The 282,851-nt window shown below is 50.9% G+C and overlaps 8 protein-coding genes and 1 pseudogene across 17 annotated transcripts; 6 read left to right on the top strand and 3 right to left on the bottom strand.

Annotated features, from left to right (window-relative positions):
• The first annotated feature begins 8,426 nt into the window (after positions 1–8,426).
• Positions 8,427–13,951, top strand: LOC308596849 (large ribosomal subunit protein eL37 pseudogene; annotated as a pseudogene). The gene is made up of 3 exons: positions 8,427–8,446; positions 9,285–9,612; positions 13,873–13,951. The product of its transcript is annotated as a large ribosomal subunit protein eL37 pseudogene (transcript).
• Positions 13,952–28,696: 14,745 nt separating this feature from the next.
• On the top strand, positions 28,697–39,439 carry LEP (leptin). Its single transcript, XM_081210562.1, has 3 exons — positions 28,697–28,713; positions 34,398–34,554; positions 36,270–39,439. Exons 2-3 carry the CDS (start codon positions 34,411–34,413, stop codon positions 36,627–36,629), a joined length of 504 nt encoding a protein of 167 aa, XP_081066688.1. The 5' UTR covers positions 28,697–28,713; positions 34,398–34,410; the 3' UTR covers positions 36,630–39,439.
• A 32,900-nt stretch (positions 39,440–72,339) lies between these two features.
• On the bottom strand, positions 72,340–101,015 carry RBM28 (RNA binding motif protein 28). Its single transcript, XM_081210590.1, has 19 exons — positions 100,823–101,015; positions 96,361–96,513; positions 93,935–94,029; positions 92,798–92,873; positions 92,373–92,465; positions 91,459–91,533; positions 89,853–89,973; positions 88,597–88,769; positions 88,127–88,205; positions 85,030–85,139; positions 82,412–82,485; positions 82,124–82,259; positions 81,777–81,841; positions 79,039–79,197; positions 77,982–78,131; positions 77,266–77,340; positions 74,670–75,013; positions 73,854–73,950; positions 72,340–72,627 (listed from the first exon to the last, which is right to left on the bottom strand). Exons 1-19 carry the CDS (start codon positions 100,971–100,973, stop codon positions 72,478–72,480), a joined length of 2,376 nt encoding a protein of 791 aa, XP_081066716.1. The 5' UTR covers positions 100,974–101,015; the 3' UTR covers positions 72,340–72,477.
• A 21,123-nt stretch (positions 101,016–122,138) lies between these two features.
• On the top strand, positions 122,139–153,255 carry PRRT4 (proline rich transmembrane protein 4; the record flags this gene model as incomplete). The annotated part of the gene is given in 5 exon segments (XM_081209901.1): positions 122,139–122,195; positions 122,197–122,369; positions 137,714–138,450; positions 141,571–141,669; positions 150,864–153,255. Coding segments are annotated over 5 exon segments (2,898 nt in total). The 3' UTR covers positions 152,696–153,255.
• Positions 143,658–145,267, bottom strand: LOC308595685 (adenylate kinase 8-like). The gene has a single exon (XM_081210302.1). The coding sequence runs from the start codon at positions 145,211–145,213 to the stop codon at positions 143,774–143,776; it is 1,440 nt and encodes a 479-aa protein (XP_081066428.1). The 5' UTR covers positions 145,214–145,267; the 3' UTR covers positions 143,658–143,773.
• A 9,184-nt stretch (positions 153,256–162,439) lies between the features above and the next one.
• LOC308595778 (transmembrane protein 53-A-like) lies at positions 162,440–174,217 on the top strand. Of its 6 annotated transcripts, none has more exons than XM_081210482.1 (5): positions 162,440–162,746; positions 162,787–162,890; positions 168,384–168,544; positions 171,530–172,126; positions 173,060–174,217. In XM_081210482.1, exons 4-5 carry the CDS (start codon positions 171,589–171,591, stop codon positions 173,434–173,436), a joined length of 915 nt encoding a protein of 304 aa, XP_081066608.1. In that variant the 5' UTR covers positions 162,440–162,746; positions 162,787–162,890; positions 168,384–168,544; positions 171,530–171,588; the 3' UTR covers positions 173,437–174,217. The 6 variants fall into 6 exon arrangements, with proteins under 6 accessions (XP_081066608.1, XP_081066609.1, XP_081066610.1 ...); XM_081210483.1 differs by having other exon boundaries at positions 162,441–162,746; positions 168,384–168,517; XM_081210484.1 differs by lacking the exons at positions 162,440–162,746; positions 162,787–162,890 and adding an exon at positions 165,469–166,502.
• On the bottom strand, positions 174,216–239,107 carry IMPDH1 (inosine monophosphate dehydrogenase 1). Of its 4 annotated transcripts, none has more exons than XM_081210218.1 (15): positions 239,083–239,107; positions 217,705–217,803; positions 201,734–201,782; positions 199,392–199,493; positions 198,771–198,845; positions 196,348–196,554; positions 194,714–194,801; positions 193,535–193,734; positions 191,671–191,759; positions 190,480–190,586; positions 188,454–188,597; positions 187,270–187,414; positions 183,931–184,074; positions 181,161–181,244; positions 174,216–175,196 (listed from the first exon to the last, which is right to left on the bottom strand). In XM_081210218.1, the coding sequence occupies exons 2-15, from the start codon at positions 217,800–217,802 to the stop codon at positions 175,175–175,177; spliced, it is 1,554 nt and encodes a 517-aa protein (XP_081066344.1). In that variant the 5' UTR covers position 217,803; positions 239,083–239,107; the 3' UTR covers positions 174,216–175,174. The 4 variants fall into 4 exon arrangements, with proteins under 4 accessions (XP_081066344.1, XP_081066345.1, XP_081066343.1 ...); XM_081210219.1 differs by having other exon boundaries at positions 190,480–190,575; positions 191,669–191,759; positions 239,083–239,106; XM_081210217.1 differs by lacking the exon at positions 239,083–239,107 and adding an exon at positions 218,107–218,209 and having other exon boundaries at positions 190,480–190,575; positions 191,669–191,759.
• Positions 239,108–252,092: 12,985 nt separating this feature from the next.
• LOC308595702 (uncharacterized protein) lies at positions 252,093–272,332 on the top strand. Its single transcript, XM_081210333.1, has 3 exons — positions 252,093–252,810; positions 268,489–268,651; positions 270,838–272,332. The coding sequence occupies exon 3, from the start codon at positions 270,939–270,941 to the stop codon at positions 272,247–272,249; it is 1,311 nt and encodes a 436-aa protein (XP_081066459.1). The 5' UTR covers positions 252,093–252,810; positions 268,489–268,651; positions 270,838–270,938; the 3' UTR covers positions 272,250–272,332.
• Positions 253,833–261,402, top strand: LOC308595740 (uncharacterized protein). The gene is made up of 3 exons (XM_081210414.1): positions 253,833–254,119; positions 258,071–258,215; positions 259,125–261,402. Exon 3 carries the CDS (start codon positions 259,275–259,277, stop codon positions 260,391–260,393), a length of 1,119 nt encoding a protein of 372 aa, XP_081066540.1. The 5' UTR covers positions 253,833–254,119; positions 258,071–258,215; positions 259,125–259,274; the 3' UTR covers positions 260,394–261,402.
• Positions 272,333–282,851: the final 10,519 nt, after the last annotated feature.

Here is a 282,851-nt window from a genome sequence, read left to right as displayed (position 1 = left end):
CAAACTCAAACTCATAAGCATATGTATATCACAATAATTTGTTACAATATTAAAGATAAGAGTTTATGAGGAGAGATAAGTTCATGTTAGTCCATATTCAGATTTGACGTGAAGATCTTAGTTTCATTCACTGAGCAGAAGTCAATTATGGATCAGAGACCAGGACAGGGCCCCATTTCGATGTATTCACCTTCATCAGCTGGAAGTATCAAACATTACATGAAAATACATTAAAATTCTAAATTATCATAAATTATGAAACAAAATTATACAGCATTTGGTTCCTTACCTAATTTTTAAGGGGTCGTGTAAGTTTGAAGAATTCATATAAATATATCCTGTTATTTTCTGCATTTCTCAGAGATAACAACTGAAAATATTGAATATTAATAATAATTACATGTGTTGAATCGAATTAAAAACTCTAAAGCAGCATATAACCATATGATTCCTCACCTAAGTGTGGGTAGATCAACGTGTGTCTTGAGCTTTTCTGTGCGTTTTTAATTTGGAAGAAAGCCTATCACCTTTTATATGCATTTAAAGGGGTAGATGAAACTCTGCCTCCAGCAATTCTTCTGAGCCCCAGTTGCTGGAAAGCCCCAGAGGGGAGAGCGGATCTTGTGGTCAGATCTTGCTTTCCGGTTTCTCACTGGGGAATCTGGCCTGGGAGAAGAGGTTGCCAGACTAGATGGCCCCTGGCCTGATCCCTCAGACCAGGGGTAGGCAACCTAAGGCCCGGGGTCCGGATCCGGCCCAATCACCTTCTCAATCCGGCCTGCGGACGGTCCGGGAATCAGCGTGTTTTTACATGAATTGAATGTGCCTCCAGGAGGACATCCGCCATGACCTGAAGCAGCTCGGACAGGGAATCCTTGGTGCAGAGTTACGCTAAGACCAGACCATGTCATTACCGAGGAGGCAGGTTTAGTCGTTGTTTGAAGACTATCCCTGCCTCCGGGTCTGGCCTTGACCAGGTGGATACTGGAATCAACAGGGGAAACCCACATAACCTGAAGGTGTTGCTGTGTAATGCCAGGTCAATTATGAATAAAACCACTGCCATCCACGACCTGATTGTGGATGGAGGATTTGACCTGGCATGTGTGACAGAGACCTGGTTGGAGGAAGCAGATGGGCCTGTCCTTGCTGCCGCTTGCCCACCAGGTTTCTTACGCACAGCAACCCAGGTCATGTGGGCAGGGAGGGGGGGTTGCAGTGATTTTTAGGAAGTCATTAGTTTGCACCAGGCGTCCTATTGGAAAGACCCAGTTCTCTGAGTGCATGTTCTGGAAGTTGGGCAATAGGGGCAGTACAGGATTCCTTTTGGTGTACCGACCTCCCCGCTGCACCAAGGATTCCCTGTCCGAGCTGCTTCAGGTCGTGGCGGATGTCCTCCTGGAGACACCTAGTTTGGTTGTCCTAGGGGATTTTAACATCCATGCCAACACGACCTTACAAGGGGCTGCTCGGGACTTCGTGGAAAGCATGGCCTCCATGGTGCTGTCCCTGAATAAGTTGGGCCCAACTCATAGTCATGGACATGCCTTAGACCTGGTATTCACCTCTAGTGACGTGGGTGATCTGACACTAAGTAAAAGTGAAACCAAAGAAGTGCCATGGTCAGATCACTTCCTGGTGCAACTGGACTTCTCTGCGACCCATCCCCTCTACAGGGAGGTGGGACCAATTCGGATGGTCTGCCCCCGCCACTTAATGGATCCAAATGGTTTCCAGAGAGTGGTAGGGGATGCTTTATCCCATGTTGATGGCCTTTCAGCTGATTCCCTGGTGGCCCGCTGGAATGCGGAGTTAACCAGGGCTATCGACTGTCTGGCTCCGAAGCGCCCTCTCCGATTGCATGGAGCCCGGACAGTCCCTTGGTTTTCCCGGAGCTGAGGGCGATGAAACAATCGCTGAGACGGCTAGAGCGTCGGTGGCAGAAAACTCACTCCGAATCTGACTGGACACAGGTTAGAGCTCAACGTCGAGCCTACCAAGTGGCGATAGCGACGGCGAAGAAGACTTTCTTCACCGCCTCTATTGCATCTGCAGAAAATAGTAGCAGGAGACTCTTTCAGGTGGCCCGCAATTTAACGGAACCACCTTTACCACTGGGGCCTTGTAAAGACCCCAAGATCTCCTGCAACGATTTTGCAAAGTTTTTTGCAGATAAAATCACTCATATTCGGAAGGAGCTAGACACCACCGTGGGAGCAGGGCTGGGGCGGGAGAGTGCTGGAGCTCTGTCTGGTCAAGTTTCATGGAATCAGTTTCAATCCGTTACCCCCGAGGATGTTGAGAGGCTGCTTGGACGCGTGAAACCAACCACCTGTCTCCTTGATCCTTGCCCATCTTGGCTAATAAAAGCTAGCCGGGAAGGACTGGGCGATGGGCTTCGTGGGGTGGTGAATGCTTCCCTCCGTGAGGGAGCCTTCCCAGACCCGCTGAAAGAGGCGGTTATTAAACCGCTTCTTAAAAAACCATCTTTAGATGCGGCCACGATGGCCAACTATCGCCCAGTCTCAAATCTTCCATTCCTGGGCAAGGTGATTGAGCGAGTGGTTGCTGAACAATTCCAGGCACGCCTGGAGGATGCGGACCATTTGGATCCCTTCCAATCGGGATTCAGGCCTCATCATGGGACTGAAACTGCCTTGGTCGCACTGGTTGATGATCTCCGGCGAGCTAGGGACAAAGGTGAGAGTTGTTTCCTAGTTCTGCTGGATCTCTCAGCGGCCTTTCACACCATCGACCATAACATCCTTCTGGACCGTCTAGAGGGGTTAGGAGCTGGGGGCACTGTTATACAGTGGTTTCGCTCCTTCCTCCTGGGCCGTGTTCAGAAAGTGGTGGTGGGGGATGAGTGTTCAGACCCTTGGGCCCTCACTTGTGGGGTGCCTCAGGGTTCCGTCCTCTCCCCCATGCTTTTTAACATCTATATGAAGCCGCTGGGAGAGATAATCAGGGGGTTTGGACTGGGTGTCCATCAATATGCAGATGATACCCAGCTCTACCTCTCTTTCAAATTAGAACCAGTGAAGGCGGTGAAGGTCCTGTGTGAGTGCCTGGAGGTGGTTGGAGGATGGATGGCAGCTAATGGATTGAAGTTGAATCCTGACAAGACAGAAGTACTGTTCTTGGGGGACAGGGGGCGGGCTGGTGTGGAGGACTCCCTGGTCCTGAATGGGGTAACTGTGCCCCTGAAGGACCAGGTGCGTAGCCTGGGAGTCATTTTGGACTCACAGCTGTCCATGGAGGCGCAGGTTAATTCTGTATCCAGGGCAGCTGTCTACCAACTCCACCTGGTACGCAGGCTGAGACCCTACCTGCCCGTGGACTGTCTTGCCAGAGTGGTGCATGCTCTAGTTATCTCCCGCTTGGACTACTGCAATGCGCTCTACTTGGGGCTACCTTTGAAGGTGACTCGGAAACTACAGCTAATCCAGAATGCGGCAGCTAGACTGGTGACTGGGGGCAGCCGCCGAGACCACATAACACCGGTCTTGAAAGACCTACATTGGCTCCCAGTACGTTTCCGAGCACAATTCAAAGTGTTGGTGCTGACCTTTAAAGCCCTAAACGGCCTCGGCCCAGTATACCTGAAGGAGCGTCTCCACCCCCATCGTTCTGCCCGGACACTGAGGTCCAGCGCTGAGGGCCTTCTGGCGGTTCCCTCATTGCGAGAAGCAAAGCTACAGGGAACCAGGCAGAGGGCCTTTTCGGTAGTGGCGCCCGCCCTGTGGAACGCCCTCCCATCAGATGTCAAAGTGATAAATAACTACCTGACATTCAGAAGACATCTTAAGGCAGCCCTGTTCAGGGAAGTTTTTAATGTATGATATTTTAGTGTTTTTTTGGTTTCTATGGAAGCCGCCCAGAGTGGCTGGGGAAACCCAGCCAGATGGGCGGGGTACAAATAATAAATAATTATTATTATTATTATTATTATTATTATTATTATTATTATTATTATCATCATCATTATTAAAAATGCATCTCTGGGTTATTTGTGGGGCATAGGAATTCGTTCATTTATTTTTTTTCAAAATATACTCCGGTCCCCCACAAGGTCTGAGGGATGGTGATGCTGAAAAAGTTTGCTGGCCCCTGCCAAAGACTCCTGTTCTTCCGTGCTGGTTCCCGCATTTCTGAGGCATTGCAGGGCATATCCTTCCTCTGGGGGGATGCTTGGACAAGAGGGGGACCCTGCGCTGGACTGGGCTGGGGGGAGGAAGGGAGGGGAGGGAGGTTGAGGGCAGCCAACTTCATGCTGGACACTGGAGGGGGGGGTGTTACGGGCAGCAGCTTGACCAGCCAATTCCTGGCTGCCTGTTCTGCTTGGCTGCAGCCATCCTTCCCGGTAAGGATTAGCAGGAGAAGAGGTGCTAATCAGGAGAAGTGGCACCTGCTGACTGGGCTGACAGTCAGATGACCTGTGTTATGGGAAGCGGCCTGGCAGAGGGATGCCAGGGCAGGCCGCCAGGCAGAGAGCAAGACCTAAACTCCCAGAACTAGTCCCAGGCACAGGGACAGTGCCGGATTTATGTGTAAGCTAAACAAGCGATAGCTTAGGGCCTCACCCTCTTGGGGCCCCAAAAAAACATTAAAGGGGGGGGGGAATGGATGCACATTTCCAAAGAAAAAGATAAAAAACAAATAAAACCTACATTGTGTTGTGTAGGTTCCTCTGATGTAAGTCATGCGCCCCCCCTGCTAGTCTAAAATATCACTGGTTTGCTCCTTTCTATATATAGGGTGCCTACATTCTGCATGGACTGGTTGCAAATGGCTTGAGATATCTATTAGGTCCATAAATTACCATATAGCATATATTCAACACTAAAAACAGCGACCATTTGTTGTTGACAAAGGACAGCTGGACATATCCAAGGGCACAATTACCTTCAGGAGCTGAGGGCCTCATCCAACCTAAATCTGGCCCTACATGGGAGAAGGTTCTCACTAAACAAGCTGGCAAGGCAGCCAGCTTCCCAACTCCACAGCATTCTTCTTGCTGGTTAAAGCAGGCAGCGTGCTGAAATCAGAAAGGAGGCTGCTTCCTGGGAGGAACGGCCCCTGGCTGTCCCTGGCCCTGACTGGGAGGGCAATTTCTCTCCCTCTCTGCTAACCCAGGAACTTGCAAACATCCAAGGAAGCTGAAGGCTGGAGGGTTCAGGGCCGACAAAAGAAAATCCTTCTTTGTGCAGTACAAACGATGGAACCGGCTGCCCCAGGAGGCAGTGATGTTCAAGCCAGTTGTGGGGCCTCATGCCTCCTCAGGAGTGTGGGAATGTTCAGCGTGGCAGAAGAGGATATATTGTTTATTAATATCCTTCCTAACTTGCGCTAGCAAGTTCCTTTACGTAGCACAGTTTACATTCCCCTTTTTACATGCACAGCAGATAGTTGGTTGCAGGCTCGTGTGAGCCTCTCACTATTATACAATTCAGTCTGTCTCAGATTGAATTGTACGTTCCTGGTAAGTTCCCTTGAATCCATCTTAAAAGAATAAAGACGCCACAATCTCATTCAAAGTCAATAAAATAAGTTTACTCACATCAGTTCACAGTTGGATCCCTGAAGGCAGACTTAGCTACAAATATGTACACGTGGATCTACCCCATACAGGGGAATAATCCCAGTGACTGCAGACTAGCAGTCACTGCAGTCCACATGAGGAAAGGAAGATGGAAAAGAGGAATGAGAGGCAGCATGTCTTGTCCTTTTGTTACCTGGACAGGTAAAGTCATGTCCACCTCTAGTCACATGCAAAAGGAAGGATGCTCCATCCAGGAGGAAACAGGAAGTGATAGAGATGATAGATAGATAGATAGATAGATAGATAGATATAGATAGATAGATAGATAGATAAATAGATAGATAGATGATAGATAGATAGATAGAGAGAGAGAGAGAGAGAGAGAGAGAGAGAGAGAGATAGATAGATAGATAGATAGATAGATAGATAGATAGATAGATGATAGATAGATGATAGATCGATGATAGATGATAGATAGATAGATAGATAGATAGATAGATAGATAGATAGATGATAGATAGATAGATAGATAGATGATAGATAGATAGATAGATAGATAGATAGATGATAGATAGATAGATGATAGATAGATAGATAGATAGATGATAGATAGATAGATAGATAGATAGATAGATATAGATAGATAGATAGATAGATAGATAGATAGATAGATAGATAGATGATAGAGATAGATAGATGATAGATGATAGATAGATAGGTACAGTGGTGCCCCGCAAGACGAATGCCTCGCAAGACGGAAAACTCGCTAGACGAAAGAGTTTTCCGTTTTGGAGGTGCTTCGCAAAACGAATCTCCTATGGGCTTGCTTCGCAAGACGACAATGTCTTGCGAGTTCCTGCGGGGTTCCCCCCCTTTTTCTAAGCTGCTAAGCCGCTAAGCCGCTAAGCCGCTAATAGCGCTAATAGCGCTAATCCGCTAATCCGTCAATGGGCTTGCTTCGCAAGACGAAAAAACCGCTAGACGAAGAGACTCTCAGAACGGATTCTTTTCGTCTTGCGAGGCACCACTGTAGATAGATGATAGATAGCTAGAGATAGATGATAGATAGATAGACAGATAGACAGATAGACAGATGATAGATAGACAGATAGATAGATGATAGATAGCTAGAGAGAGAGAGAGAGAGAGAGAGAGAGAGAGAGAGAGAGAGAGAGAGAGAGAGTGTCTTGTTCGTCTATCTGGACATTGACTTGCTGCTCTCCTGGGTGGCCTGAGGTCTCCTGAGGACAGGGAGCGAGGGAGGTGAGGAGGGTCTGCGCTGATGAGGCAGGCCCAGAAGATTGGTGGGCTTGGCCAGGGGCACAGAGCTGGAGGGGAGTTCATAGGCAGCCTCCCCCCCCAATACTCTCCCCCACACAGAGCCACAACCCAGCACATCCTGAACTGCAGGGCACGAGGCTCCTGAGTACATGCTGGTACACTCAAGGGATTATGGCCGTCCTGTATCAAACCATCCCCTTTTGATAGTCCTTCCTTCATGGAGCAAAATAAAAGTGGACCGGTGTAGATCCGATGTACGGTTGATTTTCTATGAATTTGTAACAGAAACATCGCGTATGTCGTGTGTGAGTGAGTGTGGAGTTTGTACAAACTAAATGATTGGGGTTTTTTTCCCCCTGCAACAGCACCCACAATCTGGGGTCCAAGCCAACGCCCCTGAGTGATTGGCATCAAGTGCCTCCAATGCTTTGCTATCTGCCCACCCCCCACCACCACCTTTGGGACTGGCGGGTTCCACCCACAGGCACCCCTGGGATTGAGAGGAGCCCTTTTCTGTGACTGGGCTGGCTGCCCTCAAATGCTCCCGGGCGAATGCTTCTCACGGTGCCTGGAGAGACCTTGACCTTGAGAGACAGAGCGCCGCCGCAGGCCAGGAGCCTCATCTGAGCTGCAGCAGGTGACGGGTCCTGCAATGCAATCGGTGGAGGTCTGGACAGCTGAGGACACAGCATTCCTGCCTGGTGACCGGTGCTCATGCCAAAGGCATGAAATGGCCAGGCTTGTTCCTGCTCATGGCAGCTGCTGGCTCACAGGTATCGGAGAGGCAGCCACCTGCTCCCAATTCACAGAACTGTCTGCAGGTGGAGGCAGGGCCACTGGGAGGAGGGCTGACTGTCACCAGGGCTAAGGTGAGTTATCTAGTTATCTCCAGCTTGGACTACTGCAATGCACTCTGCATGGGGCTACCTTTGAAGGTGACCTGGAAAGTACAACTAATCCAGAATGTGGCAGCTAGACTGGGGACTGGGAGCGGCCGCCAAGACCATATAACACCGGTCCTGAAATACCTACATGGCTCCCAGTATGTTATCTGAGTACAATTCAAAGTGTTGGTGCTGACCTTTAAAACCCTAAACGGCCTCGGCCCAGTAGACCTGAAGGAGCATCTCCACCCCCATCATTCTGTCTGGGCACTGTGGTCCAGCGCCGAATGTCTTCTGGCGGTTCCCTCACTGCAGGCAACCAGGCAGAGGGCCTTCTCAGTGGTGGCACCCACCCTGTGGAATGCCCTCCCATCAGAGGTCAAGGAAATAAACAACTATCTGACTTTTAGAAGACACCTGAAGGCAGCTGTGTTTAGGGAAGTTTTTAATGTCTGATGTTTTATTGTGCTTTTAATATTCTGTTGGGAGCCACCCAGAGTAGCTGGGGAGGCCTGCCAGATGGGTGGGGTATAAGAAAAATATTATTATTATTATTATTATTATTATTATTATTATTATTATTATTATTATTATTATTATTAAAAGCAGGCCCAGAAGACAGGTGGGTGGGGAGAGCTCTAAGTCATTTCCCTAAGGACCGTTGTTCTGGGCACTTGGCCCTTACCACTCGACCAACTGGATCTGCCACAAATGCCACCATGATACCTGCTCCACACTTGTAAGAACTGGCAGCACCTAAACTATGGAACTCCCCGCCTATTGATATCAGGCAGGCACTTTCACTGTACTCTTTCCAGCGCACGCTGAAAACATTTCTGTTTAGACAGTGGAGTGGATTCCCTCGGAAGGTGGCGGACTCTCCTTCCTTGGAGGCTTTTAAGCAGAGGTCGGATGGCCATCTGTCATGAATGCTGTGGCTGAGACTCCTGAATTGTGGGGGGTTGGACTGGATGACCCTCGGGGTCCCCTCCAACTCTGCCGTTCTAGGATTCTGTGATAATTGTGTATGCATGTTTGCCCCAAGCCCAGCTACATTACTCCGCTATTGCACAAGCTACCCCAAATGAGGGCATTACAGCACAGATCCTGCAACACACCTTCTATCCCCAGGTCCTGTTTTCCATTGTGGAGACATGGGTGACATAGGAAGGGTACGGGAGGCCAAAAGTTGTTGGCATCTGTCTGTCCTAAGAGACGAGGGAGTGAGCCTTCAGGGATGAAGTCAAACCAGTGGAGAATCACAGCGCCTGCTGTGGCTGCAGAGACTGGAAACATGGAACTGCAGCCTCCCGCCTTGTTTTTGCTGCATTAGCAGTGCTGAAGTGGCCTCCCTGAGGCGCAAGCCTGGGCAGAGTGTCTGGAGGTCCTGGGCTACCCTGACAGCGAGACCACCCCTCTCTTGGCCTGACTGTTGGGGTCCCAAGGAAAGCAGAGCAATCTGTTTGGCACCAGCTTGGCTGCGGGAGACATAAAAGGCACCATCCAACTGTCTTCTCCTGAGCCTTTTCTTCTCCCAAAGATATCCCGCAAGCCCTCTTTCGTCCTGGCGGCTGAAGGAAGACAACGAAAGGAACATCCTCCTTTGGAAAGCGTCGCAGTAAGACGCACACTTTGTGCCGTCAATGTGGGCTCAAGGCCATTCATCTCCAGAAGTCCACCTGTGGAAAATATGGGTATCCTGCTAAGCGAAAGGGAAAATATAACTGGACTGCTAAGGCCAAGAGGTGCAATACTACCGGAACTGGCCGTATGAGGCATCTGAAAAAAGGTCTACCGCAGATTCGGAAATGGATTCCGTGAAGGAACAGCACCAAAGCCCAAGAGAGCTGCTGTTGCAGCATCCAGCTCATCTTCAGGACTCAAATATCTTTTTAAAATACAGTGGTACCTCGTGTTACATACTCTTCAGGTTACAGACTCCACTAACTCAGAAATAGTGCTTCAGGTTAAGAACTTTGCTTCAGGATAAGAACAGAAATTAGGCTCCGGCGGCGCGGCGGCAGCAGAAGGCCCCATTAGCTAAAGTGATGCTTCAGGTTAAGAACAGACCTCACCTGGAGTACTGTGTCCAGTTCTGGGCACCACAATTCAAGAAGGACACTGACAAACTGGAACGTGTCCAGAGGAGGGCAACCAAAATGGTCAAAGGCCTGGAAACGATGCCTTATGAGGAAGGGCTAAGGGAGCTGGGCATGTTTAGCCTGGAGAAGAGGAGGTTAAGGGGTGATATGATAGCCATGTTCAAATATATAAAAGGATGTCACATAGAGGAGGGAGAAAGGTTGTTTTCTGCTGCTCCAGAGAAGCGGACACGGAGCAATGGATCCAAACTACAAGAAAGAAGATTCCACCTAAACATTAGGAAGAACTTCCTGACAGTAAGAGCTGTTCGACAATGGAATTTGCTGCCAAGGAGTGTGGTGGAGTCTCCTCCTTTGGAGGTCTTTAAGCAGAGGCTTGACAACCATATGTCAGGAGTGCTCTGATGGTGTTTCCTGCTTGGCAGGGGGTTGGACTCGATGGCCCTTGTGGTCTCTTCCAACTCTATCATTCTATGATTCTATGATTCTATGAACAGTTTCAGGTTAAGAGCAGACTTCCAGAACGAATTAAGTACTTAACCCAAGGTACCACTGTAAATGGCCTGAAATTTTAAAAAAATCAAAAAGAAAGAAAGAAAAAAGATATCCCGCAAGGCAGTGTGTGATGGCCCGGGAATCTGATTCAGAGGGTGAACCGGAGGAATCCCAGCCTCCACAGGAGTCCCCGCCTCCAGGGCCGGCTGAACTGGGGCAGGGCCTTGATTCTGAGGCGCCTACACCTGTGCCGGATCCTCAGGAGCAGGCACCAGGTGAATCCACTCTGGCTCCAGAGGTGGTTGAGGACTCAGTGCCTACAGGTGAGTCTCCCCCTGGGCCCAGTAACCCTTCAGCCTCTCCTGAACTGCAGAGGCTCAGGGCAGAGAGGCGAAGGGAACTGGTTTCTCCCAGGAGGAGTGCTCGCCTTAAGGCCAGGAGAGGCGGGTCTCCTGGGGGCCGGGGCCGCCCCTGGCCTCAGAGAAGATAAAGGCCAGTCAGCCCGGTCCCAGGTTGCGGGAGCAATGTCATTGTTGAGTACCTGTTCCTGCCCAGACCCAGACCTGACCCTCCAGTGTTCCTGTCCCCGCCCGGCTTCCTGCTTCGGATCTCGCCCCGCTCCTTGTGAACTGTTTCCAGGCTAGTGACCCAGGACCGGACTTTGACTACGCCAACGGTAACCTTCCCCCCGGGACTAGCACACAATGGATAGGGAAGATGGGAAGAGGTGGTGGTTTTCCCCATTGAATTTTCCTTGCACCTGCTTTCTATTTGACCTCAAGTTGTGAGGTCACCAAGGGTGCAGCTGGAGTCTGAAGGCCAGCGAGTCCCCTGATGTTCCTTTCCCTTCTCTCTGCCCTGATTTGGGGCTTACATCAGAGGGGCAGCTATGCCAGCCCCTCTGGTGGGGCTTGACTTAAACCAATTTGCCCTTCCACCACAAACAGTTGTCAAGGCGGTTGACCATAAATAGCCGCTCGGTTCTCTCGGCAGCCTAACATGGTCAAGCGGCCTTAAGACCCCGCCAGACGTGGCCGCCGCCTGGATGCCTGGAGTTCCTCGTCCCATTGAAGCTTCGCTCGTAGCCACTGAATGACTTCAGCAGCCACAGAGAAGCCCGGCTGCGTCTCTGATCTGGCACGTGCAACTGGCACGCAGAATGTCCCATGACTGTCTTTTGCACCTCGGATGACGTCCTTCCCTCTCACGCTGCACATCATGTTTCTTGCACCTGATCCTGCTCTCTTTGTGCTGCTCAAGAGGAGGCACAGGCCTGGATGCAGAGGCGAGGAATTCTTCCACCGCTCACACTTCCCTTTTCTGGAAATACAATCTGCCCTGGAGTCTGGCCAAGACTTCATTCCAAGAACGGCTCCACGAGGCTCAGCTGCAAACCTGCGTGCGTTCCTACCAGAGGGTGCTTGGGGAATTCAAGATTTCATTCAAGAGTTCCTTTCATTTGGTAGCATTCCACCTACCTCAGGCAAAGGGCAAATGCCACCGGAAAACTCCCATGTATAAATCCATTTCTTTTCTGTTCCTTGACAGTAGACTGCTGCAGAAACTTAACTTGCCTGTCCTGATTTCACACACACACACACACACACACACGTATGGCAGCTGCCCAACCTTCAAGGAGCGAGAGACCCAGATGTTTTTGTGCGTAAATGTTTCACAAGTCTTTATGTTGTGTGGGCTGCATAGGCTCTCTTGGTGGAAAGCTTGCGAGGGATTTCACGGGGGACAGACAGGCCAAAACACTTCAGGGATCAAGGAATTATGAGAATGTGGGCGCTTTTTTATTTAAATACTTATATGCTGCCTTTTACAAGGGCATCACAAGGCAGAGTAGAACAAATGAGATACTATTACACTCCATTCCAGTCTCCAAGTAGTGAGAGACTCTGGGGGTTCCAGGCTCTTACGAAGGTCAGCGGAGACCGTGGTGTCTTTAGTCTATCTGGTTTTATTGACACATATATACAACCTGAGAAGAAGATGGAGGGGCCCACGGCATTAACACCCCAAAAGCTCTTCCTTCTCCATTATTCACAGCTTTGGATTCAGCACAGATCAAGCACGTCTCTCTTTCTCCAGCTTCCAATTTGCTTCCAACTCCGTTCTCTCACACACTGCTGTGTCTCTTGCGTAGCTAGATGAGGGCGTGGAGGAAAGGCCCATCCGTTAATCTGGAGGGCTCCCTCACTCAGCTGTAGCTCTTGCAACGGAACCCATTCTTTTGGTTCAGGTAGGTAGCCGTGTTGGTCTGACGCAGTCGAAATAAATAAATAAAAATTAAAAATTGTCCAGCAGCACCTTAGAGACCAACTAAGTTTGTTCTGGATATAAGCTTTCGTGTGCATGTGCATGCCCAGAACAAACGTAGTTGGTCTTTAAGGTGCTGCTGGACAATTTTTTAATCTTTTTCTTTATTTCCATTCTTTTGGGATGCTGATGAGGACACTTAAGAGGCCAGCGGAGGTCATTGTCTTGCAAAGAAACTTGCATGACCAGTTCAGCGACTTGCTTGGTTAGATCCTAACCCTCACTGGACACCAGATCCTCCCCAAATTGGAAGGCCGTCAGGGCATCATCCAGACTCACCCCAAGCCTGCCATAACAAAATAAATGATAACGACACAATAAACATTGCCCGGCTGTGAGTCTTGAAGGCTGTTCCCTGCAAGGCCCTTTCCACCAGGCCTGGGGGGTGGGGCCCACACCCACCAGCTCCACTAAAGAGGTTCCTGGGGAGACCGGAGGGACATTGCTATGCCTGACAACAAATCCTAATTATTGGATTCTTTTGCCCCATCTTTTTGTGCCTGCCAAACAGCCATGTCATGATTATGATAATATTTTATTCTCTTGTTAATCATGCTGTTTTAAATGTGCATTTTATATTTGACTTCACTTAGCAAGGTTTTCTTTTGAAATGTTTAAGATATTTTTTTTTGTTAACTTGGTTTGTGTTTAACATGTGTTTTGTAGTTGACCTCCTTTGTAGTGCATTACTTTGAAATCTTTAATATTTTAGTTTCCTGTTAATTATGTTGCTTTGACTGTATACTCATATTTGACTTTCTTCAGAAATGTTTGATTCTGCGTTGTTTTATTGATGTTTAATATGCTGTAAGCCTCTTTGAGGTTTTTTCTTAAAAATACAAAGTGGTATAGAAATGAAAATACTAATATTAACAAATAAACAAATGCATAAAGGGTTAGAGTTAAGAATAAAGTAAGGGGAATGTTCAGCCCGCATGAACTGGCCACAGTCTCTGATTCACAGGTATTTGTCCTTCTCGTCGAGCCTCACGGGCCGTCTCTGATGTCGCAGAGCCCAGGAAGTTGCAGCGCAAGACTGCCATAAAGCGAGATAACGCTCACTCACTGGTTGCTGTCCACAGGCACTTCCCTGAAGCTTAACCTGGCGAGCTCTCTGCCCTTTCATCTTTGCTCAGCTCACCTGGACAGCAAAGCTCCTGGACAGGGTCTGTGTCACATCCACAGAGCATTTCATGAGCCTCACATGCCGTGTTGCCTGGCAACACTGTTTTTCTGTTTGCAGGCATAGCTATGGAGACGAGGTCCATCAACAGCTATTAGCCATGGCAGGTCCTTCCATGTTCAGAGGAGTCAACCTTTGAGCACAGCCTTCTAGGAAGAGCGTCAGAAGAGGACAACTGCCTTCGCAAGACAAACTCAGGCCAAAGATCTATCTAGCCTAGCATCCCATCAATGACGGCTTGCTGGGATCTTCACAGCCTGGGAGCAACTGTCTGGCTGCTAACCCAGAATGCTGGAGTAGATGGGCTTCTGGCTTATGTTCTGAGGCTGTTGAACTTGGAGATCCCAGTGGCACCTGCCCAGCTGAAGAGCACAAAGCTTGAAGCACCTGCAACAGTCTTGCCATCAAATGGTTGTTAAGATACGGTCCTGGAAGTCGCCCTTATGTTCATCCGAGGCACAGACATCCCAAGGTCTGTGGAACAGATGCTATTTCTGACTCCTGGGAACTCCTAGAGAGATTCCTCTCCATGCACCAAGACACCCTCAAAAGCTGTCCCTAACAGGGGACAGGGGGCGGGCAGGTGGAGAGGACTCCCTGGTCCTGAATGGAGCAACTGTGTCCCTGAAGGACCAGGTGCGCAGCCTGGGGGTCATTTTGGACTCACAACTGTCCATGGAGGCGCAGGTCAATTCTGTGTCCAGGGCAGCTGTTTATCAGCTCCATCTGGTACGCAGGATGAGACCCTCCCTGCCCGTGGACTGTCTCTCAAGAGTGGTGCATGCTCTGGTTATCTCCCGCTTGGACTACTGCCATGTGCTCTACGTGGGGCTACCTTGGAAGGTGATCCAGAAACTACAACTAATCCAGAATGCGGCACCTAGACTGGTGACTGGGAGCGGCCGCCGAGACCACATAACACCGGTCCTGAAAGACCTACATTGGCTCCCAGGACATTTCTGAGCACAATTCAAAGTGTTGGTGCTGACCTTGAAGGCCCTAAACAGCCTTGGCCCTGTATACCTGAAGGAGCATCTCCACCCCCATTGTTCAGCCCGGAAACTGAGGTCCAGCTCCGAGGGCCTTCTGGCGGTTCTCTCCCTGCAAGAAGCCAAGTTACAGGGAACCAGGTAGAGGGCCTTCTCAGTAGTGACACCCGCCCTGTGGAACGCCTTCCCACCAGATGTCAAGGAAATAAACATCTATCTGACTTTTAGAAGGTATCTGAAGGCAGCGGTGTTTAGGGAAGTTTTTAATGTTTGATGTTTTATTGTGTTTTTAATGTTCTGTTGGAAGCCATCCAGAGTGGCTGGGGAGGCCTGGCCAGCTGGGCAGGGTATAAGTAATAATTTGTTGTTGTTGTTGCTGCTGCTGCTGCCTTCATTTTACTTGTAGATAGCAGGTAGTGACCTTTCTGGTAACATCTCATAGGGCAGATTCCTCCAGCGGAAGTGGAGTAGAACCACAAAAGGGATCTGCTCAGAATTTGTCCAGGTCCATCGCAACCAACACCCTTATTCAGCCTTCCAAAAATATCACCCAGTTTTGGGGGAGGTTGCAATAAACTTGGTACATATCATAATATATGGTGGGAATGTAAGTTGGCACAATATTTTTTATTTTAATCAGGACAGAAATTATAAATGTTACTGAATAAACTATTGTTTGTTGTCAAAAATTAATGTTACCAAATATTTTGATGATACCAGTGTAAGATATATGGACAAAATAATTGCTACTCAATGGAAAACAGCCCAAAATCTGGTTCTGGATACTTGGTACCACTAACCAGTGGCGTAGCGTGGGGGGTGCAGGGGGTGCTGGCCGCACCGGGCGCAACATCTGGGGGGGCGCGCTCGCACTCGCAGCTCTCTGCCCCTACCTGGCTCACTCACTCTCTCTCACTGCAGTGCTGGCTGTGCGAATCCGATCCGAGCTGCTGGGTCGCCGCCCACTGTGGAGGGGGTGGGTGCCAGGCGTGCGGTGCGGAGAGAGAGCGAGGGACTATCTGGGAGAGGGACAGTGCAGCGGCCGCCCAGCGCAGCGCTGAGCGCGGGAGAGAACCACACCAGACCAGACCAGGCAGCAGCAAGAAGAAGCTGGCAGCGGGGGCAGGTTAGGGGTTAGGGGGCGCAAATTACTTGCCTTGCCCCGGGTTAGGGGGTGCAAATTACTTGCCTTGCCCCGGGTTAGGGGGTGCAAATTACTTGCCTTGCCCCGGGTGCTGACAACCCATGCTACGCCGCTGCCACTAACTCTCAAATAGAGCTGTAATGGAGAAAATTATGTATAATGTGAGATTTTTACAAGGGCTAGAACTCCCATACACTTTTAATATTATCTGGCATTCCTTTATTACATATACAATGGAACCATCATTTTCAAGTCAACCCTCCCACAAGCCTGGCAAATCTGGAACAATACTTGATAATCAGATAACATTGACATTCTTTAGTTGGTTATTTTAACCTGTATGCACCTGTACTCATTCTACATGCCTGTTTCATTATTTGGATTTTCATCTTTTGATTTTCATCTGCTGTTATAACTGCTCTGTTTTCATATATGTTATAAAATGAAACCGAAAAGCTTCGCCCAAAAGAAAACAGGAACCACACCTGAATGTGCAAAGGGCAGAGGATGGTGAGCTAGCGTTATGAGGAAGCACACATGTTCCCCAGGTGAGCATCTTGCATGCGAGCATCCCTCACCTGTGGCAGGGGATGATGGGACGTTTGTGCAAGTCTCGGGTTTTCTCCTTTCACATGGTGGACGTGTGTCGGCTTTCTTGCCTGGCCTCCAAAACAACAAGGGAGTCTTTGAAGAGTCTGGCCCGAGTCGAAATGCAAGCCAGCAGCTCTAAAAGCTCTTTCGCATCCGCCCACGAGACCGAGACCGGCCACTTAGTGTTTTATGGCCTCGGGAATGTGGAGGACATTCTGGCTTTTGCCGGGAAATGAGAAGGCTGCTTGAAGCAATGCAGCAGAAAAGGGACAAGGTGAAGTCCGAGGACTTCAAGCTCAGGCCTATCTCTGCAAAGCTTCTCCTGGCAGAGCCACAAGGACTGGTTTGGGACAACACTGGCTTCCTTTCCCACAAAAAACTTTCTGTGCAAAGTTATATGTGTTCTATTTCTTGGTATCTCACCCCATCTTGGCCTAGGACCCTCGTACCTACGGGACTGCCTCTCCTGGTATGCCCCGCGGAGGACCTTAAGGTCCACAAATGACAACATTTTGGAGGTCCCAAGTCGCAAGGTGGTTAGACTGGTCTCAGCTAGGGCCAGAGTCTTTTCAGTACTGGCCCCGACTTGGTGGAACGCTCTGTCCCAAGACATCAGGGCCCTGCGGGACTTGGCATCTTTCTGCAGGGCCTGCAAGATGGAGCTGTTCTGTTTGGCCTTTGGGTTGGACTCAGTCTGACCCTTCTGTTTCCCTCCCCTTATGGTTTTGATTTATGGGCTACTATTAAAATATTACTATTTTAAATTGTATTTTAACCCGTATTTTAATAAACTGGGTTTGTTTGTTTGTTTCTCTCTCCCCCACCCCATTATGTTTTATTGTAATTTTATTGGTGTTAGCCGCCCTGAGCCCAGTTCTGGCCAGGGAGGGCGGGGTATAAATAAAAGAGTATTATTATTATTATTTCAGATCGGCCTGACTTCCCACATAACAACTCTGAACGAAGGTGAGAAATGGATCTGCAAGGATTCCAAATAGGAAAAACCTTGGACACAGTATTCCAAGTGTGGTCTGACTAAGGCAGAACAGAGTGGTACTCTTACTTCCCTTGATCCGGACACTGGACTTTTGCTGATGCAGCCTAGAATAGCATTAGCCTTTTTTGCTGCTGCATCACACGGTTGGCTCATGTTCAGCTTGTGACCTGCTAAGACCCCAGGATCTTTTTCACATGTACTACTGGCAAGCCAGCTGCCCCCCATCCAGTTCTTTAGGACAAAGTGCAGAACCTTAACTTTGTCCCTATTGAAACACATTTTCTTAGCTTGGGCCCAGTTCTCCCATACGTTAAGGTCAATTAGAATCCTGATTCTGTCTTCTGCTGCTTTAGCTCCCCCTCCTGGTTTGGTGCCACCTGCAAATTTGATGAGCCTCCCCTCAAATCCTCCATCCGAAAGAGGGCCCTGAACCGCTTGCCTGGCACTCCTTACTTTGCAAAGGATGCCAGCTGACTGCTGCGGTCCTTTGCAGAGGCAGGATGATGTGGCTGGATGTGGCCCTCCTGAGAAGCCACACGGCGCTGCAGCTGCTCCAACCCCTGGCAGCCCTTCCAAAAACGCTCCGTGTTGAGCATCCAAGTATCATGTGTCATGCAACCCTTTTGGCTCTGCAGTGAGGCCTAGCAGCCCAGCAGGGGCAGCCACAAGAATTCCACGCAGGAGGTGGGAGGTTAGCCCAGCACCTCAGCCAAGCCCCGCGGGGAGTGACTGAACGCCAAGCGCAATTGCGGAACAGCAACATCCCATAAAGTGCATGAATCGGCAGCCGCTTTCCCCACCAATAACAGCAAAAAAAAAGGGGGGGTGAGCCACAATGTGGAAATGCGGATGCTGATTTCTGGACTTCTGCCTGTGAGTGACTCTTTCCAAACTCATCTCCTACAGGGAATCTGCCTGCTTTGCAGGAATGAGAGTCGAGAACACAACGTCCGAAATACAGCCTCATGATCCCGCTTGATTTCAACAGCAGGGCAGGATTATGCCGGGCTTTCCTGTTACTCGGTGAGTAGCAGGCATGTCATCCCTTCCACTCTCCTGCAAAATGCTCAGCTGGGACACAGGACTACGGCCTGATGGGCAGCCAAGTAGAATGAAGGCAAGTTGAGTCATTCTCCTTTCCCAAATGGGTACAGATCAGACGTCAGGAAGGGCAACACTCAGAAACTGTCAGGAAATCCGTTTTGCCTCCCTGGACTCTCTGCTGATGACCCGTGAGTTGCTGTTCTCCCCCAGAATAATTTCAAAGGGAGACTCCGTTACAGGTTTTTAAGCAGAGGTTGGAATGTCATCTGTCAGGGATGCTTTAGCTGTGATTCACTCAGGGATCCCTTCCAACTCTACTGTTCTGTGATCCCAACAGGATAAATCTGAATTAGAACCAGTAACAACATTAGACTCTTTTCACTTCAGCTCAGATTGAGGCAATGGTTTTATGTCACGCTACGAGTGCTAACGAGATGTGGGTGGCACTGTGGTCTAAACCACAGAGCCTAGGACTTGCCAATCAGAAGGTTGGCGGTTTGAATCCCCGCGACGGGGTGAGCTCCCGTTGCTCGGTCCCAGCTCCTGCCAACCTAGCAGTTCGATAGCACATCAAAGTGCAAGTAGATAAATAGGTACTGCTCTGGCGGGAAGGTAAACAGTGTTTCTGTGCACTGCTCTGGTTCACCAGAAGCGGCTTAGTCATGCTGGCCCAGGAGCTGTCTGCAGACAAACGTCGGCTCCCTCTGCCAATAAAGCGAGATGAGCGCCACAACCCCAGACACAAGAGCCCTCTCCCATCCCACAATTTCCAGCAACTGGTATTCAGGAGCATTGCTGCCTCTGTGGTCTTAACCCCTTTACATGCTAGCTTGCAAGAATATACACAATTAGATTTGGCTGCAAAGGTGAACAGAACTGTACACTGGATTCCAAGTGTAGCCACACCATAGATTTGCATAATGGCATCAAATCAGCGGTTTTCTTTTCCTTTCCTAACTATCCCTAGCATAGGATTTTGCCGTATACTGATTTAAACCCATTTCTGTTTTTCCTTCCCACCCAGCTGTCAACATGGAAAACATTGTGCAAATGTTTTATTCAGCTCTGAATTGTGCATCACATGATAGAAGTGTGTTCCCCTGAAATGGAATGGAAGTATGAGTCACCAAAGGCAAGGCGCTACAGAAGCAAGGAGCCAACACAGAAGAGACCCTGCTCTATGTGCCTCAGCCTAAGGGGTTGTCCTGAGCAATGCCCCACCTGTGGTCCGGGAGTCCCAATTGGGGGGCATGGCATTCCACCATGTAGCACCCAATTGCTCCCATGGAGTCGTCTCATTGTAGCAAACTCATTGTTTATGTGTGTGGGTGGGATTGTTCCACTTGTTCACATGTGACTGGGCATAATGGACTGGGCATACTTCTTCATGATGCAGAGCAGAGTTAAACTGTGGAACTACCCCCCACAGGAAGCAATGATGGCTACCAACTTGGATGACTTTAAAAGAGGATGGGCCATGGATGGCTTATAGCCACAATGGCTCTGCCCTGCCTCCACATCCACAGCTGTGTGGGATGTGATACATAAGTTGCAGTCAAGTACAACATTCCTTGTTTTCCTAGAGTGGACATGCGAGGGAATGTTTGGTCCAGCCAGTCAGAATTTCCTGTTTCCTCCTGGCTGGGACATACTTCCTTTGCATGTGACTAGAGGTGGGTGTGACCTTACCTGTCCAGGTAACAAAAGGACAAGGCACGCAGCACACTCTCTCTCTTTTTGACTTCCTCCGTCGTTGGAGCAGCTTTTTAGTGAGAAATGCTCTGTTGGCTTCCAGCCAACAGAGGACACTGGGTCTATCTCTATATGGGATAGCTCCACATGTATATACTTTGTAACTAAGTCTGCCTTCAGGGATCCAACTGTGGACTGAATGTGAGTAAACTTATTTTATATACTTTACACTAGATTGTGTCGTGTTAATTTTTTTAAGAGGGATATAAGGAAACCTACCAGGAACCTAATAGTGAGAGGCTTACACAAGCCTGCAACCAGCTATCCGCTGTGTGTTTAAAAGGGAGTGTGAAAACTCTGCTAAGTGAAGAAACTGGCTAGCGCAAGTTAGAAAGGATATTAATAAATAACATATCCTCTCCTGCCTCCCTGAACATTCCCACACCAGAGGGTGTGATGCTGCTGAATCCAAGCCGCTGGAAACCACAGGCGGGGAGAGGACTCTTGTGCGAGACTCCTGCTTGCTGGTTTCCCTGCTTCCTTGGAGGTTTCTAAGCAGAGCTTGTGTGACCATCTGTTATTTGTTGTTGAGTCGTTTAGTCGAGTCCGCCTCTTCGTGACCCCCTGGACCAGAGCACGCCAGGCCCTCCTGTCTTCCACTGCCTCCCGTAGTTTGGTCAAACTCATGCTGGTGGCTTCGAGAACACTGTCCCACCATCTCACCCTCTGTCGTCCCCTTCTCCTTGTGCCCTCCATCTTTCCCAACATCAGGGTCTTTTCCAGGGAGTCTTCTCTTCTCCTGAGGTGGCCAAAGTATTGGAGCCTCAGCTTCAGGATCTGTCCTTCCAGTGAGCACTCAGGGCTGATTTCCTTCAGAATGGAGAGGTTTGATCTTCTTGCAGTCCATAGGACTCTCAAGAGTCTCCTCCAGCACCAGAATTCAAAAGCATCAATTCTTCGGCGATCAGCATTCTTTATGGTCCAGCTCTCACTTCCAGACATCACTACTGGGAAAACCATGGCTTTTACTATAAGAACCTTTGTTGGCAAGGTGATGTCTCTGCTTTTAAAGATGCTGTCTAGGTCTGTTATAGATGCTTTAATTCCATGGTTCTCCTGATCCAGCGAGGCTATTCTCATAGTCTTATTCGGCTAGGTAGGGTGGAGGCAGCAGCAGCCTGGCCCTCTGGACTCAAGGAGGCAATTGTCTCCTCAGCTGAGTAGGATGCGCTGGGTCTCTACCTCTCTCGAGACGTCGAGCATAACTGGGGGTAGGGGGGCTCCCACTTTTTCTGCCGCTGCCCCATTCTCTCCTCCCCATTGACAGCCCTGCTGCGCAGACGGGCACCGGCGCCTGAGCTCGGGGTCTCGCAGAATCCTCTCCCGGAAACATCCTAGGAAGACCCCACCTAACTCCGCCCGGACTCCTCGGATCGCTCCCTGGAGCGCAGAGAGCCACGTCAGAAAGCGACCGCGTTAGTGCACGCGCGTCTCCAGAAACTGCAAAACCTCCCTAGTCGCACTTAAAAGGCCCCCGGTGCGCAAAATGGGGCTGGCTTCCGAGGCAAGGTGCTATGGATCGCGCTGCGCCTGCTGCCGCCCACTGCCTCACCGCGCAGGAAGATTCTCTGGGCTGATTCCTCCGCAGCCGCTTTGGTCCAAGGTGGGACGGGGGGCGGGGCTTTTGTTTTCTTGGAGGGCAAAACAGAGACCTTGCCAACAAAGGTCCGTATAGTTAAAGCTGTGGTTTTCCCAGTAGTAATGTATGGAAGGAGTCTTGGTTGACCACAAACTTGACATGAGCCAACAGTGTGACGTGGCAGCTAAAAAAGCCAATGCAATTCTGGGCCTCATCAATAGGAGTATAGCATCTAGATCAAGGGAAGTAATAGTGCCACTGTATTCTGCTCTGGTCAGACCTCACCTGGAGTACTGTGTCCAGTTCTGGGCGCCACAGTTCAAGAAGGACACTGACAAACTGGAACGTGTCCAGAGGAGGGCAACCAAAATGGTCAAAGGCCTGGAAACGATGCCTTATGAGGAACGGCTAAGGGAGCTGGGCTTAGCCTGGAGAAGAGGAGATTAAGGGGTGATATGATAGCCATGTTCAAATATATAAAAGGATGTCACATAGAGGAGGGAGAAAGGTTGTTTTCTGCTGCTCCAGAGAAGCGGACACGGAGCAATGGATCCAAACTACAAGAAAGAAGATTCCACCTAAACCTTAGGAAGAACTTCCTGACAGTAAGAGCTGTTCGACAGTGGAATTTGCTGCCAAGGAGTGTGGTGGAGTCTCCTACTTTGGAGGTCTTTAAGCAGAGGCTTGACAACCATATGTCAGGAGTGCTCTGATGGTGTTTCCTGCTTGGCAGAGGGTTGGACTCGATGGCCCTTGTGGTCTCTTCCAACTCTATGATTCTATGATTCTATGATTCTATGATTCTAAGTGAGAGCTGGACCATCAAGAAGGCTGATCGCCGAAGAATTGATGCTTTTGAATTCTGGCGCTGGAGGAGACTCTTGAGAGTCCCATGGACTGCAAGAAGATCAAACCTCTCCATTCTTAAGGAAATCAGCCCTGAGTGCTCACTGGAAGGACAGATCCTGAAGCTGAGGCTCCAAGACTTTGGCCACCTCAGGAGAAGAGAAGACTCCCTGGAAAAGACCCTGATGTTGGGAAAGATGGAGGGCACAAGGAGAAGGGGACGACAGAGGAGGAGATGGTGGGACAGTGTTCTCGAAGCTACAAAAATGAGGGAGGCAGTGGAAGACAGGAGTGCCTGGCGTGCTCTGGTCCAGGGGGTCACGAAGAGACGGACACGACTAAACGACTCAACAACAACGAGAGGGGACACATGGCGACACGATGTCGAGCGGGGGGGGGGGGCAGCTGCCGCCAAGGGACTTCGAATTTCTGAAGGGCTGCCACGTGGAGGGTGGAGCCGCCTTCTTTTCCTGCTGCTTCAGAGGGAAGAACCCGATCCAGTGGATTCAAACGACAAGGAAGGAGATTCCGACTAACCCAGGTTCCTGCGTTGCAGGGGGGGTGGACTAGAGGACCTCTGGGGTTCCTTCCAGCTCTACGATTCTATGACGGGGCGTTTGTCTGCATGGATAAGTAGGAGAATCCAGAAATGCGGGTAGGAATGAAACCCCGAATTGTGTCATCCTGGTCATTTGTGGAGAGAGCTATTGCTACGCATTTTCACCGGACAAATAAACTCGCTTGCAGCGTCAGGCGCATCCCAAAATCACGCAGCCAGTAGTTCCCTTGTAAGCTCAAGGTGTTGGGTGTATTATGGGTGCGCGCGCCCCGCTCACCCTCAACCAACAGCAACCCTTGTGTGGCCTCAGATGGGCTCTCTGCGGTATTATTTCTTCCTCTCTGTTTTATTTTAGGTATTTATATACCGCTTTTCGGGCAGACCTCACCAAAGCGGCTGACCTAGGATGCGAGAGGCAGCGTAGAGACCAGGGTTCAAATCCTCCACTCGACCACGAAGCTCACGGGCTGTGACCGCCTCTCGTCCCGACCTATCTCACAGGGTTGTTGAGGTGATTAATGGAGGAGGGGAAGAGCCATCCTGAGAATGTGGGGTGTAAACGAGATAAATAAACGAAATCAATAAAAGGTGTTTGTTTAGAAACAGCTGCGAGTGCGGGTTCTGCCCTCCCCTCGGGGCAGAGTAAGGAGACAACTTCGCGATGGCCATCCCTGCCTCCTGTGTCAGAGAGTTCGTGGGTTAACTCTGCGCTGCGGGAAGAGGGACTTGCTTTGATCCGTCCTGCTTCCTCCAACCTTCGGCTTTCCGGGATGTCCACGATTTCTCCTGTTCTGAGAGAGGCAGTGAAACTTCTCTCTTTCTCCTTTCTCCGCGCCATTGCATAATTTTATAGGCTTCCTGCCCTCGCCTTTTCTCCGAACTAAAAAAGTCTTAAACGGCGCGACGTCTCTCTTCTCAGCGGATTCGCTCCGGCCCTTTTATCACTTGGGCGGCCCTTTCCTGACCCTTTCCTGGCACTTTAAAAGGCCTTACATCAGGGGGTCTTACAACCTAAGGCCCGGGGGCCGGATGCGGCCCAATCGCCTTCTCAATCTGGCCCGCGGACGGTCCGGGAACCTGAGTGTTTTTACATGAGTAGAATGTGTCCTTTTATTTAAAATGCATCTCTGGGTTATTTGTGGGGCATAGGAATTCGTTCATTTCCCCCCCCCCCAAAAAAAATATATAGTCCGGCCCCCCACATGGTCTGAAGGAGGGTGGACCGGCCGTTTAAGGTTGCTGATCCCTGCCTTACAGCCGTCAAATGGCATCGGCCTTGGCCGTCCAAGGAGAGCCACTCTCGACCCACAAAGGCAGAGCCGGAGAAGGGATCCTGGCAGACGCCTTTCTAAACCGATCCCGCGCCAGCTTTAAATCCCGCAGGATCTTCCCTCTTCCCTTTGCGGAGCTGGGAAGCGCGGGATCTCCCCGGGAGAGATCTCACCGCTGCGCCCGCTAGAAACTCCGAACCAAGAGTTCGAACCAAGAGTTGGCGAAGCCTGATCTCATTCTCAGGCGCGCGCGCCATTCCAGTTCGTGGCCGCTTCGGGGTCGAGGACTTTAACCTCCCCGACCCCCAGGGATGGGGGAGGCTCCGCAGCCCCCGGCAGAGCACCTGCCCTGCACGGCAGGGGGTTGGACTAGATGTCCCTTGGGGTCCCTCTTCCAAATCCACAATTCTGCGCTTCTATGATTCCATGCAAAAGGGCCCCGTTTCCAAGGGCCGCCAGGGAGCTGCTCGGCGGGGCAAAGGTGCGCTCGCTCCGTAGGGATGAGGAGCCTTCGCGCGTCATGCAATCACAGTATCATAGAACTGTAGAGCTGGAAGGGGACCCCCGGGGTCATCTATCCAACCCCCGGAGGTCGTAGCTCAGGGATCCCTAACAGATTAGGAGTCCTGGAGTCCGCCACCTTCCGATGTCTCCCCAAGAGGCAGACTTTCCTGGCTCACGCATTTCCCGGAGAGGCTTGGCGTTCTCTAAGCTCCGTCTCAAATGTGACATTTCAAAGGGACGCAAAATCCCGATTCTGCCGATCGGAACCTGAGCACAGCTTCGTGACCGCTCAAGTGCGGTTGTGGTTGTTGTTGTTGTTAATTTTCTTTGCTTACGAATAGTACTTGCATTGTCCGTTTTTCCAGGTTGTATAGAGCGCGGTTCTGAGGGGCCCAGATTCCAGCCCCACCTCGGAGAAAGTCCCCCTGGGCTCCTCCTTCCCGCGATCCAGCCTCAGTTATCCATCTGCAGAATGGGAATATAAAGATAACACGGCCGTGGGCGCGGGAGGGGGGATCCAGGGGCAAGGTGGGGGGCATAAGAACCTAAGAAGAGCACGCCGGATCAGGCCACTTGGACCATCTAGTCCAGGATCCGAGTGCAAGACCCCCCGCCCCCCGCGGCTTCCAGCAAGGGACATTCAGAAGCGCTGCTGCCTCCATCGCTTCTAAGAGTCAACTTCCTCCAGAATTGGTCTTTTAAAAATAACAATAATAAATAATAATGAATTTTTATTTGTATCCCGCCCTCCCCGGCCGAGGCCGGGCTCAGAGCGGCTAACATAAAAAGTCATCCAACTTCGGTGCCATCATTGGCTCCTGTGGAGGGGAGTTCCGTAGTTCATCTCTGCGCTGCGTGAAGAAGGACTTTCTTCTGTCTGCCCTGATTTCCCCCACATTCAGCTTCGTTTGGATGCCCACGAGTTCTGGGGTTATGAAACAGGAAGAAAAAACATTTCTCTCTCCAGGCCAGGTATAATTTTATATACTTCTGACCTGTCGCCTTTTACTCGCTTTTTCTCCGGACTAAAAAATCTCAAACGCTGCCATATTTCTTCTTAGATGACCCCCTTCGATCACCTTTTCTGAACATTTTCCAGCTGTGCAATATCCTTTGTTGTTGTTGTTTAGTCGTTTAGTCGTGTCCGACTCTTCGTGACCCCCTGGGCCAGAGCACGCCAGGCACTCCTGTCTTCCACTGCCTCCCGCAGTTTGGTCAAACTCATGCTGGTAGCTTCGAGAACACTGTCCCACCATCCCGTCCTCTTCTCCTTGTGCCCTCCATCTTTCCCAACATCAGGGGCTTTTCCAGGGAGTCTTCTCTTCTCATGAGGTGGCCCAAGTCTTGGAGCCTCAGCTTCACGATCTGTCCTTCCAGTGAGCGCAATATCCTTTAGACCACTGGAAACCTCTCCAAAAACACGCGCTTATATTTCCTAGCCTCGCAATAAAATCCAGCATTGGGCAGGGGTTGAAGGGGGAAGACCCTCGCTCCCATTTCGACGTGGGGCGGGGCGGGGCGGGGGGATTCCTCCAGGCGGAGTCTCTGCAAAGGACGACCGTGGAAACTCGAGGCTTCCTGCCTGGCATATATTTGAAAATGCACCAGCGAAATTAAGCGTAGCTTCGTTGCAAGCAAAAAGTCACTTTTGTTCCTGGCGTTAAATCCTCCCTTGTTTTAACTTTGTGGGAGGGTCTTCGTTCACATTTCGTTACGCCAAAATTATCGCCCCCGATTGGGGGTTTATAAAGATTTTTTTCAAGGGCGCAAGGGAACGCTTACAAAAAGGGACCGAGTCCGAATCAGCAAATCCGAAAAGATTGCTGTAAAAGTTTATAAAATAATACTGTTGACACGGAATGGCCGAGGAGGGGATTCCCCGGACCCCGTTTCTCCACCCACCCACCCACCCAAAATCTGCGGGTTTCTACCAGAGTAGGATGACCCCGCGGCGCGCGCAACGAATTCGGGGTTGCCAGTCGAGCTGGAGTCTTAAAAACTTTCTGTCTTTTGGGGCGGAGCTTGGAGTTTCGAATTTGTTTTTGATATATAATTTTTATATATGCATGTATATAGAAAGCCAAAACGAATTCTCAAAGCGTTGGCTAAATCGGTTTTATGCTGTATTTTGCATTTGTAGATCGCTCAGAGAACGCCGGTGGTCGGGCAGCGGATAAATATCGTTAATAATAATGGACAACGTTAATTATTAATAATAAATCATTCGTCGTCATTAATAATTTTAATTGTGAAACAATATAAAGCATCGAGTTACGGTTTTCCTCTAGACGAGATACATGAGTTGAGTTTGTCAGCCTCTATGGCACCAGAACAACAACTCAAGCACCGAGTGAAATCCAGCGACGACAGCACAGGAGGAGACCAGCGGCGGTGGATCGGGTCGAATCCCGGGTCCCCACGCAGCTCCGCCGCAGGGCGCGCCGGTTCCGGACCTTCTCCTCCCGCGCACCTCCTCAGCATCTGGCCTCAAGAAGAGGGAGAAGGAAGAGCCCCCCCTCAGTTATGGCCGCTCTTCTAAAGCCGCCCAGGTTGGTGGGCATCCCATCTTCCTGCGGGAGGGAGTTCCGTGGGTTAACTCTGCGCTGCTGAATCTCCCGACCTTCCGTTTCGCAAGAGAGCAATTTTTACGCGAGCAAAACTTTTCTCTCTACTTTCTCCTTTTATACCCTCCTATCACGTCGCCTCTTCCTCGCTTTTTCTCTGTACTAAAAAGTCGTTCCCCCCCCCCCAGCTGCCCCCTTATCTCTCAGCGGAGTCGCTCTACCGGCTTGAGGATCTCCGACTGCCTTTTCTGAACCGTTTTGCGCCCGCAGCGGCGCCGCACCGCAGACTTGCCCATTAGACGCCGGCGATTTCATTTTCGATCCCTTTCCTTGTGATAAATATTGTTGCTGGTATTTTTCCCTTAAAAAATCATTTATAGAGATCACCAGAACAGCCCCGAAGTCGAGCGAAGCGTGGAACTGGAGCGGTTTTGGAGCGAGCGCCGGATTTCACTCTGGACTGAATTCAAAGCCGGGTGCGGGGGATCCCCAAGAAATCTGGACAGAAGGTCTCTCCCCCACCCCCACGACCAGCGCGCACTGCCCCGACCCCTGAAGTTCACCAAACACAAATTCAGTTACCGTTAATTAAGCTAAAATATTTTTAATTTCCTCCAGGGGTTAGTGGGGACATGCAAAAACACATTTTCCCTATTTCCTCTTTCTGATTTTTTTTCTTTCCTGGGTATTTTCTTAGAAAAAGGCGAGGAAATAAACGCGTTTGGTTGCGGGAGGCGTCAGTTCCTACCTGGACGTCCCCTTTTGACCCCTTTTCTCTAATACATTTGGGCGGCTCCTTTTCCCAAAAAGCCTTGCCCCACTCCCCTCCCTCCGGGGTAGCGCTCGGGGCTCCCGGGGTAGCGGCGGCGGCAGCAGGGGGTTTTGCGGCGCCGCGGGGTCCCCGCCTCCCGCGCCCGCCCGCCCGCGCCGCCTCCCCCGCCCCGGGCCGGGCAGGGAGGGGCCGGGCCGCGGCCGGGCGAGTTGTGCAACCCGGCGCGCCTTATAAAAGTGTCGCGGCGGCGATGGAGCCTCAGAAGGCCGGCGGAGGCAGCGCGAGAGAGGTGAGCCGAGGCGGGGGGAAGGTGCCTGAATATTGAGGGGGAGGGCAGGGGGGTGGGGAGCTTGTTCCAGAGGTGAACCTCCCTTATCGATCCGCTTTGGACTGTCAGGACTCCTGGAGCCAAGCTGTCGGCTAGCGCGGCGCTGGGCGCCCCAGAGAGCCTCTGAGCGCATGCAGAGATCCTTTACCACCGGGCGCTTAGTCGCAGGGTAGGCGTTGAGGCTTCCAGAGGAGAGGAAAGCCGCCTAGCCGGTGGGGTACCCGTACCTCTTCCTTCTCTTCCCACAGATCCCCATCCCTCTGGGAGAAAAGGCTGAGGAGCTCAGCCGGCCTTTTCCTCCACGTGCGTCTAGCTCCGGCTTTTTCCTGTCTGCTGCTTCCCTCAGTTCCCAAGGGCGAGGTGGATTGTTTCCGCCTGGCCCGGCACCTCTTCCGAAGGCCGGCCCTGCAAATTGGGCGGCTGGGGTGGGGGGGAGACCCGGGGCCGCTGGGGAGCGTGAGATCTCCCCGGATCTCCTACCGTCTCCATCTCCCATTCACTGCCTCGCCAGGGGGACTGACCGGTTGAGGAGCGGAGGAGGGCAGGACGGCGTGTGTTGGGGTGGGGAGACGAAGGGCTTTCCGGGGCCGAGGGGGCGTCCGCACTGCCGCCCCGGACTGACCCCGGCTTCGCCTCGCCTCGCTTCACCCCGGGAGGCCGGGCTGGGCCCGTTCTGGGAAGGATGTGCGGGGAGAGGAGTAACTCCCTCCTGCTCCGCTCGCTTTTGCGAAATGGGAAAAGCAGGTCAGCTGCCTCGGAGGGAGGGAGGCGGCGGGGCCGGAGGAAAGACCCCGAGAGAGCATGTGCAGAGCGCCTGTGCTTAGCCGGCCTCGCGGCGATGCCGGACAAGTGTGAGCCTCGGGATCTCCTGGTTCTGAAGTAAAGAGGGGGGAGGAGGAGCCCCAGGGGTTTTCCACAGGCTTAGGTGCCCCCCCATCCTCCATCCGAGGCTGCGGAGGATCTATGTAACCCCCCCCCCAGCTCTGATTCTGGGAAATTGGAGCAGGATGAAGCCAAGCAAGAGGCCAGATTTCTCCCTGGGGCTCCGAGAACTGCTCTTCTAGACACGCTGGGCCCGGGTGGGGAAGAGTGAGCAACGTGGGGTGTGGAGCCTCTGGACTGGGGCATGAGAATTGGGGGGGGTCGGGCTCTGCTCTCCTAGAAAATGGTCCCCCAGTCATTTGGGGAAGGTCAGTGGCTCAGGGCACTGCTGTGTATGTAGAAAATAAGAAGAGTCATGGAATGGCAGAGCACCCCAAAGGCCATCTAGACCAACCCCCTCCAATGCGGAAGCACAACCAAAGAATCCCCAAAGAGCCTGGCGGGATCGGGCTGGGTCCCATCTAGTCCACCCCAAAGGTCGCTGGCACAATCTCCATGGGCAAGGCTGGGGGCGTTTCCCCACCTGAAATCCTGGAGGCTTCACTAGAACTAGACTGCCCCCAGTGCTCTGCCTCTAGCACAGGACAGCCGCTTCCTCCGTTCCTCATCTGATCTGCTGGCTCCGGGGTCCCACCTCCAGGCTCCGGCAAATGAAACAGGCCAGGGGGCAGCCTGGTCAGCCCCAAATGCCAGGCTGGGCAGTGGGCACCGTCAGGTGGCAGTGAAGGGGCAGAACCCAAGTTGTGACCCAACTTTGCAGGCCATGGGTTTGGGCAGCCTTCTGCCCAGGTAAGAGGGATCCTTGGAGATCCTTGGACTCTGGGTTTCTCTGCAGTACTCCATGCACAGGCCTAGCATTGCTTCGCTCATGGAATTCTAGAATCGTAGAGTTGGAAGGGACACCAAAGGTCATGTAGTCCAACCCCGCACAATGCAGAAATCTCAGCCACTGCCTCCAAGGAAGGAGAGTCCATCACCTCTTGTGGAAGACTGTTCCACTGCCTAACAGCTCTATTCTTGAGCTCCTCTTGGCAGGCACTTGGAGTAGCTTTTTGAGAGCTTAGGAAATTCCCTTTGGGCTCAGTGCTGACTGCACCAACTGGCAGGGGTGGCTCTGGGGGGTTTCAGACAGGGAGTCTTGCCTAGCCCTAGCTGGTGCTAAATACATGTAGGTAGCCGTGTTGGTCTGCCATAGTCAAATAAAATAAAATAAAATAAAATAAAATAAAATAATAAATTCCTTCCAGTAGCACCTTAGAGACCAACTAAGTTTGTTCTTGGTATGAGCTTTCGTGTGCATGCACACTTCTTCAGATACACTGAAACAGAAGTCACCAGACCCTTGTATATAGTGAGAGGGTGGGGAGGGGTATTACTCAGAAGGGTGGTGGGAATGAGTGATTGGCTGATGGGTGTGCTAAACCTGTTGACAACTGTTAACAACTGCAATTGGTCCTACAGGAAAAAGCGAGGGGTGAGATGGCCAAAAATAGCTTTATCATGTATAATGAGATAAGAATCCAATGTCTCTATTCAGACCAGGTCTCTCTATGGTTTTAAGTTTGGTAATCAGTTGCAATTCAGCAACTTCTCTTTCCAGTCTATTTCTGAAATTCTTTTGTAATAAGACAGCTGCTTTGAGATCTTGTATAGAATGTCCTGGGAGACTGAAATGTTCTCCTACCGCATTCTCTAGCTGGTGCCGAGAACGCCAAGGTTTCAGATTTGGGGATCCCTGTAGGGAACAGCTGCCTATTCCTACATTGCAGGGGGTTGGGCTGGATGACCCCCGGGGGTCCCTTCCAAGCCTACAATTCTAGGATTCTGCCAGGGGGCCCTGGGCTGTGCCGCTGAGCCACACCCCCTTTTGACTTTCAGCGAGAGAAACCGTGAGCATCAAAGCCACCCATTCATGTCAGCCTCTGATGCCGACAAGTTGTCCCTCAGTGTCCAGAGTTCAGAGAAGCCTCCACTTCGCTGGGCTGCTGGCCCCGGATTCCTCATTTCGGCGTCATGTTTACCACTCTGTTATCACTGCGGTCGGATTTATGTAACACCCATGTGCAGCTGGATGGCCACAGGCCTCGGCCCTGAGAAGGCAGGCAGGCAGGCAGACTCTGTTCCTGCTTGCCACTGACAGCCAGATGTTGCCAAAACTGTCAACGGCGCTGCTTGAGATTCTCAGGAAACACACATGCCCAACGGGCCCTGCGGATTTGCTGGGCTGCCTTAATTTCCTTCCCACCTGGTGCACGGAGTCCTCCTTCCTTGAGATGTTTTGAAGTGAATCTCCAGAAACACTGGGATGCGGCCGGGATCTTGCCGTGGTAAACACCGTCAGTGGGAACTTCAGCGGGGGAGGGAGAAGCGCCAGTGCCCTTGGTGTGGCAGCTGCTGGGCACCACGCCTCATGCCAGGCAGCTTGGAAGACGCTGCTTCCTGGAGGAGTCTTCCCTCACCCCCCCCTCGCAAGGCCAGAACTCCGGAGAGCCACTCAGGCAGCCAGTGGGGTGTCCTGGTTAGGGAGAGTGTCAGACTGGGGCCTGGGAGACCAGGGTTCGAATCCTCCCCACTTGGCTCTCTGACTTCGGGTCAGTCGCAATGCCTCTCAGCCTAAGCTTCCTCGCAGGGTGGTTGTGTGGGGAGAGAACTGTGTGAGCCAGCCTGGAGAGCTCAGTTGGTTAGAGCGTGGTGCTGAGAACGCCAAGGTTGCAGCTTTGATCTCCGTACAGGACAGCTGCATACTTCTGCACTGCAGGGGGTTGGACTGGATGACCCTCGGGGTCCCTTCCAATTCTGTGATTCTGTTATGTTATGCCACCTTCAGCTCCATGGAGGAAAAGGCGGGGTGTAACTCTGCAGGGCCATCCAGGATGCTGGATGTTGGGAGATTGAGGGCTGTGGACCCAGTGCGTATAAGCTAAACAAGCTCTAGCTTAGGACCCCACTCTCTTGGGGCCCCCCAAAAAAATTATAGGGGGGAAAACTGGATGTATATTTCAAAAATATAAGATAAACAACAATAAAATAAAACCTACATCCAGCAAGTGTTTTGTGTTGTGGAGGCTCCTTTGATGTAAGTCATGGGCCCCACCTGCTAGCCTGCTCCCTAAAATTTCATTTTTTTGCTCCTTTCTAGATATAGGGTGCCTACATTCTGCATGGACTGGTTGCAGGGCAACATGTGCAAATGGCTTTAGATACCGATTAGGTCCATAAATTACCATATAGCATATATTCAACACAAAAAACAGCGACAATTTGTTGTTGACAAAGCTTAGGTCCTCATCAAACCTAAATATGGCCCTGGGTAGACCCGATGAAGTCAGTGAATCAAAGTTAGCCATGTCCAATAGCATCAGTGGCCCTACTCTGAGTAGGGCCAGCATTGGGCACAACCTAGAGGAAAAGGGAATACCTTTTTCCACACAGCACAAAACTGTACTGTTGAATTTTCTCCCCCAAGAAATAGCAACTACAATGGATTGTGATGTGTTTTCTGTTGGCTTGGTGAACACCCAGAAAGGCAGCTACTTATGGAGGCTTTGTAGATTGAGGGTCTTTGGTTTTGAGAAATGGGCCGGTGTGCAAGGGCCAGAAATCTCTCCCTGCTGCAAAATTTTACAGCTTATGTTTTGGGGCCCAGGTGAGCCCCATCACTCCTCTAACCAGCTGGCCTGAATTTTCAGGTACAGATCATCTCCCTCTGTTGTTTTGCAAAGTCACTCATTTGCGTCGCTCTAATTTTAATTTGCTCCGTTCATTAAGTTTGTGCTTGCGTTACTTTTTGCACACTGTAAGGAGGGGGGGGTGTATAAGGAAATTGATTCTCAAGAGCCTCTAACAGCAGCTGCTTTGGCAGACTTCTCCTGCCCAAGTGGACTTTGCTTCCTGAGAGCCAGCTGAGAGCCCTTCCGAGTAGGTGAGAGGAGTTAGGGAAGCAAGACCCCCACTGGGGGGGGGGGAGTCACTCACTCCAGAGGTTTGACCAGCTCAGCACACTCAGCTCCTTTACCAACATTGTGATGAGTAGAGGAAGCCAAAGAAGTCTTTCCAGGGAAAAGGTTAACATGCAAGATAATTAAAAAAGGACATCTTTTAGGCCCATGGTGATGTTCTGTTCTGCCCATTTTGTTTTTCACTTGGTTTTCCTTCAGGGAGTGTCATGCACACACACACCCTGCCCCATCTTTTATCTCCCAAAAACAACCCTATGAGGTTGTTCACCTGTGCATTTGTTCCTAAAGCAAGGGCTAGTATCTTTCCAAGTTTAGGAAGACTGAAACATAGTGGAAAGGAAGAGTTGTAGAGTTGGAAGGGACCTCAAAGGCTCCTCCTTCAATGCGGGGATCACAGCATCTGGTCCAAAGTCAGACAGGGAAAGAGATCTGGCCAGGGGATCCCACAAGCAGGATCTGAGCACAGGAGGCCTTCTGGCGATTCAGAAGCATCGCTGCCTCTGACCGTGGAGGGCAAGCCATCAGAAGCCCTCTCCTCCTCCATGTCTCCTCCTCTTTTAAAGCCGTCTAATTTGGTCGCCTCTATTTCCTCCTGTGGGAGGGAGTTCCACAGTTCAACTCTGCGCTGCATGAAGAAGTCCTTTCTTTTCTCTGTCCTGAATCTTCTAACTTTCGGCTTCTGGTGTTACAAGACGGGGAGAAACCCTTCTCTCTCTCTATCCACATTCCCTGTGAGGACGGACACCCCTTCTTCAGGACACCCAGAGGAGCTCCCCTAACTGGTTTTCCTCTTTATCTGCACAGGCTGAAGGAGAAGATGCGCTGCCCCAACATCTCCTTGTGTGGCTTGCTATGGGTCTGGCTGCCCCTCTTCCACGGCCGGCCTGTGAAAATTGACAAGGTCGTAGCTGACACTAAAAGCCTCACCAAGACCATCATGACCAGGATCCAGGAGCACCAGGTAAGAGGTGGGGTAAGAAAAGGCTCCGTCCCCTCCTTCCCACCTACTCACAGAAGCATTGGATTGTAGAGCTGGAAGGGTCCCCCAGGGGTCATCTAGTCCAGCCCCACAAAAGAATCATGGCCATTCAGGGTCTGACTGTGTTTTCCTGGAGCTCATTGCAGTCTTCAGGACCTTCTGCTCTCCTCCAAGCTGATGACAGCAAGCCAGGCTTCTCCTGCGTTAGTACTTGCCACCCAGGCAGACAGCCCCGAATGCCCCCTCCTCAGTGCCTGTCTGCGGCAATGGGCTATCAGAGTGGGGAGCATGGATGAATTGTACTGGAGCGATTGTACCAGGGCACAGGCCTTCAAAAGGATTGGGTGCTGAGTTTCATTCAAAAAGAACTAGGCTTCCTAGAAGGAAGTTACACAACAAAATGTGCAGGCAGCCTTCTGGGTGGTTTCTGTGAAATGAGCCAGCCTAGCTGCTCCTGTCTTTGTGTTTTAGCCAATGAGTGAAGTCAGAACTGTGATTGATGAGTGAGTTGTTTGGAAACCAGCCAATAGGATTTCCTGGGGTCCTAAAGAAATAGTGTTTTCCCCTCCCCCTTTAGTTCCCTCCCTCCCACCTTGTTTTCTAGTCTTTTCATTCCCCTTTCCTTTCTCCCTAGCAACCAGGACACACCTTTCCTGTGGTAGGTTCACTGAGGTCGGGTACACCTTAGAAGCTATTTTCTGCAAATACTACTGCACAATAAGTGCAGGTGGGTGTTACATAATTCTCCCCCTGCAAGCGGCAAATGCCAAAAATTTGCAGAGAGGCCTCGAATGGCAGCTCTTTGGAACCCATCCCTTGTGCATGCTCACCTGGGAATATGCGAACACAAGTGGTTCTTAGGCATCTGAAACATGCAATAACTAGGCCAAATTAAGATCAATTGAAGCCTTGGAGCTGTACTAATTTTCAGGGTTGTAGAGGAGAATAATATGTAGGCACTTCAAGAGTTTATTTAGGTCATGGGCCAGGACTTCTCTGCGGTAAACATTTCAACCCTCCCTGCCAAGCCTGCCACAATAATAACAACAACAATTTCTTGCACCCCGCCCATCTGACTGGATTGCCCCAGCCACTCTGGGCAGCTTCCAAGAGAGGATGGGTGTCAGTCTGGCATTCTGTGGCACAAGTGTTCAAGGCATGCGCCTGTCTCATGTGCTCCAGAGTGGTGTGAGCAGCAACACACTGAGTGAAACTCTTGCTTTGGGAAAGCAGCCCTTCCTCCTTCCTTCCATTTTCCTTAAGGCTAAGCCTTGCTGCCAGGGATGCGGGTGGCACTGTGGTCTAAACCACAGAGCCTAGGACTTGCTGATCAGAAGGTTGGTGGTTCGAATCCCCATGACAGGGTGAGCTCCCGTTGCTCGGTCCCTGCTCCTGCCAACCTAGCAGTTCGAAAGCATGTCAAAGTGCAAGTAGATAAATAGGTACCACTCCGGTGGGAAGGTAAACTGCGTTTCCGTGCGCTGCTCTGGTTCGCCAGAAGTGGCTTAGTCATGCTGGTCACATATCCCGGAAGCTGTACACCGGCTCCCTCAGCCAATAAAGCGAGATGAGCGCCGCAACCCCAGAGTCGGCCACGACTGGACCTAATGGTCAGGGGTCCCTTTCCCTTTACGCCTTGCTGTCATCTGCAGCAGAGCTTGGCATAACCGCCTGCGATTTCCCTCTTCCCATTGCAGTTTCCTCCAGTGAACCTGAAGATCAGTGGGTTTGATTTCATCCCTGGGCAGCTGCCAGCAGAAAGCCTGGAGGCCATTGACGAGACCCTGCAGATCTTCCACCAGGTCCTCTCCAGCCTGCCTTTGGAGGCCCCCGTGGTGCAAATCTCCAACGACGTGGAGAACCTCCGCAGCCTCCTTCAGATGCTGAGCTCCCACCTGGGCTGCCTGCTCCGCAGACCTTCTGCAGCCGACAACCTGGGCAACCTCACAGAGCTGATGACCGTCTCCCCGTACACGACAGCCGTGGTGACCTTGGACCGACTCCACAAGTGCCTAGAGAGCATCGCAAAGTACCTGGACCACGTTCAGAACTGCTAGGGTGTGCGGGCGCCTCTGTGTGCAAACGCACAGAGCCTCTTTGTTTTCCTGGCCGGGTTAAACCTCACCCACACCTATGCAAGAAGCAAAACGCCTCAGGTTACGATATCTGTGATGACAGCAAAACCAGCCTGGGAGCAAAACTGTCACACATTTACCTGCACCAGGAACTGATCTGCGAATGTTTTTGGACCATCACTTTGTTCCTGGGCATCCTCTCTCAGGGTAGACTTGACTCAGTTTGGGGGCAGCTCAGTTTGCGGGGAGGGGCGGGGGGGTCACTCGATTGTGTCTGGTTGTGGTTTGCATGAACGGGAGACTGCAGGGGAATCATAGAAGGGTAGGTAGGCAGGGACCCCTAGAGTCATCTAGTCCAAACCCAGGAGCTAAGCAGCTCCTGACAGGTGGCCAGTCAACATCCATTCCACTGTTAAATGGTTCTTAGCACCAGAAAGTCCTTCCTAATGTTTTGCTTAATCTCCTTCCTTGTCATTTGAATTCGATGTCCGGGTCTTCCTCTCCAGAGCAGCAGAAAACATGTTTGCTCCATGTGAGATGCGTGGTTCAAAAAGGGGGACTCCCAATCCTTTGGAGGGGCTTCCGTTTTTCCTTTTTTCATTTTGGAGGGCCGGTTTGGCTCTCTCATGCTCTCTGATGAGACTCAGATCAGGCAAAGTGAGAGGCGACCCCCCCTGGCCCCCCACCCCAAAGAAACCTGAATGCCAGGAGCAGAAGTTGTTCCTCAGTAGCCCTCTTCTTCGCTGCCTGAGCGGAGTCTCCAGCGACATAGAGCTCTTCAGCGGGGCAAGGCAGGTCATGTCGGGGCTGGTTCAGATTTCTATGGGGGGGGGGGTTGTTCCAGGGTGGAGGTACAATTGAGCATGGTCCCAGTCTTGCTTTTGGATAGGTTCAAGATTATATACTGCAAAAAAAGAAAAGAAAAAAGGAGCAACGTATTTGAAGAGCAGACCCCACTGTTAACTTTTCAGACCTCGGAATAACGAACGTAGCAATATCACCCACGTGGATCAAAATTAAGCAAAACTTGGGTTTGCGCCTTTGGCACACGGGGCAAGCCAGCGCTTCCTTCTCATTCTTCAGAATCACTCCTGGGCAAACGACACTTTGGTGCATGTAATGACAAAACCCATAATTTAAAATTTTTTTTTGTTATTGTTATTTTCAGCAAAATGCAGCCTGGGGTGGGGGAGGGGTGTGTGTGTTTGTGTGGTTTTGAGCTGAGCAGCAGGGCAGGCCAAGGGGCGTGGGAATACTGAGTGATTCCCAGTCCCCGTTTCACGCAGAACACGCCCCTACCGCTCACTCAGGGCCCGGATTCGAGTTTACAGAGGAAGACACGTTAATAAACAACAGGGCATTAGATGCAGGCCGTCAGAGGCAGAATTCCTCGTGGAATTATAGAACTGGAGAATCATTGGTCCCAACCGCCTGCAAAGCAGGGATCACGGCTGAATTATCCCTGGCAGGGGCCCAACCAACCTTTGCTTTTAAACCTCCACCACCTTCTTCCCATCAGAATGTTCTTCTTCATGCTCAGAAAAAGTTCTTCTCCTGCAAATCAAGATTCCAGGAAATGCCCATCTCTCCCTCTGTGGATGGAGATGGTGGTTTGTGGAAGACTTCACTTCCCATGTGCAAAGTGCCTGCCTTCAGTTCCCCCCAGTCAAGTTTTTGGAACAATGGGGAAGCCTTCAAAATGTGCTCAGCAGAGGTAAAGCGTTCCAGGGGTGGGGGTGGGGGGGTGGGAGTATCCAAACTACAAGCAGCCCCCCCCTTTTCCTACTGCCTTCAACCCTCTGAGAAAAATGATTGCAAAGGGCCTCTCAGCTGCAAGGCAGGGGTTGGACTAGATGACCCCTGGGTCCCTTCCAACTCTACAGTTCTGTGATACTAAGGCAAGTGGCACAAAGGAGGCAGAGAGGAGCTTGACACCTTCCCCACCAAGCGGGACATCCCTTCTGTGATTCTGCAGCAGGCGGTTTCCCAGCTGGGGGTTGGGCTGGATGACCTTTGGGGGATCCCTTCTGATTCTGTGATTCACTCTTAAAGCTGTAGTGAGTGGGAAATGGATAGTCCCCATTGCAAACCTGCCTGCCCCAGTATAGGCTTTCCGCTCTGCAAAGGTCTCTCCCTCCTCTGGGTGCTCATGGATTCAAGCACAGCTGGGGGCAGCTAGGGCTTCATCCTGACTCTGCAAGGAGGAAGGAGGCCTCTGTGCCTTTGCACACCAGGTGCCCTTGTCTGACTCCCTTCCCTTTGAGGCAGAGGGGGATCCCCTCCTCCCTCTCCCGCGTCTGCTCTCAGCACCTGGGGGTTTCGGTGCGAGGGTGGGCGGGAGGAATTCCGCGTCAAGGGAGCAGCTAAGGTGCTGTGCTCAGACTTCTTAGAAAGAGCCTTTTACAACTCTCCCATTTCCCCTTAGGTGGCATTTCAGTTGCAAGACCAAAACGTTTTTTCCGAGGGTGTGATGGGTCATTCAGGGTGTTGCATTCCTTCCCTGCTCTGTGAGCTGGAGGGCTCTCGTGTGTGTGTGTGTGTGTGTGTGTGTGTGTGTGTGTGTGTGTGTGTGTGTGTGTGTGTCTTGTGGGGAGGGAGGGCTGCTCTGAAAGACTCAAGTCAGGAAGAGAGCAGAAGATCTTCCCAAGCAGACCCGAAAAAGCCTCCGTATTGTTAAACTCGCCCTTCTTATTTATTTTCGTTTCCCATTACGACGTTTGTTGACAATTTTTGCTTTTCTTTCTGTATCTGGAATAATATTTATATTTTATAAACATGTGCTGCATTTTGAATAGTGACGGGTTTTTGCTTTGCTGGCCCCCAGGATCCTGGAGGGGGGGTTCCTTTTCTTTCTGGTGGGTTGTCCTGGGGGGAGCAGGGAAAAGGAGGAGGGGGAGAACATTGACACATCCAGGGTCAATATATGAGGTGGGGGTCCTATTCCCGCCCTGCACTCAGCTCTCACCTGTGGCTCCTAGAAGCTGTCAGCATGCGACAGCGGCCACAATCCCGGGAAACGGCTTCGACTGGCCGGCTAAACCAGGTGAGGGTAGCCAAAGGTAACTCACCTTTGGTGAGTTAGGGGCTTCCCCTGCATGTGGAGACAGGTGGAGATGGAGCAGAGGAGACCAGGATTTGGTCCAACGATCAAGAAGTCGGTTTCTACATGAGATGCAGAGGGAAGTGGGGGCCAGATGGGGGCTCATCAACCTGGGAAGGGAGCCCATTTAGGAGAAGGAAAACTCTGGTCCTAAATCTCTGCTGCCTTTCTTGTCAGAGTAAATCCCGAGTAAAACTCTGTATCCGCTGCCTTGTGGGACATCTTCAGCAGAAAGAAAAAGGCTAAGGAGTAAACTAGACACAAATCTGGAATAGAGCCCCTGAGGATGGTGCCTTGTTCTCCCCCTTCTGGCAACCTCTTCCCGGTACATTTCTGAGCATAATTCAAAGTGTTGGTGCTGACCTTGAAAGCCCTAAACGGCCTTGGTCCAGTAGACCTGAAGGAGCCACCCCCATCACTCAGCCCGGACACTGAGGTCCAGCGCCGAGGGCCTTCTGGCGGTTCCCTCATTGCGAGAAGCAAAGCTACAGGGAACCAGGCAGAGGGCCTTCTCGGTGGTGGCTCCTGCCCTGTGGAACGCCCTGCCACCAGATGTCAAAGAGATAAACAACTATCTGACTTTTAGAAGACATCTGAAGGCAGCCCTGTTTAGGGAAGATTTTAATGTTTGATGTATTTATCGTGTTTTTAATATTTGATGGGGAGCCGCCCAGAGTGGCTGGGGAAACCTAGTCAGATGGGCAGGGCGTAAATAAGAAATGATGATGATGATGATGGTGCCAAATGTCCCCCTCGGCTCTGCTTTCCTTTGGACCCCATCTGTGCCCCCCAGGGAAGTCAATTAGTGCTACAAAAACAGCAAAAACAGAGCGGTGGTTCTGGAAATTGCCGTGTAATCCACTGACATGGTAATGAGAGGTAGACAAACGAAGGAGAGAAAGGGACAAAGGCTTTACAAAGATTCCTTTCTCAGTTTAGCTGGTGAGTCATCCAAAATCTTCCTCCTTGTTAAGCTAGGGATCTCTGGGGTATTCCTCGACTTTTGCGGTGTCTTCCAAATATGGTTTCCAACACAACGTCTTAATGGTTTTAAAGCTGAACGTTAGAAGATTCAGGTCCGGTAAAGAAAGTCATAGAATCATAGAGTTGGAAGAGACCACAAGGGCCATCGAGTCCAACCCCCTGCCAAGCAGGAAACACCATCAGAGCACTCCTGACATATGGTTGTCAAGCCTCTGCTTAAAGACCTCCAAAGTAGGAGACTCCACCACACTCCTTGGCAGCAAATTCCACTGTCGAATAGCTCTTACTGTCAGGAAGTTCTTCCTAATGTTTAGGTGGAATCTTCTTTCTTGTAGTTTGGATCCATTGCTCCGTGTCCGCTTCTCTGGAGCAGCAGAAAACAACCTTTCTCCCTCCTCTATGTGACATCCTTTTATATATTTGAACATGGCTATCATATCACCCCTTAACCTCCTCTTCTCCAGGCTAAACATGCCCAGCTCCCTTAGCCGTTCCTCATAAGGCATCGTTTCCCGGCCTTTGACCATTTTGGTTGCCCTCCTCTGGACACGTTCCAGTTTGTCAGTGTCCTTCTTGAACTGTGGTGCCCAGAACTGGACACAGTACTCCAGGTGAGGTCTGACCAGAGCAGAATACAGTGGCACTATTACTTCCCTTGATCTAGATGCTATACTCCTATTGATGCAGCCCAGAAGTGCATTGGCTTTTTTAGCTGCCGCGTCACACTGTTGGCTCATGTCAAGTTTGTGGTCAACCAAGACTCCTAGATCCTTTTCACATGTACTGCTCTCAAGCCAGGTGAAGTCCTTCATGCAGCACATAGTTAAACTATGGAACTCCCTGCCTCAGGAGGCAGTGGTGCCCACCAGTCTTTAAAAGAGGATTAGGCCAATTCCAGGAGGGCTAGTGGAGGCAGCCAGCCATAGTGGCAATGCGCTGTCTCTATGGTCAGAGGCAGTCAGGCCTCTGAATGCCAGTTGCTGGAAACCATGGGGGGGCAGGGGAGAGTTGCTCTTGCGCTGGGATCCTGCTTGCTGGTTTCCCACTGGCATCTGACTGGCCACTGTGGGAACAGGATGCTGGACTAGGTAACCACTGGGCTGATATAGAAGGCTCGTCCTCCCTTCTTATGTCCTTATAGCCTCCTTCATGGCTGATATTATCAGCTCCATCTGTTTACCAGCTCCATCTGGTACGCAGGATGAGACCCTCCCTGTCCGCAAACTGTCTCGCCAGAGTGGTGCATGCTCTGGTTATCTCCCACTTGAACTACTGCAATGCGCTATACATGGGGCTACCCTGGAAGGTGACTCGGAAACTACAACTAATCCAGAATGCAGCAGCTAGACTGGGGACTGGGAGCAGCCGCTGGGATCACATAACACCGATCCTGAGAGATCTGCATTGGCTCCCAGTTTCCGAGCGCAATTCAAAGTGTTGGTGCTGACCCTTAAAGCCCTAAATGGCTTTGGCCCAGTACACCTGAAGGAGCGTCTCCACCCCCATTGTTCTGCCCGGACACTGAGGTCCAGCGCCGAGGGCCTTCTGGTGGTTCCCTCGCTGCGAGAAGCCAAGTTACAGGGAACCAGGCAGAGGGCCTTCTCGGTGGTGGCACCCGCCCTGTGGAACGCCCTCCCACCAGATATCAAAGAGAACAACAACTACCAGACTTTTAGAAGACATCTGAAGGCAGCCCTCTTTAGGGAAGCTTTTAATGTTTAATAGGTTATTGTATTTTAATATTCCATTGGAAGCCGCCCAGAGTGGCTGGAGAAACCCAGCCAGACAGGCGGGGTATTATTATTATTATTATTATTATTATTATTATTATTATTATTATTGCCATCGATTGTCCTATTCTCCATGAATTTGCCCAGTCCTCTTTTAAAACCGCCCAAAACCATTGGACTCCGTGGAGCTGTGGGGAAAAGAGACAGGGCCTTTTCAGTGGTGGTCCTCAACCTTTGGGACTTGCTAAGGAGAGCAACAGGCTCGTGCCTTGTTTTGCAACAACAGGCCTCCCCTGGTTCTTTTGTTACGAAACCAGCTGCCAGAGTCACGAATGTCTCAGGGGGCGGGTGTGCCTGTTTTTGTTATTCTGCGCAGAGCCTGAGAAGAGGCTGCAGGATCCGGCCCATGACCCATCATCCTGTTCTCAAAGTGTCCAACCAGATGCCTTCATGTTGTGGTGGTGACTCAGTGCCCCACTTCCTCAAGATCCTCCCAAATAGCTTTCTCAACCTGGTACGGCTCCCATCTGCCCCACCCTGGATGCCAGGAGATTCAGGGAAGGCTGCCCCAGAAATATGCCCTATCTAGGGCATTCGGGCAGAGCAACATGGGGGTGCCAGGAGGCGGGTTCCCCAGTCACCTCCGTGGGAGCTTTGTCTCCAGCTACTTATTTGTAAAAGCATTTATACAACGCCCTATAAGAAGCCAGCAGGGTTATTCTGCCTGGCCAAGTGGCAAGACTCGGGAGGGAGAAAAGAAAGAACTCAAAGAGCACTGGGTAAATTCAGACAGAAAAAGGCTATTGGCGGTTTCTTGCCGTGATGGCTCGGCTCTGCCTTCACTGTTGGGGCAGCGATGCTTCTGGGAGCCAGTGTCTGGGAGCCACAAGAGGGGTAGTTGCTCTTGCACTCGGATCCTGCCCGCTGGTTTCCCATAATGGGAGAAGAGGCCCATTAGTGAGGAGAAGACGCTGGACTCTTCTGGTGATGTTCTTATAAGACACAGGTAAAGGTAAAGGGACCCCTGACCATTAGGTCCAGTCGTGGCCAACTCTGGGGTTGCAGCGCTCATCTCGCTTTATTGGCCGAGGGAGCCGGCGTACAACTTCTGGGTCATGTGGCCAGCATGACTAAGCTGCTTCTGGCGAACCAGAGCAGCGCACAGAAACGCCCTTTACCTTCCCACCAGAGTGGTACCTATTGATCTACTTGCACTTTGACGTGCTTTTGAACTGCTAGGTTGGCAGGAGCAGGGACTGAGCAATGGGAGCTCACCCCATCACGGGGATTCGAACCGCCAACCTTCTGATCGGCAAGTCCTAGGCTCTGTGGTTTAGACCACAGCACCACCCATGCACCATTAACAATCAATGCAGGTGACTTGCTGATGAAACCACCCAGCCAGTGAAATTTAATAGCTGCTGTGATGTGCTGGAGGCATAAAGAAGCAGAGCCCTTACGACTCTTGGGCAGAGGGAGGGAACTTCTCCAGGTGGCCGTAGCTGAGGGGCAGCAGAAGCACCACTTCCTTGGCTGTTCCCCTCTCCTCGAGAGCAGGAACGTCCTGCACCCCCTAAACTAGCCAGGCGCCCTCAGGTGTGCTGGTGGATGCTCCTATCCTGAGTCATCTCTCAGTCCAGTCACTTTCAGAACATGGAAGGGACACGCACACCATCTTGTTGGTTGCCTCCGGCAGCAAAATATCTTGGGCTGGCTCTGGAAAGAAGCCGCTGAGGATGGCAGAAGGGAGCCTGGCTGCCTCAGCTGTGGCAGCAGCCACACTGCATGCGCAGGAGAAGAGCCAAGGGGCCACTTAGAGCTCCTTAGAAGATCTAAATGCAAAAGATAGACAGACAGACAGGTAACCATAGAATCATAGAACTGTAGAGTTAGAAGGGTCCCAGGGGTCATCTAGTCCAACCCCCTGCAATGCAGCGATTTTTTGCCCAACACGTGGCTTGAACCCAGGACCCTGAGATCAAGAGTCTCCTGCTGTACTGAGCCATTCACTTCCTCCTATGCTGTTAAAAAAATTAAATTCCTTCCAGTAGCACCTTAGAGACCAACTAAGTTTGTTATTGGTATGAGCTTGAAGATACCTGAAGAAGAAGTGTGCCTGCACAGGTATCTGAAGAAGTGTGCATGCACACGGAAGCTCATACCAATAACAAACTTAGTTGGTCTCTGAGGTGCTACGGGAAGGAATTTTCTTATTGTGTTTCGACTGCGGCACGCCGACACAGCTACCTACCTGTAACTAAAACAAATTAAAGTAAAACTAATACACTAAATTAAAATAAAAGCAGCTAGTCCGCTGAGGTACTGTACAAAGACGGAGATGGCAGGTTTTCCTTCCTAGCCTAGCGCAGGGTCTCCTGGAGGTATTTCCTGGGTCTCGTGGCACCTTCAAATGCAACGATCGGACTAAAAGCCTATGATAGATGGATAGATGGATAGATGGATAGATGGATAGATGGATAGATAATATTCCGGTGGAAATGCGGCTTGCTGAGGTTCTCCGTACCTGCCCCGGCCGCGTGCGCCCCCCGCCTGTCCCGCCCCCTCCTGCGAGGGATCCTGCCTTGGCACAGGATCACGCGCTCCCTTCAATTAAGCAGGCGACTCCTCCTTAGCACGGAAGCCCCCAGGGGGCTGCTGCGAGCGAGCGTCTCCTTGCTTGCCCCGGCTCCGGGGACCCAGGCCCGGCTTTGGCAGCCGGCCAGAAATGTGGGGCGGGGGGCGCCCCCGACCTCCCCTCCCGGGGGCCCGGCAGCCCGCGCAGCGTTGCTGCAGACTTTGCAAAGGAGGTGGGAACGGGGGGCTTCGCTGGAAAGGCGCCGCCGGCCCCCAAACAGGAGCGGGAGGGTGGAGTCTGTTGCAAAGAGGGCCCGGGGCTTGGCTGCCCTCCAAGGAAGAAGCCGCCCCCAGCCGCGTCCTCCCGTAACCTCCCCCCCCCCCACGGCATCCAGGAGGCCTCTCGCGTGTGTCACGGCAAGAGGCCACGTCGGGACGCTCCTGCACCTGGGACTGGGGCGGGGGGGGGGAAGAGGGGCTGCTGCTGTCACCGCCCTCTCCAACCCCAAATCAGCTCCCTCCCCGCAGAGCGCAGGATTCCTCGGGGGTCAAGAGGCAGGCTGCGGAAGAGCTTGCAGGATCAGGCCCATCTGGTCCGCATCCTGATCTGGAGCAGGACTCCCTCTTCCCCTCCTGTGGTCTCCCCAAGAAGATGATTCTGCGCTGGAAACTGCCCTGCGGTCTTCGGGTGATAAATAAATAAAGTAATAACTAAGAAGAGCCTTCTGGATCAGACCAAGAGCCCATCCAGTCCATCGTTCTCCTTCTGGGTTTCCTAAATGAGGCATCTTGTTGGCCACAGTGAGAACTCAGGATGCTGGACTAGAGGGGCCAGGGACCTTTGGGGGACAGTTGAGGGAGCTGGGCTTAGCCTGTAGAAGAGAAGATTGAGAGGTGCTCCTTCTGAGATAGTCTGTCCACCTTTGGTCCCTATCCTGCACTCAGTTCTCACCGGTCAACACGCAACAGCAGCCACAGCCCAGGAACGGCTTCAACTGGCTGGCAAAAGCAGGTGCAGATAGCTGATGGCTCTCAATTCCTTGGTGGGTTGGGGACTTCGGCTGCAGGTGAAGGCAGGCCCTGGTGCAGGGGTCTGCAACCTTTAAGACAAAAAGAGCCACTTGGACCCGTTTCCGAAGGAAAAAAAACTGGGAGCCACAAAACTCGCCATTATAAAAATAACCTTTTTGTCACTTTTTTATTACTTCTTTGTTTGACCCCTCAGAATTACTCCTCCTCATAGAAATAAACGTTAAATTAACAAGTTACCTTTTTGTGTGTGTGTGTGTTCTTCACTCCCCTTCAAAACAGTGACCAGCATACATGCCCCCTTTCAATGCAGTGACCAGCGTACATGCCCCTTACAATGTAGCGGGCGAACGAGCGGGTGGGAAGGTGACGTTGGGACGGTGCGTGACTAACACACGCACTGCCCCCATGCGACGCCACAGCCAGCACAGCGCCCACCACAGTGGGGAGTGTCGGGGCGCACAATGCGCCTCCTCCCCTCGCTAGTATCCGCCCCGGAGCCGCAGCAAAGGTGTAAAAGAGCCACATGCGGCTCCGGAGCCGCAGGTTGCAGACCCCTGCCCTGGTGGATGGAGAGGATGAGACCAAGAGGATGAGACCGTCAAGAAGGCAGTTTCTGCAGGTGCTGTAGAGGGAAGTGAAGGGCAGGTGGAGCTCATCAACCAGGGAAGGGAGCCCGTCCAGGAGAAGGACAACTCTGATCCTAAAACTCCACTGTCTTGTGGGATATCTTTGGGAGAAGATAAGGCTCAGGAGTAAACGCTAGACAAATCTGGAGTCCCTAAGGTGCTTGGTCACACCTCATATGGCTCCTTCCCACAAAGCCTCTCCTAGCCCTAGGGCCATTGAAAAATCCAGGAAACTCTTAAATCGTGTGGTGGCGCCCAAATTGCGTTACATGTATGGCCATGTGATTCTGCATGATGACATCCGGTTCAGCGAGTTGTCTTTGTTTCGTGATGACAGTGTTCACCTTTCAGATATTGGCAATGATATTTGGCTGGCCGACATTGTTACCGGAAAATCCGAGGGCTCTCTTGGACAAAGGAAGACACCGACCAGGGCAAGTCAGAGCAAAACAGCAGCCAGTAGGCTTGGTCTTTATTTTGGTAAGAAAACTGTCGCGACAGGGCTCCCACCGTCCACGAGGTGAAGCAAGATGGAAGCCCCGAACAATGGGAGACCCCAACTTTTATTAACCACCAATCCCCTTGACTACACCCCCAGAATTACATCATATATACATCATGATTTTATTAAAGGACAGGAGGAGTCAAGGAGGAGTTTCCCAGGTAATCCGAGTATCATGACACCTGGCGGAGACCACCTCTCCCCCTCCCCACATGAGTCATTTCCATAAACAAAGGAATGGGCGAAGTTTCCCTGCCCCCTGAGGGGAATCCGGTCGGGGTCCTTTGTCGGAGTCCGTATTGAATACACTACCGTATGCAGTTTATTGTGTTCCTGATAGGTTTTCGTCTGAGCCCTCCCCGATGGTTATCAAGGCAGCCCCGCCATCCGGAGAAGGGCCGTTGTGTACGTGACTGCACGGTTCAAGGCTTATGGCCGATCAATCCCAGCTCACCCCCCTTTGATAGTTCTTGTAATATGCAGTGAAATAAAAGTGATCCGGTGAAAATCCATTGTACGGCTGATTTTTGGTGAATTTATAAAGAATATAGTCACTGAAGTTCAAAGTACTTTCCTCTTTCGGAAACAACTTGCAACATTTTGATTAGATCAGTCATGGTCCATTGAACTCGGAAACAATGAATCGGGAGCTGTCAAAAGGTGAGGGAACAGACGCCCGCAGCCTGCAGTACCAGCGTGGCCGCCGCAAGGGGCGCTGTCCGATAATGCTGATTGGTCGAGGCAGCCGCTGTTTGGCCTAGAGTTCGGTCGTCCGGTCTACTCTCAATAAAGATAGGGCGGCGCGGAGCGCTAAACAGAGTGTTATCAATGCAGCGCTTCCTTATTTACGGAAGGCTTTTAAGAGATGGCCCTCTAAAGGGACATCTCTAGGGTCAGGGAGGGGAGATGTGTGTATATGTGAATGTGGTGCTTGTGCGATACAAGTGTTAAATGGAAGGGGGGGGTTTCCGGCGACAGTTCCCCCCTTCGGAGATAAGATTGCGAAGGTGGGTAAACCGCGCAATCCTTCTCTCCGCACAAATCAGTAAAAGTCAGATATGCCTTACCTAGTGTCCAGATTATGGAGGTTCTCCAGGGGCCCCATCTCAATGGGGTTCGGCTGGGTTCCCGGTGCCTGTGGTCTGTAGGTGATGGTCGATCGCGGGCGTGGGGTGGGAAGGCAAGAGCCGCAAGTTTGACAGCACATCGGGAAGCAGTGGATTGCGCAGCAGAAGACAGCAATGCAGATAGTCACAGTAATGAGGATTAGGAGTCCGTTCCCTAAGAGTTGTTTTATCCAGCCAGACCCAGGCAGCCAGCTCCACAACTGGGTATCTGAGAGTCCTTCATGTTGGATGTCTTTAAGTCCGTCTGCTAATTTATAGATGTTGTTAAGATGTCCGGTAATGTTAAGGGTTTGATCTGATACGTGTGTGCAGCACTCGGTTCCGACAAGGGCACAAACGCCTCCCGTCGAGGCGAGAACATAGTCCAAAGCAAGGCGGTTCTGTACCGCAGTTTGCCTGACTTCCGTCAACTCCGTCAGGATAGACTGAGTAGCTGCATTGGATTCCTCCATGAAATTTAACAGTATGTCCGTTAATTTAAGAATATCGACATGGTTGGAGCCAGCTCCATACGCGGGAAAAAGAGCCCGGCCATACGTTTCACTATTAGCCGCTACGTCGGAGAGTTGTGACAAGTCCTTTGCCCTCTTGTTGCGTCTCCTCCCGGGGGGTAGATCTAGGGTGACCCGGACTCCAGGCAAGATCAGGCCGAGATAACAAGTGCCGCGGGAGTGGGGGCTGGCCCATACATAGCCGCGGTGGCCACAAACCCAGAACAACCCTTGTAGGCATGAGTCTATGCGGCCGGTGAGGAAGGTGCGGAAGAAGCACTGGGAGACCGGGGAGGGGCTCCAGGAGTCGGGTAAGGCCATAACGCGTCTCCATGCAGACATCAAACTGGGGTGGATAGAGGGGTTGCCTAGGTGCCATAGGGTAATTCGGCCATTCAAAGCAATGTCAATGGTGTACTTACAGGTGCTCTCGCCGATGACTTTGTCGCTCCCACTGAACTTCCGGCAAAGGTCGCCTGTGGTGGGTCCTGTTAGGTAGATGTACTGGTGGGTCAAGTTCACGGCAGTCAGGTTCCAGGACTGCACGTCAGCGGAGAGGTGCTGTTGCAGGGTGAGAGGTACTCCTAGGAATGGTATGCCACTGTGAAGGTGTGCGGGAGCATTGGCACAGATCCAGCACTCCTTGGTTGTTGTCTGTTTTGCTATTTGAGAGATTAATTTTACATAGGTGTTGGAGTGCCAAGTGGACAAAAAGTCATTATTGTTGGGGTTTTCGGATACTGACAGTTCCCCCCTTTGTCGAGGTGCCGTTCCGGCGGGGTGGAGGGGATCTTGGCGGAGTAGGTAGGTGAGGTTTGTTGCGAGACCTCCACACCTTTGGGGTCCGGTAGTGTCCCATTCTGCTGGTGGTGTAACCGAGTGGTGCCAGCCTTCGAGGTACGCTTTCCCGTCCCAACCGGAGGCGAGTCCGATGTCCCAGACGCAGCAGTACCTTCGTAGGCAAACTCCCTGTAGGATAGTTTGGCGGGGAGCAGAATCCACTCGTTGGCAGTAGAATCCGTAAAGCAGATGGTTTGTGGGGTGATTCCTGTCAGTATACATTGACTCACCGCCACCATTGTCGAGAAGTGTCCAGTTCAGGGTTTGTAGAGGGGTGCCATCGGAAAAGAGTAGGTAGGAGCCATTGAGGCAGTGGGCGCGGTTCCAAGAATCGTCTTTGGTGAGGATGAGTTTGCCGAGTGGTGTGTAAGTGGGCGAGCGAATAAAAAGTTCCCAAGTTTGGTGAATAGTAAGGCTCGGGAGTATGGAATGGCGAAGGAGAACGCGGGTTTCGGGTAAGCAGAAATCAAAATCTCCTAGGCGGTCTGGGGTCCCTCTTTTCAACAATTCCAAAGTCAAGATATTTGTATTCCATTTGTAATCCAGGGCACGAGGTGTGAGTGGTTATAGAGTGTTGAGAAAGGGCAGAGGTAAGAGAAAGAACGAGCAGGATGGTTACGGTGGTTGTCATTGTGAATGGCGGGTGGTGTCCGGCGGTGGGGGTGTGAAGCGGAGTTGCCAAAATGGAGCTGGAGCTGGCAGATGCTGCGCTGTCAAACGGGGCTGTCAGATGGAGGTGTCAGGTGGAGCTGGCAGATGGAGCTGTCAGATGCTGCGCTGTCAAATGGAGCTGTCAGATGGAGCTGTCAGGTGGAGCTGTCAGGTGGAGCTGTCAGATGCTGTGCTGTCAAACGCGGGGCTGTGTGTTTTGCGGAGTTTGAGGCGGATTGGGGGTTGATCGTCCTGGTCGGCTGCTGTTAGTATTTCAGAGGTCCAATGGGCCGATGTGTGCAGTTGGTCAGGTCCGGTCTGTTGGGTCTGATTCGAGCCCCGATCTGGTCCGGTCTGTTGGGCTCGATTCGTGCCCCGATCTGGTCCGGTCTGTTGGGCTCGATTCGTGCCCCGATCTGGTCCGGTCTGTTGGTCGTCCTCTGTGTCGGTGTCGTTTTCTGCCGGGCGGTTTGGGATGCAGTAGGGTGAATCTCCAGCGGTAGGCTCAGGTGCTGAAGCTGGTTTGCAGCGTGTGTGATGCAACCAGGCCGTCTTTTCTGCTACCTTAACAGAAGTTGGAGTGGTTAAAAGTACTTGGTAAGGACCCTCCCAATTGGGCCGTAGGGGTACCTTATGGTAGGTCTTTGCTAATATCCAATCCCCTGGTCGGTACGGGTGGACATTTTCATCTAGGGGAATGTTTTGACCTGAGGCTGCATATTTATGTAGAAGAGTGAGTTGTTTCTGGAGCTGTATCACGTAGTTAGTTAGTTCTGACTCGCCTACCTCTAATTCTGATGTTGGAAACTGGGTGTTATATACTGGGGAGGGTCGTCCAAATAGCAATTCGTAGGGCGATATTTTGAGATTTCCCCGGGGGCATGCTCTTAAATTATGCAGGACTAATGGAAGGGCATTGACCCATTTGATGCCAGAGTCTTTGCAAAGTTTTCCCAGCTGTGATTTAAGCTGCTGGTTCATTCTTTCAACTTGTCCGGAGGAAGGAGGGTGGTATGGGGTATGCAACTTCCATTTGACTCCAAGGGCACTGGCAACTTGTTGGATTATGTCTGATGTGAAATGTGAGCCCCTGTCACTGTCTATGTGTCTAGGGACTCCGAAACGGGGTATGATTTCCTGTACCAGAATCCTTGCGACAATGTGTGCAGTTGCTCTGCGAGTGGGGAAGCATTCCACCCAACCCGTTAGCTGATCAATGATTACCAAAGCATGCTTGTAGCCTTGGCAAGGTGGTAGATCTATAAAATCTATTTGAAGGCTTTCGAATGGGACAAAGGCCCATGGTCTAGCCCCTGGTGGGCGTCTGGCGGTATGTTTCGGATTAAAACTCTGACAAGTGTGGCAATTTTTGACGGCGGCTTTAGCGGCAACAGCAAGACCTGGGGCGTACCAGCAGCGTTGTATTGCGTCAATAAGTTTTTCTCTTCCCCAGTGGGTACACTGGTGTAGAACTCTTAGATGTTTAGGTACCCATAGCCTGGGCATTATGAGTCTTTTATCTGGAAAATACCAGACGCCATTTTCTGAGTGGGCTCCCTGTTCCTGCCACCTTACAATCTCCTCTGGGGTTGCAGTTTTGTACATCTCAGTGAAATTTATATCTGATAGGACTTGTGGTCCTTGGAACTCATTATCTGCAGAGAGAGGCTGAAGTGCGGCTTCTTGTGCTGCACTGTCAGCGCGCCTGTTCCCTGTTGACACTGGGTCCCTGCCTTTTGTGTGTGCTTTGCAATGTACGACTGCAATAGCCTCGGGAAGATGGATAGAATTCATGAGGCGTTGTACCAGGGATGCGTGGGCGATCTGAGTACCTGCAGCGGTTAAGAAACCCCTCTGTAGCCAGATTTGTCCGGTAGCGTGCACTAATCCGAAACAATACTTCGAGTCTGTGTAGACGGTGATCCTTTGCCCTGCCCCTAGTTCACAAGCTCTGATTAAAGCGATAAGTTCAGCCGCCTGTGCGCTGTATTTGGCATGGACGGGTCGGGCTTCTAAGGTCTCGGTATCAGTGACTATGGCATATCCACTCTTTCGTTCACCTCCCACGACCTTGGAGCTCCCGTCCGTATACAAGATGAGGTCAGGTTCTGCTAGAGGGAGGTAATCAAGATCTTCTCGTGGTTTTTCTACATGGCGGACTACCTGGGAGCAATCATGGTGTGGGGTGCCATCATCAGGGAGAGGTAGGAGGGTTGCAGGGTTAAGTGAGTTGACTCTTTTTATGGTGACGTTAGATGGACTGAGGAGAATCGCCTCGTATCTATTTAAACGTTGTATTGTAAAGCGCTGGCAGCCTTGCAAGCTGAGGAGGGTAGCAACAGCATGGGGAACGTTGACTGTTAGATCGTGTCCCAGTACAGTTTCTTGTGCCTTCTCTAGGAGCAGGGCTGCGGCTGCCACGGCTCTAAGGCATCCTACGTTTCCTAGTACGGTCGTGTCTAGTTGAAGGCTGTAATAAGCAACAGGCCTGTTCCTCCCTTGGAAGGGTTGTGTAAGGACGCCTGAAGCTACTCCTTTATTCTCATGCACGAATAGGGAAAAGGGTAGTCTATAATCCGGGAGTCCGAGGGCAGGGGAGGACCGCAGTTCTTTCTTAATAGATTCAAAGGCTTCAAACGCCTCTGCGGACCATTGTAGTTGGTCTGGGGCATTGTCGTGAGTCATTGCTGTAAGGGGGCGGGTGAATTCCCCGTAGCGCGGAATCCATGCCCGGCAGAACCCACTCATTCCGATGAAACCCCGGAGTTGCCTTTTGGTTTTTGGTAGGGGTAATTTGGTTATGGCCTCAATCCGGTCCGTAGTCAGTGCTCGAGTACCCTCTCCTAGGATGTGGCCGAGATATTTTACCTCCTTTTTGCAGTATTGTATCTTTTTTGGGGATACTTTGTGTCCCTTCTGTGCCAGTATGTTTAAGAGAGTTATAGTGTCCTTTTTGCAGGATTCTAGATCCCGCCCACAGAGTAAAATGTCATCAACGTAAAGCCTGAGGGCTGAACCCCCCGGCAGAGTCACGTCTGATAGATCTTGGTGTAATATAGATGAAAAGATCGCTGGGGATTCCACATATCCTTGGGGCAACCGGGTCCACGTTAACTGCCCTGTCTGCCAGGTGAAAGCGAAAAGGAATTGGCTTTCTGGGTCTACAGGAATGCTGAAGAAAGCGGAGCATAGGTCTATAACAGAGTAAACCACAGTTCCCTCCGGAATGGTGCTTAGGAGGTGGTGTGGGTTAGCGACTACCGCGTGCTGGGGGATGACAAAGGAATTAATGAGTCTAAGATCCTGGACTAGGCGCCATTTGACGGGGTTTGTGTTAGGCTTTTTGACGGGGAGAAGGGGGGTGTTGCAGGGAGAGGCGCAGGGGACTAAGACTCCCATCTTCAAAAACTCGTCGATCATCGGAGTTAATCCGTTTATTGCGTCTGGAGGAAGGGGGTATTGCTTAGTACAAGGAAAGGGTAGGTCTTTTCTGTAATTGATCTTGACTGGTACTGCAGACTTTAAGAGACCAACGGAAGTTGACTCGGTTCCCCATAAGGAAGGGGAGACGGTATTTAACAATTCGGATGGAAGGTCAATTGTGGTGTTATGAGCTTCCTGTAAGACTCCTTGAAAACTAAAGATGGATTCATTTGGCATGTGTAGATAAATCCCTTCCTGGCCACATTGTATGGTGGCGTTTAATTTACAGAGCAGATCCCTCCCCAACAGATTGACGGGGCTAGATGTCAACAAGAAGGTATGTTTAACAGACAACGGTCCCACGGAAACCTTCGCTGGTCGGGAAAGAGGGCAGTTCCGAGGGATTCCATCCAGTCCCATTACGGTTCTGGTTTCTTCCCCGGGTGTCAAATGGCTGTTAGTGAGGGTGGAGTAGGTGGCTCCCGTATCCAAGAGACAATCGTAGGACTGCCCATCGATTTTCATTGTGCAGATTGGGTCGGAAGATGACAGTTGTAAGACGGGACAGAGGAAGGAGAAAGAGGCGGGATCTGCTTCTAATTGTCAATGTGGTTGATACTCGTCCATCACCATTTCATGTGCTGAATGGGTGGTGCGGTTGGCCGGCTTAAAGGGATTCTGAGGATCTTGTGTGAGGTTCCTGGTTCTCGGTTGTGGAGGGGGAGGGCCCGCACGATGCTGTGCATGGGTCATGGGTTGAGTGGGTCCATAGGGAAGGTTTGACTCTCTGGGATTGGGGTAGAGAGATTCTTGGTAGTCTGGCCTGTAAGTTTTAAAGTCTCTATAGTCAGGCTTTGCAATTTCCGGTAAGAGGGGGCAAAATCTTTTTATGTGCCCTACTTCCTCACAGTTATAACAAATACGCCGGTCCCGGGAGTCGGTTCCCCTCGGTTTGCCTTTGTCTTTAAAAGGGGGGGCCCCTCCAGCATAAGCTAATACTCGCGGGGAATCGGGCTTCTGATCTTTCTTTCTCCGCTCGTCTCTAGAATTAAAGACTGACTTGGCGATGGAAAGAATTTCGGTTATAGTCTTCCCGTCGTACCCCAGATGCGAGTTTAGGGCTTTCCGTATATCTGCCGTTGCCTGGTCTTTGAAGAAGCCCTTGACAATGACTTCATGCTGGGGACTTTCCGGGTCTATCCCACCCCAGGTTTTGATAGCAGAGACTAAACGGGAGTAATAGTCGGACGGGTGTTCTTCTGGTCCTTGAAGGACGGCTTGGACCTTTGTCCAATTTACAGTTCGCTGGCCAGCAGCTTTTATTCCATCTAGGATGGCCTTCTTGAAAATTTTTAAACCCCATATGCCATTGTCGGTGTTGTAGTCCCAGTCCGGGTCGTTAAGTATCGTCTGGGCGGTCAATGGGTTCATCGAGGCGGGGCGATTTGGTTGGTAGCCTTCCCGGGTTAGAGCCTCCCCCGCTTTTGCCAATATTTCCCTCTTCTCTGCCTCGTTAAAAAGGGCCCCAAGCAACATATGAACATCTGCCCAAGTAGGATTGTGAGTGGAGAAAATGGTGGCCACCTGGCGGTGACACTTGTCAGGGTCGTCTCTTAAGGAGGGCATCTTGTCGGACCAATTCATCAAGTCCGAAGTAAGGAAGGGCTGATGAGTAAAGACCATACGGGGTGGGTCTCCTGCCCTGGCTGGGGGTATAGGTAATGCTCGCAGAGGGAAAGCACCTTCTATTTCTCCATTTTGCAGATTATCCCTGTTTCTAGTTCTGCTAGAGACAGGTCCCTCTCTTCCCTCGTTTTGAAGTTGCCCGTTGAGCAAGGGTCCAAGATCCAAATCTACTTGGTCTTCTCTCAAGCTGGGAGCACTTGAGGAAAGGGTAGGTGGCGAGGCACTCGACATATTTTGTGAAGGAGCAGCAGCGAGTGGGTCCGCTACACTTGGTCTCAGTCCTGCACCTTGGGAAAGGGTAGCGGCTGTTGGATTTGTTGCGCCTTCCCCCGGTCCCGCACCCCTTCCGCCGGTTCCTGTCCTGTCTCCTGCCCCTGGTCCTGGCAATCGGGGAGCCCGTGGTTCGGGGTAGTAAAAAGGGACGAGGGTCCTATCCAATTGTTCCTCCTGGGCTCTAATCTCATCATATGGAGGGGGTCCAGTTGGTTTCAAAACTGCCATTTGACGGGCGATCTGAGCTTGTTGCCGTTGAAATAATTCGCGGGCTTCAACGAAGACATTCAGGTAATATAATTGTCGGGGTCTCTCGTCAGCCAAATGAGACTTAAGTGCTTGCATTCTTATGAGATTAAAGGAACCATGAGGTGGCCATTGAGAAGGTGGTTCCAGGTGGTGGGTAAAAGCGACCCACGAGATGTTACAGAGATCTCTACTCTATTCTACGGATATGGGGTTCGCTAGCGATGTACACTACAGGGAAAAAGAGGGACAGACAAGGGAACACACACACACACAGAGAGGAGAAACAGAGAGAAAAAAATAGTATTCTTTCAGTAATTTAGGGACCTCAGTTTGTATCTATTGAATTTCAGTCCTACCTACCATTGATCTGTAGCTAACCTATCATCTGTAACTCCAAAATATCAGCCTTGAACTCACGGGTCTCTCTCTCTACCCGATATACAGACACAACTCCTAAAGTTCCACTGCAGTACTGCTTACACAACTGGTCCTAGTGTGGGGTCCCAATTCGTGAGCCACCCCTTCTACCCTCCACGACAGCCTCCTGCCTAGTCTTTGAGACTAAAATCGGAACCCCTACTGGACGCTTGCGCAGTGCAATGCCAGATCAAGGTCCGAGAAAATGATAGTTTGGAAAGGAAACAAACGACCTTGCGTTCTCACGTACCCGGGTCATCCCTAACAAAGGTCACCAGGCAGGAGGGGCGGCTTCGTTTGCATAATAGACGAGAAAGGAGAGAGAGAGAGAGAGAGCGAGAGAGAGAGAGCTTGGATGGACGCCTCTGGACGACTCCGAGAGAGGGACGTCAGAGAAAAGGACAGTAAAGGGCCACGCTTTCCCGGACTCAATTCCAAGACGGAAAACGGGGGAGGAAAGGATAGAAGGAGAATTTTTTCCTTGAAGGGCGCCTCCGGACGACTCCGAGGGAGGGACGTCAGAGAAATAATTAAGAGCCACGTTTTCCCGGATTCAATTCCAAGACGGAAAACGGGGGAGAAAAGGGACAGGTAGATTAAGGCGTACCTGGGCGACTCCGAGGGGTAGCGCCGGAAAACAGTAAAGGGTACCACAATTTCCCCGGTCACACACCGCGTAAGAAATTGAGGGGAGAGAAAGAGAAAGGTTTTGGCGTACCTAGACGACTCCGAGAGGCAACGCCGGAAATCAGTAAAGGTGCCACAATTTCCCCGGTCATGCACCGCGTAAGAAATTGAGGGGAGAGAAAGAGAAAGGTTTTGGCGTACCCAGACGACTCCGAGAGGTAAGCGCCATACAGTAAAGTTCCGCGACCTCCCTGGCCACTTTCCGAAGGGGAGAATCGGGCTAGAAAAGGGTAAAGTTAGAGCGCACCCGGCCGACTCCGAGGGGCTACGCCAGAAATGAAAGAAGGAAAGTCTGGCTGTCGTGGGGTCGTTACTTTCCACCCCCCTCCCAACGTGTTTTACTTCAAACCATACTCACGTTCGAAGTTGTCCCCCGCAGATCCCGGGATCCTTTTTCTTTTAGCCGGCTTTTACCTCGCCTTTGCTCTCCCTGGTCGAGCTTCTGGTGACGGTTGATTACCGCCCGCAAAGAGGAGGCAGGGAGAGGAAAAAAGGATCCCCGGGCTAAAACTGCCCAGTGGCGCCCGATCCCCTCTATCTCCCCTCTCACCTTTGCAGGAGAACCAAGGGTCCCTTCGTGGTTGCCAAAAACTGTTACCGGAAAATCCGAGGGCTCTCTTGGACAAAGGAAGACACCGACCAGGGCAAGTCAGAGCAAAACAGCAGCCAGTAGGCTTGGTCTTTATTTTGGTAAGAAAACTGTCGCGACAGGGCTCCCACCGTCCACGAGGTGAAGCAAGATGGAAGCCCCGAACAATGGGAGACCCCAACTTTTATTAACCACTAATCCCCTTGACTACACCCCCAGAATTACATCATATATACATCATGATTTTATTAAAGGACAGGAGGAGTCAAGGAGGAGTTTCCCAGGTAATCCGAGTATCATGACACCTGGCGGAGACCACCTCTCCCCCTCCCCACATGAGTCATTTCCATAAACAAAGGAATGGGTGAAGTTTCCCTGCCCCCTGAGGGGAATCCGGTCGGGGTCCTTTGTCGGAGTCCGTATTGAATACACTACCGTATGCAGTTTATTGTGTTCCTGATAGGTTTTCGTCTGAGCCCTCCCCGATGGTTATCAAGGCAGCCCCGCCATCCGGAGAAGGGCCGTTGTGTACGTGACTGCACGGTTCAAGGCTTATGGCCGATCAATCCCAGCTCACCCCCCTTTGATAGTTCTTGTAATATGCAGTGAAATAAAAGTGATCCGGTGAAAATCCATTGTACGGCTGATTTTTGGTGAATTTATAAAGAATATAGTCACTGAAGTTCAAAGTACTTTCCTCTTTCGGAAACAACTTGCAACATTTTGATTAGATCAGTCATGGTCCATTGAACTCGGAAACAATGAATCGGGAGCTGTCAAAAGGTGAGGGAACAGACGCCCGCAGCCTGCAGTACCAGCGTGGCCGCCGCAAGGGGCGCTGTCCGATAATGCTGATTGGTCGAGGCGGCCGCTGTTTGGCCTAGAGTTCGGTCGTCCGGTCTACTCTCAATAAAGATAGGGCGGCGCGGAGCGCTAAACAGAGTGTTATCAATGCAGCGCTTCCTTATTTACGGAAGGCTTTTAAGAGATGGCCCTCTAAAGGGACATCTCTAGGGTCAGGGAGGGGAGATGCGTGTATGTGTGAATGTGGTGCTTGTGCGATACAAGTGTTAAATGGAAGGGGGGGGGTTTCCGGCGACAACATCATCAGAAGCCTTAGGGATTGGTTGCAGCTGTGAGGGTATTGGCGGGGAGCGGTTAGGCATTGGAATATGGTTGTGTGTTGGAGGGCAGGGTGTGGCCATCGCCTACCCCTCCACTTTATGGGTATTCCGGTAAAGGAATCCGGCGGTTGTGGATCCTGTCCGACGCCCTTGCTGGTGGCTAGGGCCATGGCATAACCCCGTGACATCAGGGGGAGCTTTCAGTTGTATTTGCATCAACAGGCTCCTCCCACTGGTGGTTAACCCTTGTTAGACTCCCTGAGGGGGTGGAGTCACGCTCTGTTGTTTTATCCAATGCCTAAGCCAATACAGTGGTACCTCAGGTTACATACGCTCCAGGTTACAGACTCCACTAACCCAGAAATAGTGCTTCAGGTTAAGAACTTTGCTTCAGGATGAGAACAGAAATCGCACAGCGGCAGCAGGAGGCCCCATTAGCTAAAGTGGTGCTTCAGGTTAAGAACAGTTTCAGGTTAAGAACAGACCTCCTGAACGAATTAAGTACTTAGCCTGAGGTACCACTGTACCTCTCACATGCTGTAATCAATAAAGTTGTGGCCTTTTTTAGCCCATTAACCTAATATACTGTGTCCATGTGTCTTTCTTATTCCCAAGCAGGTGGTGGGTCCTTGAATCACAACCAGCCAAGCTGGTGCCAAACGTCTTCCTCTGCTTCCATCAGTGAGGCCGGGAGAGGGGCCTTGTCTTCTGGGCAGCTGAGGACCTCCAGCCACACTGCCCAGGCTTTCGCCCTGGGGAGGCCATTTCAGTGCTATTAATGCAGTGGTTTGACTTCACCCCTGGAGGCAAATTCCATTGTCTCTCAGAGGCAGATGGATGCCAACAGTACGTCCCATGGAAGATGGAACAAGCTTGTTTTCTCCGGCTCTGGAGAGCAGCACCTGAAACGGTGGATTCATTTTCCAAGAAAGGAGATTCAGAGGAAGCGTTAGGAAGAGCTTTCTGAGCGTGAGAGCTCTGTGACTGTGGAACGGACTCCCTCAGAAGGTGGTCAAAGGTGTCATGGATTTTGAAACAAAATAAAAAAATTCCTTCCAGTAGCACCTTAGAGACCAACTAAGTTTGTTATTGGTATGAGCTTTTGTGTGCATGCACACCTCTTCAGATGCATGCTGAAGAATGGATTTTGAAGACACTCAAATTCAGGACAAAAGGGAGAAACGTGGTAAGAGGAAGGCTTGACAAACCCTCATCTTTATAGCCCTATACGGCTTAGGAGCCTTGTACCTACTTGACCGCCTCTCTGGTATGTCCCACGGAGGACCTTACGGTCTTCAAACAAAAACATCTTGGAGATCCCAGGCCACAGGGAGGTTGGGCTGGCCTCAACCAGAGCCAGGGCTTTTTTGGCCGTGGCCCCAATCTGGTGGAACGCTCTGTCCCAAGAGACTAGGGCCCTGCGGGACTTGACATCTTTCCGCAGGGCCTGCAAGATGGAGCTGTTCTGCCTGGCCTTTGGCCAAGGCACAGTCTGACCCCCTCCTTCTGTAATCCTCACAGAACTCCAGCCCAATGGTTGCCATTAATTTGATTTTGGATTGATTTTAGAATGAATTGATTTTAGAATGTATTTCTATTAATTGATTGTGATGTTATGTAAACTGTGTTACTTTTATTGTTGTTAGCCGCTCTGAGCCCGGCTTCGGCTGGGAAGGGTGGGATATAAATAAAATTTTATTATTTTTATTATTATTTATCTTGATCAACTCCCACTTGGAAACCAATGTCCCCACTGTAGAAGGATGTGGGGATCCAGAATTGGCCTCCACAATCACTTACGGACTCGCTGTTAAGACCGTGTTTATGGAAGACAATCTTCCTTGGCTCTGAGGGATCGCCAGAGAAGACGACGTTGAGATTCCTGATTTGCGGGAGATTGGACTAAAGGATCCCCTCCCAATTCTACCATTCATTGAAACTTTGCTGCAGTTGCAGCTTCCGTGAGGAGCACCACGTGCTGGGAAGCCCAGGCCTGCAGGGTGGAGATGGCATCAGCCAGGCGTTCAGTTGCAGCTGGCGTCTCCACGGCAACCCCAGGTCAATGGAGGATACTCAGAGTGTGAACACCGGCCAAGCCCTTGACTCCTCCGAGGAGAGAAAGAGAGAGTAGCTGGCAGGCAGCCAGACCAGGGCTGGGGTTAGAAGAGAGGGGAGACACACAGGAGGAGAGGCTGCCAGCGGCACACAGAGCGAGGAACAGGAGGAGGAGGAAGATGAAGAGGCAGGCCGGGGGCTGCTCCTTCTTGGCTGCCTCCCCAGAAGCATCACCTGACCTGGGAGGGGAGCCAAGAAATGGTGGCACTTGGGATGACGTGGCCAGGGAAAGCTCATAGTCACCGACCCCACATGACCTGCTGAGGAATGAGAGAAGCTGCCTCACCATCTCTCGCCCAGGCCAGGCTCTCTGCTTCCCTCCAGCCACCCCTGGTGTTCGGCTGCCTGCCCACAGCCCCACCCGGCAAGGGTGTCGTCACCATGCGCCGCTCGGCCTGCCTGAGCTTCATCCTCCATGGGAACCAACAGCTCCTAGGAAGGTCAGAAGAGCTGGCTGGATCAGGCCCAAGGCCCAGCCAGGCCAGAATCCTGTTCTTCTCAAACTGGCCGGCCAGATTCCTCAATGGGAAACCTGCAAGCAGGGCAGGATCCGGGCACTAGAGCAACTCTCCCCCTCCTGTAGTTCCCAGGAACTGGGATTCAGAAGCACGGCTGCCTCTGGCTGTGGAGGAAAAGCAGAGCCGTCCATGAATTTATCTCTCTGTTAAAAGCCATTTAGGTTGGTGGCCAGTGCTGGAGTAAATGGGACACTGGCCTCATCCAGCAACTTCTTAACAGTATCAGTGTGGCAGCCAGCTGGAGCCCCATGAGCTGCTTGCTGAGCCAAACGCAGGACTCCCCCCGCCCCCCCCCCGGCATACACTTTCTCTTGCTGCGTTTCCAGGCAGACTTGTGCTGTTGGCCAGCTGCCTGGAAGTTCGCCGATACATTTCCAGCATTCATCCCCTGCTGCAGCTGAATGATCTGAGAGCGCCTCGGGGCAGGGACCCTGGCCTCCGTCCCTGCTGCTGCCTGCCCAGCACGGGTGTAGCGTGGGTTGCCGTGCCCAGGGCAAGGCAAGTGTTGTGGTCTGTCCCTTCGCCGGCTAGCGTCTCATCAAGAGCATCTCTCCTTGCAAACTCGCTCCAACCTAGGAGCAGAGATAAGGCCGCTATGTCACCTCACCAGGGCGCCAGGACAAGAGTCCGGGGCCTGAGAGTTGAGTCCGGGGAAGAGCCCGCCCATCGGAGTGCCACGGCAGGCTCTTCTGCTGCGGGTGGCTCCGCGCCACGAGATCAGGGGCAACCGAGCCAGCAAGATGCTGAGGCGCCCGGCCAGCTCCACCCTCCTGCGCGCCTGGGACTGGGCAACCTGGTGGGTGCACGGCGCCAGGCGGATCTTTGCACCCCGGCGCCGCATATGCTTAAGACAGCCCTGCACCTCACCCTCCTGTCCTTGCAGTGAGGCACTATGGGCAATGCACATGGCTCTGGCACATGGCTCTTTCCCACCTTCCTCTTCCTTCCTCCCTTCCTCCTCGGGGGGGGGGCAGTGGTGCTCTCCCCTCATCGGCAGGCCCAGAGGCAGAGCATGCGGGGGCATCCCTTCGCCGGCTGCAAGGAGGCGGCGCTGCAACTTCCCACCCCAAAGGCCCAGCCTGGCTATGGCTGGCTTCCCTGCAGTTTTGGCCTCGGCTTAGTTTCACCCCCCGTATAAATTTGCACTTGGGGTCACAGCCCCATGTTACTGCTGCCCAGCCAGAGGTGCAGCTAAGTCTGGGCTTTGAGGCCAAGGCCCACGGCTTACAGGGTCCCTGGACACCCCCTCGGAGAGTGGGAGGCAGCGTGGGCAAAGGCAAGCGGGGCCAAGTCACCGCCTGGCCTGCTGACCTCCGTAGCGGATGCCTCTGGCCACCACCGCACATTCCCTTGCTTCTTATTTTAAACAAGAGGTTTCAAGGCCGGAGGGTGACGTTTGGCCACGCTCATGGTTGCAGAAGCCCCTCGCTTGGAGAAGAGCCTTATCTTCATTTTGCTTCCTTGAAACATTCCGAGGAGATGCCCTTCGAAGGAAGCTCGCAAGCAAAACAAATGATGATAAAAATAGAGCAAAATTTAAATCGGGGCAGGCCAGCTGTTCTAATAGGAGGAAGGTTGAAACCGCATGGAATTGGGGGGGGGGGGGAGAGAGAGAAGGGGCATGCGAATGCATTTGTGCCCCACAACGGAAGGAATGCCCATGGCTGCCTACAGCCTCCCCCCAGCAAGGCCACCAGGCCCTGGGTCTAGGACAACCTGCCTGCCCCCGTCACCCTCATCCTATTTCACCATGACGCAGAGCTTGGCTCTCGCCTGAGCCAAGGAGAAAACGGCTCCCTTCCAGCCTCGGGGTGAGGAAACAGATCCTGGGCTCCTGGCCCAGACTGCGTTGCCCGGGCCAGCCCAATGCGAGCGTTTGGGAGGGCCTCTGGGAGCTTCCCTGGCAGACAGGAGACGGAGATTTTAATGAGGCAAAGCGAGAGGCATGAAATGGCAAAGGTGCTTGACGTCAGCCGTGACGCGAGGAGGAGATCGACCAGCAAGTCAGGATTGGGGGACTGCGCTCCCGTTTAACCGCAGTAGGTTTGTGTGTCGGGATGAGAATTTGAGGAATTAATTTGAAGTTGGCGTGATCGGTCAGAGGGGTTTGGGTTTGGCATGGCAAAGAGCTGTCTGTCTTCAGGCAAGGAGCAAAGGCCTCCGGGAAGGAAGGGCAAGAGTGACTGGGCATCTAGTGCATGCAGAAAAGGAAATGAATAAACCCCATGAGATGAGCCTGCAAGACAAGGCCAATGGCCCACGGAGGTCAGCAACCTTTTCTCACCGTGGCTGAACAGTTTATTTATTCAACTTGTGTACCCTGCTTCATCTGCAAATCTCAGGGGGCTTCATGGCATAAAAATGCAAGTTAACACAAAATACATAATAAAAACAAGGACAGAACAAGCCAGTATCGCTCCTCCTCCTCCGCCACCTCCTCTGCACATTCGCCTCTGCAAAAAGCAGCAAGCAGGATTCGAACACAAGAGAAACCAGAGGCCTTTCTCCTGGGCATTGTCGGCCAATTGGTGTCAAAGAGGGATAGAACTTTCTTTATGTATGCTACGACAGCAGCAAGAATACTTATTGCAAAGTATTGGAAGACACAAGATCTACCCACCCTGGAAGAATGGCAGATGAAAGTGATGGGACTATATGACACTGGCTGAGATGACTGGCAGAATCCGTGATCAGGGGAAAGAGACGGCGGAAGAGGATTGGAAGAAATTTAAAATCTATCTTAAGAACTATTATAAAATTGATGAATGCTAAAATGTCGAGGTGTTGAGAAAGAAAAGGGGATTACAGCGACATAAGATTAAGTTGAAGAAAAGATTAAGAGGACATATATTTGATAAAATTATTTAGAAGCTGCTGAAATAATTTTGGAAATTGGGATGCAGAAAGGGGAGGTATGGGGGAGTCCGAGAAGTGAGGGATATGAAAAAAGGTTATGAAATTATACATGTTTGTATGTCTTTTTATTTGTTTGTATTGTTTAAAAAATGTTGTAAAACCAATAAAAAAATTATATATATATATATATATATATAAAAGGATTCGGACAAAAGAGCAAGTCTCCCCTCCAGCAACTGGGATTCAGAAGCTCAGCTGCCTCCAGCTGCAGAGACAGAGCAGAGGTGGGCGGGAGAAATCTATCGTCCTCCAACAGTCATTTTGTTGCCTGGAGAGGTCACTTCCTGGTTTGCATGGATAAGCCGCTTTTAACAGAGCCCAGCACCAGCCAGAAGAGCGCAGCTGTATGGAGGCAACACCTGATGTTGAAATTTTGTGTCCCAAACAATTTTGCGCCCCTGCGGGGCCCCCTCATGCTGTACCACTCTTCTGGTTCTCAGGTCTTCCTTGTGGGTTTCCCATTGTGGCATCTAGTCAGCCACTGTGAAAGCAGGATACTACTACCACTACCACCACTACTACTAAAGGTAAAGTTAAAGGGACCCCTGACAGTTAAGCCCAGTCACGGAAGACTCTGGGGTTGCGCTGCTCATCTCGCTTTACTGGCTGAGGGAGCTGGCATACAGCTTCCGGGTCTTGTGGCCAGCATGACTAAGCCGCTTCTGGCGAACCAGAGCAGCAAACAGAAACACCCTTTACCTTCCCGCTGGAGTGGTACCTATTTATCTACTTGCACTTTGGCGTGCTTTTGAACTGCTAGGTTGGCAGGAGCAGGGACCGAGCAACGGGAGCTCACCCCATATCAGGGATTCGAACTGCCAACCTTCTGATTGGCAAGCCCTAGGCTCTGTGGTTTAGACCACAGCGCCACCCGCAACCCACTACTACTACTACTACATTATTTATACCCTGCCCATCCGGCTGGGTTTCCCCAGCCACTCTGGGTGGCTCCTAACAGAATTAAAAGCACGATAAAACATTAAAAAATTCCCTAAACAAGGCTGCCTTCAGATGTCTTCTAAAAGTCAGATAGTGGTCTATTTCCTTGACATCTGGTGGGAAGGCGTTCCATAGGGTGGGCGCCACCACTGAAAAGGCCCTCTGCCTGCTTCCGCAGGGGGGGAACCACCAGAAGGCCCTCGGAGCTGGACATCAGTGTCCGGGCTGAACGATGGGGGTGGAGACGCTCCTTCAGGGATACTGGGCTGAGACTGGGTGGGCCATTGGCCTGATCCGGCCCACTCACCTTGGGTTCCAATGTACTTATTTGCATCTTCAGCGCCCCCCTTGCTGCCCCCTTGGCTGTTAGCAACCCACTATGTAATCCTACTGCCCCCCCGGGGGGGGGGGCTGTACCACCCACAATGGGAGCCAGGGCATAAGATCTCTCATGTAAGGCCTGCAAAGTGGAATAAAGGGATGCTTTATGTGTGTATCTGAAGAAGTGTGCATGCACACAAAAGCTCATACCAGTAACAAACTTAGTTAGTCTCTAAGGTGCTACTGGAAGGAATTTTTTAAATTTTGTTTCGACTACGGCAGAGCAACACGGCTACTCACCTGTAACTAAAGCAATGCTTGTTCCTCCTGCACTGGAGGGGGCTGGTCTAGATGGCCCCGGGGAGGTCCCTTCCAGCTCTATAATTCTGCAATAGATGCTCAAGAACCACAGTGCCTCCAAATGCCAGCACCCCTGACTTCTGATGCAAGAGCAAGAGCAGGATCAGAACCGGTGAGTCAGGGCTCCCCCCCCCCCGCATTTCTCTTGCATCAGCTTGCAGTTATAACGCCTCATGCCTCTGCTCTCAATTACCCAGCGAGGGAGAGCGGCTGGCCTTGCCCCTTCCCAGAAATTTGCCTGAGGTGCCGGTTCCCTTGGGGCGCTCTGGTGTGCAAGAGGCATCCGACACACTGGGCTGGCTAAGCCTGCGCCACTGGCAGCCGCAGGGGTGACAAGGACGGCCGTCACCTCCCCTGGACGCCCTGCTCTCCCACACCTGGCACTGCCAAGAGGGGATGGTGCCAGGGCCCGGGCCAGAGATCTCTCTCCCCGCCTTCTTGGCAGGTGAGAAGCCAGGAACGCATCAGGCCATCGGCCAAGGAGGCACAGCGGCTGGGGGAGAGACCCAGCCAGAAGGCAGCTTGGCTGGGAAAGGGCTTCTGGCAGCAGAGAACCAGAGGGAGCAGCAGCAGCAGCCGTCGCAAAGCCACTGCACTTTGTTGTTATTATTTCTTATTTATGAAAGTCTTTCTGTACCACTAAATCACAGAACACACTGAAGCGGCTGACTACATTTTAAAAGATTTTAAATGAAAGTGTTTTTTAAAGCCATTCAAAAGCAGAAAAGCAGGCATCCATAAACCAAGATGCGAGATGTGGGTCCTGGAGGAATGGGAAAAGCTCCCAGCACTTGGCATGGATGGAGCTGTGGGTTAAACCACAGAGCCTAGGACTTAGAATCATAGAATCATAGAATCATAGAATCATAGAGTTGGAAGAGACCACAAGGGCCATCGAGTCCAACCCCCTGCCAAGCAGGAAACACCATCAGAGCACTCCTGACATATGGTTGTCAAGCCTCTGCTTAAAGACCTCCAAAGCAGGAGACTCCACCACACTCCTTGGCAGCAAATTCCACTGTCGAACAGCTCTTACTGTCAGGAAGTTCTTCCTAATGTTTAGGTGGAATCTTCTTTCTTGTAGTTTGGATCCATTGCTCCGTGTCCGCTTCTCTGGAGCAGCAGAAAACAACCTTTCTCTCTCCTCTATGTGACATCCTTTTATATATTTGAACATGGCTATCATATCACCCCTTAACCTCCTCTTCTCCAGGCTAAACATGCCCAGCTCCCTTAGCCGTTCCTCATAAGGCATCGTTTCCAGGCCTTTGACCATTTTGGTTGCCCTCCTCTGGACACGTTCCAGTTTGTCAGTGTCCTTCTTGAATTGTGGTGCCCAGAACTGGACACAGTACTCCAGGTGTGGTCTGACCAGAGCAGAATACAGTGGCACTATTACTTCCCTTGATCTTGTCGATCAGAAGGTTGGCGGTTCGAATCCCTGCAACGGGGTGAGCTCCCGTTGCTTGGTCCCTGCTCCTGCCAACCTAGCAGTTCAAAAACACGTCAAAGTGCAAGTAGATAAATAGGTACCGCTCCAGCGGGAAGGTAAACAGCATTTCTGTGCGCTGCTCTGGTTCGCCCGAAGCGGCTTAGTCATGCTGGCCACATGACCTGGAAGCTGTACGCCGGCTCCCTCGGCCAATAAAGCGAGATGAGCGCCGCAACCCCAGAGTCGGCCACAACTGGACCTAATGGTCAGGGGACCCTTTACCTTTTACTTGGCACGGAAGGAGCCTGTTGTCAAACGAGCCTCGCCAACTCGGGGAACATTCCCTCTGAAAGCCGAAGGTGGGAAAGAGACTTTGCCTTTTGTGTTAAGCACAGGGCTACTAGGCAAGTGGTTCACACATACAGGGCAGGGGGGAGAGAGAATCTGAATCTGTTTCACTAAGGACCACTGGACAGATTCAAGCCTGCGGTTCATAACGGCCCAGAAGTCACAGCTTTACATGATTAAGGACTCGCACCCATAGAATTCATAAGAGTTGCAGAGTTGGAGGGGAACCCCAAAGGTCTTCTAGTCTAACCCCCTGCAGTGCAGGGATCTTTTGCCCAACATGGGGCTCTAACCCACAACCCTGAGATTAAGAGTCTCCTGCTCTACCTGCTGAGCCATCCCAGGAAAGATTAACATATTAATTCAAGTTTCAAGTTCAAAAGTTTATTGTTCTAGCCAAAGGCCACGACAAACCTGTATTAGGCGATAGTATTAACAAAATAATAGAGAACATCTATCCATAATATAAAAACCCATAACATTTAAAAGACTTTGCCAGATTCCTGAGCATTAAAATAGTTTCCTTTGTGCGTCTCCGATAGCTCCCATTCTAATATTCTTTTGCCATTTTAAAATCCAATTTGCCAACAACCAGGAGATAAGAGAAGGTACCAGAGAAACCCACAAACTCAAATCCATCTTGATTCCAGATTATACCTATGAATCACCACGACTTAGTGTGATTTAATCTAACTCCTTTTTTCCTGATCTTGTTTGCTTGTTTTGCAGCCAGTGCATAGAGGGCCACTGTGTTGTGAAGCTCTTATAGCCTCTCAAAAGAAACCAAACAGCTTCTGCCAGGTGTGCCTGCTTCCTTGTGTGCACAAAGTTTTCAGAAAGCAATCTCTTGGTTCTCTATGTAAGGGGCAGGCTAGCAGGTGATGAGTCATGCCTTCCACCCGAGAAGGTTGCGTTTAGCCTGGAGAAGAGGAGACTGAGAGGAGATAGGATAACCATCTTCACATATCTCAAGGGCTGTCTCATGAAAGAGGGAGCAAGCTCGCCTTCTCCTGCTCTGGAGGGCAGGACTCGAACCCATGGCTTCAAGGTACAAGAAAGGGGTTTCCAACTCAACACCAGGAAGAGCAGAGGATGGGCAGCAGTCTGTCACAGATGCTTGAGCTGAGATCCCTGCATTGCAGGGGGTTGGGCTAGATCACCCTAAGGGGTCCCTTTCGACTCTACCATTCTGTGATTCTATGGTTCTGTGTTCTTCCCTCTAGCAGCTTTTTGCTCAATGGCAGAGAGCAACATCTTCAGTTCTGCTAATCGTGGCGCTTGACTAGTCAGCCATAGCCTAGGTCAGGCATAGGCAAACTCGGCCCTCCAGATGCTTCGGGACTACAACTCCCATCATCCACTGGTCCTGTTAGCTAGGGATCATGGGAGTTGTAGTCCCAAAACATCTGGAGGGCCGAGTTTGCCTATGCCTGACCTAGACATAGGGACTGGCTGGGAAAGCTTGTTGTACCCCCACATATATGGGAACCCAAGAACTGGAAGAGACCCCCACCCTGAAAAAAACCCCCTATGCTGCTAGGCAGACACCCCACTGTTCTGCACAGATTTTCAAAATCTGACAGGCAGGCTGGAAGCAAGCAAAGCAAAGCATGGCTGCCCTCAAAAATCTACGTGGCTGTTTTTCAGGCAGAGGGTGATGTGAATTCAAACAGGCCCTGCCTCTCTTGTAAACCCCAAACCTGCCCCTCAGATCTCCTGGTCAGACTCTCCCAGCCCTGCCAGTACGACAGGCCAACTTAAAGAACCGTAGGTATCCTGCAAACAAGTCAGCACATGCATCCCCATTTGCACAGTGGGACTTTCCACCTCTCCGCGATGGGAGTCCCACGCCCTCCCCAAACCTGCTCCAGGGGGTTGGGGAAACCCCCGGAAGAGGGGGTTTTTTTGGCGGGGGGATGGAGAGGAGAGGGGGAGAATGTCCATCTGAGCAGAAATCCACACACGGACCGTAGCGCCAGATGCCATTAAAGCCAGCTTTCTTAACACCCAGAAATGCTTTCCCGATGTTTGCAATAGCTTGCACTTGTGTTTCATTCTTAACTGTATGGGTTTTTATTGCTTTGCTGCCCAGGGCTCCTTGGGGAGGGAGGGCAAGGCGGAATTTTAATAAATAAGGAAGGAGAATGAGTCAGGAGCCTCGGAAGCCACAGCTGCCTCTGGCAGGGAAGGAAGGCCATTCACATCTCCACTGAGAACTCGGCAGAAAAAAAGACCGTGGAATTGAAGAGCACAAGGATTGCCCGGTGGATCGGGGCCACGGCTCCTCTGGTCCGACATTCTGTTCTCACAGTGGCTGACCAGATGTCCCAAAGGGAGACCAGTGTCAGGATCCGATCACAAGAGCAACACTCTCCCCTCTGGGAAAAAGAGGTTACTTTCTCTCCTCCGTCCTGGCCAAGTGTGGTCAAGGATAGAGCAGCACTGCTACCTTGTGGAACTGCAAGGAAACGAACCAGAGGAATTTGGAGATCCCCCAACGCCTGGCTTTGGGAAAGGTTGGTATCAGGAGAGGGAGACTGTGGAAGTCATTAGAAGTTGCAGTTTCAGGTGAATTTGGAGAACCATTGGAAGCGTCCGTTGTGTTGGGCAGCTGAGCTATTTCAAGGGCTTTGATTTGCTCATTGCAAACAGCGGAAGGACTGTAAATTTTGATAAGAAACCTGATTTGCTATGGGGGGTTGAATAATTTTCGATTGCAACTGCATACAGGACAGCTGTCTGCCAGCTCCATCTGGTACGCAGGATGAGACCCTCCCTGCCCGCAGACTGTCTCTCCAGAGTGGTGCATGCTCTGGTTATCTCCTGCTCGGACTACTGCAATGCGCTCTACGTGGGGCTACCTTGGAAGGTGACCCGGAAACTGCAACTAATCCAGAATGCGGCAGCTAGACTGGGGAGTGGGTGCGGCTGCCGAGACGACATAACACCACCGGTCTGGAAAGAAGGTGGTACGTTTCCGAGCACAATTCAAAGTGTTGGTGCTGACCTTGAAAGCTCTAAACAGCCTTGGTCCAGTATACCTGAAGGAGCATCTCCACCTCCATCGTTCTACCCGGACACTGAGGTCCAGCGCCAAGGGCCTTCTGGCGGTTCCCTCCCTGCAAGAAGCGAGGCTGCAGGGAACCAGGCAGAGGGCCTTCTGAGTAGTGGCACCCCCCTGTGGAACGCCCTCCCATCAGATGTCAAGGAAATAAACCACTTATTTTTAAAAGACATCTGAAGGCAGCCCTGTTTAAGGAAGTTTTTAATATTAAATGCTGCATTGTTTTTAACACTTGATTGGGAGCCGCCCTTAGTGGCTGGGGAAACTCAGCCAGATGGGTAGAAATAAAGTATTATTATTATTAGCACCCTGAACTTGGCTGAGTAGCAAATGGGCAACCAGGGGCAAGGACAGGTGTTTTCAGCTGGCAAGGCCTCCCTCCTGGCAGCAATTGCGCTGCAGCATCCTGCACTCCCTGTGGCCTCGCGGTCAAACGCACGGGGAGCCCCACAGAGAGCGCATTGCAGGGCTGGGATTTAAGAAGCTGCATTTCTCAAACATGGCTCCCCTGAACCCCACATACAGAAAGCCTGAGATACCTAACAGCCGGTCCTGGCTGTGCTGGCCGGGAGCTGATGGGAGCTGGAGTCCACAAACATCTGGTTGGAGCAGATTTGGGGATGGGCAGTTGTGCTTGCGGCAATATTTCCGTGCGCGCAACCGCTGGAAGGATTTTGCTGCTCCACCACGCCCGGCCTTGGGTTGCTGGGACATCCCAGGAGAAATCTGAAGGAGCAAGGGTGGATTCGATCTCGTGCACACATGACCTCCAACCAGCGTGAGAAGGATCCTGCCAGGGCCATCTGGAAGATGCTGCTCATTTATATATTCATTACACCTTTTTTCCTTCCAAGGGGCTCCCAGGTGTTATCCCCACTGCAGCCCTGTAAGGTAGGTGAGGCTGAGAGGCAGGAGCGGCACTCATCCTGCAAAGGTCACACACCTGGGGAGCTTCACGGCCGAGTGGCAGCATTCGAACCCTGATCTCTACCAGGTCCCTGTAGTCAAACTACTCTGACCACTGCACCACACTGCCACTCAACTTCTCTCTGCCCACCCCCCAAATGTGGTTGGCAGTTTTACAATAAATGAAAGTGAAACAGTAAAAAAAAACCCAGCAGGACTTTGGGCTGGGAGGGGATCAGGGGAGGGGGAGAGAGAGAGCAAGCCAGAGGTGGCCTGCCGCCCCCATGCCCTCCCGCTAGCCAACCATGCCCAGAGGTGGAGGGCAGTGGGGGGGGGCGGCGACATCTGGGGGGGCAGAGAGCCTCCCCTCAGCCCTGTTCTGGGACTGAGCGAGGGAGGTGGTTCCCAGAGACTCCCTCTGTTCCTGGGGGGGGGGGGGAAGGTAGATTTTTAATAAAACTCTTTTATTAAAAAATGTTTGCGATGATAACAACACAGGCCTCTCTCGGTCAGAGATGGCAAAAATATATGGGGCAAATTTTCACCCTGTTCCGCTGGTGTGTGTGTCTCTCCCTGATCCTGGGTCCTGCAAGCGCTTCCCGAAAAATCTGCCAACTAGCCTTGGCCAGCAGAGGGGGGCACCTTGGGGACCAGACCCTCCCCTCAGGAGGCTCTTGGCTGCTTCCTTGCACAGTCCAGTAGTCCGAGAAGGCAGAGATGGGGGTGGAGGGGTGGACGCTGCCCTTGCTTGGGCTCAGCCCCAGCCAGCCGTCCCTCCCCCCCCCCAGTCTCCCCCAGGGCTTCCCTCAGCCCTCAAACCATTTGCTCCTCCTGGCTGACGCCGCAGCCTTGTTGCCGCCACCGCCGCCCAGGATCTTGCGTTTGTACTGCTCCACCAGCTGCTCAAAGCGGGTCTCCGCCTGGCTGCGCTTCCCCCGAGGTTGCTTCCTGGGCGCCTGCGAGGAGGAGGAGAGCTGCGTCAGGAAGGGGGCGCCCCACGGTTTGGACAGGGAGGTTGGGGGCAGAGGCACTCGGGCAAAGTCAGGGGGCAGGGGAGAAGGGAGGAGAGAGCCGGTGGAAAGCAGCAAAGGAGGTTTTATCTCCGGCACCCCCTTCCCCGGGGAGGAGAAATTTGTCCAGCATAACCTTCCTGCATCGCAGCGGGTTGGACTAGATGACCACGGGGTCCCTCTCCTCTGCAAAATTCAAGGGTTCTGCAAATGGGTCAGAAGACAGGCATATCCACCGGGTTTTCCGAGCTTCTCTGATTTTTGCAGTTTCAGCTCTGGGTTACGGGAATCCATGCGGAAGTTGCCTTGCCCCCTCCCCAAAAAATCCCATTGGCTGGCTTCATCTTTCAAGCCAGGGATGGGGAACATGGGGCCCTCAGTTGGTTTCAGGAAGGTCAAGGCTGATGGTCAAAACACCCTTCTGCGTGCTGTTTGCAAGGAATAATCGGCACCAACCACGCTCCAACCAGCTGAGCTAACTGGATTCCATCAGGCATTAAGGGGCTCCTAAAACCCATCACGTGGGACGCGGGTGGCGCTGTGGATGAAACCAGAACCTAGGGCTTGCCGATCAGAAGGTCGGCGATTCGAATCCCCACGACAGAGTGAGCTCCCGTTGCTCGGTCCCTGCTCCTGCCAACCTAGCAGTTCAAAAGCACTTCAAAAGTGCAAGTACTGCTCTGGCAGGAAGGGAAATGGCATTTCCCTGTGCTGCTCAGGTTCGCCAGAAGCGGCTTAGTCATGCTGGCCACATGACCTGGAAGCTGTACGCTGGCTCCCTCGGCCAGTAAAGCGAGATGAGTGCCGTAACCCCAGAGTCGGTCATGACTGGACCTAATGGTCAGGGGTCCCTTTACCTTTACCTTAAAACCCATCACACCCTTCTGTTTTATTGTCTTACAGGCCCGGCAGAAGGAGGTTAAATCCTGCAGAGCCCTGGTCTTCTGGGACAGAGCATTCCACCAGGTTGGAGCCATCACTGAGAAGGCCCTGGCCCTGGTGGAGGATAGTCTGACTTCCTTAGGGCCTGGGACCTCTAAACTAGGGTTATTCATGGACCTTAAGGTCCTCTGCGGGGCAGACCAGGAGAGGCAGTCCTGTAAATCTTGACCAACCCTTGGCTGTTGGCATGAAAGAGGCCGCCCCCCCCCATTTCCCCACAACCGACTGACCTGCTTGAGTCCCTGGCTGGTCTTCTCCTGCCTGCGCGTTGGGCCAGAGGGGGCCATCTTCTTTGCGGGGGGCTTCACTCTTCCCTTGTCCCGCTTCCTGCCAAGAGAGAGACGCAGCTCAGCAGACGGAGGGAGAGACCTGGCCATGGCTGCTCTCCCTGATCCGGGGGAGACCCAGGACCCCAGAGGGGGCTGCTGATTCACCCCCCCCCCCGGAACACCTTCCCAACTCCCCTCCAGCTCCCCCTCCCCCTTCAATGCACACCACACCCCCAGGGAGACAGGCTCTGGGTAGCCCCCTGACCAGACCCTGCCCTGTGGGGATCCTGGAGCGCAGGGGCCAAATGCGCCCCCCCCAGAGACCCTCTCCCTCCAGCGCCCTCGCCTGGCTGCAACACATCCCACAACTGGGATGGAGTTTCTTCCTTGCCCGGAAGGAAAGGGCTGTGTATTGTGTTGCTGCAAAAACCGCCGCTTTCCAAGTGGCCGGAATGCCCCCCCCCCCGTGCCAGAACTGCCCCCATTGCTCCGCCCACTTCACCTTGCCCTGCCCCCCACGGGGACATGCCCCCCCCCGAAAGGATGCACATGATGGAACATGGCCCTTTCTCTGTGCTCCCTTAGCGGGAAAACTCCTGGAAATGGGGGGGGGAGAGAAGGGCAAAGACGGAAGGGAAACTGAGGCAGGGGGCAGGCAGGCGGGTCCTGAGGCCTTGACACAGAGCAGCGGGATGTCTGTGAGTGGTGGCGGCAGCGCCCTGCTTCCCCCCCATAGGCTCATATACTCCCCGCCCCCCTTCTTGTTTTGGCTATTACCTGATCTTGGGCCCCCGTTTGGAGGGCAGAGGCAGGACTTTGCGTCGCTTCCTGCCGTCCGGCAGCTCCACCTGTTCCACTTCCGCCCGCGTCTGGAAACCTGCCCAGGGCACGGCCCCCTCCGCCGGCCGGGGGGCTTCCGGATGCTGCTGCTTGGCTGCCGGGGAGACCCTGGGCTTCTTCTCGGGGGGCTCTGGCGGGTCCTCGTGCCCCTGAGAAGCCCCCTCCGCTTCTTTGGCCTTGGGGGGTTTCTTCTTCCGCCTTCTGGCTGGCTTTTCGGAGGCGCTGGCGTTGGGCTGCTTGCTGGCCGCCTCCTCAGGGGGCTGCTTCTGCCTCAGCTTTTGCTGCACAGGAGAAAAGGGGGGGCAGGGAAGGTTTGTCCCACTGAAGGACCCCAAGGGAGCTCAGGGAGGGAGGGCACCCACTTCTCTTTCAAATACCAAATATCCCCCTCTCCCCCCAGAGCACCCATTATTTTTATGGATTGTAGTTTGGTAACAACGGGGTGAGCTCCCATTGCTTGGTCCCTGCTCCTGCCAACCTAGCAGTTCGAAAGCACGTCAAAGTGCAAGTAGATAAATAGGTACCACTCTGGTGGGAAGGTAAATGGCGTTTCCATGCGCTGCTCTGGTTTGCCAGAAGCGGCTTAGTCCTGCTGGCCACATGACCCGGAAGCTGGACACCGGCTCCCTCGGCCAGTAAAGCGAGATGAGCACCGCAACCCCAGAGTCGGCCACGACTGGACCTGATGGTCAGGGGTCCCCTTACCTTTAGTGTTTACTATTACAATGGACGCTTGGGTTGCAAACGTGATCTGTGCGGGATGCAGGTTCGCAACTCGCGTCTGTGCACGAGCGGGTTGCAATTCGGCGCTTCTGCGCATGTGTGACTGTCGAAACCTGGAAGTAACCCGTTCCAGTACTTCTGGGTTCCGGCGGTCCGTAACCAGAAAAAACATAACCTGAAGTGGCTGTAACGTGAGGTATGACTGTACAGTATATTATAATGGAATACTGAATATTGCTTTATCTGAGATATGTTGCTTATTTCAAAGTTATGATTCCAGTATGACGTTTTGTACGCTGGATCAGACGTTTGCGATCTTTGCTGCCTATTTTGTTGTTTCCCCAGCTTGTAGACTGCCTCGCGCAAAGTAATATAGAAAGGCGGTATACAAACCGAGAATGAAATGAAATGAAATGAAAACCGTGCATCAGGATCACAGAGCCGTTTGCAATATTCCAAGAATCGTAGAACTGCAGAGTCGTGCGGGACCCCCGAGGGTCATCCAGACCAACCCCCTGCAATGCAGGAATGACAGCCAAAGCATCCCAGACAGATGGTCATCTGACCTCTGCTTAAAAATAGGGTGGCCATACATCCGGATACGACCAGGATTCAGCCGTCAGGAACTGCGTCTGAGCAGGAATTTCTTTAATGTCTGGGAAAACCTGGACATTAAATCAACAACTTTTCAGTCCAGATTTTCACTTTCTATTTAAAACCTCCAAGGAAGGAGAGTCCACAACCTCCTTTGCGTGAAAAACGGCAATAAAAGCGGCCATGGGCTAATAATTAAACCAATTCCTGACCAGTCAAAAGGTGAAAGAAGAGAGGAGCAACAGGAATTATGATTCAGAAGGAAAACGGAGCGTTTGGTTTCCAGCCACTCAACTCCTCTAAAGACAAAGTGGGAAGGTAAGTTTGGAGGTGCAACGGCAGGACCCCACAAACAAAGGGGCAGCACGCAGGCTGAGGATGACTCCAGGGGCTAAGCAGAACTTTCCCACCTGCCTGGGGAAACCACTGCAGGGGGGCAGAACGCACAGAGCCCTCTGCCCTGCGGGTCAGGACCCTGGCCCCAAACAGCACCCTATGAGACTTCCCAGGAGGCTGCAAAGCTGGTAAAAGGAAAGGACCCCTGGACGGTTAAGTCCAGTCAAAGGCGACTATGGGGTTGCGGCGCTCATCTCGCTTTCAGGCCGAGGGAGCCGGAGTTTGTCCACAGACAGCTTTCCGGGCCATGTGGCCAGCAGGACTAAGCCACTTCTGGCGCAACAGAACACTGTGGTGGAAACCAGAGTGCATGGAAACACCATTTACCTTCCTGCCACAGTGGTAAATCTATTTATCTACTTGCGCTGGCATGCTTTCGAACTGCTAGGTTGGCAGGAGCTGGGACCGAGCAACGGGAGCTCACCCCGTCATTGCGGGGATTCGAACCGCCGACCTTCCAATCGGCAAGCCCAAGAGGCTCAGTGTTTTGGACCACAGCGCTACCCGTGTCGCAAAGCTGGACACCCCCAGAGCTGCAAAGGCCTCTTGCCAGGGCTGAGTCCTCACCGGTTCCTCTCCCTGGTGTAGGATTCCCCCTTCGCTTGCCCTCGGCAGCCACTCGCAGTAACGGCGCCTCCTTCTCAGAAGGCCGAGGTCGGAGGAGCATCTGACTGCGATTGCTTCATTGCTGGGGGGTGGACGAGATAAGCCTGGGGGTCCCCCCTCCAACTCTGTGGGGTTCTAGGGTACCTCCTGCTCCTCAGCCAGATGGGTGGAGTATTATTATTATTATTATTATTATTATTATTATTATTCCTACCAGGCTGCGCTGGGCTCGCTGCTCCTTCAGCTTCAACTTCCGGCGGTCCTCCAGGGAGAATTCCACGATGGGACGCTGCGGGGAGAAAGGGCAGAAATACTGTAAAATTAATGAATGTTAAAGGGATGTTGGATTGAAAATAAGCAGTATTGGTAAAAAGATTACTAAGAATATGTAAATACGGATTGACAATGGTTGGAAATACATAGTTATAAATAGGTTAAGACATTAAGTAAAGATAAATGATAGAGGGTAAGGATTTGCTGAATTAAATATCTGAACTGGAATACAAAAAAGGGGGGTGTGAGGAGGTCAGGAAACAAGTAATTGAAATATAAGACATGAAAATATTGATTCTTTTTTTCTATTTGTTTAACTTTCTTTTTACATTTTATGTATTTTGTCTTTGTATTTTTGTATCTCTTTTTCTTTTATTATTGTTATTCTGTTCTATTTTTTATTCTTAATTCTGTAACTTTTTATTGTTTGTAAAATTCTAATAAATATCTTTTATAAAAAAAGAACGAAAAGAAAGGGCAGCCTGAGAAGACCAGGTGAGTCGGGCCTGATGCTCTCACGGGGGCAGCCAGGTGCCCCAAAGGGGAACTAGGAACGCGTTCCAGAAACTGATATTCTGTAGCCCTCTCCCCTGTGAATCTGCCCCACCTCTTTCCGGTGCCCCGTCTGGAAGGAACGGGGAGGGGAGGAAACCTTACCTTCTGGTCCCCAAAGACCTGGGGGTTGTTGTTGAGGTGTCGCAGGGCAGCCAGGGCCTGCTCGTGTTCCTGGAACTCCACAAAGGCATAGCCCAGCGACTGGCCCTTCCCCTTCCCAGCGGGCGCCTTCAGGTCCCGCATCACACGGCACTGGAGAGAAAGAGAGAGAGAGAGACAATCGCAGAGCTGGAAGGGAACCAAGGGTCATCTAGTCCAACCCAGGTGGATAAAAATCAATGGGTTTAAAAAAATAAATCAGATTTTTTTATTTAAGTTGGATTTTCAAAATAAAATGCTTTTGGAGGAAAAAAACTTTCTAAAGATAGTTTTCCATTTAAGTGACATTATAGTCCGAAGGCTATTCATCAGGAAATAAGGATTTGTTTTAAGATTTTCATGTGGGCTAAAACTCAAGTCTGTTTTCTTTTTTTAAAAAAAAGTTTAACCACATCAGTTAACAAGCATGGGTACATACGCTATAATGTTATTGTTTTAGTTAAATAAATTGTTTAAATTATTATTAAGGAAATGATTATTTTTCTCCTTCCAATAAAGCACAGCAGAAAGTTGTCCAGATAAAAAAGGTTAACTTATTAAACTTCACAATAATTTCATAATTATCTGTCTATGTATTTCTTAATAGTACAACCAAACCAGTGGTTTTTGATATAACTGTAATAACTACCCTGAACATTTATTATTCCAAAAATGAAACCTTTGTCTGGTTGTAAATATTAAGATTATACCAGCAAGAATGAGTCTTTCCGTTAAAAAATCATTTAAATCAAGTCTTACTGACTAGTGAATTAAGTCGAGATTTAAATCAATTTGCTTTAAATCAAGTCCACCCTGAGTCCAAGACAGGAATCTCAGCTCAAGCGTCCGTGACGAGGATGAAGCCAGAAGCTCAACAGGTTGTTCTGAGTGACAGGAGCTGTTTTGGCCATTTCTTCCCCAGCTTTTCCTCCAGGGTGGCGTGGCTAGTTCCCTCCCACCCCTCCTCGCTTAATCCCTGCCACCCCACTGCGGGGTGGGCTGCGCTGAGAGGCAAGCTCACCTCCTTGAGCCGGAGGCCGGGGCTCCCCTTGGCCGCCTGCAGCATCAGCTTCCGGAGCCGGACGTCGTCAACGCCTTTGGGCAGGTTGTGGACGCAGAGCCTGGTCTGAGACACGAAGATGTTCTGGTCCTTCAGCTTGTGACGCTTCAGCTCCTCAAACTGGGGGAGGAAGACGGAGGGGTGAGGCGGAGCAGGCAGGCAGGATGGCCAGGAAGGGGGGGGGCAAGGGGAGAAAGCCAGCCCACCACTCTGCTTCGAAGACGCTCCTGCTTTTGCAGGTTATCTCCCACGTCCGTTGTGTTAGGCAGCTGAGCTATTTCAAGGGCTTTTGTTTGATTTGCTCATTGCAAACAGCTGAAGGTCTGTAAATTTTGATAAGAAACCTGGGGGGGTTGAATGAATTTTTATTGCAACTGCATACAGGGTGGCTGTCTACCAGCTCCATCTGGGACGCAGGCTGAGACCCTCCCTGCCCGCAGACTGTCTCACCAGAGTGGTGCATGCTCTAGTTATTAACCGCTTGGACTACTGCAATGTGCTCTATGTGGGGCTGCCTTTGAAAGTGACCTGGAAACTTCAACTAATCCAGAATGTGGCAGCTAGACTGGTGACTGGGAGCGGCTGCCGAGACCACATAACACCACCGGTCTTGAAAGACCTACATTGGCTCCCAGTACGTTTCCGAGCACAATTCAAAGTGTTGGTGCTGACCTTGAAAGCCCTAAATGGCCTCAGCCCAGTATACCTGAAGCAGCGTCTCCACCCCCATCGTTCTGCCCAGACACTGAGGTCCAGCACAGAGGGCCTTCTGGCAGTTCCCTCCTTGCAAGAAGTGAGGTTACAGGGAAGCAGGCACGGGGCCTTCTTGGTAATGGCACCCGCCCTGGAAATAGACAACTATCTGACTTTTAGAAGACATCTGAAGGCAGCCCTGTTTGGAGAAGTTTTTAATGTTTGATGTTTTAGTGTGTTTTTAATATTCTGTTGGGAGCCGCCCAGAGTGGCTAGGGAAACCCAGACAGATGGGATCGGTATAAATATTAAATTATTATTATTCTTTCACAGAATCACAGAACTGCCAGGTGGGAAGGGATCCCTGATGATCATCTATTCTGACCCCCTGCGATGAAGGAACTGCAGATCTCTCAAGCAGCACCTCCTCCCGCACCCCAACTCTGAGCTCGGCTGCAGGAGTTCATGCGCCCGTTACTTCACAACAGGATTCCTGCAATGCGCTCTATGTGGGGCTTCCTTCGCGCTTGAGCCAGAAGCTGCAGTGCGTGCAGGATGCTGCAGCCAATTGCTGACGGACACCTTGCCGATTTTCTACCGGGCCAAGTTACTGTTAGCGTGCAAAGCCCTCAAGGACCCGGGACCACGAGATCGCCTTGTCCCATAGACAATATCTGGACCACTTCAACTTATGGAACAGGCGCTGCCACTTAATAGCCATTCCATGTTGGCAAGAACTCCATCTTGGAGTGTGGCAGCATCTACACTTTGGAACTCCCTGCCAACTGATATCAGGCACCAAACACTTTCCAGAGCCTGCTCAAAACATTTGTGTTTATAGACGAGCCACATAGATGTTTAGAAAGTGGAGGGTGGGGTTGATTTGTTTTAGTCTGCTATCTAGTGGCTTTAACTTTCTGTATGTTGTAAACTTTTCTAGACTTCTATTGTTTTGTAAATTGCTTCGAGGCTTGTTGTTTTTTTACACTCAAACAGCATGTGATCCATAAAATTTGTATGCCGTTTGAGTGTCAAAAAAACCCCCCACTCAAAGCGGTTTTAAAAAGGATAAAACAATCAAATCAAGAACTGTTTAAAGCATGCAAAAGTTTAAAATAGGTTTTTTTTAATTTAACTCCCATCAACTTCCTAAGCATCTGGGCAGGTTTTCCTAAACAAGAATGGTTTTAGCAAGAGCTGAAAAGAAGACAGTGAAGTCGCCTTCTGCGTCTCAACAAGCAGGGAGTTCCAGAGTTGTAAACAAATGCAGAAGAGGTATCTTGTGGGAAATAAACAGGGAAAGAGAGAGAGAGAGAGAGAGAGAGAGAGAGAGAGAGAGAGGGATATTTGGCAATTTTTTTGGCTCTCCACAACTACATAACGTGATGTCCTCTTGCTACGTGGAGAGTCTGGGGCCTCAGAGGGTCCCTGTGTGTGAGGGGCTGGGAGTCGTAAGCAGCAGAGAGCTCCTGCCCATCAGAGACAGGCTAGATCAGGGGTCAGCAAACTTTTTCAGCAGGGGGCCGGTCCACTGTCCCTCAGAGCTTGTGGGGGGGGGGCGCATTTTTTGGGGGGTGGGAATGAACAAATTCCTACGCCCCATAAATAACCCAGAGATGCATTTTAAATAAAAGGATACATTCTACTCATGTAAAAACATGCTGATTCCCGGACCACCCGCGGGCTGGGTTGAGAAGGCAATTGGGCCGCATTCAGCCCCCGGGCCTTAGTTGGCCTACCCATGGGCTAGATTCAGCAGACCCCCCTTGACCTGGCCCAGCAGGGGTCTTCTGGCATCCTTAAGGAGGGAAAGCGTGGAGCCATGTCTAGCTTCTAGGCCAGCCTTTCTCAGCTTTGCGTCCCCAGATGTTGGCCTACAACTCCCATCAGCCCTTGCAAGCAGGACCAGAGGTTAGAGATGATGGGAGTTGTAGTCCCAAGCTTGAGAAAGGCTGCGTTAGGCACATACACACAGAGAGAGAGAGAAAGAGAAAGAGAAAACTTACCCGTGCCCTTTTGGCCAGGTCAGCTTCGCTCATCCCCTCGGCAGCTTTTGTGCCAGCACGGATCACTGCAGAGGAAAGAGGAGCATTGAAAAGCAGAACAGAATCACAGACTGGGAAGGGACCCTCACAGGTCATCTAGCCCAACCCCTTGCAATGCAGGAATCGCGGCCAAAGAACCCCCGACACAGGGCCACCCAACCTCTGCTTAAAGACCTCCAAGGAAGGAGAGCCTGCCGCCACCTCAAGCCCCTTCCACATGGGAATGAAGACGCCCCCGTCGCCCTGCACACAAGGCAAGGTGAGCCCAGGTGAATCCAGCCCCGCCCAGCCGCCTCCTTTGCACTCACGGCCTTCGCGCGCCAGGTACAAGTTCCGGGTGCCGGTGGGTTTCTTCGTCTTCTGGCTCCGCAGCTGCTGGGCTTCCTCCCGGCTGACGGCCAGGTCCACTCGCAAGCGGCGGCCGCCCAGGTGCAGCCCCCCGCCCTTCCGGGGAGAAGGAGAGACAGTGAGAGGCAGGGAGGCAAGGAAGGGGTGCCCACGGGCGCTGCCAGAGACAGGCCGAGCCAGTCCCGGTGGAGGCAGGGGGAACTACCACGCTCCTACCCCGCCGGGGGAAAAAAAACCCCAGCTCTCACCTCGCTCTCATCCTGAGCCACTTGAAGGCACTTCTGGGCAGCTTCCTGGGACAGGAACTGGGCAAAGGCACAGCCTGGTGGTGGGATTTTGGGGAGTGGGGAGGAGAGATTCATGTTTAGGAAGCTGTCTTACAGTGACCCATGGCATCCTAGAATTGTAGACTTGGAAGAGACCTCAAGGAATGCGGGAATCTCAGCTAAACAAATACAGTCATACCTCGGGTTAAAGCCGCTTTAGGCTGCGTTTTTTCAGGTTGCGTCCCGCGGCGACCCGGAAGTACCAGAAAGGGTTACTTCCAGGTTTCGCTGCTTGCGTATGCGTTCAAAATGACGTCACATGCATGCGCGGAAGTGGCAAATTGCGACCAGCGCACGCGCAGACTGCTTTCTTTTCAGGTTGCGAACGGGCCTCCAGAACGGATCCCGTTCACAGATGCAATAGTTACAACATACAGTGGACCCTCGGGTTGCGAATGTGATCCGTGCGGGATGCATGTTCGCAACCCACAGTGTTTGCAACCCGCAGTGGCGCGTCTGCGCAAGCGCGGGTTCTGATTTGGCGCTTCTGTGCACAGCGCGGTTTAGTGCTTCTGAGCATGCATGACCACCAAAAGTCAGAAGTAACCCGTTCTGGTACTTCCGGGTTTCGGCACGTCCGTAACCTGAAAAAACTCGACCTGAAGCGGCTGTAACCCGAGGTATGACTGTATACAGCGCGACAGGCTGCGTAGTCATGTTTGTGACAAATGCCTTTACTAGTTCCTTCCTATCATACGAATCAAGTCCAGAATGAACAACTTATACAATCCTTAAGCAAGGTGCATAACCTATTTAATTAAATCCAAGGCAGATATATTTCTTCCTTTCTTCGTACATTCTTGTTTGAGTTCATATATTACACAGTCCTTGAATGTGGTTAAGGAAAGGTACCCGGAATGTCACGGGCAACACAGCTGATGAGATTGGCTAGCATGGGTAGCAGACACGGGCAGGCAGGCTAGCTCAGGCAGCTGGGGAGGGTAGAGGGCAGAACAAGGTTTCTGGATATTTCCTTGTTTCACCCCAAAGGGCTTCCTCAGCTGTTAATAGTTCTATATACAGTCATACCTCATGTTACGCTTGCTTCATGTTATGCTTTTTCAGGTTGTGTCCCCTGGCGACCAGGAAGTACTGGAAAGGGTTATTTCCGGGTTTCGTCGCTTGTACATGCGCAGAAGCACTAAATCACACTTCGCGCATGCACAGAAGCACCAAATTGCGCTGTGCACCTGTGCAGATATGGCGCTGTACGTTGCGGGCTTTTCATGTTGCGAACAGGCCTCCGAAACGGATCCTGTTCGCAACCAGAGGTACCACTGTAATATAAATATAAACACTTGATAACACAAGGATTAATATTTGATATGTAGAAATTACAAATACAGTGATACCTCGGGTTACATATGCTTCAGGTTACATACCCTTCAGGTTACAGACTTCGCTAACCCAGAAATAGTACCTCAGGTTAAGAACTTTGCTTCAAGATGAGAACAGAAATTGTGCTCTGGTGGTGCGGCGGCAGCAGGAGGCCCCATTAGCTAAAGTGGTGATTCAGGTTAAGAACAGTTTCAGGTTAAGAACAGACCTCCGGAACGAATTAAGTTCTTAACCCGAAGTACCACTGTATAAATCTGTTACATCATGACTGAAAAACAGAGTTCATACATTATTAAGCATTATCAAGCACCAGAAGAGACAGAGGCTGTACATACCATCGAAGTGTGTAACAGATTACGTAAGCAATGATTTTTGGACGATTCTCAATAGTAACGGCCAAGAAAGAGAGAAATATTTCTGCGTTGGATTTAATTAAATAGGCATCTCAGCTAAAGCATCCCTGACAGATGGCCACCCATCCTCTGCTTAAGAACCTCCCAGGAAGGAGAGGCCATTATTTGGCACACGCTCAATTTCCACACCTTTTCTAATACCAGAAAATTCAGTGCTGTATAGTTCATGATACAGTGGTGCCTCGCAAGACAAAAAGAATCCGTTCTGTGATTCTCTTCGTCTAGCGGTTTTTTCGTCTTGCGAAGCAAGCCCATTGACGGATTAGCGGATTAGCGCTATTAGCGGCTTTTAGCGGCTTATCGGATCAGCTGATAAGCGGCTTAGCGGCTTAGAAAAAGGGGGGGAAAGGGGAATAAACCCCGCAGGAACTCGCAAGACATTTTCGTCTTGCGAAGCAAGCCCATAGGAGATTCGTTTTGCGAAGCACCTCCAAAATGGAAAACTCTTTCGTCTAGCGAGTTTTCTGTCTTGCGAGGCATTCGTCTTGCGGGGCACCACTGAGGTAGTGGCCTCTTATATAAAACACAGTTAGTGTGCGAACGTGGTCTTGTCAAAAATAAAGTTCAAAATAAGGAGAATGATGTAACCCCAACAATGTTTATGTAAACGGATATAATACAGACCCCCCTTGCAGGACAAAAAAAGAGAGATTTTTAAGTTGCTACTTTTGAGGCGGGACCTGAACTCAGGTCTCCGAGGACCTCCCTCCCTCCCCGCCTAATACAAAATTATTCTGTCTCAGCCTGCCCCCTCCCCTCCACCCCCCCCCTCGGTCTCACCCCAATTACCTTTGGAGTGTTCCGTGTCCGGGTGAAGCACGATCCGCACGTACTTCAGATCTCCAAACTGCTCCAGCAGCTCCCCCAGCTCCTCCTCCTCGCTGTCGAAGGATAAATTCCTAGGGGGGAAGCAGGGGTCACATGAAGATGCGCCCCACACCCAGGGACGACAAGGGGGGGGTTGGATCCTGGGGGGGGGACACGTCCGGGGGCCCCCAGCAAGGGCGGACTGGCCAAAAGTCTTTGCACGGGATAAAAAACAACAACATGCTTTTGCTTTCATGATAATGATAAATATAATAATAATAATAATAATAATAATAATAATAATAATAATAATTTATTATTTATACCCCGCCCATCTGGCTGAGTTTCCCCAGCCACTCTGGGCAGCTCCCAATCAGTGTTAAAAACAGTACAGCGTTACATATTAAAAACTTCCCCGAACAGGGCTGCCTTAAGATGTCTTCTGAATGTCAGGTAATTATTTATCTCTTTGACATCTGATGGGAGGGCGTTCCACAGGGCGGGCGCCACTACCGAGAAGGCCCTCTGTCTGGTTCCCTGTAGCCTCACTTCTCGCAATGAGGGAACCGCCAGAAGGCCCTCAGCGCTGGACCTCAGTGTCCGGGCTGAACGATGGGGGTGGAGACGCTCCTTCAGGTACACAGGACCGAGGCCGTTTAGGGCTTTAAAGGTCAGCACCAACACTTTGAATCGTGCTCGGAAATGTACTGGGAGCCAATGCAGATCTCTCAGAACCGGTGTTATGTGGTCCCGGCGGCCACTCCCAGTCACCAGTCTAGCTGCCGCATTCTGGATTAATTGCAGTTTCCGCGTCACCTTCAAAGGTAGCCCCACGTAGAGCGCATTGCAGTAGTCCAAGCGTGAGATAACTAGAGCATGCACCACTCTGGCGAGACAGTTTGTGGGCTGGTAGGGTCTTAGCCTGCGTACCAGGTGGAGCTGGTAGACAGCTGCCCTGGACACAGAGTTAACCTGCGCCTCCATGGACAGCTGTGAGTCCAAAATGACTCCCAGGCTGCGCACCTGGTCCTTCAGGGGGACAGTTACCCCATTCAAGACCAGGGAATCCCCCACACCAACCCGCTCCCTGTCCCCCAAAAACAGTACTTCTGTCTTGTCAGGATTCAACCTCAATCTGTTAGCCGCCATCCAAATATGAAATTATTATTGTTGTTGTTTATTGAATTTACTGTATTTTTCATTCTGTAAGACGCACCTAGTTTTTAGAGGGGGAATGCAAGAAAAAAAATATTCTTTAAAGGCAGCGCTGAGCAGAGACTGTATGCATCCCAGGCTCTGCTCAGCGTTCCCTTTCAGGAGCAGCGAGTAGCGGGTGTGAAGCGCTTGCAGACTTTTCCTCCTCAGGGAAAAGCCCCCAAGAGCCGTACACCCGCTCCACGCGGCTCTTTAAAGGGAGCGCGGCTCTTGCGGGCTTTTCCAGGAGGTGGAGTCCCTTCCCCCACCTCCCGCAAAAGCCAGCAAGAGCCGCGCGAAGCCTCCTCAGGGCAGCGGGATGAAGGCTCCCCGTGCCCTGAAGAGGCTTCGCATGGAGAAGCCAGAAGCTAGAACAGCAAGGGGGGGCACTGCGCAACGATCCCTCTCGTTGTTCTGGCTACTGGGATAGCCGCGCAGCCTGCATTCTCTCCATAAGACACACACACATCCCCCCTTACTTTTTAGGAGGGGAAAAATGAGTCTTATAGAGCGAAGAATACGGTATATGCCACCCTATACCCAGAGGTCTCAGGGCAGTTTGCAGAAAAGATCAACATAAAAACCACAATATATACAGTGGTGCCCCGCAAGACGAATAACTCGCTAGACGAAAGGGTTTTGCGGTTTTTGAGCTGCTTCGCAAGACCAATTTCCCTATGGGCTTGCTTCGCAAGACGAAAACGTCTTGCACGGTGGTTTCCTTTTTCTTAACACCGTTAATACAGTTGCGACTTGACTTCGAGGAGCAACTCATAGAACGCGGTGTGATAGCCTTTTTTGAGGTTTTTGGTGATTTTTGAAGCTTTTCCAAAACTTTTCCGACACCGTGCTTCGCAAGACGAAAAATTCGCTAGACGAAAAAACTCGCGGAACGAATTAATTTCGTCTTGCGAGGCACCACTGTATATAATCAAAATAAAAGTAACAACCCAATAACACCCTTTTTACCTGTTGAGAATATTAAGATCTTAAGGGCCAGTATCAACAACAGAAGCACTCACATGATCGCTGCTGAACGAACCTGACACTTGTTAAACTTGTGTTGATTTTTAGGAAAATATAAATATTTGCAGAATGTTAAGATCCTAAGGTTCCAGTAGTAGATAGGTAGCCGTGTTGGTCTGCCATAGTCAAAATAAAAAAATTCCTTCCAGTAGCACCTTAAAGACCAACTAAGTTAGTTCTTGGTATCTGAAAAAGTGTGCATGCACACGAAAGCTCATACCAAGAACTAACTTAGTTGGTCTTTAAGGTGCTACTGGAAGGAATTTTTTTATTAAGATCCTAAGGGTTAGCATCAATGATATTCCAACCCCCCCGCGATGCAGAATGTTAAACAATATACTGATGCATGGAATGACCCCATCCCATTTTTCCTTCCTTCCCATATGGCATTACATATGTCTATGGATAGATATTTTGCTGTGAGTCACTTGGGAGACATTCAGAAGAAGAAGAGGAGTTTGGATTTGATATCCCGCCTTTCACTCCCTTTTAGGAGTCTCAAAGCGGCTAACATTCTCCTTTCCCTCCCTCCCCCACAACAAACACTCTGTGAGGTGAGTGGGGCTGAGAGACTTCACAGAAGTGTGACTGGCCCAAGGTCACCCAGCAGCTGCAGGTGGAGGAGCGGGGAAGCGAACCCGGTTCACCAGATTACGAGACTACCGCTCTTAACCACTACAGCACACTGGCTTGCAGATGACAAGCAGCTAATCAGCTTAAAAAGTAGTAAGGAGAAACAGCCATAAATGTAGGCTGCAGCAGGGTTCTGTAAGCCCCGTAAGGATGGATAAGGAGCAGGGCAGCAGCAGCCTCCTGGCTTCTCTCCCAAGGCGATGCTGAGCCCACGGCCTTCGCCCACCTGATGAAGACGGTCCTTCCTTCGGTGACGTCTGATGGGAGCTTCTGGACCTTTTTCCGCTTCGAAGGGACGCCAGCTTCTGGAACGGGAGCAGACCGGGGAGAGGGAAATCATGAGCAAGGCCTTCTCCAAAGGCAAGAGCAGGCCACAGAATGGTTGGAAGGGACCCCCAGGGGTCATCCAGCCCAACCCTCTGCAATGCAGAAACCTTTGGTAAATGGTATTATTATGCCGCTCTCACTGGGCAAGGTGTCAGTGCCCAGTCTCCAAAGACCAAGGCGGAGGAGGGCCAAGTTCCCAGCAGAGGCCATGAAATTTCACACAGCAGCTGGCAGCTTTCATAAAGAGGAATGCTGGGTTGAAATTGATTTTTTTAACCAGGTCTCTCCTGGCGCTCCTTTGAGGCGCCAGCTTTTTAAGGGTTTGCCACCTGCCCTGGCATCCAACCCCTCAGAAACTGCAAAACCAACCTTCTTCATCTTCCTCGTCGTCGTCATCTTCTTCCTCCTCCTCCTCTTCATCAGAGCTCATGCCTTTGCCAGGCTCCCCCTCTTCCTCATCGGAGTCCTGCATCTCTTGCTCTTCCTCTTCCTCCTCCTCCTCCTCGCTACCTGCAGGCGGTGGAGCGAGCTGCTCAAAGTACCTGTCCGCGAAATCACGCAAGGAAAGAGCCGTCAGAAGCAGGCAGCTGAACTCTGCGCCCAAAGGGCTTACCGTATTTTTCGCACCATAGGGCGCACCGGACCATAGGGTGCACCCAGTTTTTAGGGGGGGAAATCAAGGAAAAAAATATTTTCCCCCCCCCAGCCCCAGAGAGCAGCGTACAGGCTACACACAACCTCTCCCTGCCAGAGGGGTTGCGCGCAGCTATGGAAGAAGGCAAGGCAGTGAGCGGGATGGATTCTGCTCGCTGTTTTGGCTTCCCCTTTAGCCCCGTGCAGCCTCTCCTTGCCGGGAGACGCTGCGCAGGGCTAAAGAAGCCATAGCCCCGTGCAGCCTCTCCCTGCCGGAGGGGTTGCGCGCGGCTATGGCACAAGCCTGCATTCGCTCTATAGGACACACACACATTTCCCCTCAATTTTTGGAGAGGAAAAACTGCGCCCAATAGAGTGAAAAATACGGTAATTCTGGGGTTCTGGAATCTTGGAGCTGGCTGGATTTGGGCAGAGGGAGGAAGCCAGAGGCAGCCCTGCCGCTGCCTGCTGGCCGAGAGAAAGCAGGGATTTGGTGTTGGGATGCGTCCAAGGAAATGGGGGCAATGGGCAGGTCCCAGCTGGCTCCAGCCCACCAGCCAGCAGCGGGGCGAACGCCGGTCCTTGGTTCTGCGACTCAGAGCCTCAGATGCCTTTCAGAAGCTGAGCATGCAAGCCAGCAGAGATAAGAACTCTTTGCAACGGAAGGGCAGAGAGAGGCATACGTAAAGCATATTTACAAGCATTTTATTCAGCATCAAGACAAAGGAAAAACATGTCTGCTCCCCTTTGTGTCCAAGCAAAAAGCATAAGCAAAAGCTATACAAAAGGGAAGTTCCCAGCAAGCTGTGCTGGAATGTAAACAGGCATGTGATATACAACAACTCCACATATCTGTTCCGCTTAGGGTGGAACGGAACATCAATATCACACAGAGGGCACAGAGGGTAGCTTAGTGTGCCCACCCCCGATCCCCACGTCAGCAGCAGAGTGAGCCCGTCCCAGGTCCTCCGGAGCAAGCCCCTTGCCCTCACCTGCCCTGCCCCGCTGGCTCCGCAGGCTCTGGACTTTTGTCTTCCAGATCGTCGGCATCGGCGCCAGCCTGAGTTGTGTCCGCTTGCTGGGCCTGGCTTCGCTTCTTCTTCTCCTGGACCCCTGGTTGGGGGAGAGAGGCAAAGAAGCAGGAGGGTGAGACGCCTCTGCCCAGTTTCTCTCAAGGAAGACGCCCATTTCTAGCTCCACCCATTAATCCTGGCAAATCTCGCCCTCGCTGAGTCCTGCTTGCGGGTTTCCCATAATAGGCACCCGGTTGGTCCCTGTGAGAACGGGAGGCTGGAGTAGATGGGCCCCCTTTGGCCTGATCCAGAGGGGGCATCTTGGGTTCTCGCGAAAAGCCATGCCGGGGAGGTCCCCATGGCCAGATGCCAAAGAAACCGGAGTCCAAAGGAAGGAGCCACACCTGCAAAGCCCCGACTGGGCAGGAATTTTAGAGTTGGAACAGAAGTAGGAGGCTTCCTAAGGGCAGAATGGCTGGCAGGAGAAAGACCCTGTCGGAACATGGCGCTTCCGATGCCCAGATATCTGCCCTGGTTGCCCAGTGGCTACCAGGCCAACGTCAAGGGCTTACTATTAGTCCGTAAGGCCCTTCGCAACGTGGCACCCGTGAGATCACCTGACCCAGAGACACACAGCTATTATTATTAATAATAATAATAATAATAATAATAGTAATAGTAATACTATTTTATTATTTATACCCCACCCATGTGGCTGGGTTTCCCCAGACACTCTGGGCGGCTTCCAACAAAATATTAAAATATAATAGTCTGTTAAACATTAAAAGCTTCCCTAAACAGGGCTGCCTCCAGACCGCTCCCATTCACAGAACTGGCCCTGTTCCAAGTGCCACGTGAAATCCGTTCCGTGTTTTGTAGGAACTCAAGCCTTGAGTGTGGCTCCGTCTTCACTTTGGAACTCCCTGCCTCTTGACACACTGGGCTCTTTTCAGAGCCTGCTGGAAACGTTCTTGTTTAGACAAGCCCGTCTGGATGCTTAAAAGTCTGGTGCAAATTTTATCCTGTTTTTAGTCTACTGTCATTTCAGCTCATCTAAAGTCGTAAATGATTGCCGTTATTTTTTCAATGATGATTTTATTCTTTTATCTGCTTTGATGGTTTTTTTTTTAAAAAAAGAATCAACAAGTGGATACACATTATGAATAATAATAATAATAATAATAATAATAATAATAATAATAATAATTTGTTATTTCTACCCCACCCATCTGGCTGGGTTTCCCCAGCCACTCTAGCCGGCTTCCAACAAAAGATTAAAAATGCCTTTAAAAATGCATTTATGAGATGAATAAGCAAGAGGGCACTCCCCTTCCATGCTTGCTGGGCAGGGAGCGGGGTTTGTTGCTTCTGAAGGTCAGCTCTGCTCTCAGAACCAGACAGTCTCACACAGGCAACTGCCTGGCTGCAAAGACTTGGGACAAATGTTCTCAATCTCCTCCTGCCACTCTCAGCCGGTCGGCCTGAGGTCAAGATCGGGCCCCTTCACCCACCACAGCACACACAGAGTGAGACCGCCTGCCTGAGATGGCCAGAGCAGGATGACTCCTGCCCCGGAGCCACTCACCTGCGGGAGATGCCGCTGCCTGCATCACTTGGTACTTCTCCCGGGCCACGGCCCAGTCCACCGCCACCGGGCGCTCTGCGGAGGGAAAGGGAAGCTGTGAGGCTGGCTTGGCGAGGGGGCAGCGCAGCTACAAATCCCAGGGAAGGAAATCCCATTCGTAAGAACTCCACTGTTTAGTGTGGCAGCCCCTACCCTCTGGAACGCCCGGCCTCCTGACACCAGACTTCGCTGTACAATTTTTGGCACCTGCTAAAACTGTTTAGACAGGCCTGTCCAGATGCTTAGAAAATGGAGGTAATTTTAATCCGTTTTAGTATTTCAACTTTCCTATGTTTTAAAGGAGGGTTGCAATCCCCATGCCAAAAAATTTCCGTGTTTCGTATTTTTGTAAACCACTTTGAGGGCTCCCCCCCCCCAATCAAGCGGTGTGAAGATTTTATGAAATAAAAAGTCATGGTGTCTGTGCATGTGCAGAGGAGAGCCGAAGTCGGTCAGCCCCACTGCCTGAACACCCCTGCATAGTCAACTCTCCTGCGGATGTTCCAGCGTTCCCAGCACAAGAGGACCAGCAAGAGAGTCAGTGGTGGGGGGTGGGGAGAGCGTCAGACTAGGACCCGGGAGACCAGGGTTCAAATCCCTTCCGCTCGGCCACGAAGCTCGCTGGGGGTGACTTTGGGCCAGTGGCTGAATCTCAGCCTGACCTACCTCACAGGGTGGTTGTGGGGTTTCAATGAGGCGGGAGAGAAGCACGTGTGCCGCCTCGAGCTCCTTGCAGAAAAAGGTGGGATATCAAGAGCAATAGAGGAACGAATATTATCTCGCCTGACTCTCCTCACAGGCAGCTCCCATCCGACATAAACACACAGAGAGGACCTCAAATCACCCGGCTCCTTTTAAGAAAGCGCCAGACTCACCCTTGATCTCCTTCATGTTCATCCCCTTCAGGGCCCTCCCTGCTTCCAGGACGTTCTTGAGCTGCACAAAGGCAAAGCCACGCATCTTTCCATCTGGAAGAGACAGGAAATCAACTTAATTCTGATTATTTTAAATAAATATTTGTAGCCTGTGCATGGGATTCCGCTTATAGGGCGACAAGAGGAGCAGCCAGAGCCATAACCAAGAAGCCAGGTGGGACTTCATTCTTCAGCTTAAGACAGCGGACAGCAGAAACACGAGCCAGCCAGCGCTCCAATCTCCGATTGCTAGTTCCAAAGGGGAACGCAGTGATCCATGAATGGCTCGGGATAATCCAGGACAGGTGTGCAGTTTAAATGGAGTTCTATGTTCCTCTCCCAGTAGCGCCCCACCGGCCCTTTCCCACCAGGTCACCTGGCCATACCTGGTTTCTTGGGGATGGTAGTTTCCAGCACTGTGCCAAACTGAGAGAAGGCAGCCTTCAGGTCATCTTCTGTGCACTAAGGAGAGCAGAACGAGACCAATGGCAGAAGTCATCACAGTGCATTGGGTATTTTTCAAAACCCCTAAGTCTTAGGAAGGATCTGGGCTGCTGCGCCAATGTTCTGTGAGCAGACTGTGCTCTCTGGTGGGAAATCCGAAAGGGAGGCTTGGGGCTCCTGTTGCGGCTCCATTAAATGGAGCGCTCAGCTGTGATTTACACCAAATTACACAAAACAAATGAAATACCGTGAAAATCCCTGAAACGAGAAGCAGTCGACTAGAAATATCATCTTATAGAAATAAACTAAATAATAAAAAACAAAAAGCTTAAGGAAAAAATTAGAAAAACCTAGAATTGAGCAAAGCCTTAACGGGATGATGGCTACAAACCTCATTTTACTGAGCTATTCAGTTTCCTCAGAAGGAAATAGAGAAATCATAAACCTTAAATGACCAAATTCAAAGAAAGTGGGTAAAACTCCCAAAAATTCTGAAGTATTATAATCCTATCTCGACCTAGGTGAAGCAAAGCGCAGTAATAAAGGAATGAGGACTCAAAGGTACAGTTTCTAAAACTGAGTTTACAAGAAAGGTTTGAAAACCTAAATGGCAAGTTTTGGACACAGCCCAACTTGAAGAAAGCCAAGCACAGTAATAAAGAATTGAGGACTCAGCTGTGAAAATTTTAGTATTGCCTTTACAAAATGGTTTAAAAAAACCTAAATGGCACAAATTCAAAGAAAGGAATACCAGATAAGCTGTTTTAGATTTTAAACAAACTCAAGAACAGGCCTGAAACGCTCCCATGGTCTAGATGTTACTGCTGATGTTAAAGACTGATTTACACCAAAAAGCTGCTAAGAAATGGGGAGTTGGACTAGATGGCCCTGGGGTGCCCTTTCCAACTCTACGATTCTGCGAAACAGCACTACGTCAGTGCTCACAGGAGTGCAGTGAAAGATTAACCCTGCCAGTCCACTTTTAACGGCCTCGTTCCAAGAAAAGAATGGGGGTGGCTCAGAAAGAGAGCCCCAGCCCCATCAAAGAAGCAGGCGACTCCCCTGCCTGCGGCTCATACCTTGAAGCTCAGGTTGCGAATGATCAGCCTGGCTTTTTTTGAGGCTCCTTTTGCCTTTGGGGGCTTCTTCCCTCGCCGGGGGGCCTCAGAGGCACCTGGAACCAAAGCAAATGGGACACGGCAAGGACAATGGCACACTAAGAACACAGCGGAGGAATCATCGCTAGGCACAAGTGCTGATGCGCTCAGGTCACACCCACAAGGATCCCATGGGCCCAAGCATCTGGTTGGTCAGTCTGAGAACAGGAGGCTGGGCTGGATGGGTCTGGGGTCTGCAAGGACCGGGGACTGTAATAGGACTGAGCTTGCTTCTATCTTAAGGCCACGTCTCTCTTACAGAGTCAGCACGAAAGGGTGAAGGAAGTGTGGAAAGTGTGAGGGTTTTTGACTAGCAATGCTGCTTCCCTGTGTTCTCCCCACAAAACTACTTATTATTATTATTAATTGGATTTGTACACCGCCCTATACCCGCAGGTTTCATGGCGGTTCACAAACAAAATCATAATATATAAAATCAAATTAAAAACAAGAACCCAATAAAAGAAACCCAGAAGAGCCACATTCTAAAAGGGTATTGGATGTCAATCAGATCAACCAAAGGCCTGGTTAAAAAGGAACATTTTCGCCTGGTGCATAAAGGTGTGTAATGAAGGCGCCAGGCGAACTTCCCTGGGGAGAGCATTCCACAGACAGGGAGCTACTGCAGAGAAGGCCCCGTTCTCGTGTTGCCACCTGCCAGACCTCTCGAGGAGGAGGCACACGAAGAAGGGCCTCAGAAGGTGATCTCAGGGTCTGGGTAGGTTCATATGGAAAGAGGCGGTCCTTGAGGTACTGTGGTCCTGAGCCGTTTATTTATTGTGGTTTCTTATTAACCAGGTGTGAGAACCTTGCCATACCTACAAAAGACATTAATTTCTGTATGTAAGCTGAACAGTCTATGGATCAGCTCAGAAGAGAGTCTGGCTGGTGGAGCTCTTCTCCAACACAACTGCCTTGTCTTGCTCAACAGGGTCTTGAGCAGGTGGGAATATTATTTTCTTCTGCAACTGGATGTGACCCCCTTTGGTCTGTTCCAGTAGCCAGACTCTTCTGATGTGCTTACGAGAACCTCCTGTCAAAAGCCCGGGAGACGCAGCTGAAGAACCCCGCCACCATGCCTGGAGCAGGAGAGGAGGAGTTTGGATTTGATATCCCGCCTTTCACTCCCTTTAAGGAGTCTCAAAGCGGCTCACATTCTCCTTTCCCTTCCTCCCCCACAACAAACACTCTGTGAGGTGAGTGGGGCTGAGAGACTTCAGAGAAGTGTGACTGGCCCAAGGTCACCCAGCAGCTGCATGTGGAGGAGCGGAGACGCGAACCCGGTTCCCCAGATTAGGAGTCTACCGCTCTTAACCACTACACCACACTGGCTCTCCAGTGAGAGTTACAGGTGGGTAGCCGTGTTGCTCTGCCGTAGTCGAAACAAAATAAAAAAATTCCTTCCAGTAGCACCTTTGAGACCAGCTAAGTTTGTTATTGGTATGAGCTTGTGTGCATGCACACTTTTTCAGATACGTGTGCATGTATCAGAAGAGGTATCTGAAGATGTGTGCATGCACATGAAAGCTCATACCAATAAACTTAGTTGGTCTCTAAGTTGCTACTGGAAGGAATTTTTTAATTTTGTTTGGAGCAGGAGAGAAACTCCAGCAGACAAGGCATCTTCTCCCTTTACAAGCAGCCGGGCAGGACAGGCAAAGCGTAAAGGCGCTGCTGGAGAGGCGAGTGAAGGCAAGGAACATTCGGCTCCTCTGCCAGCTCCGCCCACAGTCCTCCTCTTCATACATATAGCCCAGATTTGTATTTTAAGAACTTGCCTGGGAGCCACAGCTGTCTAGGAATCCCATGCAGGCCATGAAGTGGCAGTGAATGGACCCTTCCATCCCAGCTCACCTGGTCGCTCTGCTGGTTGGGGGGCGGGGGAGCCAATTCCTTCATAGCCAGCATAGGAAACAAGCAGGTTATTGGAGTGGAGGCAGGTGGCGGCATCCCTCCTACCTCAGTCCACCTGACAGGAATCCTTTCTCTTTTCCAATAGCCTGTTAAGTGGCCACTTCCCTGCTGGCTGCAGAGGCGGTTTGTTCCACTGCAGAGGTATAACTGGGAATGTCTTAGTCTCTAAGGTGCTACTGGGCAATTTTTCATTTTTTAAATTTATTGGTAATGTCTTGAAATTGTGTACTGTAAGGAAATCAAAGCCCATCTTCTGGACTGTGAGAACATGTCAGAAAGGGTGCTGGAAGCCTCGAAGGCAGCGCAGGTCATGTGGGACCAAACCCAAGCCTCTTCCGTCTTTCTAACTGTGTTCAGCAAAACTGGTGCTAAGTGTCGACAGCAGCGCACAGAAAATCCTGGCACCCCACAAAAAAAAGAGACCTTGAACTTGCCTCCTTTCTTCTTTCCTTTCTGCCGTGGCTTCGGATTAGCAAGGGCTACCGTGATCTTGCGTTTCCCAAAGGCAGTGATCTCCTGGATGGCTCTCTGAGCATCTTCCGGCAAGGAGAAAGTGACAAAGCCAAACCCACGACAGGTTTTCTTGCCTATCCAACAGATTTAAAGGCACATTAATATTATTATGACGGGCTAAGCTTATTAAACTCATTTTCTTGCTGCAAGGAACTCAAGGTGTCTTTCCAAATAATAATAATAATAATAAAAACATAGAGCAAAGGTCAGCAACTTGGCTAGGGAACAAATATCACGTATAAGATAGGGAAAGCCATGTCACTCCACCCACCCTGCAATTCAAGAAAAAGGCTTGGGGTGGCGGTTAGGTAGATAACCAGAACCATACAAAATACTTTAAGCATAGATTCATATGAAGAAAGAGGCTTCATTTGAAGATGCCATGGCAACCTTATGCCAACTGGCTCTACAGTGGTACCTCTACTTACGAACGTGATCCGTTTTGGAGTGCCGTTCGCACCCCGAAAAGTCCATAAACATAGTGCTGCTACTGCGCATTCATGAAGTGTGATATGGCACTTCTGCGTCTGCATATGCAGCAAACCCGGAAGTAAACACTTTGCCACGTTCGTAATCTGAAAAGCTGCAATGTGCAGCACAGCCAGGAAAGATGCCTTGTTGGGGAGGCTCATTCTGGTGCCAGGTGGGCTTCGTGATGTACAGGTGGTCCTGACTGGTGGTGGTGCCAGTGGTTAATAATAATAATAATAATAATAATAATAATAATAATAATCAGTGCTTTTTTCTGGGGGGGAGACGCAGGAGTCACAAATAGTGTTCTCGAAGCTACCAGCATGAGTTTGACCAAACTGCGGGAGGCAGTGGAAGACAGGAGGGCCTGGCGTGCTCTGGTCCAGGGGGTCACAAAGAGGCGGACACGACTAAAGGACTCCACAACAACAACTGCCAGGAAAGATGCCTTGTTGGGGGGGGGCTCATTCTGGTGCCAGGTGGGCTCCATGATCCAGTGATAGTCCTGACTGGTGGTCTGTTGCCAGTGGTTAACAATAATAATAATAATGTTTTTTTTTTCTGGAGGGACACCGGGGTGCACGTACCCCTCAACATTTTGTGAATTTAAGTTTGGCCTCATTGAGAGGCAGTATTTCAATAGGATTTCAAACGTGATCCACCTGGAGTAGGAACCGGCAAGCCACTCCAGTATCCCTGCCAAGAAAACTCCATGGACAAAGACAACAGGCATATAAAAGTTATGACACTGGAAGATGAGCCCCTCAGGTCGGAAGGTGTCCAACATGCTACTGGGGAAGAGCGGAGGACAAGTACAAGTAGATCCAGAGCTGATGAAGCGGCTGGGCCAAAGCCGAAAGGACGCTCAGTTGCGGATATGCATGGAAGCGAAAGGAAAGTCCAATGCTGTAAAGAAAAATATTGCATAGGAACCTGGAATGTAAGAACCATGAACCTGGGTAAGTTGGATGTGGTCAAAAATGAGATGGCGAGAATAAATATTGACATCCTGGGCATCAGTGAGCTAAAATGGACGGGAATGGGCGAATTCAGTTCGGATGACTATCATATCTACTACTGTGGGCAAGAAACCCGTAAAAGAAATGGAGTGGCCCTCATAGTCAACAAAAGAGTGGCGAAAGCTGTACTGGGATGCAGTCTCAAAAATGATAGAATGATCTCGATACGAATCCAAGGCAGACCTTTTAACATCACAGTAATCCAAGTGTATGCACCAACTACTGGTGCTGAAGAAACTGAAATTGACCAATTCTATGAAGACTTACAAGACCTTATAGAAGTGACACCAAAGAAGGATGTTCTGCTCATTATAGGTGATTGGAATGCTAAAGTAGGGAATCAAGAGATAAAAGGAACAACTGGCAAGTTTGGCCTTGGAGATCAAAACGAAGCAGGGCAAAGGCTAATAGAGTTCTGCCAAGAGAACAAGTTGGTCATCACAAACACGCTTTTCCAACAACACAAGAGACGACTCTACACATGGACATCCCCAGATGGGCAACATCGAAATCAGATTGATTATATTCTCTGCAGCCAAAGATGGAGAAGCTCTATACAGTCAGCAAAAACAAGACCTGGAGCTGACTGTGGCTCAGATCATCAGCTTCTTATAGCAAAATTCAAGCTTAAACTGAAGAAAGTAGGAAAAGCCACTGGACAGGTAAGATACAATCTAAACCAAATCCCTTATGAATACACAGTGGAAGTGAGGAACAGGTTTAAGGATTTAGATTTGCTGGACAGAGTGCCTGAAGAACTATGGGTGGAGGCTCGCAACATTATACAGGAGGCAGCAACTAAAACCATCCCAATGAAAAAGAAATGCAAGAAAGCAAAGTGGCTGTCCAACGAGGCCTTACAAATAGCGGGGGAGAGAAGGCAAGCAAAATGCGAGGGAGATAATGAAAGATACAAGAAATTGAATGCAGATTTCCAAAGAATAGCAAGGAGAGACAAGAAGGCCTTCTTAAACGAGCAATGCAAAGAAATAGAGGAAAGCAACAGAATGGGAAGAACCAGAGATCTGTTCAAGAAAATCGGAAATATGAAAGGAACATTTCGTACAAAGATTACCATAATAAAGGACAAAAGTGGTAAAGACCTAACTGAAGCAGAAGACATCAAGAAGAGGTGGCAAGAATACACAGAGGAATTATACCAGAAAGATATGGATGTCTCGTACACCCCAGGTAGTGTGGTTGCTGACCTTGAGCCAGACATCCTGGAGAGTGAAGTCAAATGGGCCTTAGAAAGCACTGCAAATAACAAGGCCAGTGGAAGTGATGGTATTCCAGCTGAACTGTTTAAAATTTTAAAAGATGATGCTGTTAAGGTGCTACACTCAATATGCCAGCAAGTTTGGAAAACTCAGCAGTGGCCAGAGGATTGGAGAAGATCAGTCTACATCCCAATCCCAAAGAAAGGCAGTGCCAAAGAATGCTCCAACTACCGCACAATTTCACTCATTTCACATGCTAGCAAGGTTATGCTTAAAATTCTACAAGGAAGGCTCAAGCAGTATGTGGACCGAGAACTCCCAGAAGTGCAAGCTGGATTTAGAAGAGGCAGAGGAACCAGAGACCAAATTGCAAACATGCGCTGGATTATGGAGAAAGCTAGAGAGTTCCAGAAAGACATCTACTTCTGCTTCATTGACTATGCAAAAGCCTTTGACTGTGTTGACCACAGCAAACTATGGCAAGTTCTTAAAGAAATGGGAGTGCCTGATCACCTCATCTGTCTCCTGAGAAATCTCTATGTGGGACAAGAAGCTACAGTTAGAACTGGATATGGAACAACTGATTGGTTCCAAATTGGGAAAGGAGTACGGCAAGGCTGTATATTGTCTCCCTGCTTATTTAACTTCTATGCAGAATTCATCATGCGAAAGGCTGGGCTGGATGAATCCCAAGCCGGAATTAAGATTGCCGGAAGAAATATCAACAACCTCAGATATGCAGATGACACAACCTTGATGGCAGAAAGTGAAGAGGAATTAAAGAACCTTTTAATGAGGGTGAAAGAGGAGAGCGCAAAATATGGTCTGAAGCTCAACATCAAAAAAACGAAGATCATGGCCACTGGGCCCATCACCTCCTTGCAAATAGAAGGGGAAGAAATGGAGGCAGTGAGAGATTTTACTTTCTTGGGCTCCATGATCAGTGCAGATGGTGACAGCAGTCACGAAATTAAAAGACGCCTGCTCCTTGGGAGAAAGGCGATGGCAAACCTAGACAACATCTTAAAAAGCAGAGACATCACCTTGCCAACAAAGGTCCGTATAGTAAAAGCCATGGTTTTCCCAGTAGTGATGTATGGAAGTGAGAGCTGGATCATAAAGAAGGCTGATCGCCGAAGAATGGATGCTTTTGAATTCTGGTGCTGGAGGAGACTCTTGAGAGTCCCATGGACTGCAAGAAGATCAAACCTCTCCATTCTGAAGGAAATCAGCCCTGAGTGCTCACTGGAAGGACAGATCCTGAAGCTGAGGCTCCAAGACTTTGGCCACCTCATGAGAAGAGAAGACACCCTGGAAATGACCCTAATGTTGGGGAAGATGGAGGGCACACGGAGAAGGGGACGACAGAGGATGAGATGGTTGGATGGTGTTCTTGAAGCTACCAGCATGAGTTTGATCAAACTGCGGGAGGCAGTGGAGGACAGAAGTGCCTGGCGTGCTCTGCTCCAGGGGGTCACGAAGAGTCGGACACGACTAAACGACTAAACAACAACAACAACATTTCAATAGGAGTAGGAAAATGAGAGTAACCCCAAACATCTTTTTTTGGGGGGAAAGCACTGCCTAGAACAAGGGGTCCCCCGGGGTCATCTAGCCCAGCCCCCAAGCCCCCCCTCAGAGGAAGTGCCCCTTCCCCCCCCGTCCCCGCTCACCGGGCTCCGTCACGGCCACCGCCCTCCGCACCGGCCCCGCCCGGCCGAACTCCCTCTCCAGCTCGGCGGCGCAGGCCGAGGGCGGCAGGCCCCGCACCAGCACCGTCCGACCCGCGCCCGCCGGCGCCGCCTTCTTCGCCTCCGCCGCCATGGCCCCGCCGACCGGCCTCCCCTCGCCCAGCACGTTAGGCCAGCCTGGGCGCCGCCATCTTGGGTCCGCCGCTCAAAGGGACCCGGCCGGAAACGCGGCCCGGCGCGCGAGAGTTCCTTCCGGAAGAAGGGCGGGCGCCCTCTGCCGGAGAGGAGGAGGAGGAGCAGTAGGTTGCCAAGCGCAGAAGGGGCTCTCTGCGCATGCGCGGAGCGACACGACACACGCGCGCGCCTCCGCTTCGTCCTGCAAGCGTGCACGCGCGTCTTATTAAAACTGTTGCAATAACTGTCTTTGGGCGGGGAAAAAGAATTTCCAGTGTTTGGTGGCAGGGAAGAGGGAGGAAGCTTGTTCTTTTCTGGGTGGTAGGACTCGAACTCAGGGCTTCAAGTTGCAAACAAGGAGATTCCGACTAAATATCGCAGGGGAAAACTTTCTGACAGTAAAAGCTGTTTGGCAGTGGAACAGGCTCCCATTAGAGGTGGCGGACTCTCCTTCCTTGGAAGTTTTTATTTTTTATTTTTTAAAATAATCTTTATTAAAGTTTCAAAAGGTTACAAAAAACAAAACAGAAAAACAAAAGAAAACAAAAAACAACAAAAAAATTCCACCTTTTAGATCTCATTTTCAATAACTTCTTTTCATGACTTCCCCACGCCTCCCCTTATTGTATTCCAACTCCAGTTGTTTGTTCAAACAAGTTTTTGTCCTTAATGTCCTAATCATAAATTGTTAATTTGCTTAACCATGATTTGTTAATATGATTCTGTAGTAAATTTATGCCTTATCCTTAGTTTAGTTTATTCAACAATTTTTAAAATACAGTGGTACCTCGCAAGACGAACGCCTCGCAAGACGGAAAACCCGCTAGACGAAAGGGTTTTCCGTTTTGGAGGCGCTTCGCAAGACGAATTTCCCTATGGGCTTGCATCGCAAGACAACAGCCCATAGGGAAATATCCGGGACAGCGGGGAAGCGCAGCGCGTCTTCCCCACTGTCCTCGGACCTCCTCCGAAGCCGGGCGGTGGGGCGGGAACACCTTCTGAAGGCTGGCGGGGGGCGAAAGTCTTTGTCCCCCCTGCCTGCCTTCCCAGGGGCTTTTAAATCGCCCTGGACAGCGGAGAAGTCCTCCGCTGTCCCGGGGTTTTTTAAAATGCTGGGGGTGGGAAGAAAAGCCCTTGTCCCCCCCCCCCCAGCCTTCAGAAGAGGTCGGGGACAGACTGTCCCTGGACCTGGTCTGAAGGCGGTCTCCATAGGAACGCATTAATTGATTTTCAATGCATTCCTATGGGAAACCGTGCATCGCAAGACGAAAAACTCGCAAGACGAAGAGACTTGCGGAACGAATTAATTTCGTCTTGCGAGGCACCACTGTATATACCTTAATCATATATGAAAGAAAAAACAAGAAATATAAAAACAAAACAAAAAAAGATACCTTTCCTAAGGTTGTCCTTAATTCCCATCCACGGATTCCCCATTCTTATAATAATAAAAAACATATAATTTTTACACTGCAAAATGAGAATCAGGCCGCCTTTGGACTTCTAAACCCCCACCCTTCTCTCCCCGGTTTCAGTCCCAAACCAAAGTCCAGTTAGTCCATCTTTTTAGCCTGGTGATCTTATGTCCGAGGCTTTCAAATCTCTCTCAGTCCCTTTCAGCCGGCTTCTTCGAAAGTCTCTCATGCTAAACATCCAGGGTCGAAAAGGTACCTTCTCAGTGTTGACCATGCTTCTTCCAGCCATGCCTACTTGTTTAAAGATGGAGCTCCAACTCTGCTTCTTGAATTTGTATATCCCAAATGGTCCAACTTTCTTTTTTTTCTTTTTTATAAAAATTTTTATTGGTTTTACAAATTTTTTAAAGACAAACAAACACTTAAAAAGACATACAAACACGTATAATTTCATAACATTTTTTCATAAACCTCTTTTCCGGGACTCCCCCATACCCCCCCTTTCTGCATCCCAATGTCCATAATTTTTTAGCAACTTCTAAATATTCCTTTCCAACCTCTGTCATCTTAATCTTTTCTATAATTTAGTCTTATATCACTGTATCCCTTTTTTCTGAAAACCTCAACATTCTAGCATTCATCAAGTTTATAATAGTCCTTAAGATAGCTCTTAAATTTTCTCCATTCTTCTTCCGCCGTCTCTTTCCCCTGATCACGGATTCTGCCAGTCATTTCAGCCAATGTCATGTAGTCCATCACTTTCATCTGCCATTCTTCCAGAGTGGGTAGATCTTGTGTCTTCCAATACTTTGCGATGAGTATTCTTGCTGCTGTTGTAGCATACATAAAGAAAGTTCTATCCCTCTTTAACACCAATTGGCCGACAATGCCCAAGAGGAAGGCCTCTGGTTTCAAATGGTCCAACTTTCACCTTGGTCGAATTAGAGTTCATCTTAGCAGGTCTCCGGCTCTCTTTTATCTTCTGTGGCATTTCAGCCACCCCTTCTTTCTGCTCCTCCTGTTCAGCAGGTGTCTTTTCCTCCTCTTCAATCTTTGATTTCATTTCTTGTCCAGCTGCCTGTGTTTTGAGCATCAAGTCCCTTTCCAACTCAGTAGGTATATTTTCTGTTAACTTCGGTTTTGTGGGGCTTGTAGACAAAACATGGCCTTGCTCGCTCATCTCTCGCAGCTTTCCCACGAGAAAGATAAGCTCTTGCAAGTCAGCTCGTATTTCCCGACCTAGTTCCATTCTTGTAATGTCCAAGAATCCCCTCTAGAGGGATTCTGGTTACTTTGTGTTCTTTTCCCTTCCGATCCAAAAGTCAAATTTATTTGTATCAATCTTTCTTTACTTTCAATATTTTGTAACAATATAACCGGTTAAAATTTAAGCTTTCAGTTTTTCCCAACTTTGACAGCTAGTTTGACAGCTGTCAAAAGTTTTTGGTAAATCCTCAGCCGGCTCTTTTCATGGGTTACTCCCGGGCTTGAGAAAGGTGGTACTTGTTCCAAACAAATAAACTCTTGTCTTGTCCTCCAGCACACTAGCTTAGTCCTTTAAATCCGTGGAATTTATATTTTTTATCCAATCACAACAGTTCTTCTCGCAACCTTAGATGACAGATCCTTGCTTTAAGCTGTTTACAATAGGGGGGGAGACGGACTTCCTTTTTTTTTTCACCTCCCCCGCTCGTACCAAATCCAAAACCGAATTATTTATAGTCCAATTTCCAAGTTACTCACGGGTTGTTGCTCTTGATTTTAAGTCCAAATTTTGGCAGGAAGAAGTCAGCGCTCTCTGACAAACGGCATGCGGCTACGCTCGGCAGGGGAAGCAGAAGACTCACAGCACCACGCCGCTCCCCGGCACCCGTTCCGTAGCCTTTAAAAAGGCTCCTTCACGAGTCGGGAGGGCGCTGACGGTGCCAGCCGAGTCACCATGTCCACGGGCTCCGTGTCCGTGGTTTTTGAGGGTCCCCATGTCGCCGGCACGGCAAGACCCAGCCCCCTGTCAAGCCGATTCCCTCCGGAGCTCGGAGGGAATCCGCCATTAGTCGATTGCACTAACCCGGAAGTCGGCCTTCCTTGGAAGTTTTTAAACAGAGGTTGGATGGCCATTGGCAAGCCAGATTTCAGCTGGATGAGGCCCTAAGGTACTGAACGTCATGGGGCCCTTGATATGTCCAGCTGTCCTTTGTCCACAACAAATGGTCACTGTTTTTTTAAGTTGAATAGATGCTATATGGTCATTGATGGACCTAATCGGTATCTAAAGCCATTTGCGCATCACAAAATATGTATTTTATCAAAGTAATTGTTGAAAAGTCCATGCAGAATGTAGGCAACCTATATAAGGAAAGGAGCAAACCAGTGATATTTGAGGGAGCAGGCTATCAGGCAGGGCCCAGGACTTACATCAGAGGAGCCCACACAACACAAAACACCGTTGCTGTGTGTAGGTTTTATTTTATTTGTTTTTTTATCTTATATTTTGGAAATGTACATCCAGTTTGTTTTTCCTTTAATTTTTTTATTGGGGTGGGGGGCACAACAACCCTGTGAGGTGAGTTAGGCTGAGACAGACCTGAAATGTGCCTTTATTTCCTCCCTTTTTTCTTCTTGCTTCCTTCAGCCTTTTAGGAATTATCGGTACGGAGATCCCAAATGACCAGAGGAAACTGTTCCTGTATGCGACAACAGCCGCCCAGATGCTATTAACCCAGAGATGGAAGGAAGAAACACTCCCAGCCAGAGAAGAATGGCAAATCCAGTGGATGGACTCTGCCGAAATGGCAAAATTAACTGGGAAGCTCAGAAGCAAGAAGACAAGAAATTTTAAAAAGAGAATGGGAAATGTTCACGATGCAAAATCATTGTAAACAGGTCAAAACATTAACAGGATTTTAAACACACTTGTAATTTAACAGAATGCACAGATAATTTAGGAAGATGAAGAAATGGAGAAGTATTGATACACAGTTGAAAATAGAATCAATAGGACCCAGGGAAGGGATGGGGGGGGGGAGTCAGGAGATTCAGTATAAATTCGATATTTGGATTTAGAATTGTTTTTGATTTTGGAAAATCAAATAAAAAATTACCGTATTTTTCGCTCTATAACACGCACCCGACCATAACACGCACGTAGTTTTTAGAGGAGGAAAATCCGTAGGCATGCCACCCGTAGGCATTTCCTCCATAACACGCACAGACTTTCTAGGAGGAAAAAAGTGAGTGTTATGGTGCAAAAAATACGGTATTTCACACACACAAAATGCAAACTCGCTGGAGACGGGCCGCTGAGGTTTCTTGTACTTGGCTAGGAATGGGATCCGACTGCGGACAGGCAGCTGCTCTGCATCTCCAGGGAGAGAGGGGGCTGCGTTCTCCCTCATCCCTATAATTAAAATTAATCGCTTGGCCCCTCGAGAACTGCTCTGGCTTCAGAGTCGGAGGGCGAAGAGGAGGCCCAGAGGGATTTCTGTTTCCAGGGAGCTCAGGGCAAGGCAGGCTCATCCCTGGGGACGCAGCAGGGGCCCAGCGCATTCTGACGGAGGTTTGCCTCTCTCCATAGCTGTCAACTTACAGATTTGAAAATAAGGGCCCAGCAGCCTCGAAAATAAGGGATCAGCAGCCAAAATAAGGGATTTTCAGAGCACAGGTAGGTTCAACTTCTGAGCCCCTCGGAGCCAAAGGCAGAAAGCCCAGCCAGCAGCCAAATGAAGCCTCAAGTGGTGGTTCCCACAGCGCAGCAACCCGGCAAAGGGGATGCAGCAAGGAAAACCACCGTCACCTCTGCGCTGGGAAGCGCTGAGCAAAGGCGAGTCCCCAGGCAACGCGGCCGATTTGACCGGCACAAGGCATGCAAGCTCCACCCCCCAGTCGTTCTCTGGCTCCTTATTGGGTGAGCAACGCAGCCAAGCAACCCAGTTGGAGGGAGGGAGAGGAGCTGCTTCCTTTGAAACCCGGGAAATTTAAGGGACATCATCAAGAAGGGACAGCAGCGGGACACGGCGCTGGGATAAGGGACTTTCGCGCCAAATAAGGGACGGTTGACAGCTATGCCTCTCTCTCTCAGGGACGTGAAATTCTGGGATGGAGGCTGGAGCCTCACTGGGCAGAGTTTCAGAAAAAGTTGCTGCATCTCTTTTCAATCAACCTGGCGTGGTTTTATTGCATCTGCCACATCTATCAGCAGAAACATGGTCCTTGGCCTCTGAGGACACGCTGAGATTTGTGGAACGATACCTTTGTATGACTTAAAAGTTGAATGTAGCTAAAGAGCCACTGGGTACCGGTACTTCTGGTGGGAGGGTTGTAAAAAATACATCAGTGTTTAGGAAAGCTTTTAATATCTGATGAATTATTGTTCAGTGGTACCTCGGGTTACATACGCTTCAGGTTACAGACTCCACTAACCCAGAAATAGTACCTCGGGGTAAGAACTTTGCTTCAGGATGAGAACAGAAATTGCACGGCAGCAGTGGGAGACCCCATTAGCTAAAGTGGTGCTTCAGGTTAAGAACCGTTTCAGGTTAAGAATGGACCTCCAAAATGAATTAAGTTCTTAAGCCGAGATACCACTGTATTTTAATGTTTTGTTGTGAATTATTGTATTTTAATGTTTTGTTGGAAGCCGCCCAGAGAGGCTGGGGAAACCCAGCCAGATGGGTGGGGTATAAATAATAAATTATTATTATTATTATTATTATTATTATTATTATTATTATTATTATTATTATTATTAACACTGTTTATGGCTGAGATATATTGCAAATAAAGAAAAACACCATTTGTTTTATATTGCTTTATGCAGACTGCTTGGTGTGTTTTTCATTGATTGATTATGTGAAATAAATACAGGCTAGACTTTGATGAGCTGAAGGGAGACATTTGGGGGTTAAGGGACAGCAAATGGCAAGGAATGAGCCTTCTATCGCAGCCTCTGGCGGGAGGGGAGCGTGGCCGCTGTGGCTGGGAGCTCCAGATAGCCTGTCTTCCCATGTCAAGCACACGGCAGCTGTCAATCCTTGAGGTTGCAAAGGAATTGATGAGCTGGGTGCAAAAGATCCCTCCTTTCCAAGGAACAGGTGGGAAAAGTCTCTCCCCCCCCCCCCCGGCCAAGACTGGTCCCTGCTGATCAAAAGGGCAAAGCAGGAATCCTCCTGGTCAGCCGGTTTAACCTCCTTGCCAGCCTCCTGGGACTGATCCTGCAGCTGCTCAGGGGTGCTTAGTCAGTGAAATGGAGAGCTGGGGGCCACCTCTGTGTTGGATGAAAGCAAGACAGCTGTGCACAGACCCCCCCCCAGCCATCCCCTTGCGTCCCTGAGGAATTTCCCCTTCTGTTATGTACTGAGTTGAATAGGATCCAAAAGGCAGCAGTCTGATTGGTCCTAGAACAATAGGGTCCAGAATGCAGCAGTCTGATTGGTCCACAGAAGCCACCCAATCCAGCTCCAGGTGGGAGTGAATCCGCAACCTGATTGGCCTACAGGTGAATCCCGGAATTAGCCAATCACATGGGGCCCATTGTGTAAATAATGTATATAAAGCAGACATCTCAGGGGAACTTCCATTCCTCCTCACCACTATGAGCTGAATAAAGAGCATGAAATCCACTCTCGACTCCGAGTATATTTCACCTTCTTTTTTTGGCAAATCTTTTTTTACTGGTTTTCATTTTTCCTTCTTTTTTTACCCATTAATTGTGCCAGTGTACTGCTTGGGTCTGGATGAAGCCCTGAGCCCTTCCCAATTCTTGGGGTCCTGTATGCTGTGAAGGTCTGGATCTAAAGGATGAGGTGGCTGAACTGGTTGGGCAAGTCTCTTCTTCAGACAAGGACCTCAGCTGGCCACAGAAATGTCCCCATCACCAGACCCAAAGAATGAGCCAGGTTGCAGGAGCGACAGCTAAGAGTCGGGGGGGGCAGGCTAATGCCCTTTCCTCCACCCTCTTTGCCCAGAGACACAGAGACCTCTCATCTCACCATTTGTTGTTGTTGTTTAGTCCTTTAGTCATGTCTGACTCTTCGTGACCCCCTGGACCACAGCACACCAGGCCCTCCTGTCTTCCCCTGCCTCCCGCAGTTTGGTCAAACTCATGCTGGTAGCTTCAAGAACACTGTCCAGCCATCTCATCCTCCGTCCTCCCCTTCTCCTTGTGCCCTCCATCTTTCCCAACATCAGGGTCTTTTCCAGGGAGTCTTCTCTTCTCATGAGGTGGCCAAAGTCTTGGAGCCTCAGCTTCAGGATCTGTCCTTCCAGTGAGCACTCAGGGCTGATTTCCTTCAGAATGGAGAGGTTTGATCTTCTTGCAGTCCATGGGACTCTCAAGAGTCTCCTCCAGCACCAGAATTCAAAAGCATCAATTCTTTGGCGATCAGCCTTCTTGATGGTCCAGCTCTCACTTCCATACATCACTACTGGGAAAACCAGAGCTTTGACTATATGGACCTTTGTTGGCAAGGTGATGTCTCTGCTTTTTAAGATGCTGTCTAGGTTTGTCATTGCTTTTCTCCCAAGAAGCAGGCATCTTTTAATTTCGTGGCTGCTGTCACCATCTGCAGCTATCATGGAGCCCAAGAAAGTAAAATCTCTCACTGCCTCCATTTCTTCCCCTTCTATTTGCCAGGAGGTGATGGGACCAGTGGCCATGATCTTCATCTTTTTGATGCTGAGCTTCAGACCATATTTTGCGCTCTCCTCTTTCACCCTCATTAAAAGGTTCTTTAATTCCTCCTCACTTTCTGCCATCAAGGTTGTGTCATTTGCATATCTGAACTTGTTGATATTTCTTCTGGCAATCTTAATTCCGGCTAAGCATTCATCCAGCCCAGCCTTTCGTATGATGAATTCTGCATATAAGTTAAATTTGTATACCTTCATCCATAGATCTTAGGGCAATGGTTCATAAGATAAAAACACAAAATACATAATAAAGACAAGACCAAAACCGAACAATAACCCCCCTCCCTGCTGTACTTTTTATGTGTTTTTTAAATTGTTTATGACTACTTTGTTATGTTTGTAATTATGTCAGTCTTTTCATGTTGTGGGCTGCCTGGAGCATGGTTTTAGCAGCAAACGAGTAAAATGATGAACCATCCAACCTCTGATTTAAAACGTCCCATGAAGGAGTCCACCACCTTCTGAGGGAGTCCCGTCTGCCCCCCCAAATTAAATCTAAAACTAACAAGAACAATAATTAATATCCAACTCTGTTTCTAAATGCCCAGACCTTCTGAGTCCCTCTTGTCATTAGCCTCTGCTTCCAGAAGAGGGCAGCAACACCTCATGGACCAGTTGCTAAGCAACACTCTCTCTCTCTCTCTCAGAATAAAAAAATTCCTTCCAGTAGCACCTTAAAGACCAACTAAGTTAGTTCTTGGTATGAGCTTTCGTGTGCATGCACACTTTTTTTTATTTTGACTATGGCAGACCAACACGGCTACCTATCTATCTCTCTCTCAGGTGAGTGCACAGGTGTGTCTGAACACAGAGCATCCAAGGGCCTTTCCACCCACTGAAGCGTCCAAAGTAAATCTGTGACCTGGTGAAACAATTATGTTTTTCTCATACAGCCTGAAGTTCTTTTAGGCTTTTGGGTTATGGGGGGGGGGGTTTCCAGGCCATAATATTAGGGGGACCCAGGTTTGGATCCTTCACTCGTTAAGCTCCCTGTGCCAGTTGCGACCTCTCAGCCCAGCCTACCTCGCAGAGGGCAAAACAGAGACAGGCAATTGCTTTAAGCTTCCTAGAGGAAATGGAATGTGATTAATAACAATAACAATAATAATTTATTATTTATACCCTGCCCATCTGGCTGGGTTTCCCCAGCCACCCTGGGTGGCTTTCAATAGAACATTAAAAACAGAATAAAACTTCAAACATTAAAAACTTCCCTAAATGTTTATTAGATGGATTTCCCTTAAATTGATTTCTGAACCTCAAAGTTTATTGTTATTCATGTTTTTATACTGTATTTTATGCTGCTTTTACAATTAAGTGTTTTAAATTTGTTGTTAGCCGCCCTGAGCCCAGTTTTTGAAGCAGGAAGGGCAGGGTATAAATAAAAATTTATTTATTTATCATTATTATTAAACAGAAGACTTCAGATGTCTTCTAAATGTCATATAGTTGTTTATTTCCTTGACACCTGGTGAGAGGGCATTCCACAGGGCGGGTGCCACCACTGAGAAGACCCTCTGCCTGGTTCCCGGTAGCTTTGCTTCTCGCAAGGAGGGAACCGCCAGAAGGCCCTCGGCGCTGGATCTCAGTGTCCAGGCTGGACGATGGGGGTGGAGACGCTCCTTCAGGTATACTGGGCCGAGGCTGTTTAGGGCTTTCAAGGTCAGCACCAACACTTTGAATTCTGCTCGGAAACAATTAATTCATGTTCGCACATTACCTGGAGTTGCGGCAGAGTAGAAATCTTGGGGAGGGGTGCATACAAAGGGGCTGGGGGTGGCCTGGAACTGGCAATGGGCCACCCATTGTGTTTCTGACAGAAGTAGGGGAGAGAGAAGAGGTGGAAGAGAAAGAGAGAAGTCTCCCTGTCCTCTTTTCCCCCTTCTTCATTCCCCCCCCCCCAAGTGTGGCTACTACCCACAATGTCTCTGCCCTGCGATGCTCCTGAATGGCAGTCGCTTGAAACCACACTAGGGAAGAGTTGCTTGGGTGCTCGGATCCTGACAATCCTCTGATGGAATAGGGACATCCTGCTCTACATCAGTATCCCTGCTGGTTAGTTGCATTTATTGATTTGGGGTTTGCTTTTTCCCTCGGGCTTCCCTAAATGCAATAACATCAACTTCACTGGACTGTGAAATAGAGTTGAGAGTGGATTTCATGCTCTTTATTCAGCTCATAGTGGTGAGGAGGAATGGAAGTTCCCCCAGAATGTCTGCTTTATATACATTATTTACACAATGGGCCCCACGTGATTGGCTAATTCCGGGATTCACCTGTAGGCCAATCAGGTTGCGGATTCACTTCCACCTGGAGCTGGATTGGGTGGCTCCTGTGGACCAATCAGACTGCTGCATTCTGAATCCTATTGTTCTCGGACCAATCAGACTGCTGCCTTTTGGATCCTATTCAACTCAGTACATAACAGGCTGGCCATGTTTTGTGGATGCCTGATGATCGTCTACCAAAGCAACTCCTCTATTCGGAACTTAAGAATGGAAAGCGTAATGCTGGTGGTCAACAAAAGAGGTTTAAAGACTATCTCAAGGCAAATCTTTAAAAAGGTAGTATAAGCACCGACAACTGGGAAACACAGGCCTGTGAGCGCTCCAGTTGGAGAACAGCCTTGACCAAAGGTGTCATGGGCTTTGAAGATGCTTGAACTCAGGACGCAAGGGAGAAACGCGCTAAGAGGAAGGCACGCTTGGCAGACTCTCACCGTGATCAACTCCTGCCCAGAAACCAATGTCCCCACTGTGGAAGGACGTGTGGATCCAGAATTGGCCTCCACAGTCACTTTCGGACTCACTGTTAAAACCGTGTTTGTGGAAGACAATCTTACTTGACTTTGAGTGATCGCCAAAGAAGAAGAAGTTCAAAAATACCTCTGCAGTTCTGTGTGTTTCCTCTAATAACTTTGGCACTTGGCCTGGAGAAAATGCTCAAGCCGTGATACTGATAGAGAAGAGAACGTCCCTATTTTCATCTGAGGAATGTTGGAGGGCATGTGTTTGTGGGTCCCCGCCACTGGGACGCCTGCCTGGCCACTGTGGGAACAGGAGACTGGACTGGATCCTGCAGGCTCTCTTTTAGGTTCCAGCTACGTCTCTGCTAGGAATGAAAGGAAGGCAGGGCGGGGGGGGGGGAGAGGAAAGGAGAGGAAGGGTGAGCAGGCCTTCACCCTCTGCTCTGGGGGGCCAAATTTAATTAAGTCAGCAGGCGTTGGCAACTCGTCCCAGAATCTGCCATCATCTCCTCTGCTGGCTCCTTCCCTCCATGCTGGGGCGGCTGAAGGAATCAGGGACTCATCAAGCCATCTCAATTAGCAGGCAGAAGTTTATTGCAGCCCAGAAAGTGATGGATGGTGACAGCAGCAGCCCTGCTGAGCTCTTGTGGGGTTTTTTGTGTGTTTTTTTTGCTGTGCCACAAGAGCCAGCCAGCCAGGCAGCTGCTAGAGCCATCATCGTGCCCTGATTCTGAGGTCTCTCACCTACTTTTTAAGTCTCTCAATTCAATTTTATCCATATGAACCCAAACAAGCAAAAAAACAACCTTAGAAGACAAACGCATGAAGACCCGACCCAGGCTGGCATGAGATGTTCTATTCACAAAAAGAGAGGATAAGATTCCAGTTGTTTCCTTATCTGGTCTTCAAACAACAGCAAATACCAGCAGTAGAAGAATGGGGAGAGAAGCTAATGGAATATGCAGAAATAACCAAATTAACAAGGAAAATAAAACAACAGGGCAAGGAAACATTTCAAAAAGAATGGGAAACATTTATGTCGTATATAGGAAAGATAAGACGAAATAGTGAAACCAGTAGAATTGGAAATCAACCTCATAATGGGGAAGATTAAGAAAAGTGATGGATAATGAAAATAATAAGAAGCAAAATGTATAAGGAGATTAAATGAATACAGACAACAAGAATTGTATAAACAGGAGGATTTATTTGTTTATGGATATACTATAGACAAATATGGAAAATGAATAACAATATACAAAATGGATGAAAATAATGTGATAAAATTATATGTGATATAAAAAAACCAGAAGGAGGAAGGAGGAAAGTCAGCGCTTAGGAGCAAGTATAAATGTAAAATGCAACACATTATGTGTATGTGGAGTATGTAACCGGAAAACTAATAAAGATTATTTTTGGGGGGGGAGAAGAAGCAGCATGGATGAGAAGCTGGTTATCTGGAGATTTGTGGTGCAGAGGAGAAGAAAGCCCCCCCCCCCGGAGCAAGTTGCCACCTGAGGCCAACCAGAAAACGGCATGCACAAAAAAATTCACATCAGTATTTCTGTTTGGGTGTGCTTTCTGGTGACAATCTCATCCTTTTATATTGCATCTTGCAAACAGTTTTTCCTGGCCTTGTTTACCATCTTTGCCTCCCACTTGCGATAAAGAGTTTTGCGCTGCCTGTGGACTGTTAACAAAAAAATAATAATAATGTTTTGTGTGTGGGAGTCTTGAGGGAAGGAGTAAACAGTTATTTGTCCTATTTCTTCTTCTTCTGGGTGTGCTGCATTCATCAGCCTTTCAAACAACTAACTGCCCCAGCCCCAAAATGACATCTCTGCTGCCGAAGATGCTTTTGTGATTCTGTCACTAGATACTATTCTTGAAAGTTGAAATATACTTGGAGTCCTGTAGTGATTTCATGCTCTTTATTGAAGCTTGTAAAACAGTGATAGAATTGCCCCCCAAACCTCAGGCTTTTATATACCGTATTTTTTGCTCTATAAGACTCACTTTTTCCCTCCTAAAAAGCAAGGGGAAATGTGTGTGCGTCTTATGGAGCGAATGCAGGCTGCGCAGCTATCCCAGAAGCCAGAACAGCAAGAGGGATTGCTGCTTTCACTGCGCAGCGATCCCTCTTGCTGTTCTGGCTTCTGAGATTCAGAATATTTTTTTCCTTGTTTTCCTCCTCCAAAAACTAGGTGTGTCTTGTGGTCTGGTGCGTCTTATAGAGCGAAAAATACGGTACATTATTTACACAGTGAGTCCCGTCTGATTGGCTGATTCTGCTTCCCTCCTGGAGCCTGATTGGTCTTTTCCTGCAGGCCAATCAGTTGTTGCATAATAGGATCCTACTTGCCTATTGTCCAAGCTTTGTACATAACAAAAGTGAATCAAAATAAACCCCCAAAATGGCACGTACACCCCCCTGCCTGTCAACACCTGAGGAGAGTGCGTCAACGATGCTAATGGGCAGGGCGGCCTGACTCTGTGGCCAGGGCTGCCTCCTACCAGTTTTATCTGGTTCTCCACCTTTTAAAAAAATAATAATAATAGTAATATTTTTATTAAATTTTCCATTTTAACAATCCAATCAAATCAAATATTCCAAATTATACATCTACATATCAAAAATTCCAAATATTCTGCCGAATTATAATTTTGTTGTTGTTGTTGTTGTGGCTTCCCATGCTTCTGATCATCTCATGTCTCTGCTGCTTTTGATAGTCATTTCTAATAGTTCCTTTAAATCTTCCTGTTGTTTTCCTTCTTCCGTTGTCTCTAAGTTGTTTCCACAGGCGGGTTGAAGTAAAATGCTACGTTTCTGTGTGGATTCATCTGGTTCTCCACCTTTGGCTGTTCCTGGACAGGAACAACCTGACCAAGGGGGTCCGGCCATGAGTTGGTTGGATCCCCTTGAAAGCTCCCTCCTGTGGCAGGGAGTAGTTCAACTGATCAGAGAAGATGCATCAGGAGGGCACTCTGGGGTGGCAGAGGGGACCTCCGCCTTGTCCATGGGCTCTTGTGGCAGCCCTCTGCCAGCTGCTCCCCCCTCTGCACAGCCAAAGGCGGTTCCTGCCCCGGCCTCATTTGCCAGCCCCACTAATTCCCCTTGGCAGCCCTGCCAGGCTGCACGCTCCCCGCTCTCTCCCCAGCCGCTCTCTTGGGCTGAGCTCACGGGGTGCTTCTCCGGCTCATCTGCAGCTTGGCTAAGCAGCCCTTTCATGCCCATTGTCCGGCTGCCTCCAGCCTGTCTGCGGAGCAGGAAGTGATTTCAGGGCCTGGGATTTGCAGGCTGCCCACCCCCCAGGCTGCCCGGGGGGTGCCTTTGTTTCCTGCACAGAATGCAGGCCAGCGGTTCGCTTGGCAGCCCTCACCCTCCCAGGAGGGAGCCACGAATGAATGCCCATCAATGGACTCTGCTTCAGTAGCCACAGGACACAGGGAGGCCTCCCCCCCCCAACTTGAGAATGTCAGAGGGTGCAAGGGGACGTGCGGAATTCCCTGCTGCAGGATCTGGCAGTAGCCGTAAAGGTGGTTGTGTTTAATTCATCCCCTCTCTTCTCTTTTTTCTCAATGTGTTATCATGCATTATTGGGGGGGGGGGTGTCCCAGGTGGTCTCCCTCCTGGCAAACGCCAGACTCTGCCCTCTTTAGTTTCGACATCCAGGGTTTCCAGACCCCAGAATGATCAAGGGGAAGGAGCGACGCTGCAATGAAGAAAGGTTGCAGAATTTGGGACGTTTTAGTTTCGAGAAAAGGCAAGCAAGAGGTGGCGTGATAGACATTTAAAAAGTTATTAATGGCAAGGGGGAAAGTGGGTGGAGGAAAGGTTTTCCTCCCTCTCTCACAGCACGAGAAGTCAGGAACATCCAGTGACGTAGAAGGTCTTAGTTTGAACCAGGCGCAGGGCCTCTACTGAATGCTAGGACTCAGCCACTGGATATAGGAAGGCAGTGCCTCTGAGCACGAGCAGAGTGCACAGGCAGTGGCCGAGTCCCTGGAAGACAACTCCTCCCACCTGGACTCTCTGGAGACTTTCCCAGTCCTGCCAAAAGAGCTCTTCATGCAGCCCCGCTTGTCGTGGGGATTAAAAGAGAACGATCTACGCCACCTTGAGCTCTCCGGAGAAAAAGGCAGGATATAAAGGCAATTAAATAAAAATAAAATAAAATGAATGTCTGAGGCACAACGCATCCAGCTCCCAAAGGATGGCTGTGCAGCTCCTCCCCATATTTCCCCCCACTCCCGGTTCAACCCCCACCTGCCTGGTACCCAGAGATCAGGCAGCCAGAGCCAAAGCAGAGAGAACCGCCTGTAGCATGAAGCCTTGGCTCAGAGTAAGCCCTGCGCAAACGCAGGACCTCTGAATTCCCCCCCCCCCCTGAGATTGCTCAGGGCTGGGTGGTGCGTTCTGGGGTACAAGCCTCTGCCCCTGCCCCAGGCCCCGCTCCGCACGCGTCGCCCTGGCAACGCTTGGCAGGGAAAAGCGCCTGGCAACAATTACATCACCTTCCTCCTCGTTCTCCTGCCTCCCTCCCGGCTCATTGGCTGCTGCTGCTGCTGCTGCTCCAGCAAGAGGCCGAGAAGGGATGCCTGCAAAGAGACCACGGAGCAGCTGCCTTTTAAGAACTCCAGAAGAGCTGGCAGGATCAGGCCAGTGGCCCATACAAGCCAGCATCCTGTTCCCAAAGTGGCTGGAGAGCAGGGGCGCCGACTTATAAAAAATATTGGGGGGGCCCATACCGGGGTCCTGCCGCTGGTTCGCTCGGGTAGCCGGGAGAACGCAGTTCGAGGTGGCGGTGTTGGGGAGAGACCCTCGCTCAGGGCGCCACTAGACTTGGCGGCCGGCGGCCTATCTGGGGGGTTTTGGAGCGTATTTCGGCGGAGCGATTGGGGAGGAGGGGGCTTGTTGCCGGATTCTTCAGCTGAGCCGGAGATCCGCTGCTGGGGGTCCCTGGGCCGAGTTGTGAGCACGGCCTGCTGAAGGGAGATCCAGCCGATTGCGCGACAGGGACGGCCGGGGCTCTCCGGCTAGGGCGCGCGGCTGGCTGGCTGGCGAGGGAGCAGGTGGGGAGGAGGCGGGGGTCCTCACTCTCTTAGGAAACGCACCCGTGCGCCCGATTGCCACGAAGTCCGAAGGGTGCGTGTGTGGAATTAAAAAGCAAAAACGAGATACGGGCAGGGCAGGCAAAGAGTTTTCTGCAAGAGGATGGAGGGCAGGTTGAAGAGAAAATCACTCAGGATGAGACAGTCAAATCAGCCATGATAAAATGGGCTCAGGATATTGGGTATAACATCATGTTTGAGGACTGGGAAAGGTTATGGACCACCGGAATGAAATTCACGGCATGTAATGCCTTGAAGGAAAATATTATGAAAATGTTTTATAGGTGGTACATGACCCCAGTCAAGCTTGCAAAAATATATCACCTGTCTGATAATAAATGTTGGAAATGTAAGGAGGCTGAAGGGACATTCTTTCACCTCTGGTGGACTTGTCCAAAAGTGAAGGCCTTCTGGGAAATGATCTATAATGAATTAAAAAAGGTATTTAAGTATACCTTTCCCAAGAAACCAGAGGCCTTCCTCTTGGGCATTGTTGGCCAGAAAGTGTTAAAGAAGGATAGAACTTTCTTTATGTATGCAACTACAGCAGCAAGAATACTTATCGCAAAATATTGGAAGACACAAGATTTGCCCACACTGGAAGAGTGGCAGACGCAATTGATGGACTACATGGAACTGGCTGAAATGACTGGCAGAATCCGAGATTTGGGAGAAGAAACAACGGAAGACTGGAAAAAATTTAAGGACTATTTACAAAAACAATATAAGTTGTATGAATGTTAAAAATTTACACGATTCGGAAACTATAGCTTCAGCAATTAGATTTGGGAAACAGGAAATTATATTTTAAGTAAGAAAAGGTCAAAATCTAAGGTAATACTATGTTTAATTTAAGATATAAGTAACTGATGAAAAGTATGTTAAATTTAGAGGTATAGTATTTGAAAAGTACAAAATAAGGTACGAAACAAGGTAATAATTTGCTGATATCTTTATTATAAAGAATGCAGGGTAAGGGAGATGCGAGGAAGTCCAGTTAGTTATATAAAAAATGTGTTGAATGGTTGGTTTTCTTTTCTTCTTTTTCTTTTTTTCTTTTTCTTGTTCTTTTACTTTTTTCTTCAGTGTATGTTTCTAACTTTGTATTTGAAAACTTAATAAAATATTTATAAAAAAAAAAGAAGAGAAAATCCTTTCGCTTTTCTGGGGCGCAGGGAAGTCTCAGAGCCGGAGGTTGGGGAAGGGACCCCCTTTGCTCTGCCCTCTTCTCCCGTCTTAGATTCGCATGGGGGTCCCCGCCCGAGCTTGCCTGGCCACCGGGCCACACAAGGGCCGCGCTCTACGCGGCGCACCTTGCTAGCCGCGCAGCTGTCCTCCGCGGCTGCGGAGCGGCCCTGCGCCGGTGCCCAGCCCCTCTGGGCGCCCGCTGCGCTGCCAATGACAAGCGGGCGACGTCGCGGGCGGGGAAGGCGTCGCTTTCTTTCCCGATCCTGCATCCTCCCAGTCTTCCAGCCCTTTTTTGGGTTGGAAGCTCGTCTCGTTCGCCCTTCTCCTTTCTTCACCCTGCGCGCAATTTTCCTCCCTCGTCTCCCTCCCCATTTCTCCTTCCTGACTGACTGGCTCTGGCTCTGACTCTGACTCGGGCTCTGGCTTTGGCTTTGGCTCGGGCTCGGGCAGCCACAGCGTCGGCGGTGTTGGCGATCGGCGGCGCGGGGGGATGGCCCTCCCGGGGGAGCCGGCGCTGCTCAATGGGGTTGCCAAGGAGACAGGCCGGCCGCCCCCCTCCCCCGGCCCGGCGCCCCCCGCCGCACCGGTGCCCGTTATTGAGCTGGTGCGCGCCGGGCGCCCTATAAAAGCCGCGGACGCGCCCACCGCCGCCCGAGATTATTGGGGGGGCTGAGCCCCCCCAAACGAATTTTTGAGGGGGCTCGGGCCCCCTCAAGCCCCATGGAGTCGGCGCCTATGCTGGAGAGGCAGCCCTGAAAAATCTCGGCACCGGGCGCAGCAGCTGCTGCTACTCATCACGGAATGTGGGATTGTGTTGAGATGGAATAAGAGCAAAAGAATATGGGAAGAGGCCAATGGATCAGGCCAAGGGGGCCTCATCCTGGCCACCGCCCTGCTCTCACAGTGGCCTGACCAGATGCCCCACTGGGAAGCCCCCAAGCAGCAACTGGTGTCCAGAAGCATCGCTGACTCACATTGTGGAGTCAGAGTCCAGCCACCCTGGCCAGGAGCCATTAATAGCCCTGCCTTCCTGCTCCATGAGTCTAACCCTCTTTTAAAGCCATTTGGACGGGTAGCCGTCATGCATCATGGGGAAGGGAGTTCCATAGGTTAACTCTGTGCTGTGAATAATTGAATCACAGAATTAATTGTAAAGTTGGAAGGGATCGTGAGCAGGGCCAGATTTAGGTCTGATGACACCCTCAGCTCCTGAACGTAATGGGGCCCTTGATAGGTCCAGCTGTCCTTTGTCCACAACAAATGGTCACTTTTTTGTGTTCAATATATGCTAGGTGGTGATTTATGGACCTAATGGGTATCTAAAGCCATTTGCAACCAGTCCATGCAGAATGTAGGTACTCTTTATATAGAAATGAGCAAACCGGTGATATTTTAGGGAGCAGGCGAGCAGGCAAGGCCCGTGACTTACATCATAGGAGCCTACACAACACAAAACACAGTTGCTGTATGTAGGCTTTATTTTACAGTGGTACCTCAGGTTAAGAACTTAATTTGTTCCTGAGGTCTGTTCTTAACCTGAAACTGTTCTTAGCCTGAAGCACCACTTTAGCTAATGGGGCCTCCCACCACCGCCGCCGCGCGATTTCTGTTCTCATTCTGAAGCAAAGTTCTTAACCTGAACTTCTCATGCTGAAGCAAAGTTCTTAACCTGAGGTACTATTTCTGGGTTAGCGGAGTCTGTAACCTGAAGCGTCTGTAACCCAAGGTATCACTGTATTTGCTTTTTATCTTATATTTTGGAAATGTACATCCAGTTTTTTCCCCTTTAAATTTTTTTGGGGGCCCCCAAGAGAGTGGGGCCCTAAGCTATAACTTGTTTAGCTTATACGCAAATCCAGCAGCGATCGTGAGGGTCGCCTAGATGGGTGAGGTATAAAATCATCATCATCATCATGCTGAACCCCCTGCAATGCAGGGATCCTTTGCCCAAAGACGTGGGGCTCCAACTCACAACCCTGAGATTAAGCGTTACAAGCTCTGCCGACTGAGCTGCAGACTGATGGAGGACCTTATCTGTCCTGAATATTTAAGCCTTCAGCATCCTTTGCCCAATGGGACTGGGGAGACCTCAGGGTGAGGTGGGGGCAGTGAAGCCCCCCCCCCAGCCACAGGAGGCAAGGCAGAAGCCCGGATGCCCACAGGGTTGGCAGGAGACTCCTCAACGCCTTCTGGGTTCTGGTGGCATTTGGCTGCTCATTCCAGGGCTGCAGCCCCGCTGGGAGATTCCCCGGTGCCAGGGGGCTCTTGCTCACGCTGGCAGCTGCCCTTCCCACCACAGCAGGTGCTGCTGCGTGCCAGCCAGTGGCGATGCCAGCTTGCCGGGGGGGCAAACGAGTTTATCCAGGGACAGATTCCTCCCAGGAGAAGGAGGCGGCAGAGCTGGATCTTGAGAGTTCAGAGCGTGGCAAGGTCCCAATCCACAGCATCTCCAGGTAGGGCAATGGAAAGACCCCCTTGCCTGAGAACCCCAGCTGCCAATCAGTGTAGGCAATATTGAGCGAAATGGACCAAAGGTCCGGCTGGGTGGAAGGTGGCTGCCTGTGGTGGGTTTTTTTTTGGGGGGGGGCATAATTCAGGGGTGGAGCATCACCCAGTTCACAGGTTCATCTCCAAAGCCACGGTGGCTGGGCAGGCCTCCCTGGTCAGAGGCAGACCAAATGCCCCCCCCCCCACAAGCACTTTGCACGTGCTCCAGTGTGGATGCTGCCTTGCCCATTCGTAGAACTGTACAGTTAGAAGGGACTCCCAAGGGTCATCTAGTCCTACCCTCTGGAGCAGCAGAATAAAAGATTGTAACAGCCCTTCAGAGCTCTCATAGCACATCTCAGTCTCCTCTTCCCCAGGCTACACAAAATTGAAATACAGTGGTACCTCTGGTTACGTACTTAATTCGTTCTGGAGGTCCGTTCTTAACCTGAAACTGTTCTTAACCTGAAGCACCACTTTAGCTAATGGGGCCTCCTGCTGCTGCCGTGCCGCTGGAGCACGATTTCTGTTCTCATCCTGAAGCAAAGTTCTTAACCCGAGGTACTATATTTCTGGGTTAGCGGAGGCTGTAACCTGAAGCGTCTGTAACCTGAAGCGTCTGTAACCTGAAGTGTCTGTAACCGGAGGTACCACTGTACTTTATTGTCACTTGTACATAGCCATCTCCTTCAACCATTCCTCATCAGGCTTGGTTTCCAGACCCTTTATCATCTTGGCTGCCTTCCTCTGCACACCTTCCAGTTTGTCGACATCCTTCTCAAATTGTGGTGCCCAGAATTGGACACAGTATTCCAGGTTTGGTCTGACCAAGGCAGAATAGAGTGGGACTATGACTTCCCTTGATCTGGACACTAGACTTCTGTGGATGCAGCCTAGAATAGGCTTAGCCTTTTTCGCTGCTGCATCACACGGTTAGCTTGTGGTCCCCCGAGACCCCCAGATCCTTTTCACATGTACTACTGGCAGTCCAGGTGTTCCCCATCCTAATCTAATTTTTCCTAGAATCATAGACTTCTCCAGGCTTGCGCCCCAGGGAAGTCACTTCAGTGCTGCTAACACAGCGGCTTGACTTCACACCCGAGACAGACAAACGGCAACAAGAATCGTAGATTCTACAATGCAGGGATCTCAACTAAAACATCCATAGCAGATGGCCACCCAACCTCTGCTTAGAAACCTCATGTAGAACCTTGGATTTCTTCCTACTGAAATCCATTTTGTGAGCTTTGGTCCAATCATATCCTCTGGAATCCTCACTCTGCCTTCTGCGCTAGCTCAGGTTGGTGGCCGCTGCTGCCATGGGCTGGTGGCCCTCTGCACATGCTCGGAGACCCTCTCTCCTTGAGTCCGAAGCCCTCTCCCCGGTCCTCGGGCCCCCAAACGGCCTCCGCCCTGGGAGGACTGGGCTGCCCGGCGAGCCTGCGGCTGCGGCGAGGGCGGGGATGAGCGTCGGCGCGCGCGCCGGTGGATGCGCACGGAATCCGGAGTGGCTCCGCCAGGGAGGGGGCGGCCCGGGCGCTCGCCTGCCTGCCTCCTCGGCGCGCTGCTGCTGCGCGCGTCCCTCCGACGGGCGGCAGAGAGGAGGAGCCGCAGCCGGCGCTGCTGCTGCTGCTGCTGCTCGTCGCCTCCGCCTCGTCGTGCGCGGCGCCAGCCGAGGAGCCCAGCCCGAGCCAGGCGGCTGCGGCAAGAGCGCGTCCAGGTGAGCGGCTCCGGCGCGGGGCGAGGAGCGGCCGGGGCGGGAGAGCCCCCCGACGGGCGGGCGCGGCGGGGCTGCGCGGCGAGCCAGAGGCGCCTTCCGTGGGGTGGGAGGGGGGCAGAGGTGGGTGCAGGCTGTGCCGGGGGCGGGCGCGGGGGGGGGAGAGGAAGGTCGGCTCTGCTGCCTAAATGCAGGCTGGAAGGCTGGAAGGCTGGAAGGGGGGGGCTGAGTTGCCCGCAGGCGCCCTCGCAGGAGGGGAGCAGGGGGCACATCCATCCCTCCTCCTGCTGAAGGGCAGGAGCCCTCCAGGATCGGGGCCCTGGGTTGGGGACGGGGCTCTCCGTCGCCCGCCCCTCTCCTCGCCTGCCCGGGACCGTCCGCGGGGCAAGGGAGCCGACGGGGCGGACTGGCCGGGGCTGATGTGCGCGCTGCTTTTACGCGCCCGCTCTCTCTCTCTCTCTCTCTCTCCGGGTCAGCTGCGCTCCGCGGAAGATGCGCGCGGTGTGGTGCTGGGGGGCTCTTTTCCCAAGAGGCCCTCTCGGCGTTCCGCTCTCTCCCCCTCCCGTGGCTTCATCTGGCAGTGCCAAACGTTCAGACGAGACGGTGCGAGGGCAGTTTGGATTCTGACTGGGTTCGAGGCGGCCAGCGTAGCCTTCGCCTCCCCTCTAATGACTCTGTTTGCGCTCTGAGAAACGGGCGCTGCTCTTCTCTTGCATGCAGCTTGGCTGGCTGACTAGAGCCCTCTGGCTCATCGAGGTTTCGCTGGCGCCCTGCCCAGTGGTCTGGCCTGCTTTGGGGCACGTGTGGACACCCTCAGTTTCTCCCTCGCTCCTCCTTTCCCGGCATGTGGGTTGCTTTTAGGCAGTGGCGTAGCGTGGGTTGTCAGCACCCGGGGCAAGGCAAGTAATTTGCGCCCCCTAACCCGTGGATTTGCGCCCCCTAACCCGTGGATTTGCGCCCCCTAACCCTAACCCCCAGATGTTGCGCCCGGTGCGGCCGGGCCCCCCCTGCACCCCCCACGCTACGCCACTGCTTTTAGGCTCTGAGGTGCTCCTTCTCACCTCGCCTGGGTCTTAAGAGTTACTGCGAGGCATTAAGGGTGGCCGGACTCTGCCTCGCCAGTCGGAGGCAGCGACGCTTCTGAATGCCAGTGGCTGGAAACCGCAGGAGGGGAGATTCGCTCCTCTTGGGCTCCGATCCTGCCTGCTGGTTTCCCACAGGCAGGCTGGAGGAGATGAGCCCTTGGCCGGACCCGGCAAGTTCTTCCCACGTTCTCCTTCCACACGCTGTGACAGAGAAGGAGGAGAGGAACGGAGTGGGCTTCAGATCGGCCGTAGGGGAGGGGGGGGGCACCAGCTGTCCTCTGGGAGGAGCAGGACAGCCTTTTCCATGGGGCAATTTGCACACCCACAAGCTCAAATAGGGCAGAGGGAGAGGCTGTAGCAAAGCAGCCCAGAGAGGGGCATTTAAAACGCGCAAAGATTCACGGGGGCCAAAAAAACGCATCTGACAGCCACATGTCAGGGAGGTCTCTCCCTTCAACCTGCAGGTAAGGAAGGCAGCTCCCTCCCATCTCTGGGGCAGAGGGGCTTGGGGGCTGGTTTCCTTCTTACTTGAGCCACCTGCCACCTTTCTGCCTGGGTGTTCAAAGCTCTTGCAGGCAATTTGGAATCTGCAGCTAGCCCTGAATACAGTCAGGGCCATTAACATGGATGGACTTTGTCATGCCCCTTGATTTCAATGGGTGTACTCTGAGTAGGGCTTGGGGGCAGGTGCAACCCACAGTATTTGCTCAGACCTGGGGCCTAGGTCTCTTTGTGTGTGGCGGCTCCCAGTTTCTTTCCAGGCTCAACTCGGACCGCTGCTCTTTGTTGACCTTGAAATCCCTCCCCAGCTGAGGAGGGGGAGACCAGAGGGGCCCCCAAAGGGTCCCCGAGGTCCATGTCATGTGCTTGTCCACGTTGCACCAGGATCCTGTCTCCTGCCCTCTGAGGGGTGGCTGGAGGGATGAAGAAGGGCCTTCTTGGTGGTGGCACCGTGACTTTGCAACACTCTCACTGCTTAGGAATCTTTCCCCTCATTTCCCCAGGCTTCCCAGTCCTGCAAATGTGGCTTTTCTCCTGCTGCTTCATGCCGGAAGGTTGTGAATTTCCCCTTTGCAATTTAAACTGGTTGAAGGGAAAGGGCACGTGAGCAGATAATAACATCTGGTACTAAAACAAGGCAGGAAAGCAAAGTGCCATGGTTAGCATTGGGCCCTGCGATCACCAAGCATGCCCCCCCCCCCCCCGGGCAGGCTCTGAGGACAGAAGGCATTCTGCCCATGCCCCGAAGTGCTCTTGGTGCTCTGACTTCTCCTGGCCCCATGTCTTACTCGGGAGAAGAGTTTCACCGCCATTTGCCCAAAACCAAATCTGAAAGGTGGGCAGCTTTTCATACCTTCGGGACCCGAAAGGAAGATGCTTCTGGGCTCAGGGGGGCCCCTGTTCCCCCCACCCTCACCCGCCCTGCCTGGTGGGTTCAGTGAGAGCCAGCTCACCCAGTCCAGCATCCTCTTCTCACTGGTGCCTGTGGGAAACCAGCAAGCCCAAGAGCAGCTCTCCATTCCTGCACATTCCAGCAACTGGGATTCAGAAGCACGGCTGCCTCTGACTGTGGAGAGCAAAGCGTAGCCATCACAGAATCGTAGAATGGGAGGGGCCGCAAGGGTCATCTGGTCCAACCCCCCCCCCGCAAAGCAGGACTCTTCTGCCCAATGTGGAACTCGAACCCACAACCCTGAAGAGTTTCATGCCCTAGCAACTGAGCTATGTGCAGGGGCGGAGCAAGGTGGGGGCGGTAGGGGGCGAACCGCCCCAGGTGTCATCGAGGGGGCTGACATTCAGCGCATCACCCGCCCCCGACTCCTGCCTACCCCATCCATCTGGGGAAGGGCGGGAGCTGCGGCCCCCCCCCCTTCGCGCTCCCGGGGTGATGGAGGAGGCAGGGAGAGGATGCGAAGGAGGCAGGCGAGCGAACAAGCAGAGTGGGGGGGAGGGAAATCTGGAGCAAAAAGCTAAACAACTTTGGCAAACCCTGGAATCCCCCCCAAAAAGCTCAGTAAAAAGATTTCAATGTGGGGGGTGGGTGACAATAAATTTTCTGCCCCGGGTACCACCTGACCCTGCTACACCACTGGCTATAAAGGTAAAGGGACCCCTGACCATTAGGTCCAGTCATGACCGACTCTGAGGTTGCGGCGCTCATCTCACTTTACTGGCTGAGGGAGCTGGCGTACAGCTTCCGGGTCATGTGGCCACCAGGACTAAGCCGCTTCTGGCGAATCAGAGCAGCGCACGGAAACACCATTTACCTTCCCGCCGGAGCGGTACCTATTTATCTACTTGCACTTTGATGTGCTTTGGAACTGCTAGGTGGGCAGGAGAAGGGACCGAGCAACGGGAGCTCACCCCGTCGCGGGGATTCGAACCGCCGACCTTCTGATCGGCAAGTCCTAGGCTCTGTGGTTTAACCCACAGCGCCACCCGCGTCCCTAGCTATAGGTGGCTATAGGTGAGCACAACAGCTAGCAGCTACGCAGAGCTCTCTCCTGCTCCATGAATTTGCTCAATCCTCTTTGAAAGCCACCCTCCTCCTCCTCCTGCTCACTTTTTGCCATGGTGACTGTTGTGGGTTGTGGGTGTGCAGAGCTGTCCATGCCGCCTCTTGCCGGGGCTGTGTTGTTTGCCACCCACCCAGCCCCGTGACTCAGGCAGCTTGTTGTTGAGGGTTTGGCTGGGGCTGTTTTGCTGCGAGCTGCTTAGGGGGTGGGGAGAGGGGGTTGTTTCTGTGCTTACTCTGGGATTTAGGAGCCTTGCTGACCCTGGGGCCAAGGCTGGCTCCGAGAGCCAGATGCCTCGGCAGGTCTGCTCCTGTCTCTCATATTTCCGCCCTCTCTCTTTGCAACCCCTCACCTCTTGCCTGGCCCCTCTGAAGAAGCAGAGGGTCCTGTCCCCCCCCCCCAGACAAGCACAGTGGGGAGTCCATATGCACAGATATGCACCCAGCAGACTGCATGCATGTCATAAGAACATTAGGAGGGTCTGCTGGATCCGGCCGAATCTAGTCCAGCAAGAGAGGGGCTTCGGGTGTTGGCATTTGACTGCCCTCTGGGTGGCCCACCATGGGTAAAGGTAAAGAAGGTAAAGGACCCCTGGACAGTTAAGTCCAGTCAAAGGCAACTGTGGGGTTGCAGCGTCCATCTCGCTTTCAGGCCGAGGGAGCCGGCATTTGTCCACAGACAGCTTTCCGGGTCATGTGGCCAGCAGGACTAAGCCACTTCTGGCGCAACAGAACACTGTGGTGGAAACCAGAGCACATGGAAACACCATTTACCTTCCCGCCACAACAGTACCTATTTATCTACTTGCGCTGGCATGCTTTCAAAGTGCTAGGTTGGCAGGAGCAGGGACAGAGCAATAGGAGTTCACCCCGTCGTGTGGATTCGAACTGATTGACAAGCCCAAGAGGCTCAGTGGTTTAGACCACAGTGCCACCCGTGTCCCATGCTGGGTGTACATTGCAGAGCCATGAGGAACTCCTCTCTCTCGAGCCCCAGGTCAGTTCGATGAAACGGGATCAGAGGAAGCAGCTGCCTCAGACAGAGTCAGACCATCCTTATTTAATTTGTATGCTGCCCTTCATCCAAAGAACCCAGGGCAGGTTCACAGAACGAAACTGCAACATACTTAATGAAAACCAGAACAAACCAATGCCCTCACCTCCCAAACTGGTCCATTGAGCTCTGGGTGACGCTTCCATAAGCTCCTGGTGGGGGCTTTCAGACAGGGGGCTTCCCTCAGCCCTGCCTGCTTTTGATAGGGAGTGAGCCGGGGTTCTTCTGCAGGCAATCAGGGGGGGGGCCCTACCAGTCTGTGACTCTGTCCCAGGGCTCAGGGTGCCCCCTCTGAGCAGCACCCCCTCTCCCAGGACTCCTCCAGCCAGGGAAGGGCTGCTTCTCAGCCGCAGGACACCTGTCTTGCACGCAGAATGCCCCAGGTTCAATTCCTGACATCTCCGGGTACGGCTGGAGGGACTCAGTGCAGAGCAGCTTCCCATATTTCAAGCCTCACTCCAGAATGGGATTCCCTCTTCTCCTTTGAGAACGACTTGCATGCTGCCCATCCGGGTGGAAATGGCCCGTTTTCCTGGCAAAACAGGTGGAGGAAGATGCCTCGCACCCAGTGCCGGATTTACGTATAAGCTAAATAAGCTCTAGCTGAGGGTCCCACTCTCTTGGGGGGGGGGCAAAAAAATTAAAGGAAAAACAAACTGGATGTACATTTCCAAAATATAAGATAAAAAAAACAAATATAATAAAACCTACATGCAGCAACCGTGTTTTGTGTTGTGTAGGCTCCTATGATGTAAGTCATGGGTCCCGCCTGCTAGCCTGCTCCCTCAAATATCACTGCTTTGCTCCTTGTAGGGTGCCTACATTCTGTATAGAATTCTGAATGGACTATTCAACAATTACTTTGATAAAATATATATTTTGTTATGTGCAAATGGCTTGAGATACCTATTAGGTCCATAAATTTCCATATAGCATATATTCGACACAAAAAAACCTGTGACAATTTGTTGTGGACAAAGGACAGCTGGACATATCAAGGGCCCCATGACCTTCAGGAGCTGAGGGCCTCATCCAACCTCAATCCGGCCCTGCTTGCACCCTTGGTTATTTCACAGAGTGGGGGACGTTCCCTCAGCCACGCTGGCACCCTTCCCCGTCGATGCTGCCAGGCACGTGAAGTTTGTACTGGAGGCAGCAGACGGGCCCCGACTGGGTGCAAAACGTACAAGTCGCAGCCTATTTATTTATATATCGCATTTCACAGAAACGCATCTGTGCTCAAAGCTGTTCAGAAGCAGCCACAAGCTAGAGGCCTTTCTAAGCCTTGTTTGCGTATGGATGGACCAAATGCATTTTAATTCTCTGGTTTCCCCCCCTTTAAAGAGCTCAACGTGGCTTGCATAGTCTTCCCTGTTTTATCATCACAACAGTCCTGTGAGGTAGGCTGGGTTGAAAGAGGCAGTGACTGGGCCCCCCCCCCCAAGGCCCCCCAGCAAGCTTCATGGCTGAGTGGGGATTTGAATCCTGGTCCCTCCCAGGTTCTAATCTGACACTCTAACCACTACACCACACTGCCTCTCTGGGGACTGCCATATTTCTCCTCATTTAGTCCCCACAACAACCCTGCGATGTAGGTTAGGCTGAGAGAGGCAGCGACTGCCCCCCAAGGTCCCCAGTGGAGGGGGATTTGAACCTTGGCCTCTCCCAGGTCCTAGTCTGACACTCTAATCATTACGCCACACTTCCCTTTTCTCCACTCTTTCCAGGCATGGCCTGCACTTTAAAGCTCTGTGTCCGAGCAGCCCCTCTTTTTTTGCTCCAGAGCTTTCCCTGTGAAAACACACTCTTTAGCGCTCAGTCGGAGCAAACATCAGTCCGTGGAAACCCTGAATTGCTCTTTGCTCCAGTTGAGCACTAAAACTGCAATGTGGAGTGGAGGGGGTGTGTGTGGGAAAAGCTCTGGAGCAAAGACGAAAATGCCTTTAAGTGCAGACTTGCGCCTGGAAAGAGTGGGGCAAAAAGGTATGTGATGATAAGCCCTGGCTGTCTGGTTCCTGACGTCTTTTGATTTCTGTATAGCTGCGACCATCCCTGGGCAGGTATAGCTGGCCTGAATCTCACGGAGTGTGGAGCTGTCCCAGCCCAGCAAAGCCACCATCATGGGCTAGACTCCCGTGGGATGCTGTGTCCTGCTAGTTCAGGGGTCAGCAAACTTTTTCAGCAGGGGGCCGGTCCACTGTCCCTCAGACCTTGTGGGAGGCCGGACTACATTTTGGAAAAAATATATGAATGAATTCCTATGCCCCACAAATAACTCAGAGATGCATTTTAAATAAAAGGACACATTCTACTCATGTAAAAACACACTGATTCCCGGACTGTCTGTGGGCCGGATTTAGAAGGTGATTGGGCCAGATCTGGCCTTAGTTTGCCTACTCATGTGCTAGATGCTCGCAGGGTGCCCCAGCCACCCCCACCACGCTTGGCAAACCCTCACCGTGATCAACTCCCACCCAGAAACCAATGTCCCCACTGTGGAAGGACGCGTGGATACAGAATTGGCCTCCACAGTCACTTACGGACTCACTGTTAAAACCGTGTTTATGGAAGACAATTTTACTTGGCTACGAGGGATCGCCAAAGAAGAAGAAGAAGAAGAGCCGTCCCATTCTGGCAGCCCTCTGTGCCTCAAAGGTGTGGCTGGCGGGGGACTTGGGGTGCTCCAGGAAAAAGCCTTTCTGCCCCCCCCCCCGGGTCAGCCATAGGTCATGGGCTCAGGCAAAGAATCCTGACTTCCCGGCTTCTCTGCATGCCAGAGATAAGAGGAGCCCTGCAAAGATCTACAAAGATCTGAAAGGGGCGTTGGCTCCCCCGGGGGGCGGGCTCTTTGCCTCTCAGTGCCTCCCAGCTTCTAATGGGCCCTGTTGATGTGTCAATCCTAGAAGCAGAGAATCCTCGAGCTGGGAGGAAACCCAAATGCCATCTAGTCCACCCCCCCACCCCCGCAATACGAGTTTTCTAAGCATGGAGAAGAAATGTGCAAATGTTTAGTGAGCCTTTAGAGGGCTATTGGATCATTTCTTCATTGGTTAAAACACTTTATGACCCACCTGTCATCCATTTGGGGACCCAACTACCCACCCGCGGATGGGGTGCAATGCGTAATCCTGCTAGCAAGACCCCCCCTCGCTATCGGCCGTAAGAACATGAGACGAGCCTCCTGGATCAGGCCCATGGCCCCTCCTTGGGAAGTAACTGCCCCTGATCAGGGCCAGATTTGATGCGGCCCTCAGCTACTGACGGTAATGGGGCCCTTGATATGTCCAGCTGTCCTTTGTCCACAACAAATTGTCACTGGTTTTTGTGTTGAATAGATGATATATGGTCATTGATGGACCTAATACAGTGGTACCTCGGGTTAAGAACTTAATTCGTTCTGGAGGTCTGTTCTTAACCTGAAACTGTTCTTAACCTGAAGCACCACTTTAGCTAATGGGGCCTCCTGCTGCCGCCGCGCTGCCACCGCACGATTTCTGTTCTCATCCTGAAGCAAAGTTCTTAACCCGAGGTACTATTTCTGGGTTAGTGGAGTCTGTAACCTGAAGTGTCTGTAACCTGAAGCATCTGTAACCCAAGATACCACTGTAAATATCTCAAGCCATTTGCATATGTTGTCATGCAACCAGTCCATTTAGAATGTAGGCACCCAATATATAGAAAGGAGCAAACCGGTGATACTTTAGGGAGCAGGCTAGCAGGCGGGGCCCATGACTTACATCCGGGGAGCCAACACAACACAAAACACTGTTGCTGTATGTAGGTTTTATTTTATTTGTTTTTTATCTTATATTTTGGAAATGTACATCCAGTTTTTTCCCTTTAAGATTTTTTTGGGGCCCCCAAGAGAGTGGGGCCCTAAGCTATAGCTTGTTTAGCTAATACGTAAATCTAGCACTTAAATCAGCATCTTAAAAAGCAGAGACAAAGCTTTGCCAACAAAGGTCCGTATTGTCAAAGCTCTGGTTTTCCCAGTAGTGATGTATGGAAGTGAGAGCTGGACCATCAAGAAGGCTGATTGCCGAAGAATTGATGCTTTTGAATTCTGGTGCTGGAGGAGACTCTTGAGAGTCCCATGGACTGCAAGAAGATCCAACTTCTCCATTCTGAAGGAAATCAGCCCTGAGTGCTCACTGGAAGGACAGATCCTGAAGCTGAGGCTCCAATACTTTGGCCACCTCATGAGAAGAGAAGACTCCCTGGAAAAGACCCTGATGCTGGGAAAGATGGAGGGCACAAGGAGAAGGGGACGATGGAGGACGAGATGGTGGGACAGTGTTCTCGAAGCTACCAGCATGAGTTTGACCAAACCGCGAGAGGCAGTGGAAGACAGGAGTGCCTGGCGTGCTCTGGTCCAGGGGGTCACGAAGAGGCGGACACCGCTAAACGACTAAACAACAACAACAAATCCAGCACTGGCCCCTGATCATTCTGTGCCCACTTTTGCACCCATGTGTGCCCCCATACCCATAGCTTTGGGTCATTCAGGCACCCGAGCAAAAAGCGTTGGGTTGCTATCTGGGTGCCGGCTGATGGCGCGTCAAACAGGGGCTGCAGAATGGGTGCCCGTCGATTGGGAAGGGTGGGTCCTTGCAGTGCCTGCCAGACCCAGCACCGCAGCAGCCGTGTGTGTCCCCCTTCTCCCCAGCCCTCACCACCGGCACGTCCAGACTGTGTCATCCGCGTGAGGCCTCCACCCGCTCCACAAGGAACTGCTGGGCTCGGCAGAGGACTGTCAGCCCGATTGACATCCTGCTTCTACACCTGTCGACCGACCGGCCCCCTCAGGGAAGGGTGCCGTTGAGGTGCCAGCCTGCATTCGGCCCTGTCTCTTCACATCCCTGCCGAGCTGGTTTCAGGAAGGGCGTTGCGACTGCACGGATGTGACACTGCGGAAAGAGAGCTTGTCAGGGCACAAGTGCCCAGGGCGGAGCTCTGCCGTGCTTCTTCAAAGAGGCAAGGATGGGCAGGTCAGCTGGCAGGAGAATACCCCAAAGAGCCTCAGAAGAGACTGCTGGATCAGGCCATTGGTCTATCTAGTCCAGCATTCTGTTCTCACGGCGGCCAAAAAGACACTTCTGAAGGAGCGTCTCCACCTCCATTGTTCTGCCCGTACGCTGAGGTCCAGTGATGAGGGCCTTCTGGAGATTCCCTCGCTACGAGAAGCCAAGTTACAGGAAACCAGGCAGAGGGCCTTCTCGGTGGTGGCACCCGCCCGGTGGAACGCCCTCCCACCAGATGCCAAGGAGATTAAAAAAACCTACAGTTATACCTGTAGTTGCGTTAGGTTCATGCTGCAGATTTTTGGGTTGCAAACCCGGCAAACCCTGAAGTGTATACTTCTGCCACGTGTGCATGCACATAAGTGTCCTGTGCGCTTCATGCATGCGTAGGAGCACTCTATTGTGTCATGCGCACGCGCAGAAGTGGCATTCTATTTACGGACTTTTTGGGGTGCAAATGGTACCCTGGAACAGTTCACATCCATAGGTAGAGGTAAAGGTAAAGGGACCCCTGACCATTAGGTCCAGTCGTGGCCAACTCTGGGGTTGCGGCGCTCATCTTGCTTTATTGGCCGAGGGAGCCGGCGTGCAGCTTCCGGGTCATGTGGCCAGCACGACTAAGCCGCTTCTGGCGAACCAGAGCAGCGCACAGAAATGCTGTTTACCTTCCTGCCGGAGCGGTACCTATTTATCTACTTGCACTTTGATGTGCTTTCAAACTGGGAGCAGGGACCGAGCAAGGGGAGCTCACCCCGTCGCGGGGATTCGAACTGCCGACCTTCCGATCGGCAAGTCCTAGGCTCTGTGGTTTAACCCACAGTGCCACTTGCGTCCCTATAAGTAGAGGTACCACTGTATATAACTTTTAGAAGACATCTGAAGGCAGCCCTGTGTCGGGAAGTGTTTAATGTTTGGTGTTTTATTATGTTTAGATATATGCTGTAAGCCACCCAGGGTGGCTAGGGAAACCCAGCCAGATAGGCAGGCTGTTGATGTTGTTGTTTCTGCTGCTGTCGTTGTTGTTGGAAATCCGCAAACAGGATTCCAGGCCAAGAACCCTGTCCCCTCCTGTGGCAGTGGCAGACCTTGGGGTTTCAAACTGGCTGAGCTCCCTTAAGTCCACCTCTTTGTGGCTTCCAGCAACTGGCACTCAGAAGCCTCACTGCCTCTGACCACAGAGGCAGAGCAGAACCATGGTGCCTGGGAGCCATCGACCGCCCTTTTCTCCCCCTCCTCTTGCCACCTTTGGGAGCAAGTTTCCTCCAAAGGCATGGCTTCTTCAATAAGAGGTTTAAAGCTCTACATCCACTTGCTCTTTCTTTTTTGCAAAAACCCAGCTCTTTAAAGCAGAATCGCAAAAAATATATATATGGCAATTTGGTTTGCCCATGGATTGCCATTTTTTCCGATTCTGCTTTAAAGAGCAGGTTTCTGCAGGGAAGGCTCCAGAGAAAAGAAAGAGCACAGCGTTTTAAAGCTCTGGCTGTGCAGAAGGAAGGTAAGTGGGGATAAGTCCATAGTTGAGGAGCGTTCAGGACCATTGCTCAGGGTTTTAGGATTTTTAAACACCAAGTTCCCCTGGGGAAGAGGCAGAGCCCCTCTTTGGATGCAGGCGGCTCACTCTTCCTCCTCCAGTTAAGGCGGGGGTTGTGTGCTTGCCTGAAACCCAGGAGAGTCGCTGCCAGTCTGAGCAGGCAATACTGAACTAGATGGACCACTGGTCTGGGTTTTCCGGAGAGAAGCGAGGCAGTTTGGCCGGACTCAGAGGAGCAGCCTGTGCAAGACGGGGCGAGACTTGGTGACTTGCCTTGTCTTCCTGCTTCCCTCCCAGCGCACTCCAACCGCCAGCTCAGCTCAGCCTGGGTGACAGTGACGACCCGCCACACTCCCGTTCTCGCCGGAGAGTGGCAGGAGGGTAGTTTCTTCTTGGCTGCGTGTGCTGTGCGCTCGTGCATGATCCCGTCTCGCTGGAGGGAGAGCTCCTCACGTCCTTGCTCCAACTGGGACGCTGGAGCGGAAACCATCACCTCCCGCGTCTCCTCGTCCTCTTGTCACATCGATTGCACGGGACGCTTCTCCCCGACTGAGCTCGGAGGGAGCTGGGCGCCTGATGGGATCCGCTTTCTAACTTGGTCACCAGGCTGTGCGGTGATGGGGGGGGTGGGGGTGCCGGGCGACCCGCCCCAGAAGCAAATGACACAACTCTGGCTTGTTGGAAACAGAAAGCTGCCTTACTCTGAGTTAGAGCAATGGAGCTCACCATTCCCTAGGCCAGGGGTTCCCAAAGAGATGGGATTCCCCAGGAGGGGTTGGCAAGGGGTGGGTGGGTGGGTGTTGAGGACCACCCGGCTTCATAAAGAGAGCGTACAGGACCTGCAACCTTGCTTGTGATTGGCATCACACTCCAACCAACCGAGCTATCCAGGAAGTTCCGACCACTTTGCCCATTGAATTAGGGCGAGATGTTTCAGGGCCAACTCTCTGGGGAGCATCACAACAACAACAACAACAACAACAACAATTATTTATTATTTATACCCCGCCCATCTGGCTGGGCTTCCCCAGTCACTCTGGGCGGCTTCCAACAAAATTTTAAAATACAGAGGACGAGATGGTTGGACAGTGTTCTCAAAGCTACAAACATGAGTTTGACCAAACTGCGGGAGACAGTGGAAGACAGGAGGGCCAGGCGTGCTCTGGTCCATGGTGTCATGAAGAATCGGATACAGCTAAGCAACTAAACAGCAACAATGCCTCAAACATTAAAAGCTTCCCTAAACAGGGCTGCCTTCAGATGGCTTCTAAAAGTCTGGTAGTTGTTGTTCTCTTTGACATCTGGTGGGAGGGCGTTCCACAGCGCAGGTGCCACTACTGAGAAGGCCCTCTGCCTGGTTCCCTGTAACCTCACTTCTCGCAGGGAGGCAACCGCCAGAAGGCCTTCATCGCTGGATCTCTGTGTCCGGGCTGAACGATGGGGGTGGAGACGCTCCTTCAGATATATAGGACCGAGGCTATTTAGGGCTTTAAAGGTCAGCACCAACACGTTGAATTGTGCCCGGAAACATACTGGGAGGCAGGTCTTTTGAAAAGGAGATGACCTCTTGACTCTCCGTCTGGGATTTGTGAGCTGTGATCTCAGCATCGCAGGGGGGGGGGGTGGTTTGACTAAATAACACCCAGGGGTCCCTTCTATGATTCTATGGCCTGTGAGGAATGAATGCACGGAGGGGGGGGGTGATACCGTGTGTCCCTCTAGGACAGGGTTTGCCAAACCCAAGCCTCCTGCTGTTTTTCGGACTACAACTTCCACCATCTCTAGCTAGCAGGACCAGGCGCCGGGGTGATGGGAAGTCCAAAAGCAGCGGAGACCCAAGTTTTGGAAACACTGATCCAGGAGAAAAGCCCAGAAAGTGGGGGATTCTTCCTGCTGCCCCCATGTGCATATCTGTGACAAGAGATGGCAGGGCTGCAGTTCCCAAAAGGGGAGCCATAACTGCACCCCATAGGGAATTCTTCCCGAAATTTTCCATAAGTTTACTGAGGGTCAAGGAGTCCTTTTCTGCAATAGCTCGGGGCGCCTAATGACCCTGTTTGTTTATTGCTTGCTCTTATCTCCCCTCAACCCTTCCCTTAATTGCAGGCAAGTCTAGTCTGACCTCCTTCCAGATTTTGCTGGACTCGCTTTGCTTGCTAGGGATTATCTGGCCCAAGGACTGGTGGAGAAGTGGGACGGAGGCGGCTGTTTGCTTTTCTCTCCGCCTGTGGCCTCCGAGGGTGGCCGGGAGGGCAAATGGGGGAGCTGGCCAGGCGTGGGCATGGGAAACCCCCATATCATGCCGTAGAAACAGCCAAAGAGAGCGCAGGTAGATGTGGGGAGGTGATAAGGATCAGACCAGACTCCAGGGTCAGGGAGAGGAGTTGTGGTGCTCTAGAGCAGGGGTCAGAAAACTTTTTCAGCAGGAGGCCGGTCCACTGTCCCTCAGACCTTGTGGGGGGCCGGACTATATTTTGAAAGAAAGAAAAAAGAACGAATTCCTATGCCCCACAAATAACGCAGAGATGCATTTTAAATAAAATGACACCTTCTACTCATGTAAAAACATGCAGATTCCTGGACCGTCCGCAGGTCAGATTAAGAAGGCGATTGGGCAGGATCCGGCCCCTGGGCCTTAGTTTCCCTACCCCTGCTCTAGAGAGATTTCCCCTCCCAAATCTCCCCAGGAAGGATCACCTGGCACCTTCCTCAAACACCTTTAGGCACCTGGTGAAAACCTTCATCTCCAACCAGGCCGCTGGCTGATGGATATCTGATGCCCTTTAAAATGTGCTGGATGTGTGTGGGAGACTCTCGGTTTGTTTTAGTTTTCATATCTATTATGAATTTTGCGGTTTAGGGAAGTTTTTAATGTTTGGTGTGTTTTTAATACAGTGGTACCTCGGTTTAAGGACAGTCCTGTTTACGAACAATTCCGTTTACGAACTCCGCAAAACCGGAAGTAGTGTCCCAGTTTGCAAACTTTACCTCGGTCTACAAACGGAATCCGAATGGTGGAAGGCCACTGGTAGCGGGAGGCCTCATTAGGGAAAGTGCGCCTCAGTTTAAGAACGGTTTTGGTTTAAGAACAGACTTCTGGAACGGATTAAGTTCATAAACCCAGGTACCAATGTACGGTGGTACCTTGGGTTACATATGCTTCAGGTTACAGACTCTGCTAACCCAGAAATAGTTCTTCAGGTTAAGAACTTTGCTTCAGGATGAGAACAGAAATCATGCTCCGGCAGCAGCGGGAGGCCCCATTAGCTTCAGGTGGTGCTTCAGGTTAAGAACAGTTTCAGGTTAAGAACGGACCTCCAGAACGAATTAAGTACTTAACCCGAGGTACCACTGTATTCTGTTGGGAGCTGCCCAGAGTGGCTGGGGAAACCCAGCCAGGTGTGGGGGGGGTATAAATACTATTATTATTATTATTATTATTATTATTATTATTATTATTATTATTAAATGATTTATGTCGTGAACCACCCTGAGGCCTATGGATGGAGGGCGTTATGCAAAGTTAATTAATTAATCATTGTTGTGGAGCCCTGCAGCAGCTGCCCCCCATCCCCCGCTCGCCTTCGCACCCAGGGCAAGGGAAATGGTTGCCAGTGGTGGACTTTGGGGTTTCAGATTTCGGCAGCGCCCTGCACGATGCCTCCCACAATCGTCGCTTCGCCCTCTTAACTTGGTGCCTAGAGTGGGCAAAGCGGTTGCTGTCCCCTAACCATAGCTGTCAACGTTTCTCTTTTTTTAAGGGAAATTCCCTTATTCTGAATAGGATTCCTTGCAAGAAAAGGGAAAAGTTGACAGCTATGCCCCTAACCCTGCCTCTGTGGCCAGTGGCGTAGCAAGGTCAGGTGGTACCCGGTGCAGAAAATTTATTGTCACCCCCCACACACATTGACATTTTTATTTTATTTTTTGCCTGCAAAAATGGTATGACTTTATTTCATATTTTGGGGGGGAACCAGAGTTGTTGACACCCAGGGCGAACCGCACCCACCTTGCTCCACCCGTCTGTGGCTGCCCACTGTGATGCCAGCCTCGTTGGCCAGATCCGGCCCCCTCTTTTGACGTCCTCCCTCCGTCTCCCCGTCCTGCTGACCCTCTTTCTCTCCCCTCCGTTCTCCAGGTTCCTCCTGCAAGAGGCCGTCGGACGGAGCCTGCGACGGAGGCCAATGTGGAGGTTCCTGCTTCTCCTCTGCCTGCCCCCTCTGGGCTCCGGGACGCCTCCCGGCCCCCGCCTGCCAGCGGGGCTCAGCAACAGCAACTCCAGCCATGGGCTCCAGGCCCCCAACACGTCCCCCACCCCCCCACCGGTGACCCCCACCCTGCTGCCCACCCACAGCGAAGCCCCCAGCCTGTCCCTGAACCTGGGGCTCAACTTCAAGATCAAGGTGCGGGGCAAGGGCCGGGCGGGCGAGGGGCCGGCCAGCACGAAGCCCCCCGCCCAGCCAGCTGCCCCCACCCACTCCCAGCCGCCAGGTGCCGGTCGCTTCTGGGCAGAGGCCCTGGGGGGCTCCGGGTGGCAGGCTAGCATCCCTGCTGAGGAGCTCCCCCCCGGGCCGGGCGGGTGGGCTTGGGGTGGCCCCCCGGCACCCGCCGACCCTGACCTCCCAGGCCCCGGACCCACCCCTCAGCACCCACTGACGCTCTGGCCCAGGCTGACGGAGAAGGTCTTGGCTGCCCCCGTGGGGGAAGACAGCAAGGAGCTGGAGTTCAAGATCGACATTGACCTGACGGCCGGGCTGGGCAAGGAGGGCGGCCTGGCACCCAACGGCAGCAGTGGTGGCACTGCCAGGCGGTACCCGCTGCTCCCTGGCCTCCGGGTCGGGATCTCGGAGATTGCCAGCAAACTGGGGGGACCGGGTGAGTATCTGTTGCCCGGGGAGGGAGGGAAGCCAATAGTAGGGGGCGCTGGAGCCCATGACTAGGAAGAGGTGCCTCCTCCTAACTTCGCCCCATCTTCTTCCTCCTCCCCGCTGAGTTCCTCCAGAGTTGAACTGTGGAACTCCCCGCTGCAGTGACGGCCAACCCATTTGGAAGGCTTTAAGAGAGGGTTGGAGAAATTCATGGGGCAAAAGAGGCTTGCAATAGCTCTCCTCTGCCTCTCGGTCGCTCAGAGCTGGAGAGAGTTGCTGCTCCGCTCGGATCCCATTTGCAGATTCCCCATTGGGAAATCTGGTCAGCCACTGGGAGAGCAGGTCTCTGGACTAGATGGGCCCTTGGCCTGATCCTGCAGGCTCTTCGTATGGGTGGCTGGTGCCCCTTGGGAGGCGTAGTAAGAATACTAGTGACAAGTATATTTCACAATTTTTAAACAGGAACTCTATGATTAATAATAATAATAATAATAATAATAATAATAATAATAATATTGTATTTATACCCCGCCCTTCCCGGTTCAGAAAACTGGGCTCAGGGCGGCTAACAACAAATTTAAAACACTTAATTGATGCAACAAAAAACAGCATAAAATACAGTATAAGACCTGGATAACAATAAATTCAGAATTCAAAAATCAATTTAGGGGGGGAATCCATCCAATAAACATGAGATGATCACCAGGGCTAGCTGGCTAAATGAGTCCTATTTGAGCCAGCGAGGAGACCAGGGGAGAATTAGCTGTGGGATCCCAGAGCGGGTAATCTTCATAAAAAGGGGAGGGGGAGGGAAGGAAGGGGAATAAAAGATCAGGCTGAATTCAAATTAAAGGCCAGGCGGAATAGCTCTATCTTACAGGCCCTGCGGAAGGAGGTTAAATCCTGCAGGGCCCTGGTCTCCTGGGACAGAGCATTCCACCAGGTCGGAGCCACCACTGAGAAGGCCCTGGCCCTGGGGGAGGATAGTCTGACTTCCTTAGGGACCTCTGAACTATGGTGGAGTCAGAAATAGTACAATTCAATCAATTGCATGTGCCAAATCAAAACAAGTAGTCAAATAATATCACAGAGGCAAACAAGCCTTTCAGCTGAATTTTCCATTTAAAATTTTTGAAATAGACTTGTGACTAATATTCTTATTAGCCTCCTTTTCCCTGTGATTGTTTAGAGTTTGTCTATTTTTGCAACCCAGGGGATTTCCTTTGTTACACCTTGGGAGGGGTAGGGTGGGAGGCCGGGAGGCCAACAGCAGGGGGCACCAGAGCAGAGCCAAGCCATTATATCTTCCTCCTCTTCAGGCCGTGCCACCCTCTGGACTGGCTGCCAAGGGGGCAGGGCAGGTGGGGGCTGGCTGGGTTCCAAGAGGGAGGTTGGCAGGACGGCTCCCCGGTTACTCTAATGGAGCAGCCTCCATTGAGTTGGCACAGAATGACGCTGAACCCTGGAAGATCCCGGGGAAACAAAAGCAGGGCAGATATCGACTGGCACCTTCCAGTGGTTTGCAGCAGCTGGTCTGCAGAAGCGTCACTGTCAGGAAAAAGCAGCAATGCAAAAGCCAGCTGCAGGTGTCTGGAATGCAAAACAGGATGTTGATGTGTGGAACTGTACTAGTGGAACAAAGGGGCAGTCTATTCACTGTACTGAGCACCGGATGTTAGCTCAGAGTGTCATCTGACCTGTACTGGAAGTACAGGGGTGGAGTTTATCTCTCTACTGTTGGAGACTGGAGAGTGCAGACACGTTTCTCTGTACTGCTGCAATGACAGAAATAAAGACATGTAAATAGATTTCTGTCTGTCTCTTTTCCCTCCCTGAGGGAAGCAGGGAGGAGGGAGGAATGGTGTGTCCCTCTCACGCTGAGTGGGATCGCCGATTTGTGACCTTGCCTGTATCCTGCCGGGAGACGCAGACGGGGAGGTCAACAAGGATCTCAAGCCGAATGCCTGGAGAATGGCCAGTTACCTCTGACTGCGGCCTGAGAATCCGACAGTCACAGCCTCCAGCTGAGGAGGGCACGGCTTGGCCATCCTGGCTAGGATCCCTCGACAGCCGTTGGCCATGCCCGGCTCTAACTGAAGCCGCTGCTCCCTCTCCAGCTCGGCTGTGTGGCACAGCCATCTTTGCCCAGGCCTGCCGTGGCGCAGCGGCAAGAAGCAAGGCCTCTCTCGCAATGGAGCCAGGCAGAGGAGAGAAGCATCTCCTCCGTGGCCGGACAAAGGGGATTCCTTAGGGATTCTTCAGCCATGATTGCTGCATTGTAGTGGGTTGGACTAGATGAGTCTTGGGGGTCCCTTCCAACACCACCGTTCTGTAAAAAACAAAAATCTGGCCTTATTCCCTTATGGGGAACACAAGAGCCCTTATAGAGTCCTTTGTAGGTTCTCCATCGGTCGGAGAAAAGAACAGAGGCCAAGCAAAGAATATTGAGAAGCAAAGCAGCTCGTAAGCCTGATCTTTATTGATCTGTTGCAACAGGGTGTCCCCTCAAACGCAGGAAAGGAGGAGAACCCAGAACAAAGGTGTGCCCTCCCCTTATATAGACATTTTAAATTGCCTGCCCTGGAGCTCAAGACCACCCCCAGAAACATCATACCATCACTGAAAAGGTGGTCTACAACAGAAATCTGAGTGCGTTGTTTACCTCCTGTCTGGCAGGTTACCTGTTCATGCTTACTTGATTGGATACCCTGGGGAGCCTGGCCAGTCTTTTGTAATGATAAATATTTAGTTCCTGAGCCAGGTCACAGGCTCACCCTATTCATACACAGACATACCCTTAAGGCAGGATTTGTGAACGAAAAGACAATGGGGAGGCTTTTCCATTTTCCTGCGACCTTGCAGAGAAATTATTTGGGGTCAATTTGGGAGGGACAAAATGGTTTCAGGACTTTTTCTGTGGGGTTTCAGACATGTGGGTTATATATGCAGTTGTGAACATTTATCTTTTATATATAAGACCTTACAGTTTTTTATTTCACTTCTAAGCTGCTTTGCAAGTGCCTGGGAGGGTCTGGCATTGGTCTAGGTGCCTGATGGCCTTGTGACGGGACGGAGAGAGGGGAGCAGCGCCCCTGAGCCCCTCTCAATTCTCCACTTCTCTCCTCAGGCCTATTTGGATCCACGCTTCCGCCAGAGCCTCCTGAGTGGAACGTCACAGGCAGCGCCGGGGAGCAACCTGGGGGCTCCTACCCAACCCCAGAGCAAGGTGAGAGCATCAGAGAGGCAGGCGAGGGAAGATGGGAGGGAGAGTTGGTCCCAAGATGCTCACCTGAGCTCCAGGCTCCAAAGGATGGAGGGGCTCGCAGGTCAAAGGTCAAAGGCCTGGAAACGATGCCTTATGAGGAACGGCTAAGGGAGCTGGGCATGTTTAGCCTGGAGAAGAGGAGGTTAAGGGGTGATATGATAGCCATGTTCAAATATATAAAAGGATGTCACATAGAGGAGGGAGAAAGGTTGTTTTCTGCTGCTCCAGAGAAGCGGACACGGAGCAATGGATCCAAACTACAAGAAAGAAGATTCCACCTAAACATTAGGAAGAACTTCCTGACAGTAAGAGCTGTTCGACAGTGGAATTTGCTGCCAAGGAGTGTGGTGGAGTCTCCTACTTTGGAGGTCTTTAAGCAGAGGCTTGACAACCATATGCCAGGAGTGCTCTGATGGTGTTTCCTGCTAGGCAGGGGGTTGGACTCGATGGCCCTTGTGGTCTCTTCCAACTCTAGGATTCTATGATTCTATGATTCTATGATTCTATGAGCTTGGTCGATCCGTGGCCAGGATTGCTGCAGGACGAGGGCTGGCCCAGGGGTTAAGAACCTACGCAGAGCCTCCTGGATGAGGCCAATGGCCCACCGAGTCCAGCATCCTCTTCCCACAGTGGATGAATTGTTGACTGTGGGAAACCCCCAAGCAGGATCTGAGCAGGAGAGCAAGTCTCGCCTCCTGAAATGGTTTTCAGAAGCACTGCCCCCTCCGGCTGTGGAGAGCAGAGCAGAGCCAAAATCTGACTCACAGCCAGAATCTTTCTAATCCCCTTTTCAAGCCATCCAGTTTGGTGGCCATCGCTGCCTCCTGCTGGAGGGAGTTCCATAGTTTAACAGATGTGAACTTTTAGAGCAGATCACTACAAGACATGTCTCTGAAAAAATTTACACATCACTTGGGAGGATAGGCGAACTAATGCCCGTGAAGACAGGCGAACTAATACCAGTGTACCAGTAGTAGATAGGTAGCCGTGTTGGTCTGCCATAGTCAAAATAAAAAAATTCCTTCCAGTAGCACCTTAAAGACCAACTAAGTTAGTTCTTGGTATGAGCTTTCGTGTGCATGCATCTGAAGAAGTGTGCATGTATCTGAAGAAGTGTGCATGCACACGAAAGCTCATACCAAGAACTAACTTAGTTGGTCTTTAAGGTGCTACTGGAAGGAATTTTTTTATAATACCAGTGTAGTGGAAGAAGCAAAGATCACCAGTGTTGAAGCAATGATTCTTCAGCATCAACTTCATTGGACTGGTCATGTGCAGATGCCTGATGATCGTCCTCCAAAGCAACTCCTCTATTCCAAACTTAAAAATGGAAAGCGTAATGCTGGTGGTCAACAAAGAGGTTTACAGACTCTCTCAAGGCAAATCTAAAAAAATGTAGTATAAACACTGACAACTGGGAAACACTGGCCTGTGAACGCTCCAGTTGGAGAACAGCCTTGACCAAAGGTGTCATGGGCTTTGAAGACACTCGAATTCAGGACGCAAGGGAGAAACGTGTTAAGAGGAAGGCACGCTTGGCAAACCCTCACCAGGATTAACTCCTGCCCGGAAACCTGTGCCCCACTCAGTGGTGGAGGAAGGGGGCAAGGGGAGCGCACAGGGATGGGGGTACCAATGCGGTCGACCCCCCCCAGAAATGCGCCACGCCCCCCATGCGCCGGGCGCCACGCCCCCAGGATGCATGCCACACCCTGTGCACCAGCCATGCTCCCATCTGCTCTCTGCCCCTGGTGTCGAAGCATGCAACTTCGCCACTGGCCCCAGTGTGGAAGGACGTGTGGATCCAGAATTGGCCTCCACAGTCACTTACGGACTCATTGTTAAAACCGTGTTTATGGAAGACAATCTTACTCGGCTACGAGGAAGAAGAAGAAGAAGAAAGAACACCCTGGAGCATGTTTAAATGAAACAGAAACAAGGTCCAACTTGAAGCCAAAATACTTTTATTCTCTTAACTCTACAAATATCGATCTCTCCCCTGCCCCTCAGAGCCTCCCCGGCTGCTCTCTCCCACGGTGCAAGACTTGCCGGCGTCTGGCATCGCTCACCTCCTCTGGACGGGCAGTGGCTTGACCAGGAAGCTCTCGATGTGCTCGAAAATGGTGTAGGGGTCCTGGTCCGCGTTCAGGAAGATGGCTTCCTCGTAGTAGTCCTCCAGCTCCGTCACCTGCCGGTTGTAGATGTCTGCCTTCTTCTCCACCAGGCTGGGAGCGTCCTTGGGGTTCCGCCGCAGGCGCTGGTGCACGTCCTCGTCGGCCGGAGGCTTGAAGATGGTGTGGTACCTCTCCCCCGAGACGGGGTCAGTGGCCCGCTGGCAGATGCGCTGCAAGGCCACCTCGGTGGGCAGGTTGAGGAAGAAGACCCGGTTTGGCTCGAAACCCGTGTGCTTGAAGAGGTCCGCCTGGTCCACATCGCGGGGGAAGCCGTGCAGCACCCAGCCTTTGGTCAGGCAGTCCTGCTCAGAGAGCCGGTCCTTGAGGACGCTCAGAGCGATGCTGTCTCTCACAGGGTAGCCGCTCTCAAAGAAGGGCTTGATGAGCTCGCCCACCGCCGTCTTGGCCGCCACCTTTTCCCGCAGCAAGTCGCCAAAGAAGATGTTGACCAGCCCGTACTTCTGGGCCAGCAGAGCGGCCTGCAGGCTCTTGCCGCAGCCAGGTGGACCTAGGAGCAGCACTCGGGGGCTGAAGGGGGCGTCCGAGTGCGGGCGGCTCTGCACGAAATTCAGGACCTGGGCAAAGACGTCCACGCAGGGCTGGTCGGCGTTGATGGCCTTGTGGCACCCCTCGTATGCCTGGATGATGCCGGGCAGGTTGCGGTGGCTCTCCAGGAGGCGCCTGGCCGTGGCTGGTGCCGAAATGCCCTCCGGCCTCACCAGGCGCTTCTGGACGGCGAAGTCGACCGGCCAGTCGAAGGTGGTGTGGTAGACCTCCTGGGTGAGCGGGTCCAGCAGCTTGCCCAGGTTCCTCTCCATCAGAACGGTGTCCGGAGCGGAGAGGACCACCACGTGCCGGGGGGCGATGCCCGTGGACTGCAGCACCAGGGCCTGGCTCCTCGTCTCGGGGAAGCCGTCCAGCACCCAGCCCAGCTTGATGCAGTCCACGTCGTTCAAGCGCTCCTCCAGGAGGGCAGCCCACAGATCATTGGGGATCTGCTTCTTTTGATCCCGTAAGGCCATGGCCTCGCTGGATCTCTTGAGAAGCTTGCTGCGCATGAGGTCCTGGGGACAGAGGTACGTGGCGCTCAGGTGCTTGCAGATCCAGCGGGAGATGGTTGTCTTCCCAGAGGCTGGAGGCCCCACGACGAAGATCTTGGGCACCTCGTCATTGTCCCTCTTCAGGTGGGCGATCATGAAGTCGATGGGGTTCTCGGGCTGATAGACCAGGAGGTCCTCCATCAGGCTCTGCATGAGCTGGAAGATGTTGTGCTTCTCGGCGTAGACGGCCATCGCCGGAGGGACTTGGTGGGGCTTGGTCGTGACGTCCATCTCTCCCTGTTGACGCCACTGGAGCAGAAAGCCAGGTTCTCAAGCAGGTGTTGTGTTCCGAGGTCGCCCAGCAGCGACTGGTGACATCACCATCCGTAAAAGCGGAACACGGAACAATGCACAGCCCTCGGAGTGCAGAGCCATCCTGAGCGCAGCCTGGCCGCTGTTTTTATTGATTAGGACCAAGTAGCAATTAAAGCTCTGGTTTTCCCAGTAGTGATGTATGGAAGTGAGAGCTGGACCATCAAGAAAGCTGATCGCCGAAGAATGGATGCTTTTGAATCTGGTGCTGGAGGAGACTCTTGAGAGTCCCATGGACTGCAAGAAGATCAAACCGATCCATTCTGAAGGAAATCAGCCCTGAGTGCTCACTGGAAGGACAGATCCTGAAGCTGAGGCTCCAATACTTTGGCCACCTCATGAGAAGAGAAGACTCCCTGGAAAAGACCCTGATGTTGGGGAAGATGGAGGGCACAAGGAGAAGGGGACGAAAGAGGACGAGATGGTGGGATAGTGTTCTTGAAGCTACCAGCGTGAGTTTGACTAAACTGCAGGAGGCAGTGGAAGACAGGAGTGCCTGGCGTGCTCTGGTCCAGGGGGTCACGAAGAGGCGGACACGACTAAACGACTAAGCAACAACAGAGTAGCAATTTATCGTACTTGCTGAGCACAGATGCCTGTTTAGTTTTTAGTTGCTGATATTCCCTGAGTTGTTTTCATTAAAAAGATTTTGTTAAAGTCTTTTCATAATACAGTAAGAGAAATTCCTCTAAGTAAAAACAAAAGCAAGGAGAGAAAGAGAAAAAACCAAAGGAAAACCCCCAAAATAGCAGAAGACAAAAGAGAAGAAGAGAAGAAAAATAAAAATGATTTTTCGTCTGTCAGTTACACAACAGAAATTGTTCAAGATATTCACTCTAGAATGGCACCCAACTGATCTACTTTCTAGTAGGCAATATTTACCCAAATGGATTGATTCATTTCCCTTTTTACACAAAAAGTCCAAAAGGGGTTCTGTTGTTGTTGTTGTTGTTGTTGTTGTTGTTGTTGTTGTTGTTGTTGTTGTTGTTGTTGAATGTCAGCAATACAGTCATACCTCGGGTTACAGACGCTTCAGGTTACACATTTTTGGGACACGGACATGCCAAAACCCGGAAGAACGGGTTACTTCCGGGTTTCAGCACTCACGCATGCGCAGAAACACTAAATTGCACTTTGTGCATGTGCAGAAGCGCCAAATTGCAACCCGTGCGTGTGCAGACGCACCACTGCGGGTTATGGACACTGCAGGTTGCGAACGTGCATCCCACACGGATCACGTTCGCAACCCGAGCGTCCACTGTAGTTTTTCTCTCCAGTAACTTCAACAACCATTACTCCATATTAAACAGTAATAAATATTTCCATCTTTGTCCACACAAGACTCTCTGCATTTCCATTTCCTGTTGTATTTGCCACAGTTTTCCATCTTGATTTTGGGGAAGGAAGGCTCTTCCATTAACGCTTCTCCCATTCTGTTTCCAAGAAAAGCTCCAGAGGCTTGACAGCTTTCCTCACTAAATTCACTCCAAATTTTACACCGAGTCCTCCTTTCTTTCTCAACTTTCTCTCTCTCTGCTGGCTCAGGGTGTCTTTTCATATAGCCATCCATGGAACACCTGTGTGAAGGACTTCTTAAAAAAATAAGAAACCCGGGAATGGTAGTTTGCTAAGGTTGCTGGGAACTGGAAGTCCTGCAAGGGATAGACTACAGTTCCCATGATTCTTGGGATATAACAAAGCTATAACAAAGGTGGCATTTTTTCATCTCCACCAAGCTAAGCCGTTGGCTCCTTACCTCTCTCGCCCTGACCTAGCCACTGTGATCCATGCGACGGTCACCTCCAGATTGGATTATTGTAACTCACTCTATGTGGGGCTGCCCTTGAGACTGACCCAGAAACTCCAGTGGGTGCAGAATGCCTCAGCGAGACTCCTTACGAGGTCTTCGCTGCGAGATCACATTCACCCGGTGCTCTACCAACTGCACTGGCTCCCAACACGGTGGAGTACAGGATCAGGTTTAAGGTGCTGGTTTTGACCTTTAAAGCCCTATACAGCCTAGGACCCTCGTTCCTATGGGACCGCCTCTCCTGGTATGTCCCACGGAGGACCTTATGGTCTTCAAACAAAAACATCTTGGAGGTCCCAGGCCACAGGGAGGTTAGGCTGGCTTCAACCAGAGCCAGGGCTTTTTCGGCCGTGGCCCCGATCTGGTGGAACGCTCTGCCACAAGAGATCAGGGCCCTGCGGGACTTGACATCTTTCCACAGGGCCTGCAAGATGGAGCTGTTCCACCAGGCTTTGGCCAAGGCACAGTCTGACCCCCTCCTTTGGTAATCCTCACAGAAATCTAGCCCAATGGTTGCCACTAATTTGATTTGAACTGATTTTATAATAAATTGATTTTAGAATGTTGTTACTTTACTGTTGTTAGCCGCTCTGTGCCCGGCTTCGGCTGGGGAGGGCAGGATCTAAATAAATTATTATTATTATTATTATTATTATTATTATTATTATTATTATTATTATTAGGAGGGATGTGCTTTAAAGAGATGATATTTGTTGTTGGTCCAGGAAGAGCAGCAGCCTGGAGCTCAGTGAGCAGAACTGAGAGCAGGAGGTGTTTGCTCTGGCTTCCTGTGTGCTTAGGAGAGGCCCAGGGCCTCTGCAAACAGCACCCGGAGGGGGCCTCTGTTGCTCCAGACAAGGCATCCCACCTCCTGGCTGACCTCCCATCTCAGCTCCCTTGGAAAGGGCTGCATTGCAGGAGACTTTGTGCAAATATCAGAAGTATCCCAGGACCACTGATTCAGGGGTCGACCCTGCTCTCTTCTGCCAGGTCGGTTGGGGTGGATTTACTCAGTCTGCAGAGGGGCTGATTCTCCAGTTGTCCTTGCCCACCTGCAATAACTCCCCCCCATGCTCCCCCCCCCCATGTTTCAGGCCAAATGGGAATCCTTTCTTCCTGTCTGAATTCCTTCCCAATAATCCTCCCCTTTGAGCCCTTAAAGGGTCTCTTCAAATGCAAATCTTCAAAACGAGCCATCAGTATGGAAGAAGCAAAGATGACCAACATCAACTTCGTTGGACTGGTCATTTTGTGCGGATGCCTGATGATCATCTTCCAAAGCAACTGCTCTCTTCCGAACTTAAAAATGGAAAGCGTGGTCAACAAAAGAGGTTTAAAGACTCTCTCAAGGCAAATCTAAAAAAAATACCGTATGTATAAACACTGACTGGCCTGCGAGCGCTCCAGTTGGAGAGCAGCCTTGACCAAAGGTGTCATGGGCTTTGAAGATGCTTGAACTCAGGACACAAGGGAGAAACGTGCTAAGAGGAAGGCATGCTTGGCAAACCCTCACCATGATCAACTCACACCCGGAAACCAATGTCCCAACTGTGGAAGGACATGTGGATCCAGAACTGGTCCCCATAGTCACTTAAGGACTCACTGTTAAGATAGGGTTACCAGATGTTCCCGGGGACAATCCTTGGATTTGCAAATCTGTCCACGGACAAATTCCGTCCTCAGAATGTCCCCCGATTTGCAAATCTGTCCCTGGGAAACGTGGCAATGGCAGCCTCAACAGCCTGGAACCAGCCTGGTAGTGCAGTTGGCACTGGCTGGCTCCAGGAGCTGCTCGCTGCCGTGGTGCCCGCCATTTTTCCTCACCAAAAGTCCCCATACGATGTGTCTTGTGTGCAACACATCATATGGGGACGTCTGACAAGGAAAAATGGTGGGCGCCGTGGCAGTGAACAGCGAGCAGCTCTTGAAGCCAGCCAGAGCCAACTGCGCTACCAGGCTGGCTCTGGGCTGCTGACTGCCGCTGCCGCCGCCGCCATTGCCAAAGGGGAACTGGGGACATCCGGTGGTAATGATCTCCTGCCCCCTTCCCCCTTTGTTTTGACTGATCAGAGGAGGCGCAGCCAGATGGCCATTGCCCAGTTTTTTTTAAAAAAACCCCCTGCACATTTATGTTTCACAGGGGTGCGAAAGAAGGGCTTTGCACCTTGCCTGGCAGAGAGACTGCATGCCTTGTGCCCCTCCTGGGCAACGGGCGCCAGCCCACGACTCCTGAGTCTCTCCCGATCTGTCAAAACAAAGGGGGGAAGGGGGCAGATCATTGGGGAAGGCTCGGGATAGGCATGTGTGCTTGGGCGCGGGGTCTTTTACTTCTCCATCCCCACTACTGACTCCCTGTTTCTACTCAGCTTCAAAAAAAAAAAAGTGTCCTCAGATTCATCATAACTATATGTTAAGAGCATGTTCATGGAAGACCATCTTCTTCGGCTACAAGGGATCACAGAAGAAGAAGGAGAAGAAGAAGGAGAAGGAGAAGAGGAAGAGGAAGAAGAATCATAGAATCATAGAGTTGGAAGAGACCACAAGGGCCATCGAGTCCAACCCCCTGCCAAGCAGGAAACACCATCAGAGCACTCCTGACATATGGTTGTCAAGCCTCTGCTTAAAGACCTCCAAAGAAGGAGACTCCACCACAGAAGAAGAAGAGGAGGAGGAAGAAGAGGAAGAGGAGGAAGAAGAAGAAGAAGAGGAAGAAGAAGAAGAAGAAGAAGAAGAAGAAGAAGAAGAAGAAGAAGAAGAAGAAGCTGCCAGCTGCCTCTGTGCCCTTGGCAAGAGAGGCATGAAAAGCAAGGAGGGGTGATATTTTTCAGAGATGCGCAGGGAGGGAGTCCCAGAGAGCACAATCTTCCTCTGGGGCTTGGGCAGCAGTTTTACACCTTCAGCACTTACCTGATTCTGTCTTATGCATCTTAACAAGTCTACTTGGAGTTAAATACCATCTATGAATCATTTTCAGGTAGTTCTCCTTCAAAGAATAACATGCTGTAAATTTCAAGTCACTTTTCCAGAGTTTCCCCTGGAGGTTAAAATCTATATTGTGTCCTATATCTATTGCCCGGTGTGTCACTGAGGCTTTCACAAGCTCGTCTTTTGTTTCCCAACCTAATAGCAGATTGTACATTGTAGGCAAAAGTTTTTATTTGTTTTGCAGAAGCTCTTTTTCAAAATGTAAGCTTTGGTCCAAAAAAACCATTTCCCCTATCTATTTTAAACATTTCATGTAACTGGTGAGATTGTAACAAATCCATAACATGGCTCCTTACATTTTCCATTGATTTCAGTTTGGGTCCCACCCCCCCACCCCCCATAAAACACAGCAATTACTTGTAAGTCACCCACGGTCTATCCATATTAACTCTCTTAATAGTAATGGCCTCGATAGGAGATAGCCATAAAGGTCTTTTCCTTTCCAGCAGATCTTTATATTTCTCCCAAACTTTATACAGATTCTTCCTAATAATATGGATCATAAAACTTTTTATAAATTTTTGGCTTCCCATAACAAAGACATTCATGCCAGCCGAATTTAAAATCATGACCTTCTAAGTCCAGGATGTCTGCATTATCCAATATAATCCACTCTTTTAACTAACACAAACAGGCTGTCTCATAATACATTTGCAGGTCTGGCAGTTTCCTTCCATCCTTTGAGTGGGATCCACGATGGGGCTTTCAGGGAATTGCTCCTGGCGAACAAACCAACCTCTCAGTCCGCCTCCTTTTCTCCTTCTCCCCCCATAGGTTCCGAATCCAGCAGCCTCTCCGCATCTCCGGGCAGCGAAGGGGCTTTCGTGGCTCTGCCAGGCTGCCCACCTGACCTCCTGAATGACTGCGGTTCACCGCTGCCCGACCCTGGCTCACCCCCGGCCTCCTCGCTGCTCTCGCCGGCCCTGCCCCTCTTTGTGCCGCTGCACGCCGACTGGGATGTGGCCCTGGCAGAGTGGGGCCTGGCCTGGGAGGCTCATGTCTATGGGGCAGGCTCCCTCTTTGCCCTCCTGGCCCTCCTCTCCCTGCTGGGCCTGCTGGGCCTCCCTTGCCGCTGCCCTGCCGGCTGCAAAACCCTGGCGCTGCTGCAGCTGCTGCTGCTGGGGGCTGGCGGCGGGCGAGCCGCCCTCCTCCTGGGCGACGCCTGCGGGCACCTCGAGCTGCTGCCCGCCTTTGCCCTGCGGCTGCTCCACGACCTGGCACTGCCCTGCCTGACCTCGGCCCTGGCCGCCACCCTGCTGCTGCTTTCGCGCCGCGCCCGCCTGGAGCACTCCTCGCCCTCCGGCCTGCGCCACCCTTGCCTGCTGGCTGCCCTGGTCCTGCTCCACTTCTCAGTGGCCACGGGGGCCGTTCTGGCCACTGACCTCCTCCACCAGCTGCCCTTCCTGCTCCTGGCTTCGCGAGGCGCCTTCGCCCTCCTGGCTGCCCTGCTCTCCGTCTCCTTCCTCATCTTCCACTGCAGGGCGCGAGCCGACGCCGCACAGATCTACGACCTCAAGAGCGCCACGCAGCCAGCCTGCCGCTGCCCCTTCGCCGACACCCGCCAGTGGAGGCAGGCCGCCCACACCGCCCTCCCGGCCGCCTTCTTTGGGCTGCTGAGCGCCAGCCTGCACACCTACGCCATCCTGCATGCCCTGGGCTACGGCCTGCGCCCCCAGCTCTTTGGGCCCTGGCCCTGGTGGGGGCTGCAGCTGGCCTGCCGCATCTGCGAGGCGGGCATGGGGCTGCCCTTGGCCTTCCTGGGGCTGTACGCCACCTTCTGCTCCTCTCCAGCCAGCGGGCCGCCCTGCTGCGCCCGCTGCTGCTGCCTCTCTGCGGACCCCGCTGCTGCCAAGGCCCAGCTCCTGCCCAACAACTTCCAGTGGGCATTGTCTCAGCACGAGAAGCTGGTGGTCTGCGACACCATCGCCCGCAGCGAGTCCGACTACCTCCCGCTCTACGCCCTGCCTGCCGGGGAGGCCGACGACGCCAAAGCCGTCTCCGTGCTGAGCGTGGCCGTGGAGGCTGGCGACCCCACGGCTGATTTCCAGCCCCCCTCGCCCATCGACCTCCGGCGCAGCATCGACGAAGCTCTGTGCAGCGAGGGGCTCTTCCTCCAGGACGGGGGATCTCCCTATGCCCCCTCCAGCACCCTGTCACTCAGCCTGGCCCGGGATCGGTCTGCAGAGAGCGAGCTCTACCGCACGGCCTCCTGCCTGGAGCTGGTGCCTGCCCGGTCCTGGGGGGCCAGCAGGGAGGGGGCCAGCGGAGCCACCACCGCCGCCTCCTCGTCCCCGGAGCCTTGGGGGGGCGGCGAGGGCGGCAGCAGCACCTGCTCCACCTGCCCCTACAGACACTCCACGGACGACACCTCTCTCGTGCTCAGCTCCAGCCCCGGGAAAAGCCCCCCGCGGGTCTCGCCGGCCTGCGGGAGCCCCCCGCCTCCGGGCCGCCAGAGCTGGCCCCAGGCTCCCGTCTCCCAAGAATCCCTGGTGTCGTCGTCTTCGGGGCCCCGGGGGCCACACGCAGCCCTCCTGCAGGAGGAGTTCATGGACGTGTGCCGCCAAATCGACGCCCTCAGCGTCAGCAGCGACACCATAGACTTGTAGGCGTGCCTGGGCGGAGGGAGGGGAGGCTGACCTTTGACCCCCCCAAAAAAGGCACGTGCAATTCTCAACGGGAGCTGCAGTGGGGCAGGTGCCTTGCCACTCTCCCCCCCCCAGTTGCCGACTTTGCATGGGTCAGGAATCGTGGGGTGCGGCTGAGCATGGGGGGGCTGCTCTTGTCTGCTCTGCTCCCCCCACCCCCAAGGGAAAGGAAAGACAAACGGACATCCCTGCTGGGGCACAGCCATATGCAATGCCCCCCCTGCCCCCAACCTGTGTCCTCCTCTGGTCTGCTGAGGCCTCAGTGTTAGAAAAGAGCCTGCCCCACATCCCCCCCTCTCCAGACTTGCTTTCCCATCCCCTAAGGGTGGGGGCTGCCCTCCAACAAGAGTTTGCTCCCTTTAGTAGCGATGAAAGGATGTCTTGCCTTGTTCCGTGGTGTCGTCGACTAAGAAGAAAAGGAAGCAGGTGAGGAACCCCCCCTCACCAGGGCTGGGGGAGGGAGCAGGGAAAGCGAGAGAGAGAGTTTTAACCTTTATTTATCAATAAAAGAGTTTTATGGAGACACGTGTCTGGGTTTCCTCTTTGGGAAGCGCAGTGGAGATTCACCTGCGAGTTCTGCGTTGCAAGGGGTTGGGATGGATGACCCTGTGGGCCCCATCCGATGGGGCTGTGGTTCTGGCCGCCTGGTCCCCCACTGCTACCCCTCTTATAGCAAACAGAGGGAGCTGCCTTCTGCTGAGCCAGACCGTTGGGCCTGTCTAGCTTGGTTCTTCCCGCACTGACGGGCAGAGGCTCCCCAGGGTTTTGCTCCAGCCCTGCCTGGAGCCGGAGTCGCACCTATACTCCCTTGCACCCTTGGGAAGCAGCTGTGCCAGCACCTCCAGAGGCAGGAGAGACCATGGACCAGAAACCCAAAAATGTTTGCTTTCTGTCCCCTTTGTTATTAGAGGCTAATGCCCACACGCTTTTCGGCTTGTGTGGTGGCACCTCGGTAAAACCACTTCTGACTGTTTGTAGCAGAGTTTTCCCCGGAGGCAGAGGACAAGAACAGGAGTCACACTCAGATTCACAGTCAAGAGCTTCTTTATTGCTTGACTGGCAGCACAAGCATTTCTGTTCCTATTACAGTGGTACCTCTGGATACGAACAGGATCCGTTCCGGAGCCCCGTTCACATCCAGAAGCAAACGTATCTAGCGACAGCACGTCTGCGCACGCACACGTCACTTTTTGCCACTTCTGCGCATGTGCATGATGTCATTTTGAGTGTCTGCACATGCACAAGCAGCGAAACACGGAAGTAACGCGCTCCGTTACTTCCGGGTTGCCGCGGAGCGCAACTCGAACGTGCTCAACCTAAGGTATGACTGTATATACAAGCTACAGTGGTACCTCGGGTTACAGACGCTTCAGGCCCACTAACCCAGAAATAGTACTTCAGGTTAAGAACTTTGCTTCAGGATGAGAACAGAAATGGCGCGGCAGCAGCGGGAGGCCCCATTAGCTAAAGTGGTGCTTCAGGTTAAGAACAGTTTCAGGTTAAGAACGGACCTCCAGAATGAATTAAGTACTTAACCCGAGGTACCACTGTATTTACATTCCTTCTTTATCTCTCCAGCAGCGTATACTCTCAGTCCAGTAATTAACAATCCTGACACAGCAAAACTCACAGTATCAGCAGCACACGTTGTCTTACTTCCAACCTTGTTGTCAGCGTGTGTGCTGACAGTGTATGTGTGTGTGTGCTTTCCTCGTGTGGAAATTGTAGCCTGCAACTTTCTCCCTTTATTTGCACCTCCAGCTGACAACCAATCAAGTCTAGAGTGCCACTCCTACACACTAAAGAAAACTCTGGAACCCTCTTTAAAGCTTCCAGGAACTTTTATCTGTTTCTTAAAGAAAGTTTTCATAACATTTGTGACTTCTGCCATGAACATCAAGATGGGCTCTGATCCTTCTTCTCTTCTTCCTCCTCCTCTGGTCCCTCAGTCTGCCAGCCGCTTTCCATTCTGTCTCCCTTCCTGTTCCCTCCTCTTGCAAGTCCCTCCCCTCCCAACAACCTCTCCATTTTTCTTCCAATTATTATTATTATTTATTTATTTGTACCATCTGGTTGGGTTTCCCCAGCTACTCAGGGTGGCTTCCAACAAAGACTAAAAATACATTAAAATGTTACACATTAAAAGCTTCCCTAAACAGGGCTGCCTTCAGATGTCTTCTAAACATTAGATAGTTGTTTATTCCTTTGACATCTGATGGGAAGTTGTTCCACAGGGCGGGTGCCACCACCGAGAAGGCCCTCTGCCTGGTTCCCTGTAACTTCACTTCTCACAGGGAGGGAACCGCCAGAGGGTCCTCAGCGCTGGTGTCCGGGCTGAACGATGGGGGTGGAGACACTCCTTCAGGGATACAGGACAGAGGCAGTTTAGGGCCCCACTGAGCCCCACTGGGGAGGGGGCCCTGCAGGGCTGTTGTGACGGCCCACACCAGTGACTGGATTCCTCTGCAGAGGCGCACACCTCTCCCAGCCGCCCAGGACAGCAGAGGAGCTGTCCAAGGAGCGCACAGGTAGGCAGACAGGCTCCTAGCCCCACCCCACCCCCCAAAATGCCACAGAGGAAAATAGGACGTGCATCTTTCCGGGATAGGCTCCCGTGTGAGTCACATGACTTGCACAAGAGGGCGTCCCCCCAGATGGGGACCACACTCTTATCACAGGAGCCAGGTGACTTGTGTAAGAGCACGCTCCCCCCCCAACAAAACGGGCATCTTTTGGGGTCGTGCTCTTGTGGGAGCATCCTGGGATCCAACCGGAAGCCAGTATGGCTTCTGTAATTCTGGGATGTCCCGCTTGAAGTGGAACAGTTAGAATCATAGAATCATAGAATCATAGAGTTGGAAGAGACCACAAGGGCCATCGAGTCCAACCCCCTGCCAAGCAGGAAACACCATCAGAGCACTCCTGACATATGGTTGTCAAGCCTCTGCTTAAAGACCTCCAAAGTAGGAGACTCCACCACACTCCTTGGCAGCAAATTCCACTGTCAAACAGCTCTTACTGTCAGGAAGTTCTTCCTAATGTTTAGGTGGAATCTTCTTTCTTGTAGTTTGGATCCATTGCTCCGTGTCCGCTTCTCTGGAGCAGCAGAAAACAACCTTTCTCCCTCCTCTATATGACATCCTTTTATATATTTGAACATGGCTATCACCCCTTAACCTCCTCTTCTCCAGGCTAAACATGCCCAGCTCCCTTAGCCGTTCCTCATAAGGCATCGTTTCCAGGCCTTTGACCATTTTGGTTGCCCTCCTCTGGACATGTTCCAGTTTCTCAGTGTCCTTCTTGAACTGTGGTGCCCAGAACTGGACACAGTACTCCAGGTGAGGTCTGACCAGAGCAGAATACAGTGGCACTATTACTTCCCTTGATCTAGATGCTATACTCCTATTGATGCGGCCCAGAATTGCATTGGCTTTTTTAGCTGCCGCATCACACTGTTGGCTCATGTCAAGTTTGTGGTCAACCAAGACTCCTAGATCCTTTTCACATGTACTGCTCTCAAGCCAGGTGTCACCCATCTTGTATTTGTGCCTCTCATTTTTTTTGCAATACTTTACATTTCTCCCTGTTGAAGAGTATGGCCACCGCGAGCCTGCCTAGAGAGGTGAGGATTTCGCACATGCACCCTTGGCCTGCTGTGGACTCCCAGCTGTCCATGGAGGCGCAGGTCAGTTCTGTGCCCATGGCAGCTGTCTACCAGCTCCATCTGGTACGCAGGATGAGACCCCACCTGCCCACAGACTGTCTCGCCAGAGTGGTGCATGCTCTAGTTTTCTCCCGCTTGGACTACTGCAATGCGCTCTACGTGGGGCTACCTTTGAAGGTGAACCGGAAACTACAACTAATCCAGAACGCGGCAGCTAGACTGGTGACTGGGGGCAGCCGCCGAGACCACATAACACCAGTCTTGAAAGACCTACACTGGCTCCCAGTATGTTTCTGAGCACAATTCAAAGTGTCAGTGCTGACCTTGAAAGCCCTAAACGGCCTCAGCCCAGTATACCTGAAGGAGCATCTCCACCTCTATCGTTCTGCCCGGACACTGAGGTCCAGCGCCGAGGGCCTTCTAGTGGTTCCCTCGCTGTGAGAAGCCAAGATACAGGGAACCAGGCAGAGGGCCTTCTCGGTGGTGACGCCCGCCCTGTGAAAAGCCCTCCCACCAGATGTCAAAGAGAAAAATAACTACCAAACTTTTAGAAGACATCTGAAGGCAGCCCTGTTTAGGGAAGCTTTTAATGTTTAATAGGTTATTGTATTTTAGTGTTTTGTTGGAAGCCGCCCAGAGTGGCTGGGGAAACCCAACCAGATGGGTAGGGTATAAATAAATTATTATTATTATTATTATTATTATTATTATTATTATTATTATTATTATTATTATTATTGGCAGGGGACAGCCTGGTCGACCCCTAGTTATGCCTCTGCCAGGAGCCAACGGGAATTGAACCCACGACGTTTAGCACGGAACGCAGCCTCTCTGACGCCGTCTCTCTGCCACCGCTGCCTCCCCTGTGTGGAACCCGGAGGCATTGCAGAGGGAGGGTCTAGATGACCCCCAGGGTCCCTTCCAAGGCTGCTGCTCTCTGATCCTAAGGAAAGTGGTCCTTTCTGAGCTGTGGCTTCCCAGCCTGCCCTCCCCTTCCTGCAGTTCAGCTGTGCCAAACCCTGCTGGGGGTCCCTGCCCTTCTCCCTGCAAACAGACCCCCCTTCGCTCCCCCTTGCATGCCTCTCCCCCCTCCAGGGCACACATGGCTCCAGACAGTATGACTGACACCCATCGATCTCTCTCTGCACACCCAGCTTTTCTCTCTCTTTTCGCAACATAATTTTTTATTACATTCTTCCAAGCCTTTTCACAGTCGTCTTCATCCCAAATAACGACATTGCTTCATAAATTGACCTCCACAGTGTATTCTACCCAAACCCTTTCTATGGCATTTTATCTTTATCCAGTGCAGGAGGTTTCTCCATTTACCGTTATTTTAACATTTTTTCTCCGCTGCCTTCATCATGAATCCTGTGGCCGCAATTTCATTTGACTAGAGTGTGTTTTTCAAGCAGTCCACAAAAGGCCTTCTTCTATCAAAAGCGGATCATTCTGATCTCTCCGTTTCGCTGCCAGCCTTGCCATTTCTGCACAGTCCAGGGCACACACACATGGCTCCAACTGGTGTGACTGGCGCCCATCGATCTCTTGCTGCACACCCAGCTTTTCCACTCTGGGTCAGTCAGGCACAGGAAACTGGGTCTTTACTCCAGGCTGCAGAAAACTGGGTTGCTCCGCCTGCTTGCATCGAATGGCGAGTGAAATTGGGGCTGAGCCGTGTGGCCGCACCCTGACCCTGCGCCTGGACAGTCAGATAAGCTCAGTGCAGAACTGAGCTCCTGCTGAAGGAGGGAGGGAGCATGTGCAGAGGGCCTTTTGCAGGAAGAACGGAAGCTGCCTTTGTTGTTGTCTAGTTGTTTAGTCGTGTCCGCCTCTTTGTGACCCCCTGGACCAGAGCATGCCAGGCACTCCTGTCTTCCACTGCCTCCCACAGTTTGGTCAAACTCATGCTGGTAGCTTTGAGAACACTGTCCCACCATCTCGCCCTCTGTCGTCCCCTTCTCCTTGTGCCCTCCATCTTTCCTAACATCAGGGTCTTTTCCAGGGTGTCTTCTCTTCTCATGAGGTGGCCAAAGTCTTGGAGCCTCAGCTTCAGGATCTGTCCTTCCAGTGAGCACTCAGGGCTGATTTCCTTCAGAATGGAGAGGTTGGATCTTCTTGCAGTCCATGGGACTCTCAAGAGTCTCTTCCAGCACCAGAATTCAAAAGCATCCATTCTTCGGCGATCAGCCTTCTTTATGGTCCAGCTCTCACTTCCATACATCACGGCTGGGAAAACCAGAGCTTGAACTAGACGGACCTTTTTTCGCAAGGTGATGTCCCTGCTTTTTAAGATGCTGTCTAGGTTTGTCATTGCTTTTCTCCCAAGAAGCAGGCGTCTTTTAATTTCATGACTGCTCATACTGGCTCAATTCACCTAGTTCAAGACTGCCTGCACTGACTGGCAGCAGCTCGCTTGGGTTTAACAAAGGCAAAACTCCCAGCCGTGCCTGGAGGTGCTGGGAATTGAACCCAATATCTTCTGCATGCAATGCTCCACCCACTGAGCGATGGATTCCCTGGCCTGCCAGTCAGAGCCATCTTTCCTATTGGGCTTAGTGGCGCTTTGCACCAGGGCGCTGGCCTCTCAGGGGTGCTCCAGCCAGTGGGGGAGCTGTGCGGCTTTGCCGGCGGCCTCCCCTTTCCCTGCATGCCCGCCAGCTGTGCCCCATCAACCATGTGCAGATGATATGGATGTGTTGTAAATAAAAATATGCCCTTTTCCCTTATGGGGTATCCAAGAGCCCATATAGAGTCCTTACATAGGTTCCCTATTGGTAGGAGAAAATAACAGAGGCCAACCAGAGAATATCGAGAAGCAAAGCAGCTAGTAAGCTTGATCTTTATTGATCTGTTGCAACAGGGTACTCCCCTCACACGCAGGAGAGGAGGAACCCAGAACAATGGCCTGGAAGGCCTTATAAAGACTTTTGAAATTCCCATTCTCTAGATCAAGACCACCCCCAGAAACATTATGCATACATCACAGAAGGGGTGTAACCTAAGACCACCCCTCAGATACATCCCACCTACATCACAGAAATTTTAATGTTGTTTTTCTCCTGTCACAGTTTATCTCCTGTCTGGCAAGTTACTTGATTGGATTGCCTGGGGAGCCTGGCCATTCTTTTGTAGTGGTAAAATACTTATTTCCTGGGCCAGGTCACAGGCTCACACCTTATTCAAACACAGATTAAGACAGGATTTGTGAAGGAAGAGACAATGGGGAGGCTTTTCCATTTTTAACCTTGCAGAGAAAGGATTTGGTCAGTTTAGGAATCAAAATGGTTCCAGGTTGGCTTTCCTGTGCTGATCTATGTATGTGCAGTTATGAATGTTGCCATATATCTAAGACCATAAAATTCCTATCACAGATGATACCCGGCTCTTCCTCTCTTTCAAATCAGAACCAGTAAAGGCGGTGCAGGACTTGCCCTTCCCGGAGCCCTTGGGCAGCCACAGAAGCTCTCCTGCCATACCACACCTACTGCTTGGTGCGAATGTTTTTGTTTTGGAGACAGAGAGGACCATAAATCTCAGCTCCAAAGGCAGAGATGGCTTAAAAGAGGATTAGACACATTTCTGAAGGATAAGAGGTATTGAAAGCTCCTTCTTCTTCTTTGGCGATCAATTGTAGCCGAGTAAGATGGTCTTCCATGAACACGGTTTTAACAATGAGTCCTTAAGTGACTGTGGAGGCCAATTCTGGATCCACACGTCCTTCCACAGTGGGGACATAGGTTTCTGGGCAGGAGTTGATCCCGGTGTGGTTTTGACAAACGTGCCTTCCTCTTAGCACAAAACAAAATAAAAGCATTCCTTCCAGTACCACCTTAGAGACCAACTAAGTTTGTTATTGGTATGAGCTTTCGTGTGCATGCACACTTCTTCAGATACTGTGGTACCTCAGGTTACAGACACTTCAGGGTACATACGCTTCAGGTTACAGACTCCGCTAACCCAGAAATAGTACCTTGGGTTAAGAACTTTGCTTCAGGATGAGAACAGAAATATTGTGGTGGTGGTGCAGCGGCAGTGGGAGGCCCCATTAGCTAAAGTGGTACCTCAGGTTAAGAACAGTTTCAGGTTAAGAATGGACCTCCGGAATGAATTAAGTTCTTAACCTGAGGTACCACTGTACTATGAAACCTCATACCAATAACAAACTTAGTTGGTCTCTAAGGTGTTACTGGAAGGAATTTTTTTATTTTGTTTTGACTATGGCAGACCAACACGGCTACCCACCTGTAACTTCCTCTTAGCACGTTTCTCCCTTGTATCCTGAGTTCAAACGTCTTCAAAGCCCATGACACCTTTGGTCAAGGCTGTTCTCCAATTGGAGCACTTGCAGGCCAGTTCTTCCCAGTTGTCAGTGTTCATGCTACATTATTAAAAATTTGCCTTGAGAAAGTCTTTAAACCTCTTTTGTTGACCACCAGCATTATGCTTTCCATTTTTAAGTTCAGAATAGAGTAGTTGCTTCGGAAGACAATAATCAGGTGTCCACACAACATGACCATGACCACAACATGAAGGCTCCAAGGCAGGATGATGAAGAAGAAGAGTTTGGATTTGATATCCCGCTTTATCACTACCTGAAGGAGTCTCAAAGCGGCTCACATTCTCCTTTCCCTTCCTCCCCCACAACAAACACTCTGTGAGGTGAGTGGGGCTGAGAGACTTCAAAGAAGTGTGACTGGCCCAAGGTGACCCAGCAGCTGCATGTGGAGGAGCGGAGACGTGAACCTGATTACGAGTCCACCGCTCTTAACCACTACAGCACACTGGCTCTGCTCTGCCCTCCACAGTCAGAGGCAGCGATGCTTCTGAATGCCAGCAGCTGGACACCGCAGCAGGAGGAGAAATGCTATCGTGATCGGATCCTGCTTGCAGGTTTCCCTTAGTGCGCATCTGCTTGGCACCAGGTGGAACAAGATGGAGGCCCCAAACAAAAGAGCCCCCAAACTTTTATTAGCTGCTAATCCCCATGTTACACCCCCAAACTACATCACTCATACATCACGGTTACATCATGAAAGGGGAGGTCTGGTGGCCGTAATCTGAGCATCCTGGACCCTGCCCCATGGTTCCCCTTGCCCTCCACCAAACACCCATCAAGTGTCACAAAAGAGATCTTTACATTTCCCTGTTTCCTAGCCAAGTTCATCACACCCTTTTGTCTTCATCTGGGTTTGTTATTTCTGGCATGGCTACCTGCCTGGCACTCAGGTATCAGGATGCCAGGGATTGTCACTCAGGCAGAGGGGCTGCTGGGTAGCTGAGCTCACGTCTGCCCAGGATTTCTGAAGTTTTCCCAGTGAGTCAGTACATAGATACATTTATCAGTGAATTCTTACATTTGGTATCGTGCAGCAAAGGCCCTTTGAATAGTTAGGAAGAAACTGTGACCAAGTGTTTTGTGGGGACAAGTCACAAAAGTGATTGTGCTGATTCTGGTAGTGGCTGCATGTGCATGATATCTGCTGGAGGGGCAACCTCCCCCCCAACCTATACATAAATTCCTGCAACACGCTCAGTGGCTTTCCTGCCTCCTCCAGCTCCTCGCTCTTTAGGAAGAGCCACATGAGGAGTGAAGGGGAAAAGATCTGCACCGGGATTTGCTGCCCCTGTGGATCCTGCCGCCTGAGGCGCTCACCTTGCTTCATGGGTGGGCCGCCCTAAGACAGTGTTTGTTTTTGTTTATTAAATTTGCATTTAACCGTACATCTCAGGGCGGTTCACTGCATAAAATTACAATATATTTAAAAACAAAAAACAAAATACTTAGTAAAAAATAAGAACCAAAGGAGCAATCCTGCCCGGAATTCCTGACCTAAGCTGGCTTAGCGGCTGGCGGCCCCATAGCAGCTCCCGCGCCAAGCAAAAGGGGAAGAGGCGGCGGCCGCTGCACCGGTTGAATTTCCGCCTGTGGCCGATCCCCGGGGAGGTGGGTAGGGGGCCGGCCCGCGGCGAGGCGGAAGCTGCCCAGGCTGCTGCCCGAGCCTATTTCGGAGGCGCACGGAGCCCAGCCGGACCGAGGCGGGGAGGCGGCCGCTCGGCGGGGCGAGGCGAGCGGAGCTCCGGGCCGGAGGCGGCGGCGAGTCCGAGGCGGCCGGGGAAGGCGAGGGGTCGGCGGCGGAATCCCTGCGCGGCGCTCCGCTTCTCCTCTCCGCGCCTTGCGCCCCCTCTCCAAAGACGCACGGCCCGTCCGAAAATCCCCTCCTTCCCCAGGGGCAGGGGGATTGTTTTCTCTCTTCCGAGTCTCCCTCCCCGTTGGCCCGAGACCCGCTGCTCCTTGCAAGGCACTCTGCACGCGCTCAGGGGCGCTCTGGAGCCGGGCGAAGGAAGGCGCGCGCCGAGGAGACGGCGCTGAGCCGGGCGAAGGAAGGTGCGCGCCGAGGAGACGGCGCTGAGCCGGGCACCTCGCTCAGCCCTCCCCAGGCAGGACCAGCGGGACAGCCGCACCCCCGGGAGGCATGCGGATGTGAAGTGGTAAGAATTGTCGAGTTGCACGGGACCCCGGGGTCATCCAGTCCAACCCGCTCCGATCGCCGCTCAGGCATCCCTGGCAGAGAAGCCCCGCAAGCTCGGCTCCGAGTTCCCCTCCCGGAGCCAGAGAGCAGATGCGCTCGGGCGGCTGCAGCGCCATCCCCGGCAGGGGCGGAGGAGCTCGTACTTGGGGCGGGGTGGGGGGCAGGAGCCCGGCCAGCGCTGCAGGGCCACGCGGAAAGTGGGTCACCGATGCTCTGGTGGCTCCGCGGGGGTGGCCGGCCGCTCTCCGCCAGGGCGCGCCTTGCGTAAAAGCAGGCGAGCGCGGCTCCTTCCAGCCAGGGAACAAGCCCGGGGCTGCATCTCCCCAGTACCCCCAGACTGACGTCACTGACCCAGAGCCACCTCTTGGGTGCACCCAGTTTCCCTAGAGCTGCTTGGAGGGGGGAGCTTACGGGGGATTGGGGGGGGGACGCGTTGTAGAGGCTCCTGGAGGAATGTTTGAGCGGCCCAGAGAGAGGGAAAGGAAGGCCCAGCCGTCTGGAGAGGGGCACGGTGGGGGCAGGGGGCTGGCTCCGTTTCACTGCAACAGCTTGCCCCCTCCTGCTCCCCCACTGCTTTTGCAGAGAGGGAGCTCAGAGCTCAAGGCCCCCCCCCGCCCCCAGAGGAGCCCTACCTGGGGATCGCAGGTGTGTGTTGGGGTGGAGGAAGTGGGGCTGGCTGTGCTTACCTGGCAGTGCAAATTGATTGTACTTAATGGGGTACGGGATGCTGGCCAGGCATGCGCTATCTGGGGACCATAGAACTGCAGCTGGAAGGGAACCCCAAGAGTCATCTAGTCCAACCCTATGCAGTGCAGGAAGCACAGCTAAAGGCTCCAGGACAGATGGCCACCTGACCTTTGCTTAAAAACCTCCAGGGAGAGCCCACCACCTTCTGAGGGAGAGACTGCGCCACTGCTGAGCAGCTCTCGCCATCAGGAGATTCTTGAGGCAGAATCTCCTTTCTTGTAATTTGAAGAACTGAAGGACGGTCTCAGAGCAAAGCATCTGCAGGAACTATCCTACTTAAAAATAGCAGAGGTCACCTTTGGGACCTGAGCTGGGCTTATGCGTTGCTGATACGATGCGATGCGTGTAGACATCAGAGAGAGGAGGAGGAGGAGGACGACTCTGTTCCTCCAGAATCGATAAACAGGGGAAAGGTCTCTAGGATGTCCTGATAGCTTCAGGAGCTTCATTTTGTTGTTGTTGTTTAGTCGTTTTGTCGTGTCTGACTTCGTGACCCCCTGGACCAGAGCACGCCAGGCCCTCCTGTCTTCCACTGCCTCCCGGTCAAACTCATGCTGGTAGCTTCGAGAACACTGTCCCACCATCTCGTCCTCTGTCGTCCCCTTCTCCTTGTGCCCTCCATCTTTCCCAACATCAGGGTCTTTTCCGGGGAGTCTTCTCTTCTCATGAGGTGGCCAAAGTCTTGGAGCCTCAGCTTCAGGATCTGTCCTTCCAGTGAGCACTCAGGGCTGATTTCCTTCAGAATGGAGAGGTTTGATCTTCTTGCAGTCCATGGGACTCTCAAGAGTCTTCTCCAGCACCAAGGAGCTTCAATGAGGGGAGAGAAAATACGGGTTATCTGAAGGCCTTTGTAGCACACATTCCACCAGCAAATCCACAGCAAACCCCCTTCTTAGAATGACAGGCGGCAGTCAAAACTGCAAGGCGCACTGTACTCGATTTGAAAGCAGCAGTCCTTGCAGAATGCTGCAGCGCAATTGCTGACAAGAGCAAGACCTTGTCAGCGTAGAATAATGGACTTGTAGAGTTGGAAGGGACCAGGCTTCCTCAACCTCAGCCCACCAGATGTTTTGAGACTACAATTCTCATCATCCCTGACCACTGGTCCTGCTAGCTAGGGAGCATGGGAGTTGTAGGGCAAAAACATCTGGAGGGCCGAGGTTGAGGAAGCCTGATCTAGGCCATCCCTGCAGAGCAGGAATCTTTTGCCCAACGTGGGGATTGAACTCACGAGAGTCAGAGTCCCAAGCGCTACTTACTGAGCACAGGCACTCAGAAATCTGCAGCGGTTGCCAGTTTCTCTCCGGGCCAAGTTCAAGCTGTTAGTACAGAAAGCCCTCAACTGCTTGGCACCGGTTTACAGTGGTGCTTCGCAAGACGAAATTAATTCGTTCCGCAAGTTTTTTCTTCTTGCGAGTTTTTCGTCTTGCGAAGCACGGTTTCCCATAGGAATGCATTGAAAATCAATCAATGCGTTCCTATGGAGACCGTCCGGGGACAGAGGGGAAGCGCTGCGCGCCTTCCCCTCTGTCCCCGGACCTGTTTAAAGCAAGGGGCAGAGGGGAGAAGATCGCTTCTCCCCGTTGCCGCCCCTTGGTTCAAAAGGGGTTCGGGGACAGAGGGGAAGGCGCGCGCGCGCCTTCCCCTCTGTCCCCGGAGATTGCGGGGCTGGCAACGGGGAGAAGCGATCTTCTCCCCGCCGCCCCTTGCTTCAAAAGAGGTCTGGGGACAGCGGGGAAGATGCGCTGCGTTTCCCCGCTATCCCCGGAGCTTGCGGGGCAAGCTTCGTTTTGCGAAGCAAGCCCATAGGGAAATGCGTCTTGCGAAGTGGCTAAGAAAACGAAAAACTCCTTCGTCTAGCGAGTTTTTCGTCTTCCGAGGCGTTCGTCTTGCGGGGCACCACTGTACTTACAGGATCACCTTGCCCCAGCTGTGCCCACTTGACTGCTCCGATTGGCGGAATTGGCACTACTGCAGGGGCCAAATGAGACTCATTCCTTTGGAACTCCCTGCCTATTGATATCAAGCAGGATCTTTCACTGTACAGTGGTACCTCGGTTTAAGAACAGTCCAGTTTAAGAATGATTCGGTTGACAAACTCCGCAAAACCAGAAATAGTGTCCCGGTTTGAGAACTTTACCTTGGTCTAAGAACAGAAATCTAACAGTGGAAGGGCACCGGCGGCGGGAGGCCTCATTAGGGAAAGTGTGCCTTGGTTGGAGAACGGTTTGGGTTTAAGAACGAACTTCCGGAATGGATTAAGTTCGTAAACCGAGGTATCACCGTATTCTTTTCGGTACCTGCTAAAAACATTCCTGTTTTGGCAAGCCTGACCCAGAAACCTAAATGGTGTTACCAATTTTAAGCTGTGTAAGTAGTTTAATCATGTGGTTTTCTCCTCGTTACCTTTTTGCGTCCTGCTTAGAGGCACTTACACAATCCAGTGAGGTATAAATCTCATGAAAGGAAAAGAAATGGAATGTGTCAAAGGGTGCCAACTGATGCCAGGCCTGGGTGATCCTGGGCTCGTCTGTGGCCAGTAGCTCCCCCCCTCCCCATTCTCGCTTCCTTTCCCCCCTGAGCAGGGCTTTGGCTCGGACAGGCGTCAGCTCCTGGCACCTCCAGGTCTGGCCTGACTCTGGAGAGGGAGGGGGGCACAGTGCCAGGGGGTCTCCATAGCGACTGGGAGATTCCTCTGTGACCCAGACTCCGTGTGCCTTGATCCAGTCTGCATCCCTCTTGCCAGCCCAGGGAGTGGCGCTGCTGCTGCTTAGTGTACAAAGTGCTCTCTTGTGATGGATTGCCCTTGTGACAACCGTGTGAGGTAGGCGGGGGGGGGGCAGGGGTGGTCACCAACTTGGATGGCTTTAAAAGAGGATCAGACAAATTCACGGAGGAGGAGGGGGCTATGGAGGGCTACCAGCCACAACGGCTTCCCGCTTGGAGGCAGCAATTGCAGGAGAGGAAAGGGGTCTTGTGTTCAGATCCTGCTAGCTGGTTTTGCACAAGTCAACCCTTGTGAGAACAGGATTCTGGGCTAGATCTGGTCTGATCCGGAAGGCTGCTCTCACCTCCTCCTGGGGATTTCTGGCTCGCTGGACTCTCTGGACTATCCTCTTTGATGTACAGAGCGGCCGCCCCTCAGATCTGCCCTTCCTCATTCTTGCCGTGGACTTTGCGCCCAGAAAGATAAACGTGTCCCACAGGTGCTTAACCCAATTTGAAACTGGCTGCTTCTTAGTACACTGGTACCTCGGGTTTAGTACTTAATTCATTCTGGAGGTCTGTACTTAACCTGAAACTGTTCTTAACCTGAAGCACCACTTTAGGTTATGGGGCCTCCCGCTGCCACCGTGCCACCGGAGCACGGTTTCTGTTCTCATCCTGAAGCAAAGTTCTTAACCCGAGGTACTATTTCTGGGTTAGCGGAGTCTGTAGCCTGAAGTGTATGTAACCTGAAGCGTCTGTAACCCGAGGTACCACTGTAAGTCAATCAGATTGTCATGACATACTTCATGACATGACTCATAATGTTCTTCCTGATGTTTATAGAAGCCCTATACGGCCCAGGACCCTCGTACCTACGGGATCGCCTCTCCTGGTATGTTCCACAGAGGAACTTACAGTCTTCAAACAAAAACATCTTGAATGTCCCGGACTGCAGGGAGGTTAGGCTGGCCTCAACCAGAGCCAGGGCTTTTTCAGCCGTGGCCCCGATCTGGTGGAACGCTCTGTCACAAGAGACTAGGGCCCTGCGGGACTTGACATCTTTCCGCAGGGCCTGCAAGACGGAGCTGTTGCCCCAGGCCTTTTGGCCAAGGCACAGTCTGACCCAGTGGCGTAGCGTGGGTTCTCAGCACCCGGGGCAAGGCAAGTAATTTGCGCCTCCTAACCCGGGGCAAGGCAAGTAATTTGCGCCCCCTAACCCGTGGATTTTAGCACTCGAGTCTCTTCCGCGCCCCCCCAGATGTTGCGCCAGGTGCAGCAGGCCCCCCTGCACCCCCCACGCTACGACACTGCTCCCACCACAAGTCTTCAGGACAGCCATCCGAAGGCTGGCGCGGGGAGAAGGTCTCTCCGCCCCACCGCCAGGCTTCGGAGCAGCCTTCTGAAGGCTGGCGGCGGGAGGAGGTCTCTCCGCCCCCCCGCCAGCCTTCGGAGGAGGTCCGAGGACAGTGGGGTTCCTGCTTCCTCGAGGAGGGCCGGCGAAACACGCCCCCCCCAAATGTTGCGCCCGGTGCGGCTGGCACCCCTGGCACCCCCCACGCTACGCCACTGGTCTGACCCCCTCTCTCCTTCTGTAATCCTCATAGGACTCTAGCCCAATGGTTGCCATTAATTTGATTCTGAATTGATTTTAAAATGAATTGATTTTAGACTGCTGTGTTACCTTTATCGTTGTTAGCCACTCTGAGCCCGGCTTCGGCTGGAATATAAATAAAATTATTATTATTATTATTATTATTATTATTATTATTATTATTATTATCAGAAAGAACATTCTGAGTGGAACAGGCTCCCTGAGAACGTGGCCGACTCTCCTTCCTTGGAGGTTTTTCAGCAGAAGCCAGATCTACCAGCGCTTATTCAGTTGAGATCCCTGCATCACAGGGGGCAGACTAGATGGCCGCTGGGGTTCCCTTCGACTCTACAATTCTGTGAGTGCCTTGCCTGGATGATCCATGTATTTCTTCTTTTTTTCCAGTTCACGCTCTCTTATTTTTTTGGAGAAATGTGCAAGGACGACGAAGTGATCTTCTCCGGAATGCGCATCCACCCAAAAGGGGCGGCGAGACCCTTTCCTAGGGAGCGATAAAGAGGACAGCCCTTCAAGGAGGAGTGAGCAATTAGAGCTTGCGAATGCCGGTAGGGGAGGAAAAGCACAACGTTTCTATTTAGGGCTGCATGCTTCAATCAATCGGTTAATTAGTCTAATTAATCAACCGAACTTTGGTTGCAGATTAAAGCTCCCTGCCCCCTCTCCTGTGTGTGCACGGGGGGGGGGGGAGAAGAATTTGGGGTGCCCTGTGATGCAGAGAAAGGGGGAGAAAGATGCAGGTGGTCCCCGATGGATGTGGGGGGCTCCTGGGGCCTGGGGAGACGGGGGGGGGGGCTATTCTCTCCCTCTCTGCTCCTCTTGGCTCCTTGCCACCTCCTGCTTTCTGGAGAGATTTAGAAGCATTAAGGTCAGGCAGGGGGCAGGGAGGGGGGTTAGTCCCGGTCCCTGTTCCCATGGAAACGCAGCGGATCAGGATCAGGTGGGGGGGCGGAGTGTCCTGTCCCCCCAGGAAGTTCCCCTAGGGGGCCTCTCTTCCCCATCCCTCCCTCCGCAATTGCGCACTTCCTGCAGTTTCAGAGAACCACCCGGGTGATCTTTGAGCTGAGCCCTTTTCCAATCCTCTTCTCGCCTCGGGAGTTTCCTTCGCTAGCTCTCTTGCTGGTTCTGGGAATGGATTTCTTGTTTGTTTCCTTTCGGAACTGTGTTCCTCATAATACAGCCTGAAGCATCTCTCTCTGTCTCTCTCTCATCTATATCTATCTATCTATCTATCTATCTATCTATCTATCTATCTATCTATCTATCATCATCTATATCATGTATATCTCTATCAATCATCTATCTCTATCTATCCATCTATCTGTCTATCTATCTATCTATCTATCTATCTATCTATCTATCTATCTATCTATCTATCACTGCCATCTATAACCTATTTATCTATCTCTATCTATCTATCTATCTATCTATCTATCTATCTATCTATCTATCTATATCTATCTATCTATCTATCATCTATCACTATCATCTATCTATCTATCTATCTATCTATCTATCATCTATATCATGTATATCTCTATCATCTATCTATCTATCTATATCTATCTTTCTATCTATCACTGCCATCTATAACCTATTTATCTATCACTATCTATCTGTCTATCTAGCTATCTATCATCTATCACTATCATCTATCTATCTATCATCTATCTATCTATCTATCTATCTATCTATCTATCTATCTATCTATCTATCTATCATCTATCTATATCTATCGCTATCATCTATCTTTCTATCTATCACTGCCATCTATAACCTATTTATCTATCACTATCTATCTATCTATCTGGTCAACTACAGACAGGATCATATATTATTGCATTGCACTTATATCCGTGATCCCGCAACCTCCTCATTTAATCTCCACCCCCCCCCCGGCGTGGCAGGCCAGGCTGAGAGGCAGGGACTGGCTTTGTGCTTGAGTGGGCATTTGAACCCTGGACTCTCCCGGGTCCTAGACTGGCATTTGGAGACATCAGATGAAGCTGAAGGTTGGAAGATGCAGGACAGATCAAATGAAGGACCTGGTTAAACCGTGGAACTCCCTGCCACAGTAGGCAGTGATGGCCACCAACTTGGATGGCTTTGAAAGAGGTTTAGACCAGTTCATAGAGGAGGAGAGGACCAGGGATGACTTTGAGCCAGGATCCGTGCTCTGCCTCCACCGTCAGAGGCAGCAGGAGACCCCTGGAGGGAGCGGGATCTTGAGTTCGAATCCTGACTGCAGGTTTCCCACAGGCAACCACTGAGCACCTATGAGAAGGGGAAGCTGGACTGGCTGGGCCATGGGCCTGATCCAGCACAGGCTCTCCTTAGGCTCTTCTATTCTTACAGATAATTACTATAAAAACATGGGGGCCAGTCCAAGATGTTGCCCCCAGTGGCGGACGATGATGGTATAATCCTTGTCCAAAAATCTTCTCAGGTACTCCTTTGACATTTCCCTTTTTTTAATTAAAAAATTTTTTTTATTCAGTTTTACACTACACATTTAAATTCAAACATTAGACATAAGCAGCAGCATTTAGGATTCCCTGCTTTCCATTTTCAATCTTTTTTCAACTGCCTCACATATTTTCTCTATTTTTCTTAAATAATCCATTTTTACCTTCGTTTTTAGTACATTTCAAGCATCACTCAAATCCTGCCAAAGTTCCTCTCTTCCTGGTTTCTTATTTTCCTGGTCATTTTCGCCATTTTGGCGTAGTCCATCATGTTCTTGTTTCTGGTCGGGACTTGATCTTCTTTCCATCTCTGGGCCAGTAGTACCAGCGCTGCTGTCGTCACATATATAAATGATTGTTTCTGCTCCTTTGCTGTCTCTGCACTTAAAATTCCTAGTAAAAAAAAGCCTCTGGCCTTTTGACATTTTCCTTTTCTTTTGTATATAATTTTTTATTAGTTTTTTAACATATCATTTTCAACAATAATTAAACATACTTTTGCATCTTATTCAAATTTTTGACTTCCATCAATCCTGTCTGAAAATTTTCCAATCTAATCTCTCAGTATGCATTTCTTATCTTCCCTATTACATTTCAAACTCATAACCAATATCACTCTCTTTTTCTACTTTGTAACACTTTGTATATTTCTCCTTACAAAACCTCTTGTAGTTGATTACAGTTGCTCTTCAAATAATTCATATACATCTCACAATCTTCTGTGAATCTCTGGTCCCGCAGGTTTCGAATCCTTCCTGTCATTTTGTCCAATTCTGCATAGTCCATTAATTTCGTCTGCCATTCTTCTTTCATCGGAATTTCTTCTTGTTTCCATTTCTGGGCTAACAATACTCTTGCCGCAGTTGTTGCACATAAAAACAATTTAACATCTTGCCTATTAATGTCCTGACCTATAATACCAAGTAAAAATGCTTCTGGTTTTTTAAAAAATGTGTCTTTCAACATCTTTTTCATCTCATTATATATCATTTCCCAGAAGTTCTTTACTTTTTTACACTCCCACCACATATGATAAAATGTTCCTTCTGGTCCTTTGACATTTTCCAGGGCTGCCTGGCCTCCTGGGCGAAGTGCCGGCGGCAGACCTTGCAGGAGCGGCGCCTGCGATGCCTCCCATGGAAACCGAGGCCCCTCCTGGCATCAGACCCGAAGGCGCCTTGGCAGAGGACCGGTCTGAGGACAGCCCAGAAGCGAGCCAAGCCTCCCAGCCGCCTGGCACGGCCGTGACGCCCATCTCGCGCACCGTCTGCCTATACCGGCCTGCGGGCACCTTTGCCGACTCGCAGCCCCTCGTCCTGCTGCTGCCCTGGTTTGGCGCCCGGCCCGGTGCCCTGGCCAAGTACCTCTCCCTCTACCTGGGCCGTGGCTGGGCTGTGCTGGTGGCCGAGAGCAGCCTGGGCCACTTCCTGTGGCCACGGTGGGGCCTGGCGTACGCGGAGGAGCTCCTGGGGCTCCTGGGGGAGGGCAAGGCCCTGGGCACCCAGCCCCTCCTCATCCACGCCTTCTCCATCGGAGGGTACACCTTTGCCCAGATGATGGTGCACCTTGCCAGACACCCCGAGCGGCATGCCGGCATCGGAGAGCGCATCTGCGGCTGCGTCTACGACAGCCTGGTCGCAGGCAGCCTGGAGAATATGGCTCAGGGTGAGCAGTGGACCTCCTGGGGTGGGGAGGAAGGGGCTGGCGGGACGGGTTGGCTTCCCACAGGCCGTGCCCAGAGCAGCTCACAGCCAGCATTCAAAACATCAAAGCGCAGAATTCAGAATACAGTGGTACCTTGGTCCTCAAACTTAATCTGTTCCGGAAGTCCGTTCTCCACCCCCATTGTTCTACATGGATGCTGAGGTCCAGCGCCAAGGCCTTCTGGTGGTTCCCTCCCTGCGAGAAGTGAGGTTACAGGGAACCAGGCAGAGGGCCTTCTCGGTGGTGGCACCTGCCCTGTGGAACGCCTTCCCTTCAGATGACAAGGCAATAAACAACTATTTCACTTTTAAAAGACACCTGAAGTGGCCCTGTTTAGGGAAGTTTTTAATGTCTGACACTGTATTGTTTTTGATATTTGGTTGGAAGCTGCCCAACAAGGGATGCGGGTGGTGCTGTGAGTTAAACCACAGAGTCTAGGACTTGCCGATCAGAAGTCGGCAGTTCGAATCCCCGCAACGGGGTGAGCTCCCGTTGCTCGGTCCCTGCTCCTGACAACCTAGCAGTTCGAAAGCATGTAGATAAATAGGTACCGTTCCGGTGGGAAGGTAAACGGTGTTTCCGTGCGCTGCTCTGGTTTGCCAGAAGCGGCTTAGTCCTGCTGGTCACATGACCCGGAAGCTGTACGCCGGCTCCCTCGGCCAGTAAAGCGAGATGAGCACCGCAACCCCAGAGTCGGCCACGACTGGACCTAATGGTCAGGGGTTCCTTTACCTTTACCTGGAAGCCACCCAGAGTGGCCGGGGAGACCCAGTTAGATGGGCACGGTATTATTATTATTATTATTCCTTCCCGCATCTCTGTCTCCTACCCCCCAAAAAAGAAACCTGGGGTGCTTGAGCTGCCTTCTTTCTCTCCTCTCTCCCCCCCCCCCAGGCGTGGCCAGGATGACCAGCTCCTCTGCGGCCGTCCGGCCTCTCCTCCACGGAGGCGCCCTGCTCTACTTCCGCCTCTTCCGCCCCTGCACCGTGGCACACTACGAGGCTGCCCTGGGTGCCTTCCACCACCCGCCCCTCCGCTGCCCCGTGCTGGTCTTCTTCTGCCACAACGACCCGCTGAGCGACGCCCGCACCATGCAGCAGCTGCTGGGCGCCTGGCAGGCGCTGGGCCTCCGCGTGCAGGTGCAGGAGTGGGCAGTCTCTCGCCACGCGCAACACCTGCGCCTCTACCCCCAGGAGTACGCCCGGGCGCTGGGCGCTTTCCTGCAGCAGCTGGGCCTCCTGCCCGCCTCCGGACTCCAAGCGAAACTTTAGCGCATGAGAAGGAACCAGAAATGGACGCTCGGCAGAGGAGGAAGACATCGCCGCTGCCATCCCTGCGGCGGGCATGGAGGCGAAAGGCCCGTTTGCCAGAGCCGCTCCAGGAGGCTGCAACCGGATGGGTGGCTGGACTTGGGGGTCCCAGTGGAGCAACCCTCCCCACCCAAAAACCCACATACTTTTGAGCGCTGCAGCTTATTGCAATGGAAGTGCCCAGGAAATAGGTGCCATGGATGGGTGGCATGGAGCTGAATTGCCACCAGCAGAAGGACGGCAGGCAGCAAGGCTGTTCCCCCCACCCTGCTAAGGTTGTGGGGTCTTTCTCAACCCGTCAGCAGCGGAAGCTGGCAAGCCAGGATTGCAATGGGGGGAAGTGGGCAACGCGAAGTCTCCCCCTCCCAAAAAATTAATCTGCCCTGCATCTGGAGTCGTTGAGAGGGGCAAGCAGAGGGCACACCACACAGACGGGTTAAACCGAGGGACCCCCACCCCAATGGCTTCTGAAAAGGGGGCTTGGACCGATCCATGGAGAAGGATCTGCGGAACTTGCCGCTGCAGGAAGCCAGGACGGATGCCAACCTGGAGGGCTTCTGAATGCTGGAAATTAGGGGAAGGGGGCGTTGCTCTTGTTGCTCGGATCCGATGGTGGGCTCCACCCCCCCCAGGCTGACCCACTGTGTGGACAGGAGGCAGGGCTACTCAGAGGCCCCTTGGGCCGGATCCAGTGAGGTTTTCCTTGTGTTCCTCACACCAGACCATTAAACAATGCTCCGTAGCTTTATTATTCTTTAATAATACACAGTGACACAAGAGGAGCATGCGCAAGAGATACAGCCTTGAGGCGAGGGGGGAGGGAGGGGGCAACTCTGAAGGAGCCCCCAAGACCCAGCGGGGCTCTGGCCAGCAGCAGCTGCCCCCCACCCACCCCCAGCGGCCAAGAGGAGGGCAAGGGTCTGCTGCCCCCGTCGCTTGGCAGGGACGAGACCCAAACAGGGCAGGATACGGCCCTCTCGGCTTTAAGGGGGAGGCTGTGACCCCCAAACCAACTGCCTCAGTGCCCCCCAAGTGCAGCTGCACAAACCTCCCGAGGGTCCTGAGATGAGATGGGGTGCAGAGTCCCCTGGGGACGTTTCCCTGGCTCTCCCCATTTCTGCCCCCCCCCCAATTAACATCAGTCGGGAAAGCGGGTGCTCCAGCAAGCCTGGCTGGGGAGGGGGCTGCAGAGAGGGGAAGAGGGGCAGCCCCTCTGCCCCAACAGCCTCTGGGAATTTGGGGAGCCCCATTTGGGGTGCGGTGTGGGGGGGGACCTGGTCCCAGGATTCTGGCTCCCACAGCAGGGGGCCTCGCCACTAGCCCCCTCCTCCCCTCAACTGTGCCCCGGGGAGGAGAGCGGGCATGGAGGGGGTGTCATGCCCCCCTCGACTTCCGGCAGAGATCCGTGAGGCTGCCAGCAGGTCCTGCCGTGGTGGGGAGAGTCACTCACCCCCCCAGCGCTGGGACAGAAAGAAAGAGATGGACAGAACGAGACAGAGAGAGAGGAGGAGGGTGGCACACGGCTCTGGCGCCAGCCAGGTGGTTCGTAGTGCAAGTCTTTGCCTGTCAGCGCAGCCCGACAGGCCGGAGGGGGGGGGGCAGCCAGGTGAGCCCGCCCCTTCAGGTGCGCCGGCAGCGGGCGACGGGGGCCGGGACGGTGGGGGCCGCTCGCTGGGCGCCGCTGCTCCGGAATCCGTCCTCAGTACAGCCGCTTCTCGTAACTGCGGAGGGAGGGGAGAGGAGGAATCAGAAAGGAGGAATCGTAGCGTCGGAAGGGGGTCCTGCGGTCATCTATCCCAACCCGCTGTGAGGCAGGCCCCGTTCTCTCTAACGCCCTCTGCAGGGCAGGTGGCTGCGCTCGGGCATCCAGATTCTGCCCGACCCCAAACCAGGGGTCGATTGGAGAGCATGGCTTCGGGGCGACTCTGGCTCAGTCCGGGAGTTGGGGGTCGCTTAGAGAGCGTGGCCCCACATCCCACACCAGGGTTGCTGGGGCAGGGGAGAAGGACCCCTGAGAGGGAACATGGAGAGCGGCAGAGCCTGCTTGTTCTCCTGAAGACCCCGCCCTTCCCAAAAAGTCCCTTCACCCCACTGGAAGTGGACGCCCCCCCCCAAGCGCCCTAACACCAAACGGAGGTCCACTCATAGACTCTGGGGAGGCAGCAAGGCATGAAAGGTACGTGAGAGGAGGAGGGAGGAGGAAGCCAGGCAATGCGGTGAGGGGAGGGGGGCGTGGGGGGGGGAAGCTTGGGAGCCAGGCAGGCAAGGGGGCCGGAACCCTCAGAGCCCCAGATGCCTGGGGGCCACAGAGCTGGAAGGGACCCACGGGTCATCCAGTCCAACCCCCCGCAAGGCAGCTGTGGGGATTGCGGAAGGGAACCCCCAGCTGAAGACAGGTGGCAACAGCCAGGCGCTCACCCTAACCCTTTCCCCACTCCTGACCTCCCACCCCCATGGGCTCAGCTGCGCCCTCTTTGCCACCAAGCGGTGTCAGGGGGAGGCCCAGGCCTCCGTGCGGCGCATGTGCCCAGGACAGCACCTGCACCCCCCCCCCCACAGACCTTTGGTACCCTCCTCTGGGTCATCTTAGCCCCCCTGGGAGAGAGGGAAAGGCTGGCAGGCAGAGGGTGCCAATCATGGTCCCCCTTGCCCTAAAAGCAGACCCCACTCCCAGGTCTTGCTTCACACATTCATGCTCACTGCAAAGTGGGGAATCCCATGGGGAATTTAGTCTTTCTCGCCATAGAGATGTAGCATTGCAGGGTTGGCAGGGACTCCCAGAGGCCATCTAGTCCAACCCCCTGTGACACAGGAGTCTCAGCTGAAGCATCCGTGGCAGGGACCCCCCTCCCCCGCTCGGGATTGCCCTGGCCAGGGCGGACCCTCGGGCCATGTTGTTGTCCAAAGGTGGGACTCAGGTCAGGGCAACTCTCCCAGTGAAGAGAAGCAGAAAGGAGTCCTCCTTCCTGCCCCACGGACTCTCCCCCGGCCCCGATCCCCCGCAGCCCAGAGAGGTCAGGGGGTTTGGGGCTCCAAGAGAAAAGGAAGCTTTTCTGGGACTGTGGAGAGCAGCCTCACAACGCTCATTGCAGATCCACCATTTTTTTGGGGGGGGGGAGGTTTGGTGTGGGGAGAGCGGGGGAAAGCTTGCAAAAGCAGTGGGGGAGGTGGGGGTGTTGAGAGGGGATGTGTCCCCCCCAGTTGTAACTACCCCCCCAGATGTGCCCGGGGGAGAGCGGAGGGGGAGAATGCAGCAGCTGACCCACATCCAAGACACGCGGGTTGGGGACGGACCTGCGGAACTCCCCGCCCCAGTTACTTACATGGCAGAAATGTAAAACTACAGGCAGGCGGCCATGGGCGTGGGCAGGAGAGAGAGAGAAGGTCACAAGGTCAACGTGTTCCTGCCCAGGACACACACAGGCGCGCGGCCCCCTCCCCAAAAACACCAGCACAGCTGCCGCCACCAAGCCTGGAGACCCACAGCTGCCCGTCACCGCCCCCCCAGCGCCTGCCGGGGGTCCCGCTCCCAAGCCAGCACTAGGCAAGAGCTCCCAGGCCCCTCTACGGCCCTAGCGAAGCTTCGGACCCTCGCCTTCCGACCCACACGCAAAGGGGACGCAGAACGGGCAGGGCCCCGGGAAAAAGAGAACGGGCAGATGCCGCCCCCTGCCAGCCAACACCCCCTAAGAGGGAGATGTGGTATTGTCCGGAATCCCAGAATTCCCCTCTCGCCCCTCCAAAGCTGGAACAGTGCGAAGGGGAACTGCGGAACTCACTGCCACCGTGGCGACAAGCCACGGCGGCTTAAAAAGAGGATGAGACAAAATCAATGGCCCCCGGCCGCAATGACCAGGCTCTTGTCTCCCGTGTCGGAGGCAGCGATGTTCCTGAATGCCGGCTGCTCTGGGAAACAAGGAGGGGAGACCATGTCTCATGTGTTCGAATCCTGCTTGCTGGCTACCCACAAGGGGCACCTGCCTGCCCGCTGTGAGGGCAGGAGGCTGGACGAGATGGGCTCCCTTGGGCCTGATCCAGCCTCGTCTTTCAGAAGCCTTTGATTTCACATCAAAATGGAAAGCCAATTTTTTTTTGGGGGGGTGTTGAGGTGGAAGGGAAGGCGAGGGAATCCTGGGGGTTTCTAATATGTTGCTACGTCCCCAGGGCCCCCCCTGCCCAAGCAGGCACCCAATTCTGCGAGAGTAAAGGGGCCACGGGCATGATCCTGCGGGCTCTTCTGATCTTCTGAGTCGGGAGTCCAAACCATCCAGGTTACAGGAATCTGCTGCAAAGGCTGAAGTGCTGGACGCCCCCCCCCTTTCCCTGTCACCCCCCCCCCCATGCCCACCCAAACCCTGCAGGGGAAGAGGCCCCCCCGGAATACATAGAGCTGCACCCCGGGAAACGAGGGGCCAAAGCTCTCCCATCCCATCCAATGTGCATTTAACCCGCACCGCGCATGGTTCAAGGCCGGCAGGCTGAAACTGCGCATGTGAAATCCAAGCAAAGCAGAGAGTGAAAAAGCTCTTTTTGGGGGGGGGGGCACCAGGTTCGCTCGGGGTTTTCCCAGCACCCAAAGAGCTTTTAAGCTCTCTGCCTCGTTTGGGGGTGAGGGCATGGCCCGCTCAATGCGCCGGGTCTGGGGCGCTCGCGGGAACTCGAACCCAGAGCCACAGAAATCCCTGCAGAGACTCGCACGAACGCCCCTGGCCTCCCAGAGCTGGTGCCCAAAGCACGGCAGAGCGTGCAAAGGCTATTTCTGACTTGGGGTACCCGGCACAAAAAGAGCTTTTAAGCTGCCCGCCTTGCTTGCCTGGCAAAGACCCCTTGGCGTGCGGGCTCTGGGAGTGCGGGGGAATTCTCTCTCTCTCCCCCCACCCTGCAATTTTGGGGTACACATGGAACCCTAGAAACTGAACCTTTCACATCAGATGTGGCCGTGCCGCGCTTTAGAGAGCATGGAGCGTGGGGTGCCCGGCCCGGGATGCGCCAAGAGTTGGACTGGTAACCACGAGGCTGCCACACTCCAAGTCGGCTTCAGACCTTTGCCTCTCTCTGGCGAGGGGGCCACCAGTGGAAGGGCCCAGCAAAATGACCCCCAGCACACCCTCAAAAAAAAATAGGGGTCTGCCAGCCAGACTCATGAAAAAGCCGCCTCATTTTCGGGGATGATTCCATGAAGTTGCACGACTCTCTTTGTTCTGTGCTTTCCCAAAGGGTTGCTGGCAAGGTCCGTGGGGCTGGAAGAAGAGAGGGGTGGGGGGCCTGGGGAACTGGGGGGGGGGGTGGGGTCCAAGGGGCAGGGGGAAGGTCGGCCACCACTTCCCCCGTGATTCTGGCCTCGGTTGGCCCCAAAACTTCTCACCAGGACTAGAAACCTGAGGAGCCCAAAACCAGGGCTCTGCAAATTTCACCCCATTTAAAAAACCAGACTTGGGAGGCGCCCCCCCCCAAATTCCCAGCTCAGTCACCGCCCATATTAAACTGGCCAAGCCTTCTTGGGTTTGCGGGGCGAATAGCACAGCAGCAAGAGAACTCTTGCAGAGAAAAAGACACAGAGCAGGTCTTTTTCTTGGGGGGGGGGGCACAGGCTGGGTTGGGGCAATTCCTTCCGCGATTGAGGGACCCAGCTTGCAGGAATCGCCAGGAAAAATGCTACTTTGGGGGGTCTATGAGCAGCCGCCACCCTTACGCTAAACCCCATGAAGCAAGCGGGTGCCTCACCTCCCTAGCCTGAGAGCCCCCCCTCCTGTCCTCATCCCTGCCATGCGGGGGGTTGGAAGATGGGGTGGGCCTTGGCCCCAGATTCGCTCCTGTGCGGGCAGAGTTCGATCCTGGGGGACCCCCCCCCCCACACCTCCAAGGAACCAACCTGTCCCCGATCTTGCCGGAAGGTTCAGGGCAGATCGCAGAAAACCCTTCGCACACCGCAGAGCCGACCTGCGGAACTCCCTGCCACAGGAGACCGCGATGGCATTAAACTATTGGACAAACCCATATACGGATGAGAGGCAGCCCTGCTCCTGCGTCCCAGTTGCTGGAAACCAAAGGGGAAAGGGCTCTGGAGGCTGGCTCAAACGGCCGCAGGATGGCCCCCTGCGCTTCTTGGGCTAGAAAACTCTTGCCACCCATTCCAGCTCTACAATACAGCGGTTCCTTGGTTCTCAAACTTAATCCGTTCCGGAAGTCCGTTCCAAAAGCAAAGCGTTCCAAAACCGAGGCGTGCTTTCCCATAGAAAGCAATGCAAAATGGATTAATCCGTTCCAGACTTTTAAAAACAACCCCCAAAACAGCAATTTAACATGAATTTTACTATCTAACAAGACCATTGATCCATTGACTTCCCTTCCAAGATGGCGACGGGAGTAGCAGCCTCGTTAGAGCTCTCCCGCTCGAATCCATGGTTTTAACTAGCCTATAGCCGTTCCCTTGATTTTTGCACTGAAATGAGGCTGCATTTTAATGTTTTAATGTTGTATTTCAATCTTGTTTTTTAAGCTCTGGTTCAATCAATTGTTTTTATATTTGGTGTTAGCCGCCCTGAGTCCAGTCTTGGCTGGGGAGGGGAGGGTATAAATTATTATTATTATTATTATTATTATTATTATTATTATTATTAAAACGAAAGCAATAAACAATCTACTGCAGAGCAAAAACAGACAGACCTCAGCGTGGCACTCAAAACGGAGCACGTTCAGCTTCTGAAAAAGGTTTGCAAACTGGAACATTTACTTCCGATGCCTTATGAGGAAGGGCTAAGGGAGCTGGGCATGTTTAGCCTGGAGAAGAGGAGGTTAAGGGGTGATATGATAGCCATGTTCAAATATATAAAAGGATGTCACATAGAGGAGGGAGAAAGGTTGTTTTCTGCTGCTCCAGAGAAGCGGACACGGAGCAATGGATCCAAACTACAAGAAAGAAGATTCCACCTAAACATTAGGAAGAACTTCCTGACAGTAAGAGCTGTTCGACAGTGGAATTTGCTGCCAAGGAGTGTGGTGGAGTCTCCTACTTTGGAGGTCTTTAAGCAGAGGCTTGACATCCATATGTCAGGAGTGCTCTGATGGGGTTTCCTGCTTGGCAGGGGGTTGGACTCAATGGCCCTTGTGGTCTCTTCCAACTCTAGGATTCTATGATTCCAGGTTTGCACTGTTTGGGTTCCAAGTTGTTTGACTACTAAGCCGTCCGAGAACCAAGGGACCACTGTATAGTTGGGGCCACATAATGGATCTTCATCGGCTCCCAGTATGTTTCCAAGCATAATTCAAAGTGTGGGGGCTGACCTTGAAAGCCCTGGATGGTTTTGGCCCTGGACACCTGAAGGGCATCTAGTCCAACCCACTGCAACGCAGGAACAGGTTGGAGGGAGGAAATGACACCCCCCCCCAAAAAATGAACACCCACCTTCCGAGAAGCTGGGGGAGCAGCTGGCCTCTCTCCCCGAGGCCGCCCTCCAAGAAGCCTGGGGTAGGCCGTGGGGTGGCCCCTTCTCTCCCTAGACAAACCCTTGAAATGGGGGTGGGGGTGGGGGGGCAGGAGAGTCCTTTGGGGGGGTCTGTGCTCAGGCAGGGAGGAGGTTTGAGAGCAGGAACGGAGGCGAGGGCAGCACCGGGGAAAGCAGAAAGGAGGTGAGGCCCAGATGGCGATGGATTTTCAGGGGGGGCGGAAGGGGGGGGTTACTCACGAGTGCAGGCCGTGGACGCCCCCCTCGATCTGGGCCGACATCGTCCGCTTCTCAAACTTCAGTTCACCGGAGTACATCATAGATCTGCAAAGGAGATGCAAGGCTAAGTGTCTGAGGCAGAAGGGGGGTCTCCAGGGGGCATCTAGTCCACCCCACCCCTGCTCAGGATTTGACTAGTGTCCCCGGCCAGCCCCAGTGAAGAGGAGGCTGCCGCGCACCCCCCAACCACTCCAGCTCAGTCCCTCTTCTACTGTCCAACAGCTCTAACCATAGGGCAACACTTCCCCCACCAACAGGAAGCCACAGTCACTCCCTGGACCCACCCGGTCAAACCCCGACAGCTAAACCACCCTGTCTTTAACCACGGAGGCAGGGCAGAGCCAGCTCGGCTAGAAGCCATTGATACCCTTTCCTCCAGTGGCAGGGAGTTCCGCAGTTCCGCCACGCTTTGCGCGAGAAGGGCCTCCATCGTTTTAGAAGCAGCTGTTCCGCTTGCCTCTTGCTCGCTTTCCCTTCAAGCCAGGGTACCCGAAACGCGGATCTCCAGCGGTTGGTGGACTACAGCTCCCATCATCTCTAGGACCAGTGATCAGGGGTGCTGGGAACTGTGGTCCCAAGACAATTTGGGAAACTAAAAAGAGACAGCCTGGTCCATCTGTGACAGACCGGCCGCCAGCCCTGGAGACTTTTGAAAACCCCTCTCGCGTCCTGACCCTCAGAGGCTTTGTGTTTGAATCCTGCTGGCGGGTTTCCCATTTGGGGCATCCGGTCAGCCGCTGCGGGAACAGTATGCTGGACGAGACGGGCCTGATCCAGCAAAATCTCCAGCACCCAGGGGGCTCACCGATGCAATTCTTAACAGAATCATAGAATCTCAGTCGAAAGGGACCCAAGGGTCATCTAGTCGGACCCCCTTCAATGCGGGAATCTCAGCTAAATTCTCCAGGACGGTTGTTCTCTTTTTGGCAGAGTTGGCTTAAGGCAGGCATAGACAAGCTCCGGCCCTCCAGATGTTTTGGAACTACAATTCCCATCATCCCTAGCTAACAGGACCAGTGGTCTGGGATGATGGGAATTGTAGTCTCAAAACATCTGGAGGGCCGGAGTTTGCCTAGGCCTGGCTTAAGGGATATTTTGTGGGATTCTTCTTCTCTTGGAAATCCAGTTGGAAGGAAGGAAGGAAGGAAGGAAGGAAGGAAGGAAGGAAGGAAGGAAAACCATCTATAAATAACCAAACCGAAATAACTAGGAGTCGGGTGCGATTTTAAAAACGCAGAAGTGGCTCGTAAGCTGCCTCTCCAGCGGAACAAAATTTGACGTAGTTTCCTCTGAGTCGCACGGGCGACAGCTGGGTTGGCGTTGGCAGCTGAGAAAAAGCTGCCGTTTATTCCCACCTTCCGCCCACCTTCTGCGCGGAAAGGGAAATAACGTTGCCAGAATGTTGTGAGATTTCAAGGGAAGCCCGCCAACAGGCAGAAGGCGCTCTCCCTACGGCGCTTGAGGAGCCACCCCACAGCGAGGGGCCTGGCACCCCCCATTCACCCTCCTGGTCAACCCTCCTCCAAGTTTCCCGTGCCAGAGTCAGGGAGAGGGGCCATCTCTCCCCTTACAGCGCAGAGCTAATCTGTGGAACTCCCTGCTGCAGGAGGCAGCGACGGCAACTAACCTGGGTGGCTTTAAAAGAAGACTGGACTAATTTATGGGGTACGAAGGCAATCAGTGGCCACTAGCGCATCCCCTCACTTCTGAAGGAGCGGCAACTGCAACGCAGGGGGCTGCGGGGAGACTGCGTCCCACCCAGTGCTGGATTTACGTATAAGCTAAACAAGCTCTAGCTTAGAGCCCCACTCTCTTGGGCCCCCCCTAAAAATCAAAGGACAAAAGCAACTGGAAGTACATTTCCAAAATATAAGATAAAAAAGCTAATAAAATAAAACCTACATACAGCCACCGTGTTTTGTGTTGTGTCGGCTCCTATGATGTAAGTAATGGGCGCTGCCTGCTCCCTAAAATATCACTGGTTTGCTATTATTATTTCATGTTATAGCAAGTTTCGAGAGGCTAACTATGAGTCTTTGTAAATTGTGTTTCTAAAGGAACTTTTGTCATTGCCCAATGCCAATGCGTTTGCATTGTTAAGTTCGTTATGAATAAAAAATCATTTTAAATTTGAGCTTAATAATCATTTCATGATTAATATACTTCTTCTTAATTGTATTTCACTATTAATATACAGAGGTACCTCGGGATGCGAACGGGATCCATTCTGGAGCCCCGTTCGCATCCTGAATAGAACCTAAGATGCGACGGTGCGCCTGAGCGTGTGCAGGCTGTGTTTTGCCGCGTCTGCGCATGTGCGTGACGTCATTTTGAGTGCCTGCGCCTGCGCGAGCGGCGAAACCCGGAAGTAACACGCTCCATTACCTCTGGGTTGCCGCGGAGCGCAACCCGAAAGCGCTCAACCTGAAGCACATTCAACCCGAGGTATGACTGTATTTCTTCTTAATTGTATTTCAGTCCAACAATTACTTTGATAAAAGACCTATTCTGTGATGTGCCAATGGCTTGAGATACCTACGAGGTCCATCAATGAACATACTGTATAGCATTTATTCGACACAGAAAACAGGGGCCATTTGTTGTGGACAAAGGACAGCTGCACATAGAAAGGGCCCCCTTACCTTCAGGAGCTGAGGGCCGCATCCAGCCTGAATCCGGCCCTGGTCCCGCACCCCCCTGAGAGGAGAGAGAGGGCACCCCAGGGACTCACCGCAGGATGGAGAGGCTCTTTGCGCCAATGTCTTGGCAGCCGTGCTGGATTCCAGCGATCAGGTAGGGCACGAACTTCTGGATGGAGCCCTTGTCCTGGATGGAGCCGGAGACGCCTTGCGCTACCTTGACCTTGTCTCCCTCGCTGAAAAGGAAGGAGGAGACGCTGCGTGGGTCACCTGTCCCCGTCTCCAGAGCCCCACCAAACCACATTTTCTCTTCCCATCCATCAAACCTTCTGAGGGCTAATCTGAAAACCTGCTAACGTACCAAATTCCTTTTTTATTATATTATTTTTTTGCAAAATTTCCACACATACAAGGGGGGCGGGAATCAAAAGAGAAAAAAATGAGCTTGTCTGACATGGGATATTCTTAGATTGGAATAACGTTTACAATGCACATAATAAAATTATCGTAAGATCTAAACTAACTACTGTATTTTTTGCTCTATAAGACTCACTTTTTCCCTCCTAAAAAGTAAGGGGAAATGTGTGTGCATCTTATGGAGAGAATGCAAGCTGCGCAGCTATCCCAGAAGCCAGAACAGGAAGAGGGGTTGCTACTTTCATTGTGCAGCGATCCCTCTTGCTCTTCTGGCTTCTGAGATTCAGAATATTTTTTTTCTTGTTTTCCTCCTCCAAAAACTAGGTGCGTCTTGTGGTCTGGTGCGTCTTACAGAGCGAAAAATACGGTATATAAATATGCATATAAATATGGTAACATTACAGAGAATAAATGAAGAGAGAGAGAGAGAAAAGGAGGGGGAGAAAGAGAAAGAAAAAAGAAAGAGAGAGAAAAGAGAGAGAGAAAGAAAAGAAGAAAACAGTAAAACCAAAAAATTTGGAAGAAGAAAAATACCTATCAATTGCTAAGTACAGTGGACACACGGGTTGCAAACATGATCCGTGCAGGAGGCACGTTCACAACCTGCAGGGGCACGCCTGCACACGCGCAGGTTGCGATTCAGCGCTGCTGCACATGCGCAAACCATGATTTGGTGCTTCTGCGCATGCGTGAGCACCGAAACCCGGAAGTAACCCATTCCGGTACTTCCGGGTTTGGCGCGGTGTGCCACCAAAAACACGCAACCTGAAGCGTTTGTAACCCGAGGTCTGACTGTACAGTAGAGCCTCTACTTATGACCGCCTCTACTTGGGCCTGATCCAAGTTGCGACCGCGGCAAACACGGAAGTAAATACCGGGTTTGCCGCAATTCGTGCATGCGCAGTAGCGCGCTGCTGCCAAATGCGCCAGCACACAACAGCGCTTCTGCCTCGACCCGGCTTGACTTACAGACGGAGCTCCGGAACGGATTGCGTCCGTTAAGTAGAGGTTCCACTGTAGTGTTTAATTTATCGATAAGGACTCCTACTCCTCGTGGTGGGTTTTCCATAACTGACACCAAATTGTCAGCAAACACCCTTAGTTTGTACGTCTCTGATTAAATCCTTATTTCCATCGTGCTCTCCTGAGCAGCCCTTCCAGGGCCAAAGTCAAGGGGGGGCACCCTTGCCTTGCCCCCTTCTGTGTATCACGGGTTTTAGCCAAATCCAAGCGTTATGCAGGAAGGAAACCCCAAACACATCACAACGCCACACTGGCGGCCATTATAGCTGCCCTGAGACCTGTGGGGATGGGGCAGTATATACAAATGTAATAATAAAAATAATAAATAATACTTTTATTTGTATCTGGACCTCCCCGGCCAAGAATAGGCTCAGGGCGGCTAACATCCAATATAAACATTGATATAAAATCAAACAATAATTAAATCACCTCTTAGAAACAAATCGGGACAGAATTAAAATCTGATTTCGATGGCTTTCCGCAGGAGTTGGGTTGGGGACAGTAGTAAATGCTCATCAGGCCCAACTGTGTACGCTCATCTTATATGGGCCTGTGAATCATAGAATCATAGAATCCTAGAGTTGGAAGAGACCACAAGGGCCATCGAGTCCAACCCCCTGCCAAGCAGGAAACACCATCAGAGCACTCCTGACATATGGTTGTCAAGCCTCTGCTTAAAGACCTCCAAAGTAGGAGACTCCACCACACTCCTTGGCAGCAAATTCCACTGTCAAACAGCTCTTACTGTCAGGAAGTTCTTCCTAATGTTTAGGTGGAATCTTCTTTCTTGTAGTTTGGATCCATTGCTCCGTGTCCGCTCCTCTGGAGCAGCAGAAAACAACCTTTCTCCCTCCTCTATGTGACATCCTTTTATATATTTGAACATGGCTATCATATCACCCCTTAACCTCCTCTTCTCCAGGCTAAACATGCCCAGCTCCCTTAGCCGTTCCTCATAAGGCATCGTTTCCAGGCCTTAGAATGCTGGGAGGTCTCTTTTGTACTAATTCTTATACAAAAATTTTGGGACATAATTTATAATGAACTCAAAAAGATCTTTAAATTCTCGTTTTAAAAAAACAAAACCTGAAGCCTTTTCGTTAGGCATGATGCCCATTGATATACAAAAAAAGCTACCCTTTTTATGTATGCACCCGCAGGGGCAAGGATTAGCAAAAAAACTGGGAAGGCGACTTAATCCTCACAAAAACGGACTGGCAAGCGAAGATGATAGAATATTTAGAACTTGCGAAGAGGACTGGGAGACTAAGAGGAAACTCTAACCAGAAAGCCAGTAAAGATTGGACAATATTCAAAGAATATATTTGAAAGCACCGTGATAACACAAATCTCCTGACAGATTTGGATTGAATCTTGAAGTTTAAGGAAATTATAAAAGCAAAAAATAATAATCTTGATAAGTAACAGAAAAGAATAATAAATAATGAAGTGCATATAGATTAAAGGTAAAGGGACCCCTGACCATTAGGTCCAGTCGTGGCAGACTCTGGGGTTGCAGCGCTCATCTCGCTTTATTGGCCGAGGGAGCCGGCACACAGCTTCCGGGTCATGTGGCCAGCATGACTAAGCCACTTCTGGCGAACCAGAGCAGCGCACGGAAACACCATTTACCTTCCTGCCAGAGCGGTACCTATTTATCTACTTGCACTTTGACATGCTTTTGAACTGCTAGGTTGGCAGGAGCAGGGACCAAGCAACGGGAGCTCACCCCATTGCGGGGATTTGAACCGCTGAGCTTCTGATTGGTAAGCCCTAGGCTCTGTGGTTTAGACCACAGCGCCACCCGCGTCTCTTGCGTATAGATTAGTAAGGTATAAAAAGTACGATGAGCTGAATCGGAATTCAAAGGGTATGTAATGTCCAATGATGTGTTGCGAAGCCGCTACCCCTTTGCATGCGCCCGCGTCCGGCCTGCGCAAAGCCAAGGAAGGAGTGCGCCCCCCCTTGTCCCAGGTGCCCCTGCTCCGTACCTGAAGTAGCGCTTCTGGCTGCTGCTGTTCTTCTCCATGGCGTCGAGGGATCCCATCCCCCGGTACTTCTTCAGCCGGACACCGTCCGAAAAGAAGTATTCGCCGGGGGCCTCCGTGGTGGCAGCCAGCAGGGAGCCCATCATCACTGGGGGAGAGGGAGAAAGGGGGATCAGGGCCAGAGCGCATGGGGGGAGCCCAAGCACAGGGCGGAGCTGGGGGACTCCCCACTGCAGGAGGCGGTGGGGACACCAACCAGGACAGCTCAGAAAGAGGACTGGACAAACTGGTGGGCAGTGCTGTCCTACGGCTGGAAGGGACCACCAAGGGTCATCCAGTCTGACCCCCTTCTCAGCTAGTGCATCCATGACAGATGGCCGTCCATGCTCAAAAACCTCCAGGGGAGATGGGAATGCAACAGGGACCAGGACTGGAATAGACTGAGCAGGGCACGGATCATAGCTGTCAACTTTTCCCCTTCCTTGCGAGGAATCCTATTTGGAATAAGGGAATCTCCCTTTAAAAAAGGGAAAACCTTGACAGCTATGGCACAGATTCAAGGATACAGAACAAGAAAAGAACGACGGAATATTCTGGGGATACGCAGTGGAGAGACTTTAACACGGACGGGAGAATTTACGAATTCCCAATCTGGAGGCCTGGGGGTAGGAATCACTGGGGGCCAAGGGGACATTAATGAAAAAAGATGCCTGACATTTGTCGAGAATAAACCTAATTTGGGAACCCCTCTTGGATTTTCCATGAGAAAAGGAAATGAATGCCTTTGAGACACCTGGACGTAAAAGAAAAATCAATTAACAGATAGCAGAGAAGATGAATGTTGTCATAGACTGAATGTCTTAAACAACCGGCAGATGGAAAATCAGAAGTCCTCTTTTTAACGACTTCTTTTTCCTTTCCTGCTTCCTTCTCTTCTCTTTCCCTTTCTCTTCTGTAGCTGTTTCTGCCTCTTTTTCCCATTTACATTAAGTTTTCTATTATGAATTGTTAAAAATAAAAAACCAACAAGCATCGGCGACGGAGACACAGAGCGAGGCGTCAACTCCTTCCCTGCTTAGCTGCTCAGCCAGAGGAGGAAGAGGCCACCAGCATGCATTTTATTATTATTATTAATACTAATAATGTTATTAATGGTGATGGTGATGGCGACAGGATTCCCAGCTCACCTGTCGAGGCTCCCAAAGAAAGCGCCTTGACCACGTGGCCCACGGTTTGGATCCCGCCGTCGGCAATGACCGGTACGCCGAACCTGCGGGCGTACTCTGCCACTTTATAGACCGCTGTCCCCTGGGGCCGGCCGCACGCCATCACTGGCCAGGAGAGAGAAAAGGAAGAGGGGCCGTCACTGCCAGGGGGCCAGCCTCCCGGAGAACCCCGAAATTCTGAGCTGCCAGGGTGTGCGGTTTAAATAGTGATTTAGTTGTATTGTTTCCGAGACACGACACGAAAGGGAAGGCCGCGGGCAGGGAGAAGGAAAGAAGCAAACTCGGGTTATGCGGAAGGGAGAAGCAGGAAGGGAAACATCTGAGACTCCCCAAATCCCAGGAGGCTGCTTGGCCTTGAAGGAACTGTCCTCTGCATATGCTCAGAGGTGGCCTCTTTTTATTGCCTTACCCCTGGGAACGGAAATAGGATCTGGGGCTTACAGGATGGAGCTATGAAGAAAGGGTCCAGCTGGAGAAAAAACTGCTCATGTAATAATAATAATAATAATAATAATAATAATAATAATAATAATAATAATAATTTATTTATACCCCGTCCATCTGGCTGGGTTTCCCCAGCCACTCTAGGCTGCTTCCAACAGAACATTAAAATACAATAACATTAAAAGCTTCCCTGAACAGGGCTGCCTTCAGATGTCTTCTAAATGTTTGGTAGTTGTTTTTCTCTTTGACATCTGGTGGGAGGGCGTTCCACAGGGCGGGTGCCAGCACCGAGAAGGCCCTCTGCCTGGTTCCCTGTAACTTGGCTTCTCGCAATGAGGGAACCGCCAGAAGGCCCTCAGCGCTGGACCTCAGTGTCCGGGAAGAACGATGGAAGTGGAGACTCTCCTTCAGGTCTACTGGGTCCTTGAAGCCATTTAGGGCTTTCAAGGTCAGCATCAACACTTTGAATTGTGCTTGGAAACGTACTGGGAGCCAATGTAAGTCTTTCAAGACCGGTGTTATGTGGTCTCTGCAGCCGCTCCCATTCACCAGTCTAGCTGGTATACGCTACAACTGCCAGCGCAAAAATGGAAGAGCGCTGAAATACCAACCAAAGAGGAATGGCAGGGGAAAGCGATGGAATAATACGTGGAAATTGCAAAATGAATGGAAAGGCTTTGAGACAAAGACAACAGAGAGTTTAAGAAAGACTGGGAACCGTTTATGTCCTATCTGCAGAATCAACGTAAAGAAATGGACTCGCTTGCGGGGTTTAATTAAACACTTGCAATTAACAAAACAAATGCAGAAATAGAAACACCACGTTAAAAGGATAGGAGAATAATAATATATATATTTTAAAAAATTAAAGAATATGAAATAACCAATAAGCAGGGAGAGATAATATGCCCAAAAACCAGAAAAGGAAGTCATGGTGGGGGGTGGTTTGGTGATCTATATTATATTTTGGTTTTTTTGAAGCAATATAATTATTATTATTATTATTATTATTATTATTATTATTATTATTATTATTATTTATTCATACCCCACCCATCTGGCTGAGTTTCCCCAGCCACTCTGGGCGGCTCCCAATCAAGTGTTAAAACAGTACAGCATTAAATGTTAATATTAAATATTAAACATTACAACTAAAATGGCTGTGGTGATGACAAAATTGTAAATATAGATAGCTAAGATAGTATTTTTCGCTCTATAAGACGCACCAGACCATAAGACGCACCTAGTTTTTGGAGGAGGAAAACAAGAAAAAAAATATTCTGAATCTCAGAAGCCAGAACAGCAAGAGGGATCGCTGCGCAGTGAAAGCAGCGATCCCTCTTGCTGTTCTGGCTTCTGGGATAGCTGCACAGCCTGCATTCGCTCCATAAGACGCACACACATTTCCCCTTACTTTTTAGGAGGGGAAAAGTGAGTCTTATAGAGCGAAAAATACAGTATATATATTTTCAAAGGGCGCAGCGTTTGGGAGCTTCCCTCCCTCTCTTGGTAACCTTCGAACCCGCTCCCAGCCAGGACTCACCTTCCTGTGTGATGCAGATGGAGCCACAGCCCATGCCCACCCGGAGGGCGTCCACGCCAGCGTCGATGAGGTTCTTGGCCTGCGCTGCTGTCACCACTGTGCATCCAATAGGGGAGAAAGCAAAGGCACCTGTGAAATACCTGGCCGGCTGGGGGGGTTGGGCTAGATGGCCTTTGGGGTGTCCCTGTCCAGCTCTACGCTTGCAGGTCTACTCAGAAGCGGCTAGGGAATAGGAATAATAAACATATGGCCAGCTCTATAAATCCACAAGGTTCTTTTTGCCGCTCTACTATTGAGGGGACAATGTCCCCTTCCCCATTTTTAGCTATTGGTATTCTAGCCGCTATCAGATTCCAATCGGACCTGACACTGAAGAAGGAATGGGAATGTGTGGAAGAATATATGGCGAAATGTCGTTCAGAAACCATAGTAAAAATATGTGTTGACTGAAGTTTGTAAAGTTAAGGATAAAATATGGAAAGATGGTTAAGGGGGGATATGCAAACAATATTTATAATACCTTAGCTGAGCTAAGGTGGAGGGAAATCATAGGGGTAGGAATAAGGTAAAAATATGTAATTAAAAAGAGATGCTTATATTATACATTGTATAACTTGGAAGGTATGGTAAAGAATGAAAAAATATAATGATTGGTCTAAGTAACCAAAAAGATCAGGAATTATTTTCTTTGAATAGAGGGCAGTATTGTGGTTTTCCCCCCATGTTACCTCTATTCTCAATTTAGGGTTTTTCTTCTCTGGGAGATGCATTATCTCTGTAAAACAAACACTGCTTTCTCCAATTTCTCTGTTAACAGCGAAGAATGGAAATAGAATAAAGTTTTACTGATTTTGGAAAAAAAGGGAAAAAAGGAAAAAAATATGTATCTGAATGTATAACCATAAAAAAATAAAAATAAAATTATTATCCTTATTTTCAGAAGCAAACCCCACTGAAGTCCCTGGGGCTTACTCGTGAGTAAACAGGGCTGCAGCTGAACCTCTCTGTTTCGTACCGATTTCCGCCTTTATTTCCCCCGCCCCTCCGGAAATTTGACCCAACGAGCAAAACAAAACAGGCTTCATTACCTCGGCTGAAGCTCCCCACCCAACCACCCCAAGGGGGGGGGGAGAACAGTGTTCTGGGGGGGGGGATCCTGTCCCCCTGCCAAGGCCATCCAGATACTCACCATTGCCCCCAATGACCTGGAGATCCGGGTATTTGTGTTTGATGTAGTGGATCATGCCGATCTGATAGACGGAGTTTCCCTGAGATGAGTCCTTTTTTTGGCAGTTGGGGGGGGGGAGGAAAGAGAAGAGAGGAGCCTGTTAACATTCCCGCATTGCAGGGGGGGGTTGGTCTAGATGGCCTTTGGGGGTCCCTCCAAACTCTACCGTTCTAGGATTCTACGAGGGTTCGAATCCCCACTGGGCCTCGGAGGCCAGACGCTGCCTTCCTCCGCCCAGCCCACCTCGCAGGGTTGTGGTGGGGGTTGAATGGGAGGGCAGAATCAGGCCCACCCCCTCAAGCTCCTGGGAGGTGCATATAATTAACATTTCATAGGCTGCCACCAATTTGCAAAGGCAGCTACAGAAGTACCTTGGTTCTCAAAATTACTGTATACAGTGGTGCCCCGCAAGACGAATGCCTCGCAAGACGGAAAACTCGCTAGACGAAAGAGTTTTCCGTTTTGGAGGTGCTTCACAAAACGAATCTCCTATGGGCTTGCTTCGCAAGACGAAAATGTCTTGCGAGTTCCTGCGGGTTCCCCCCCCCTTTTCTAAGCCGCTAAGCCGCTTATCCGCTAAGCCGCTAAAAGCCGCTAATAGCGCTAATCCGTCAATGGGCTTGCTTCGCAAGACGAAAAAACCGCTAGACGAAGAGACTTTCAGAACGGATTCTTTTTGTCTTGCGAGACACCACTGTATACTCGAGTATAAGCCAAATTTTTCAGCATATTTTATGCTGAAAAAGCCCCCCTCGGCTTATACTCAAGTGAGGCGGGTGGCGGCGGAGGGACGAGCGACGAGAAAGGAGCCCATTCTCGCCACTGGACCCACCACCTGCCTCTCGCAAGGGCAGCAGGCACGGGAGCCGCGGTTGGGAGAGGCGCAGTGCTCCTATGCCTGCTCTTGCGAGTGGCAGAGAGACGAGCAGCCCAAAAGGAGCCCTTTCAAGCTGCTCCTTCCTCCTCCGCCACCTTTGCCGCCACCACCAGGTTTGTGGTGTGGTGAACTGGCTTATACTCGAGTCAATAATTTCCCCAGTTTTTTTGTGCTAAAATTAGGTGCCTCGGCTTATATTCGGGTCGGCTTATACTCGAGTATATATGGTAATCCGTTCCGGAAGTCTGTTCGAAAACCAAAGCGTTCCAAAACCAAGGCGCGCTTTCCCATAGGAAGCAATGCAAAATGGATTAATCCGTTCCAGATTTTTAGAAACAACCCCCAAAACAGCCGTTGAACATGAATTTTACTATCTAACGAGACCATTGATCCATAAAATGAAAGGAATAAACAATGTATTGCAGTCACACAATCAGGAGCTGAACTGGGTTCCACACAGTCGCAAAAACAAAACAAAAAGGAGCCGCAAAGACAAAAAACGCAAAATAAATAGCAAAAAGAGCCAGACCTCAGCGTAACACTCAAAATGGAAATTATCTGAAGAAGTGTGCATGCACACGAAAGCTCATACCAAAAACTAACTTAGTTTGTCTCTAAGGTGCTGTTGGAAGGAATTTTTTAATTTAATTTTATTTGTTTTGTTTTGTTTCGACTCAAAATCTAAGTGTGGCACTCAAAATGGAGCATGCTCAGCTTCCAAATGAAGTTCGCAAACTGGAACACTGACTTCCGGGTTTGCAGTGTTTGGGCTCCAACGCGTTTGAGAACCAAGGCGCCACTGCACTCGTTTTATTTTCCAGGTGCAAAACTGGGGTGCTGGCGGACGGGGGAGCAGGCCCTTCCGAAAAAGCGCCTCTGCGAATTCAGCACAGAGGACCACCCTTGCCCCCGGAGCCACAGCCCTCCGGCCAGACGAGGCGGGCACCCACCAGCACGACCACGTCGACGCCCGCCTGCATGAGGAGGTCCAGGCGGTACTTGTCGTCTTCCCGGGTGCCAATGGCCGCCCCACACAGCAGCTGCTTCCGGGAGTCTTTGGAGGCCAGAGGGTAGTCGCGGTTCTTCTTCAGGTCCGTGCGGGCGATGATGGCCACCAGCTCGTCCACGTCGTTCACGATCGGCAGCTTCCCTGCGCGGAGGAGGGCAGAGGGAGGCAGGGCGGCTGAGAGCCTGGCGGCTGGATTGGGCCCAAGGGATTGGGCCCAAAACCGCCCAGCACCCAGAAAAAGAGGGAACATTTTATCACATGTGGTGGGAATGTAAAAGGTGACATGCTTCTGGGAGATGATATATAATGAAAAAAATGTTGAAATATCTACAAAAACATTATAAATTGTATGAATGTTAGGAAGCGGCAAGTTTGAAATTAACAGGGCAGCAGTAACCTGACTTTATGATATAAGAAATAAGCTGATAAAGATGTTTAAACTTTGAGATCTAAGATATAAGAAAAGTTATGAACTGAAACAAGGTAATAAATTGCTGTCGATAACTTTTGAACTGAGAATGCAGAGAAGGGAGATGAGAGGAAGTCTTAAGATTATGAAAGAGCAGAAATTCACGGAAGACAGGAGTAAATTTACGGACTGTTTGAAAAGTATTTGTGAAGAACAGACAACGTTTGTAGGGTTGCAAGAAGTTTTGTGAGGAGTATTATTGGAAGAATTGTAAAAACGGACAAGGGGGAGGATGATTTGTTAAGAGATGTGAAGGCAATATAAAGTTAAGAAATACATAAGAAGTGGTTAAAATGGTGGATCATCAGAGGGGCTGATGGAAGTCCAAAAAGATTGTATAAGTGATAAGTTTTGTGGTACATTTTATAATTTGTATGTTAAAATTATTAAAAAATATTATATATAAAAAAAACCGTCCAGCACCCTGCTCTGGCAGCGGCCAACCAGGGGGGAGAACCGCAAGTGGGCCTGACTCTGGCTCCCCACCGCCTGGTACCCAAAGGTAGACTGCCCCAGGGGGTGGAGGTTCTGCTCTAATTCCTGAAGCGGAACCGGCCTAGATTACCGGCTCCAACTGAGGAGGGCAGAGCAACGCCAGTCTTAGGGGTCCATGGGGGGAAAGGGTTACCCCCCCACCCCCACCCCGCATACCTTTTTTGCTCCTCTGAAGGATCTCGTTGGCTTCTTTCAGCGTGACTCCGGCAGGGGCCACCACCAGCTCATTGCGCTTCGTCATGACCTGCGTGGGGGGCAGGAAAGGGGGCAGACTCAGGTGAACTGGCCCCAAACACGCACAGACACACACACAGAGCCAGTTTGGCCACCCCAGGAAAACTGGGACCAGGCATTTTGGGGGTGCCTCTAGACCTCCTGGATGCGGGTGGCACTGTGATCTAAACCACTGAGCCTCTTGGGTTGGTTGGTGGTTCAAATCCCCGCAATGACGGGGTGAGCTCCCGTTGCTCGGTCCCTGCTCCTGCCAACCTAGCAGTTCAAAAGCACATCAAAGTGATCATGCCTGATCTTCTTCTCAAGGCCTCTCGGCTGGTGGCCCTCACAGCCTCAAGTGGGAGGGAATTTCACAGTTGGACTATGTGCCATGCCTCCATTCCAGGTATAGTTTGAGAAACGTCCCTATGCATCTCCCAACACACTGCAACTAATATGATAGCCATGTTCAAATATATAAAAGGATGTCACATAGAGGAGGGAGAAAGGTTGTTTTCTGCTGCTCCAGAGAAGCGGACACGGAGCAATGGATCCAAACTACAAGAAAGAAGATTCCACCTAAACATTAGGAAGAACTTCCTGACAGTAAGAGCTGTTTGACAGTGGAATTTGCTGCCAAGGAGTGTGGTGGAGTCTCCTTCTTTGGAGGTCTTTAAGCAGAGGCTTGACAACCATATGTCAGGAGTGCTCTGATGGTGTTTCCTGCTTGGCAGGGGGTTGGACTCGATGGCCCTTGTGGTCTCTTCCAACTCTATGATTCTATCATTCTATGATTCAGAATGTGGCAGGCAGACTGGGGACTGGGAGCGTTCGCCAGGACCACATAACACCCGTCCTGAAAGACCTACACTGGCTCCCAGTCTGTTTGCAAGCACAATTCAAAGGGTTGGTGTTGACCTTGAAGGCCCGAAACCTGGCCCAGTAGACCTGAAGGAGTGTCTCCACCCCCATCACTCAGCCTGGATCCTGAGGTCCAGATCCGAGGGCCTTCTGGCGGTTCCCTCACTGCGAGACATGAAACTACAGGGAACCAGGCAGAGGGCCTTCTCGGTGGTGGCACCTGCCCTCTGAAACGCCCTCCCACTAGATGTCAAGGAAATAAACAGCTATCTGACTTTTAGAAGATATCTGAAGGCAACCCTGTTTAGGGAAGTTTTTAATGCCTGATGTTTTAAATATTTTGTGGGAAGCCACCCAGAATGGCTAGTCAGATGGCTGAGGTACAAATAATAAATTATTATTCTAATATTAATATTATGAAGAAAGACTTTCTTTCTCTTTCCTGAATCTTCTCAGAGGATGGAGGAAGGCACAAGGGGTGGCATTTGAATTGGGCATGAGACGGGAGACCATCCCACAAATTCAAGGCGGACGTGAACAGCAGTGGCAGAAATTCAAGAGAGAGCCTTTTTTCGGCAGCTGTGCCCTCTTTCCCCCAGACCCACATTGCAGAGGGTTGGACTGGATGACCCCTGCGGTTCCCTCCCAGCTCTATGCCCGTTCCTTCCCTTTCGTCTTGGCTGCTGCCAAGGGAGGCGGGCGCCCCCGGGTCCTACCTCGCTGAGCGCGATGCCGTAATCCTTCTCGGAAAGGAAGTCGATGTCCCGGGAGGTGACGATGCCCACCAGCTTGCTGCCCATCTTGCCCGTCTCGGTGACCGGGATACCCGAGAAGCCGTGCCGGATCTTGGCCTCAAAGACGTCGCCCACCGTGTGCGCAGGGCTCAGAACCACCGGGTCCGTGATGAAGCCCTGCTCAAATTTCTGCAGAGAGAGGAGAGAATAATTGGGCGCACTCTTCCCACCTTGGATCAAATCTACGCTTCCAGGTGCCATAAGAAAGCTGCAGAGATAGCGCAGGATAGTGCGCACCCCGGAAATGATCTCTTTCAGCTTCTGCCTTCTGGAAGAAGGTACAGGGTTATAAAGACTAGGACTAGCCGCCTGAGAAACAGTTTCTATCCAAATGCAATTTTGGTTTTAAACACAGTGCAAGGTAGTCTTTAGACGCGGGTGGTGCTGTGCTCTAAACCACAGAGCCTAGGACTTGCTGATCAGAAGGTCGGTGGTTCGAATCCCCACGACGGGGTGAGCTCCCGTTGCTCGGTCCCTGCTTCTGCCAACCTAGCAGTTCGAAAGCACGTCAAAGTCCAAGTAGATAAATAGGTATCACTCCAGTGGGAAGGTAAACGGCGTTTCCGTGCGCTGCTCTGGTTCACCAGAAGGGGCTTAGCCATGCTGGCCACATGACCTGGAAGCAGTGGCGTAGCGTGGGGGGTGCCAGGGGTGCCGACCGCACCGGGCGCAACATCTGGGGGGGGGGGCGCGAGTCCAGAGGGAAGGGACAAGTTCCTTCCTCCGCCGGGCTCCCCGCCGCCACCGCCAGCCTTGCGCCCTAGCGCGCGCGCCCCCCGCCGTCGCTGTGGCTGCGCTCCGCTCACTGCTCGCAGGAGGAGCAGCCGCTGCAGCAGCGCCGACGCCGCCACCGACGCCTGGCCGGGCACGGGCAGCCTCTGCACCCTGCTGCCGCCGCCATCCCCTCGGCCCAGGCACAGGCGGCGGCTGCTTCTGCCTCCATCCTCCTCCGGGCAAGCAGCGTTGTTTGCACGGCAGCGCCAGCGGAAACTCGCAGGTTAGGGGTTGGGGGGGCGCAAATTACTTGCCTTGCCCCGGGTTAGGGGGCGCAAATTACTTGCGTTGCCCCGGGTGCTGACAACTCACGCTACGCCGCTGCCTGGAAGCTGTACGCCGGCTCCCTTGGCCAGTAAAGCGAGATGAGCGCCGCAACCCCAGAGTCGGTCACGACTGGACCTAATGGTCAGGGTTCCCTTTACCTTTACTTTAAGGTAGTCTTTATGTGAGTATATTGTATTTAAAAATGGGGTATCAGAGTTTTTAGGGGGCTAACCAGGTTGGGATAGCTGGGGTAGCAGGCTTGTTGGTTTTTAATGTCTTATGTAGATTCCCCCCCCCCCAATTTCATTGTTCTGTATGGGACAATGACAATAAAGATTATCCCATAGTATCGTAAACCTTGCCAATTCCTGTGCCAGGAGAATCCAAGGCCAGGGACCCCCCCCCCCCAGGATAAACTGGGGTGGCACCAGGAAACACCTTGCCTTCCTCCAGGATGTGTCTCCCACACAGTTCACATCCTCCATAAATGTGTCCAATCCTCTTTTAAAGCCATCCTTCAGCAAGGAGTTCCGCAGATCAACTCTGGTCCGCGACAAAGGGCTTTCTTTTACCTGCCCTGAGCCTTCCCGCACTCAGATCCATCTGAGGCCCACAAATTCTGATGTTTTAAGAGAGCGGCTAGGGATTTTACTAGCCCAGAAATGGGGGGGTGGCAAGATGCCATCAAAAGAAGAATGGCAAGCGGAACTTATGGACTGCGCCGAAATGGCGAAGCTTATGGGGAAACTCAGAGGCAAGGACAATAAAGACTTTTTAGAAGACTGGGAACCGTTTAAGATGTGCTTGCGGAAATACTGTAAAGAAACGGACTCACTAGCGGGGTTTGAGTAAACACAATTAAGGGGGGAAGTGTGTAAGTCAAGGAGCAATGATTGGGAAAACAACAAAACATAAGGTGTAATTTGGAAAGATATAGTATAAAAATGGTAAGAATGTAAGAATGTTTAGTTGGAAGATTTTTAAAATCAAGGTAAACAAAATAAGCAGAAGGAGCAAATATTTAAAGAATCAGAAAAGGAGGTTGGTGAATTTTTAAATTGTGTTTATGATAATTGTGTTGAATATAAAATTATAAAACTTAATTTTAAAAAGAGAGGGCGAGAAAAACTTTCCCCTGCTGCCCGCTTCCTCCCTGCCAGGCATCATCTTACAAACCCTTCCTTGCTTTTTCGGCCAGCCAGGGGGGAGGAGTGGGCCTGCTCCCCGCAACTACCCCGGGGCCGCGCGGCTCTGTCCCCACCCCAATACGGAGCCCTTCGCCAGCCCCAAATCCGGGCGCTCACCTTGACTTTCCGGACCTCGTTGGCCTGGAATTCCGGGGTGCAGTTGTGATGGATGATCCCAATGCCGCCCATGAGCTGCAGGGGGGAGATGGGGGGGGGGAAACGACAAAGTCACAGAGGCTGCATTCTCCCTGGTCCCAGCCCCCCAGATTCCCCACCCCACTCCAAAGCTCCGGGTGCCGTTTTCTCCCCACGCAGAGCCTCCTTTTAACCATGGAAAGGGTGTCATATCAGTAAATCTGTGTGTCTGTGCGAATGCCCCCAGGCAAAGTCTGTTTCGGGGGGCCTAATCCAGCCCACCGGTTGGTCTAATCCAGCCCCCCCCCTGGTGGCAGTTTATTTCCTGGGGTAAAATCCTAAAATAAACCTCACCAACTTAAAAAAACCTCAACAACCCACTGTGGGGTAAAATCCTACAAAGGTCACCAATTTCAATCCTTTGTTTGGCCCTTCACTTCATCAAATCTGGCCCTCTTTGGAAAAAGTTTGGACCCCACTGCCCCAGACCCACGGGCAAAACTGCCTCCCCAGGACTCTTGCTGGGGGGAAGTTGTGAAAACAGAGCTGGGGGCCACCCCCACCCCCTGGGAGGCCCTTCTCTCTCTGGGGACGGCCACTCACCGCCATCGCAATGGCCATGTCCGACTCGGTCACCGTGTCCATCGGGGAGGAGATGAGAGGCGTCTTGAGGGTGATCTTGCGGGTCAAGGCCGAGGTCAGGTCCTGAGGAGGAGGGAGAGGGGGGTGGAGGGATGGAAGAGACCCCAAGGGTCATCCGGCCCAACCCCCAGGGCGCCCCCAAACCCCAAAGAGACACTCGGCACCAGAGGTTCTCCAAGCGGGCGCTCTCGCCCCCTGGAAGGCAGCGCAAGAACCTGGGCGGGGGTGCCAAGAGGCAAGGGGGTGGCAGGGAGGTGCAGGGGGTGTCAATGAAAATAATAATAATAATAAGAATAAGAATAATAAGAATAAGAATAAAAATTTATTATTTGTACCCTGCCCATCCGGCTGGGTTTCCCCAGCCACTCTGGGCGGCTTCCAACAAAGATTAAAAATACATCAAAATGTCACACATTAAAAACTTCCCTGAAGTTTTCAATGACTTTCTGACTTTGAAAAACCGATATCCCTGGGTAAAGTTCATCAGTTCTGTCAAATTCATTGCACTAAATAGTTTCCATTGGGCTTTGAAGAAAGGGGAAACTCATTTTTTTTTTTTTTAAATTGTGTGGTTATTCTCCTTAGTAGGTCGTGTGAACCGCTGATCTGAATAATGCTGTTTGAATGCGCCGGGGATGAGCTTATGGGCAGGCATGGCCAAATTCGGCCCTCCAGATGTTTTGGGACTACAACTCCCAGCATCCCTAGCTAACAGGACCAGTGGTCAGGGATGATGGGAGTTGTAGTCCCAAAACATCTGGAGGGCCGAGTTTGGCCATGCTGGGGGCGCGCGCAAAAAAACTATCACACACAAAAAGGGGTGTGTGTTTTCAAACGATAAATTTCTCCATAGACATATGACTTCCCATCCCGTCCAATTTCCCCCCATATTAATAAACTCATTGATTAAACTTGTCTGTTTTATTATTACAAGAGTAATAATAATAATAAAAATAATAATTTATTATTTGTACCCCAGCCACTCTGAGTGGCTTCCAACAAACAAAGACTAAAAATACATTAAAATATCACACGTTAAAAACTTCCCTGAACAGGGCTGCCTGTTCAGTAAGGCTGTTCCTATCTATTTTTCTTAACGTATAGTATCTACCGAAGTTATTCCAAGGTGGCTGCTGTACTGAGATTGCAGCAACTGCTTTTGAAATATTCCTTGAAGAATTCCCAACTGGAGACGTCTCTCATTTTGTCCCTTTCAAAGAATCCTAGTTTCCCAGGGTCGTTGGGAACTCTAGTACCGTGAAGGAGAGGGCTCCCCCCCCCAGCGTTTCTCGCCTCGGCCGGCCGCCTGACCTTCACCGTCCCGGCCGGCCGATTAGGCGCCGACTCCATTTGGCCTAATTAGCCTTGACGAGATTATCTCCGCAGGGTCGGCAGCCTCCCCCCCCCCGCATAGGCTGCGCCACGCCAGCGCTCCCCAAACCGGCGCCCCCTCCCAGATGTTTTGAGGGCCCAGCCCTGATCAGGTGGGGAGAGGCTGGCGGGGTCCCCAAGAACGCAAGGCAAACCCTGTGGGGGCCAGGTAAGCCACCCCCCTTTTATGGTGTATTCGAAGCCTGTTGCTGCTTTTTTTTTAGAAAAAGAAAGTTTGCCTATTTATATAAAAAAATAACATATACCGCTGGATCACAGAATGTACAACAATATCGTGTTTTAAAATTTGTATTGTGTTTTTAATAATTTTATCGAGTTTTTAATAATTTTATCGAGTTTTTAATAATTTTAACAAGTTTTTAGTATTCTGTTGGGAGCCGCCCAGAGTGGCTGGGGAAACCCAGCCAGATGGGCAGCGTATATTATTATTATTATTATTATTATTATTATTATTATTAATCACAAAGGAGCCACCTGACTCTCCTTCCCTGGAGGTTTTCCAGCAGAGCTTGGATGGGCATCTTTTGCCAGGGATGCTTTAGTGGAGATTCCTGCACTGGAGGGGGTTGGGCTGGATGAGCCCTGGAGGGCCCCGTCCAACTCTACGATTCCATGAAAACCATATAGTAAAATCACAAAAATATTGCAAAAGAGTGAAGAGCAAAATGATTCCCAACACCTACACCAGGGGACTCATTTCTTTGGGAAGGAAGGGAAAGGTTAGGGGGCGTCGTGACCCACATGGGAAGAGGGATGGCCGGGGAATTTAGTGGGGGTGAAAGGCTGGGGGAAAGCCCCCTTGCAGCTCCCACCAAGGGGAGAGGGGAGCAGCCGCATGACTCAGCCCCCTGGGACCCCTCAGGCAGCCCCACCTAGTAAACGGCGCTGCCCCATGCAGAACTCGAACTCACCACCTCGTCCGCCGTGAAGTCGATGAAGCCTGGGAGGATCAGGAAGTCACTGAGGAGAAAGGAACGGACGGCGGTTAGCGGCAATTCGTGCATCACGGTGGGTTGGAATGCATGACCTCCAGGGGCCCCACCCACCTCTACCAATCTTCTCTTTTTTTAGTTAAATAAATTTATTTATTTTCAATTACAGTGGACGCTCAGGTTGTGAATGTGATCCGTGCGGGAAGCACGTTCGCAACCCGCAGCGTTCGCAACCCGTGACCCGCGCGTCTGTGCAAGCGCGGGTTGCAATCGGCGCTTCTGCACATGCGCAAAACGTGATTTAGCGCTTCTGCGCATGCACCAAAACCCGGAAGTAACTGTTCCGGTACTTCTGGGTTCGGCGAGGTGCGCAACCTGAAATTGTGCAACCCGAAGCGTCTGTAACCCGAGGTGCGACTATACAAAAATCCAATATGCACCATATTATATTAATACCAAATAGCAATACCAATTCAAACACAAATCAATTACATAGCCAATTATAAATTTTGTGTGGTTTCCCATGTGCTGGCCTTCAAGGTCTGATTCTCTTTAATTCTGCCTCCAGACTGTTACTCAAACCAAATACAAATACAAGATGAATGTACTGCCCATAGTCTAATCAATCCCGGTAATAAGTAATATGGCATGTTTTAGGTAAAGGTAAAGGGACCCCTGACCATTAGGTCCAGTCGTGGCCGACTCTGGGGTTGCGGCGCTCTTCTCGCTTTATTGGCCGAGGAAGCCGGTGTACAGCTTCCGGGTCATGTGGCCAGCAGGACTAAGCCGCTTCTGGCAAACCAGAGCAGCGCATGGAAACGCCGTTTACCTTCCCGCTAGAGCGGTACCTATTTATCTACTTGCACTTTGACATGCTTTCAAACTGCTAGGTTGGCAGGAGCAGGGACCGAGCAACGGGAGCTCACCCCGTCATTGCGGGGATTTGAACCACCGACCTTCTGATCGGCAAGTCCTAGGCTCTGTGGTTTAACCCACAGCGCCACCTGTGTCCCAATTATGGTACATCATAATTGGGACACAGTGGTACCTTGGGTTGCATTCGCTTCAGGTTACAGACTCCGCTAACCCAGAAATAGTGCTTCAGGTTAAGAACTTTGCTTCAGGACGAGAACAGAAATCGTGCTCGGGTGGCGCGGCAGCAGCAGGAGGCCCCATTAGCTAAAGTGGTGCTTCAGGTTAAGAACAGCAGTTTCAGGTTAAGAACGGAGCTCCGGAATGAATTAAGTACGTAACCCGAGGTACCACTGTATTTTGGTATAAAAGCTAAAAGCAGAAAGAGAAACAGAAAGAAAATGGGGTAATAATGAACTAAGAAGGAAACAGTTTACCAAAACCGAAAAGAGAACCGTGTTGAGGATGAAGGAAGTCAATTGGAAGAAAAGAAGAAGTGAAATTATATATATTGTTGACTATTTGATCTGTGTAAGATTCCGTATGTCATTATGTTTTATTTGTATTCATTTGTTTGTTTGTTTTGTTTTTTGATTGTGTATTGCTACTTTTATGTTTAGTTTTACGACTGTGTATGTGTTGTAAAATAAACTTAATAATAATAATAATAAAAGGCATAAGAGCATGGGAAGCACTGGGGCAGGATCAGGCCCAAAGGGGCCTATCCGGCCCAGCACCCTTTTCTCATAGTGACCCTCCAGGGGCCTGTCATGGGAACCCCGCAAGAAGGATCCGAGTGCGAGAGCAGCCCTCTCCCCGGGTCCTGCCCTTTCCGGCCCCCGGCGGCGTCCGTTGCTTCCGACTGCGGAAATCAGGAGCCCCTTCCGCTGCGGAATGTTACTTTTTGATGTAGGCTGCCTATTTTAAAGTTATGTTTTATTATCACATTTTTGTATTGCATTGGATTGTTATAAGATGTGCATTTTTTGTTTCTTCAGCTTGTAAAGCACCTTGAGTATTGCAAGATAGAAAGACGGTATACAAATTAAACACGAGGATGATGATGATGAGCCATTGAGGCTGGGAGCCTTCGAGAGCCTCTCCGCTGTGGGTTGGAAAAGGGCATCACACACCCCGGGGGGCAAGAGGGGGGGCACTTAGAAGTGGACTTGAGACCCCAAGGCGGGTTGACTCCCAAAAGCCGAACCCCAGGGCCAGACGGGGCCTCCGGGGGTGTGCCCTGCGTGTTAATTCAGGGATTCTTTCCCCGGCAGCCCCTGCCCCCCAAAAAACAAAAGGGTCTGGAGGGGCCCCATGGCAACCGCTGCAAAGCCATTCATGGGCACCCGGCGTGAGTAATGGGGCTTAGAGAGGGAGGCCCAGGGCAGCCGGCCCTATTTTGGCTGGGGGGGGGGGAGGAGGGGTCAGAGGAACAGGAGGCAGAAAGCTGGAGCAGAAGAGCTCCACGCCTCCCCCCCCCCAGCACTGTCAACGTTTTCTGCCCCCGACGGACAGAATTCAACCAAGGCCAGACCAGGGTTGCGGTATTAGAAACTCAGAATTTATGATATATTACTAGAGTGGTACACAAAAGATGAGGAGGTGAAGGAGGCAATGATTAAATGGGCAATTGACTTTGGTTACAATATTGATTTTGAAAGGTGGATTGAAGTTTGGAATTGTAACATAAAGTTCACAGCATGTATGGCATTGAGAGAAAATATCTGGAAGATGCTATATAGATGGTACCACACCCCTGTGAAATTGGCCAAAATGTATAGATTAAAGGATAAGAGATGCTGGAAATGTGGCGAGGTGGAGGGTGACCTATATCATTTATGGTGGACATGTAAAAAGGTGAAAGGCTTTTGGGAATTAATTTATAATGAACTTAAAAAAATATTTAAGTATACCTTTCCCAAGAGGCCTGAAGCCTTCCTGTTGGGAATGATGGATAAAGAAATTAAAAAGGAAGATAGGACGATATTCCTCTACGCCACCACAGCAGCGAGAATTATGTTGGCACAATATTGGAAAGTGGAAACCATCCCCAACATAAAGGACTGGCAGATTAGAATGGTAAATTATGCTGAGCTTGACAAACTAACAGGTAAAATAAGAGATCAGGATGAACAGAAATTTCTGAAAAATTGGAGTAAATTTTGGAAATATATTGGAATAAATGCTTAAAGTGAATTGACGGGGTTAGAACAATACGACCAGCGAGTGAATTTAAGACTATAGATTGAAAATCAAATACGTAATGGAAGGAGATATTTGATACTTATCAAAAGGACGGAGGGAAGTTCAGATTGTGTGTTTTTCTTTTTTCGGATGTGTGGTTTTTCTTTTTTTTCTTTTTTCTTTGTAATTTTTTCTCTGTATTCTCATATATGTCTGTTTTTTGTGTGTGTATAACTTCAATAAAAATGCATTTAAAAAAAAAGAAAGAAACTCAGATGATAGTAGTAGTAGTAGTAGTAATAAAAAATTATTTTTGTACCCCACCCATCTGGCCGGGTTTCCCCAGCTTCCAGCATAATATTAAAATACAATGATTTATCAAATTTTAAAAGCTTCCCTAAACAGAGCTGCCTCCAGATGTCTTCTGAAAGTCCGATGGTAATTTATTTCCTTGACACCTGGTGGGAGGGCGTTCCACAGGGCGGGCGCCACCACCGAGAAGGCCCTCTGTCTGGTTCCCTGTAGCCTCACTTCTTGCAATGAGGGAACCGCCAGAAGGCCCTCGGTGCTGGACCTCAGTGTCCGGGCAGAACGATGGAGGTGGAGACGCTCCTTCAGGTCTACTGGACCGAGGCCTTTTAGGGCTTTCAAGGTCAGCACCAACACTTTGAATTGTGCTCAGAAACGTCCTGGGAGCCAGGGGTAAGTCTTTCAAGATGTTGAAGAATCATTGCTTCGACTCTGGTGATCTTTGCTTCTTCCAGTACACTGGCTTTAGTTTGCCTGTCTTCCCAAGTGATATGTAAAAAATTTCCAGAGAGCCCGTTGATGGAATCTTTCGAGGAGTTGGATGTTGACAAGCTGGAAGGTGTGCAGAGGAAGGCGATGAAGATGATCAAGAGTCTGGACACGAAGCCTGATGAGGAGCGGTCGAAGGAGCTGGCTATGTTTAGCCTGGAAAAGAGGAGGCTGAGAGGAGATAGGAGAGCCCTCTTCAAATATCTCAAGGGTTGTCACATGGAAGAGCTTTCTTCTGCTCTGGAGGGCAGGACTCGAACCCATGGCTTCAAGTTACAGGAGAGGAGATTCCAACTAAACATCAGGAAGAACTTTCTGTTGTTGTTTTTTTACTGATACATTTTTATTGATATTATACATATATACATATAAACTTATACAAAATCCAATACTTAAATTGCACAAAATATATTCATTCATAAATACATTTATTTTAGGCTCTGCCGAGCTTTGGACTTCCTTCCACTCCTTTGGTAAGTATCAAATAAACTTTATATTCACGTATTTTATCTCTTTTACATAATAGCCTTTTACTGTTAGAGTTATTTCCAGTCCCGCTAGTGTCATTTAAAGTTTGGTCCTGATATATATCCAATATTTAACCCAGTTGTCATGAAGTTTCTGTTCATCTTGATCTCTTATTCTCCCAGTTATTCTAGCGAGCTCGGCATAATTTGCTAATATGATCTGCCAATCACTTATATTAGGTATGGCATCCGTTTTCCAATTTTGTGCTAACAAAAGAACTTTCTGACGGTAAGAGCCGTTTGAAGGAACTTCCTTGGGAGGTGGAGGACTCTCCTTCCTTGGAGATTTGTCATAATCTTTAGCTGCGATTCCTGCGTTGCAGGGGGTTAGACTACAAGGCCCCTGGAGGTCCCTTCCAGCCCTTCACTTCTATGAATGATATCAAAAACAAGCCCCTTTTGAAGCACGAAGAGCACACCATGCTGCCCGCTGGCTTGAGGGGAAGCAGAGCAAATGCCAAACACCCCCCTGGACTGGGAAGGGGATCCGGTGGCAATGGAGGGATCAGAGATCCCTTACGCAGCAGCTCCGCTCTCGGCCTCTGCGCAGAGAAGCCCAGACGGCTCCCTTTGCGATTCCCATCCGGAAATGTCAGCCCACATGCATAATTGATATTTGCAACCGCAAGACCCATCAAAAAAAACCTCGGTCAGCCATCCAGAGGGAGCTGAGCCACTCCCAGGCAGGAGCAAAAAAGGGAAATTAATTGCATTTGGAATGCATCCAAACTGGCACACGCCTTTGCGTAAAAATTAAAGGGGGGAAGAGATGAGGCTTCTCCAAAAACCGAGCAAAATGCTTCACAGGAATAAAAAGAAAAATTAAAAAGTGGGGGGGGGGCTGCTAAAAGACTTGCTTGTAGTCAGACCTTCGCATGAGACACGCTCTCTTACCAGGAAACAGAAAGGGGCCTAACCCAGGAAACACTTACCCTGAAAGGTCCACAAAGCGTCTGTTGCTCTTTGCCACTTGCCCTGCCCAGCTCCCCGTTAAAATTGGGGTGTCCTGCATATTTTATGTACCATAAACAGTAGGCCTCTTGCAGTGACCCCACTCTAAGGAAGGCATACAATGGCACAGTCCCGTGATTTGACCCCGGAGCTAACATCGAACAGCTGCCAATCGGGACACTCTGGGCCAAACCCGGACAAGACCGTCTCCGAATGCAGCAGAATGAAGCCTCCACCATGCGCTGGGTGGTCTTGGGGACCCTGCAGCCAGGGCCACAACTCAGCACCTCCAGCATTCACGACTCTTTGGCACCGACAGCTGCAGTGGCCCTGAACAGGACCCAGGCCCCAAGGGGACAGGATTCTGTGTATGTCCTTCCTCTGATCAATACAGATCAATTGACATCTGCTTCATGCACAATCGTTTGTGGAGGGCGGAGAGAAGATTCAGAAGCACGGCTTCCTCTGACCGTGGAGGAAGAGCGAGCCGTCGAGAGGCCTCTCCTCTGCTGTGAATTTGTCCATTCCTCTTTTAAATCGCGCTTTGCGCATGCGCAGAAGCACCAAATCGCAACCCGCGCGTTAGCAGATGCGGCACTGTGGGTTGCAAACGTGCCTCCCACACGGATCACATTCGCAACCCGAGCATCCACTGTATTATTAATAATAATGTATTATTAGCCCACTCATCTGACTGCGATGCCCCAGCCACTCTGGGCAGCTTCAGACAAAAATACAGAGGGAAGGTGGGTGGAGAACCATCAAGCATTAAAGGAATGATGGTTTGGGGGGGACAGGGGGCGGGCAGGTGTGTGGGACTCCCTGGTCCTGAATGGGGTAACTGTGCCCCTGAAGGACCAGGTGCGCAGCCTGGGGATCATTCTGGACTCAGAGCTGTCCATGGAGGCGCAGGTCAATTCTGTGTCCAGGGCGGCTGTCTGCCAGCTCCATCTGTTACGCAGGATGAGACCCTACCTGCCCACAGACTGTCTGGCCAGAGTGGTGTATGCTCTGGTTATCTCCCGCTTGGACTACTGCAATGCGCTCTACTTGGGGCTACCTTTGAAGGTGACCCGGAAACTACAACTAATCCAGAATGGGGGAGCTAGACTGGTGACTGGGGGCGGCTGCCGAGACCACATAACACCGGTCTTGAAAGACCTACACTGGCTCCCAGCACGTTTCCAAGCACAATTCAAAGTGTTGTGCTGACCTTTAAAGCCCTAAACGGCCTCGGCCCAGTATACCTGAAGGAGCGTCTCCACCCCTATCGTTCTGCCCAGACACTGAGGTCCAGCTCCGAGGGCCTTCTGGCGGTTCCCTCCCTGCGAGAAGCAAAGCTACAGGGAACCAGACAGAGGGCCTTCTCGGTGGTGGCGCCCACCTGTGGAACACCCCCTCATCAGATGTCAAGGAAATAAACAACTATCTGACTTTTAGAAGACATCTGAAGGCGGCCCTCTTTAGTGAAGGTTTAAATGTCTAATGTTTTCTTGTGTTTTTAATATTTCGTTGGAAGCTGCCCAAAGTGGCTGGGGAAACCTAGTCAGATGGGTCAGGTATAAATAAGAAATTATTATTATTTTATGATAAGGATGAGGATGATGATGATGATGGACTTTCTGTCTTTGTCCTGAATCTTCTCAGAGGATGGAGGAAGGAACAAGGGGTGGCATTTGAATTGGGTGTAGAACCGGAGGCGGGAGACCACCCCACGAATTCGAGGTGGACGTCAACGGCGGTGGCAGAAATCCAAGAGAGATCCCTTTTTTGGCAGCGGTGGGGATCTGCCAAGATGAAAAGCCGTTTTTTCAATTATTAGCGTCAAAGGATGACAACGTTTTCTTAAACCACGCGCTTACTCATTCACTGCTCCTCGTTCCACGCCCACCAGATTTGCACAGTTTGGGGGGAAACAAGAGAGATGGGAGATGCTCTCCCCAAAGCCACAGGCTCCATCCCTCCTCCTATCCTTGGCTTCAAGGAAAAGGTGGCGCTATTCTCTGCAAAGACAACCAGAAGGATCTCTCCATTCCTCCTTCCCTTCCTCTCCCCTTGAGAGCACCTGGTCTCCTTAAATTTCTGTGGTTTGGCTTCCCCTGCACCCAGTCCCACAGCTTGAGGGCAGGAAGAAAGTTCTCCACTACAAGGACCCGGAACAATCTGACACCCCGTCAAATTCAGACAAGGCACACTTTCCCCAAGCCACAGTGTGCCTGCAAAATGGAAAAAGGGTGCTGTTCAGAAATAAAGGGCCGGAAAGCTGGGAAACCTCTCCATGGAGAGGAATCTCCAAAGCGCCTCTCTGCCAGTGCGAAAAACTCAGATATATGCTAGCGTTCGATTGACGCTGGAGAGAGACTGAGTTGAGAAATAAGACCAAGGGTACATATTGATATAGGAATGTATTAGATAAAATGTAAAGAAATATACAATAAGAAGAGTACATTCATTTGTAAAAAAGGAATATACAACAGGATAGACAGGAAGTCCAAAGTGTTGGTACCTATATGATTTTGGAATAGTTTTTTCTCCTTGTTTCTTTTCTTTAGGTATATAAACTTTGTATATATGCTGAAAACTATTTTATAATAAGCCTTGTGATGCAATATGATAATGTTTACCGATGTAACATTAGAATGTTAATAAATAAATAAAACTCAAAAAAAGGAAAGGGGCAAAAAGAAACTCGGATATATAAACTAATTGCAAAATGGCAACTTAAACCGAGGTTACAGTCACCACAATGGAACGTCTATGCACCATTTTTCCCCATTGTGAGATTTACTATTTTTACTACTACTACTTACCACTATTATTATTATTATTTCCATTTCTAGAACACTTCATCTTTCAAAGAAAAAACCTCAGAGCTGCTTATGAACACATTAAAACGTCAAATAAAACTACCCCATACAAAACAAATTCAAGCCTCAGGGCCAATATTTCAGAGCCTTCTCTAAGTCAGTGTTTCCCAACTGGTGTTCCGCGGCACACTACTGTGCCGTGAGACATTGGCTGGTGTGCCGTGGGAGGGAGGCGGGCGAGTCGGGCGGTGAGAGGCGGCGGCGGCGAGGATCCGCGTCGAGCTGGGGGCGGCTCCGCGGTGGTGGTGCCGAGCGGCGGGGCAGCGCGTGCAAAAGGGAGGAGCGCGAGACAGCGGAGGAGGAGGAGGCCGGCATGTCCGGGCAGCAGCAGCAACAACAGCAGCAGCAACTCCCGGCGACGGCTCCTCAAGCCCCGCCGCCGCCCCCTCCTCCGCCCGCTATCGCCGCCACCACCACAACAGCCGCCGCCGCCTCAGTTGCCGCCGTCCCTCAGTCCCTCGCTCTGCTGCCTCCTCCCACCCCCAAAGCTTGGAGGTTCCCCGGCAAGGGGGAGGGAAAAAACTTTCACTTTCGTGCGTCCCTCCCGGCGTGACGCTGCGCGCTGACGTCACGGGGCGGGGCTTTAATGGTGGTGTGCCGCGAGATTTTTTTTCAGTAAACAGGTGTGCCGTTGCCCAAAAAAAGTTTGGGAAACACTGCTCTAAGTGACTGCAAATGAGTTTATAGAACCCGGATGGGGAATGGGCACCAATGACTGAAACAATGGAAGTCCTGCCTGAAATGAGAAGGAAGGAACACAAACTTTGGCAAAACAAATTCAAATTAAGAGGGAGGATTGGGGCAAGGAGTTACCAGAAGAATGAAGACCAACATTAATACATTATTTTTAAATACATCAGAAAACAGAAGTGTGAAAAGGGGTGCCAGAGGGAAACGGCAGAAAAGGGGAAGGAATTATTTGCATTGGTCTTCACTGCAGAAGATTCTGGACAGGCATCTGTGCCCAAACCAGTTTTGAGGTGTGTCGTGGTGGTTATTTTTTATTTTTATTTTTTAAAGAGGGGCATCTGAAGAATTAAGTCAAGCAGGAATGACAAGAGACGAAGGTCTAGGGCCAAGTGACAAGCGAAGGACAAGTCGTCGGGTCCAGATGGAAGACGTCCAGTTCTAACAGAAATGTGAAAACGCTGATCTTCTAATAAAAAGGGGCGGCTTGTCGCTAAAAATCTATTTCCCTCTTGAGGGGCTGGAAGGCGGCCCGTTTTTAAATGGAGGAATTAGGAGGGAATTGCAGACCCACGAGCCCACCACCTCTCTCTGGCAACTTTGTAGGCAGCATTGTTAAAATCCGAATAACGGAACATACGGAAGAACAAGCCTGGGCAAAAAAACCAGCAGGGCTTTTGCAGCAGGAAACCTTCCTTCGCCATGTCCTGAGCATCAGCAACCATGGAGAGATGGAGATAATCTGGTATGAAAATTGTATGCAAGTAGCCGGTCCTCCAGAGCCTGATTTCTTGGACATTAAGTCCCGCTGTGCTTCCAGCTAAGTGTGCACAGGATCGTGACCTTGCAGCACAATCCCAAGCGTGTTTACTCAGAAGCAAGCTGCGTCCAGTTAGGCAGTAGTTACTCCTCCAGAAGCATCCAGGGGATTAGAGCCTCCTGTTTTCCGAAAAGCTCTAAATTATCCCAGGGGATGAGGATGGGGCCTCCATACAGGTGAACCTCTGGCTTCAGCGATCTTGGGTGAACAGTGAGGTGGGTAAGCTTGCACCAGGTAATTCAGGAGTTCCAGAAGGATCACTTCAAACTGGCTGAACAAGCAACAATACGTCAAACAAAGATCAGTGTCTGCAAGATGATGAAGGGCCTGATGAGGAGTGGTTGAAGGAAGTGGGGGATGCATAGACAGGAAAAGAGGAGACTGAGAGGAGATAACAACAACAACAACAACAACAACAACAACAACAACAACAACAATTTATTTATTTATACCCCGCCCACCTGGCTGGGTTTCCCCAGCCACTCTGGGCAGCTTCCAACAGAACACTAAAATACAATAACCTATTAAACATTAAAAGCTTCCCTAAAGAGGGCTGCCTTCAGATGTCTTCTAAAAGCCTGGTAGTTGTTGTTCTCTTTGACATCTGATGGGAGGGCGTTCCACAGGGCAGGTGCCACCACCAAGAAGGCCCTCTGCCTGGTTCCCTGTAACTTGACTTCTCGTAGCAAGGGAACCGCCAGAAGGCCCTCGGATCTGGACCTCAGTGTCTGGGTAGAACGATGGGGGTGGAGACGCTCCTTCAGATATACTGGACCGAGGCCATTTAGGGCTTTAAAGGTCAGTATCAGCACTTTGAATTGTGCTCGGAAACGTACTGGGAGCCAATGTAGGTCTTTCAAGACCGGTGTTATATGGACTCGGCAGCCACTCCCAGTTGCATTCTGGATTAATTGCAGTTTCCGGGTCACCTTCAAAGGTAGCCCCACATAGAGCGCATTGCAGTAGTCCAAGTGGGATATAACCAGAGCATGCACCACTCTGATGAGACAGTCCGCAGGCAGGGAGGGTCTCATCTTGCGTACCAGATGGAGCTGATAAATACATCAACACATCAAACAGAGACCAGTGTCTGCAAGGTGATGAAGGGCCTGATGAGGAGCGGTCGAAGGAGCTTGGGGATGCTTAGCCAGCAAAAGAGGAGACGAAGAGGAGATATGAGAGCAGTCTTCAAATATCTTAAGGGCTGTCACATGGAAGATGGAGCCAGCTTGTTTTCTCCTGCTCTGGAGGGGAGGACTCAAACCAATGGATTTGAGTTACAAGAAAGGAGATTCCAACAGAACATTAGGAATATTTTTCGGGCGGTTATGATTTGACAGGATTTCTCAGAAGTACGACCGTGATTCTGTACAAGGGGAGAACGGAAACAGGGTGCAGAACACGAACCGACAGTCTTGCCTTCCCTTTTGACTCAGGAAGCTTCCTCCTTGACCTCCGGCCCATGAACCTCGTCTGGCGGAAGGAGCACAGGCAATCTCAAGGCATTTCTTGCCGCAAAGCGCAGCGATTGCCGTGGGGCATGGATTGTTTTTAAAAGGGGGGTGAGGATGAAATTCAAAGGGATGGAGAAGAGGTCTATTCAAGGCAGCCGGCCATGAAAGCGAAACGGAGCCTCCACAGTCAGCTGCAGTCTACCTCCGAATACCAGGGGCAGGGTAGCAATAGTGGGAGACGGTTGCTGGACGCCCCTGCTCCGATCCTCTGGTCCCAGCAGCTGGAGAAGACTAACAACCACCGCAAGAATATTTGCTGCAAGTTTTGCTTACATGCATTCTCTGTGTGTGGCCTTTTCACTGCGAATTCAGAAGAAGGGAAGGGAGGGGGGAACCACAAACCGAACAGAATACTTTCGAGCCTCAACAAAAGACACCGTTTTTTAAAAAAATGTGGAGGCAACACGGGGTGGAGGAGGATGACCGTGGTAATCTGATTAATGGATCATCTTCCATCATATGAGGAGAAGCTTAAACTGTTGGGCTTTTATGTACTGGTGGGCGGGGTAAGCAGAGGAACTCTCAACTGTGCCAGAGCAAGAATGCAATTTATAGGAGTGCACAGAGCAGAGCTAAACCACGAGATTCGGTCCCAGCTTGGATCAGACAATTCCAAAAGCTTCTGGTCATGACGGCTGAGCTCTCCCCTCCCTCGCTGGTCCCTAAGGATCGAGAAGATGCACAGCAAATCATGGAGGCAGCAGGATTTTATGCAACGGCTCACTAAGAAGTCACACTATCCATCACAGCCTGCTTGTGGGTTTTCGGGGGGGGGGGGATTCGGGTTGGCTGCTGCTTCTGCCCTGTAGACCTGAAGGAGCGTCTCCACCCCCATCGCTCTGCCCAGACACTGAGGTCCAGCTCCGAGGGCCTTCTGGCGGTTCCCTCCCTGTGAGAAGTGAGGTTACAGGGAACCAGGCAGAGGGCCTTCTCAGTAGTGGCACCTGCCCTGTGGAACACCCTCCCATGAGATGTCATGGAAATGAACAACTACACAACTTAAACATCTGAAGACAGCCCTGTATTGGGATGTTTTAAATGGCTGATATTTTATTGTGTTTTTATATATATTGATGATTGCCCAGAGTGGCTGGGGCAACCCAATCAGATGGGCAGGATACTATTATTATTATTATTATTATTATTATTATTATTATTATTATTAGATGCTAGACTACGTAGGCCCTTATTGGCCTCATACAGCTATGGGGCACTTCTTATGTTCTCAAGGAAAAGGAGAACCAACAGGGTTCTAGGATAGTTCTGTAGGTTAGAGTGTGGCGCTGATAATGGCAAGACTGCAGGTAACAGACAACTGCCTAGAGACATCACCTTGCCAACAAAGGTCCATATAGTTAAAGCTGTGGTTTTCCCAGTAGTGATGTATGGAAGTGAGAGCTGGACCATAAAGAAGGCTGATCGCCGAAGAATGGATGCTTTTGAATTGTGGTGCTGGAGGAGACTCTTGAGAGTCCCATGGACTGCAAGAAGATCCAACCTCTCCATTCTGAAGGAAATCAGCCCTGAGTGCTCACTGGAAGGACAGATCCTGAAGCTGAGGCTCCAAGACTTTGGCCACCTGATGAGAAGAGAAGACTCCCTGGAAAAGACCCTGATGTTGGGAAAGATGGAGGGCACAAGGAGAAGGGGACGACAGAGGACCAGATGGTGGGACAGTGTTCTTGAAGCTACCAGCATGAGTTTGACCAAACTGCGGGAGGCAGTGGAAGACAGGAGGGCCTGGCGTGCTCTGGTCCAGGGGGTCACGAAGAGGCGGACACCGCTAAACGACTCAACAACAACAAAGACTAGATCAGGTTTCCTGAACTTGGGTCGCCAGGTGCTTTTAGACTACAATTCCCTGGTTCTGTTCGCTGGGGATGCTGAGAGCGATAGTCCAACAACCTCTGGAAAAGACCGAAGTTTAGGAAACACTGGACTCAATGATCCTCCCAGCTCTTCAATTCTATTACCGTATTTTGCGCCCCATAGGACGCTCCGGCCCATAGGACGCACCTAGTTTTTTGGGGGGGAAATAAAGGGGAAAAAATTTATTTCCCCCCCAGGTGCGGGGCTGGAAGAACCAGGTCGGGGAACAGTGGGAAGGCACGCTCTGCCTCCCCGCTGTCCCCCGAGCTTGTGGGGCTGGCAATGGGGAGAAGTGCGCTGATCCCGGGACTGCAGGCAGCTCTGTGCCGCCATCCCGAGCGGGGCGGGACTTCGCGCCCCGCTCCCGGTGGCCGCGCAGAGCTGCGCTGATCCCGGGACTGCAGGCAGCTCTGCGCGGCCATCGGGAGGGGGGCGGGACTTCGCGGCCGGCTCCCGGTGGCCACGCAGAGCTGCGCTGAGCCGGGGACTGCAGGCAGCTCTGCGCAACCCTCGGAGCCGGTCTCCCGAGGGTTGCGCAGATCTTCCTGAAGCCTGGAGAGCGAGAGGGGTCGGTGCGCACCGACCCCTCTCGCTCTCCAGGCTTCAGTGAAAGCCTGCATTTGCCCCATAGGACGCACCCAGATTTCCCCTTCATTTTTGGAGGGGAAAAAGTGCGTCCTATAGGGCGAAAAATACGGTAATCTACAGAGTATGCATTATTTATTTTCTCCCCATAAACGCAACGCTTGGGAGATACCTGCTGAAGCTACTACTCTTCAGATAAGAAGGACAAGAACTTAGGGAGAGGCTGCTGGATCAGGCCAGAGTCCCACTGAGTCCATCATCCTGTTCTCGCAGTGGCCGACCGGATGCAAGCAGGATCCCAGCGGCAGAGCATCTCTCCGCGGCTGAGATTTCCACCAACTGGGATGCAGCGCCATCCTGGCTGGGAGCCCCCAAGAGCCCCCTCCTTCTTGAGGATTACTTCTCCGGACCAGAAGCAGCCTGCTTGGAACTCACAGCCGCAGGATGTGGTCATGAACACTGGCACAACTTGCTTTTCTTAAAATAAAACGAAATGAGTATCCTAGGGGAAAGGGAAAGTCCATTCTTGGTTGCGAGCCCATCGCTGGCAGAAACGCAGCCTCCGCTATCTGAGTGACGGAAAACGCCAGGCAGCAACAGAGCAGCGTTCGGGGCCTGGGAGGCGGCTGGACTGCAGCAAAACTGAGGCTCCTGAAAGCCAGGCTGCACACAGTATTAAGGGCACCAGAATCTTTCTTTCCCTGCCATTGAAGCCAAAAGGCAGACTCAAACCTGAAAGCTGAAATTCTTATTAATAGATCACCTTTCCCCACCCAGGCCAGGACTCAAAGCAGCTACTGCAACTTTAAGCAGCACAGCTTACAACCCAAAAAGCTAAAGGCACGTCGAAGGTGAACGATTTAAAATGCAATGAAATGTAGAATTAAAACCACAGATCTGTTTAAAACGCAGATGGCGAAAACAGCGCAGGACTATCAGAAACACTTTTCTTTCCAAACAAAACAAAACTCAGTCAGTTCCCAAAGACCTGCTGGAAAATCTTCACCAACCAGTGGAAGGACAGAAAGGAGGGAGGCAGTCTGGCTTCCCTTAGCAGGGAGTTCCAAAGTTTCCTGGGAGAAGCCACCACCGAGAAGGCCCTCTCCTGCATCCCCACCCAGCAGGATTGTGAGGGTGCTGGGACTGAGAGAAGGGCCCCCCCCTGAAGATCTCAGAGCCTGGCAGGTTCGCCTGGGAGAATATGGTGGTTCAGACAGCCCAGGCCTGTCAGTATCGGGCTCTGGAGGTTGTAACCCGAAATTTGGATAGGAGAAACCCTTTCCACTCAAATTCACTCCAAGACCCGGACCGTGATGGAGGGGGAAGATGCTCCCAGCCAGACCCAGGAAGAGGAGGTGGTAGAGGCAGCCCATTCGGAATATTCTTGCCCTCTACGCACCTACCCGCCAACCCCAAAAGCTCAGCAAATTCCTCCTCCCAAGGCTATCACCAGGTTCCTCAATTAAGAGTTGACTAGGAGGTTTTGCGCAACAAACCTGCTTCCCCCGAAGATTCACTCTTTTTGCAAAAAAAGGAAAGCGATAAGGAAAAAAACACTTTGGAAAGGCAGGGAGGGATGACGCTTCCGTTGACGCAACTCCAAGTAACCTCCCCACAAACGGACTGGAATGAAAATGCATTGAATGGCCAACGCTGCCTAACGTCCCTGCACCCAAATTGGAACAAACAGCGGGGTCTCCTGCAAGCGCAGAGAGTGACCAGCAGCCCATTTCACAGATTTCCGTGCAGGAAAAGCAAGGCAGGCCCTGTTGGCAATTGCAGAGATCCACTGGCCGAACTGTTCAGCAGAGCCAACCAAGGGGTTCCCCAATAACATTTCTGCCATGCGCCATCTGCTCTTTGCAGGGCCTGGCCAGAGATTCTGATCCCGAGATTTAGGTTGGGCACTAGGTTGGGGTTGACTGCTTGGGGGGTGAGAGGGACACAGCGGACGGTGTAGGGCAGGGCCTCCTTGGGGACAGGAGGAGGACCCCTGCCATCCATGCAGGGGGCCAGCCAGGCATTCTGTGGGAAGGGGCTCCTTGCCATGGGGCGATGCCAGCCGTCTTCATCCGCCCCTGGCGCTTGGACAGGTGGTGCGGAGACGCCCTTCCTAGCCGGGGACCCTTTTCCTTGGGGTGTCATCTTCCGGGGGGCCCCCAGGCAGGGTGCATGCGGAGGGACCCAGCTGGGAGCCACGTGGGGGGAGGCCCCGCCCCCCTTTGCCCCCCCTTACTTGTAGGTGAGTCCGTCGGCGATGGCGAAGAGCTGCTGCGCCGTCAGGCCGTCCTCGGGGACGTAGCCGGTGCCGCCGCTGATCAGGTAGTCGGCCATGCTGCGGAGGCAAGGGAGAGAGAAGAGAGGCCGTCAGCGCTCTGCACATGCTCGGGGGCCGCTTGTCCAGCCAAGGAGCCGCGGGGGCCAGGCGGCGGGGCTGGCCCTGCCTGGCGCACGGACGAGGGCGCACGGACGAGGGCGCACGGCGCCTGCCCGGGGAGTTGGGTGGGTGCTCGGGCACCCGGGGCGCCCAGGGGCCGCCGATGCCACCAGCAGCAGCAGCAGCCGCCGCCCCGGCCCGGCCCGGCCCGCTTCCTGCCTCGCCTCCTCTCCGGCCGGGCGCTCCCCCTGGCGCGCCTACCTGAGCGGCTCGCCTTCGCCCATGGCGCCGCCGCCGCCGCCGGGCCGGGCTCGCCTCCGCCGCCGCTTCCTCGTCGTCGTCGTCCGGCGGGCGGGCGGGCGAGCGAGCAGGCAGGCAGGCGGGCGGGCGGGCGGGCGGCTTCCTCGGTCCGCCGTTGGCTGCGCTCGGCGCCCGCCCCGCGCTCTCTGCGCCGCCGCCGCCGCGCAGCGGAGCCACCAAGCGGCGCCCAAGAGGAGGAGGAGGGCGGAGCGCGGGGCGAGGACAGCCCGGGAGGGCGGCTCCTCCCTCCGGCGAAGGAGGGAGGGAAGGAGAAGGAGGATGGGGAGGAAGGGAGGAAGGAAGGAGGATGAGAAGGGAGGGAGGGAGGGAGGGAGGAAAAGGAAGGAGAGAAAGAGGGAAAGGAAGGATGGATGGGAAAGGAAGGAAGGGAGGGAGGGAGGGAGGAAGGAAGGAAGGAAGGAGGATGAGAAGGGAGGGAGGGAGGGAGGGAGGAAAAGGAAGGAGAGAAAGAGGAAAAGGAAGGATGGATGGGAAAGGAAGGGAGGGAGGGAGGGAGGGAGGGAGGGAGGAAGGAAGGGAGGGAGGGAGGGAGGAAGGGAGGGAGGGAAAGGAAAGGGAAAAGGAGGGAGGGAGGGAGGGAGGGAGGAAAGAAGGAAGGAAGGAAGGAAGGAAGGAAGGAAGGAGGAGATGGAAGGAGGATGGGAAGGAAAGAAAAGGGGGGAGGAAAAAGAAGGGAGGAGAAGGAAGAAGTAAGGAGGATGGGGAGGGAGGAAAAGTAAAGAAGGAGAAGGGAGGGAGGGGGGAGAAGGAATGAAGATGGAAAGGAAGGAAGGAAAAGGAAGGGGAGAAAGGAAAAGGAGAAGGATGGAAGGAAAAGGAAGGAAGGAAGGAAGGAGAAAGGAAAAGGAAGAAGGCAGGGGGTTCCCTCTTCCTGGGGCCCAAGGAGGCCTCAGAAGGAACCCCCATCCATCAATTGTGCTCCCCCTCCCCCAAAGAGGAAGCGCAGGTTTTGGGTCAGGCAGGCGCCGCTCTTTGGGCAAAAGCAGACAGGCTGACAAGCAAAGGAAAGCTCTTTGGCCTCCAACCAGCAAAGGACTTAAGGGTCTGAGAACCCAGGTCGGAACGTCGGAGCGACGCTGGTTTTAACTGGGGTCAATGGGCAGGCAGCTCCCCAGTGAATCCTGGGATTGGGGAGCTGGAAGGGACCGTGAGGATCATCTAGTCCAGGGATCGGCAGACTTTTTCAGCAGGGGGCCGGTCCACTGTCCCTCAGACCTTGTGGGGGGCCGGACTATATTTTTGGGGGGGAAAGAGAGAACGAATTCCTATACCCCACAAATAACCCAGAGATGCATTTTAAATATAAGGACACATTCTACTCATGTAAAAACACACTGATTCCTGGACCATCCGCGGGCCGGATTGAGAAGGCGATTGGGCTGGATCCGGCCCCGGGCCTTAGGTTGCCTACCCCATATCTAGTCCAAGGCAGGAGTCTTTTGTCCAACGTGGGACTCAAACCCAGCAGCCATCTTACAGAATCCTAGGATAGGGTTACCAGACGTCCCCGGTTTCTGGGGACAGTTCCCAGATTCACCAATCTGTCCCCGGACAAAATCTGTCCCCGGAATGTCCCCGGATTTATGCCTGGGGACTTCCGGTGGGCAACATGGTGGGCGCCATGGCAGTGAGTAGCACTGGAGGTCCCGGCCACATCAAAGTTCCAGCCAGCCAATCCGCTGGCTGGTGTTGGGGCTATTTAAACCGAGGCGCAAGCCAGAGAGCTTCGTTCTGGCTCACTTCCTTGATCAACGCTCACCCCGAACTCGCGCAGAAGAGCCTGTGGCGCTCCAACGGGCTCTGAGCCACTCGGCTGCCTTGTTATGTACTGAAGTTCTCACCCTGGGCCAGCAGGGGGATACTGTAGATAGTTCAGGTCCACATATGCAAATAAGGGATCGAAAGTGACGTTCAGTGATTGGATAGTTACAGAAAATGGTTACAGTTGTGTTGTAGTGGAGCTCTATATAAGCAGGCTGGCTGAGCCCTTCAGTCCAGTTCTGTTCTGGCCTGTGAATAAACAAGAGCTGTTTGAAGAATCGCTGTGTCGTCTGATATGTTCACCCACAACTTAACATGCCTTGTGTGTGTGTGTGTTTTAATGCGTACCGTATTTTTCGCTCTATAGGATGCACTTTTTCCCCTTCAAAAATGAAGGGGAAATGTGTGTGCGTCCTATGGAGCGAAGACGCCATAGCCCCGCGACCCTCTCCCGGCTGGAGAGGTGACGCGCGGCTGTGGCAGGAGCCATAGTGTGCACCGACCCCTCTCGCTCTCCTGGCTTCCAAGGTAGCCGCCTGAACGCACCTTAAACGGCACCTTGTTTTAGAGGGGGGAAACAAGAGGGGGGAAATTCTCCCTCTCTCTGCGCAGCGCCTCCTGCCGCTTCGCTGAAGGGGCGCTGGGCAGAGAGGGGGAGAATTTTTTTTTCTTGTTCTCCCCCCTCTAAAACAAGGTGCGTCCTATTGTCCGGTGCGTCCTATGGTGCGAAAAATACAGTATTTTCCAAAGACCAGCAAGCACCTCTATTCAATCTCTCTCCACACACAACCCACCATCTTTTTTTTTTATTTGCATTTGTGTGTTTGTAGATGGGCTTCTCTGCCTGCCTTGTGTTGAGGTGTGCGCTCCACAACTTTGGGGATTCCCCCCCCCCAAAAAAAACAGGTCAAGAACTTTGGGCAACCCTTTTCTAAAACAATAAAACATGGAATTCAGGAAAAAAAGGAAAGAGAAAAAGAAAGTGTCCCCGGATTCCTTGAAAAAAATCTGGTAACCATATCCTAGGACTCAGCCTTGCGTATTTTAATCTTTGGAATGTTTTAAATAGTTGGGTTTTTATATTTTTTTTAAAAAAACCCTTCTGCTGGTTTTTTTTGCTTTATTCATTTGGAAAAGCGCTTTGAGGTTGTTGGGCCTTTTTAAAAACAAGTGGGATGTAAATCTTAAGGCTCAAATAAATCAATAATCAAGTTTAGAAATGCTTTTTAAATTTAAAAAAACACACATACTGTTGTTAGGCAGTGCTACAATTTGCATTTTGGGGCAATTGATCACTCCTCCCCGCTTTGTGGACAGCTTGATGAAGTGAGCTGTATCTTCAGCCGTGATAAAAGGGTTTCGGGTGCTGGAAATACTCTTTGTTGTTTTGCTGCAATGGATTTGCATGACTGCGCCGCCCCCCCCCCCGCCCCCGCCAATCTGATAATACAGTTGACCTTCATTCCCCAGAAGCCATGACAACTGCCGGGAGAGTCTCTTTAATATTATTGAGAAGCGACATGGTAAAAGTAAAGGTAAAGGGACCCCTGACCATTAGGTCCAGTCGTGGCCGACTCTGGGGTTGTGGTGTTCATCTCGCTTTACTGGCTGAGGGAGTCGGCGTACAGCTTCCGGGTCATGTGGCCAGCATGACTAAGCCGCTTCTGGCGAACCAGAGCAGTGCACGGAAATGCCATTTACCTTCCTGCTGGAGTGGTACCTATTTATCTACTTGCACTTTGATGTGATTTCGAACTGTTAGGTGGGCAGGAGCAGGGACCGAGCAACCGGAGCTCACCCAGACGCAGGGATTCGAACTGCTAACCTTCTGATCAGCAAGCCCTAGGCTCTGTGGTTTAACCCACAGCGCCACCCGCGTCCCAAGCGACATGGTATCCATCACCTAATATCGCGTGGAGGCTGGAGCAAACTTGTTCTCTCCTGCTGTGGAGGGTAGGACTTCAAGTTGCAAGAAAGGAGATTCCCACTAAATCCAGGATTGGGCTGGATGACCCTTGGGGGTCCCTTTGACTCTACAATTTCATGGTTCCATGAGGGTTCTTGTGATTATTATTATTTTGCTTTCCTGCGCTCAAGTCATGCGCTTGTGGAGAGGCCAGGATCTCCGTGCAGTTAATTGGCCTAATTGACCACGAGGTGCAGAATTATTCCAGACTGGCTTCCTCTGCAGCTAAATTCCTTCCTCACATGATTTCAGAACTTGCCGCCATTCAAGAATCCCTTTAATTTCATTTACGGATGTGAAGAGCCCCGGGGCTGGATCCTGCCAGTGGCCTCTCTTGTGCAACATCCTGTTCTCATAGTTGCCAAGCAGATGCCCATCCTGGGAGACCCACAAGCAGGATCCGGGCCGCCCTCTGAAAGGGCCATGGCTCAGGGAGAGGACACCTGCCCCGCATGCAGAAGTGGCAGGGGATCCCCAGTGGCAGGGGATCTCCAGGCAGGGCTGGGGGAAATTCCCTGCTTGGAAAATTCACTGCCAGTCAGAGTAGGCTCTACTGAGCTGGATGGATCAATTTATTACTCGTTCCATAAAATTATACACCTCTCCACTTTAAGGTGGAGCCAGGGGGGGCGGGGCAGGGACTTGAGCGGCTTCCGAAAACAATAATAAAAGTATCCGTAAGAAAAGTTCACAGCAGTTATTTTAAAACTTCCCAAAAGTGGAACTAATAATAGGCTAAAAGTAGATTAAACCACGGACGTGGGTGGCACTGTGGGTTAAACCACAGAGCCTAGGGCTTGCCGATCAGAAGGTCGGCGGTTTGAATCCCTGCGATGGAGTGAGCTCCCGTTGCTCGGTCCCTGCTCCTGCCCACCTAGCAGTTCAAAAGCACCTCAAAGTGCAAGTAGATAAATAGGTACCGGTCCGGCGGGAAGGTAAACGGCGTTTCCGTGCGCTGCTCTGATTCGCCAGAAGCGGCTTAGTCATGCTGGCCACATGACCCAGAAGCTGTACGCCGCTGGCTCCCTCGGCCAATAAAGCGAGATGAGCACCGCAACCCCAGAGTCGGCCACAACTGGACCTAATGGTCAGGGGTCCCTTTACCTTTAGATTAAACCACACATCAAGTTTCTAAACATCTGGGCGGGCTTGGCTAAACAAGAGTGCTTTCAGCAGGTGCCAAAAGGCGAACGATTCTTGATCTCAATAGGCAAGGAGTTCCAAAGGGGAGGCAACTGAGCTCTTACAAATGCGGACGGGGGATTATGGGCACCTGTAGCAATGCTAGTTCCACCGATTCTAGCAGCCGCGTGGGCACATCTGGGGCAGCAAATTGGCAGCCCATCTGAGCAGCCCAGGTGTTCTGTGCTGGCAAGGCCTCACCCTGTCAGCACTTTTGCTGCAGCATCCTGCACTCACTGCAGCCAAACATGATGGTCAAGGAAACCACCCTGAGTCTGACTGCAAAGCAAGGACCCGTGACTCAAGCCAGCTCTTCCCCTGACTCCTTTCTATCCGTATGAAAATATCAGAGGAAGTGAAATCAATCCGGCGAGCAAATTCTGCCCGTGTGGTTTGCATTTAATTTCCGTTTCAAACTCTTGCAAACCTTTTTGGGAGAGGCTTCCTGGGCTGCCCTGGCCTTCCCCTACCAAACTGCCACCACACACTTCCTCCTTTTTTTCCAGGCAGGAAAAGCTGGTCAGGTCCAAAGCACAACGTTTTTCTTGGCTTGCAAACAGGAGTTTCATTTATGTCCCCCAAGGAGAGTCCCGAGTTTGAGGGAGAAGTCGAGGCAGGCAGATTGCGTGCTTGGTCCTCAGGCCAGCCGCTCCTGGGCTCAGCACCCCTTGTCAAAGGGGCTTGATCCTGCATGGGGAGGTGCTGCTTCTTAATGCAGCCACAACTTTCAGTGTGTACACCCTGGCTGCGTGTACTCAGCACTGACACCAATGCACTCTGCGCATCCTCAGAGGCCGTTCCTTTTCTTTCCTTCTTGGGGTGAGCCCTGGCGCTGAAAGCCGCTTTTGGAGTAGAACTGATGCTCAAAGGGAAGCCCTAGAGACACTCCTCTTTCCTGAGGGGTTTGTTGGCCGGGAATGAGAATGAATTCCCTTAGGGAATGTGCCTACGGGTAATGGGCTCTGCCGTCCCCCCAAGAGCAAAGGCACCAGGAGTCCACTTGCCAGTTCAGCAAAACCACATCCAACTACATTTCGAGGTTCATGGGTCACTGGCCAAAGGGAGGCAGCGGAACTGAGGGAGAGCAATTTGGGCTCCTTCTGATCCAGGGCCTTGCCTTGACTTCTGTCTTGAACGCTTGGCTCTGCTTGGGGGTTGTTGTTGTTGTTGTTGTTATTATTATTATTATTATTATTATTATTATTATTATTATTATTATACTCATCTGGCTGGGTTTCCCCAGCCACTCTGGGCGGCTTCCAACAGAACATTAAAAACAAAATAAAACTTCAAACATTCAAAACCGTCAACCTCCTGATTGGCGAGTCCTAAGCTCTGTGGTTTAACCCACAGCGCCACCCGCGTCCCCTTTTTTACCTATAGTGGGGTTTATTTTAGGGGGCAGGCTTTACTGTAGGGCAGTGTTTCCCAACCTTGGGCCTCCAGCTGTTTTGGGACTACAACTCCCATCATCCCTAGCTAGCAAGGCCAGTGGTCAGGGATGATGGGATTGTAGTTCAAAAACAGCTGGAGGCCCAAGGTTGGGAAACACTGCTGTAGGGGCAGAACCGAGTTATCTGTGATGCAGTTGGTAAATTCGTTAAGTACTTTACTTACTTACTTACTTACTTACTTACTTACTTACTTGATGGGGGGGGGGCAACTGACCTCCTACATTCCCCTGCCTTCACCCATAGTGCCCAGACCTGGATGCAGGAGTCTTTGTGAAGTCTGACCAGGGCAGAATGGAGGGTACCTTGTCTTTCCTGGAAGAATTGCATCTGGCAGGACGATTAGGATGGCCGTCCCTATGCAGACACTGGGTTAAAAACAGCAGCGCATGCCCCTCCCGGCCTGTTTGCTCAGGGTCTCCTGCAATGTTGATTAACACCTTCCTCCTTGCAATGTCTCCCCTCCTTATTGCTGCAGCCATATCAATGGGCGACCTCTGAATTGTACCTCATTTTCAGGACAGTTCCTGCTCCAAAGAGAGGGCTTTCATCGCGGGGTTTTCTCTCATTTTTGTCCTTAGCAAAAAACTAAAAACATAGCAAGTTTGTAGCCAGCATACATGAACCTTCTGACAGTGCCTGCCTGGAATCCACAGGCAGGGAGTTCCAAAGGGTAGACACGAAAGGTTTGCACTCTTACAAATGTGGAGCGGGGTTTTGTGTGGCCCCTGTAACAAGGCCAGTTCTACAGATGGTCCAGCGGGCGCTGGTGGGCTAAACTGGTCCCAAGTTGTTAAGGACTTCCTATACCAGGAGTAAGTAACGCCTTGAAGCTGGCCTGGTAGCAGCTCCACAGCCTCTGCAGTAGGAAGCTGGCACCTGAAGACTTGAAGAAGCAAGAAGCTGCCCTTGGCTGCTGTGCCCCAGGAATGCCAACCATGCCAGGGACCCCACCCCAAAGTCCGTAGCAGGACAAACGAAAGAGGATGCCTCTGCTGCCCTCCAGTGGCCAGAAGGGGAACCCCGGGCCCACTTGCACTGAGTCCCACCAGCCGGTTTCCCCAGTGCAATTGCAATTGCCCAGTCACTGGAGAGGGGAATAATAATAATAATAATTTATTATTTGTACCCTGGCCATTTGGCTGGGTTTCCCTAGCCACTCTGGGTGGCTTCCAACAAAGTATTAAAATACAGTAGTCTGTTAAACATTAAAAGCTTCCCTAAACAGGGCTGCCTTCAGATGCCTTCTAAATGTCAGATATTTGTTAATTTCTTTGACATCTGATAGGAGGGGGTTCCACAGGGTGGGTGCCACTACTGAGAAGGCCCTCTGCCTGGTTCCCTGTAACTTCACTTCTCGCAATGAGGGAACCACCAGAAGGCCCTCAGCGCTGGACCTCAGTGTCTGGGCAGAACAATGCGCAGCCTGGGAGTCATTTTGGACTCACAGCTGTCCATGGAGGCACAGGTTAAATCCGTGTCCAGGGCAGCTGTGTACCAGCTCCATCTGGTACGCAGGATGAGACCCTATCTGCCCGCGGACTGCCTCGCCAGAGTGGTGCATGCTCTGGTTATCTCCCGCTTGGACTACTGCAATGCGCTCTACGTGGGGCTACCTTTGAAGGTGACCCGGAAACTACAACTAATCCAGAATGCAGCAGCCAGACTGGTGACTGGGAACGGCCGCCGAGACCATATAACACCGGTCTTGAAAGACCTACATTGGCTCCCAGTACGTTTCCGAGCACAATTCAAAGTGTTGGTGCTGACCTTTAAAGCCCTAAACGGCCTCGGTCCAGTATACCTGAAGGAGCGTCTCCACCTCCATCGTTCTGCCTGGACACTGAGGTCCAGCACCGAGGGCCTTCTGGCGGTTCCCTCACTGCGAGAAGCCAAGTTACAGGGAACCAGGCAGAGGGCCTTCTCGGTAGTGGCGCCCTCCCTGTGGAACGCCCTCCCACCAGATGTCAAAGAGAACAACAACTACCACACTTTTAGAAGACATCTGAAGGCAGCCCTGTTTAGGGAAGCTTTTAACGTTTGATGTATCACAGTATTTTAATATTCTTTTGGAAGCCGCCCAGAGTGGCTGGGGAAACCCAGCCAGATGGGCGGGGTATAAATAAATTATTATTATTATTATTATTATTATTATTATTATTATTATTATTATTATTATTATTATTATTATTATTATTATTATAATGGAGGTGGAGACACTCCTCCAGGTATACAGTGGGAAGGGACCCAAGGATCATCTGGCCTTGGCCAGGGAGGGTGGGGTATAAATTATTATTATTATTATTATTATTATTATTATTATTATTATTATTATTAGTCCAACGCACTGCAATGCAGGGATCTTTTGCCCAAAGTGGGGTTCGAACCCATGTCCCTGAGATTAAGAGTCGTCTCTGCAGAGCTGCTGTTTCAGAAGGGGATGCTGGAGGCTTTTAAGCAGAGGTTGGGTAGCCATCTGCCAGGAATGCTTCGGTTGTGATCTCGGCATTGCCGGGGGTTGGACTAGATGACCCTCAGGGGTCCCATCCAACTCTACAGTTTTATGGTTCTTTACCGGCCTGACTTGGCCGGCAGCCTGAAATAAGCAGGGCATGGAAAGGTGGAGAAATGCTCTTGGTTTGATTTCCACAGAGCAAGCTGCTGCTGCTGCTGCTACAAGAGCAGGATTGGGGCCAGGGACAGAGCAGAAACATCCCAGAAGCCCCCACAAGTCCCTCGCAGACCACCCACCCCCATCAGCCTTGCTCCTTCCACTGCCTTTCTCTCCTTTTTTCTGGGCTAAAAAGTTCCTTTAAAGGGGGGAAGTGGGATGGGGGAAGAGTTAGCAAAGCTTCGCTGGCCATTTTTAATGGTTTCCTCATTTATATCCTCCAGCTTTGCTCTGGGCGCCTCCCTTTATTGAAGCTCTTGCTGGTGACTCCATTGTGACCCACACTTTAAGCGTGCAGAGTGGCGGGGGGCTGCCCCCCCCATGGTAAATCTTTTCTAATGTTTCCTTTTAATGAGGTTCATCCCGACTTTTAAACTAGAGAATTGTATTCATGGCTGCCAGTTCCCTCCTCCCAGGGCGCTGCCTTGCTGCTACTTCCCTTATGTTTATTATCGTGCTGTGAGGGGGTTTTAATTCCTTATTCTTAGCTGCCTTGAAACACTTGTAAAAGACGGGATTGGGTAGATCCTGGAATGAATGAATGAATGAATGAATGAATGACTCAAGCCAGGGTTGAATTTTTGCTTCTTTTGATTCCGAATTTAAAGTGAAGCTGTGTGTCCACCCCCCCCCCCGTCTTGCACCCCAACAAAAAGACTACATTGAGAATTTCTCTCAGAGGAGTTCACCATCACCCCGTTGTGTCTCTGTGTGCATCCCCAACCTGGACGTGGCTTCTTCAGATAACTGGGCTGTGCCTCTGCATGGGGAGTGATCGGCCAAATGAGCCAGTTTCACCCTCTCCAGGGAAACAGCAGAATCATCTGCGTCAAGCACAGCCTGGGTGGGACAGGCCGGGGAGGCCAGCCCAGAATGGTGAATCACGCAGAGACAGAGCAGGCAGCCTCCTCTGAGGACCCTGGGATCGCAGGAGCCTTTTGCTGAATCCGTTCTCCTCTGGCAAGATGCTTGCTGGGCAGAGATCCCTGCTCCAGGGGGCAGCACTTTGCCTGCAGAAACGCATCCTTTCCGTTTGCAGCAACGTTGTCTTTGAGTCTTTGGCAGGAAGAACAACAAAGCTGTCACTCCTGGGACAGCGCAATTTATTGCGGCATCAACTTTCCTGGACTCTCATCTCTCCCCTTCGTCAAATGTATCCTGGGAGTCAGGATCCAGCTTCACCAGAAGACACGCACGGCGTCTTCTGAATGAGGCCTCTGCCTGAGGTTCTTTCCTTTGTGCTCTGTGTAGGGCTGTCCTCGCACCTCATTGCAGCCAGTGCAGGCTGCTGCAGCCCAATTGCTGACAGCAGCGAGGCCTCGTCAGTCTGTAACACCTGCGCTCAGAGATCTGTCTGCTGACTTGCTACTGGGCCAAGGTTAGTATACAAAGCCCCTGGGACCAGTTTGCTTACGAGATCGCCTCACCCCGCATGTGTCCACTTCACCTCGTCAATCTTCAAGAATTATGGGAACCGGATCCCCATCCTCTTGCCAGGCGGGTCTTGAAAGGCCCAGGAGATCCAGGAGGAAAGGCAGGCAGCCTCTCAGGCCCTGGGTGCAGGCTCACAGGCAGCAGAATCTGGTTGTGGGCCACTTCCCATTAGGCGCCACTTCCCATTAGGTGCAAATCCCTGGCTGCAATTTTTAGGAAGGAGGAAAGAGGGTGAGCCCACCTGGCCAGGTCACACCCTCTGGCTGGGACATAGGAGAAGAGTTTGCTGCTTGAACAGCCCATCCAGTCATCACAGTGGCCAAATACCTCCAGGGATCAAGATAGACTGCCCCTGGCCCTGGAGGTTCCATAAGAACACAAGGAAAACCCTGCCGGATCAGGCCCATCTAGTCCAGCCTTCTGTTCCCACAGTGGCAAGCCAGGTGCCCATTATGGGAAGCCCAGAAGCAGGATTTGAGCAACTCACACATCCCTGTCGTTTCCAGCAACTGGCATTCAGAAACATTGCTTCCTCCTGCTGGGGAAGCCCAGCCCAGCCGCGATGGCCAGGATCTTTCCTCCCAAAGTACCACTGAGGTGTCGTTCAGGGCCGACCTGTGCATGGCACAAACCACGTGCACAGTTAACCTGTGGAACTCCCTCCCACCGGAGGCAGGGACTGCCACCAACTTGGGTGGCTTCAAAGGAGGGTTGTACAAATTCAGGGAGGAGGAGAGAGGCTACTGATGGCTCCTAGACATGTTGGCTCAGCTCTGCTTCCGCAGTCGGACTGAGCAATGCTTCTGAATGCCAGAGATGGCAGGAGGGGAGAGTCTTGCTCCCGGTGGAGTAGAGGATCAGGTTTAAGGTGCTGGTTTTAACCTTTAAAGCCCTATACGGCCAAGGACCCTCGTACCTACGGGACCCCCTCTCCTGGTATGTCCCACGGAGGACCTTATGGTCTTCAAGCAAAAACATCTTGGAGATCCCGGGCCACAGGGAGGTTAGGCTGACCTCAATCAGAGCCAGGGCTTTTTCGGCCGTGGCCCCAATCTGGTGGAATGCTGTGTCCCAAGAGACTAGGGCCCTGCGGGACTTGACATCTTTCCACAGGGCCTGCAAGATGGAGCTGTTCCACCAGGCCTTTGGCCAAGGCACAGTCTGACCCCCTCTCTCCTTCTGTAATCCTCATAGGACTCTAGCCCAATGGTTGCCATTAATTTGGTTCTGAATTGATTTTAGAATGAACTGATTTTAGAATGTATTTCAATTAATTGATTGTGAATTTATGTAAACTGTGTTACTTTTACTGTTGTTAGCCGCTGTGAGCCCAGCTTCGGCTGGGGAGGGTGGGATATAAATAATTTTTTTATTATAATTATTACTGTATTGTCTAATGGAGCTGAATGTTGGGAAATCCAGAAGAGATCAAAGGAAGGACTTCTTCCCGCAGCAGGTTAAACTGCAGAACTCTCTCCAGCCAAGGAGGCCACCAACCTAGACGGCTTTCAAAGAGGAGAAGACGGGACAAACTCACTAGGAATGGCCATGAGCCACAACAGATACACTCTGCCTCCATGGCTGGAGGAAGCAATGTGTCCGGAGTGGGTCAGCCATCAGTCACACTGAGTAAGTGCAGGGGAAGGCTAGGGATGACTTGTGGTCTGATCCAACAGGCTCTTCTGATCCGCTTCTCCAGCCCTCCTTTCACACTGCAGGAGCAGAAAGAGAGTTTCCCTGTTCCGGCTCCCCTGCCAGCCTGCGCCCGCGGCTGAGGCTTGTGTACAGCTGCAGGCAGGCAGCTCCCCAGTGCCCAGAGCAGCCTGGCACAGTTAATTATGCCCCAGGAGAGGCAGGCAGGAAAACAGCCCCATGGCAGCTCGCCTTGTTTTCGTGCCGGGGAAGGAAGCCTCTCTGACGGCAGCAGAGGCGGGTGAGCCTGCCAGCCAGCTAGCCGGCCCTCGTTCCCAGACATGCGCTTGAGAAGAGGCTGCTGGGTCACCTAGGGGGCCAACGAGATGCCCATGACGGAAAACCCGCAAGCAGGATCCGTGCACAAGAGCCACACTCTCCCCTCTGGCGGTTTCCCACAACTGGCATTCAGAAGCACCACTGCCTCTGACCTCTGACCTCAGAGGTCAGAGCAGAGCCATTCTGACCAGGAGCCACTGACATCCCTCCCCTCTGTGAATGGGCCTAATCCTGTTTTATAGCCATCCCAATTGGGGATCATTGCTGCCTCCTGGGAGAGCCAATCTACGTGCCCGTTACCACAAGGCCTCCTCTCTCAGATGCTTCACTGATTTCGTTTGCTAAACACTGTATTTTTCGCTCCATAAGATGCACTTTTTTCTTCCTAAAAAGTAAGGGGGACTGTCTGTGCGTCTTATGGAGTGAATGCGCGGTCCCTGGAGCCGAATTGCCCAGGGGCAAAAAGCAGATTGTGCTTTCCTTTTCTTTTTTAAAGAGGGAAGTGGGTGTTGAAACAAAGCCGCTGATCGTTTGCCCATCAGGGAGAGAGATAAGGGACGCTAGAGATAAAGGAGGCTGCCTGGGAGGGGGGAGGTAAAGACAGCAAACTTGCAAAGGGGGGAAACAGGAAGACTAAAGCAATAAGGAGAGAAATTAGAAGAAAAGGAGGAGCAAAAAACTGCTCCAGCTAAGGAAAAGACACTAAGGCAAACAAGAGGGAAGGGAGTGTTGAAAGGAAACAGCTGATCGGTGGGATCGGGAGAGAGATAAGGGACGCTAGCGGTGGCTGCCTGGGAGGGGGGAGGTAAAAGCCTATGGATCCTCAGAATTTTTGCACTGGGTCACCCTGAATTCACCATCAGATCACATAGCATGTCCATGGCTTCAGCCTGCACCAAAAAAATCACGCACCCGCTGTTGCATGGGGCTGCAATGGCACAAAAACGTGGTTACAAAGCATGGATCCAAATGGATCCTCAGGATTTTTCACTGTGTCACCCCAAATTCACCATCAGATCACATGTCTTTAGCCACAGCATGAGCCACAAAAATCATACATCCACTGTTTCTTTTAGAATATTTTTTTCTTGTTTTCCTCCTCTAAAAACTAGGTGCGTCTTATGGTCAGGTGTGTCTTATGGAGTGAAAAATACGGTATTTGCCAAATACGTGTGCAATGGACACACTGTTATTTAACACTAGGTGGCGTTTGGGATTATTGCTTTTGACTGACAGCTGACAGGCAGTGAGCGGCATTTGATGGCATTTGACAGTTTCTGAGCTCACCCACCTTCCCCGAAAGCCGGATCAAATCTAGTCCAAACCGTTCAAATTCTGAGACGGGTATCAGATGCAAAATTGAGAAATGTGAAATGTGGGCAAATCTTCAAGGTGCTTCTGTTCTACCTGGAAACTTTTGCAGCACAGCTCACAGAATTGCAGAGCTGTTGAGTTGGGATGGACCTTCAGGGGTCATCTAGTCCAACCCCCTGCAATGCAGGGGCAGCAGCTAAGCTCTTGGTGACCTATTACTATGGAGGCAACCTGGCTGGTCATCCCACTAGTTCCCTCCTTTGACCTGATCTCTGTGGGGCCCCAAGTCCTGACCGGACACCACTTTGTGGGGTAAACTGCTTGGGATCTGAAGGGATTGGAAGCTGTCTGGTCCAAATTGGAAGAAGGGAGGCAAGACACTCCCTGATCTCCAAGGACCACCCTATTTTTATTACTATTAGCAAAAACCATAAACAAACAAACAAATAGAAAAAGGAAAATGGAAAAAGAAAAAGAAATCTTACAATAAATGTTCTTGGACTGATTTAGATCTTATCTTATATATAGTGAAATTATTTAGAAATCTAAGATTTATATACTAATGTAGTTATACAATAAGGTAAAGGTAAAGGGACCCCTGACTATTAGGTCCAGTCGTGGCCGACTCTGGGGTTGCGGCGCTCATCTCGCTTTACTGGCCGAGGGAGCCGGCGTACAGCTTCCGGGTCATGTGGCCAGCATGACTAAGCCGCTTCTGACGAACCAGAGCAGCACACGGAAATGCCCTTTACCTTCCCGCCAGAGCGGTACCTATTTATCTGCTTGCACTTTGACGTGTTTTCGAACTGCTAGGTTGGCAAGAGCTAGGTTGAGCAACGGGAGCTCACCCCGTCGCGGTGATTTGAACCGCCAACCTTCTGATTGGCAAGCCCAAGAAGCTCAGTGGTTTAGACCACAGCGCCACCCGCGTCCCAGTTATACAATACAATATCTTTAAAAAAGAGACATTGTTCACAAGATCAAGGGAGTGAATCGGACTTGCCATGTCCTTCTGAAGCAAGACTAAAAGCCTTGACTCGCGTGTCCTGGAATAACCGGGATTGGTGATCACTTTCCCAAATCAGCCCAAGACAGGCAGTCTATGGGCAGGAAACGGAAGCCCTCCAAGCAGCCCAGAGGTCTGGGGGCATGGGAAGAGGGAGGCGCCCCACCTTTGCCCAGGGGGAGCAGCAGCTGGGGCCGCCCCGGATATGCCTCTTCCCTGCTGTCTCTGCTCAGCCCATGGCAGCCAGGCCACAATTAGCAGCATTTGCTGCCTCGGAGATTAAGGTCTCCAACGTCACTCCTCTATCCTGCGGCAGAAATAGCCAGGAGCAGCTTTGCGGGGCAAGGGTGCACCAGAAAAAGGTAGGCATCGTTTCCGGAGGGGTCCGCAGATGCAAATGCGCTGTCCTGCTTCTCTTAATGTGTGTAGAAAGCAGAGCTAGAAGAAGCATGAGTTTGTGTGCGTTGGCAAGTCCATGTGCACCTCACAGTCTTCCGCTGGGCAGTAGGTATTCTCTGTCTGCCTCCCCACTTAACGCAGCTATAAGCTCCTGTTGATCTACTCAGAAACAGGCCTTGTTAGCATTCCAGCGTCTGACATCAAGGAACTGGACCTGACCGATTTGCGCGGCTCCAAATAAATTCTGGGCTTTTTACAAAGTTACTGAAGTGCGCTGTGCATTCGACACCTTAAGTGCCAAAAAAGGGACAAGGAAATTCTTGCTTAGAATGGTTCTGGGGCTGGGCATGTCACCAGACCTCATGGAGAATAGATAACATAATCCTGCAGGCGCTGGTGGACTCCATCCCCTGGTCGCCCTCCTAGTTTTCCATTGTCAAAGGCAGGAGGGTCTGCTGGAGAGCGCCCCCTTCCTTTCCTTCCCAAAAACCCCCCAGTTCAGTCCTGCAAAGAACTTGAGGAAGAGCTGTTTGCTGCTATCTGAGGATCGCTGTGTATACTGAAGGCTATCTCAGGACTGAACCACCCTCTGATCTTTAGATAAATATAATAATAATAATAATAACAATAATAATAATAATAATAATGCAGAAGGTCCCAGGTTCAGTTCTCCATGGCAGGGCTAGGAGCAGACCCTGAAGCCCTGAAGCGCTAGCGGTGTTCCTACATTGGGGCCCAATCCACTTGTCTGCCCTCGATGGGTCAAGCCCAAGGCCAGCCCAGCTGAGCCGCTTTCCTCCTCAGCTACCTTTCGACAGACAATAGCTGAGGACCTCAGAGCGCTGTAGACGGCCGGAGTCGATTCTCCTGCTCCCACCCCGCTATTCTCTGTGCTTTGTGGGGCTCAGGAACCCTGCAAAGCAGGTTTGAGCAGGCCGGGCAGCTGGAAGAGAGGCCCCCTCTTTCAAGGGGGGAGAGGGTCTCTGGCTGGCTCCTCCCCATGACGCCCACACTCTGCCTCCGCAGTGAAGAGGCAGCAATGATCCCGAATAACAGGAAATGGCAGCATAGTGCTTTTCTGCTCAGGTTCCGATTTCAGGTTTCCCAGTAGAGACATCTGGCTGGCTACTGCGAGAACTGTGTTGAGCCACCGGCTGGATCCAGCAGCCGGACTCTTCTCATGGCCCTACTCTCTGCAGCAGTGGCGGTACGGGGACAGGCTGGGTCTCATGCATCCCTTTCGGGTCCTCCTGAGCTCTGGAAAGCCCCTGGGCGCCCATCATTCAGGCAGCTCAGCTGGACCTGACCCAAGGGGGCTCCCTGCCTTCCACGAGTTTACGGCGTAGGTTTTCAGCCCCTCTGATTCGGCACACAAGTGCCGCTAGCGAAACCCATCCAGACCCGGGTGAAATGGCCGTGGGCCAACGCCTGCCCCCTCCCCACTGCCGGCAGATGCTACACAGATCAGATGAGCACCTGCCAAATTCATATTAAGCCTTTAAAAGTCATTACGTAAGAGCTCAGACACTTTAGGCCAAAGGCAGATAACTAGCCCCCGAGCAGCCGTCCGAAAAGAGCTCCCACCCCGGGTCACCCAGGGTCTCTGCTGAGCAGATGGAGACTTGCAGAAAAATTAAATCATAATCGTCACCCACCCAGCTTAGGCAGCCTTCAGATTCGCCATGGAGCCTCAGCTCCAGAGCCTCAGCCCCCAGCCCCGTTGGGGTCATTCCCAGTTCCTGGCTGAGGAGCTTGGGCCCCCAGCCTTCTGTGGGGCTCAGGTTCTTCCTGCAGCCCAGGCCCCTATGCCTTCTCCCTTTGGTGCCACCACACTATCTATGCCAGCGCTCTATTAAGCCATGGCCTAGGACCCCCGTACCTAAGGGACCGCCTCTCCCGGTCTGCTCCACGGAGGACCTCAAGGTCCATAAATAGCAACACCCTAGTGGTCCCGGACCCTAAGGAAGTCAGATTGGCTTCAACCAGAGCCAGGGCCTTTTCAACACTGGCCCCGGCCTGGTGGAACGCTCTGTCTCCTGAGACCAGGGCCCCTGATTTCTTTCCGCAGGGCCTGTAAGACAGAGTTGTTCCACCTGGCCTTTGACTTGGAATCAATTTGATTCCCTCCCCCTCTTTCTTTTCCCTTTCTCCTCCTGTGATGAGGCTGCATTTTAATGTTTTAATGTCGTATTTTAATCTTGTTTTTAAGTTGTATTCATTCAACTTGTTTTTATTATTGCTTGTAAGCCACGCTGAGCCCGGCCTTGGCTGGGGAGGGCAGGGTATAAATAAAAATTATTATTATTATTATTATTATTATTATTATTATTATTATTATTAGCCTCCTGGTGAACCAGGTGACCTTTCAGTAAATGGGTTGGATCAGTGATTTGCTCCTTGGCATCATCACAACTGGGGACCAGTTTACCTGTGAGGTCACCTTACCCCTCAAGCGCCCTCTCGACCTCTTCGGGACGAGGCCTCTCTCCTGTCAGCAACCTTTTTTTATTGTTTGAATCCTATTATAGTTTAATTGCATCTATAGTGGTACCTCAGATTAAGAACAGTCCTGTTTACGAACGATTTGGTTTATGAACTCCACAAAACTGGATGTAGTCTCCCAGTCTGAGAACTTTACCTCGGTCTACAAACGGAATTCGAATGGTGGAAGGGTACCAACAGCGAGAGGTCTATTAGGCAAAGCGCGCCTCAGTTTAACAACGGTTTTGGTTTAAGAACGGACTTCCAGAACGGATTGAGTTTGTAAACCGAGATACCACTGTATTTCAAATTATGATTTTAGTCTTCCCCATTTGATCTGTGTTGTTTTGATTTATAATAATAATAACAATAAATTTTATTTATACCCTGCCCTCCCCGGCCAGAGATGGGCTCAGGGTGGCTAACACCAATAAAATCACAGTAAAAACATAATAGGAGAGAAAGAAAAACCAAGTTAAAATACAAGTTAAAATGCAATTTAAAATGCAGCCTCATTTTAAAAGTAGCCCATAGATCAAAACCCTAAGGGGAGGGAAAAATATGGTTCAGACTGAGTCCAAACTAAAGGCCAGGTGGAACAGCTCTGTCTTGCAGGCCCTGCGGAAAGATGTCAAGTCCCGCAGAGCCCTAGTCTCTTGAGACAGAACGTTCCACCAGATAGGGGCCAGTACTGAAAAGGCCCTAGTTGAGACCAATCTAACCTCCTTGAGGCTCGGGAACTCCAAAGCGTTGTCATTTGTGGACCTTAAGGTCCTCTGTGGGCCATACCAGGAGAGGCAGTCCCGTAGGGACGAGGGTCCTAGGCTGCATTTGTGCAAGCCGCCTTTGTTCCTGGTCTGGGGAAAACACAGGATATCGATAAACATTATTTTTATTGCTATTGCCCAGATGTGCTCACAGGGACCAGCACACACTCCACGCCACATGCAGAGCTTTCCCTTCCATGATGATTCCCTTTTCAGCCGGACACACACACACACACACACACACACACACACACACCCCTGTGTAGCTGCTGCAGGTAGCTCACCTTCTGTTGGAAATAACAGTGGGCTACCTTGCAGCGCTGGGATGCGGGTGGCGCTGTGGTCTAAACAACTGAGCCTCTTGGACTTGCTGATCGGAAGGTCAGCAGTTCAAATCCCCGCGACGGGGTGAGCTCCCGTTGCTCGGTCCCTGCTCCTGACAACCTAGCAGTTCGAAAGCACATCAAAGTGCAAGTAGATAAATAGGTACCACTCCGGCAGGAAGGTAAACGGCATTTCCGTGTGCTGCTCTAGTTCACCAGAAGCAGCTTAGTCATTCTGGCCACATGACCCGGAAGCTGTACGCTGGCTCCCTCGGCCAATAAAGCGAGATGAGCACTGCAACCCCAGAGTTGGCCGCAACTGGACCTAATGGTCAGGGGTCCCTTTACCTTTACCTCACAGGGCTAGTTCTGTGTGCTTGTGCCAGTCCACAAGAAGGGCTCTGCTGGGTCAGGCCACAGGTCAGCTGCTTGCCAGGTCATTTCAACGGGACTTTTGCACAATGAAGACTTCCCCCTGCGGTTGTATCCCAGGTGAATCACAGGACAAGAAATGGGGCAGCCTTCAAAAACTGCCATGTCTGGAGCCTACAGGGCTGGCTGTGCAAGCGAGAAGCAGGGACCAGGGGCTGTCACAAGGATACTGGGCAGGGGCCCTGGAGGTCAGGGGTCCCTTTCCTTTGCACTGAGACGGACCCGGGTTCAAGCCCTAATAGTGCTGCTGTCTCCAGGCAGGGCTGGTTACGGCCCCCTGCCTGAAATTCTAGACAGCTGCTGTTGACAGCGAGTGCAGAAGAGCCTTTCTCAACGTTGGGTCCCCAGGTGTTCTGGCATCCCTGACCACAAGCCATGCTGGACTGATGGGAGTTGTAGTCCTGCAACATCTAGGGACCACGAGAGGCTGATGCTGAAAATACTGAGCTAGGTGGGCTGAGCTCTGCCTCTGTGCAAGGCAGGGGGGTGTCTCAGGATCCTGCCCAGGGTTCTGGGTGCCCCCAGGTCACCTCTTGACTTGGCTGGGTGGTGGAGGGGGCGTGTTGCAAATGTCTTCAAGGCCTCCTGGGTCTTCGGACCTCCTGGGTCTTGGAGGTCTTGGGACCTCCAGGAGGATTCCAGGAACATTTTGGGAGCCAGTGGAAGATTCCAGGTCAGCAGCAGCATCTACTCTGTTTCTTTTTGAACCAAAGACACTGAAAGCTCTCTAAGCCCAGGGATTTGTTTTGAGGGTCAGGACCGAAGGGAGCTCCCACTTGGGGTTGGGCCAAGTGGAGAAGGGAAGGTGTAGAGGTGAGACCGCAGGATGGAGCAAGCTTGTTTTCTTCTGCTCCAGAGGGAAGGATCTGAACTTGAATTCAAAGGACAGGAAATGCGATTCCGACTCAACATATGGAACAGACTTTCCAATGCTAAGAGTTGTTTGGCAGTGGAACGGTCTCCCTCGGGAGGCTGTGGGCTCTTCTTCCTTGGAGGTTTTCAAGCAGAGGCTGGATGGCCCTATGTCATGGATTCTAGAGCTGAGATGCCTGCCTTGCAGCAGGTTGGACTAGATGACCTAAGGGGGTCCCTTTCAACACACACCGCCAAACTTTATTCATTTCAGCTGGTTGACGTAGGGAGGCAGAAGAGACAACTTGTTGCTACTGTTGTTATTGTTGATGTTATTAATTCAGTTCCTTATCCTTCCTTCCCCAGGATGGCTAAACTCAAAAATTACAGTATTAACGTCAATTAAAACCAATGTGCAGCCCCTAAAAATATACCCCCCTGTGGCACAGTCACTGGAAGTCAGAAACCCTTGCTGATCTACTTTGGGTCACCCAGAGGTCCACCAGTCGATCCCCGCCAGCCAGGAACCTCCGAGGAGCAGAGAAGCCCCGGGCTGGGAACGTCTCTCCTGGCACTGCAAGCGCAGCGACAGGGGGTGGGGGTGGCTGGTGTTCTCCAAGGGCGACCCGGGGCCAGTCGCCCCCACTCAGCACCCAGCCCACCTCGTGGGGTAAAACCGGGCTGAGCGCGCATGTGGACGCGCACCTGGCGCACAGGTGCAGAATAAGCAAGTGCGCAGCACGTCTGAGTTCCGCCTGCCAAACAAAACGATCCTTTTGCCAACAACCGAAGTTCAGAAGCACCGCGATTGGTTCCGGAGTTAGTCAACCCGAGTTAGTGGGGAAGGAGAAACTAGCTCTCACCCCGACCCCCCCCCCGGGCTTCCCCGAATCCGGCGCCGCTCACCTCTCCGGCTCGTAACCGGCCTGCAGGAGACGAGCGTTGTACCTCTGCGCCGCCGTCTCGTGTCCCGCGTAGATGGGGGCGCAGCCGTTGGCCGGCCCGCCGGGGCGCCGCGTCCTCTGGCCGGGTGCCGCGGGCTCGCGCAGCGGCCCCACGATGCGGCTGTAGTCGTAGTGGGGCGCCCCCGACGCCTCTTCGCCCGCCTCGACGCCGCACAGCGCCGCCTCCCCGTCCATGGCGAGCAGCCTCGACGGGGCGCACGGCGCGCTGCGGCGCTCCGGACACTGTCCGAGCCGCGTCCCCGGAGCGGATGGCCCTCGACGGCGCGCTTGCGGGCGGCTCTCCCCGGCAAGGCGCTCCCGGCTCCTGCGCGCCCGTCCTCTGCCGCCGCCGCTGCCCTGGCCGCGCTGCCTCCACCCCCGCCGGGCAGAAGCGGCCGAGGCTCCGTGCCAACAGCCGTGCCCAGAGACGCGCGCGCCGAGGAGCGGAGGACGCCCTCCCGTGGACACAGGCGTTCTCCGGGGGGCCTCGAGGGACGCCCCTGGGGAGCCCTTCCGAGGCAGGGCACCCTGGAGACCCCGCCTCGCCAGATCCCTCCAAACCCCGCACCCTCTCCTGTTCCTCTGAACGCGCTGGCAAAGCGGAGGTGCCTCTGCACATGGGCAGAGGGCGATTTCTCTCCCGGCGAGTAGGTCAGCCAGGGGGCAGGGAAGGTTTTTAAGCAGAGGTTGGGTGACCATCTGCAGTAGATCTTTAGCTGAGATTCCTGCATTGCAGGGGAGCTGGACTAGATGACCCCTGGGGTGCCCTTCCAACTCTACCATTCTATAATTCTATGCATGTACCTGCCCATTTTTCTCTTTAGAAATTGGGTGGTGGTCTGGACAGGCAGAGCAGCTGCTTTCCTTGGCTGGGGAGCCCAGCCTGGAATTGGGGGGCGCAGGGAAGGCGCTTGGGTGGGCAATGTACCAGCACGGTTTTTGGGTTTTGCTGTGATGCTGCCATCACCCATCTTCCTTCAAACACACACACACACACACACACACACACACACACACACACACTGCTTCTAGGGTGTCTGGTATTGATATTTGATGAATTATTGTATTTTAATATTTTGCTGGAAGCCGCCCAGAGTGGCTGGGGAAACCCTGCCAGATGGGTGGGGTATAAATTGTTGTTGTTGTTGTACCAATTGCCACATGCAGATTTTGTGCAGATTTGTGCACAAATGTCCCGAGATGGTCGCACCTAAACACATACCTAAACAGGACACTGCAAAGTTAACTACGGAGAGGCAACCTCTGAGCATACCCTGAGTGGTTTTCACTCACCTCGCAACTCACCCTGCCCCTGGGTTAAGGGGGAAGGGGCTTCCCGGTCCTGATCCCACGCTGCAGCACTGGGTTTCCTTTGGCTTGCGCCAGAGATCCAAAGGCCACCGATGGAGCCCAGTCCCCGGCTGGCAAAGAGGGAGGAAGGGAGGGCGTCTCTGTGCCAGTGCCTCTGCCCGCCCCACCCCTCTAACATTCTCGGCCAGGTCATGATGAGCCACAACGAAGGGGCCTTTCAGGACACCGGGCTCACAGTGACCCACGCCAAGAAGTCCCGCCATTGCACGCTGCATGGAAAAGGGCCCTCGCGTCCAACAACGAGCATCACCAATCCCCAGTTGCAAGAAGGGAACCCCAAGGGTCATCCAGTCCAACCCTCTGCAATCTCAGCTCAAGCATCCCAGACAGATGGCCACCCAGCCTCTGCTTATATACCTCCGAGGAAGGAGAGTCCGCCACCTCTTGTGGGAGTCTGTTCCACTGGCAAACAGCTCTTGCTGTCAGAAAGTTCTTCCTGATGTTTAATTGGAATCTCCTTCCTTGTAACTTGAAGCCACGGGTTTGAGTCCTAACCCTCCGGAGCAGGAGGAAAACAAGCTTGCTCCATCCCCCGTGGGATAGCCCTCTAGATGACCCTCTACAAGTTGATGATTCTAGATCCCCTGCATTCTAGATCCATGGCTCTGCCAGCTGCCTCTCCAGACTCCTGGACCCTCAGCATGTGGTGCAGGCCCAGGCTGGCAGCGCCTTCTGGTGCCCATGAAAGCGTCCAGGGAGGGAGGCTCAACCACAGCCAAGTCCAAAGAGCATCCGAGTGACCTCTCCTGACCTTCCTCCTTCCACGTGGACCATCCCAGGAGTCACGGAGTGCTAATATTTGCTTTCCCTGCTTGGCCTGCAGGCGGCTGGGCTCCCCAGCTGTGACCTGTCATGTGCCGGCGAAGAGACAGCAAGCTTGCCAAGGCAATCCCTCTGTCCAGGCGATGGCTTTGGCCGACTTGAGAAGCACCAGGATGAGCCAGCGCCAGATCTGGCTTGGGAGAGCGGCTGGTGGTTGGTGGGCAGAAAGGCTCACCCTGAGATCCTGTGGTGAAGGGTGGTATATTATTATTATTATTATTATTATTATTATTATTATTATTATTATTATTAATAGTGGTAGTGGTGGTAGCATTGTTCCCAGTGCTTACTTATTAAATCATTAAATTTGTATACTGCCCTATGCCTGCAGGTCTCAGGGTAGTTCACAAGATAAAATCACAAGATAAAACATCAAATTCTTCTTCTTTTTCTTTGGCGATCCCTTGTAGCCGAGGAAGATTGTCTTCCATAAACACGGTTTTAACAATGAGTCTGTAAGTGACTGTGGGGGCCAATTCTGGATCCACACGTCCTTCCACAGTGGGGACATTGGTTTCCGGGCGGGAGTTCATCATGGTGTGGATTTGCCAAGCGTGCCTTCCTCTTAGCACGTTTCTCCCTTGCGTCCTGAGTTCGAGTGTCTTCAAAGCCCATGACACCTTCGGTCAAGGCTGTTCTCCAATCGGAGGGCTTGCAGGCCGGTGTTTCCCAATTGTTGGTGTTTATACTACATTTTTAAAAATTTGCCTTGAGAGAGTCTTTAAACCTCTTTTGCTGACCACCAGCATTACGCTCGCTTTCCATTTTAATAAAAATAAAAACAACCCAATAATCAGATCCACAATGAAGTGAAGAGACCCTCAGGCATATAAAGCAGAGAGGAACCCAGTTTGCCTCTGAAGGATGAAGAGACACAGTTTCAAAAGAGGCCCTCCAAGGTGATTATGCCATCCTTGGAGCCACACAAGCAGGTGTTTTGGAAATATTTCGGTGCGCCCCACAAAGCATTGTAAAAATAAGTTTGCAGCCTCATTTCCCTGAGAGGTTTCCTGTGCATTTAACAGCTGCATGGTAGCAGGCATTCAAGAGGACCAATATTTCCCAACCCCCAGAAGAAGAAAAATGGAGATGTGCTGATCTTTCATCACCACATCTCCATTTTTTCTTCTTTTGCAACAGGTTTTTCAGTGACATTACTGTCAGCTTTGAGGTGAGATTTGACCGTTGGGCTTTAAATCCAGACTCCGATACTTATTTTATCTTCAGTTATTCAGAATCTCTGGGGACGGGAAGGTGCAAACTATTTTTAATATTGTGTTTTAATGTCATGGCTCACCCTGGGACCTTAGGCCGAAGGGCTGGTGATAAATAAATTTTATATACTGTATTTGTGGGTCTGGGTGTGAATCCTGCATTGCAGGGGCTTGGACCAAATGACACCCCCCCCCCGGGGTCCCTTCTAACTATACAGTTTTATGACTCTAGGAATAAAGTGACCAAGTACAAACAAATCTCCTGGGATTGCAAAATGCATCCAGAATTCATCCCAGTCTGGGGTGCTTGTGACAGGGCGCTCAGTAGTTAGTTGCAGCAGAGCTGAGCAAAATAAAAATTCATGGGTTTTAAAGTGCTGTGCGCTTTTACGATATACGATATATTTATTGTCATTGTCCCATACAGAACAATGAAATTGGAAAACTACATAAAACTACTACAAAACTACATAAAACTACACAAAAACTACATAAAACTACACAAAAACTACATAAAACTACATAAAACTACATAAAACTACATAAAACATTCAAAAACTCCTAAAAACTCTGAAACCCCATTTTAAAATACACTATACTATAGAGACCCCTTATGCTGCGTTTAGAACCAGAATTGCATTTGCGTAGAAACTGTTTCTCAGACCCTATACTTTCTTCCAGAAGGCAGAAGCTGAAAGAGATCATTTCCGGGGTGCGCACTGTCCTGCACAGCTATCTCTGCCGCTTGCTTATGTCACCTGGCAGCATAGATTTGATCTAAGGTGGGAAGAGGGCACCCAGTTATTCCCAGTCCCAGATGCGCCAGGGCTTCCTTTTGCCAGTTGCAGCCAGCATTGCAGGCCAAAGGGACCGTAAGACAAGCCCCGCAAGATCCGGCCCATGGCCTTTCCAGTTCTGTCCATTGGGCCAACCAGCTGCCCCAATGGAAACCCCAAAAGCAGAATTTGAGAGCAAGAGCAACTCTCCTTTCCTGCGGTATTCAGAAGCAGGGCTGCCTTCATCCTGGCTCAGAGCCAGCCATAGCCCTCTCCTCCTCCTCCCCAAATCCTCTTTGGTGGGATGCCTGAACTGACAGCTGATGCCTGAACTGAGCAGCTTCATTTTCTGTCTGCCACAACAGCTGCGCTAATATTGCTAGCAAAGAATGGGAAGAAACAAGATTTACCAACTATCTAAGAAGGGTAGGTGAAGATGATGGATTATATGGAACTTGTCGAACTGACCGGGAGACTCCGAGACCAGAGAGAAGAGACGGTGGAAGAAGACTGGAAGAAGTTTAAGGAATATTTGAAAAAATATGTTAATGTTTAAATCTCAGAATAGCTTTGGAAGTGGATATAGGCTGTAGGGTTAGAAGTAGAAGATAGTGTATTTTAAAATAGTATTATTTGTAAGCGATAAAATGTGATGTTAATTTAAGTGTGATTTTAAAAAAGATGGTTAGAAACGATGATATATGTAAACTGCTAAAGAAGAAGTAAAATGAAAATCAGATAGGTGGGGCTTGAGGAAGCCCACCTAACAATGTTTAGAAAAATAAGGATAAGAGAATAATCTGTTTGTATTGTTTGTTTTTCTGTTTGTGTTCTTTATTTGTGTTATAAAATGAATATTTTTTTTTGGAAAAATAATAATGAACTGAGCAGCTTCAGGGAGAGCCGTGTTGTTTGGGATCCTGGAGCCAACTGTCTCCCAAGAGAGGTGAAAAAGCAACAGCAGAAGACCAGCCCCAGATGGGGCGCAGGATCCTGCCAGCCTCACGGAAAACCCATCCAGGTCCTCTCTGCGAATTATTACTGTTGCTGTTCGTATTCATTGTGGCACAGAGAAACAGAGACCGAGCGAGAGAGGCAGGTTACAAACTGACGTTTCGAGAGATGGGGAAATAGCAGAGAGAGGGGAGACCCTGGAGGCAGCAGGCCAGGGCGAGGGGGGGGGGAACCCCAGGATGAATCGTAGAATCGGAAGGGACCCCGAGGGTCATCTAGTCCAACCCCTGCCAAGCAGGAATCTCAACTCAAGCAACCATGAGTGTCAGCAACTGTGGCCAATTGGATTTAGGCTTAATTGCAGCCTAGCTATGTTGCATGGTGGGTGCTGAGGGAGGCACAAGTCATGCCCACAAGGGATCGGGGTGGACTGCCCTTCCTTGGGGGCTTTTAAGCAGAGGTTGGGTGGCCATCTGTCAAGGATGCTTTAGCTGTGATTCCTGCGTTGCGGGGGGTTGAGCTAGATGTCCCCCTGGGGTCCCTACAGCTCTGTGCTTCTGTGATTCTGTGAAACGCAAGCAGGTCTCCTTTACCATTAGTAGTTTGTGTATTAAGCCTGAATTGTAATTGGCTCCCAGTGGACATTACCCATTGTGCAATGTGGTCCTCAGTTCCATGGACAGCCATCACCTGCTTTCTGTTTCTTTCCTTTTTTAAACAAAATTTTATTGATTTTCCAACATTCTCAATCCAATATAATTAACAACAACAAAACCCAGAGACCAGACTCCCTTGCATCCTTGGACCGCCCTCTACCCGTCCATGGCTTCCATATTTAACATTTCCTGCTGCATATTTTATGCCCTCCGTTTATTCCATTTAACATTTACAGTGGTACCTCGGGTTACATACGCTTCAGGTTACATACGCTTCAGGTTACAGACTCCGCTCACCCAGAAATATTACCTCGGGTTAAGAACTTTGCTTCAGGATGAGAACAGAAATTAGGCTCCGGCGGTGCGGCAGCAGCAGGAGGCCCCATTAGCTAAAGTGGTGCTTCAGGTTAAGAACAGTTTCAGGTTAAGAACAGACCTCCGGAACGAATTAAGTACTTAACCTGAGGTACCACTGTATACCTTAAGTCTCTGTTAGCTCACAAGTGTTACTGAAGTCCGGTTAAAGAGCTCAACTGTTTACAGTGGTCTTCCAAGTACGATATAAATTTCTCCCAGTCTTTATTAAAACCTGGTCTTCCTGGTTTCTTATTTTTCCACTCATTTTCGCCATCTCAACACAGTCCATCAGTTTAACTTGCCATTCGGACTTTTTCGTCTTTCCATCTCTGGGCCACAAGCATTCTGGTAGCTGTCATTGCATATATATTAATCCTGAATCGTCATTGGCTCCCTGTGGTCATTGGCCATTGTGCGGTTGCCCCTGGCAATGTGGCGGTCAGTTCCATGGACAGCGATCACCTGCTTTGTGTTTCGGACCTCTCTTTTCACCCTGGCTTTTGCAAACTGGGTGGTTCTCAGTATTGCATGGAGCCCACACTGCATATAACGAAGGGTTTTTAAGTTGCATTGCTGCTCTCAGTATTGTTCTGCAACAAGTTCTATGGCAGGGGTCAGCAAACCTTTTCAGCAGGGGGCCGGTCCACTGTCCCTCAGACCTTGTGGGGGGCCAGGCTATATTTTTTTGGGGGGGGGGATGAACGAGTTCCTATGCCCCACAAATAACCCAGAGATGCATTTTAAATAAAAGGACACATTCTACTCATGTAAAAACACGCTGATTCCCAGACCGTCCACAGGCCGGATTTAGAAGGCGATTGGGCTGGATCCGTCCCCTGGGCCTTAGGTTGCCTACCCATGGTCTATGGGCTTCTGAACACTTTTGTTCCACACTTGCAAATTTTAAGCTGCTTATATATTGTCATTTAAAAAGAAATCAGCTGCGATTCCTGCCTTGGTTCCCTTCCAGCTCTAGAGTTTTATGGTTCTGAATTTCATCCCATGAAGAAGAGGAGCATTTGACATGTGTGCAGGCAGATGAGGCACTGCTATGAAACGCCAAGAGGTGAGGGCGTTTCTTTCCTTCCAGTGCAAAGCAGTCTCTCAAACTGAACGGGACACAGCTTCCGTTCTTGAGAGGATTAAATTGTAATCCCTTCAATTACCTCCTTATTTTATTCCTGACATTTTTATTCCACCTGGCCTCCAAGGAGCTCGGGGTCAGGCCCCTGGGTTCCCTGGCCGGCATGTCCTCACGTTCACGACAACCCTGCGAGGTGGGTGAGGAGGCAGAGAGGACTTGGCGGTGGAAGCATTTGATAGGCAATGAAATAAGTGTTCCAGAACTCAAGCACATCCACTGAAGATTCGGGACAGATAAAAATTAAGCACTTTTTCACGCAGCACAGTTAAACTCTGGAACTCCCTTCCACTTGAAGCAGCGATGGCCACCAAAAAATCACGGAGGAGAGGGCTTTCGGTGGCTACTAGTCAGGATGCCTATGGCCTGTCTCTGCTGGAAACCGCAGGAAGAGAGAACTTCTCTTGCACTCAAATCCTGATTTCTGGTTTCCCAGAATGGCCAGTGTGAAGAAGCGGGTGCTGGACTAAATGGATCCCTTTGGTTTGACCCAGCAGTCTCTGCTGCCATTCTTCCATTCCTTGTCGCTGCCTTCCTCGCCTGCCTTCCCCCTGAGCCCCAGCACCTAGTAACGGCCTCAGCCCAGAGGAGTGCTGCTGCTGCTGCCGCTGTTCTGCTGCGTCCTCCGATCTGGGATTAGAGAGAAGCGCCAGCGCTGAGCCAGCAGAGGGCTGGCAGGCCAAGCCTCTTAGCAGCCGCAATCTGGGCTCAGCCCCTGCTGCCACTTGCAGGCCAAGAACACTGGCGGTGGCGGGGGGGTGGCATTCAGTAATATCGGGAGGAGTGCCAGTTCTCGACGACTCTGTCCGCAGAGATCCCAGGTCAACTGGTGCCCCTGCAGTTGTGACGGAGGGGAGGGGTGTCTTGTAGCTGCAGAGAAATCTTGTTCCGCTGGAGCACCTGCCAGACCCTGGACCACCTTGGAGTAATAATAATAATAATAATAATAATAATAATAATAATAATAATTTGCCATGTGCTGACTACTACACAGTTAATGTCTAGGCACCAGTTAAAAGCACGTGTCTTTTTGCAAACATTTGGCAGCTCTTGATCAGCATTTCGTTCATGTTTTCAGCCTATTTATTTAACCCTTGGTAGACTTGGCTCTGGGCTTGGCTTGGCTCTATGTCCAGCTGTTTGTTTTGGTGGATTGCGCTGTTTTGCCTTCCTCCCAGGAGAACCTGGGTGGGGTCCAAAGGCAGGATATTGATCTGTTTTGTGTGTGCGCAGTGCCAGATTTACATATAAGCTAAAAAGGCTATAGCCTAGGGCCCCACTCTCTTGGTGGGGGGGGGGCAGGAAACTGTATTAATTGTATTTCAGTTCAACAATTACTTTGATAAAATACATATTTTGTGATGAGCAAATGGCTTGAGATACCTATTAGGTCCAACAATTAAATAATAATAATAATAATAATAATAATAATAATAATAATAATAATAATACTTTTTATTTATACCCCGCTCTTCCTGGTCACAGTCAGGATCAGGGTGTCTAACACCAGTAAAATTACAATAAAAACATAATGGGGGGGCAATTTAAAATACAGGTTAAAATACAATTTAAAAAGCAGCCTCATTTTAATAACAGCCCATGGATCAAAACCATAAGGGGAAGGAAATATAAGGGTCAGACTGAGCCCCGACCAAAGGCCAGGCGGAACAGCTCTGTCTTGCAGGCCCTGCGGAAAGATGTCAAGTCCCGCAGGGCCCTGGTCTCCTGGGACAGAGCATTCCACCAAGTCGGGGCCAGTACTGAAAAGGCCCTGGCCCTACTTGAGACCAACCTAACCACCTTGCGACTTGGGACCTCCAAAATGTTGTCATTCGTGGACATTAAGGTCCTCCGTGGGGCATACCAGGAGAGGCGGTCCTGTAGGTACATTCAACACAAAAAACAGCGACCATTTGTTGTTGACAAAGGACAGCTGCACATATAATGGGCCCCATTACCTTCAGGATCTGAGGGCCTCATCAAACGGAAATCTGGCCCTGTGTGAGCAGGCTGGAGCAGCAAGGACGTGAGATTGAGAGTCTCCTGCTCTACTGACTCAACTATCACAGCAGCTGCAGCAGCCAACCTGTTCTTCTGCCCGTAACGTGATTCGCTGCATGCTGTGTGATCTTTAGCTGAATTTTTACAGATGGTTTCAGAACTTCTCACCTAGCAGTTCCTTTCGCAGTCTCCCCAGTTCCAGACCAGTTCAGAACTTTGGTGAGCAGCTGCCCTCGTGTGGCTTTGGGTGGCGCTGCAGCCGCTCAGCCCCCAACGCTCCTCCTCGTCGCCAAGTCACGGCACAAAGCAGAACAAGCAACAACCCTCGATATACGATATCTTTATTGTCATTGTCCCATACAGAACAATGAAATGGAAGATCTACATAAAACATTCAAAAACCCCTAAAAACTCTGAAACCCCATTTTAAAATACAATATACTGTATTTTTCGCCCTATAGGACGCACTTTTTCCCCTCCAAAAATGAAGGGGAAATGTGTGTGCGTCCTATGGGGCGAATGCAGGCTTTCGCTGAAGCCTGGAGAGCGAGAGGGGTCGGTGCGCACTGACCCCTCTCGCTCTCCAGGCTTCAGGAGAGCCCCAGTGCCAGCCCCACAAGGTAGGGGGACAGCGGAGAGGCGGAACGCCGCCATCCCACTGTCTCCCGAAGTGGTTTGGAGGCTGACCGCGGGGAGACCCTGCCGCCAGCCCTGCAAGCTCCGGGGACAGCTGGGAGGTGCAGCGCGTCTTCCCGCTGTCCCCGTACCTGATCTGAAGGCGGGCTGCGGGGAGAAGAGCGCTTCTCCCCGCTGCTGGCCCCACAAGCGCCGGGGGGGGGGAATAATTTTTTTTCTTTATTTCCCCCCCAAAAAAACTTGGTGCGTCCTATGGGCTGGTGCATCCTATGGGGCGGAAAATACGGTACTATAGAGACTCCTTATGCTGCGTTTAGAACAAGAATTGCATTTGGATAGAAACTGTTTCTCAGGCGTCTAGTCCTGGTCTTTATAACCCTGTACCTTCTTCCAGAAGGCAGAAGCAGAAAGAGATCATTTCTGGGGTGTGCACTGTCCTGCGCCATCTCTGCAGCTTTCTTATGGCACCTGGAAGCATAGATTTGATCCAAGGTGGGAAGAGTGCACCCTCCATGTTCTGCAAGCACGACATGGGCAAGTGCAAAGCCACTCTGCACAAGTGTGATTCCCAGTAACTGGTAACCCGAGTCATGCAGCCAGGGGCGTAGGAAAGGGGGAGCGGGGGGGGGGGACCCAGATACCATCATGGAGGGGGGTGACAAATTATCAAGGAATATAATAATAATAATTTATTTGTACCCTGCCCATCTGGCTGGGTTTCCCCAGCCACTCTGGGCTTCTTCCAACAAACATTAAAATACAATAATCCGTCAAACATTAAAGGGCTGCCTTCAGATGTCTTCTAAAAGTCTGGTAGTTGTTTATCTCTTTGACATCTGATGGGAGGGCGTTCCACAGGGTGGGCACCACCACTGAGAAGGCCTTCTGCCTGGTTCCCTGTAACCTCACTTCTTGCAGGGAGGGAACTGCCAGAAGGCCCTTGGAGCTGGACCTCTGTGTCCAGGCAGAACGATGGGGGTGGAGACGCTCCTTCAGGTCTACTGGGTCTTTGAGGCCATTTAGGGCTTTCAAGGTCAGCACCAACACTTTGAATTGTGCTCGGAAACGTACTGGGAGCCAATGTAGGTCTTTCAAGACCGGTGTTATGTGGTCTCTGCGGCCGCTCCCAGTCACCAGTCTAGTTGCCGCATTCTGGATTAGTTGTAGTTTCCGGGTCACCTTCAAAGGTAGCCCCATGTAGAGCGCATGGCAGTAGTCCAAGTGGGAGATAACTAGAGCATGCACCACTTTGGAGAGACAGTTTGTGAGCAGTGAGGGTCTCATCCTGCATACCAGACGGAGCTCGTAGACAGCCGCCCTGGACACAGAATGGACCTGCATCTCCATGGACAGCTGTAAGTCCAAAATGACTCCCAGGTTGCGCACCTGGTTCTTCAGGGACACAGTTACCCCATTCAGGACCAATTACTGCCCTACTAGGGCGGTTCATAAAAAACCTTTTTTTTTAATAAAAAAAAAGAAGCCTGCTCCAAAGGTCTTATCTTACTACACTCGGGATCTCTGAAATTTCATGCATATCAGTTAATATCTTGACCCTCCTCCACAAAAATAGCTGTTTACTTGGCCGTTTTTCTGTCGTGAAGGCTGGAATTTCAATTCAGTGGAGCAGGGTCAAGATATTAACTGATATGCATGAAATTTCAGATATAGCTATATAATCCCTAGTTTAGTAAGATAAGACCTTTGGAGTAGGCATTTATTTATTTATTTAAGAAAAAATAATAATTATGAACTGCCCTACTGCCCTACCCTCCACTGGGCTTCCCGGGTCCTGGAAAGTCGGCTTTTGTGAAGAAAATGAGACTAGGCTGAGTAGATAATACAGAGCATGGTGAAACATCCCCTTTAGTAGTTTCAAGCACTGCTCCAGGTTCCACATAATATCTGTACTGCATTGTTTACTGGGACAGCACCTGCCCTTTGGAACTCCCCGCCTATTGCAACAAAGCACGTGCCTTTGCTAGACTCTTTTCGGGCACCTGCTAAAAGCATTCTTCTTTCGGCAAGCATACCTAGATGCTTAGGAAGCTGAAGTAATTTTAATCTTAATACTTTAGCTTTTGTATGTTTTAAAGTAGGAGTGTTAATTTTTCTTGATTTTACTGCTGTGGTGTGTTTTTGTTTTGGTAAACCACTTTGCAAGTTTTTTAAAAATAAATCTTATTAAACAAACAAACAAACAATAAATATAAATGAAATAACACAAGCCAAAACACAACCGATCCTGTAGATTTAAGTGTTTGTCCACGGTCGCCTACTTGTTATCAGAGGCCCAGAATCCACATTCCTTTGTAAGAAAATATGAAATAACGTAAAACCATTTTTGCAGGCAAATAAATAAATAAATAAAAATTCAATTGGGGGGGGGGGAGTGACAAGAAATTTCCTGCACCGGGTACCACCTGATGTTGCTGCGCCTCTGCATGCAGCTTCCCAGCCAGGCCTGAGGGGAAGTGGGGGCAACTCAGTCGGAGCTTTAATGAACTGAACAGAGGGAAAGGCTCTGAGTCCTGGCAGTGCAGAGACTGTGTGAATGAGCTTACTGCTTAGCTTCTATTTCAATTGCTATTTTGTTAATGTTTCTAACATTGTTTTACAGATTCTTGATTTGTTAATCGCACGACTTGCCATAATTGTGAGGTTTAGCTTATTTTTTAGTTGCTGTTTCGTTAAGTGCCTGAGAATACCTTCTGTATCCTGAGCAAACCGTTTTGTACGACTGGCTTTTCGGACTGCGTTATTCTCACCAGGGTGGTGGCTTTGATTTGCCTTCCCATGATTGATCCTTGCACACGGCTTTGTGTTTCCTTTTTTTTAAAAAAAAAAGATATTTATTAAAGTTCCCAATTTTTACAAACAAAAAGAAAAAACAAACATAAAAATATTAAAAACACATAAATTTCATAACTTATTTTCTCATAACTTGTTTCCCCAACCTCCTCATACCTCCCCTTCTTGTATTCCCAGTTTGAGTTGTTTATACAGCAAATCCTTATCTCAAAGCATTACAGCTTAATGTTTCCAACTCAAGACCCATTGAAGAAAATCTCATCCAGTTCAATCTTTGAAAAACAGCTTTGAAAAACTTCTTCAGATTCTCCAGTGTGCTACCTTTGCCGTCGTGGTGGCAGGGGGTTGCCGTTCTGCGACTGGACTTATGCTACTTGTTGAACGGTTCATCCATCCAGTCTGTATAACGTTTATTGCACATGTATCTCATTAAGATACAGTTGTGCATTTATCCACTCCATGTTTACAGTATTTCCAGGCTTTGTTTTGCACGTGGCACCATAGTATGTTTGTTGTTTGAATGGTTACAAATCTATCTCTATTCTAGCTATTATTCTAGTAAATTTGGTTTTATACTTATAAGCCAGTTTGTGGTGGTGTTTTGTTGTATTATTATTGCTGTCACCACATTTGCTACTTTGGGTATATACTGTTCCTTCTTCTCAGCACATTAAGCTTCTTGAATGGCATTCCCAGCCTCCTGGCTTCTGTCTAGGCTGCCCTTGACAAAGATGCCTTCAGAGCAGCTTGGACAGAAGCCAAGAGGAGGAGAGACATTCCTTGGGGGCCAGAGGCACCCTGGCTGCCCCACCCCTCAGCCCCCTTCCCCACAGGGCTCCCTCCCTCTACCTGAGCTGCTTCCACAACAGTTGCTTCTCTACCACCACCAGGAATAGATGGAAGAGGAGGTCTTGCTGGCATCATCTGGTCACCTGTAAGAGACAGAGGTAAGTGGGAAGCCAGGAGTGCAGCTGCTCTCCAAAAAGTCTCACCTTCTGAGTGCATCTGGACATTTGGACCCATTTCATAATGTTGTTGCTTTGTTGTTTAGTCATTTAGTCGTGTCCGACTCTTCATGACCCCATGGACCAGAGCACGCCAGGCACTCCTGTCTTCCACTGCCTCCTGCAGTTTGGTCAGACTCATGTTTGTAGCTTTGAGAACATCTCGCAGGGTCTTTTCCAGGGAGTCTTCTCTTCTCATGAGGTGGCCAAAGTCTTGGAGCCTCAGCTTCAGGATCTGTCCCTCCAGTGAGCACTCAGGACTGATTTCCTTCAGAATGGAGAGGTTTGATCTTCTTGCAGTCCATGGGACTCTCAAGAGTCTCCTCCAGCACCAGAATTCAAAAGCATCAATTCTTCGGCGATCAGCCTTCTTTATGGTCTAGCTCTCACTTCCATACATCACGACTGGGAAAACCATAGCTTTAACTATACAGACCTTTGTTGGCAAGGTGACGTCTCTGCTTTTTAAGATGCTGTCTAGGTTTGCCATCGCCTTTCTCCCAAGAAGCAGGCATCTTTTAATTTCGTGACTGCTGTCACCATCTGCAGTGATCATGGAGCCCAAGAAAGTAAAATCTCTCACTGCCTCCATTTCTTCTCCTTCTATTTGCCAGGAGGTGATTTCATAATGTAGTTGGGTTAAAAAATACATCTCCCTTCCTTGGTACTCTTGGCCCCAAGTGTCTCCCCCCTCCCCCCCAAAAAAAGATGACCAGAACCCATGGATTCGTTTTGATATCCACAGAAAGGGACCAAACTTCTTGCAGGAAAGGGAGGGGTTGGGTTTTCGCTTTGGAGGACCTGCCCCCCCCCGTCTTACTTTCCTCTCTAGGAATCTAGCTCGTTTCCATTTAACCCTTGGCAAGCCGAGCGCACCCAACTCACGCCTTTCCCTCTCTCGAGAGCCGGAGCATCGCGCACCAATTGCATCCCGAGAAGGCGGAGGAGGAGAGGCTTATGCCCTTACTTCCGGCAAGGGATACATTCAGTTTTGGCCCCCTAACAGCTGGCCCCTGAACACGGGTCCCAAGAAATCTTCACTGGCTGCAGGTCCGCTGACCTTGAAAGCCCTAAATGGTCTCAGCCCAGTAGAAGTGAGGTTACTTCTCGGTTGTCGTGACTGCCCTGTGGAACGCCCTCCCACCAGATGTCAAGGAGATAAACCATCATACGACCTCCCTAGACGCCCGAAAAGCCTCCCCCGCCCCGTGGATGTTGCAGGAAAGTAAATGAAAACCCCGATGGAGGACAAAGAGGTAAAGGGGTCGCGGGGGGGGGGGGAGAGGAGAGAAAAGTACCCAGAGACCCCTGACAGCTCCCCAAAGCGCCTTCCGTGGGCCCCGTCGGCAGTGATGCGAAGGGGGCTTTTCTCGGCCCCTTAGGCGCCTTGGCAGGGGCGGGCATGAGGCCCTCGCTCAGGGGGTACCCATGAGGACCCCATCGCCCCGTGTCTCCCGCGCAGGCATCCCCGAAGCGCTGGGGGCTCCGTGCAGAGAAAGGTGGGCCACGAACGGGTTAACGGGCTGGAGGAATAGAGACGCCCCTGCCCCTCCCCTGCTTCTCTTGGGGGGGGGGCGCCTCCGGCTGGAGAGATGGGGGCGCAGGGTGTGAGATTAGCGGAGCCAAGGGAGCCTCTGGATGCAGGGGAGACTCAGGAGAGAGGGAGGGGGTCGAGGAAGTGGGGGAGAGGAAGGGGAGCATCCCTGGGGCAGGGAAGGGCAGCATTGGCGGCGGGGGGGGGGGAGATAGGAAGGACAGTCTATGGGGGGGGCGTCTCCATCGTGGCAGCCGCGGGGGATCTCTGGTAGGACAGCCTTGGCTTCTCCCTCCTGCCCAGGAATGGGCCACCCCTTCAGGGCAACCAGAGGGATCCCTGGAAAGTGGGGGGTCCTGTCCCCCCACCCTTCCTTCCTGCAAGCTCCATCCTCTTCCCAACCCCATAAGACCCTGCCCTGTCCAGACACAGCGATTCTGCCCAGTCCAACCATTGGTCCCCTGGAGAGGAGACGAAATCCCAAGAGGAAGAGGGGAGGGGAGAGGCCTTCTCAGAAGCAGCTCTTGGTTTCCGCAATCCCACCCAGGAAGCAGCCAGAAACCTTTTCCTGTCTCTCAGGCTTCCATCTTTATTGTCTTTTCCAATGAGGATGAGGATAATGTACACCTGTCATCAGAAACAGGGGTGCAGAGTCCATGGAATGGCTCTCAGGATTGATACAGAAGTTGCACCTCAAAAGCATTTCTGTTCCTCTTATTCTTTGTAGGCAGTGTCAGAGTGACTGACAAGCTGAGATACAATCCTTCATCATCCGATGACAGTGACTGCATGAATCATCCCAGTCAAAGGACCCATTTTCATGATAGAAAGTGCCTGTGGCTGGAGGCTCTACACACAGGGTGTGCCTGTGGAGGCCAGAGACTGCCAGTATTAGCACAGGTGAGGTGTGTGACCTCCCCAAATTTACAGAATGTATATGAATGAGATTTCCTGGGTGGGATTATAGTTTATGGCAACCCTGTGATTTTCTCCACCCATAACATTTTATGAGCTGATATTGAAGTACAAATTCCAAATTAATTACAAAAAATCACATGATAATAATAATAATAGTACAGTGGTACCTCGGGTTAAGGCTGCACACCTGGTCCTTCAGGGGCACAGTTGCCCCATCAGGACCAGGAAGGCCCCCACCCTCCCCCAGGGACAGTATTTCGGTCTTGTCAGGATTCAACCTCAATGTGTTACCCGCCATCCATCCTCCAACCACCTCCAAACAGACACACAGGGCATTCACCATCTTCACTAGTTCCAATTTAAAAGAAAGGAAGAGCTGGGCATCATCCACATAATGGTGAACACCCAGCCCAAACCCCCTGATGATCTCTCCCAGTGGCTGCATATAGATAGTAAAAAGCATGGGGGAGAGAATGGAGTCCTGAGGCACCCCACAAGTAAGCATCCAGGGGTCTGAACACCACTCTCTGGACATGGCCCAGGAGGAAGGAGGGGAACCGCTGCATAACAGGGTCCCCAGCTCCCCTAGAGGGTCCAGAAGGACACCATGGCCAAAGGTCTCCAAAGCAGCTGAGAGAACCAGGAAACAGCTTCCCCCTCAGCCTCTGGCCCGTTGGAGATCATCAACCAGCACAACCAGGGCAATTTCAGTCCCATGATGAGGCCTGAATCCCAGTTGGAAGGATCAGGGCGGCAGGAGCTTTCCTGGTCCTGCACCCCCAAAAGCTCCAGCCACAAGACTTTCATTAGCTTTGAAGAGGCCACCTGATACACTGTGGTCCTTTCTTCGCAAAACAAATATTTTGAATACTGTACTTTTCGCCCCATAGGACGCACTGGCCCATAGGACGCACCAAGTTTTTTTGGTGGGGGAAATAAAGGGGGGGGAATTATTCCCCCCCCCCAGCGCTTGCGGGGCAGGCAGCGGGGAGAAGCGCTCTTCTCCCTGCCGCCCGCCTGCAGACCAGGTCCGGGGACAGCGGGAAGATGCGCTGTGCCTCCCCGCTGTCCCCGGAGCTTGCGGGGCTGGCGGCGGGGAGAAGCACGCGTCTCCCCGCCGTAAGCCTCCAAACCACATCGGGAGACAGTGGGATGGCAGGGTTCCGCCTCCCCGCTGTCCCCCGACCTTGTGGGGCTGGCGCTGCGGCTCTCCTGAAGCCTCGAGAGCGAGAGGGGTCGGTGCACACTGACCCCTCTCGCTCTCCAGGCTTCAGCGAAAGCCTGCATTCGCCCCATAGGACGCACACACATTTCCCCTTCATTTTTGGAGGGGGAAAAGTGCGTCCTATAGGGCGAAAAATACGGTACTTTTACAGTGCTGTATGATGTAAATATGGGACGCGGGTGGCATTATGGGTTAAACCACAGAGCCTAGGACATGCCAATCAGAAGGTTGGCGGTTCAAATCTCCGCGGCGGAGTGAGCTCCCATTGCTCAGTCATGCTCCTGCCAACCTAGCAGTTCGAAAGTACCTCAAAGTATAAGTAGATAAATAAGTACCGCTCTGGCGGGAAGGTAAACGGTGTTTCCGTGCGCTGCTCTGCTTCGCCAGAAGCGGCTCAGTCATGCTGGCCACAAGACCCGGAAGCTGTATGCCGCTGGCTCCCTCGGCCAATAAAGCGAGATGAGCATCGCAACCCCAGAGTCGGCCACGACTGGACCTAATAGTCAGTGGTCTCTTTACCTTTACCTTTATGATGTAAATTTTGTTTCTGTTTCCCTTGTTCCACATCGGAGAGACTTTGATACACAGCTCTGAGCCCATCTCCCCACTTGAAACTGCTGTGTTTGTAGCACTGCCAGCCTGGGCAGTGGGTTTGGGGGTCCTGGGCTGCCTAGACCAGTGTTTCCCAAATGTTTTTGGGCAACGGCACACCTGTTAGCCGGAAAAAAATCTCGCGGCACACCACCATTAAAGCCCCGCCCCCGTGACGTCAGCGCGCAGCGTCACGCCGGGAGGGACGCACAGAAATGAAAGTTTTTTCCCTCCCCCTTGCCGGGGTGGGAGGAGGCAGCAGAGCGAGGGCAGCTGAGGCGGCGGCGGCAGCTGAGGCGGCGGCGGCTGCGATAGCGGGCGGAGGAGGAGCCGTCGCCGGGAGTTGCTGCTGCTGCTGTTGCTGCTGCTGCCCGGACATGCCGGCCTCCTCCTCCTCCGCTGTCTCGCGCGCCTCCCTTTTGCGCGCGCTGCCCCGCCGCTCGGCACCACCACCGCGGAGCCGCCCCGGCTCGACGCGGATCCTCGCCGCCGCCGCCGCCTCTCGCCGCCGCCTCTCGCCCGCCTCCCTCCCACGGCACACCAGCCGGTGTCTCACGGCACAGTAGTGTGCCGCGGAACACCGGTTGGGAAACACTGGCCTAGACAACCAGACCCCCTTCTCAGCCCGGCTGATATGGTCCCAAGGAAAGCAGAGCAGTATGTTTGGCACCAGCTTGGCTGCAGGAGTTGAATGAAGAAGGTGTGCAGGACACCATCCAACTGTCTTAGAGACTCCACTCTGGATTTGTGTGGGTTTCCCTCCATAGCCTTTTCTTCTTCTGAAGACAACTCACGAAGCAGTGAAGGTTTAGGAGCAGAGCTTTCCTTCTCAATGGGCTTCCTTCCCCGGTTGACGATCCCATCTGCCCTTCACTTTCCTCTTCCGCACAGGAAGAATCTGCCTTCTAGACTGTTCTTCTCATCCTCTCCATCCACCAGGGCTTGACTTCAGGTGCAGCAGAATGGTCCAGCCCCCCAAGGATTTGAGACCTATCAGCTATCCTCACCTGGTTTTGCAGGCCGGTTGAAGCCATTCCTGGGATTGTGGCCCCTGATTCATCCTGACAGCTTCTGGAAGGCACAGGTGAGAATTGAGTGCAGGGTGGGGACCACCAAAGGTACTACCGCTCCCATAACACCCCATGACATCAGATAATAGCGATATTTGAGACAGAACAGGAATAAATTCATGTCTCTAGAAATAACACAACTTCAGGCCATCAATAAATGAACACTACATATTCAAGATTGAAGTTTTCACTAGTACAGTTATCCATTTGCCTTTAATATGCAGCTTTTTCAGTGTCACTTTAGGATAGTCAGAAGACAGGCACGAGATCAGGCCGCACATCATTATGATAAGGAGCAATGGGGGTGGGTGTTTCTGCCTGGGATTCCCATGTGCTTTCCTTCCACTTCTTCTGCTCTCTCCATGCAATGCAAGGCATGTAGATGGAGGTCCATCTCCAAGAACAGGAGCTTCCCTGAGCACCCATTCAGCTGACCCCAAGCACCAAGCCTTGTCACTAGTTCTCTGACTGACCCAGACCACAGTCCTGGAGAAGATGTAGACCTGGGCCTCCCAAAATGGTCCACATGGACCTCTTGTGGCCAATGAGACTGTGCAGGTGATTCATAAAGATCTAGAGGTGGATGCAGGATTATGATGCAGAGGATGGGGAATGTCCAAACGAACGATGGAACAGAGAAAGAGAGGGCCTGCATGGACAGAGAGCAGCTGCCTTTCCTGTGAGGAAACAATTGATTTGAAAAGGCTGTATTCCAAGATCATGCTGCTTTATTAACAATGATTGAGGATTATGAAAGGTGGTGATGCATTACTATCATTTGATGACATTGCTTTTTCATTTCCAAAAATTTGGGAACATGGGTAGGACATGGGAGAATGTAGGAGATGTTGATATAAGAGAAGGGGCTAATGGCGCTTGATGTGCTCTCTTTCCCTTTGTTCTCTTCCTTGAAACCCAAACAGGATTTCCTTTCCTCCCACTCTGAAGAAGGTGATGGAGAAGACATTCAGAATTCCAAGGAATGGGGCACCTTTCGTTTCATGAGGAATAGAAATTAAAATGTGTGAAATGTGGGATATGCTTCATTGAATGAGCACACATAGCTCACATCAATGACTCCAAGAGGGGAGAAAACATTTAAAGGTATGGAGAGTGGGAAAAGTTTCACTGATAGTAGAAAACTTAGAACACATCAGCGGACTCACAAGGGCAAGAAAGGATTCCAATGCAGGGAGTGTGGGAAGAACTTCAGTCAGAGAGGACTCCTCAATATACACCAGCGGACTCACACAGGGGAAAAACCATTTAAATGCATGGAGTGCGGAAAAAGCTTCCGTCAGAGTGGACACTTAAGTGCACATCTACGGACTCACACGGGTGAAAAGCCTTTTAAATGCATGGAATGTGGAAAAAGCTTCAGTCGGAGTGGACATTTAAGTTCACATCGACGGACTCACACGGGTGAAAAACCATATAAATGTATGGAGTGTGGAAAGAGCTTCAGTAAGAGTGGACACCTCAGTAAACATCACCAGACTCACACAGGGGAGAAACCATATGAATGCAGGGAGTGTGGGAAGAGCTTCAGTCAGAATGCAGACCTTAAATTACACCAGCGAACTCACACTGGTGAAAAACCATATAAATGTATGGAGTGTGGAAAGAGCTTCAGTCAGAGTGGTCACCGCAATATGCATCAACGGACTCACACAGGGGAGACACCATTTAAATGTATGGAGTGCGGAAAGAGCTTTAGTGATAGTGGAAACCTTAGAAAACATCAACGGACTCACACAGGGGAAAAACCATTTAAATGTATGGAGTGTGAAAAGAGCTTTAGTGATAGTGGAAGCCTTAGAATACATCAACGGATTCACACAGGGGAGAAACCATATAAATGTATGGAATGTGGAAAGAGCTTCAGTCACGATTCAGGCCTTAGAATACATCAACGGACTCACACAGGGGAGAAACCATATGGATGTATGGAGTGTGGAAAGAGCTTCAGTCGGCTTGGAACCCTTAGAATACATCAACGGACTCACACAGGGGAGAAACCATTTAAATGCATTGAGTGTGGAAAGAGCTTCAGTTCAGATGGATACCTTAGAACACATCAACGGACTCACACAGGGGAGAAGCCATATAAATGTATGGAATGTGGAAAGAGCTTCAGTTACGATTCAGGCCTTAGATCACATCAACGGACACACAAAGGGGAGAAACCATAAGAATGCATGGAATGCGGAAAGAGATTCAGTTTCATTGCAATGCTTAGAAGTCATCAGCGGACTCACTCAGGGGAGAAACCATTTAAATGCATGAAGTGCGGAAAAAGCTTCAGTCAAAGGGGAACTCTTAGAAAACCTCAGCAGACACACAGGGAAGAAACCATTTAAATGTATGGAGTTTGGAAGGAACTTCAGTTCGAGTGGAACCCTTGATTTACATCAACAAACTCCCACATGAGAGAAACCATATAAATGTCAAGTAGACAGAGGTTCAGTCCTAGTGGAAGTCCTACATCAACAGACTCATGGACAGGAAGAACTTTACCAGTTGACACCCTACAAACCCATCAACCCTCAAAGAGGAGAAGCTGTTTAAAGGGAAAGATTGCAGAAAGTGCTTTAGTTATAATGGAGTGTTTAAGGAACATCTAAGGACTCAGAGGGGAGAACCCATTTAGATGTATGGAGTGTGGGACATGTTCCTTTCAGAGTTTACCCTTCTTCACAGCAATGAACTCAACTCAGCAGAAAATCCATTTTAAAAGCATGTCATGTATTTGAAGTTCTGGTGTTTATATGTAAAATTGTATAGTAATGAAATAATGAAGGTAATGTCTCACACTAGTGAGTATAATTTTAGATGTAAGGTACCTTTTGATAGTGAGGGGGAGTTGGTGAATCTGGATTTCTGGTGGTGAGTGAGGATTAGGGCTGGGCATATATTGATCTCATCCTATACCAGTTTCTAGACCATATCGTGATAACCTTTCAAAAACAATGGATATGGCAACACACCACAGATCACAGTGTGTTTTTCTGGGATGCCCATTTGCCTGGAAGCAGGAGGCAGAAAGTTTTTCTTCATGAAGCCCCTGCAGATGCCGAGTTGCTGACTTCCCTCCCAGATGACAGGAAGCAAAAGACACACATCCATTGCCCTGTGTCCTTCCAGCCTCTTTCCTCCCTTGCTCCCTTCTGCCGGTTTGTGTGCCTGACTTACATATCTTGTGTGGTGTATTTTTTTACTGTGAAACTGGATTGGCTCTCAGGAGCTACGTTTTGTGCCTCACTGGGGACCCAGTGAGAACTGTATGCTCTGAAAGCTCAGTAAACTATTACTGAAGAAGTCCTGCTGCCTCTGTGTGTGTTTTTGACCTCAGTGTGGGACTTTCTCTACATATGGCCCCTACCCTGCTGCTACTTGGCCCATGCCCTGGAGTTGCTCTACTCAAGCATGCAAGACGGTTTTTGCACCAAACTCTGTCAACCCCCCACCGCATGATCTCCAAGCACTGCTTCTTCACCAGAACTTCATCCCTGCCTCCTAAGCATTCTGAAGAAAACTTATACAGTGGTGCCTCGCAAGACGAAATTAATTCGTTCTGCGAGTTTTTTCACATTGCGAATTTTTCATCTTGCAAAGCACCTCTTCAAGCAATGCACCCTGGGTATTAACGGTTTTAAGAAAAAGGAAACAAACTTGCAAGACGTTTTCGTCTTGCGAAGCAAGCCCATAGGGAAATTCGTCTTGCCAAGCAACTCAAAAAACTCTTTCGTCTTGCGAGTTTTTTGTCTTGCGAGGCATTCATCTTGCGAGGTAGCACTGTAATACTGTAAGTTAATGGGTGATTTCCCCCCCGAGCCTAATTTCAAGAGAGCGAAGGAGGGGCTGCAGGTACCAGGGAAGTCTCCTGGGGGGGGCCATCTTCACTCATGAACCCCTGGACATTTTACTGCCACCAGCAAACTTTGCCCCCTCCCTGCTGCCTCCTAAGTCTTGATCATTTATGAACAAGTTGAAAAGCCACAGGTCCCAATACTGATCTTGAGGGGACTCCGCTTCTGCTCCTCTCCATTCAGAGTACCGTCCCTTTATTAGTACGTTTTCCACCCTCCCGCCTGCCTTCTGCGCAGTGAAGGGAACCCTGGAGAAAAGATCTGGGGTGAATTTTGCTTCCCCACACAACCAGCACTGCTCAGCATTCAGGGAAATGGAAGAGGAAAGCTGGCCACAATCCAAGAGACTGAGGTCAGCAGAAAACGAAGCAAAGCCTACTCCAAGAGAAACCTCTTCAGCTTCCAGCCCGTCTGCTCCCACAATGGCTGAAGAAGAATTGCCATTTGGGAACGGCACAGCTGAATGGAATCCCCACAATCGCTCCTGCTGGAGGAATAGGGGCACTTAGCCCTATACTCAAAGCTGATGGCCAGTGATAAGGAAAATCCCGGGTTGAGAGGTCCCAGCTCGTTGGGGTGCAAGTCCCCCATGAGTCTGTGAGGTCAGTGAAAGAAGGAAGTTCCAGCCCAGTACAGTGGTACCTCGAATTACAAACTGCTCATGTTACAAACGCTTCACATTATAAACTCCGCTAACCTTGAAGAGTTACAGACCTCCGGAACGACTTAAGTTCATAACTAGAGGTACCACTGTAATCTGAAGCAAACCAGAGATCAGTAGACCACAATATTTATTGTTGCGCAAGAGATTCCCACACAGAGCAAGAACCCTGAGCCTGGGGTGACATCAACCTTTTTAACTCCCCCCCTTCACCCAAAATACATTATGAGCAGCATCCTCACTAGTATGTCACAAGTGGGGAGGGGTATCAAAGGGTTACACAAGTTCAGCAGTTCCTCCTTCTATCAGATACATCTCCGGACACCTCTCAAGTACCCACCACCCAGAGAACAATAAAACTATCGACATACATCCTTGCACTCAGGGCTTCTCCTGAGATGGGCTTCCAGAACACCTGGCTTGGTCAGCTGCCTCTGTGGAAGTCTATTGTCGCCCCTTGGTCACTCCCTGGGTGGGGCGAAGTGTACCTGCTCTCACGCTCAGGGGATTATGGCAGGAGGCCCTGTTCTCACTGCCTACGTGGCTATCCGCTTCAAGGGTCATGGAGGAGGGTGAGGCCTAAATTCACCTTAAAATGGCATTGGAATGGGAAGAATTGCTATTATATGAATTTGCAAAGTTAGGTATCTTTCCCTGAGCTGTCAAGCTGAAAGGATACATTCAGACACAATCTTTGTAACAGTGTAGCAACTTTAGGCAATCGAAACCAAAATGGATACATTTAATATACGTTGCCCATAGTCTGAGCAGCAGGAGGGCGCTGAGACTACCATGCAAAGGCTGAGCTGAATGGCCGGTTTGGAGGCAGTTTCAGCTGTCTACGGATTCCCCCATTGGCTAGCTGTCAAAGCATAGCGCTCTTGATTGGTGAGCTTCAGTTATTCATAAATCCCATTCATAAAACACAAAGTCCGTAAATCCCATTCATAAAATGCAGAGACTGTGTTTTCCTGTATTTATACGATGTGTGTGTTGTTCTTGTGCGACTGAGGGGAGAGGGGTTTTGGACCCAGGAGATAATGTCAGATGGTAAACACACACACACCCTTGTAATTTCCATAACAGCAGGAAGGAATTCCCCCACTCTTGTCACATGCAGCTGGGCTCACTTGCCAGAGCCACCTGGAGATCCTGACGGCAATAGCCATCATCCCTGACCACTGGTCTTGCTAGCTCAGGGTGATGGGAGCCGTAGTCCAAAAGCAGCTGGAGACCCAAGTTTGGGAAACCCTCTTCTCCCTGAAGGACAAAGGGGGGGTTCACTTGCATCAGAGCGTCAGGTGAGCCCTGCAGGATCAGGCCCAAGGGGCCCCTGTCCTCCCAGGGGCCAAGCAGGGGCCTCTTCTGGGAAGCCCACCGGCAGCACTTGAGCACCAGAGAAGGGGGGAGGTGCATTTCTTCTAGGGACACATTTCTGGGGTCCCCATGGTGCCCCCCAGCCTGGCTCCACTCGGCCAGGGCAGCTGGTTTTGTTTCGCTGCAGGTGAGCCTGCCCTGTGCAACGTGGGGCTCTTAAGGGAACTTGGGGGGGGGCAGAGGGGCTGCAGCACCAAGACCTAAAACACGGAGGGATCTAAGCTCGTGGGGTGGGGGAGGGGAGCATTTTGCAATGCAAACCTTGTAGGGGGAAGGGACCCACTTTGCAGCTGGATCGCCGGGATCAGCCCCTCCCCCGCTCTCCTGATCCACGAAAGGTAAAAGGGAGGGGGAAACCTTTCTCTTCCTCTCCCCCCCTCAATTCTTTCCCTCCCCTCCCGGCACATCCTCCTCTCACCCCGCCCCCACAACCCCAGATCCCGCCCCCAAACATCCCACCCCTTCCTCCTCCTCCTCCAATCCGGCTCTTCTGTCCCAGGAATGGGGGGGGGTGAGCCCCCTCCCACCCTGCCTGCTTCTCCCGCAAGTGAAGCGTCCACTCCGGATTGCTGCTCTGATCCGTAGCTCTAGGGGGGCGCTTTCGGAAAGGGGAGGGAGGAGGCAGGGGACACCCCCCCCCCCGTGGATGTTGCAGGAAAGGAGAATCGGGAGCGAGGACAAAGAGGTAAAGGGGTCCCGGGGGGGGGAGAGGGGGGTAAGGACCCAGAGCAGCGGCGTAGCGTGAGTTGTCAGCACCCGGGGCAACGCAAGTAATTTGCGCCCCCCAACCCCTAACCTGCGAGTTGCCGCCTGGCGCTGCCGCGCAAACAACGCTGCTTGCCCGGAGGAGGATGGAGGCAGAAGCAGCCGCCGCCTGTGGCTGGGCCGAGGGGATGGCGGCGGCGGCAGGGTGCAGAGGCTGCCCGTGCCCGGCCAGGCGTCGGTGGCGGCGTCGGCGCTGCTGCAGCGGCTGCTCCTCCTGCGAGCAGTGAGCGGAGCGCAGCCACAGCGACGGCGGGGGGCGCGCGCGCTAGGGCGCAAGGCTGGCGGTGGCGGCGGGGAGCCCGGCGGAGGAAGGAACTTGTCCCTTCCCTCTGGACTCGCGCCCCCCCCCCCCGATGTTGCGCCCGGTGCGGTCGGCACCCCTGGCACCCCCCACGCTACGCCACTGACCCAGAGACATAGGCGCCGACTCCATGGGGCTTGAGGGGGCCCGAGCCCCCTCAAAAATTCGTTTGGGGGGGCTCAGCCCCCCCAATAATCTCGGGCGGCGGTGGGCGCGTCCGCGGCTTTTATAGGGCGCCCGGCGCGCACCAGCTCGATAACGGGCACCGGCGCGGCGGGGGGCGCCGGGCCGGGGGAGGAGGGCGGCCGGCCTGTCTCCTTGGCAACCCCATTGAGCAGCGCCGGCTCCCCCGGGAGGGCCATCCCCCCGCGCCGCCGATCGCCAACACCGCCGACGCTGTGGCTGCCCGAGCCCGAGCCTGAGCCTGAGCCCTACCCGAAGCCCGAGCCCGAGCCCGAGCCCAAGCCCGTCAGTCAGTCAGTCAGTCAGGAAGGAAGGAGAAATGGGGAGGGAGACGAGGGAGGAAAATTGCGCGCAGGGTGAAGAAAGGAGAAGGGCGAACGAGACGAGCTTCCAACCCAAAAAAGGGCTGGAAGACTGGGAGGATGCAGGATCGGGAAAGAAAGCGACGCCTTCCCCGCCCGCGACGTCGCCCGCTTGTCATTGGCAGCGCAGCGGGCGCCCAGAGGGGCTGGGCACCGGCGCAGGGCCGCTCCGCAGCCGCGGAGGACAGCTGCGCGGCTAGCAAGGTGTGCCGCGTAGAGCGCGGCCCTTGTGTGGCCCGGTGGCCAGGCAAGCTTGGGCGGGGACCCCCATGCAAATCTAAGACGGGAGAAGAGGGCAGAGCAAAGGGGGTCCCTTCCCCAACCTCCGGCTCTGAGACTTCCCTGCGCCCCAGAAAAGCGAAAGGATTTTCTCTTCTTCTTTTTTTATAAATATTTTATTAAGGTTTCAAATACAAAGTTAGAAACATACACTGAAGAAAAAAGTAAAAGAACAAGAAAAAGAAAAAAAGAAAAAGAAGAAAAGAAAACCAACCATTCAACACATTTTTTATATAACTAACTGGACTTCCTCGCATCTCCCTTACCCTGCATTCTTTATAATAAAGATATCAGCAAATTATTACCTTGTTTCGTACCTTATTTTGTACTTTTCAAATACTATACCTCTAAATTTAACATACTTTTCATCAGTTACTTATATCTTAAATTAAACATAGTATTACCTTAGATTTTGACCTTTTCTTACTTAAAATATAATTTCCTGTTTCCCAAATCTAATTGCTGAAGCTATAGTTTCCGAATCGTGTAAATTTTTAACATTCATACAACTTATATTGTTTTTGTAAATAGTCCTTAAATTTTTCCCAGTCCTCTTCCGTTGTTTCTTCTCCCAAATCTCGGATTCTGCCAGTCATTTCAGCCAGTTCCATGTAGTCCATCAATTGCGTCTGCCACTCTTCCAGTGTGGGCAAATCTTGTGTCTTCCAATATTTTGCGATAAGTATTCTTGCTGCTGTAGTTGCATACATAAAGAAAGTTCTATCCTTCTTTAACACTTTCTGGCCAACAATGCCCAAGAGGAAGGCCTCTGGTTTCTTGGGAAAGGTATACTTAAATACCTTTTTTAACTCATTATAGATCATTTCCCAGAAGGCCTTCACTTTTGGACAAGTCCACCAGAGGTGAAAGAATGTCCCTTCAGCCTCCTTACATTTCCAACATTTATTATCAGACAGGTGATATATTTTTGCAAGCTTGACTGGGGTCATGTACCACCTATAAATCATTTTCATAATATTTTCCTTCAAGGCATTACATGCCGTGAATTTCATTCCGGTGGTCCATAACCTTTCCCAGTCCTCAAACATGATGTTATACCCAATATCCTGAGCCCATTTTATCATGGCTGATTTGACTGTCTCATCCTGAGTGATTTTCTCTTCAACCTGCCCTCCATCCTCTTGCAGAAAACTCTTTGCCTGCCCTGCCCGTATCTCGTTTTTGCTTTTTAATTCCACACACGCACCCTTCGGACTTCGTGGCAATCGGGCGCGCGGGTGCGTTTCCTAAGAGAGTGAGGACCCCCGCCTCCTCCCCACCTGCTCCCTCGCCAGCCGCGCGCCCTAGCCGGAGAGCCCCGGCCGTCCCCATCGCGCAATCGGCTGGATCTCCCTTCAGCAGGCCGTGCTCACAACTCGGCCCAGGGACCCCCCAGCAGCGGATCTCCGGCCCAGCTGAAGAATCCGGCAACAAGCCCCCTCCTCCCCAATCGCTCCGCCGAAATACGCTCCAAAACCCCCCAGATAGGCCGCCGGCCGCCAAGTCTAGTGGCGCCCTGAGCGAGGGTCTCTCCCCAACACCGCCACCTCGAACTGCGTTCTCCCGGCTACCCGAGCGAACCAGCGGCAGGACCCCGGTATGGGCCCCCCCAATATTTTTTATAAGTCGGCGCCCCTGCCCAGAGACCCCCGCCAGCTCCCCCAAGCGCCTTCCGTGGGGCCTGGATCCCGGCACGCGTGCTGCGAAGGGGCGGAGATGGGGCGCCCACCCACGAGAACTCCCTGGCCCCGTTTCCCCCGCGTAGGCATCCCTGGGGCGCGGAGAAGTGGGCCAGGAAAGGGTTAAGGGGTGCGGGAGGCGCCTGGATAGAGACCCCCCTGTCCCTCCCCATGTCGTCTTGGGGGGCCCCTCCAAAGAGAGATGGGGGCGCATGGCGAAGGGTGAGCCAAGGGGGACTCTGGGTGCAGGGGGTGCCAAGGGCGAAGGTAGCAGGGGGGCACCCCTGGGGCAAGGAAGCACAGCATGGGGGGGGGGAGATAGCCCGAGCGGCCGCCTTGGCTTCTCGCTCCCGCCCAGGAATCGACCCCCCGCACTTCAAGGCGACCAGAGAGGGAGCCCTGGAAAGTGGGGGTCCTGCCCCCCTTCCTTTTGGCAAACCCCATCCTCTTACTGCCCCACAAGCCCCCATAAGACCCTGCCCTGTCCAGACACAGCCATTCTGCCCAGTCCAACCACTGGTCCCCTGGAGAGGAGAGGAAATCCCGAGAGGAAGAGAGGAGGGGGGAGGCCTTCTCAGAAGCGGCTCTTGGTTTCTGAAATCCCACCCAGGAAGCAGCCAGAAACCCTTTCCTCTCTCTCAGGCTTCCATCTTTAAGTCTCTTTTCCACCACCTGCTTCATTGAGGATGAGGATAATGTACACCTGTCATCAGAAATGGGTGCAGAGTCCGTGGAATGGCTCTCAGGATTGATACAGAAGTTGCACCTCAAAAGCATTTCTGTTCCTCTTATTCTTTGTAGGCAATGTCAGAGTGACTGAGAAGCTGAGATACAATCCTTCAGCATCTGATGACAGCGACTGCATGAATCTTCCCAGTCAAAGGAGCCGTTTTCATGATAGACAGTACCTGGGGCTGGAGGCTCTACACACCGGGTGTGCCTGTGCAGGCCAAAGACTGCCAGTATTAGCACAGGTGAGGTGTGTGACATTCCCAAATTTACAGACTGTATGTGAATGAGAGTTTGTGGGTGGGATTATAGTTTACGGCAACCCTGTGATTTTCTCCACCCATAACATTTCGTGAGCTGATATTGCAGTACGAATTCCAAAATAACCACAGAAAATCACATGATAATAATAATAGTGCAGTGGTACCTCGGGTTAAGAACTGAATTCGTTCTGGAGGTCCATTCTTAACCTGAAACTGTTCTTAACCTGTGGTACCACTTTAGCTAATGGGGTCTCCTGCTGCCGCCGCACAATTGCTCATCCTGGAGCAAAGTTCTTAACCCAAGGTACTATTTCTGGGTTAGCAGACTCTGTAACCTGAAGTGTCTGTAACCTGAGGTACCACTGTAAAAGTTATAGTATTAGTATCTTCCTACAGCCACTCTGGGCAGCTTACGGTACATATAGGTAAAGGTAAAGGGACCCCTGACCATTAGGTCCAGTCGTGGCCAACTCTGGGGTTGCAGCGCTCATCTCACTTTATTGGCCGAGGGAGCCGGCGTACAGCTTCCAGGTCATGTGGTCAGCATGACTGAGCTGCTTCTGGCGAACCAGAGCAGCGCATGGAAAGACCGTTTCCCTTCCCACCACTTATCTACTTGCACTTTGATGTGCTTTTGAACTGCTGCTAGGTTGGCAGGAGCAGGGGCCGAGCAACGGGAGCTCATCCTGTTGCGGGGATTCAAACCACCAACCTTCTGATCTAGACTCTGAGATGTAACCCACAACGCCACCTGTGTCCCTACAGTACATATACAAGACAGTAAAACATCAAACATTAAAAACCTCCTGATACAGCTGTCTTCTAAATGTCGGATGGTTGCCTACTTCCTTGCCCTCTGAAGGGAGGGCATTCCACGGGGCAGGAAGCCCTCTGCCTGGTTCCCTGGAACTTCACTTCTAACAGCAAGGGAACCAGCAGAAGACCCTCAGAGGCAGACCTCTCTGTCCAGACTGAACGGTGGGGGAGAAGATGCTCCTTGAGGTCCACAGGGCCGAGGCTGATGAGGGCTTTAGGGTGCAGATCTTGCTCCTCCATAATGATTGATGTATAGTTAGCAGAGTAGGAAAAAACACTCAGAAAAATTTGTTACTGAATACAGATAAACTTAACAGGATCCAAAAAATTGCAAAAATGTAACTCACAGTAAAACCCTGACTTAGCAAACCAAAACAGCACTCAAGTAAGAAACAGACAAGCAGAGTAGAGTAATATCAGAATAGGAAGTGGGAGCAGGCGCATTTCAATACTGCAATTTATATATAATTCAATGTCAGGGATCATGCTGTGTTATTAAAAATGATTGAGGATTATGAAAGGTACCTGATGCATTACTACCGTTTGACAAAATACCATTTTCATTTCCTTTTTTTAATAAATATTTTTATTACATTTTCAAAAACATAGTCAGATATATAAAAGTCATAGATAGAAAATTATATAAACAAAGAAAAAGAAAAAGAAATAAGAAAAAGAAATCCACTTTTCAAAACATTTTTCCATAACCAACCGGACTCCCTCGCATCTTCCCACCATGCGTTCTTTGCAATAAAAATATCAGCAAATTATTACCTTATTTCATATCTTAATTTGTACTTTTCAAATATTATACTTTTAGATTTAAAATACCTTTTGTCAATTACTTATACTTTAAATCAACCATAGTATTATTTTGAATTTCCACCTTTTCTTATAACTTGTTTTCCGATTCAATAAATCTAATCGCTGAAGCTAAAATTTCCAAATCGTGCAGTTTTTAACATTCATACAATTTATAATATTTTTGTAAATAGTCCTTAAATTTTTTCCAGTCCTCTTCCGTTATTTTTCTCCCAAATCTCGGATTCTGCCAGTCATTTCAGCCAGTTCCATGTAGTCCATCAATTGCGTCTGCCACTCTTCCAGTGTGGGTAGATCTTGTGTCTTCCAATGTTTTGCAATGAGAATTCTTGCTGCAGTAGATGCATACATAAAAAAGGTTCTATCCTTTTTTAACACTTTCTGGCCGACGATTACCATTTTCATTTCCTAAAAACTGGGGACATGGGTAGGACATGGGAGAATGTAGGAGATGTTGAAATAAGTGAAGGTGGTAATGGCGTTTGATGTGCCCCTTTCCCTCTGTTATCTCTTTCCTGAAACCCAAACAGGATTTCCTTTATGCCCACTCTGAAAAAGGTGATGGAGAAGACAGAATTGCAGGGGACAGGGCGCCATTAAAATGTGTGAAATGTGGAATATGCTTCACTGAATGAGCACACATAGTTCATATCAACGAACCCAAAAAGGAAATAACCCATTTAAAGGTATGGAGTGCGGAAAGAGCTTCTCTTTCAATGCAAAACTTAGAACACACCAGCGGACTCACAGAGAGAGAAAACGTTTTAAGTACAGGGAGTGTGGGAAGAACTTCACTCAGAGTGGAAACCTTAAATTGCACAAATGGACTCACACAGGGGAGAAACCATATGAATGTATGGAGTGTGGAAAGAACTTTAATAATAGTGGAAGCCTTAGAAGACATCAACGGACTCACACAGAAGAGAAACCATATAAATGTATTGAGTGTGGAAAGAGCTTCAGTGATAAAGGAAACCTTAGGAAACATCAACGGACTCACACAGGGGAGAAACCATATAAATGTATCGAGTGTGGAAAGAGCTTTAGTGATAGTGGGAAACTAAGAATACATCAACGGACTCACACAGGGGAGAAACCATATAAATGTATTGAGTGTGGAAAGAGCTTTAGTGATAGTGGAACTCTTAGTAAACATCAACGGACTCACACAGGGGAGAAACCATTTAAATGTATGGAGTGTGAAAAGGACTTCAGTCAGAATGGGCACCTTAGATCCCATCAACGGACCCACACAGGGGAGAAACCATTTCAATGTATCAAGTGTGGAAAGAGCTTTAGTGATAATGAAAATCTTAGAAGACATCAACGGACTCACACAGGAGAGAAACCATATAAATGCACTGAGTGTGGAAAGAGCTTCAGTAATAAAGGAAACCTTAGGAAACATGAACGGACTCACACAGGGGAGAAACCATTTAAATGTATCGAGTGTGGAAATGGATTTAGTGAAAATGGAAGCCTTAGACAACATCAACGGACTCACACAGGGGAGAAACCATTTCAATGTATCGAGTGTGGAAAGAGTTTTAGTGATAGTGGAAATCTTAGAAAACATCTACGGACTCACACAGGGGAGAAACCATATAAATGCATGGAGTGTGGAAAGAGTTTTAGTGATAGTGGAAGCCTTAGAACACATCAACGAACTCACACAGGTGAGAAACCATTTAAATGTATGGAGTGCGGAAAGAGCTTCAGTCAGAGTGCACACCTTAGACAACATCAGCGGACTCACACAGGAGGGAAACCTTTTAAATGTATGGAGTGTGGAAAGAGCTTCAGTTATAGTGGAAACCTGAGAGTACATCAACAGACTCACACAGGGGAGAAACCATTTAAATGTATCGAGTGTGGAAAGAGCTTCAGTCAGAATGGAAATCTTAGAAAACATCAGCAGACACACAGGGTAGAAACCATTTAAAGGTATGGACTGTAAAAGGAGCTTCAGTCAGAGTGGAACCCTAGATTTATGTCAACAAACTCACACAAAAGACAAACCTAATGGAAGTCCTACATCTACAGACTCATGGACAGGAATAACTTTTAACAGTTGACACCCTACAAACCCATCAACCCTCAAAGAGGAGAAGCTGTTTAAAGGGAAAGATTGCAGAAAGTGCTTTAGTTATAATGGAGTGTTTAAGGAACATCTAAGAGCCAGTGTGGTGTAATGGTTAAGAGTGGTAGATTCGTAATCTGGGGAACCATGTTTGCGTCTCCGCTCCTCCACCTGCAGCTGCTGGGTGTCCTTGGGCCAGTCACACTTCTCTGAATTCTCTCAGCACCACTCACCTCACAGAGGAAGGGAAAGGAGAATGTTAGCCGCTTTGAGACTCCTTCGGGTAGTGATAAAGCGGGATATCAAATCCAAATTCTTCTTCTTCTCGGAGGGGAGAACCCATTTAGATGTATGGAGTGAGGAATGTGTTCCTTTCAGAGTTTACTCTTCTTCACAGCAATGAACTCAACTCAGCAGAAAATCCATCTTAAAAGCATGTCATGTATTTGAGGTTCTGCTGTTTATGTGTAAAACTGCATAGTAATGAAATAATGAAGGTACCGTCTCACACTAGTGAGTGTAATTTTAGATGTAAGGTACCTTTTGATAGTGAGGGGGAGTTGGTGAATCTGTATTTCTGGTGGTGAGTGAGGATTAGGGCTGGGCATATATTGATCTCATCCTATACCGGTTTCTAGACCACATTGTGATAACCTTTGGACAACAATGGATATGGCAATTCACCACGAATCACAGTGTGTGTTTCTGGGATGCCCATTTGCCTGGAAGCAGCCGGCAGAAAGCTTTGTTTTGTGAAGTCCCTGCAGATGCCGAGTTGCTGACTTCCCTCCCAGATGACAGGAAGCGAAAGACACACTTCCATTGCCCTGTGTCCTTCCAGCCTCTTTCCTCCCTTGCTCCCTTTTGCCGGTTTGTGTGCCTGACTTAGATATCTTGTGTGGTGTATTTTTTTACTGCTGAAACTTGATTGGCTCTCACAAGCAAAGGGGGGGGGGACCCAGTGAGAACTGTATGCTTTGAAAGCTCAGTAAACTGCTACTGAAGAAGTCCTGCTGCCTCTCTGTGTGTTTTTGACCTCAGTGTGGGACTTGCTCTGCATGTGGCCCCCTACTCTGCTGCTACTTGCCTGGAGTTTGGTGAGCAGGAAGAGACTGGGGCAGAGAGCCGTTCAGGCTCAGAGGGAGGAGAGGAGGGGGCCAGGAGACCATCAGAGGGGGCCATCAGCTGAAGCATCCAGGGAGACTCCCCCTCCTGCTGCGACCAGCTCCCCTCTCCTCTGGTCTCCTAGAGCACACAGAGAAACCCGGTTCAGACCCCATGAGCCTGTACATGATATTAAGAGGTATTTTTTTGTCCTAACATTTTAATCTCATTGACAATGAACTATATTTTCTGCCCATTTGGAGAGCTGTTTTTGGAGCTCCTTTCAATCTCTCTTAGAATCATAGAATCATAGGGTTGGAAGAGACCACAAAGGCCATCGAGTCCAACCCCCTGCCAAGCAGGAAACACCATCAGAGCACTCCTGACATATGGTTGTCAAGCCTCTGCTTAAAGACCTCCAAAGCAGGAGACTCCACCACACTCCTTGGCAGCAAATTCCACTGTCAAACAGCTCTTACTGTCAGGAAGTTCCCCTTTTTGAAAATAGGGACAACAGTGACCCCACTGTTTCTTTGTTCTTCCTTTTGCTACGAACATACCCATAAAAGCCTTTTTTGTTGCTTTTAACCTCTCTAGCAAGCCTGAGTTCATTCTGTGCTTTAACTTTTCTGACTTTGTGTCTACACGTGCTGGCTATTTGTTTGAATTCCTCTTTGGTGGTTTCCCCCCTTTTCCATTTTTTGTACACATCCTTTTTTAATCTTAATTCAGTTAAAAGTTCTTTAGATAGCCACCCTGGCTTCTTTAGGCACCTTCCATGTTTCTGTCTCATTGGTATTGCCTGACGTTGTGCTTTTACTATCTCCCTCTTAACAAACTCCCAGCCATCATGAACTCCCTTTCCTTTTAGTATTACTGTCCATGGGATCTCACCCAGCACTTCCCTAAGTTTTATGAAGTCGGCTTTCTTAAAGTCAAGAAATTGAGTCCTAGTATGCTTGGCTGCTCCTTTCCGCTGTATAGTAAACTTCAGAAGAGCATGATCACTCGCACCTAATGATCCTTCCACTTCTACCCCACTAACCAGGTCATCAACATTGGTTAGGACCAGATTTAAAATGGCTGTTGCTAAGATATACCATTTGTCTGATAATAAATGCTGGAAATGTAAGGAGGCTGAAGGGACATTCTTTCACCTGTGGTGGACCTGTCCAAAAGTGAAGGCCTTCTGGGAAATGATTTACAATGAGTTAAAAAAGGTGTTTAAGTACACCGTTCCTAAGAAACCGGAGGCCTTTCTCTTGGGCATTGTCGGCCAAAAGGTGTTAAAGAAGGATAGAACGTTTTTTATGTATGCAACTACAGCAGCAAGAATTCTTATTGCAAAACATTGGAAGACTCAAGATTTACCCAAACTGGAAGAGTGGCAGACGCAACTGATGGACTATATGGAATTCGCCGAGATGACTGCCAGGATCCGAGATTTGGGAGAAGAAGCAACGGAGGAGGATTGGAAAAAATTTAAGGACTATTTGCAAAAAAATTATAAGTTATATGAATTATAAGAATTCGCAGGATTTGGAAAGGCTAGCTCCAGCAACGAGATTGGGTCTATATGAAACTAAGTTATATTAATGAAAGGACCAACGTTTAAATATAACACTATATTGGTTTTAGCAACAAATGGATAATAAGTAATTTAAACTTAAATGTAACTATCTGAAAATATAAAAGAATGCACGACACAAGGTCATAATTTGCTGACATTTTTATTGTTAAGAATGCACTGTGAGGGGGATGTGGGGAAGTCCGGTAGATGATTGGAAAGAAGTTTTGAAATGATGGAATTTTCTTTTTGCTTTTTTCTTTTTTGTTTTTTCCCCCCTGTTTTTTTTGTATATCTTTATCTGGAAAAAATATAATAAAAATATTATTAAAAAAAATAAAAAATAAAATGGCTGTTCCTCTTGTTGCTTCTCCCACTTTCTGGACAATGAAGTTGTCTGCAAGGCCAGTGAGGAATCTGTTTGACCTTATGCTCTTGGCTGAGTTTGACATCCAACAAATATCCGGGTAATTGAAGTCCCCCATTACTACTATCTCCCTTCCTTTTGCATGCTTGGCCATCTGTTCCAGGAAGGCATCATCTATGTCCTCCGTTTGGCTTGGGGATCTATAGTAAACTCCCACAATGAGGTCACTGTTATTCTTCTCTCCCTTAATTTTGACCCAAATGCTCTCACTTTGGCTTTGAGGTTCTAAATCTTGGATCTCTTCACAGGTATACACATCCCTGACATATAACGCCACTCCTCCTCCTTTCTTGTCTGGTCTGTTTCTCTGAAATAGATTGCATCCCCTAATTATTACATTCCAATCGTGGGACTTATCCCACCAGGTTTCAGTGATGCCTATTATGTCATATTTAGTTTGCTGTACCAAGAGCTCAAGCTCATCTTGTTTATTTCCCATGCTTTGCACATTAGTGTACAGACATTGAAGTCCATTAATCATTCCCCCGTGTCTCTTATTTAAGGATTTTTTCCTCCCACCACTAGGTCTGCGTGCTGTTTGCTCCATTTGGTCTATGGCATTTGGATGATCATCTTCATCAATTGATAGACTCCTACCTTCAGGAGCACTGTCTCCCTCCCCCACATTAGTCAGTTTAAAGCCCTCCTGATGAGGTTTCTGAGATTTTTGGCAAAAGCATTCCTCCCAACCGTTGTGAGGTGCAGCCCATCGCTTGCCAGAAGTCCATCTTCAAGAAACTGCAGTCCGTGATCTAAGAATCCAAACCGTTCCTGTTTACACCATTTGCGAAGCCAGCTGTTCACTTCCACTATTTTTCCCTCTTTCCCTGGGCCATGCCGTTCAATTGGGAGGACATATGAGATGACAATTTGTGCATTTAATTGCTTCAATTTCCTGCCCAGAGCCTCGTAGTCGCTTTTGATCTTCTGGAGGCTATTGCTTGCAGTGTCATTGGTTCCCACATGAACCAAGAGGAAGGGGTATTTGTCAGTGGGTTTTATGATTCCTTGCAGTCGTTCAGTTACATCTTGGATCTTAGCCCCGGGGAGACAGCACACTTCCCGAGACATCTTGTCAGGCCCACAGATCACTGCTTCAGTTCCCCTCAGTAGGGAATCCCCTATCACCACTACACGCCTCCTCTTAGGTTTGGTCGGGGGTCTTCTGTGAGCTGTCCGTTCCAAGTCGCCTGCACATTCCCTGAGGACTGACTTTGCTGCTCGTCTTCATATACCTGATCGACTGTAATGAGGGAGAGATCCTCAAATGGAGTCTGCTCTTCGTCTTCCATGTTAGGGGAGAGGACCTCAAAGCGATTGTGTATTTCTAAACAATCAGAGCGAACCCTGGGCCTCCTACTTCTTTGTTTGTTTGTTTTTATATAAAATTTTTATTGGTTTTACAAAATTTTAGAAAACAAACAAACACTTAAAAAGACAGACATACATGTATAATTTCATAGCATATTTTCATAAACCTCTTTTCTAGGACTTCCCCATACCCCCCCTTTCTGCATCCCAATGTCCATAATTTTATAGCAACTCCCAATTGTTACTTTCCAACCTCTGTCATCTTAGTCATCTCTATATTCTGACCTTATATCACTGTATCCCTTTGTTTCTGAGAACCACAACACTTTAACATTCATTAAGTTTATAATAGTCCTTAAGATAACTTTTGAATTTTCTCCATTCTTCTTCCACCGTCTCTTTTCCTTGGTCACGGATTCTGCCTGTCATCTCGGCCAATGTCATATAGTCCATCACTTTCATCTGCCATTCTTCCAGAGTGGGTAGATCTTGTGTCTTCCAATACTTTGCGATGAGTATTCTTGCTGCTGTTGTAGCGTACATAAAAAAAGTTCTATCCCTCTTTGACACCAATTGGCCGACAATGCCCAAGAGAAAGGCCTCTGGTTTTTTAGGAAAAGTACATTTAAGTACCTTTTTCATTTCATTATAGATCATTTCCCAGAAAGCCTTAATCTTCGGGCATGTCCACCAAAGGTGATAGAAGGTACCTTCAGTCTCTTTACATTTCCAGCATTTGTTATCGGGCAAATGATAAATTTTTGCCAGCTTGACTGGGGTCATGTACCACCTATAGACCATTTTCATAATGTTTTCCTTTAAGGCATTACATGCCGTAAATTTAATACCGGTGTTCCACAACCATTCCCAGTCAGCTGACATAATGTTATGACCAACATCCTGTGCCCACTTAATCATAACCGATTTGACTGTTTCATCCTGTGTATTCCATTTCAGCAACAAGTTATACATTCTGGATAAATTCTTAGTATTGGGTTCTAACAATTCAGTCCCTAGTTTTGATTTTTCCATCTGAAAGCCAATTTTCCTGTCCTGTTTGAAAAACTCCATTATTTGATGATACTGAAACCAATTTTGTACTTTATGTTTCAATTTCTCATGACTTTGTAATTTCAACTTATCTCCATCCTGTTCCAAAATTTCCCAATACTTCGGCCATCCGACCTCCATATTGAGTTTCTTCACTGCCTTGGCCTCCACTGGTGATACCCATCTAGGGGTTTTGTTTTCCAACAGATCTTTATATCTTATCCAAACATTAAACAATGCTTTTCTAACAATATGGTTTTTAAAGGCACTATGCAGCTTGATTTTGTCATACCATAGATATGCATGCCAACCAAAAGCATTGTTAAAACCTTCCAGATCCAAAATGTCTGTATTCTCGAGGAGCATCCATTCTTTCAGCCAGCAAAAAGCTGCTGCCTCATAGTACAATTTTAAGTCCGGCAGGGCAAAACCCCCTCTTTCCTTAGCGTCTGTCAATATTTTAAATTTAATTCTGGGCTTTTTGCCCTGCCAGACAAATTTCGAAATATCTTTCTGCCACCTCTTGAAACATTCCATTTTATCAAGAATCTGCAAGGTCTGAAACAAAAATAACATTCTAGGCAATACATTCATTTTAATCACTGCAATTCGGCCTAACATTGACAATTTCAAATTTGACCATATTTCTAGATCTTTTTTAATCTCTAACCAACATTTTTCATAGTTGTCCTTATACAAATTCACATTTTTAGATGTCAAATAAACCCCTAGGTATTTCACCTTCTTGACCACCGTCAACCCTGTCTCCTCTTGGAATTTCTCTTTTTCCGTATCTGTTAAATTTTTCCCTAAAACTTTGGTTTTTTGTTTGTTCAACTTAAAACCAGCTACCTGGCCAAACTGTTGGATTATTTCTAAAACCCTTTTCGTACTAGTGTTTGGCTCTTGCAAAGTCAGTACTAGGTCATCTGCAAATGCTCTTAACTTGTAATGTTTAGCTCCGACCTGCACTCCTTTAACCTGCTGGTCATTCCTAATCATATTCAGCAACACCTCCAGAACTGAAATGAAGAGTAATGGGGAAATTGGGCACCCCTGTCGTGTTCCTTTTTCTATCTTAAGCTCCTCAGTTACTGCATTATTTACAATCAATTTAGCTTTTTGTTCAGAATATATTGCAGCCATACCATTCTCAAAACCTTGGCCTACCCCCATCCCATGAAGATTCTTTGTCATAAAGCTCCAAGAAATATTGTCAAAGGCTTTCTCCGCGTCCACAAAAATCAGTACTGCTTTAGTATTTATATTCACCTCTAGCTTTTCCAAAATGTCTATTATGTTCCTTACATTATCTGCTAGGTGTCTTTTTGGGAGAAAGCCTGCTTGGTCCCTATGAATCATCTCCATCAGCACTTTTTTAAATCTTTTTGCCAGAATGTCTGCAAAAATTTTGTAATCCACATTAAGTAGTGATATTGGGCGGTAGTTCTTCAGTTGAGTCTTTTCAGTCTCTGTCTTTGGTATGAATCATAGAATCATAGAATCATAGAATCATAGAGTTGGAAGAGACCACAAGGGCCATCGAGTCCAACCCCCTGCCAAGCAGGAAACACCATCAGAGCACTCCTGACATATGGTTGTCAAGCCTCTGCTTAAAGACCTCCAAAGTAGGAGACTCCACCACACTCCTTGGCAGCAAATTCCACTGTCGAACAGCTCTTACTGTCAGGAAGTTCTTCCTAATGTTTAGGTGGAATCTTCTTTCTTGTAGTTTGGATCCATTGCTCCGTGTTCGCTTCTCTGGAGCAGCAGAAAACAACCTTTCTCCCTCCTCTATGTGACATCCTTTTATATATTTGAACATGGCTATCATATCACCCCTTAACCTCCTCTTCTCCAGGCTAAACATGCCCAGCTCCCTTAGCCGTTCCTCATAAGGCATCGTTTCCAGGCCTTTGACCATTTTGGTTGCCCTCCTCTGGACACGTTCCAGTTTGTCAGTGTCCTTCTTGAATTGTGGTGCCCAGAACTGGACACAGTACTCCAGGTGTGGTCTGACCAGAGCAGAATACAGTGGCACTATTACTTCCCTTGATCTAGATGCTATACTCCTATTGATGCAGCCCAGAATTGCATTGGCTTTTTTAGCTGCCGCGTCACACTGTTGGCTCATGTCAAGTTTGTGGTCAACCAAGACTCCTAGATCCTTTTCACATGTACTTTTCACATGAGTGAAATATATGCTTCTTTCCACGATTCAGGTGCCTTTTTTCCCTCAAGAATCTCATTACAGACTTCTTTTAGTGGTTGGGTCAACCATTCCTTCAACGATTTGTAGTATCTGGAAGTCAGTCCATCTGGTCCTGGAGATTTGCCCAATTGCATATTCTCAATGGCAGCCTCTATCTCTTGTTCTGTTATTCTCTGGTTCAGATCCATCTTGCTTTGATGAGAGATTTTTTGTAATCCATATTTATCAAGGAATTTGTCTATATCTTCTTCATTTTGCGGGCCTTGGGTGTAAAGTTTTTTAAAATAACTCAAGAAACAATTTCTAATTTCATTAGGTTTAGATATATTCTTTCCATCCACTTCTAGGCTTGTAACTGTATTTAATTTCTGCCTTTTCTTCAATTGCCATGCCAGAAGTTTGCCACATTTATTTGCTGATTCAAATGTCTTTTGTTTCATTTGCTTTATCCTCCATTCAATCTCTTGGTTCATCAATTCCATATATTGTGTTTGATATAACTTAATCTCTCTTAAGATCTCCTGGGACTTTGGTTTTACTCTTAATTTTTTCTCTCCTTCCTTTATCTTTTCCAAAATCTTTTCTTTTTTCTCATTTTGTTTTTTCCTCTTTATTGAGTTTTGTTGAATCAAGAAACCTCGCATCACCGCTTTACTTGCGTCCCAGATCACTCTTTTCTCCACGTCAGCCCTCAAATTTATTTCAAAATAGTCTTTTAAAGTTTTTTGAGCCTTGATAAGGATCTCCTTGTCTCGAAAGAGGGTGTCATTCATTCTCCATCTAAATTGACCAGTTGTTGTAAGTTTCATTTCCATCTTCACGGCGTTATGGTCGGAGCAAGTTTTTGGGCAGATTTCTACCTTCTTAATCTTTGGAGCCATGCCACTAGTAATCCAGATTTGATCAATTCTGGTCCAGGTCATCATTGCTTGGGAGAAAAAGGTTCCCTCTCTCTCCAGAGGGTTCCTTGTTCTCCATATATCTATCAAGTCCATGTTTTCCATCATTTCAAAAAAGGTCCTAGGAAGTCTCCCTTCCTTGGTAACTGTTAGTCTTTGTGCCTTGTCCATGTTGGTGGAGACCACACCATTCATGTCTCCCATAATTATCATATTGTAATCCAAATAGTCCGTCAGAGTTTCATGAAGTCTCTTGAAGAAGTCAGATTTACCTTCATTTGGTGCATAGATTCCAACAACTAAAAGTTTTTCTCCTTGTACTTGTATTTCCACTGCCAAATATCTCCCTTGCTCATCTTTAAACATCATTTTTGGGGCCCATTTCTCTTTCACATATATCACAACTCCTCTTTTTTTAACTTTGTCTGATGAGATAAATTCTTGTCCTAGTCTTTTGTTTGTAAGTAATCTCCTGTGAGCTCTGGTTATGTGGGTTTCTTGTAGACATATCAAGTCCAGTTGTTCTCTGTTCAAAATGTGAAATACTTGTCTTCTCTTCAAAGGCCCATTGAGCCCATTACAATTCCAGCTAAGGAATTGCAGAGCCATCTTGTTATTTTTCTGACACTCCTCCAACAGCTCCAAGTTGTTGCTCTTCTTCTGATGGTGGTGGTTTTTGTCCAAGCGAGAAATTCAGGATGTCTAATGCTCTCCTCTGTTCTGCAATTGGGTCCACAGTCCCCTTCTGCAGGTCCTCTTGGTTTCTTCCCAAAAATTTGTCTTTGTCTTGAATTGTCTTTATTTTCACCTTCTTTCCCTTGTAATCAAAAGACAGTCCTTGTGGGAATTCCCACCTGAAGCGGATGGAGTTTTTCTTTAACAGAAGAGCTAAATCCTTGTAGAAGTTTCTTAAATCCAAGATATATTTTGGGATGTCTTTAAAAATCTGTACAGCTGAGTTTCCAATTTGCAAGGCCTTTTCAAAGTGTAGTCCTAATATTTTGTCTCTTTCTTCCTTAGATCTGAATGTAATCAAGCAGTCTCTCGGGGTCTTTCTGTCCTGCTTTTTGCCCAGTCTAAAAGCTGTTGTAATTTTAAATTCGTCTTCCTCCAGATCCCAGCAGTCAACAAACTCCCGTGTTAAGTACTCCGCAAGATTGTCTCTTTCATTCTCTGGGATCAATCTCAATTTCAAATTTCTCTCTTTTCTCTGTAATTCCCACAGAGCCAAAGTTGCGTCATGCTCATGGACCTTCTTGGCAATCGGCTCTAAATTCTCTTGTGTCTCTCCAGCAATAGCTCTCGCTTCTTCGGCAATTTTACGTGTAGTAGAATTTTCCTCCACCAATTTGTTTATAGATTCTGTATTCTGGTCTAGTCTTGCTGATATTTCTGTTAATTTTTGTGTATTTTCTGAAGTCTGTTTTGTCAGAGACTCCAAAGATTGATTTACCTTGAGCAGAGCTTCTGTCACGGCTTCCATAGAAACAGCTGTCACTTTTTCTTGTCCTGTTGTTCCTGCAGGTCCGGCAGTTACGCCTGAGATTGAGCCTCTTTTCTTTGTCTGTTGTTGCTGCAGCTGTTGCTGTTGTTGTTGCTTGGTCTTGGCTCTTGTGACTATCTCCTCTTGTGAGCCACTCATGTCAAGGTCGTTTCCCACGGGAGCTGTTCCCCACTGGAAAATTCCACTGTCTTAATCCGTGCCAACCTTTACTTTACCCTCTAGAGGGAGCAAATCAAAATGGCCAAATATAAAATGTCCAAATGCAGAGGCAAAGAGAATATCCAAAAACGTAGAAGAAAGAGAAAGAGAGAAATTTAAGCAAATGTAGCTGGAGGCTTGTAGCTGCAAATTGCCACAGTTTTCCAGTAGATACTGTTTCGTCTTACTCTG

This window comes from Podarcis bocagei, assembly GCF_964188305.1.
Source record: "Podarcis bocagei genome assembly, chromosome: 10".
Classification (NCBI taxonomy): domain Eukaryota; kingdom Metazoa; phylum Chordata; class Lepidosauria; order Squamata; family Lacertidae; genus Podarcis; species Podarcis bocagei.
This window is presented reverse-complemented; position numbering and strand designations above follow the sequence as displayed.

What these genes read in the sequence shown, in the direction of transcription:
- LEP (XM_081210562.1), top strand. Translation starts at nt 34,411, where the DNA reads ATGCGCTGCCCCAACATCTCCTTGTGTGGCTTGCTATGGGTCTGGCTG. An exon ending in CCAGGATCCAGGAGCACCAG is followed by an intron (nt 34,555 to 36,269) that starts GTAAGAGGTGGG and finishes TTCCCATTGCAG; the next exon opens with TTTCCTCCAGTGAACCTGAA.
- RBM28 (XM_081210590.1), bottom strand. Translation starts at nt 100,973, where the DNA reads ATGGCGGCGGAGGCGAAGAAGGCGGCGCCGGCGGGCGCGGGTCGGACG. An exon ending in GAAAGGAAAGAAGAAAGGAG is followed by an intron (nt 94,030 to 96,360) that starts GCAAGTTCAAGG and finishes CTTTGGTTCCAG; the next exon opens with GTGCCTCTGAGGCCCCCCGG. An exon ending in CCGGCCTCCGGCTCAAGGAG is followed by an intron (nt 78,132 to 79,038) that starts GTGAGCTTGCCT and finishes CTTTCTCTCCAG; the next exon opens with TGCCGTGTGATGCGGGACCT.
- LOC308595685 (XM_081210302.1), bottom strand. Translation starts at nt 145,213, where the DNA reads ATGGACGTCACGACCAAGCCCCACCAAGTCCCTCCGGCGATGGCCGTC.
- LOC308595778 (XM_081210482.1), top strand. Translation starts at nt 171,589, where the DNA reads ATGCCTCCCATGGAAACCGAGGCCCCTCCTGGCATCAGACCCGAAGGC. An exon ending in CCTGGAGAATATGGCTCAGG is followed by an intron (nt 172,127 to 173,059) that starts GTGAGCAGTGGA and finishes CCCCCCCCCCAG; the next exon opens with GCGTGGCCAGGATGACCAGC.
- IMPDH1 (XM_081210216.1), bottom strand. Translation starts at nt 218,129, where the DNA reads ATGGGCGAAGGCGAGCCGCTCAG. An exon ending in CATCTGCATCACACAGGAAG is followed by an intron (nt 188,598 to 190,479) that starts GTGAGTCCTGGC and finishes TCTCCTGGCCAG; the next exon opens with TGATGGCGTGCGGCCGGCCC. An exon ending in TTCTTTGGGAGCCTCGACAG is followed by an intron (nt 187,415 to 188,453) that starts GTGAGCTGGGAA and finishes CCTCTCCCCCAG; the next exon opens with TGATGATGGGCTCCCTGCTG.
- LOC308595740 (XM_081210414.1), top strand. Translation starts at nt 259,275, where the DNA reads ATGACTCCAAGAGGGGAGAAAACATTTAAAGGTATGGAGAGTGGGAAA.
- LOC308595702 (XM_081210333.1), top strand. Translation starts at nt 270,939, where the DNA reads ATGAGCACACATAGTTCATATCAACGAACCCAAAAAGGAAATAACCCA.